The sequence below is a fragment of the Panthera tigris genome, chromosome D2, assembly GCF_018350195.1.
Source record: "Panthera tigris isolate Pti1 chromosome D2, P.tigris_Pti1_mat1.1, whole genome shotgun sequence".
NCBI lineage: Eukaryota > Metazoa > Chordata > Mammalia > Carnivora > Felidae > Panthera > Panthera tigris.
The window spans coordinates 85,497,321-85,741,113 of NC_056670.1; the positions used below are offsets into that span (position 1 = coordinate 85,497,321).

General features: G+C 56.3%; 4 protein-coding genes across 7 annotated transcripts; 3 read left to right on the top strand and 1 right to left on the bottom strand.

Annotated features, from left to right (window-relative positions):
- Positions 1 to 11,616: 11,616 nt before the first annotated feature.
- Positions 11,617 to 67,458, top strand: PPP2R2D (protein phosphatase 2 regulatory subunit Bdelta). Of its 2 annotated transcripts, XR_006209423.1 has the most exons (15): positions 11,617 to 11,645; positions 11,756 to 11,848; positions 42,036 to 42,133; positions 46,357 to 46,522; positions 46,937 to 47,049; positions 50,164 to 50,341; positions 53,220 to 53,384; positions 55,321 to 55,490; positions 55,563 to 55,654; positions 62,891 to 62,935; positions 63,033 to 63,444; positions 63,791 to 64,113; positions 64,226 to 64,365; positions 67,160 to 67,245; positions 67,366 to 67,458. XR_006209423.1 is itself a non-coding variant. In XM_042961127.1 (10 exons), exons 1-10 carry the CDS (start codon positions 11,639 to 11,641, stop codon positions 61,130 to 61,132), a joined length of 1,362 nt encoding a protein of 453 aa, XP_042817061.1. In that variant the 5' UTR covers positions 11,617 to 11,638; the 3' UTR covers positions 61,133 to 61,355. The 2 variants fall into 2 exon arrangements, 1 of the variants encoding a protein (XP_042817061.1); XM_042961127.1 differs by lacking the exons at positions 62,891 to 62,935; positions 63,033 to 63,444; positions 63,791 to 64,113; ... (1 more) ...; positions 67,160 to 67,245; positions 67,366 to 67,458 and adding an exon at positions 60,853 to 61,355.
- Positions 67,326 to 80,887, bottom strand: BNIP3 (BCL2 interacting protein 3). The gene is made up of 6 exons (XM_042961128.1): positions 80,645 to 80,887; positions 72,605 to 72,755; positions 71,919 to 72,003; positions 69,832 to 69,938; positions 69,610 to 69,759; positions 67,326 to 68,187 (listed from the first exon to the last, which is right to left on the bottom strand). Exons 1-6 carry the CDS (start codon positions 80,688 to 80,690, stop codon positions 68,142 to 68,144), a joined length of 585 nt encoding a protein of 194 aa, XP_042817062.1. The 5' UTR covers positions 80,691 to 80,887; the 3' UTR covers positions 67,326 to 68,141.
- A 31,338-nt stretch (positions 80,888 to 112,225) lies between these two features.
- Positions 112,226 to 226,618, top strand: JAKMIP3 (Janus kinase and microtubule interacting protein 3). Its single transcript, XM_042959864.1, is given in 24 exon segments — positions 112,226 to 112,411; positions 158,631 to 158,878; positions 166,961 to 167,458; positions 178,074 to 178,289; positions 179,707 to 179,826; positions 180,375 to 180,521; positions 181,358 to 181,489; positions 183,948 to 183,983; positions 184,763 to 184,822; positions 186,577 to 186,705; positions 187,602 to 187,730; positions 189,491 to 189,574; positions 191,147 to 191,209; positions 193,698 to 193,796; positions 194,823 to 194,921; positions 195,001 to 195,054; positions 199,943 to 200,008; positions 200,739 to 200,807; positions 200,894 to 200,971; positions 206,755 to 206,970; positions 208,619 to 208,684; positions 211,249 to 211,365; positions 211,367 to 212,229; positions 224,128 to 226,618. Coding segments are annotated over 22 exon segments (2,664 nt in total). The 5' UTR covers positions 112,226 to 112,411; positions 158,631 to 158,743; the 3' UTR covers positions 211,418 to 212,229; positions 224,128 to 226,618.
- A 1,009-nt stretch (positions 226,619 to 227,627) lies between these two features.
- Positions 227,628 to 243,510, top strand: DPYSL4 (dihydropyrimidinase like 4). Of its 3 annotated transcripts, XR_006209294.1 has the most exons (15): positions 227,628 to 227,942; positions 231,403 to 231,491; positions 231,981 to 232,165; positions 234,172 to 234,336; positions 234,918 to 234,979; positions 235,074 to 235,154; positions 236,577 to 236,645; positions 237,001 to 237,121; positions 237,995 to 238,151; positions 238,433 to 238,574; positions 239,268 to 239,438; positions 239,743 to 239,922; positions 241,600 to 241,765; positions 242,598 to 242,796; positions 242,909 to 243,510. XR_006209294.1 is itself a non-coding variant. In XM_042960929.1 (14 exons), exons 1-14 carry the CDS (start codon positions 227,685 to 227,687, stop codon positions 242,687 to 242,689), a joined length of 1,938 nt encoding a protein of 645 aa, XP_042816863.1. In that variant the 5' UTR covers positions 227,628 to 227,684; the 3' UTR covers positions 242,690 to 243,510. The 3 variants fall into 3 exon arrangements, 2 of the variants coding, with proteins under 2 accessions (XP_042816863.1, XP_042816864.1); XM_042960929.1 differs by having other exon boundaries at positions 242,598 to 243,510; XM_042960930.1 differs by lacking the exon at positions 227,628 to 227,942 and adding an exon at positions 228,923 to 229,082 and having other exon boundaries at positions 242,598 to 243,510.
- Positions 243,511 to 243,793: the final 283 nt, after the last annotated feature.

A 243,793-nucleotide genomic window follows, 5' to 3' on the forward strand; every position in this document is an offset into this window, starting at 1 on the left:
ACAGCAATGCACAAACCCATCTGCTTTTTCTGCTTCTTTGTATGTTTTTGGATGCAAGTCCCTTCTCAAATGTTTCTTTTGCACGTATTTTCTAGCAGTCTGTGACTTATCTTTTTCTTCTCCCAAGGCGTTTTTCACTGGTTTTTTAATTGTTATGAAATCCAACGTACACATTTTTCCTTCCCAGATTGTGCCTTTGGTGCTGCATCTAAAACCTCACCCGTGGGGGTACCTGGCTGGCCCAGTCAGTGGCGCATGTGACTCTTGGTGGGGTTGTGAGTTCAAGCCCCACATTGAGTATAAAAATAAAAAACTCCCCGCCAACCCAAGGTCACCCACATTTTCTATGTCATTTTCTACAAGTTTTACAGTTTTGCACTTTACATTTAGTTCTGTGACCCACTTTCGGTTCACTTTCGGGGAGGCGTAAGGTCTGGGTCTAGATTCGCTATTTTGCACGTGGACGCCCAGCGGTTCCAACACCATCTCTGCTCCGCTGTGTTACCTTCGCTCCTTTGTCAGATGTCAGTCGACTGCACTTATGTGGGTCTCCCTCTGATCCACCGACCCATCCGTCTACCGTTCCGCCAACCCCTCGCCATCTTGATTACTGTAACTTTTCCGTGAGTCTGCAGGTCGGGTAGCATCAGTCCTGCAACCTTGTTCTCCTTCAGTATTGTGTGGGCGATTCTCGGCCTTTGTCTCCTCTCCATGTAAACGTTAGCAGCAGGTTGTCGATATCCACAAAATAACTTGCTGGGACTTTGATTGGGATTCTGCTGAATGTCTTCACCAACTTGGGAAGAACCGCCATCTTGATGACATTGAGCCTTCCCATCCATGAACATGGGATTCCTCTCCATCCCTTTAGTTCTTGTTTGAGCTGACTCATCAGTTTTGTTATTTTCCTCATATAGATCTTGTACATATTTTGTTAGATTCGTACCTAAGTGCTTCTTTTCTTTTTTCTTTTCTTTCTTTCTTTCTTTCCTTCTTTCTTTCTTTCCTTTTTTCTTCCTTCCTTTTTTTGTGCTAATGTAAATAGTGTACGTCTTTAATCTCAAATACTACTTGCTCACTGAATGGACAACAATGGACTTTTGTACTTAACCTTGTATCCTGCAACGTTCCCAAAATGTCTTATTAGTTCCATGAGTTTTGTGTCAATTATTTTGGATTCTCTACATAGACAATCTTGCCATCTGTGAACAAAGACAATTGTGTTTCTTCCTTCCCAAACTGTATGCCTTTGTCTCCTTTTCTTGGCTTACTGCAACCTCAAAGACTCCCAGTATCATGTCAAAAGGGGGTGGTGAGGGGGGACGTCCTTGCTTCTTTCTGACCTGGGGAAAGCATCAAGTTTCTCACAATTGTTGTCACGCAGATGTCCTTTATCAAGCTGGGAAGTTCCACTTATTACACATTTACTGTTATACTAAAAGTCCTTGTCTTTTAAACTGATTTAAAAGTTATTTTCCAGAGTTAGTGGTGGAACAATCTTCAGCAAGCATCGCTCCCCAGCTCGTGCCCTGAAGATGCCCCCTTTCCTATCAATCTGCTCCAGACTTGCCTCACTCCAGGCAGGCCCCACAGCTCTGGCCTTAGAGGACCCTCCTAGGCCACTCCATCCACCCAGGTCCCTCGCCAATGCCGTGATCACTGCCCCCAAACCTCGGTGCTCCTCCACCCCCCATCCCCCCTCACCCCCGCACCCGTGCACCCCCAGTGCCCCGACTCCAGTCCCCTCTGCCGCTTGAGCCTTTCCTTTCATCTGGAAAAGTCACCAGGCCATTGAGGAAACAATTTGGATTTACTCAAACCATCTTTTATTTAAAGGAAAAACTGCCTTTTAAAAGTAGATTTTTTAAATAAGTTCTGTACTATCTGCTAGACATCGTAATACTTCACTAGGCTTATGCTATTTTGGGGGCCCCTTCAACTACAACTAAGGACCTGTGTCCGGCCAGGACTCAGGGCCAGCTCTGCCCTAAGGGAGCCAGGGAGCCCCACGCCCACCAGGGGTCTCGGGAGGCAATGGACGGTGGGCCTCCTGGCAGCCCCCGTAGCTCTTTGGGGTCCCCAGAACACCCCCATCCCAGATTCCCCTGACCTGCTTCCTTCCGGTGTGGCTGGCATTCATGCAGATGGCAGGTTGGCACCAGCCTATGTCTCTGGCAGGGGATCTGGGGTCCTCGGACACTTGGCCTCTGTCTTCATTGTTTTATGGCCTCCCCTCATATTTTCTCCACCCCAGATTTAGAGGAGTCCTTCTCCCTTTTACTGGGGATTATTATTTAGAAACCAAAATTCAGGCACAGAGATGCCATTCAGGAGTCTTTGCTTCCGGGTCATTCTGTGGACAGAGCCAGGGAATGTGTGTGTGTGTGTGTGTGTGTGTGTGTGTGTGTGTGTGTGTAAGACCACAGGCTTAATGATATAGTTTGACTTACAGGATTCCATTTAACTTCTTTGGTTTATATTTATATCTCTCATATCGAAAACCTTCATTGTTATCATCACCCCCAAATGGCTCATTTGCTTTGTCCCGTGGGGAGGGGCTGAGTTCCCGCTGTTCTCCCTGCAGGGGGGTCAGGAGCAGGGCTGGTGTCCCAGCCGCATGGGAAGGGGCCAGCCAGCGCTACTGGCTTCTGGGGGGTTGGGGCAGACCATCCCCACTGGCCCTCGAGGAAGACATTCCCTGCCCGTGGTTTGCCCTGGTGGCCTGGGCCAGACCGGGTGTCCGGGCAGACAATGCCGCCTGTCTCGGAACAGGGCCCGGTTCAGTTCCCACCTTCTCAGCCTCAGCCCCAGGCTTCAGACCGGGCAAGACAGCTCGTGCCTTCTCCTCTTGGAGTCTAGGCTTGATTTTTAAAATTCAAGTAAGAATAAAGGGTGTCTTTCCTCTTGAAAGGCCTTTCCTTTGAGAATGTGGATCACATTTATCAAAACATCAAATGACAAACACTTTACCAGACATTGGCCACGGGGCCAGCCAGAGGTCTCTGAGCAGAGGCTGTATTTCAAGAGCCACACCCTTGAAACCAGTGGCCAGAGGACGAGCTATGTCTCCCAAAAGGCCAGCCACAAGCCCTGTCCACAGAGACCCATGACGAAGGAGGAGCTGATGGTGGGGGCACAGAGAAGCTCTCAGAGATGCACAGGTGACCTGTCCTCACCTCCACCAGGGCCAAGGTCCAAGGATTCTAGAACAACTCTGGTTTGCACTCATCTGCTGGTCGTCTCTCCTCCAGCTCCGAGGCGGAGACAAAGGGCTCTGCGTTGGATGGTGCCCCACCCAGGTGCTCACCGCCCCAAGGGTCCCGGGGGTCCCCATAAACACACACGTCTGCCCGGTGCTGGGAGCTCGGGGCATGAACTGCGAAGGGCTTCCCATTTCCAGAGTGACAACCACCTCCCTGGAGCCCCCCTGGCGGGTTCCCGCAGCGCCCTCCTGCTTGTCCCAGCTTTGCCAGCAGAGGGCAGCAGCTGCGAGGGAACGCCGGCCCGCCCCGGCTCGCCGGTGACAGCTACCGCCAGGACAGCTGGCCCCCGTGACACCCTAGCCCATCCTCCTTGGTCTTCCATTCAGACTCCCACCCTGACGGGGAGGGCTGGCCCAGAACGTGATTTCCCAGCTCTCCAAAGCTCAGTGATAAAAACAGGTCACATACATGTAGACACATGTGACAACACAGAGCTTTCGTCCCTCTAGTGTCCTCCTAACCCCTGGTGGCAGGCAGAGCTGGGACGGTGGCTCCTATCTCAGGGATGAAGAGACAAACTCAGGCTGGGAACCGGGTGCAGTCCTGAGGCTGGGGGAGCAGAGGGGGGATTTGGAACCTTGTGACGGGGGTCTGAGTGCACCTGCTTGCACAGAGCCCTCTGGCCACCAAGCCCCCAAAACAGGGACCGCCTGGGGCACGCGTTCACCCCAACTGTGTGACCCCAGGAGCTGCCGTAACACGTCTGCCCCCCCACCCACGTGCACGACCACACACTGGGACGTGTTTTTACAGCTCGGACCTGAACCCCCTCCCGTGAACTAGCAGGGGTCAGTCTTGGGTCGGGGGGACGGGCACCTTCTTGCATTTTGCGTTTGCGTTGACTCTGGAACACTCCACGTGTTTGACTTTTTCGACGTGAGACCCATAACACGCCCCTGCTACGATCCGCTCCGTTTGGCACGGTCCGGTGGCTTGTCTGCCACTGACCCTCCGTAGGCCCAGGGTGCTCACAACAAAGGGCTCGTCAGAACAGACCTGAGCTGACGACGACAGAAGGACAAAAGACAAAGGCGCACGTTCTGAGCGAGGCTGGGGTGGGGGGCCCTTCCTTCCTGTCGCCGCAGCATCTAAAAGTCATCGGATCAATCAAGCTGACACCTCCTCCCACAGGAGGTAAGAGACTCACACTGTCAAGGAGGCTTTGAAGCACAAAGATCTTTTTTCAATGTACAGAATCCCTAAGTTACTAAGATAAATGGGGGAAGATTTGACATTTATTGCGCATAATTTAAATTCAAATCGGCTCCCAGTAAAGGAAAATTACAAGATATTCTGAACAATGTGCCTTCAGTTCTGATCCTTTCGCTGACGTGAGAGTGCTAAACTGCTTTGGAGCTGCCTTAATTTTTATAATTTAGAGAAAAAAAAACATATTGTGGAATATCATGAGATGAACGTTTTTATTTTTGAAATACAGTTATACCCATCTGTGAATTATTTCTTAAAAAAAAAACAACTTAAATCGGGCAAGTATTTTCCCACTTTTAAATACCTGATTTAGGGGGCGACTGGGTGGCTCAGTGGGTTAAGTGTCCGACTTTGGCTCAGGTCATGATCTCGCGGTCCATGAGTTCAAGCCCCACGTTTGGCTCTGTACTGACAGCTGGGAGCCTGAACCCTGGTCTGGATTCTGTGTCTCCCTCTCTCTCTGCCCCTCCCCTGCTTGCTCTCTCTCTCAAAAAAAATAAATAAGCACTTTAAAAAATATTTTGAACACCTGATTTAGAGGCACCTGGGTGGCTCAGTCAGTTGGGCACCTGACTCTTGATCTCAGCTCGGGTCTTGATCTCAGGGTCATGAGTTTGAGACCCACGTTGGGTCTCCATGTGGAGGCTACTTTAAAGGAAAAAAAAAAAAGAAAAGAGAGAAAGAAACTTCAAATGATCCAAAAAACCAAGAAATACATAGGTGTGGGTGAATGTTGATTTAGAAAGGAAAGATCTTCCCCAAGGGCGTGTGTGGGTTTCCTCCAGGCACCGGCACAGAGATGTGGGGTCTGGTCACCTGGAGGCCCGCGCTGTCACTCTGTTGCCGCAAGAACGCAAAGGGCACAGAAGTCCGAGTGGTGGGAAGTCCCTCTGCCACCTCTGAGCCTGGATGGAGGCATGGAGGGGCCACACGGGACCTGTGGGTAGCACCGGGTGGTGGGGGGGACCACGCTCCCCGCTCACCTCCTCCCTCTCCCGCATCAGAAATGAGGTGAGGTGGCCGCGGGAGCAGAAGTGAGTCCCCGGAGCCCAGGAGGACGTGCTGGGTGGCAGAGCCCAGGCTGATCCTGCCCAGGAGCCTGTCTGACCCTGTCCCCTGCCTCTGCTCGGTGGAATGTCGCAGGATGCACCGTGGCCGTGAGAGTCAGTGACCCATCGCACGGCCTCACAGGGAGGTTGGTGGGTCGGGTACCTAGGACTAGAGATGAGCTGCTCAGATCCCCCCCAGGATTGCTTCCTAGGGCCCGGCAGACACACCCACCCTATTCCCATCGTCTCTTCCCAAGGGCCACCTCTCAAGAATCTCCTGCACTTCAGCCCCAACTCAGGACCTTGGCCTTGGCTTCGCAGAGACCCTGACCTGCCCCCGCCTCCCCTGTCTGTAGCACTGTTGCTCACTATATTCAGGTCCAAAGGTGTCAGCCTGACAGCAAAAGGGGCGAGTGTAAGCAGCCCGGGCTGGCTCGGTGCAGCTGGGAAGGAGAAATGAGCCGGCTGCTCGCAGAGATCTGTGTCACGGAGCGCGATATGGCAGAAAGAGGGACAGGGACATCCTAGGGAACCACCAGAAACATCTGTGCTCCGCTGTCAACCCTCACGGGGACACCAATCGGCCACCAGTAGAGCTTAGGGCCTGGGTGGGGCTGCTGGGACTGGAGTGCCCTTCACAGTGACCACCGGCCCCAGTTTGGTCACAGGGACTGTGTGCCTGACGCTCTGTGTCACGGCAGTCTGCGACCGATCGGAAGCCAGGGACTTGGTGTGAGCCCTTGGGAGGGGCCCCTGGCCTCCCACAGCACCTCTGTGACGGGGCCAGTTTCCACCAGCAGTCCAAATCCCAAGGTGCTCGGGTCCGAGGTCTCTGAGGAGGACAGACCTCTGGGCGAGGCTCCGACACAGCTCAGAACGGGGCCCGGTGACACAGTGCGGTGGTCAAGCAGCCCTAATGTCAGCCAGGGGCCCCATTCCCTCGGGGGTCTTGTTACATTTGGCCCGGTCCCCAGTTCCAAGACTGGCAGCCGAGCGGCCCTGTGACTGCAGAGTCAGGCCCTCCCGGGTGAGCTTGAGGGTGGGCCTTGAGGAGCCCGGGGCGCAGGGTCCCCTGGCACACCGTCCTCCCGCCACCCGCTGTCCCCATCCGGAAGGCCAGGCCAGTGTCGTGCGGGAGGCTCCAGCCTCACCCAGGCCCTGAGAGTCCCCTTCCGCCTCCCCACACTTGTCACTGCCCCCAGAGACACAAACAGCATCCTTGGAGGGTACGTGGCACCAGCTGTTAGGGGAAGGTGCCACCGACTGACGACAACGCACGGCTCTCTCCAACGACTTTCTCAACCTAGGTTCATAACATAGCGATTCTCAAGGTGGACAACCTCTCCACTGGACATGGCTGAAGCTCGGGCAGGGTGAAGTCCCTTGTGCTCTGCAGACTTTCTAAATCATGTTGGGGGACCCGAGAGCCGCCCACAGAGAGTTCTAGAAGGTTCCCGGCCACTGGTGCGAGGCCCGTGGCTGCTGTGACACGCTGGGGCTGGCTGGGGCGGGGGGGGGGGGGGGGGGCTCGCGGCCACAGCCCCGCACCCACCCGCCTGCTCCGATTGGAGCCTGAGCGCCGCACCCGTGCCATCGCCATCAGGGAGACCACAGACCCGGGGCGCAGGGGGCCGGGAGGAGGGCGGGCGAGGGAAGGAGACAGCGAGCCTGAGCACCGGTCACTGCCCGCAGGCGCTTGCGATCGGGACACACTGGCAGCGCCGGAGACGGGAGATGGGCTCCGGCGGGTGCTGCCCGTGGGAGCGCGGTCGGTCCCCCCACCTCCCCGAGCGGTGGCTTCGAAAACACCTTCCGCACAGACAAGCCTGTCGTGTTGGCACGTGCTCACCTTTGTGTCACGATGACGTGACACAAACACAAGTGGCAGCGTCACGGGTGAGAATCGCTCACCCCTGCCACTCGCACGCGTCCGCGTGACCCAGCGTTTGAGCGAGATGCTTGGGCCCGCGGGCTCGAGGAGCCGCAGGAGGGGCAGTGGGTGGTAGTTTTCTTTCGCTGCCACAACAAATTGCCACGAACCATCTGGTGTCTCCCACCTCTGGAGGCTGAGAGTCCCTCCCCCACACAAACCCCCTTCTCCCCACCCCCCACCCTGCAAAGCTGGAGGCTCTCCGGGGAATACAACTACTTCCAAGGCCTTTCGAGCAGCTGAATTCAGTTCCCGGTGGTTGGTTGTAGGACGAAGATCCCATTTTCTTGCAGGCTCTGAGCCGGGACTGGTCTTTGCTCCCACAGGCTGCTTGCATTCCTTCTAGCACTTTCCACGCGGCCCCTGCCGGCAAGGCAGGTCAAGTCCTCACACACTCGGAAGCCCTCTCTATTCCCTGCTCTATCGCTCTGCCTCCAGCCGGAGCCAAGCCCTCTGCTTTTCCTACAGTGTTCATGTGATTGATCGGACCCACACGGGTAATCTCGGGTGACCCTCCTGTGGCAAAGTCTGTAACATTAATTACATCCGCAAAGTCCCTTTTGCCCCATCACGTAACGTAGTCCTTTGTTTTTTCCTTCCTTCCCTTCCGTCATCACCTGGAGAAAAATCCAGGGAAGAGTCAAGAAAAACAGTGGGATGTAGTTCAATGCCTTGCCGAGCTGCTGTAGTGATGGGGGCGTCAGGTCATAGGGTCAGGGATGTGTCTAGCGGCTTTATTCAAAATTTCCCAGACTTGGAAGCAAGTAAGCTATCTTTGGGTAGGTGAGTGGGCAAATACATTGCGGTCCCTCCGGACCATGGGCCACTATTAACGATATAAAGAAGTTATTTATGAAGCCATGGAAACACATGGGGAACCTTAAATGCATGCTACCTAAGTGAAAAAAGCCAATCGTAAAACATTCTGGAAAAGGTAAACTATGGAGACAGTAAAAGGAGCAGTGGTTGCAGGGATGGGGGCGGGGGGAAACCGGCAGAGCACAGAGGGTTTTTAGGGCAGTGAACCTACTCTGCACGATAGTGTCACGGTGGGTATAGGTCGTTATACATCCGCCCAAGCCCAGGGACATACAACATGAAGAGTGAACCCTTAAGGACTTTGGGTGATAATGACATGCCAGTGCAGGGTCATCGTTGGCAAAATGCGCACTATTCCGATGCATGATGGTGACAGTGGGGGTGCCGTGCAGGTGCTGGGGCAGGGGGCACATGGGAAGTCTCTGGACCTTCCTTTCAATCTTATTTGTAAGCCCAAACAAACTGCGCTCAAAAATTAAATATCTTATTTTTATTTATTTACTTTTTATTTATTTTTTTTGAGAGAGAGAGAGAGAGAGAGTATGCAAGCGCTGGAGAGGAGCAGAGAGAGAATCTTAAGCAGGCTCCATGCTCAGTTCAGCCCAGCGAGGGGCTGGATCCCACGAGACCCTGAGATCATGACCTGAGTCGAAATCAAGAGTCAGACACTCGACTGACCGAGCCATCCGGGCGCCCCAAGTCTTTTAAAAAAAGAATCGGACATGCGATTCCAGCCACTGTGCTCGGACAACGACACAGCTGCGTACGGCGCCTGGCATCGAATGGTAAGGATGAGCAGCCCCTGGGACACACACACACACACACACGGGGGCTTCCCATGGCCACTCCCTCCAGCCCGGCTGGCCGCCCTGAGCAGCCCAGGGAGACCAGAACACCCTGCACTTGAACAAGTCTCTAAATCTGATGCAATTTAGACCGGAAGACTGTGCTCTCTGCCAACAGGGCACGGCTGTGATAACTCTGAGCTAGCCACTAAAGCTGAACTTGAAAACGATCCACAGTCAATGTTGTAAATGGTATTTAGTCGCGGAAATCTAAATAAATCAAAGAAATTTTAAAAAATAAATGTACTCGGGGAAGAACAGTTAACAGGTAACTTCCTCTGTGATTTCTTGCAAACTTTTGAGACATATAGTCTTCTTTAGACTTGGTGGAATATTAGATACATATTAAACTAGACTAAAGATCAATTTATTGGCGCATAACTCACGCAAAACAAACGACCCATTTGCAGTGCACAGTTCGATGAGTAGTTTGAGTTGTAGACACCCATGTAACCATTTCTCCAACAAGACATGGGACATTTCCATCACCCCAGAGAGTTCTCTTGCTTTCTCCCGGCCAGTCCCCTCCCCACCCCACAGCCACTTTGCCCCTATCACTGCAGAGTCACTTAGCCTGGTTTAGAGCTTCTGGGTTCTCCGGAGAAACAGAGCCAATTGGGTATATGTGTATAGATTAGGGGACTTATTTTAAGGAAATGGCTCACATGACTGAGGGTGCAGGCAAGAGTGATATCCGTATGGCAGGCTGGGAATTCAGGCAACGCTTTGGTGTGGCAGCCTTGAGGCAGAATTTCTTCTCCAGGAAACCACAGTTGTTTGTGTTCATAATGCCTTCAACTGATTGGATGAGGCCCACCCACGTTCTCACAGGTAATCTTTAATCAAGGTCCATTGATTGCAGATATTGATTGCATCTACAAAATACCTTCATGGCAACACCTATAGTCGTGTGTGATGAAATAACTGGGTATTATACCCTAGTCAAGTTGACATTAGACAATCGATCATCATATGCTCTTTGGAGACTGGCTCCTTTCATTCAGCATGGCGTTTCTGACAGTCATTCCTGTTTGCAACAGTGCCTCATTCCTTTTTATTACTAAATTGGATCTCTTGCGTGCTTACAGCGGGCTAGATTCTGATACACACCCAGCATTTCACCCTAAAAATGACAAAACAAGAAAAGTGGCAAACGCCAATAAAATCCAGAGTAACTCACTGAGATACCTAAACTTCTTTAGATCCTAAAGTGGAATAGTGAAAAATCTCTTGCTGGTCCGCTGGTGAACAGTGAGACACACAGAAGGCAGCGCCCTATTTTCAGGAATACGGTACCGTTGTGTGGCTTCTGTTGTTTTTAAACCTTAATTCAATGTAGCCAAGTAACCAGAGAATACAGCCGAAACTACAGCTAATTATCGTGCTCTCGCTTCAAAAGAGACACCTGTAAAACGCACCGAAGCAACTGCACGTGAGAGAGCCTGACAGGTGACTGTTTTCTCAACCGCTCAGAGGCAGAGTGGCTACATCTACACAGAAAGGGGGGATCGCAGCCCCGTTGCTCTGCCCGTCTTCAGAACGATCATCTTCTGTGATATGGTCACCGCCAAATTCACAATATCACTGAAAGAAGCTATGATTTCGGATCCATAAAACTCACAAACGAATAATCACTCCGTCTGCCACAGAAAAGGCGCCCACGATGAAGGAACGGTGGGCCACGTTGTACTGAAACACCAAGTTTCCCTAAGACTGTATCCCGGAGGCTCAAAGAACCCTGGGACGAACAACGCGGTAAGCAATGTGAACTCTGCGCAGGGCTGCCGTCAAAGGTGGACACGGAGCTCCCGGGGCTCGCGCTGCGCCTGAGGACTGCGATCAGCAGTCCCGCAGGTAGGCGGGCGGGGAATAAGTGCGCAGGTGCGGTGCGCCCCAGGTGCAGCCCCCAGGTGCTCCGCCCACCGGCCGCGGAGCGCGCCCTCCATTGGCTGCTCCGCCCGAGGACCGAACTCCCATTGGCCGAGGTGGACCCGACTCGCGCCGGGGGCGACGGCAGCTTGGAGCCCTTCGCGTGACCCGGCGAGAGAGGAGTGAGGCTAGCGGCGGCCTAGCGGCTGGTCTTCAGGGACGCGCCGGCCCCGGCACCCGCCCGACCGCCCTGGAGCGCCCCGCTCCGATTCAGGGCGGGGCCCAGCCCAGGGGGCGTGGTGGGACCCGAGGCGGCTCGCGCAAGCGCAGTAGGCGCGCCCCACAGCCCCCGGCAGCCCTCGCGGCCGCACGCCCCGCCCCTCCCCTCCCCAGCGGGGGAGCTTCCCGGCGGCCCCGCCCCCACCCGGGCCCGCGGAGGAGGCGGTGGAGGATGACGTCATCCAGCGGGGCGACGGGCATTGGGCGCCATTTTGAAAAGGGAAAAAAAAAAAAATCCCTCCCCGGCGGCCGCGGCGGCGGCGGCGGCGGCGGCGGCGGCCGGGCTGAGGTGCTCGGGAGGCAGCGGCGCGGCGGCCGCCTCCTTCGTGCGCCGCCGCCTCGGCGCCCGCCCGCCCGCCCGCCGGCAGGCCGGCCATGGCAGGTGAGGGGCGCGCGCGGGGCGGGGCGGGGCGGGCGCGGGGCTCCGGGCGGGGGTCCTGGGCGGGGGCGCGGGGCGGGAGCGGGCCCCTGACGCGCCCGGTGTGTCCGCAGGAGCCGGAGGCGGCGGCTGCCCCGCGGGCGGCAATGACTTGCAGTGGTGCTTCTCGCAGGTCAAGGGGGCCATCGACGAGGACGTGGCGGAAGGTAAGGCCGCGCACCTGGCGCGGGGGCGGGCGCGGCTCCTTGGGGGCAGCCGCGTCCCCCGCCCCGGGGACCCCGTTCTGGCGGCCGCGCCGGGCCGGGGGCGCCGAGGGCACCGCTCGGAGCGCGGAGGTCCGGCCCCCGGACAGGGAGGCGGCCCCGAGGGGTTATGTAAGGAAGCCAAGGTCACAGAGCCTCGCGAGGACTCGGGTCTCCGGGGTGGCGTGTGGGTGCCTCCCGGCGCCGGGGGCTGCGGAGGTGCCTGCGGGAGCCGGGCACGCGGGGCGCGGCAGCGGCTGGGACGCGGCGCTGGGAGGGTCGGGAGGCCGCCGCTCGGGAGCCACCTGCGCGGGCACCACCCGGGCGAGCCGTGGTGCCTCGTTTTTTTCGTCTTGAAAACCGGTCGGCTGGGCTGCCTGATCCTTACGGTCGTTCTGTAAGGTTCTAGCGTCGTGGGCTCGTCGCCGGTTCCTTTGCTCCAGCGGTGTCCTAAAGTCCCCTGCGTTCTGCGTGGTGGTTTCCTGCATCGAAGCCTGAGATGAGCCGGGGGGCACAGCGCGCGGGTGGCGGGTGGCGGGTGGCGGGCGGTGGGCCGCGAGCGCTGCACGGCTCCCGCCCCCGCCCCCCACCACGCCGCCCGGCCTCTTCCAGTAGGGACAGCCGTTCTTTCCCGAAGGACGTGATGTGTGGGGACTCGGAAACTGGACATCCCAGGTTTACAGGCTTCGTTTTAGGGGACGTCGTGAACCTTTCGTCTGGTGGCAAGGCCTTGTCTTTGCCTGAAATGCACCCCCCTTGCCCCAAGCCCCCGGTCGCGCGTGTGCTCACCTGTCCCGATCATGGGCCCCTCCCACGACCCTCTGCTCCTTCTCCCCTCCCTGGTGGTGTGACACCGGGAGATTTGCGGCCCGAGACTAACAGAGTCCAGACCGTTAGGTAAAAGTGCCCTCGAAGAAATTGGTGAAGATGCGTACGATTTGAGGATGGAAAGTTGGTGCTTTTCTGGAACTTAACTCACCGATTGTGCCTTTTATATTCTTTTAAGATATATTTTTATTTTACTTGGGCCAAGTGGGTGACAGTTAAACTTAAAATTTTTAGCAGGAGCAAAGCAAAACGCGTTTGTTTTGGGGGGGAGCCTAATGCCTGTTTTAATTTCTGATTTTCCTTTTCTGAAAAAGTTGTGACAAACGAAATGAGTTTGTCAAATTCCGACTGAAACGGTGTCTTTTAAGTGTGACGTTACACTTTGAGAATGGTGCCCTTAAAAAAACTTCGCAGAGATAATTTTGCTGGTTGAACGGAATCGGGAGTTTTTTGCAGTTTTAAATCCCTACTTTAAAATTTTGAACGTACCTGGAAGTTTTGCGTGGCAAGTTATCTTTTTTTGGTGAGATTTCTTTGCGGTAATCACTCGGGAATTTTTTGGTCCGCGTAGGTGTTGGGAGCTTTTTCCTGTGACCCACACAAGCTTTGGCCGGGTAATCGGTCCGCGCGAACACTCTTAGAAGTCTCCTTTCTGTCGCAGAGTGGGGACGGTGTCTGTCGAACTGTATTCCTTGCACACAGTCCGTGGTGTAGGAAACGGCATCGCTTCCGACTAGTGGTTGTGCAGCGAGAAGAACCGAGCTTGTCGTGTCCAGACTCAACCAGCACGAAGAAGGTGCCGAGAGGAGGTCACTGAGGACCGGTAATTTGCAGGAGGCCGTCGTGCGCGGAGGCTTGGGTTCGAGAGCTCCAGGGCGGTAACCTTTATGCGTTGAGATTTGTGGCTCGTGCCGTTTGCCCTGGTCCGGGCTGTACCTGGCAGCGCCTCCGTGACCCTGCACTTGTGCGTCTTTGATTGAGGTGGATGGAGGCCGGGGCCTCGCCTCACTTGCGTGAGAAGGTTCGGGGCTAAACACTCGAGTGAGTACGGGGGAGAGAGGCTTTCGCCTTCCATTTCGCTTTTTTTTTTTTTTTTTTTTTTACGTTTTATTTATTTTTGAGACAGAGAGAGACAGAGCATGAACGGGGCAGGGGCAGAGAGACAGGGAGACACAGAATGGGACACAGGCTCCAGGCCCCGAGCCATCAGCCCAGAGCCCGACGCGGGGCTCGAACTCACGGACTGTGAGATCGTGACCTGAGCTGAAGTCGGACGCTTTAACCGACTGAGCCACCCAGGCTTTTTTTAAAGATTATCTTTAGGTAGTCTTCACACCCGCTGAGGGGCTTGAACTCCAAACCTCGAGATCAGGAGTAGCCTGCTGCGCCGAGTAAGCCAGCCAGGCGCCCGTCTTGGTTTTTCAAACTAGTCGTGCGCGGGACTCGAGTCACCGCCCCTGAAGAAAGTATTGTACTGTGTAAAACGCAGCGGCTTTTTCTTTTCAAAGCATGGGGTTCTGCTCGCGCACCGGCCGGGCCAGTGCGGCGCCTTCAGGGATTTCTCAGCTCCCGGGAGCAGGAGTAGAGCTGGGCTCGAAAGGAAATTGGCAGTTCTCCTGCTGGTGACAGGATGCGGGAGTGACAGTCACTGCTCCTTCCCCTGCAGCAAGCTGACGTCTTGCAGGGAAGCCGTCACCCCCTGCGGTGGAATTGGCGAACTTTAGGCCCAGATGAGCGGGAGTCAAAGAAGTAAAACCCAGGGGGAGTTGCCAGAGGAAGGGAGAAGAGACGGGATCGTGAGCTTGCGCCTGCAAAGCTTGATGCTCTAGGCAGTGTCTGCTGTGCGGAAGCTGTTGGGTATTTGTCACGTTTCCGCCTGTGGTGTTTGGTCACCACGGCCCAGTGCCCGGGCCCTACAGCCCCTCTTGCACGACCTCACTGGACGGATGCCTTTGGCAGATGTCACGCGACATCACGGTCGTTGGCTGGCCCGTCTCCTCAAGCTCGAAGGCCGGCCGGCCCCACACACGCCCCTCGTGGAGGACCCGGTCTGCGGTGACGACAGCTATCAGACATCGAACGCCGGTCACGTTCCTGAGACTGCGCCGAGCTCCCTGGGTCCGCGAGTCCAGTCTCCACACCGCCCTTGTTCTTCCCGGTTTCGGATGCAGAAGCCAAGGCACGGGGAGGAGGGGGGCACCGACCTTGGTCAGCAGCCACCATGACCGCAGCCAGGGTTTGAAGCCAGGCCGACTGGGCTGCTTCGGTGACCATTAGTGGTGGTGCCGATGGCAGTCCTCGTGTGGGGTGTGGCTGCCAGCCTCGGGATTGCTCCTCCTAGAGCTCGGGGGAGAGCTCTCTGGCAGGAATTGTAGGGAATTGCTCCTGAAAGCAAATGAAAACGAGATGCCTTTAAAGGAAGCGCCTGTCAACATGTCGGAAGCTTAGTAACCTGGGTTAAAAAACGGCCATTGAAGAATAGATGTCACAGAGATGACACGCTGGTCAGTGACTGAAGCACCTGCGCACCCAGCCAACGATGTGGTCATTTTGCCTGCCAGGTCACCTCGACGGGATTGGAGCTGCCTTCTTGCAGGGAAGGTTTGGGTCTTGCTGCCTTTGCCTGTTGCTTTTCTAGACAGACGGGGGGAGGGCTGGAGGGGGGCTTTGTGATGAACTGTTATCTGGTTTTATGTGTAGCTTTTTTCATCATGGGCGATTTTATAGGTTTTCTTAACATTTATTTTTTGAGAGACAGCATGAGCAGGGGAGGGGCAGAGAGAGAGGGAGACACAGAATCCGAAGCAGGCTCCAGGCTCCAGGCTCCGAGCTGTCAGCACAGAGCCCGACGCGGGGCTCGAACTCACGGACCGCGAGATCATGACCTGAGCTGAAGTCGGGAGCTTAACTCACTGAGCCACCCAGTGCCCCTCACGTGTCTTGCCTTTTTACTTGATGATTTTGTTTTAATCCATGATCTGGTCTGTGGTCTTGAATTGGACGTTAATCTTTTTCTGAAAAAATAATATGAAAAAATACTAAAAGGTTTATCTTTAACTCAAGTCTGGGAAGTTACATAAATCTTGTGGGTATTTGGGTGGTGTGGTAGGGCCTTTCTAAAGGTGTTTATGTAGGGGCGCCTGGGTGGCGCAGTCGGTTAAGCGTCCGACTTCAGCCAGGTCACGATCTCGCGGTCCGTGAGTTCGAGCCCCGCGTCGGGCTCTGGGCTGATGGCTCGGAGCCCGGAGCCTGTTTCCGATTCTGTGTCTCCCTCTCTCTCTGCCCCTCCCCCGTTCATGCTCTGTCTCTCTCTGTCCCAAAAATAAATAAAAAACGTTGAAAAAAATTTTAAAGGTGTTTATGTAGATATATTGTGAGAGAGAAAGAAACCTTTAAGTTGGGGAAGGGAAACAAAAATTAAGGGCACTAGGACATCAGTATAAGATGTTAGTGTGTTTTGTTGAATAGAAGATACATCTGATTTCAAAGATGTTAACATGTGGTAAACTGCTGCCTGGAGTCAGTGAAACCCAGTATTTGTGAATGCACAACGTTTCAGTCATATTCATTATTTTTAGAGTATTGTGGGTTTTGTTTTTCCTATGTGTAGAAAATGAGCATGAAGTACATCTATGTCATTGAGAAAGGCCTTCAGGAAAGCATCTTCTGGGAGAAAGCCATCAAACAAGAGAACGATCTAGTAACATTCTTGCTGTTTAATTTAGTAGAGAGCTTCGTGGGGAGATCTGCTATTAGGAAATCAGACATGTGTGGTTTTCTTAAAATTAAGGCGTTTAATATGAGTACAGCTACATTGTAATGCTTCTTAAATCAGGCTGCATGTTCAGGAAGCTGCACTGATCTTAGTTACAATCAGATGTAAGTATATAAGATTTACAGTAATATGAAATCATATGCCTCGATTTCTTTATTCCTTGATTTTAAAAGTCTTGTTTTGATGAGTTCTGGGTTTAGTTCACGTCTGCCATTTATCAGGGGTGAAGGCACTTTCTGAACCTCAGCTCCCTTATCTAGAAATTACAGGAGAAGGTTTTTGTCAAAGTCAAACGGTGTGCAGTGCTTTTGTTACCTGTAAAGTGTTGCTTGAATGTTAAGTACGACTGTTAATGAACTCTCATTTATTTTAAGGTCTTTGCGTTGGTTGTAGCTAAATTTAGACATAAAATAATAGCAGTTTCTTGTTTTTTCCTGACCTCTCCCCCATCTGTTCATTCACCCTGGATCCCTTCGGTTGGGTCTAACCTGGGTTTTTCCATTATTATTCAGTCCTCCTTTCTTGATCGTATATATATATTTTTTAAGTTGATTTATTTATTCTGAGAGAGAGAGCACAGGCAGGGGAGGGGCAGAGAGAGGGGGATATAGGATCTGAAGCAGGCTCTGTGCTGACAGCAGAGAGCCTGACGGGCTCGAAGTCACGAACCGCAAGATCATGATCTGAGACGAAGTCAGATGCTTAACCGACTGAGCCACCCAGGCATATTTCTTGTTTATATTCTGTGTCCCTTGCTGAGGTTTCTTGCCCAACTTAGGATATGCTTTCTGTTTCCTGTCTACCTTCACACCCTACCAATCCTTATCACATTCCACTTTCTTTATGAATTACAGCTCAACCACTTTTTTTTTTGTAGAATTTATTTTTTATTTAGTGAGAGAGAACGAGCATGAGCAGGGGAGGGGCAGAGAGAGAGGGAGAGAGAGAGAATCCCGAGCTGGGTCTGCACTGTCAGTGCAGACCCCAACAACGGGCTCGAACTCACAAACTGCGAGAACATGACCTGAGCTGAAATCAAGAGTCAGACACTTAAGTGACTGAGCCGTCCAGGTGCCCACCTGCTCAGCCGCCCTAACACCTGGTATTCTGTCTTAGGATGTGACCTTTCTTTTTACTTAGCATATAGTGGTGTTTGGCATTTAGCAGTGTCCTCTTGTTCTCCAGTTTTATCATGTGTTAGGCTTGTCTCTCCAACTTGTGACTCGGTATGGAAAGGCGTTGGTACAAATCCCTTTTCAGCCCTCCTACTAGCTTTGTGTTAACTTGACTGGTTGCTTACCTTCTTTGTGGCTTTTCATCTGTAAAACAGAGGTAGTATACCCTGTGGCCATTACAATTTGTTAGGAAGATTCCACATAAATGCGGGGAAAGCTCTGGCAAACAAGCACACAGTAACTAATAACTGTGGAAACGTTCTCGTACGAGACACTCCTGCGAAGGAGAGTAAGTTGCTCCATATTGCCCCAGGGAGCCCCTGTAAGAAGGGGAAGGGTGTTGGAGGGCTGGCTTTGGGCTGTCTTCATCTGACACTTGACCAGTGCCCTGGAGGGCTGCTTCTGCTGCTGGATATTGGCGTAGAGAAACCCACTTCCTGCCTCGAGAAGCCCTGTGTTGAGACAGACTAGCCCTCACACCATCCTGAGAGCAGAGCCGGGACGGGGATGGGGACGTGCCGGAAGTGCCCAGTGGTCCTTGGGTGGGGAGTGACGGGGAAGAAGTCGGGGGGGGGGGGGGGGGGGGGGAGGGGCGGGAAGGCGGTGGAGAGGAGATTGGAGAGAGCCTGGTGCATTCTGGGAAACCTGAGCGCTTGTCCGGGGGCCGAATGGGAGGGCCAAAGAGTGCTGGATAGCAGCCTCAAGCACCATGCTGAGAGCTTGGAATTGTATTTTGAAGTGATCATGAACACAAGCCTTTAAGACTGTAAGCTGAAGAGTGACGTCAGCTTTACCTTTTTCAGGAAGGTCACTCTGGCCTTGGGAGAATGGTTGGTGATGGGGTAAGAAGGGAGGCCAGTAGGAAGTTGCTGCGATAACGAAGGCTGGAAACGCGGGCTTACTCTAAATCAGAGGTCTGCAAATTTGTTTTCTGTAAAGGGCCAAAAAGTAAATATTTCGGACTTTGCAGGCCCGTCTGCTCCTGCTGCAACCACCGAGCCCAGTCTGTCCGCCTGTGTAGCTGGAAAGTAACTGCAGACCCCACAGAACAAAGGGGTGAGGCGGTGGGCCCACATCTCTGTTAAAGCAGCGGAGGCTGGACTCCATGGGAACCTCAGGCTGTAGTTTGTCAGCCTCTGTGCTAACATCAGTGGTCCTCAGTCTTTGGTCCCAGGGAGACCAGAGAGCTTTTCTTTGTGTGGGTTTATGTGTCAGTACTTACCAAATTTGAATTAAAACAGAAGAACTTAAAATACTTATTTCACTTTAAAATAATAATGATCTATTGCATGTGAGCATAACATTTTAATGAAAAACAACTTTCTTAAAAGAAACAAGATTTAGTGAGAAGGGTGGCATTGTTTTACACTTTGTAAACCCTCTAAGTATAGGGGTTAAAACAGGACTGCTGGATTTTCAGATTCTCTGCTTCTGTGTTCAATCTGTTGAAATTGTCTTATGAAAATACATGAAGAAAATTTGGCCTCACACTTGTAATTAGAAAAGGAGAGAATGACTTAATAGCCTTTCCATGTAATTCTGGATATTCTCTAATACTATGGCAAAACTGGACATGTGATGATTTCTTCAAGTTCAGTTGTGCTTTGGAACCTGAAACCGTACCATTGAACTTGTATTTCCTATTACATTAAAATCCCTTACTTCTGCCTTGTACTTTGAATGGCTCTCTCACTCCGTGTGTGATTTGGTAACATCATGTCTTGGTCGTTTGGACCAGTTATACCAAATACTGGTACACTGGCTTATTCAGACCTTCAAAATGTCAATACATTTCATTATAAAAGATCAAGGAAAATCACATTTCTTAATGTCACAACTTATCTCCTTAGAAAAGTCTTGAAGCGGGAAGCTGTCAAAGTAAGAGTAATAGGTATGTTTTCCAAAATTCAAATTCCCTCTTGAAAATGTGAATATTCACATTGGCAGCAAATGCTGTCGGTTCTCTGTGAAATGAGAGGCTCCCTTTGTTCATTTTCAGGAGACTTTTCTGAAAAACCATAGTTGGTGAGTTGTTCTTTCAGATAAACATGGCGTTCCGTCAAATAAGTGCCTAGTTCGGCCTGCAACACAGTCAACCATGCATGCGCTTCTCGAGACGGCCACTGTGCTTGGAGATGCAGCAGATGTGGTTTTTGCGCAGTGCCCACTTCACCACAGAGAATAGCGAGAGGACTCCTACCAGAGGGTTGGGGTTGGGTAAAATCAGTTTGATCAAGGTTGTTCCCAAGTGGGACTAGCTTGCTGGCTCTCACGTGCGTGTGTGAGCCAAGCGGCTCGCTCCGCACAGCGTGGCACCGCAGCCGTGATGCGCATGGAGGCCCCGACAGTTTTAGTCACCGTGGCTTTGGTTCATCCACGCGGATGTCGGCACGCTGTTACGAAAACAGTTCTGTGCTCGGGGACCCCTGGGATCCACAGACACGCCTCGAGAACTGCTGCTTTAAAGTGAGGTGTTAGCAGCACGAACGGCGGGGCAGGTGTCGAGAACTGCCCTTGCTCATCTTCCCTGGATTTTATTGTTTTTGTCTCAGAATGCAAAAGCGGAACATTCATTTTTTAAAGAAAATCAAATGATATGGATGTGTAAAGAGTAAAAGTGAAGTTTCCTCCTACTCTGCGCCGCTGTCCAGGAATCCTCCCCAGAGGTAACTACCCTTAACAGTGTGTGTGTGTTTTTAGACCATTTCCGATGCCTTTATCTATTATTTTCTACTTTAAAACTTAGTTTACGTATAGGCAGTTTTTCGTTTTGTTTTGTACAAAATGCGGATCCTGTCATAAATATTGTTTTGCGGTTTTTTGGCTGTCACTAGTGTGCAATTTAAGGTCTTACGCTGACCCAGCTCGTGCTGAGCCGTGTATGTGCTTGAGCTCATTTGACCCTTGCAGCAGCCCCTTGAGATCTAAGTGCTACTGTTGCCTTCATTTTATAAATGAGAAAATTGACTCTCGGGGAAGTTGGTTCGCTTTGCCCCAGGTCCCAGAGCTGGTGGGTGCTAGAGTCAGGATTCAGAGCCCATACTCGGTATTTTTAACCAAGCTGCCTGGTTGTATAGCTCTGTTTGGTCCCTTCTGATGACTGCACCCCATTTCGTCACACAGATTCTCTTGTTTATCGAACTAGTCTCATTGGTGGTTTCCGTGTTCGCTCTTTAGTACTAAAGATTCGGCAGCACATTGTCTGGGCCCCCACCTGCCTGGGCGAGCATTTCCGTGGCTGGATTCCTAGGAACGGACACACTGGGGAAGGCTCCTTGTTTACGTTTTGAGGCCGCCAAAGTACTCTCCGAAAGATGCCATCTTATACCTCCCCCCAAACTTCTCCTTCTTTCATGCTGAGAACATCAGTCTTTGTAATGTCAGCTATTTTTTAAAAAATGTGTTTTAGAGAGTGTGCGGATGCATATGTGAGCGGGAGAGAGGGAGACAGAGAAAGAGAAGCTCAGGCAGGCTCCGTGCCCGGTGCGAGCCCGAAGCTCGACTCAACCCCATAACCATGACATCGTGACCTGAGCCAAAATCAAGAGTCGGATACTGAACCAAATGAGCCACCCAGGCGTCCCTAATGTTAGCTATTTTAATGGCAAATCTAATTTGCATCTCCTTACCAGTTATGCAATTAAGATTTTTTTTTATAATGTTTTATTTTTGAGAGCATGAGTTCGGGGGGGCAGGGGGGGGCGCGCAGAAGATCCAGAGAGGGCTCTGAGCTGACAATAGCGAGACTAGAACTTACGAACTGTGAGATGACCTGAGCCAAAGCCACCCAGGCAGTTGAGATTTAGGTTGGGGTTAGGGTTAGGGTTGCAATTGAGATTTTTTTTACTGATGATTTCTGTTTCTCCTGTGAGTCATTAGATCACATCATTCATCCATGTTTCTACTGAGGTCTTTGAAAATCAATTTTTTTAAGTTTTTTTTTTTTTTAATGTTTATTTTTGAGAGAGACAGAGCATGAGCCGGGCAGGGGCAGAGAGGGAGGGAGACACAGAATCAGAAGCAGGTTCCAGGCTCTGAGCTGTCAGCACACAGCCCGACCCGGGGCTCGAACTCATGGATTGTGAGATCATAACCTGAGCCGAAGTCAGACGCCCAACTGACGAGCCACCCAGGCTGCATGAAAATCAATTTTTAAAAGCTCTTTATACACTATGAATATTAATCTCTAAATATTTATTGTAAACATTGATTTTTTTAATGTTTAAAATTTTGTTTATCCATTTTGAGAGAGAAAGTGCAAGCAGGGGAGGAGCAGAGAGAGAGAGAGAGAGGGAGAGAGAATCTCAAGCAGGCTCCACGCTGTCAGTGCAGAGCCAGACACAGGGCTCATACCCATGAACCACGAGATGATCTGAGCTGAAACTAAGAGCTGGATGCTTAACCAGTCAGGCCACCCAGATGCCCCAAACCTTGAATTTTAATTCTTCTGTCCCCCCAGTTCGTATACGTTCTACCTCGAGTTCATTTAAGGATGCTGAACGTGTGTCTTTTAGAAGGGGGATTTTTTTTTGCTGTTGGAAATTAAAGTCAGATCCGTGTGTGGGTCAGTCTTGGTTTAGGAGAGGAATGGTAAGTGGGACAGGAAGAGTGGCTCATAAATTGAACTTGAATAGAAGCTGGAGTCCAGAGCCCAGAGGCAGGAACAACCTTGAAAACAGAAATCCCGGTAAGGTTTTTGGACTTGCTCAGAGCGTGGGACAGAGTTCAGTCTATTTCATCTACACCTTCGTCGATCAGAAAACCACAACTAGGGGCGCCCGGGTGGCTCAGTCCGTTAAGCATCCTGCTCCTGATTTCTGCTTCAGTCATAACCTCACGGTTCGCGGGATCAGGCCCAGCTTCCGGCTCTTGCTGGGTTGGGTGTGGAGGTGCCTGAGATTCTTTTTCTCTCTGCCCCTCCCCTGTGCTCTCTCAAAATAAACATTTGAAAAATAAATAAAAGGAGTAAGGAAAAGAATTAAAGTAGTGATGAGGTTTTACTTTTGCTTTACATTTCTAGAAAGATTATCCCCACACTCATACTTTGGAGGGCAGTGTGGCACGTACATCTGTTAAACTCAAAGCTGGGTTGCGACCCCCATGATTCTACTTGTGGGAGTCCCACAGGAGCGTGCCAGCACTGCGGGACCAGCTGTTTATAGAATTGTGCATGGCAGTGGTCAAACATCCGGAAAAACTGAAATGCCCCAAAGTAGTGAAGGGATTAAAAGCATTCTGGTACACCCATATTGTGGATTAAAGGGGTCTGTGCCCGTTGGAAAGCGGTCTGTGACCCAGGAGATTAAAAACAGCCACCGGCAGAACAGCGCTGCCCTATAAAAATGGAGTGTGGTTGTAAATAACCTGGGTGTGGACCTTGCCACCCCACCGTTCAGAGTGGGTGCCTGCGGAGAGTGAGGGTTTGGATCGGCACTGAAGAAGGATGTCTGTTTTTATGCTGGACGCTTCTGTACGGTTGTGTTTCGCACCAAGGAAGGATGCCTTGTGTTTTGTAACGATAGAACAGGAAAAGACTAGCTTTCTACGAACTGAACACAGGAGAGTTTCCCTTGCTGCTGCTTGTGATTGGGGCTGCCTCTGGCTGTTTGCAAACTCCCTAAACATTGTTGCTAGCTTTTCATTTTCTCCTAGTATCTCCATAGACAAGACATAGCCATAAAAGTATACCCGTTAAAAAGCAGGAGTTTCCTTAATTAGATTTAAAACAAAGCAAAATGATAACTCAGCGAATAATCATTGAAAGGGGGGGCTTCAGTGTCTTATGTGCATCAGTGCATTTATAATCATACCTAACTTCATAAATTGTCAGGGGCTACATCCGGCTTTGTTTCTGTGGGGTAACTATGTAGCTGCACGTTCTAAAGAAGTGTCATGATGTCATGATTTTTTTGGTACACCTTTCGTACAGGAGAAATATTTTAATTCTTCAGACTAAACTGTTTGCCACCTCACATTTTGATAAACTCTAAGTGGCTTTTAAACAAGATAATAATCTAGCTGTATGTTATTAACATGATACATTAATAATACTCTTGTTTTCAATACTTGATCTTATTCCAGATTTTTTTAAGAAGTAAAAGTTACAGTTCAAGTTGAAGTTCTTTTTTGTAACTCTCAGTTCCATTTCTTTTTTTTTTTTTATTTTTTTTTTAATGTTTGTTTATTTTTGACAGAGAGAGAGGGAGACTGAGCATGAGTGGGGGAGGAGCCGTGAGAGAGAGGGAGGCACAGAATCCGATGCAGGCTCCAGGCTCTGAGCTGTGAGCGCAGAACCCGACACGGGGCTCAAACTCACGAACCGTGAGATCGTGATCTGAGCCAAAGTCGGATGCTCAGCCAACTGAGCCACCCAGGCGCCCCTCTCAGTTCCATTTCTAACCCCTCCTCTCTGCTGCCTGGTGAACCAGGGAGACCCCAGCCCAGCCTGTCCCAGAGGAGTTGCCAAAGGTTCTCGGTCTTGTCCCGGAAGGAAAGAATTCAAGGACAGACTGCGCAGACGACACCAGTGGGAAAATCGATGATGAAAAGGGGTGCACTGTCCCCGTGACAGGCAGCAGCTCCAGGGAGAGACGGGGGGCTCTGTGCCTTGGGGCTTGGGCTTCTAACTTTTATGCACAGTTGTTAACCAGGGGGAGAAATATTCATCACTGGGGACTGTGGTTCCTTGGAAACAGGTTCATGCCTTTTCCTCCTTGTTTGGTCAGGGGTCCGGTCATGGCACCCACCGTCTTGGGCCTGTCTGATTTGGTCCAGCTTCTTGTGGAACCTTCCAGGACAGGCCTCCCACCTTCCCGTTGCTGGGCTCCAGGTACCCTGTTAGAACCTAACTAACTGCCTAGTCTCCTGCCCTCACCAGCGGCAGCTTCTGCCACGACACGACGTATAGACTGTCCCTGCTCACCTTCTTCAACTTCTCTTCAGGCAGATGAATGTGTCCGCTTTGCCCCAACTGCTGCTGCTGTCTCTCTGCCTCTCACACCTTAATGATCTCAGGGAGTGTTTAGAAGTCACATCTCTTGGTTTTGACTTTACGGTACCAAAGGTCTGTCCCTTGCTGAAGTCACCGGAAAAGTCAGATAGTCTTGATAGGAGTCATAGTTACCAGAAACGTTCTTACTCTGCTTTGCCAGAGCCCCGGTTAAGTTCAGGGATGTAATCAATTTCAATAGGCAATTCAAGAGAACGAGAACATTCCCTTTCCCATCCTGTTCACTTCATGCTCACTGAGGAACCACGGAGCTCGGTAGGATTGTGTGCTCTTTAAAGTGCCGTTGGGGGAAGGTGTGTGCATAGGTAAAATAGCAGTCCTATAAACTGTTGCTTTAGGAATCCACCCACAGTTACCTTTGGGTTGCTGGCCGTGAGGGCCGGCTGGAGAGGGTTCACACCACCGCCTCGAGAACTGGCTCTGAGTCGGGGTGGGGGGGGGGATCTTTTCATTTCATTTGATCCTACAGAAAAATACAGAACATTTGGGCTAATGTGGATTTGGGCTTTTTTGTTTTTGAGGTCTAGGCATTTTTTTTTTTTTAATTGAAATCTGTATTAGATTCCTGTGTTCTGTCCTGTTGATGTTTCTTTAATCCCATCACCTGTTTGAGTTCTCTATAGTTAAGAATCTGTTTCTTGGTTTGCCTCTCTCTATTTCTGGTTCTTAAACTCTGTCTGAGTGAGATTATATGATATTTGTCTTTCTGACTGACTTCACCTAGCATTATACTCTCTAGCTCTATGCAGGTTGTTGCACATGGCAAGATTTCATTTTTTTTTATGCTGAATAATATTCCCTTGTGTACATACACCACATTATCCATTCATCTGTTGGTGGGTGCTTGGGCTGTTTCCATAATTTGGTTATTATAAATAATGCTGCAATAAACGTAGGGGTGCATATATCCCTTTGAATTAGTGTGGGTTTTTTTGTTTTATTTTGTTTTGTTTTTGCATTTTGGGTTTAAACATCCAGTGATGTGATTGCTAGATTGTAGGGTATTTCTATTTAAAAAAAATTTTTTTTTAAGTTTATTTATTTTGAGAGAGAGCAAGCAGGGAAGGGGCAAAGAGAGAGGGAGAAAGAGAATCCCAAGCAAGCTCCATGCTGTCAGCACAGAGCCCCATGCAGGGTTCAATCCCACAAATTGTGAGATCATGACCTGGGCTGAAACCAAGAGTACGATGCTCAATGGACTGAGCCACCCAGATGCCCCCCCCCTCCCGTTATAATGTTCCCCAGTTTTTAATTGGATTGTTTGTTTTTTTGGGTGTTGAGTTGTATAAGTTCTCTATTTTGGGTACAAACTCCTTATCAGATATATCGTCTGTAATTTTTTAAGTTTATTTTGAGAGACAGAGATAGCATGCACACACGTATGATAAGGGCAGAGAGTGGGAATCCCAAGCAGGCTCTGCACAGGGCTCCTGGGTGGCTCAGACTCTTGATTTTGGCTCAGGCCACGATCTCACAGTTCATGAGATTGAGCCCAAAAACCTTTTATTTTGATGTAATCCCAGCAGGGTTTTTTTTTTTTTTCCTTTGTTTTCCCTTGCCTCAGGAGACACATCTGGATAAATACCACTACTGATCATGTCACAGACATTACTGCCTGTGCTGTCTTCTAGGATTTTTATGGTTTCAGTTTTTCGCATTCAGGCCTTTAATCCATTTTGACTTTATTTTTGTGTGGTGTAAGAAAATGGTCCACTTTCGTTCTTTGCCGTGTAGCTGCCTGTTTTCCCAACACCATTTGTTGAAGAGACTGTCTTTTTCCCACTGCGTATTCATTCCTCCTCTGTCGAGGATTAATTGACCATATAATTGTGGGTTTGTGTCTGGGTTTTCTGTTCTGTTCCATTGATCTATGTGTCTGTTTTTATGCCAGTACCATACTGTTTCGATTACTGCCTCTTTGTAATTTAACTTGAAGTCTGGGACTGTGATCCCTCCAGTTTTGTCTTTCAAGGTCTCTTTGGCTATATTCAGGGTCTTCTCTGGTACACATTTTAGGGCTGTTTGCTCTAGCTCTGAAAAATGCTGTTGGTGTTTTGGTAGGAATTGCACTGAACATGTAGATTGCTTGGGGTAGTGTAGACATTTTATCAGTGTTTGATTGTCCAACCCATGAGCATGGAATGTCTTTCCATTTCTTTGTGCTGTCTTTGATTTCTTTCATCAGTGTTTTACAGTTTTCAGAGTACAGCCTTTCACCTTATTAGATTTATTCCTAGGTATCTTATTGTTTTTGATGCAATTGTAAATGGGACTGTTTTCTTAATTTCTCTTTCTGCTGCTTCATTATTAGTGTGTATGGGGCTGCAACAGATTCTGTACCTTGACTTTTGTAGCCTGTGACTTTACTGAACCCATTTATCAGTTGTAGTTTTTTGGTGGATTCTTTAGGATTTTCTATATATAGTGTTACCCTGTCATCTGCAAAGAGTGACAGTTTTACTTCATTCTTACTAGTTTGGATGCCTTTTATTTCTTTATGTTGTCCGATTGCTGTGCCTAGGACTTCAGTAAGCACCCTGTTGAATAAAAGTGGTGAGAGTGGACCTTCTTGAGAGAGCTGGATTTTTTTCTTAACTGTGGTAAGCTGTACATAGTTGAATATTGATCGTTTTTACCGTTTGTAAGCATACAGTTCTGTGGCGTCGATTACGTCCACAGTGTGGTGTGACCATCACTGCCGTCTGTACCCAAAACTTTTCAATTGTCCCAAAGAAAAACTGTGTCCATATTAAATAACAGTTCCCCCCTTTCTCCTTCCCCCAGCCCCCAATAACCTCTACTCTGCTTTCTGTTTCTGTGAAAATTCATATGCCTCTTGTAGGGACCCCATGTAAGTGGAATCATACAACACTTGTTCGTCTGTATCTGGTTTATTTCACTATGCATAATGTTTTTAATTTGTTAAGGTCTATCTGCCTTGTAGCACTTATCAGAATTTTTTTTTAAGTCTTTATTTTTCTAGGGTGGTTTTAGGGTCACTGTAACGTTAAGGGGAAGCCACAAAGATTTTCCATATAACCCCCTGCTCTCCCCGTCCCCCACACGCTCCCCCATTATCAACACCCCCCACCAGATGGTGCATTTGTTACAATGAAAGAACGAGAACACTGACACGTTATTGCCCCAAGTCCCATTATCAACCTGCTCTGCGTTACAGTTCTGTCTTGGTGTCACACGTTGTGTGGGTTTGGGCAAATATATAATGGTACACGTCCATCATTATGGTATCACACAGTCATTTCTCAGCCCAACAAATCTGTGTTCTGCCTGCTCATCTCTGCTCACCCCTGGCAACCACTGATCTTTTGACTGTCTCCATGGTTTTACCTTTTCCAGGATCTCGTATACTTAGGATCCCATAGTGTGCAGCCTTTTCATGCTGGCTCCTTGCACTTCATTACACGTATTTAAGGTTCTTTAATGCCTTTCAGGACTGGATGGTTCATTTCATTTTAGGACTGAACAGTATTCCATGGTCTGCATGGACCAGTTTATCCGTTCAACGACTAAAGAACATCTTGGTTGTTTCCATGTGTTAACAATTATGAATAAAGTTGCTGTAAACATTTACGTGCAGGTTTTTGTGTGGACGTAAGTTCTCACCTCCTTTGGGTAAGTACCACAGAGCACAACTGCTGAATCGTATGGGAAGAGAATGTTGGGTTTTCTAAGAAAGACCAGACTTTCAGGCAAAGCGCCTGCACCATTGTGCGTCCCCACCGCAGCAAAGGAGACTTCCTGTGACTCGCCAGCCTCGCCAGCATCTCGTCCGCGATTTCCACTTCTGCCCCTCTAATAGGTGTGTATGTAGCGGGGTCCTGTTGTCATTTGCATTTCCCTGAGGAGGTGATGGGGAGCATCTTTTCCGGTGCATCTTTGCCGTCTGGAGATCTTGTGTTAGGGTTTTTGCCCATTTTGTGATTGGGTTTTCTTATTGTCGGTTTGAAGAGTTCTTGTATTTTGGATAGCAGTCCTTTATCCGCTGTGTCTTTTGCCAGTCTTTTCTACTGGTACGTGGCTGGTCTTCTCATTCTCTTGAATATATCAGAATTTTATTCCATTAAAAAAAATTTTTTTTAATGTTTATTTTTGAGAGGGAGAGAGACAGAGCATGAGTGGGGGAGGGGCCGAAAGAGAGGGAGACACAGAATCCAAAGCAGGCTCCAGGCTCTGCGCTGTCAGCACAGAGCCCGACGCGGGGCTCGAACTCACAGACCGCGAGACCATGACTGAGCCGAAGTCAGACACTCAACCAAGCGGCTGAGCCACCCAGGTGCCCCAAATTTTATTCCATTTTATGGTAGAGTTAAATGTGGATTTTTTGAAGTAGGAAATCATACATTTCTAATCTATCGTTTTAATCATTGAATGCACTCTTAAAATGTTTATTCTCAAAGAATAAATACGTTCCTGAAAAGCTACTTAGAAATTGAATTTATATGCACTGAACGAACTTACTGGTCAAAAATAACTTACACTTTTTCTAAAATCACAAACTGGGGATGAGTAATTATTGTTTGCTTATTTAAAGTTTGATAAAACTTTGACTTGTGGGGCTCCTGGGTGGCTCAGTCAGTTAAGCATCTGACTCTTGATTTTGGCTCAGGTCACGACCTCAGGGTTCTTGGGGTCACCCTGTGTCGGGCTCAGTGCTGATGGTGCAGATTCTGCTTGGGATTCTCTCTGCCCGTCCCCCGCGTGCACGTGCGTGCGCGCGCGCTCTCTCTCTCTCTCTCTCTCTGTCTCTGTCTCTCAAAATACATAAGCTTAAAAAAAAACAACTTTGACTTGTTTTATCACTTACCTGGTAAACTCACTTATTTGATAATCTTGCCTATTTGGGGATTTCTCTGAGAAACACCTGTGAGTTTTTTCCGCATGTATTTAAGTCTAACTGAACTGTTTATTTGGTATAAGGAACAGTCTCAAGGCTGTGTGTGTTCCTAACAGATAGTAATAAAAAATCACATATAAGAGGGTGTCTGGCTGCCTCTGTTGGTGGAGCACGTGACTCTTGATCTCAGGGTTGTGAGTTCAAGCCCCACGTGGGGCATAGAGCTTACTTTACCGGGGGGGAGAAAAGATGGCATATAAGGAGAGAAATGATAGCAGCCTGTTTTTCTAATACGACAGACTAGATTAGGTCATTTCCCAAGTTTAGAGAGAGAGTCTTCCCCTTTTGGGACCAATTTCTCAGATGAGTGGCCCCTTTCACATATACGACAAAAATGCTCGTCACTGTCCTCTTGCCAGTGTGAGTCTGAAATACCAAGGACCGGTTGTGCGGTCGCCTGTCTGGGTGGGTGTGCAGCAGGAGGGCAGTTTGGCTGATGCACAGCGAGTGACCAGGGTTAGCGGGTGAACTCTCAGCTCCTCCTCTTGCTTCTTGGTGCATCCATTCTGCAGGTGTGCACCCATGCTTCAGATGCGCCGTGGGCGGAAGCACTGCTCTGCGGCCCACGTGGTCCTGAGACGTAGCAAGGAAGTTGTCAAAGTGCTTCCCTGGGCAATGGAACCTTGGGCTGTGGTGTGAAGGACAGATAGATGACAGGGTTGGGGGGTGGGAGGAGCTGTCCTGGCAGAGTAGAGAGCCTGGAGGAGGGCTTGAAACAGCAAGAATTATAACCAGTTTGAGAAACTAAGGCCTCGGTCATCAGACCATAGAAGGCAAAGGGGAGAACAGAACGAGGATTGTGATCTTTATCGTAAGGGCAGTGAGAATCATCGTAGGGGCAAGATGTTCGGTTGGAGAGTGCGTAGCCTTAATTTTCTTCTAAACAGTCTAGTACGTGCTTTGATGATTGTGCCAGGGTGCTGTTGCTGGTCTTGGCTCAGACTTCTGCTGTGGCAGAACTTAATTACCAGCACTTAATTACTCAGAGTCACTAGGTAGGCGATACAGCATAGAGCGTCCCTGGAAATTGTTCAGGTTACTTAACGTGTCTACAGAAAAGGGTAATGTATGCTGTCAGATAGCCTTTGGGATAAAAACTTGTCATTTTTTAGGATGGGGTGGAGGAGGTAGCATGGAATACTCGTATGAGTCAGATTCTCCTTGAAGAGTTTGGTTAAATCTCTGCTGGGCTTTGACGACAGAAGTGAAAGGTGGTTTCCTAAGTCTTGAAGTCTACCGGAATTGATCTGACAAGACTTTTAATTGGGGAATGATGTGCACACACTGAATTTCCTGATCTCCTGCTGCCTTCACCTACTAGGTGAAGTGTCGGTATTTCTAGGTGTCAGTATTTCATTCTTTGTTTGGCTGAATGACACTCCACTGGGTGAATATGGACCACATTTTGTTTTTGAGTTCATTTCATGAATAGTTTGGATTATTTCCAGTATTTGGCTGAATTTAAATAATGTTGCTATGAATATTCTTGAAAAAGTTTTCACGTAGACCTGTGTTTCCAGTTTTGTCAGCCATGATACCTAAGAGTTGGATCGCCGGTCGTGTGCTAACTTTACGTTGACCTTTTTGAGGAGACGCCAAACTGTTTTGCGAAGTGGTTGCATCATGTTACAATCCCAGTAGCAGTGTTATGGGGGTTTCAGTTTGTCTACATCCTCCCCAACAGTTCTTGTTTTTGTTTTTACTTGAGCCATCCTTCTGTATGGGTGCCGTGCTATCCCATTGTGCTTCTGTTTCCCTAGCGACAGGTGATATGGAGCATCTTTTCCTGTGCTTATTCGACATTTGTGTATTCTCTTTGGGGAAAAAAAGTCTGTTCAAGCCCTTTGCCCATTTTTTAGTTGGTTTTGTTTTTTGTTTTTTGTTTTTTATCTATTGGGTTATTTATATATTCCAGAGACTAGAGTCTTACCTGATACATGATTTGCAAATATTTCCTCTCATTCTGTGCATTGTCTTTTCACTGTCAGTGCCCTTAGATGCACAAGAATTCTTAATTTAGATGATGTCCAATTTATCTGGGTTTTTTTTTTCTTTTGTCTGCAGTGCTTTTGGTACCTTCTAAGAAACCATTGCCTAATCGAGATCATGAAAATGTGCTCCTGTGTTCTGAGAGTTGTATAGATTTAGTTCTTATATTTAGGTCTTTGGCCCATTTTGCATTAATTTGGTATATGGTGTTAGATATGGGTCCAATGTCTTAATTTTGCATGTGGATATTGAGTTGTCTCCATACAGAAAATACTGGGTTTTTTCCCCACCTTGAGTTGTCTTGGCACCTGTGTTGAAAATGAATTGGCCATAGATGTGAGGGTATCTTTCTAGACTCTGAATTCTATTCCCTTGGTCTATATGTCTGTCTTTATGCCAGTACCGCACTGTCTTAATTATTGTCCTTTTCAGTGTGTTTTGAGATCAAGAAGTGTGAGCCCTTCAACTTTGTTCTTTTTAAAAATTGTTTTGGCTGTTCTGGGACCCTTGCAGTGCCATATGCATTTTAAGATTTAGCTTGTCAGTTTCCGCTGGGGGCGGGGGCATGGGGGAGACTGCTGGGAGTTTCTAGGGGTGTTGCCTGGGTTCTGTAGATCCATCTGAAGAATACTACCGTCTTCACGCTCAGTCTTCTAATCCATGAATGAAATCTTAACAGTTTTTAGGTTTTCTTTAATTTCTTTGAACAATATTTTGCAGTTTGTAGCTTGTAAATCTTGCAATTCTTTAAGTTTATTCCTAAGTACCTTATTACTTTTGATGATACTATAAAGTGAATCATTTCCTTACTTCATTTTTTGACTGTTCATTGCTAGAATAGAGAAGTACCGTCGATCTCTGTTTTTGTATCCCCTACCCCTGCTGCACTGATACTTATTTATCAGCTGATTTATTTATCCGTTTATCAGCTCTGATAGTTTTGTGTAGATTCCTTAGTACTTTCTATGGACAAGATAATGTCTCCTGGGAGCAGAGGAAGCTTGACTTTATTCCTCTTTAATCTGGATGCCTTCTGTTTTCCTTGCCTAATTACCCTGGCTGGAGACTTCAGGAGAAAGCTTACTGGAAAGGTCAGCGCGAACACCTTTGTCTTGTTCCTGCTCTTATGGGGGGAAGCATCCACATTTTCACCATTGAGTATGATGTTAGCTGTGGATTTTTTTTTTTTTTTTTTTTTTTTTGTAGGTGTTCTTTATCAAGTTGAAGAAGGTCCCTTCTATTCTTAGTGTGTTGAGTGCTTTTATTATGATCAGGTCTTGGATTATCCTTGTCAAATGCTTTGCGCAGGAGATAAACGTGCAGTTTTTGTCTGTTAATTCTATTAAAATGGTGTATCCATGTTGGTTCATTTTCATAAGGTAAAATCATCCTCGTGTTCCTAAGATACGGTTTACTTTTCCTGTTATTAAAATAGTATTTATTGTAGGAGTAGAGAAATTGAATTTCAGTTGTCCCTTCTGATTTCTCCAGTTTAGATAACTTGCCACAAACTTTTGTAGCGATTGACTAGAAAATGATACTCAGATTTTTCTGTTTTGTCACATTTTATCCAGTCTGCTCATACTTGGGAGAAACTTAATTTGGGGTGCTCTTAAGATTATAGTGTCTCTAGTTTAGAACCTTACTATATCTCTTACAGGGGGGTTTCCATTTTTTATATTCCCTGCCAGTTCGTGTCTGCTTTCTGAAAGAAAACTTTTGCCTTTGGTGACTGCTTTAAAAAGACATAGCCAGAATTGTAACATTCATTCACGTCTGCCCGTAAGAGATTTTCCATTCTTTAGTGTAAACACGGAAGGTTTCAGAGTGCTCTTTGTCTTTGGAGAGTAGATGGTGCTCCTCAGTCTGAATATACAGTAAAGTGTTCTTCAGGATTTTTGAGTGTGATTTTCAAAAGGCCTCTTTGTCCTAGGGCTTAACGTTCTTACTGTCGGAGTTCCTACAGTGTGAATGCACACCACCCACTCAGACCAGTGCTCCAGAGGGCGGGAGCTAAACGATGTGGCCAGTGCCCCAGATACCCCTCTTCTGAGTTCATAGATGGGGCAGAGAATGGGTTTGGTAACGGTGACAAAGGACCTGGTGGGTTGAAACAGGTGAACTTGCCGAGTGGTGGAAGCAGACACTCCTCAGAGTGAGCTCCAGAGAGAATCAGGAGAGGCAGTGAGGACAGAGCACTGTCCAGCTTTGCTTTAAGGGGACAGAAATCGCAGCAGTGGCCGGTGTGGAGTGTGGAGGTCAGCTTTTTTTTTTTTTTTTTTTAATATGATAGACTACAGCATTTCTGTTTGAAATTAGGACTAATCTGTTAGAGGAGAGAAAACTGATGGTGCTCCAGAGAGCGGGAATATTGTCGTCGGAGCAGAGTCCTCGAGGAGACTAGGTGGGACGGACCCTCTCTTGATGGCGGGACAATCTGCTCTGGGCACTTGTGGGTTTTATTTATTTATTTTTTTATGTTTATTTTTGAGAGAGAGAGAGAGAGAGAGAGAGAGAGAGAGAGAGACAAAGTGTGAGTGGGGGAGGGGCAGAGAGAGAGGGAGACACAGAAGCCGAAGCAGGCTCCAGGGTCTGAGCTGTCAGCCCAGAGCCCGACATGGGGCTCGAACCCACGGACCGCGAGATCATGACCTGAGCCAAAGTTGGCCGTTCAACCCACTGAGCCACCCAGTTGTCCCTGGACACTTGGGTTTCTAAGACGAATAAGCAGAATCCTCAGCAGAGAGGGAAGCTGGGGCATGGGACCAGGTGTGGAGAGGTGGTCGCCAGGTGGTCGGGGGCCCGTGGAGGTCTGTCCATGTGAGCGGCACGCGGGGGCCTGCCAGCACTGGACCCACGGATGAGGATCCGGGAGAAGGTGGACACCTGTCACCGGGACGCAGGGGAGACACGGTGCAGTTGGCTGCACGCAGGGTCCCAGGCGCCAGGGAGCGCAGCCCGCTCAGGAGAGCACTTCGTGGGTACCTCGGGCGCTCCTACCCCTGGAGGGACTTAACGTTATGGATTAGATTCACCTGGCTTTGAACTTGATATAAATAGGATCCGACGGTAAGCACTCCTTAGTATTTTCTTCCTGAGACTAATCCACTTTGCTAGGTGTAGCTGTAATCCGTGCGCTGTCATTGCCACGGGAGGCACCGCGGGAGCGCTCCGCCGTGGAGGCGTCTTGCTGCGTTACTGGATGTCTGAATTGCCTGTTCTGTGAAGGTGCCGCTGGTAGGGCCGTGGTGACAGCGCAGACTGTGTGGTGCCGGCGGCCGTGTGCCTGGAGCGGGGTCTCTGGGTCGCGGGACGGCGGCTGCCTGGCTTTGGTGGACGGCGCCCAGCAGTCTTCCAAGGGCTTGTGCGCTTTCTGTCCCGCACGCGGCCCGTGAGAGTTCCCGTCGTTCCCGTCTTTGTGACACTTGGAGCAGCGGTTTGGTGTGTGTGTAAATGGTTTTCACCCGTCTTCCCGATGGGCGAAGGGGACGAGCGCCGCTTGAGATGCTTCCCGGCCCAGGACCAGCTTTGGTGACATCTTAAGGAAGGCAGATGCTTGCCTTTAATGGTGACCACTTCCCGGGACTGTGTTTCACACGGTCCTGCTCACGAGGGGGTACCAGGACGGGGACAGTGGTCTCTGGAGGAGCGTGCGCAACTCTGGGTCTCCCCTGCATCGTGCTCGCTGGCCGGGAGGTGGTGGTGGAATAATCCTCTACGTCTTTAACCACCGGGAGAGAGGAGAGAAAAAACTGGACCGCTGCGAACTGTACCTCCCTTCCAATCGCTGTGGTTTCGTTTTCTGTGACAGTGACTCAGCAGTTTTGGGTGGTGAGTTCTGAGTAAACGTGCTTAATTTGGGGAGCACGCAAGCCGTGATAGCTGGGTGTTGATAGGGTTTGAGGCACGGTGCTGATGTTATTCGTGCCTTTGGGAAGACCCTCCGTCCGCTCTGTGGACACAGCTCCGGGCCGCGGAGGAAGGGGGCGGGCCGCTGGGGGGCCGTCTCAGTCATTCAGCCTGAGGCGATAGACTAGGGCAGCGGCAGGAAAGCTTGACAGAAGTAGAGGAAATGACGTGTTCATCCTTGCTGGTGTCTTGAAAAACTTGAAAGTTCGGGAAAGTGCAAGAATCCTCTAGCAAACCCCTGTATACTCGCGCGCACCCCCGACTCCACCGCTAGAGCCGTCTTTCCCGGCCCGTCCGCTGGACCCCGGGGCCTGACGCCGTGTCACCCCTGGCTCACTCTTACCTCCTCGTCTCTCTCAGCCCCCGTTCTCACTCCTGCCAGAACCCAGACCTGGTCTAACCCTCTGCCTGCGCCGCGTAGCTGCAGAGGCGCCCCTGGACGGGCTTGTTCAGAGTCCTTTCCTCCACTCGGATGTCAGGGGCGGGGACATTGCCTGTGCTGTGTCCCCGGGGCAGTGCATGGCTTACGGTAGTCACTCAGCAGGTTTGCTGGTTTTTAGAAACAAGCTGCTGACCTCAGATCTCACGCGGGCACCGGCACAGAGACGGTCCCGCGTTCTGTAGTGTGGCCTCACGCCCGAGAACGCTTCCTTCACGCGCCCCGCACCTCACCCGCACCCCCTCCCCTTCGCCCTCAGCACATGAATCTTCTCCCACACCTCGTGGAAGAAAGAGCTGTGGTCTGACGAGACCGCCTCTAGAGCCCAGGTCCACCCTGCCTCCTGTGCCGCGCGCTCCCGACCCCACCCGTCGGCTCCCCCTGCTTCCCGGCGCCCTGGCTCCCCCTGTGCTGCGCCAGGCGCCGGGGCACGTGAACGAGGCTTCGCTTCCCCGTCTTCTAAAACTTCGTTGTATGTTTTCCCTCTGGGCCCTCTCCCCGCGCCGCATTTCTTGTTCCTGCTTCTTCCTTGTGTCACCACAATGTTTGTTATCTCACATTCAGTGCCTCTTTCCTCGTCACCTGCCGCGAAGTATCCTTAGCAGCCCCCGAATAACGTCTTCCCTGCTGACTTTTGACTTCCTGGCTTTGAAGAGGGAGTCCTGACGTCCGACGGTACCTGACGATGGTGCTTTTTCACTAGCATCACCTTCCACCCACGTGCACTCCCCCACCTCCCCTGGGGAAGAAAAAAAGGAGAGAGTTGAGGGAATTCTCTTACAAGTTTTGGTTCCCTCAGGATCAGGCAAATACCGTTCATTGCTGAATTAAAGTATATGTGCGTTTTCTCTTTCGTACCGATTTCATTTTTCCTAGAGCTGACGATTGCCTAATTTTTTCACATGCTTGCTTCTCTGTCTTCAGTGCAGTTTAAGCAGGCGTGGTCAGACACACAGCAGTGACGTTCCCAAACACGGCGCGGGTGGCCGCTAGCCCTTCTCTTCCCAGGACGTCTCCTGGCCAGCCTCCTCCAGCCGGGACTGCTGCTCTCCAGGGTCCTTGACTCCTACCTCGGCACTGTCCTCACCATTGTGGGCATGTCAGTTCCCCCCATCTTCTTTGCCCTTGGTTTATTCCCATTTCGCCAAACATCTTCCAGTGGTTTTCTGAGAAAGGCGTTTTTGCTCTTTGCGTGTTTGAAAACATCTTTACTCCTCCCTGAAACCCGATTGAACGTTTGACTGGGTGTAGAATTATGGGTTGAAAGTTACGTTTTCTCAGAATTTTGAGGGTGGTTGGTATTCCATCCACCATTTTCCTGTCTGGTTCCTCTTGTCTGTGATCTGTTTTCTCTGGGAATTTTAGAGTTTCCCTTTTATCCTGGGTGTTTTAGTTTTCAGTGTGAGGCACCTTGGGCCAGGGGTTTTTTCAGGCTTGGCGCTCACCAGACCTTGTCAGGAGACTCTTGCCTTCGTCCTTTGATTTTTTTTTTTTTTTTTTTCTTTCACTCCCTTCTCTCTGTCGTCTTTCCGGAGCTTAACTGGCTAATGGGCCACCTAACCTGATCCTGTGATGGTGATTGTCCTTCTCTTTGTCTTCGTGCTCCAGGCTTGGGAAGAGGTGTTGAGCTTTAAAATTGTTATTAGCGTTTGAATTTCAAAACACACTTGCTGGTTTTCCTTTCTCGAGGTAGCACGCAGCTCATCCTCTAGGGACCCTGCCGGACGTAGGGGCACCCTGCCGCCCCCCGATTAGTGGCTGGGGCTGCCAGTGTGGGTGAGCTGCATACAGCATCCAGCGCCCACTTCTCTCCATCACGGGGGTGACGGGAGCCCTGCTTCATAGGTGTGGGAGGTTCACTGGCTAAATGCAGGGCTGTGCTCAGTTAGAATACCACCTGGCACCTCGCAGGCACTCAGCTGACATTGGTGATGTCACTCCCGTTAGCAGGCATTAACTGTCAACTCCCCGAGGACGTAAAGTGTCGTTTCCTTGAGGTTTTGTTGGTTTTGTTGAAGCGCTGTGCCCCTTTCCCCCAGCCCCCTTGTTTTGGCCGCTTTCTCCCCTGTCTGCAGGTCCTGAGCTGTCGGTTCATGTTTAATCTGGAGCCGCTTGCAGAGCCAGCAGCTAGTCCTGTGCGAGGTGGGCTTTCCAGCTGGAGGGCTTCCTGGGGCCGATCTTTCTCTCAGGCCCTGCGGGCGTTTGAAGCTTCAGGACGTTTGTCCCTTGATTTGTCACTTTGGAGAGGAGGCCCAGGGAGGGTGGGGACTTCACTCCTGGCAGCTAGCGTTTGGAGATCAGGAAGGGGGCGGGAGTCGCCACCTGACGGGATGGGCACAAGCTTGGGGACCCAGCAGTTCAGTACAAGACCTTCTGCCATCTCTGTGCCCAGTTTCCGGTGTGGAGCCTGGCTGAGGCCCTCAGCACATTGGGACCTTGGCCTCCTGTGCACACTTAGACCATCCCCACCAAAGTGTAAGAGACTCTTCAATACAGAGAACAAACTGAGCGTTGCTAGAAAGGTGTTGGCTGGGTGGGGGATGGGCTAAATGGGTGATGGGCATTGAGGAGGGCACTTGTTGGGATGAGCACTGGGCGCCATATGTAAGTGATGAATCACTAAATTCTACTGAGACCATTATTACACTACATGTTCACTAACTTGGATCTAAAAAAAAAAAAAAGACCGTCGGGGCGCTTGGGTGGCTCAGTCGGTTAAGCGTCCCACTTCGGCTCGGGTCGTGATCTCACGGTTCATGAGTTGGAGCCCCGCGGCAGGCTCTGTGCTGACAGCTTGGAGTCTAGAGCCTGCTTCCGATCCTGTGTCTCCCTCTCTCTCTGCCTCTCCCCCTGCTTGCGCTCTGTCTCTCTCCCTCTCTGGAAAAAAAAGGAAAAGAAAAAAAAAAAGACTGTCACCACCACGCCTGCCACCACCCCTCGCCATCATGTGTCTGTCAGAGCCTGCTCACCACCATTGCCTTGTGGACGGACGCCTTTCCAGTTCCTCTCTGGCCCCTTAGTGGCAGCGGGAGAGATGTAAGCGTGTTGCAGACAGAGTCTGAGGTGGGCCCTTCGGGGCTGCGAAGCATGTGTCATAGTTTCCGAGTTTGATCTAAACATCTACTAAGTAAGTTCTGCATCAGCCCGATGACCCCCTCCTGGCAAAGTGCCTCCGTGCGGACTGTGCCAGTGCGCGGGGTCCTTGCCGCGGCCGTGTGGAGCCGCGGTGCCGCAGAGGTGGCCAGCAGGTGCTAGCGTTGCCCGTATGACACTGAGCCATCGTGCGGGGCGTGACGGGTTTAAAGGCGCCGCTCGGTGCCCTTAGTGCCGTGTTTATGCTTTTAGCATCACGCCAGTTCTGTAAAGTAACAGCCATCACATTAAATTCATGTTGGTAGTTAAAATGTTATTGGTTTTGTAATTGTCTTGGTGTTCAGTTTGTATATTTATATACGTTTTGATTTTAGAGCTCTGCTAAACTCTGCAGACAGCATTTTCTAAATTTAGATTCATGCATATTTACGTAGCTTAATGAAAGTCATTTGTCACCAGTGGCAGTCATGGGAGTTTCTCTTTTAAAAGATTCAGTCCATTTTAATTAAGTTTAAAAATCACTGACAGAGCTAGAATACCATTAATTATATAATATTGTACACCCCCTGGGTATGAATGACAGAGATTTAGTGCCATTTAGTCCAATACAGAATATTTTAATTTCATTTAAGCAAATTGGGTTATTTTGAGTAATTTAATTTAAAAAGTGGCACTTCTAACAAGCCTAATTCTTTTCCAGATCTAACTGAATGGTTTTGTTTTTGTTTTTGTTTTTGTTTTTGTTTTTGTTTTTGTTTTTGTTTTTTTAAAGGAAAGCAAGAAATCCCAGGCAGAAAATTCAGTGTGTGTTTAAAAGTCAGCGCACAGGGGTTCTGGGTGGTTCAATGGGTTGAGCTTGATCTCAGCTCAGGTCTTGATCTTGGGGTCTTGAGTTTGAGCCCCACATTGGGCTCCTGGGGTGGAGCCTCTTTAGAAACAGTAGAGTGAGAGCTCATTTCCCAGGAAGTCCTATAATAACTACTATCTAACTAAAATGTTTGCTCACACCTTTAAGATTTGTGTTACATTATGACAACCTCAGGGGGAGGGTCTTTTTTTTTTTTATTGTTTTATTTTATACTTTTTAAAATTTACATCCAAATTAGTTAGCATGTAGTGCAACAGTGATTTCAGGAGTAGATTCCTTAGCTTCCCTTGCCCATTTAGCCCGTTCCCCCTCCCACAGCCCCTCCAGTAACCCTCTGTTTGTTCTCCATATTTAAGAGTCTCTTATGTTTTGTCCCCCTCCCTGTTATTATATTATTTTTGCTTCCCTTCCCTTATGTTCATCTGTTTTGTCTCTTAAAGTCCTCATATGAGTGAAGTTGTATGATTTTTGTCTTTCTTTGACTAACTTCACTTAGCATAATACCCTCCAGTTCCATCCACATAGTTGCAAATGGCAAGATTTCATTATTTTTGATTGTTGAGTAATACTCCATTGTATGTGTATACCACATCTTCTTTATCCATTTATCCATCGATGGACGTTTGGGCTCTTTCCATATTTTGGCTATTGTTGATAGCGCTGCTATAAACATGGGGGTGCCTGTGTCCCTTCGAAACAGCACACCTGTATCCCGTGGATAAATGCCTAGTAGTGCAATTGCTGGGTCAAAGGGTAGTTCTATTTTTAGTTTTTTGAGGAATCCATAATTTTTCCAGAGTGGCTGCACCAGCTTGCACTGCCACCAACAATGCAAAAGAGGTCCTCTTTGTCCGCATCTTCACCAACATCTGTTGTTGCCTGAGTTGTTAATGTTAGCCATTCTGACAGGTGTGAGGTGGTATCTCATTGTGGTTTTGATTTGCATTTCCCTGATGATGAGTGATGTTGAGCTTTTTTTCATGTGTTGGTTGGCCATCTGGATGTCTTCCTTGGAGAAGTGTCTGTTCATGTCTTTTGCCCATGTCTTCACTGGATTATTTGTTTTTTGGGTGTCGAGTTTAATAAGTTCTTTATAGACTTTGGTTGTGCAGCAGTATTTGGGTTTAAGCCCCTTGGCCTCGGCGGAGCTGTAGCCCCGCAGGTGAAGAGCACACACTCATCTGCCAGGCACACAGGCCTTTCGTGTCGGTGCCCCAGCAGCGGGGGGAGGTTCTGATCCAGCCCTTCCAGCCCTTCCTCGGAGCCGCTGGAGAGGAGATTGTCTGGGGCAGGTGAAGAGTCCCGGTGGTAGAGGAGCAGGCTGACAGCGGCCTGTGCAGGACCGAAGCCGTCTTTGTCCTGATTCAGTCTGCATTCAGCACCCCTGGGCTGAAGACAACCAGGTTTTCTATTTTTTTGCTCCAGGAGTCCATTTCATGAGTTCAGATCTATTGTTTCTAGGCCTTAGCCTTAGGTACCTAAGGACTTTTCCAGCACTTGGCTTTGTTCTTTGTACCCTTTGCCCGTAGTGAGCTGATGACCAAGATCCTTGTCAGAAATTCCGTACCCAACCGGCAGTGTCTGACTAGATAATGATGGCGTCATTATTGTCATTATCGATGGTAGTGACTGTATCCAGTCGGTGAAATAGAGTTTGTGCTGTTTGTAAGGATATTGTGTACAGAAGGCAGCAAAAGTTACTGCAAAGAATATTAAAAACATTCTGTCAATATCATGTAAGAATCAGATTTATTTTAAAAGTTCATATTAGGCATGCATTATAAAATTAGAGCCAGTCTTCTAGGACCAGTTCTTTTCTGTTTTTCTTTTCAAAATTAACTTTCTAAATTTTTACTCTATATTCTTCTCTCAAGACATCACAGTCTAGATAAATCCTGGTGCCCTAGGGACCAGGTGTTCAATCCGTTGAGCAAAACCCATAAGCCCGTATGTGTTCTTGGGCTCTGGGCACCAGAATCAGAATTGGCTGCTTGGTAATTACAAGTTTCCCATGAAAATTTTGCTTTATCCAATAGGGAGAAAGTTGTATATGTTTTTATTTTTCTTTTGAACCTTTACTGCTTTTTGGTATTGATTATGCCTCCTTTCAAAATCATAATCTGATAAATTGCTTCTGTATTTTATTGACAGCTGACATCATCTCAACTGTTGAATTTAATTACTCTGGAGATCTGCTTGCAACGGGAGACAAGGGCGGCAGAGTCGTTATTTTTCAGCGGGAACAAGAGGTCAGTGATTCACTGTACACAAACCAAATGAATTGCAGCCTTTCTCATGTCACTGGGAAGGAAGGAAAGCAGCACAGCACGTTCTCAGTCTCTAAGTTCACTTAGATTCGGTTACATCACATTAACCACATAGAATCTTCTTACCTCAGGGCTGAGCAAGATCTGTGTTTCAGCTCACTGACGTCCACCCTCTGAGCTCCGATTAAGTCCCCTGTGCCCTTACGTTCGGGGAGGAGAGTCCTCGCCCTACCCACAGGCTGTCGTGAGGACCAGATGAAGGATTGGGTGGTGGGGTTCTGCATTCATTTGCTTTCATCCTGTAATGAATTCAAGTGACTGTCGGTGAAAACCACTTCACAAGCCAGTGGAGGTGGCGGCTCCCAGCCGTGCTGTCCAGCAGTAAGTATGCTCTGAACGGCTCCTGCGGCGCTAGCCGCGGGGAAGGTTCTGTGTGTGTTGGGGGGCCATGAATTCTGTGTCCCTCCTCAGAGGTGAGCAGCAGTCTTGCACCCCCCCGAGGCCCCACCATCAGTGCTGGGAGGAAGGAGTCCTCACTGGGGCCTGAAGGACCCCACAGGTGAATCTCAATCACGAGCACTGCCTTTTCGGTCACTCCCGCTTTGCGGGGGGAAAGGGCAGAGAAACCCATGTTTTTCAGTTATGCGTAAGAGGAGAATGGGAGGCAGAACCAGGCCTTGCAGCCCCCCCCCCCTTTTATTTCTGGGGAGCCTCGTCAGAGCTCATGATGAGTTCTGATGAAGGAAGCAAGATGGCCTGGTGCCCTGCTCGTCTGTTGTGCACACGTTCCGGGGCAGAACCACCGGGAAGCCAGGCTTGGGTTTGTGGAAAGCCATCTGTCTTTTCTCTTGACAGAGTCACACACAGGCCCTCGTCTGTGTCCAGGCAGGTCAGTGTACGGTTACTTTCTCATCTGCAGATTCTGGTGTCTACATTTTTGTGGCAAAACTGGTGTGGCAGCTAGTGGGCCCTGGAATCTAGTAGACCTGTGCGGCAGTGAATGCTGGCCCTGCCACCAGAGAGGAGGCACGTAGGGGCATCTGTAGGAGAGGGAGCCCTGGGTGCCCCCAGTCAGTGGAGGATTGCTTCTGTAAGTGAGGAGAGGTGTGCCAGCATCTCATTGGAATATACATGTTGCAGCTCTAATTTTGCTATGTCTGTATAGTTTACAAAAATTTTTTTTCATACTTTTTAAATGTTTATTTATTGTTGAGAGAGAGAGACAGAGCATGAGCAGGGGAAGAGCAGGGGTGGGGGTGGGGACACAGAATCCGAAGCAAGCTCCAGGCTCCGAGCTGTCAGCACAGAGCCCGACGTGGGGATCGAACTCACAGACCGTGAGACCATGACCTGAGCAGATGTCAGACGCTTAACCAACTGAGCCAGGTGCCCCTAAAAAAAATGTTTTTAATGTTTATTTTTGAGAGCGAGTGTGAGTGGGGGAGGGGCAGAGAGAAAGGGAGACACAGAATCAGAATCAGGCTCCAGGCTCTAAACTGTCTGCACAGAGCCCAATGTGGGGTTCAAACTCATGAACCATGAGATCATGACCTGAGCCAAAGTTGGACGCTTACCCGACTGAGCCACCCCATGTGCCCCAATTTAAAAATTTTTTTTAATCTTATTTTTTCTGATTTGGAATGGTGAGAATTCTTGTGAATAATATTTATTGCCATTAGTCTTTGAAAATCTTCACAGATGATTTGGCAAGTTCATAGTTTTGCATTCTTTCCCCAGAGGTAGGTTAGGACATGGCACTCCTTAAGTAGAACTGTGTACCTGATCCTTTTCGGCAGAAGTAAAAGTGGTTGGTGGTGTTTATTACTTTTAGCAGAAGGATTATTTTTAGCAGATTGCTGAGCCATAGCTGTCCTAAATTTAAGAATTGACTTCAGCTCCTTAAGGTTTGCCATTTTAATGATATCCTTATAGAAAACTTTCCTCATTTTTGTGGGTCGTCATTGAAATCTAAAAACTGTCTAGCTTCAGCTGTGAAATAGATTGTGGTAAAACTCAAGCATCTTGTTACAAAATATGTTAACGCTTTTGAGAACCTGTAGTACAAAGTGTTTAGTTAAGATGGATTAAATCATTATTAATAAAGTGCAGCAGCAGATTTGTACAGCAAACAGGTGGTCAGAGTTGTTCAAGTTTGATAAACCCAAGCAACGGCAACTCACTCATCCCTGGGCAATGCGTTTCCCCATCCTTTTCTCGATACTTTGGTTAACATAAACAGAGCTTTCATATTCCATCTGCTTGTAAAATTTTCTAGTGGCTGCTGCATGCAACCCTCACTGTAGACTTCTCCAGCGCTGTCCGTTAAACGGCCCAGCCGGTTCTGCAGAACCGCGGAGCCCGGGGGGCTGCGGGGACACAGCAGGGCCTTGCCCGACTGGGGAGGGGGGGGGGGCGGCGGCATGAGTGTCAGGCTGAGCGATCAGGGAGATAGGGAGCCCTCCAGACATCGGGGGTAGGGAGCACGGTTCAAAGTATTGATCTTGGAGCTTTTTCCCCTCTCAGCAGCAGAGCCCTGTTGCGGGAAGCCCGGTGTGGCAGTCTCCAGGGAGCAGAGCTTGGGGACGCGGCTGTGCAGCCCTCGTCCTCAGAGCACAGCTTTGCACCTGACCGCGCGAACTGCCGTGTTTGCGTCGAGTCCGCCGACGCCAGCGCTCGGCACGTCTGCCGACAAGATAGGCCTCCCTCCACCTGCGGATCACAGCTCCCAGCGGCTCGGGCCGTTGGCCTGGGCTCTGGCTCTGCCCCCTCCTCCAGGCCCTCGCTCTCTCCTCTGTTCTGCCTCTCCTGGGATGGGACGGGGCATGGAGACCGCTCACTGCCCCTCAGGGTCTCAGCCTGGGGCGGAGGGGGGGGGGTGGGGGGGGTGGGGGGGGGAGGGGCGGGTCTGGTCGGGCAGTTACAGCAGGAAGACAGCCCAGCAGGGTCAGGAGCACCCATTCTGGTTCTTGCGCACGGTGGCGGGGGAAGGAGAGCAGCGGGCGCCTCATAGATTGGTTCAGATTCTGCTGTTTCTCGAAGTGCATTATGGTCCTGAGCCCTGGGACTGAGGACTCTCCAGATTTTTCTTTCCTAAATAGTCCCATTTCATTTTTCTCGTCAGCAAGTTAGAAGCATCTGCTGGCAAATGCTGCTTTTCTCGTGGACGTTAGCCCACCGAGCACAGCGCACGCGTGGAGGCCATGTGCTAGATCCCAGGGTCCGTGTGTGGCTTCTGGGAGTGTGCAGCAGTGGAGAGATCAAGGCAGCTTTGGGGGTGTCTCCTCATAATGCTTGATCTTAACTCAGAGATAGAAAGAAATCTAGACGTAAAGCTCCCTCTGTTTCATTCGGTTTCTCTGACACACTTCCTAAAGTGTTAAAAAAATGTAAGACTAAACATGCTGATTAGATAGCAAGAATTAAACAAAATTTAAAATTTAAAAAAATTAAAACAATTATATTAATTACGTATTCTTACTGTTTTATAGAAAATGTCATTTGAGGCATACAGAAGATTTGAGGTATTAGTATAAGTATATTATGAACCCACCACCCAGGTTTTACTCTTTCGTAAAAGAAAACCAAGCCCTTGGCAGGTGGATGAGGCTCCCGTGTGCCCTCCCCGTGCTGTCTTCCAGCTTTATCCCCAAGTCTTACCTTACTCTCCCTCGGCCTTCCCAGAGTTGGTTATGACTTTGAAGACGGCCTGTATCTTCCCGAGCGTGTGTTTATACTTTTACTGCAACATGTAGAATTGTTTTATGTGTGCTAAAAATCCACATAACAGGTATCCTCTACCGGCGGTGGTCACCGCATACGTGCCATTCGATGGCCCTCTTCCCGGCGGGCACGAGTGCGGTCTGGGCCGGCTGCCCCAGGGCCCAGGGGGTGCACTCACCCGCTGTGGGCCCTCGGCCTCTCTCCAGAAGTGCACGCACGGCAGGGCCTGCTCATGTTTGCGGAACCCTGGCTCACGTGCACCCGGAGCGCGTGCCTAGGACAGAGATGGAAGGTCTGGGAAATCTCTGTTACTTGTTTTTTCCACGTAAATTAATTTGGAGTGTCATCTGTGTAATAATTTTTGACCCGGGATTTTGTTTAAGTTTTTAAAAATGTGTGTGGTCATTTTATAGTCATATTGGTGGTACGGAGTTTTTCTTTGCACTGTGCTTTGTTCATTAAAACAGCCTCCTGTTTCCTTGCAGAATAAAAGCCGCCCTCACTCTAGGGGAGAATATAATGTTTACAGTACCTTTCAAAGTCATGAACCAGAGTTTGACTATTTGAAAAGTCTAGAAATTGAGGAAAAAATCAATAAAATTAGGTGGTTACCACAACAGAATGCTGCTCATTTTCTACTCTCTACAAATGGTAAGAGCTTTTTTGTTTTTGTAAGTGGTTATTTGATGTAGGATTTTATTTTTAATTTTCTGGGTATAGGTTCCTTTTTTACTTTAACCCATTCTAGAAAACGTTTCTGTTTAAACTTTGGGGAGAGGGTAAATTATTAGCTAGGCAGCAGGTGGTAGGCTGAGGACTTAAAGAACACAGAGGTGAGCACGCACACGCTCCCCATATGGCGCTGCCCTGCGGCACACACCCCCCTTCTTTACTTACTGTGCCGACAGAACGTCCAGGTTTGTCCGTAACCGGAAGCTAAGGTTCAGAGGCTCGTAGCTTAGAAATCCACATAGAACCACACAGTTTTCTGATGTAATACTCGACTAACAGTGGTGCGTGCTAAGGTTTTTCTTTTAATACGGAGACTAAGATTTTTATTTTCAGATAAAACTATTAAATTATGGAAAATAAGCGAGCGGGACAAAAGAGCAGAAGGTTACAACTTGAAAGATGAAGACGGACGGCTTCGAGACCCATTCCGAATTACGGCGCTGAGGGTACGCGCTGCGTCTCCTCACACTACTCGGTTCTCTTCCTAGTTAACCGGGGACAGTGCGTGCGTCTGCGTAGAGGAGACCGCTGAGTGGGGCCCCTGTGGGGTCCGCCTTTTCCGGCCCGTGGAGGCTGTCTGCGATCACAGTCGCCGCTATTTGTATGTGTTACGGTCGGGTTTCCTTGTGCGTCACGTAAGCAGGAAGTCACACGGCGTCTTCAGAAAACACGATGACACTGAAGAGACTCAGATCTAACTCCACAACAGATCTTTCTAAGCGTGTCGACCCCCTTCACTGCAAAGGTCCTGAGTGGCGCGTGGGTCGTGGTGACGTCCACGTGGGATTCGGAACGTTGCCCTGCGTGGAGCCGCGTGGGCCGCAGACGCTGGCTTTCACGGAGTTCCCTGGGTTAGCTGGGGCATGTTCTCAGGTTTCCGAATCATCACTTCTTTTTCTAACTGTGAAATTAAAAAAATTCTTCCCTCCCTTTTTTGCTGACCCTGAGCCCAGTATGAAATGACCGTCACTTCTGGTACCTAGATTTTTTTTTTTTTACTTTTTAACATCTATGACGTTGAGTAAAAGTAACTGAACAGGCTCTCAGGGTCCTGTAATTGGCCCCCCGGTGCGCACCCTGGCCGGTGCGTACAGCGAGACGGGATATGGCAAAGGAGGTGGGGTGTTAGTTCGGAGGCCTGTCCTAAAACCGCTGCCTGGTACACGGGAAAATTGTCGGCTGGCTGGTTTCTTTTCTAATGAGGTTTAAAAACTTTGCTGAATACTGTTCACCAAGTGAACACCTAGTTAGTGGATACGTTCCAGGTTAGTAGGAAGGTGTGACAGGGAAGGACACCGTCCTGCGGAGACCCTTCCCCGCACCACACCCCACCGCAGTGACACTGGGCACGCACAGCATGCTGGGATGGCGGGCACGCGGGTCAGAGCCACAGCCCGGCAGCGGAGGCGGTGCTCCCCGTGGTTCAGGGAACAGCAGCGTGCGGCTGAGTAGCATTGCCCAGGAGGAGAGCGGGCTGGGTCAGCCTCTTCCAAGGCCCTCGGGTCCCAAGTGTTGCCGTGTCCAGGGGCTGATTCCGAGAAGCGACGTAATATACTCGGGTGGAGTTTATAAAACTGATTTGAACCGAGTTGTGTCGATCTGAACATTGGTGATTTCTGCTGCCCCGGTTACCGCTTTCACATCCACGTGGCAGCGAGAAACCGCTCGCAGTGACGGTGGCACTGGTGTCGGCTGCCAACACCTGAAGCGCCTCTAAGTGGGCTGGGCTGGAGGAGGCATTGGGCGCCCTGCTCTGGCCTCCTGTCGGTCCCCGGCCGCCCTCACGGCCTCCCGCCTGCCCGCCCACCGGCTGGCACACTCTCCCCGCTGCTGGAAACCTGCTCCCCCCTGAGCGCACCGCACGCTCACGTGCCTCTACCGTAAAAACCATAGGTCTTATTTGGGTAAATAAAACCAGTGCTGGTTTTATTCAGAGGCTCTTTTATGTGTTTCGCCCAAATAAAATTGGTCTAATTGGTGGCCAGAGTGTGATTTCATCAGAAACTGCTTTTGTTAATCCCAGTGGGGTTTAAGACATCACAGGCTGTAAATAGACTGGTCTTGGTGAGTTTAAGCCCATATTTGATTTCTTAACTGCCTCTCTAAAAGCTAAAAATAGAGTATTTGTCTAAACTTAGCTGAGTGGGAGTCACATACTGCTTTTTTTTTTTTTTAACGTTTATTCATTTTTGATAGAGCATGAGTGGGGGAAGGGGGGGGTACACAGAATCGAAAACAGGCTCCAGGCTCTGAGCTGTCATCACAGAGCCCGACGCGGGGCTCGAGCTCATGGGCTGTGAGATCATGACCTGAGCTGAACTTGGATGCTTAACTGACTGAGCCACCCAGGCACCCCAAATACTGCTCTATTTAAATTTTGTTTTCCTCCTAAATTATTTTAGCGCCAAAAAAGGAATTTAATTAGGAGGAAGAGGCTTTCAGGCCTGGCATTTGAGTTGCCACGTGTTTTGATCAGTTAAAAGACTGGTTGAGGGCTGTGGCCACCCTCCCTGTGCCCCGCAGGGCAGAGAGGCCAGCGTGCGGTCGGCACCTGTCTGCCTGAGGTGCAGGAAGCAGTGTTGATGCATGTTTCTCCAGGCAGTTTGCAGACTTTTGGTCAGAGAAGACGAAACGAGAGGTGCTCCCTTTGGCTTTTAATTAGAAAAATAACGAGTTACTACTGTTCATTTTTTATTGTGATTTTAAAGCTTCTGCCTTCTTTTCCATTGATGTCAGCGATGTTGGGACTTTTTTCTTTTTCACACGCGTGGACACGATGACGCACAATGGCGCCCCTGCCGCTCGTGTGGGCATGTGTGTGTTTGGGCCGGCCCCGTCCCTCCCGCTTTGCCTGGCTGACTCCACGTCTCCATGGTGGCATAGGTGTCCTGTCCCCTGACCACAGCGCACAGCACAGAGATGGGGTTTTGTGCCCCCTTTTTAAAAAAGTTTCTTGTTGAAGCATAATCTGTGTACCAAAAACTGCCTCTGCCGTATAAGTGAACGGCTCCATGGGTATTTCTGGGCTGACTTGCCCGCGGAGCCAGCAGCAGCTCAGGCATGGTACTTCAGCTCCCTGGGGGGCCCCCGTGCGCTCTCCTGTCCCCGCGCCCCCTCCGCGGTGCGTGGCATTTGCACCGAGCAGACCAGCTGTGTAGTGTCCCTTTTAAAGGCAGTGGCTGCAAGGGAGAGAAAGGGATGGGGGTCCTTGACGGAGTCTCCCATGGAGACTTCGCTGTCCTCGTGGCTGCGGGGACACACGGGAAGGAGAAGCCAAGCATTAGGCATCGGTGCGCTGGAAGCACTTTGTTAGGTGCCAGTTCAGTCTGCCCTTCGACGAACGTAACCGGCCCTGGCGGTGGCCGCAGGGAGGGACAGGACCCCGTTTGTAGCCTGTTTTCATAGCTCTGGTAATTGCTTATTTGGGGTATTGTCTGTACGAAACTGTTAGCTCACTGTGAACTTGGATTTGTTCCTTTTTGTTTTCTGCTGTCTTGAAGTGTTGTAATTTTATGCTGCGGTGATCTTTGTTTTGAATTCCTGTCTCCTTCCGTTTTTAGGTTCCAATATTGAAGCCCATGGATCTTATGGTAGAAGCAAGTCCACGACGAATTTTTGCCAATGCTCATACATACCATATAAATTCCATTTCAGTAAATAGTGATCATGAAACGTATCTTTCTGCAGATGACCTGAGAATTAATCTATGGCATTTAGAAATCACAGATAGGAGCTTCAGTATCCTTCATCAGATGGCGGTCTCGGCATTTTTTCACGTTTGTCCCTCAGAGACGTGGTTCTCCGTGCACGTCTCTTCCTGCGTCTGAGTCTCCTCTTCTACACGCTTGCTGCACCGTAGCCCGTGGTGGAGGTTCCCTGGGATTTGGAGCATCCCTAAAAATGGAAACTACTTTCTGCCTTTGGGGAGGGTTTTCTATGTAATGAGAATGACCAAGTCTGTTGCCCCCGGGTTAATGAGAGGCTGTTTTAAATAGCATCTGTTGGAGGCTCCGTTGTTGCCCGCCCGCCCCCCCCCCCCAAATCTGCTAGTAGATAACAGACTGGAAAACACTGGCTGTGGTTCGAGTGATGTTTAATCATCCAACCCAAGAAGTGACACGTAAGAATTGTGTCTTAAAAGATTTGTTTAAGGAGTATTCAAAAGAGTGGTGCAGTTACACTGTTACGAAGGTGAAAGTCTGCCAATTATTGGTTAGGCAAGTTCTTGATTTCTCCAGAAATGAGAGTCCTGTCACATGTGCACGTCAGGGGGCTTCAGTCAGGATTTCCCACGTTCTGGAGCGATGTCGGGCTGGCCGGAGCGGGACGGCGTCCGCAGGGTCGCCTGGGCTGCGTGTGACGCCTCCATTCAGGACAGTCCACGAAATCAAGCGTATGTACCTTTCAGATTCGAGCATGTGACACGTGAGTTTTATTATCTGTTGTCCTTTTACTTGATTCGGTTATTTCCTGACCGTGGTAACTCGTTTCCCGAAGAGCGTGCGGGCCCGGCCGCGGGAGGAGGCCCGCCTGGGCCAGGGGCCGCTGTGGCCGCCGCACTTTCTGTGTCTCTTCCTCTGCAACCTTGCGAAACGTCCCAGCTTAGGAGGTTCATGCCCATGGTCCCTGCCTTCTCTTTATTCTCCCTAAATTGTTCTCTTTTAAATCAGTGTTTCTCCCATTAGTACATGACTGTTTGGAACAAACTTCCAGTAAGCGGGGAAGTTCTTCCCCCTCCGTCGTTCCAGACAGCCAGGGTAGGTGGCGGTGTGCACGCCTGCAGCCTTTTCCCGGCGGCGCAAGGACGCGTGTGTTCGGAAGCGCCGGGCTCATCCTCTGCTTGGTGGTAGTGACGTGACGTTCCAAGCGCTCGGGAATGTCAGCGGCCGAGTTCAGCTCTGGGACCTTAATTAGCATCGAGTCCCTCAGGCCGTCCAGGCCTTCCTCCTCCTCTGGAAACCTGCACTCCTGGGGGCCCGCCTGGGGCTTTGTAAAACCCCAAAGCCAGTGGGCACAGAGCCGCGTGCACGGGGCCTGGTGCACAACAGAGTGAGCCTCTGCCGTCAGCCCCATTTTCTCCACCGCATTCTGACCGTCTTTCTCGTATCCGTGAGACTCCAGGTGTGTAACTGCAGGGTTTGGAGCTCTTGAGGTTGGCGGCTCCGCGCTGTGCTCTGTGTGCCCCTCGAGCCCGAGGACTGGCGCCGGGGCGCAGGCCGTGTGTGGTACCAGTTCCGTGCGGGCTTTGGGACCGGCGCCCCCGCCCCCTCAGCGTGCTTGCTTTCAGCAGAGCATTGGATCTTCCGAAAAATAACTTTTCACGTTAGTGAAACCAAACAGACCGTTTTTAATTTCCTCGATTATAGGTGAGTTAAAGTATTTGCTGTTGATTTACCGCCCATTAGTGTGAAGTTTTTTTGGTGTCCCTTGTCATTCTTCTCCTGTCGGAAGCTCCTGTTTTTCCTTCATGATTGGCGAGCGCTCTCAGTTCATAAACGATTTGTGTACGCACTCACAGTTTTCGTTGCCTTTATAAAATTTTGTCTCCCCATCGTGTTCCGAACGCCCTTCCTTGTGACCTAGATTTTGAGACACATACGCTTTGACATACTTTTTGCATCTGTTAACACTATCTTATTTTTCCTAACACGATTACTTTAAAAATACCTTTGATCCATTCACACGAGACCTCCAGCAGCGAATTGTGCTCTTTCCGGACACTCAGCCCCCGCCCTGTGCCCTTGGACCTCTGCGCCCGTCCGCTCGCCGACGGCCGGCCCTCCTCTCACCCTGGTCAACGTTGCAGATCACGCCCTGCGCGTGAGGGGAGTGCGGCTCGCTCTGTTCGGGTGCCTCCCCACCTGCCTGGGCAGTTTCCTCGCGGGCTGGCACGGACTGCGGCTCCTTGAACTTACCGGGAACTCTGCCCTGGCGCTCGGCGCGGGGGTGCCCCGTGAGCTTCCCTGGACTCCCAGCAGCCCCTGGGCGTGGCCCGGGTCTCCACCCTACGTAGCAGTGCACAGGGTCGGCTGCAGGGCTGCAGTCCCTCCAGGATCGCTGCCCACACTGGGTGCTGTCCAGTGACACGCTGTGGCGTCACCTAGTTGTCAGTGGAAGGGTTCATCTGGCCCCCGTCGTTCCATCCCGGCCCGTAGCCAGATTCCACTCTCCTCTTGTGTTTTTCAGTGAAGTGATTTCCGTATTTGGCAAGCTATGCTGTTCTAGCTACTTAGAACGAGCTCTTGATGGCAGATGAAAAAATTCCTAGAAAAGCAGAATCTTGGAATTTGGCAGGTCTCGTGTGTGTGTGACGTATGGATAGAAGTATGGGATTTTCGCACGGGTCTTACACCATCAGGCACGTATGATCTTGCCGTGAACGTCTTGTGGAACGTTGGTGGCAGCAGTGGTCCGGGCCTGCTGAGCCGCGGCCCCGTGGTCTGAGCGGCGCTTAGGTGACACAGGCCCTCTTCCTGGCGTGTTCCCCTGCACGCCGTCTGTGTGGTCACCTCCTTTACGTGTCCACTCTTCACGCTCACGGTGGGTCTTTCCCGCCTGCCGTTCGCGTGGACGCGGTCGAAGCTGCCGAGCACCTGCCTTAACCGTGTGCCTCCAGACATCGTGGACATCAAGCCCGTAAACATGGAGGAGCTGACGGAGGTGATCACCGCGGCCGAGTTCCACCCGCACCAGTGCAACGTGTTCGTCTACAGCAGCAGCAAAGGGACCATCAGGCTGTGCGACATGCGCTCCTCAGCCCTGTGCGACAGACACTCCAAGTGTAAGTGCCTGGAGGGCTCGGCTTGCCTCGTTGAAATCCGCCTGTTCTCCAGGCGCAAGGCTGTCTCCAGAGACACAGGGTTCCTTCCGTTCCGCTCCCTCCCGCGCAGGCGTAGGACCTGCTGTCGATCACCAGTCCCGGGGGGCTCTCGCGTGGGCCGTTGCTGGCGCCACGTGGACGGTGAGGGCAGGGTCCCGTAGACTTTCCGTTAGGTGTCCCTCGGAGGGGCGGCCCGTAGAGGTTCTCCCGCCACGGTCTCAGGGCTGCGTCTGAGGGCTCCCGGGCCGGGGCCGGCCGAGAACCATGTGTTGCCTCCACCTCCGTGCGCTAGGACCTCGTGCGGCGGCTAGGGCACGTTTCACTCGTGGTCGTTCTCGGCTGTCGCGATGGGCTCTGTTCACAAGTGAGCTTTGCTGCCCTGGAAGGCACTTCCCTCAGGTGACGCTCTAGCACTTTAATCCGCCGAGCCTTGAAGTTTCTTCTGGGTGAGGAGAGTTTGATCTTGTTTTCAGTTTTAGCCATAAAGAGTAGGCCCGGCTTTATAGAAAAGCAGAAGCGTGCGTGTGTCCTCCCTTGTGTCCCGTGGTGGGGACTGGACTGCACAGCAAGCTCTGCCGGCGTGTCCCCGGAGCCCGCGAGGGCGCCTCGATTCCCGTGTCCTGGGACGCGCTCTCCTTCGGTGGAGTCAGTCCATTGACCGTTCTGTTTGCGGTGGCTCCCCTGCCGAGCACGGCCACACAGCAGCGCCTCACGTCAGATGTGCTTGCCGACTGGTTCACGGGAACCTTTTTTGCCTTATTCTCGTTTTTCTGAGGCTAAGGTGTGTTTTCAAGAATTCCGTCCTCTTTATAGGAGTCCTGCAGTGAAGAGTCAGCTTCGTATGATGTTGACCTGTGTCTCTCAAGATTAATAGTCTTTTTTTCTTTTTTTTAGTTTATTTAAGTGATCTCTAGACCTAATGTGGGACTTGAACTCATAACCCCAAGATCAAGAGTCGCACACTGTTACCGACTGAGCCAGCCAGCCACCCCTCACCATGATATTCTTGAAGAGACCATTTTGCAAAGATGCCAGGAGTAGTTCTTGTCGGCAGTTTCTTTGAGGAGACACTCGGCATTGCCAGTAGCTAGCTTGCTTAAAATTCATTCCACGTGCAGAGCCAAGAAACATACAGGTTCCCACGTTTAAAAAGAAAAAAAAGGCTAAAGCGACTTAAAGTGAAGTGCAGAGACCCTCACTCGAAGCTTCCTGAGCCGAGGGTGTGATGGCACCCTGGGGGACTGGGGGGCTCACGGAGCCTCTGGGGCCGCTGTGGCAGCGCAGGTCGGGGGCTGTTGAGTTTCTGCTGAAACCACAAAACCTGTAGGAGAAAGGAATGTCTGCCGAGGAAGCATCTGGAATCTTTCTGAAAGTAATTGGGTCTCGTTAATGGAACTTGGCTCCCAGACAGCAGAGACTGACACGGGCTTTGGTGGGTGGGACCATCCGGAGGTTACAGTCTGGACCCAGTGTGCCCAGGCGGCGCCACCTCGGTCTTCCTGTGACACGGGACAGGGCTGCTTGGGCACCCGGGTGTCTGTGGTCGCGACCTGTGGTTAGCATGGCGGTTCTTGACCGCGGCCCACGCCGGCATGTCGGGGGCGGATTCCCCAGGCCGCAGCCCTGGGCCTCAGCCGTGGGCGTGCTGCTCCCGGGTCCGGGCGGGATCGGGGGGTTTCTGATGCTGTCCCCTGTCAGTGACTGGCCCCGGGCCACCTCCTCGAAGTCTCTGAAGCACAGAAGGTGAAGGCCAGAAAACTCACAGACTGGAAAGGTCAGGAGCTTGAGTGGCATGCGGGCTGTGCCCCCCTCTGGGGTCCCCGGGAAGGGCCTGGAGCCCAGAGCATGGTTCGTCCTCTGGCTTTTAAACAGAAGCCGAACACGTTGTGTTTTCCAGTTTTTGAAGAACCCGAAGATCCCAGCAGCAGGTCCTTCTTCTCCGAAATCATCTCCTCCATCTCCGACGTGAGGTTCAGTCACAGCGGCCGGTACATGATGACCCGAGACTACCTGTCGGTGAAGGTGTGGGACCTCAACATGGAGAGCCGGCCCGTCGAGACCCACCAGGTGAGACCGCCGCACCGGGACGGCGCCGCGTCTGCCCGCGGCGCCGTCTAACCTTCCTGTGGTTTCGTTAAGGTGCACGAGTACCTGCGCAGCAAGCTGTGCTCTCTGTACGAGAACGACTGCATCTTCGACAAGTTCGAGTGCTGCTGGGGCGGCTCAGACAGGTGAGGCCGCGGGCAGGCCCGCACGGGAGGCAGGGGGCTTCGGGGGGTGGGGGGGGGGCCGGTTGTGCCGAGCCGTGCTTTGAAGGCTGGTTTTCAGGCTCTCGACAGTTTATTTTTATTTATTTAATGTTTTGCTTTGAGAGCGAGCGAGCGCGAGCATGCGCACACACGGGGGAGGGGCAGAGAGAGAGAGAGAGTCCCAGGCAGCCTCCGCACTGTCAGCACAGAGCCCGACGCGGGGCTCGATCCCACAAACCCTTGAGATCGTGATCTGAACCGAAAGCCGGAGTCGGATGCTTAATGGACCGAGCCACCCAGGTGCCTCCCGCCTCCAACCCCAGCCTGCTGCCCCCACCAGACGGTTTCCGTGGAGAGAAGGTGCTCAGGAGGAAGTTCTCCCCATGCTTGTGGTGCTTACAGTACCTGTGGTACTAAGGTTCTTTTGGGCTGTTTTTTAAATGCTTTTAAAGTAACGTCTCATGTCCTGCTGCCGAGAGGACTGTGACGGAAGGGACTGGGGTGGTGGTTTCCCCCTGAGCATGTGACCTGCCGCATTCCAGTGGCCTTTCCTGCGGGAGAGCAGCGGGGAGCGCCCTCCCGGCTCACTGGTGGTGGTGCTCCGGCGGCAGGGCCTGGTGGCCTCCGCAGTGTGGTAGTTCTGGTGCCTCGGGAATGTGTCTTGTGCCGGTTCATCAGAGAGGACGGCGCCAGTAGTGCCGAGGGTCACGTCATTGCTGTCGAACGACACGTTGCGTTTGTGGTGCTGGGATGGGGCGGTCCCACGTGACCGAAGGAAACTGCACGGCAGCCAGCATGAAGCGGGGGTTGGAAGTAGAAGGTCAAGGGAACCCTGGGTGCCGGGCTGGCCCGCGGGCATCCGGTCCCAGGACCCAGGTCTTCACAGCTGAGGTCTGGTGCAGTTACAGCCTGGGGCCCACGCACAGTGCACAGTGATGGGGAGACCCTCGAGGGTTCTGGAAAAGGCATCATCCATCTACGTTCAGAGTCCCAAGGGACATCTGTCTGAGACTTTGAGCATAAAAGTCCCCTGAGATTTGTAACCATCGGCCTGTCCCCCGTCACGGGATGTGGAGTATGTGTACTGGCGGCCTGATCTGGGAAAGCTACTGAGGGCCTGGGTGCTACGTAGCAGGCCGGGCTCTGGGCATCAGGAGGAACAGACGTTTTCGGGCCTAGGCTTTTACCCGATTTACGTGCCGACCTGCCACCTCTTGGTGTTTGGTGGATGCTGCTGGAGACACGAGTCCCCAGGGCAGACTCCGGGCTTCAGACCCCTGGCCTTGCAGGGTAGCGTGAGCTCCGTGCGGGCACCAGTTTTCCAAGGCCCCCGCGCCGCACAGGAGTGACACAAGGGGCCCAGGCCGGGCCGCACAAGCAGCGGGGTTGGTGTCACATCCAGCGTGACTGGGCTTCTCAGAAAACGGTGAGCCCGCCTGCCCGTGGACGCTGCGGAGCCCAGACTCGGGGCCCAGGGAGAGAGCACTCGAGAATCACATTCTTGGCACAGCCACGAAGACGCGGAGGGGCACCCCGCACCCATGGTGGATTGCCTCTCCCGGTACACCCAGGGCTCGAGATTTCCCCAGATGTACAGGTAAAAACTACCAAGTACGTGAAGGAAAGCTACTGTGAACAAGTCCGAAACAGCAGCAAAACCGAACCTCTGCGGATTCAGACACTGGAACTGTAAGCTGCAGAGTATAAGGTAAGAGGGCTGAAAATGTTTCCAGACTGAAGGAAGGAACCAAAACCTGAGCAGGGAACCGTGAGCAAAACCACTAGAAATGACCCGAGAGATTTATAAACGGAGCAAACAGAACTTCTGGGAAGGAACTACTCAGTGGTTGAAAATGACCATGGGTTCAGTAGGAGATCCCGGGCAGTTAGAGAACAGGAGAAGCCGTTGTCTGGGGCCCAGCGCGGAGCTCCAGGGGTAGGATCTGCAGAAGGGCACGAGCGAGCGTGGAGGCTGGGGGAGGGGCACCTGGTGAAACACGTGTTAGAGGCGTGCCCAGGAGTAGAGAACTATGGAGAAGTGATGTCCGATGCGACGATGGCCAGGAACTTCCTGTAACAGACGAAGACTTGAGGAACAGGTTCACGAAGCACAGAATTCCATGTCTGTGTCCTATGAAATCCCAGGGCACCGCAGGCAGAGAGAGGTTAAAAGCAGCCATGGGGAAAAAAGACGCGCTACCTGGAGAAGGGACAGTCGGGCTGGGAGCGGCCTTCTCGGCACAGCAGGTACACGGGATGGTGTGACGCGGCGTGTTGTCCTTCCCTGTGACCGCTGTCACTGCCCGCCGAGATAAACGATCGGCCGCTCGGAACAGTGCGCAGTAAAGCGCATTCAGATGGGGGACGGTTCACCCTGACCAGAAGCTTACAGGATAGATCTCAGGGGTGTGCTTCCAGGAAAGGACGTGACCCCAGAAGGCGGCTCTGAGAGCTCAGGCAGGCGCACGGCCACCGCCAGCCCTGGCCCTGTGAGCCAAGCTGAGGAATATTGACTCTGAGCTCTCTGATGTAAGCCGGTTGTCTGTGTTGTGGGGACAGGTTACAGCTGTCCCTCGGCCGTCTAGTACACGAGCTGGGAGTGACTGAGAGACGGGGCCAGAGCCGTGAAGGAGCAGCACCTACACGGAAGAGACCGAAGGACTTCGAGACGGCGAAGAAAAACTTAAGGGACTTCACCCACTTTAACGTTGTCAACTTGTTTTATATCAAAATGCGACAGTGAAAACCCACGAAAGCAGATATGACCAGCCAAGAGCGGAGTGTCCAGAATCCGTGAAAGAGTTGGAGAGGGACAGCTCACAAGCGGGAACTGACAGAGACGGAAAGAAGACGAGAGCGCTGGGTCTCAGCAGTCGGCACGTTGAAGGGACAAGGACACCTTCTCACAGCCTTTACAACGGTGGGCTGAGGGCGGAGCCCGATGGCCTTGACCACGGCCCTCCTTTTGAGACTGGCAGCGGCCCACATGGGTCAGGCACCTGGTGCACGTGCAGGCAAGAAACACGCTCAGAAACCGGAGCTAGCACACCCCTGAGGGGCCCCCGTGTTCGCCGCCAGGGGAGCGGACAGGAAAACTGTTGTCTGTCCGTAACGTTTGCCACTAAAAACGAGTGAAAATCGATGAATTAAAACTACACATATCACGTGGGTGATCTCACAAGGATAGTAAGCAAAGAAAGCATACTGTGGAAGAATACGTATGATTTGATGCTTTCCGAGTTCTCTAGAACACGCAAGAAGGTATTGATTTTAAGAATACATAACTACTCCAAATGGAAACACGTACAGGAATACTACTCCTCTTCTGTGACGGTTCCCAGCAGGGGCCCCGGGTGGGAGATCTGTCCGTCTAGAGAGGTACACAGTGGGATTTGACCATGTTAGCAGTGGCTTATGGGTAGAAGGATAGTCGTATTTTTCTTTGTGCCTTTTGGTATATCGGGAATACTGAAAACTGCCTTCAAATTACCGGTTCCCGGGAATATTCAGAGGCTTCCCAGTAAGGTTTACCTGTTCTTCTGCCCTCGCAGCGCTCCCCTGCCTTCTTGCAGGAAGCGTCTCCCGTGGGGTGGTGTGACGTTGGGGGGGCACCCGCACCCTGCCTGAGACCATGCTGTCCCGTGACACCTCTTGGCTGTGCTCAGGTTGTCTGGCAAAAATGGACATAGCCACTTACCCCTGAGTCCACTCGGCCACCTGGGGAACAGGAGGACATCTGTCCAGGTGCTCAGGAGGGTTGTCACTTACATGGTCTGGGTAGTGGGCACACCCACCTCCCCTGCAGGCTTGTGGGTCAGACATTCTAAAGAAATACCGCATCTGTATCAGAGTTGGTCTGCTTTCGTTTCTGCCGCACGCCAGTTCTCATCCGTGTCGAGGACAAAACCGCATCCTCCTGAAGAGCTCTTCCCGGTCTCTGTTCCAAGGAATCGTGGCAGACACGCTTGACTTTGAGCAGCGTGGACGGAAGGGCCGCGTCGGCACACTTCCTGCCCAGCCTTCCTTGGACGTGGTCTGGTACACGAGGCTGACCCGGGGAGCGCCCTGGTCTGAGCGGCGCTGGGCCTCTCCCGAGCGCCGCGTGCTCCTGGGCTTAGACCGCACAGGCTGAGTACGGGTAGTGGAAGGAGTCCTTCTCTGGCCGTCCTGTTTTCCGGGTGCGGTTTTAGACGAGGTGAGGCAGACACTGAGGGATTTGCCTGTGTCGGGGTCAGCCGCTAGCCGTGCCCGAGCCGGGAGACCGCGGGGTCGTCGGAAGAGACTGGGGAGCCACGGGGACCGGGCTGGGTCTGCGGGAGCCGCAGGGCGAGGTCTGAACACCCTCCTCGTCTGGAGCAGGGCTCGTTCTAAAGCCACGGGCGAAATCCTGGCAACGCTTGTCAGCCATCTTTCTCAGTTTTGTTAAAAAACAGACCAGCAGTTTCTACCAGTATAGCAGGAACATTTTTGACTTCAGAGACCATGGAGGCCTTAGGTATTAATCCTGGAGAGAGAAGAACGTGGGCAGAGCCGCAGCATCTGAGATTCACCCCGAGGTCTTCCCCTTTGTACGCCAGTTGCTTTGTGTGAACGAGCTTCTTGGCATTAAATGAATTAAAAAGTATTCTTTGATGAGGTGTGTGTGCAGGGACACTGACAGGTCTAGTGTCTACTGAACACAAGTCAGTTTTGTATCACTGACAAAGTGCAAATGTTTGAGACTTGAAAATACCCCGTTGTCCGTGGCTGGGACAGGTGGCTGTGTCGGGTTTTTTTTCTTTTTCTCTTCTTAAAAACGCAGTAACGTGGGGTGCCTGGCTGGCTCGGTCGGAGGAGCGTGAGACTCTTGATCTGCGAGTAGTGAATTCAAACCCCACTCCGGGTGAGGAGCTCACTTCAAACAGAACACATCAATGTAATCAAGTGTGGCTGTTCCTTTTTTATTCTGTAATATTTCTTTTCGCGGACACGATTACGTACGTGAAGTTCAGTAGGCGATTTTCACTGTTTTTCTCTACCAACCGTTATTTTCACGTCTTGCTTCTGAAACGATCTTGTCAGGTAGGGAAGGGGTGAGGGCAGGTGACCCTCGCCGGGCGTCCAGGGCGCTGGGCCCCCGCGTGTGGTAAGGTATCCGCGCCTCGTGCCTGACCAGCACTACTCTCTCTCGTTGTGCACAGCGCCATCATGACTGGTTCCTACAACAACTTCTTCCGAATGTTCGATCGAAATACACGGAGGGATGTCACGCTGGAAGCTTCCAGGGAGAACAGCAAGCCCCGAGCCAGCTTAAAGCCTCGGAAAGTGTGTACAGGCGGGAAGAGAAAGAAGGACGAGATCAGTGTGGACAGTCTGGACTTCAACAAGAAGATTCTGCACACGGCCTGGCACCCAGCGGAGAACATCATCGCCGTGGCCGCTACCAACAACCTGTACATCTTCCAGGACAAGGTCAACTAGGGAGGCCGGCACGGGGACTGAGCCCGGCCATTGCCCCAGAGGAGGGACGCCGTCGTCCTCTCCGCGAGGAGCAGTGTGGGCCCCGCTCCCCTCGCGGGCTGGAGGGGCTGCCCGCCTTCCTGGGCAAGCCGTGGGCGCCGCTCACGCCCGAAACCTTCCTGGCGCCGCATCGGCGGGCCGTGCTCGATAAAGGCCATTACTCACAATAAATGTATTTATTTAAGTCTGAGCCTTCCTTTCCAGTTTATAGACCAAAAAGTTAACACCGGGAGAAAAGTCTCTCCACGAGCCCCCCTCCCCCGCCCCTCTCCCTTCACTCTTGGGGACCGCTCCCCCCCCCCCCCCCCCCCGCAGTCCCCTGAGGCCTGGTGGCCCGGCCAAGGGCTGGATTCGGCGAGCAGGCTCCGGCCGCTCTCCTCACCCACGCACCTGTGTCTGCCGCCACATCTTCCGGTGTGGCCAGTGAATAAAAGTGACACATTCTGAGAAGTGTTTTTTAAGTCTAAGACAAGTATCGGCTTTTTATTCGCTTTCATTGCATATAACGGAATTACGCAGAATTACGCTTTGGAACGGTTTCGAACCCTCGTCCTTCACTGGCAGGACGGTGGCACGTGCAGTACCTCAAACTCGGACCCTGCCCGGCCCCGAACTCGCGTTCATTTTCTCTCGTTTCTGTAGAAGTCGGCCAGGTGACGCGCCAGGTAAGGCTGGGGGAGCCCCTCAGAAAGGATTCGAGGATAGACCGGTGCTGCCGTGCCCGCGACACCGGTGTCCAGTGAGCCTCCCCGCGCACGCCGGGGAATGTGACGAGTCCCGGGGGCGGTCCCTTTAGAAAGCGCCGAAACCCTACGCATGCGGAGTTTCATGGTGCGTTTCGAGCCAGCAGAACGAACAGTTTTGATTCCCACGTGCTGCCACCGCTACCTGGCTGTATTTTAAAAGTAGGATCTTTGATGCCAGAAATCAGGATTTCCCAGGACAGAAACTATAGGGGGGGGATTGGAACTTCCTGGGATTTCACACACGGGCCCAAACCGCAGCGTCCTCGGGGCGCCGGGTGCCCACGCCGCTGTTGAGGGCGTGAGAGCGAACGTCTTGTTAATGAACGCTCTGTTCGTTACCCTGATTTAACGTAGCAGCTCCTCTTCAGTTCGCATTCGGTTGGAAGTGGAGAGTTTAAACCGGTTCTTACTTGTGCGTCGCGGCGCGAGTTCCAGGCCTGAGACCCAGAGCGCGGTTCTCCGAGTGTGCGTCCGCTGCGGGCCTTCGCACAAAGAAGCAGCCCTAACGGAATTGTACATACTTGTTCAACTATTTTGACCAAAAAGTTTAATAAATTTTAAATGTTTAACTGGGTTTGCACTGTGTGTTCAGACGGCTTTTCCCATTGAGTAGCAATTGAGCCTCTGCGTCGCAGGGGACCCGGTAGAGGGGACGCGCCGGGGCGCGGCCCCCGGTGGCGCCCTCTCCGACTCCGGGGTCCCCCGCTTGCTCTCAGGAGCTGGGACCTGCGCGGGATGCGCGCTCGGGGGGCGGGCATGTCTCCCCTGCACTGCTTCCTCCTCGACGTGCAGTCCCAGGTGAGCCTTTTGTCCCCCCGACAAGGCAGAATCCCTAGTTTTCAGACTTCATTTCTTTTGCTCATTTGTGTTCATGAAATACGGATTTTCGAAAACGTTCCCCTTTTCTCGTTTACAAATCCAGAAATTGTCTCTGTTCCGCAAAGTCAGTTGTGTGAATTGTTTTCATTCTTAGGGTCCCGTGCTGCTGTTTTCCTAGAAGTTTTCGTGCTCTACGCAGGCCAGTGACCTGGGTCGGGACGGATAATCTTTATTCGTGAGAAATGGAGCTTCTGAAAGTCAGTGTGAGACTCAGCCTGGTTGTCATGTGTCTGCAGATCGCTGGCACTGGTGACGGGACAGCACGACAAATGCCACGTTTCCACCTGCTGTCCCGAGGAGCTGAGCGGCCCCACTTCTCCGAGCCAGAGGCCCGTCCCCGGAGCATCCCTGGTCAGCACGAGCGGACCGCTCTGACCAGGCCGAGCCGGGCTCTGTTGCTACGTTGCTTTAAGGAGGAAATGTCTGCAAGTCTTAAGGGGGTCGAGACGAATGTCAGAATTGGCACCTGGGCTTTTTCCTTCCAAACGTGTGCTGTGCCCACAGACCAGCAGCCATTGGCCTCTCCGGGGGAGTGTCCGGGACGGGGTCAGAGCAGTGGGAGCCCCGAGTGAGCAGCTCCCTGGCTCTGCAGGAGAAGGGACAGCAGGTGTCTGTTGTCCAGAGGACGCCGCTCTGCACGGAACCCAGGTCTGAGGCGGGGCTTGGCCCTGGGATCGTGTCGGGGATGTTGAGCGGGGATGGAACGCGCACTTCCATTAGGACAGGGCTCGGGTGCTCTGCCGGGAGAGTGGAGGGAGTCCGGAAAAGTCTCGTATGAGCCGGTGGGATACCTGACCGGGACCCCGGTCCTTCGGTGTCCGGCGCAGAGAGGGCAGTATGTGTGCCCCGTGAGGGGTCTCCACGCGGCTGGTGCTCGGGGCCAAGTACGGGTGGGGCAGCCCCCCGCCCCCACACACACACCCAGGGCTGTCTCGGAGGAGTGGGGTATGACGCGTGGGCTCTCACTCTGATGGTGGTGGCCCCTTCTTTCTAGGTGCTTGCTGCACACGGGCCCTGCGAACTGGCGGCAGGGGACAGGTGGCCGCCCTGTGGCACGCGGTCACCGGTGGCGGGCTCAGGCGTGCGCGCACTGCCCCTGGGCCCACGCCGCACCCCTGCGGGGCTGGTGATGGCGGGTGAGCACAGCACACAGGGAACTTTCACACCCGAGCGTGGCCTTGACCTAGGAGCTGTGGCCCTGAGAGAAGGGACTCCCCGGCAGGAGAACGTGCGGAGGGGTCCTCTGGGCCCGGGGCCTGTTGGAGTCGTCGGCACCTCATCCGACAGTGCATCCCTCTACTTGGGGTGTGCGTGAAGGTGGGGTCCCACCATTCGGTGTCCAGGGTGGGCAGCGGCCCCAGCGGGTGGGAGGCTGGGTGGCCGCCATCCAGGATCACTTGGCCTGTCCTTCCTGTCCTGCTTCGTGCAGCACGGTCCCCGGAACACGGGCCTGCCAGCCACCAGGATGCCAGCGCTGGGCTAGGACAGCTGCTGTCGACCTCAACCCCGGCACAGTTGAGGACGTCGTGAGCAACAAACCTGGGATTCCTCTGATAACCAGAGTGTCTGGTAAGTCACTGGAGACCAGTCTGTTCAGAGTGGGCTCTGCAGGTGTGCTTGGTGGGGACAGACCTTCCCAGGCTGCGGATGAACCTCTTAGGCTCTGCAGCCTTTTACCGACACCCTCGGGGCACCACTGACGCTTCTCGTGGGCTCCGCTCCTGGGCCCAGACGTCGCCCGGAGACTGGGAGCCTCGCACATGTGCAGGGGGTGACGTTGAGCATCTCGCGTGCCCGGATGTCTTCGGAGAAATAACCCGTCGTGTTTTCTGTCTAACCCGACTGGTGTTACTTAGAGTGTCGGTTCCGCATCACAGATCTTGGCTCCCGTGTACTTGGTTTCTGCTCCGTGTTGGTGGCTCCCGTCGGTGTGCACAAGGTTTTTAGTGCAGCCCCACTGGTTTATTTTTGCTTCTGTTGCTTTTGCGAATGGTGTCAAATCCAAAAACCTGTCGCCAAGACCGATGTCAGGGAGCTCACGGCCTGTTTTTGTCTGGCTTCTGGTTTCAGGTCCTAAATCCATTGTTGAGATTTAAGATCTTATTTTTAAATCATCTCTACACCCGGCGTGGGGCTCGAACTCACAACCCTGAGACAGTCGCAGGCTTCACCCACAGAGCCAGTCAGGCCCCCTGCGTCACGTTGTCCGCGGCGGCCCGGGGCGAGTCCTGCCGGCGCTGTCTGCTGGACACGCGGCCCTTTCCCCGGGGTGCGCTGGCGGCCGACCTCGCAGGCGGACGGCCCGTGTGGGGGTTCACCCCGGCTGCAAGGCGTCTTCACGACGCACCGTGGCCTTGGTCTCTGCGACCACCGCGGGGGGGGGGGGGGGGGGGGGCGGGTAGTGGGGCTGCCCCCCACGCTCACTCTGCGGCGTCTGTGGGTCCCGCATGTGCCTGACGGGGTCCCGCAACTCGCAGGCCCGTATTTTCCTCCCACCTGTTTGCTGCCGGCGTGGAAGAGGGCGCCTGCCCGTCACCGCGCCGCCGTGCTTGTTTCTTGTCCCGCTTTGGGCCACTGGCACTTCCTTCACCTTGTCTCCCGTGTCCTTTGCCTGCGCCGGCTCCTGAGCCCCCTCTCCGGTGTGTGTGTGTGTGTGTGTGTGTGTTCCGGACCCCACTGCCCCGAGCCCACTTCTCCCTCGAGCCGTGCTTCACCCCGTGGCCATTTCAGTTCAGCTCGGGTCATGACCTCACGGCCTCACTTTACCTGTGGCCTGAGGGACCGGATCCGGACCCGCCAGCTCGCAGTGCTCACGCAGTGCTCACCGGGCCGACGGAGGCCCCGCGGCTGGAGCTGGGAGACCCCTCCCCCGCAGGATGTGCCTGCCTCCCCCGCATCTATTAGACCTTGAGTTCCATTCACTCTCCGGCCCGCCCTCTTCCTCCGGATCAGTGTCCTCCTCAGTGTCCTCCTCGTTCGCAGCTCCGAACACCTGCCCCGCCGCCAGCGTGGCCTCAGGAATCGTCCCATTTCCTTGTTTGCATTCGATTTTGAATTATCTCGGAAACGTTTCCAATGATTGATTTTGGCTTCGCGAGGCACCGCGGAGGTGCTGAGTCCGTCCCGGCAAAGGCCTGTGCCTTCCTTCCCCTCCATCCCCCCCCATACCTGCTGCCCCCACCTGCTCCTCGGGTGTGGTCACGGGTTTCTTCATAAGGAGCAGGGGCCTCCTTGGCTCATTTTTGCACGAATGATAGCACACCATCGGTTACGCTCTTTTTTCCAATACGCCTTTATTTTGTTCATCAGCCTGCAGTTTGGGCCGTAGTGGGTCCAGCTCTGAACAGGGTCACCTGGGGCAGCTCGCCTGATGCCGGAGGGCCCGTGTGGTGTCCAAGCCGATCGCCCACACGGCTGGCGCACCCTCTGCGGGGGGCCTCTCCCGTGACACGCTGCTAGAAACGGACTTTTACAGGGTGATCCTCAGGGTGGATTCCTAGAACGGGTCATAGGTCACAGCAACGAGCAGGTGGTGGTCAAGGTGCTGATGGATTTCCTCCCCGCCCCGCCCCCAAGTGCCCCACCCAGTCTGCAGGTGTCTGGACCAGAAAACTCATTTAAAAGTGGCAACTGCAGGTTTCTCTCTTTAGATCCAAGACTGTTTGCAGCACGTTAAGTCACCCAGACGCGTAAACTCACTCTTCAGCGAGTAAAATGAACAGTAAGAAGGGCTATTAGCAAAAGCTGTTACTGTGTGCTGTTATCACACCAGAAAGGAAGGACAAAAGAGAGACACCTGCAAATACACACACTCTGGGGAGGGGCCTCCAGAAAGCCCGCTCTCATTCCCGGTGTCACTCAGGGGAAAGCACTTTCCTGACCGCCCTCCGGGGCTTCCAGCCAGATTTGCCCAGGGCTCAGCTAATGCCACCAAGAGCGGGGCAAAAGTGCCTTGCAGAGGGCCCCCGGTCGCTCATGTGATGACCCAGAGGGCGACAGGGGAGTCAACCGTGCTCAAGGGGCACCGACCCTGGAGACACAGGACCCCGCTCAGCCACGCTGAGTGCAGCTCCCTGGATCAGGCCATTGGCCGCTTGAAACAGAAGCGGCAGAGGGACCAGCCCGTTTCTGCTGACAGACGGAAACCCCCTGCTGTCTGTCACGGGAGTTTGCTCGGCCGGAGCATTTCCACGTGACCGAACCTGTCTCCCAGAAGGCGAGCACCAGGAAGGTTTCCGACCCCATTCAAGCAGCAGAAATTTCTGCAAATGAGATGGCTGTGAGCTGCTGTACCTGAGGTAATCATTTAAATATAAACGGAAATTTTAAAAACTCGAAATGTTATTTATTTTTAACACAACAGAACGTAGCGTACGGGTGCAGAACAGATACAGGAGGATCTGTACGGTGCGTCCGAGAGGCCGCCGCCACCGCCATGCTGTAGGAGAGGTAAAGGGGACAAGGGGACGTACGCCCGGTTCACCCACAAAGCTTTTAGAACACTTTTAAGCCACGTGACTACAGTCATCTCAAGGATTTGGCAAAGATTTATTTTTTCTCTATTTCCAGTCTTTTGAAGTAGACACAGGTTTGCTCAGGATGGAGCAGATTCTAAGAGCGCACGAAACCCCAACACCACGGGGAGGACTAGATCCAGCAATCCAGAGTGAGTGGAGAGGAGGGCACGGACAGGGGCCCTGGGCAGGAGGCGAGTGTCCCAGGTGGCCACCCAGACGGAAGTCCCCCCCCCCCCCCCCCCCCCCCCGCAGGGACGCACGGCTTCGTGTCCCAACAGTACAGCGGAACCTGCATTTGTTCCGGGATTCTACGGCGTGACAAAGAACTCTGCGTTAAAAGAGTTAAATGTCTTTAGGAGACAACCTGCATCCACTTGAATGTAGTCTTTCCTATAATAGTGTGAATATAAGGCCACAATATTTACTTGGGATAAACCCCTCATGTAGTCATTTTAATAAACATTCATTCTTTGCAAATATAAAGTATTTTAACTGAATAATTGGTTACAGATAATCTGCCAGAATACTACATACATCGTATCTAGCATGTTAAAATTATTTACTTACTTACAATATCCAAAGAGAATTTACTACCGAATTATTACAGCAGATGTTAACCAACACGACATGCGCACTAACTGATCCCACGGATACGATTACGGGTTAGCCTGGTTCTTCTGTCTTTTCTTTCATCTCACTAAAGGCGGAAACGCAGCATTTACAGAACCAAGTGGTGCGGCTTCCTGGGGTCGGGACAGGCCTCCGTCGGTGCTGCCGCGGCCCCCACGGCGATCCGGCCGCGGGGAAAAGCCGGGCTCTGATTCTTCATCAGAAGGTGCTAGTGGAGGTGGTCAGACGCCTTCCGATGTAGATCCTTCAGAGAGAACAACGAGCAGTTAGGTGGGCGCACCGCTCACGGCCTGGCGGGGGCAGCCTATTTGCCACCTTGTCCTAAGAACTCTGTGAGGAGCATCTGCAACCTTATCAAACGCTTAGTGATTTGTCATAGTATTTTGTAATCGCGTTTAGAGATCCAGCTGTGTTCTAAGTATAGAGGAGGCCACAGAGCAAGCAGAGATGCTCTCACGACACAACGGCCATGGCGCTTCTTTCGAAGCGGACCCGGCGGCTTCGCCGTGGGTTCGCGTCCGCCAGCCTCACCAGGGCCGTCCCCGAGCAACAAAGCGCTGCCCTCAGGCGGTCCAGGGCCGGGGGCGAGAGCGGGGGGCGAGAGCGGGGCCCGGAGAGGAGCACGCGGGTCAGGCTCGGACTGACCGAGAGGGGGGCAGAAATAAAGGGGCTGGCGGGCCCAGCAGGAGAGCTCAGGCGCGAGCCCACCCGTCCTCAGGGGAGCCGCCTCAGGTGGACCAGAGACGGACTTAGTCCCGAGGGCCAGCAAGCTCTGCCCGTTGGGCGCCAGCTGCAGACATCAGCCCTGAAATGGAGGCCCAAACCAGGCATTTAAGCAGCGGCCATCTGACTCGCTAGCTGGGGAGAACAGTCCAGAGCTGGACTCAGGAGAAGCTGGCCAGAACACAGCCGTGCCGGAGACCGAGCACCGGGCAGCGAGGGGGACGGGTTCCGGCCCCTGGGGAAGCCACTTCCCAGGCGGAAGTAGGGTCTGAGCCTCAGAAGGGAGGGCGGGGCGGGCAACTCTGCCCCACCCCCACCCCCACGGCCACTGGGCCCTCCAGAAAGCTCCCACCTGCCCCCAAACTTGGAAGGGCCCGAGGCTCGGGTTCCCCGTCCGCGGGGCCCAGGAAGCCAAGGGCGCTGTGCGTCAGCGGCTCGGGTCATCCTGGTTTCCCTCTCCCCGGACCCGAGCCCTCCGGCCAGGGGGTGCCGGCCTGAATCAGAAGCCCATCTTGACCACGCGGACCATCCCACAAGCTACAACCGCAGCGGAATGAGGCGCGCCCGGGCTCGTGAGACCACCGCCCACCTGCACAGAGGCTGGGACCGCACCGGGCAAGCCGCACCAGACGCCAGGGGGCGCGAAGGCCCGTTTCCCTGGCTCTGCCAAGCCAGGCCGCGACACGCCTGCGCGTGGGAGGCGCAGCCCGGGACGACACAGGACACGGGGCCGTCCGTGCTGACGAGCCAGACGCCACGAAAGCACCGGGCGGGACAAGCCTCTGCCGTCAGGGCTCGGTCGGGGGGCCATCCCCGCGGTGGGGCCGGGAGGTGAGGCAGGGTCTCAGGCCAGGGTCCGAGTCCCGTTGCCTGGCCACACGCAGGTCACGTAAGCTGACTGGGACCCGGTTCCCCGGGGGCAGCCTCGCACGGCCTCACTCACCCCAGCCCGATGGCCAGCAGGTGCGAGAGCAGCAGGGACGGGAGGAAGACCTTCAGGAACTCCGCCGAGAAGATGCCCCCCTTCTTCATCACGCTCGTGTTCCTCATGCTGAGCGTGGCCGTGCGCTTCGGGTGCTTGAAGAGGAGCTCCCTGGGGGGACACACGCGAGTGAGCGGCCGTGCTCCGGGTCCACCGAGACCCCGCGACCCCGAGGACACTCACTTGGGGGGGATGTTTTCCGGCCGACTGGACCAGTCCCATATCCAGTCGGAGTTTTTCTTCAAGATGCTCTCGACTTCTTTCCTCCTCTCGATATAATCTTCCTCGGACTGCGACAGAGTCGACGTGAACAGTGGGTCAGCCCCTCACGGCCCCGCCACGGAATGCCGCCGTCCACCCACGCGCCGTCACGCAGGCCGGGCTTGGAGGCCCACGGCCGGGTGGTGGGTGGACGGCAGGTTGGGGGGCTCGCTTCTGGGACAGACGCTGAGGCTGCAAACACTGTCCCAAGGAAGCCACGTGAAGTGAGGACAGAGGACAAAGGGGCCGCACAAAGATGCCGACCACGGGGCTGGTTGTGAGACAAGCAAATAAAAACCATCTAAAACCCAAAACAAGCTCTGAACGGCACAGTGCCCCTTGATCAAGTTTAAAAGAACGATTTTGTGTTCAGTGGGAGTGAAAAACCCAAAAACATACCTGCACCTGTGATTTCAAGCTACATCTTAAAATCCGTAAGATGAGACACTAATCACAGGGGACTAAGGAGCAGGATCACAGAGAGTTTTCTTTTTTGCATTTCAAAAGCTCTACTTGGGGCACCTGGGGGGGCTGTTGGCTAAGCGTCCAGCTCTTGATTTTGGCTCAGGTCATGATCTCACGGTTCGTGAGTTTGAGCCCTGAGTCGGACTCCCTGCTGACAGTGTGGAGCCTGTTTGGGATTCTCTCTCTCTCTCTCTCTCTCTCTCTCTCTCAGCCCCTCCCTGGCATGCTCCCTCTCATCAAAATAAATAAAACTTAAAAAAATAAAAATAAAACCTCTGTCTATACCTTAGTATATCCTGTAATTCCTCCTTTAAAATCTGAAAAGCCACTAAAAACTTTGGAAATACTGTAGAATGCATCAGCAAAACAAACCAGCTGCCTGGGGGCACCGTCAGGATACCCGGGGGACCAGGGACAGTCCTGGAAGAGCCTAGGTGGGAGGGAGGCCCTGAGGGGAGACCCCACAGGATCAAGTGACTCAGTGGTACTTCAAGACCTTGCTTCCCAAGAGACTTTGAAATAAACATGGGAAAGGAAGTCAATTGTTCGTGTTCTTGTAATTACCGAGAACACCCAAAGAAAACACTTCCTGGAGGGGCGCCCGGGTGGCTCCGTCGGTTATGCATCCGACTCCGGCTCAGGTCATGATCTCGTGGTTCGAGAATTCAAGTCCTGCGTCAGGCTCTGTGCTGTCAGCTCGGAGCCTGGAGCCCGCTTTGGATTCTGCGTCTCCCTCTCTCTGCCCCCTCTCCACTCATGCTGTCTCTCTCCCTCTCTCAAAAAGAAGATAAAACATTAAAAAAAAACACAAAAACACTTTCTGCGCATTCCAACATACGCAGGTGCAGCAGGGAGAGGGAGTGGGGGGTTGGGGGGGACTGGAGGAGCCCCACAGCACGAGGGCCTGACGCTCTCAGACCGGAGCCCCACAACACAACCGAAGCACCTAGCCAGCAAGACCCATTAACTACTTGAGCAAATGTTAAAAAAGTGAGCTCAGACTGAAGTAACTGGCCTGTGTGCTCCTCACATGAATTATGCCAACAACAGTCAGCACGGCCTAAGGCATCGTTTCTGGAAGGGTCTACAGCATCCATCGAGGAAGGGGTGTCAGCGTCACGATGGTAGGGGGCCCCGAAAGGCTCTGTGGACAATGCCGGGCTCTCCCAAAGAGCAGACACTGGAACACGCGCTCACGTCCGACCGACAGCCAAGGCCACCCGCTCCCCGGCTCCCAGCCACCCTTCCCACTGGCCACACAGGCCCCTGTCCAGGCTGCAGGCCCGGGACAACCCACCTCCCTCCCGCGTGTCCTCGGGACGGCACGGGAGGGCAGCAGAGGCCCCCTATGTGACCTGAGCCGCACTTCTCTGGCCCGCTCGGTGTGAGGCCCGAGTGGTGGCTGTCGCTGCCCCCACCCCTGGCTTTACAAAAAGGCAAGAGACCCCCTAAGAACACCAGAGCCTCCTCTCCTCAGCTCCACTGGACAGGCTTACCATACAAATGTCAAAACGGCACCCGGTGCGCAGCCCGCTCCGGCCTACCTGAGAGCTGTTCTTTTCTCCCACGCTGTGGGCGTCTATCTCCGAAGCTCGGTTCGTATCTTGCGGAGTCTGTGAGCGAGGCGGGCTTGATAGTGACGCACGCGAGAATGGGAGAAGAGCAAGGCGGGCACGTTATTCCCGTCCCGACAAGCGAAGCACCCGGCGGCCCGGGGCCACTTCCCCAGACAGGAAGCGCTGGCACCAGGCCAGCGCCAGACCGTGCGGCCTCCTCGTCAGTGGAGCGGCGCAGGCAGCGGGGAGCCAGGCCCGGGGGTGGACCCGACGCGGCCCGCAGGCTCGCTCTGCGTGGCTTGGTGCTCTGCTACAGGCCTGCGAGCACCTGAGCTTTGGTTTCTGACCGGTCACGCTGCCCCAACTCACCGGCAGTGCTGACGCCCAGCAGCTCGTGGTGACCCAGATGACAAAGCCGGGACCCACGGGGAGCAGAGGCCGGGGGACCAGGTGTGGGATCTGCCCCCCGCCCCCCCCCCCTTACTGTGGTCCCTCCACGGACCAGGCCCCATCCCTCCTGCCAGAGGGCGAGGGTCCCCCTCTCCAAGGAGGGACGGAAAGGGGGAGGGCCGCTCCTGAACGTGCGCCGAGCTCAGGTTCAAGCAGCACTTACCACCGTGACCGCTCGAGCGCTGGGCCGTCAGCACCGGATGCGCGTGCGTACTTACACCCACCTGTCACAGTGAGAACTCTTGGAGCTACTCCGTCCAGATTCGTGCTGGGCGTCCAGCAGGATTTTTTCCAGGTCGCCGTTATAAATAGAAGCAGAGGCTGGAATGCTGCTCCCATTCCCATTATTGCTGAAATGCAATTCCACCCAGGAGCCTGCCGGAGACAAAAGAGGACACGGCTTGGATTTTCTACCTACGGTGGAGCCAGCCACCCTCCCAGCCCTGACTCTTGGGACACGCAGCCATCTCCTTGAAGCTACAAATACCCGCCCGGTGGCACCTGCACAGGTGTCCGGTGACCTGCTGGGCCAGCAGGGACCACCGATTGGGATGCTTTCGACTCAGTTTTCAGAAAAGGGTATCGACAGCATCTGAAGAGATTTCAATTGTTTTGAAGGTTTAAACTCTGTCGTGTGCTTATTTCCACACCAGCTGCACATTCTGGCCCTGACGCCTCCCGACACTGGCTCCTGACCGCTGCTCTGTGCTCCCGTCTGTGAGAAGCCGGATGAACGTGTCTAGAACGAAGGTAATTTCTCACTAAACGTGATTAACCAGAACAAAGCATCTCATGGATTCAAGCCACCCAAGCTGTTACCGGAAGGAAGTCTACGTCCTTAAACTTACTCAAAATTGACATCCGTTACATACATCCCAAGCTGCTTCTAGCCAGATTTTGTGGCTTCAGAGAGCTGTCTTAGCACTGGACCATCCGCACCGAATACCCCCGGCAGCCACGGCCTGCAGGGCAAGGCACTACCTTCTGCCAGGCTCGCTCTCCCACGGGCCCACCGGCTGAGTTCCTGGGATAAACTCACTCCAATCTACACCCCTGCACGGGCTGTGAGCAAAGGACCAGATGGAGCCCCCACCCCCAGAGGGAGCCTGCCTGTCGGAAGAGGCGTCTCCACGGACACGGCGTCCACCCTGCAGCCTCGTGCTGGGCAGGGACGGGCTGGGGAGGGGCTGTGGGTGGTGCACGTGCACATGTCTGGGGAATCAAGCAGGCGGGAGAGCTCGAGAACAGTCCCAGCCCGTCCCACGACGGGGGACGTGACCCCCAGACGTCCTGAGCGCACTGCAAGCGGCGGGCTCGGCGCGGGCTGAGGGGGGGGGGGCGCCGGGCCAGGGCCCAATGGCACCACCTGGGGGCTGGACGCGGGGGCCGCTGAGTGCTGGTGGACACGTGCACGTGCTTGGGCCCGCCGCTGCGGCTGCGCCACAAGCTGGGGGTTCTGTCGGATCCGTGGCCCGTTCGGTGGGGGACGGCAGCCATCGGTGCTTCCGGAACTGCCCATCGCTCACGGAGTCCCCGCTCTCGCGTCCATCGGATGCAGACCTACGAGCGGACGGCTGGCGAGGAGCGCGTGCGCCGTCAGGCTCATCAGGAGACACGCGCCCCGACACACAGCTGCGCCAACGCGCAGGCCTCCCGAGAAAGCAGGGCATCCGCTGCTGCCCGCTTGGTGCAGCCAGTCTTCCCGGGTGGCCCTTCTGTGATGGCGTCGCCTCACGTGGTTTTACATTTCTCGGATTTCTGTTTTTTAACATTTATTTTCGAGAGACAGAGACAGAGCATGAGCAGGGGAGGGGCAGAGAGAGGGAGACACAGAATCCGAAGCGGGCTCTCTGAGCCGTCAGCACAGAGCCCGACACGGGGCTCGAACTCACAGACCGTGAGATGGTGACCTCAGCTGAAGTCGGACGCTCAACTGACTGAGCCACCCGGGCGCCCCCGCTTTTTTTTTTTTAAGTGTTTATTCTGAGGGAGCACGAGCACGTGCAGGGGAGAAGCAGAGAGGAGGAGACAGAGAATCCCCAGCAGGCTCCACACTATAGGCACAGAAGCCAACGTGGGGCCGGAACTCACGAATCATGAGATCATGACCTGAGCCAAAATCAAGCGTCAGCCGATGTTCAACCGACAGAGCCACCCAGGAGCCCATGTTTCTCTCATCTCTAACGAAACTGGCCGGATTTTCACGTTCGCTGGCCACCTGGATGACATCCTTTTACATCAGCTGTTCAAAAATCTCTTCCTCTGCCTGTAAGAGTTCAATATTCAAGATACAAGCCTTTCTTATCTGAACGTGTTACAAGTAACTTCCCTGTGGCTTGCCTTCTTGCGCTAACGTCTTGTTCTGACGAATAGAAGTTTTTTATCTTAATTCAGCCAAATATTCAATCTCTTCCTACTCTGAGGTCCTGAAGATCTATGTCCTGGGGACTGTCGTGCAGACGTGGGTTTCCTGAGCCCGGCTGCAATCTGTGCACACGCTCAGTCTGGGGCAGACATTCAGCTGCCCGCGCTCCCCACTGCCGGGCTGCCTCCTGTCAGAGATCAAGCTGGCAATGTGCATGGGACTGTTTCCGAGCCCGACAGTCTCTCTGTTCTGTGTCACGGGTCTGTGTATCTCAGGCAGCAGCTACTTGTCAAAGGCTGCTCCGGCAGCACGCGGAGGACGGGGGGCTGGGACAGGGTGGAGGCAGGCTGCAAAAGACAACGTGCGGGAAAGACACCGGGGGCCATGTCCTACCTCCTCTAACTGCACCACGAGGACCATCGCCCCGCATGGCCCCACACCGTGCAGTCGGGGGGACGGTGGACCGGAGGCACCAGCAGACGGCCAGCCGTCCAGCCAGCTGGCCTCTCTGAGTCCTAACCTACCCTCAGTGAGCTGCTTGTACCACAGGTCACATTCATCGGAAAAAAGCAAATCAAAGACGCTGCCACAAAGCTCACAGCCTCCCAGTCTGCTAACACGATCGTCACACACGTTTCCCAGTGACTGTCTCCAGCTGCAGGAGCGCATCATGAATGCACAAGCCAGCGTCCAGCCAGGAGCCCAGGCCACGGGCCACCACGTGTCAGCAGAAGCCACAGTGACTTCAGAGCATCCTACACACCTCCCATCCCAAGACCGCACATCTGACGTTTCCATCTGGGCTGCCGACCGGGTTTCCAAGAGCTCTGGTGCCTGAGTCTAAGGGGTGTGGGGTCTTTTCATGATGTCACTTCCAACTTGGAATGTGTTGGGGGGGGGGGTCTCCAACTGGCTGTCCGATGACTCGTTTCCAGCGTGACCCCCTGCAGCCAGCGAGGCCCCACACGGTCCACCTCACAAGACTGCCTGCGGCTGACAGTGGCTGCAAACGGGGCATCCAGGCTGCTCACGCTTCTGCCCGCAGACGACAAATGCAGGGGCTCCTACAAGACCTGCCCCGGGTCCAGTCCTTCCCTAGAACAACTCACAGGACCCAGGAAAAAACCTTACTTACCCGCTTATTACAAAAGACACAACTCAGGGACAGCCAAGTACATACACACACACACACACACACACACACACACACACACACACACACACAGAGGACAGGGTACAAGGACCAGGGGCGGGGGGGGGGGGGGCGGGGAGCTCCTGCACCTCAGCATGTGCACCAGTGAAACTCCCTGAAGCTCGTTGTATGAAGGTTTCCTAACCAACCTCCAGCTGCTCCTGTCCCCGGAGGGGGGCAGGCACTGAGAGCCCGCCCTCTCGTCTCAGGTTTGTCTCTCCCCTCACTCCCCCATGCAAAGGCCACTTAGGTCCCTGCTAAGTCACCTCATTAGCAGACTCCGTGTGTCCCAACAGGGTTCCTCAATACACTACTGTCACTCAAGAAATCCCAAGGGCTTTTGGAGCTCGGTGCCAAGATGCAAGGAAAAAGACCCCAAACATATGCTTTCTTAAACAGGTATCACTGGGCTGCCTGGCTGGCTCAGCCTGAAGAGCGTGTGGCTTGATCTTGGGGTCACAAGTTCAAACCCCATGTTGGGTACAGAGATTACTTAAAAATAAAATCTTAAAAAATAATAAAAATAAAAAATAAACTGAGACAAAACTGACATGTAACACTATTAAATGCAAGTGTATATCTATTTTTTTGTTACATTACAAGGATCAACTCAAGACCCAATGAGACCAGCCCATGCTTTTTAAAATCATGTCATAAAAAGTCCTAAGCATCCCGAGGGAAAAAAAAAAAAAAATCCCATTCTGGATTCTCTATAGCAAAAGCTTTGGGTCCAAAAGCTGTTTTCCAAGAATGATTTACTAGGAAGAGAGTTTTATTATTAACCTGCGCAACTGGGCAGGAAGCACACTTCCTGGCAAGGGAAAACCGGGCTTGCTATCCACCCACCCACGTCACGCACCCGCTAAGGTCCCTCATCTTTTCCAGCAGGAAAGATGGGGATAACGTGTCTTCACCACCTCAAAAAGCTTCCTCAATCACAAACAACAAACCAAGTCACCAGCCATAGTTAGGCCTCACGAGGAAACAGACGGGGGTGCTGCTGGTCCAAGGCAGGCCCCCCGCTCCCCGCCACATATGCTCCATAACAACGGGGACACAGCCCAGCTCACACCTCGGAACAAGCCAGAGATGAAGCGCCAGCCACACCTCCTGCCTCCACTGTGCCATGTGACAGCCCACAGGGAACCCCCAGCACATCCCGTTTCCCTCCGGCCCTGGTCTGGGTAGCAGGTCTCAGCCCTGGAGACGGAGAGGCCGTGTTCTCTCCCGCTCTCCAGAAGCCTCGCTGGCGCTCTGCAAACTCCGAGCTGGAATGCAGAGGCAGAACCCCAGCATGGATGTATTTTGGAAAAGCTGTAACAGGATTTGGGCAGCCAGGGTTGAAACGGACTGGTCAGGGGGGTGGCAGGCGTCCTAATAACCTGTGAGACAGCAGGACAGACAGAAAACAGAACCAAGGACGTTTGAGAAGGCGCACCTCTCAGAGGGAGAGCGGCCACTAAGCCTCGAGGAACTCGCTCCCTCCTCAGAGGGCTTCCTCCCTGGGAAAACTGCACGTTCTAAAAACTTCTCTAAGCACAACCATTTTTGTGAGTGAGTAAACAGAACAGTAAATAAATGCATGCACGCCTCTCAAGTTAGGTGGGCAGAATGAGAGACTTGATTTGACCTAGGACTCTGATAACTCAGGATCCTGTCTGCACTGTCCCCCCGGGCTCCCAGCAGCCCCCAGGGCACCTCACCGGGAGCCTGACTCTTCCTATACTTGTGCTCACCTGCCTGATTTTCTGCCCCGCCTCGGGCCTCTCAGTGACCATCTGTGAGTTGGGCAAGGACCTACACGTCTGAAACCTGCACTCTCAAAACTGCACAATTCTGGGGTGCCTGGGTGGCTCAGTCGGTTGAGCGTCCGACTTCGGCCCAGGTCATGATCTCGCCGTTCGTGGGTTCGAGCCCTGCATCGGGCTCTGTGCTGACAGCTCAGAGCCTGGAGCCTGTTTCAGATTCTGTGTCTCCCTCTCTCTCTGACCCTCCCCTGTTCATGCTCTGTCTCTGTCTCAAAAATAAACGTTAAAAAAAAAATTTTTTTTTTTTAATTAAAAAAAACTGCACAATTCTACTAGAATTTCCATGCCAAAGAAACCCCATTTTTCTCTTCGGACGCCTCTGCCCAGAGCAGGCTGGCTGTGACAGCAGCGTCGTCTGACTGGCTGCAGGAAGCAAGTGGGGGGAGCATCTCAGAGCAAACTGGTGAGCACCTTACTAAACCCATGCACTCGTCAACAGTCGGCCTGGAATTCGGGGGTCCTCGTGGGAAGTCAGCCATGCCACCGCCTCCCATCCTACTACCTACCGCCCTCCTGCACGGTAGCACTTGCGCATCTAAGTGGGGAAAAGAAAGGCAGATCGGGATCTTGCTGAAACTAGAATGGACCGGGGGCACCAGGGAACAACCAATCAGCTCTCAAGGAAAGCGCTGCCGCTGTCTGTAGGGCGGGCTGAAGGAGGCTGGCTCCGCTCAGGCTCAGGGCTCAGGGCTCAGAGAGAAACAAGAGGTCATCAGCCCAGAACCGAGAGGGGCACGCGCCGCCTCAGACGGGAGCCGTGCCCGGATTCACATTTCCCAGGGCAGCCGGGCAGCACCACGTGATGTGACGCGAGTGACCCCACCCACACCCGGCAGATAGTGAGTGCCCAGCAGCACGTACACGCAAGAGAACCGCCCGAAGAGTGTCCTAAACGTGAATTTCCACTCAGTGTGTAAACATCTTTTTATAGAATAAGCAAAACAGAAAAACAAAGCTTTTAACTCAGAAGCTGGCAATTTTGCACTGCCAATGACTCAGCACTTTGGGGTCAGTCGACGGAGGGCGATCTGAGCCCCCTTGGAACACTCAGAACAAGGCCCATAAGAAAGACACATGATGCTGCAAAGTAAGTAGCTTGACAAAGAGAAAAAGGATGATCCCAAGGCAGAGAATTTATAACTTACAGGAGAAAAAACAGAGAACCTTTAAACCCTTAATCCCTTTGTCGATTTCAAAGAACTAGTCAATGTCAAATTTTAAAGAGATTACAGGATTTTAAAAATGGCTTGCAGTTTTTAAATGCACGTTACACGCGGTATTAGACTCAGTCTCGCCTAGTCAGATCCTGTTTGTTGTAAGGGACAAGAATTAGCTCACCAGATTTCTCTGAACATGAGGATTTCGACAATCTTAATGAAGCTTAAACATTCATTCTCGAAGGTTTGAACAGCCCTCCCCAGAGCTTATTTACAGGCTCACTCAGATTAGTGAACTTTTGCTTCAGAGAATACAAAGGTCAGGGCCACCGGGTTTCTCCCGGGGCCCCAGGGGCCGAGAGAACAAGGGCTGCACCGCAGCTCTACTGAGGCAAGACCCAGGAGGCGGCTCTCGAGGCTGCCTTTCACTTAGCTGTGTGGGTGGGCAATGCCCAGCAACCCTGTGAGCCCTGGCTCCCCAAAATGCAAAAGGACAGTCCGGAGACCCAGAAACAACAGGCACACCAGCAAGGCTGGAGGCACGTGTCTGCCCCAGAGCACTTGCCTGGTCTGGACCCGCGTGCTGGACGGGAACAGTGATTTTTTTTGTCCCACAAATCAATCCTGAGCTTTGGTTTGCAATGAACCTTCTAGTACAAATAGAACCCCAACTTAAAAAACAAAAAACACTTACATGCTTATACCATTTATTAAGCTGTTTACCTTACACTAAGAAGAGTGGCCGGTGGACCTGAGCCCTGTATCAACAGTAACCCCTTCGTCCTCTCCTGCCTCCCGAGTAAGTCCCAACAGTCACCACGGGCAGAACTAGTAACGCCTTAAATCTAAAGCCCACAATCCAACTAGAACCACCTTGGGCATCCGCTCGCTAAAATCAACGCCGGCGTACGGAATACGTGATAAAACGCGCCTTTACCAAGCTATGCGGACTCAGGGAGCTGTGACTTCAGGGCGGGATTCCCAGTCGCCTGAGCGGTGTTTAGGCTTGTTAGGGGTATCCAATCTGTCCCCTGCCCCGCCAGTGCCCCGCCAGCCCCCTGTCCCGGCCCTGCCAGTCCCGAGCCGCCCCCAGCCCCTGCCCCGCCAATCCCCGGCCCCGCCAGTCCCCCGCCACCCCTGGCCTCGTCCCCGGCCCCGCCAGCCCCAGGCCGCCCTCTGCCCGCCAGTCCCCCGCCAGCTCCCTGTCCCGGCCCCGCCAGTCCCCGGCCGCCCCCGGCCTCTGCCCCACCAATCCCCCGCCAGCCCCCTGTCCAGGCCCCGCCAGTCCCCGGCCGCCCCCGGCCCCACCAATCCCCCGCCAGCCCCCTGTCCAGGCCCCGCCAGTCCCCGGCCGCCCCGGCCCCACCAATCCCCCGCCAGGCCCCTGTCCAGGCCCCGCCAGTCCCCGGCCGCCCCCGGCCCCTGCCCCACCAATCCCCCGCCAGCCCCCTGTCCCGGCCCCGCCAGCCCCCGGCCGTCCTCTGCCCCGCCAGCCCCCCACCACCCCCGGCTCCTTCCCTGCCAGTCCCCGGCCCCGCCAGCCCCCCGCCACCCCCGGCCCCTTCCCCGCCAGTCCCCTGCCGCCCGTCCCCTGCTGCCCTCTGTCCTGGCCCCGCCAGTCCCCCGCCCCAGCCCCGCCAGCCCCCGGTCGCCCACTGAACTACCCCAACCCGCGCCCGGCCCTGCCAGCCCCGCACCCACCAGCCCCCGGCGCGGGTCGTGCCCGGCTCCCACGGCCTCACCCTGCAAGTTCTCCTCCTGCAGTCCGGGAGTCCCGCTCTGAGACATGGCGCCTAAGCGACGGCGCTGCGACCGCGAGTCGGGGTCGGGGCCGGGTGGGCGCCGGACGCTCCGAGGAGAGCGGGCGGGGGACCGATACTCGTGCGCGAGGCCCAGCAGAGCGCGTCGCCTTAACCCCGGACCCCGACCAACTGACGCGCGCCGGCGGACGCACAACAGATAAGCGCCGGATAAGCCGCGGCGACGCCAATTGGCCGCGGGGAGGGGCCTGCGCGTGCGCGAGAACGCGGGACGCGTGCGGCGCGTGCGACGCGTGCGCGGGGCGAGTTGCGGCCGCGCCTAAGCAGCTCAACGCGCGTGCGCGGAACGGGTACTGAAGGGCGGGGCGCGCGCGCGTGAGGCGGGGGTTCGGGGGCCCGGGACATGCGTGCGCAGGCGCGGCGAGGGACGGGACTGACGCTGCGTGGTGGTCGCGGGCGGGGGGCCGGCTGGGGAACCGCGATCCCCTCTGCTAAGACCGGCTACCGAGGGATCTGCGGGAAGGCAGATGCGCTGGTCACCACCGTCGGGGCGGAGCTGGCCCGCCCTCACCTGAACGACCACCCACACCCAGACCCTCACCTGTAGAGACCCTCACCTGCAGAGACCCCCACATCCGACCCTCCCCCGAGCCGTCAGTCAGAAAGCCAGGCTGCCACAAGTGACACTTCTAGGAAGTCGAACCAGTAACTGTAGCAACTGGTCCAGGAGGCCGCACAGCAACCCCTGTAACGATGACCCGGAAGGGCCAGCACCTGATCAATCACCTCCCCACTTCCTGTCCCTGCCTCCCCGACTCAGGACTCACCAGGGCAAGCCCGAGTGCTCCCTAGCCATCGACGGCGACCCCGGCCCTGGTTCTCCACGTCTGCGCCCCACAGGGCACACCAGAGCCACCCCGTCCACGGTGAGGCCTGTCACTCCCTTCCGCACCTTTGGGGCTCTGCCACACGTGCGTGCCTGGGAGCTACAGCGCCCTCGGGGGACCCAGCCCTCTGCTCCCATCCCTGCGACTTCATTTCCCTTCTAGAGAAGGGTGCTCCTGCGAGGAGCACAAGTCCTTCTGGCTTCCCCTTCAGTCTAGCTATTCTCATTTATCCAACAAGCGTTTCCCACGCGCGGTCCCTATCCCAGCAGCGCCAGTGCGGGACAGCCTCCCCACGGAGACACAAATGGCAAAGCCCCTCACACCGTGTTCACGCCCCGCACCGGTGGTGCTGCGGCCCCCCCTCGGCCGCCGGTCCCGGGAGGCCCCCAGCCCCCACCCAGCTCGGCGCTCCCTGCTCTCTCCTGGCGACGGGGTGTAGCTTCCAGACTGCAGGGCTCGCACATCTTGTTAGATCCCCAAATAGTCGTGCGTTTAATGTTACTATCATTGCCATCGAATTTCATCTGACTGCTTATTACTAGAATAGAAATAGAACTATATGGGGACGCCTGGGTGGCTCAGTCAGTTCCGACTCCCGATTTCGGATCAGGTCATGGTCTCACCGTTCGTGGTTTCGAGCCCTTCATTGGGCTCTGTGGGGACAGTATGGAGCCTGCTTGGGATTCTCTCCCCCCCTCTGTCTCTCTGCCCCTCCCCCATTCACGCTCTTTTTCCTCTCTCTCCTCCCCCTCCCCCCACTCATGGGCTCGCGCTCTCTCCCTACCTCTCTCTCTCTCTCTCTCTCTCTCTCTCTCTCTGTCTCAAAATAAATAAACATAACAAGAAAGAAAGGGGGCACCTGGGTGGCTCAGTCGGTTAGCCATCCGACTTCGCCTGAGGTCATGATCTCAGGGTTCGTGGGTTCAGGCCCGGTCGGCTCTGTGCTGACAGCTGGGAACCTGGAGCCTGCTTGGGATTCTGTCTCCCTCTCTCTCCGCCCCTCCCCCACTCGTGGTCTGTCCCTCTTGCCCTCCAAAATAAATATAAATAAATAAATAATATAAATAAAAATAAAATAAATAACTTTTTAAGAAAGAAATAATATAACAGTGTTTGTGTGTGGGCACATCCTGCGATGTCACCCAAACACACAGATTTTATGAGCCTTCTGAACTCTCTCCAGGCCATTACAACCCGGTGTTCCCTGTCCGTGCGGGACCTTCCACAGAGGGCAAGGGCCACACTTGGAGGGGCCCTTTCCGCCTCCACGTGTGAGCAGCCTGAGGCCGACCCGTAAACTGTCCCTGCGAAGGTCGTAGCAGAGATGGGGGCGGCCTGCCCGGGGAGCCTGAGGAGCCCCCAGGCAGAGAAGCAGAGCGGGGTCCAAGGACAGCCCAGTGGGAAAGGGAAAGGGACTCAGCGATGTGAAGATCTGTGGCCCGAGCCCTGCTCTCCCCCTCCCTGCACAGACAGCAGGGCTGTTTTTCAGGCAGTGGTCATCAAACTTCTATGCTCCCATTTCCCCTGTAAGAACTTTGACAAATTCAGGGCGCCTGGGGGCTCAGTCGGCGAAGTGTCTGACTCTCGATTTCGGCTCAGGTCACGATCTCACAGTTCTGAGGTGGCCTAGGGCCCTGTGCGGACAGCGCGGAGCCTGTCTGGGATCCTCTCTCTCTCTGTCCCTCCCCCCTGCCTCTCAAAATAAAAGAAACTTAAAAAAATAATAAAGAATTTTGAAAAATTCACCTTCCACACGCCACATAGACGTTTAAGTTCTGCATCATAAATGTACACAGTTGCCAAGGATATTGTTTCTGACATACAGTGATCATTATTGTTTTAATCAAAGTTTTCCTAACATTTATATATTTCTTAAGTTTCTTTAATGTTTATATTATTTTAGAGAGAGCGCACACGAGCAAGGGAGGGGCAGAGAGAGAGAGAACAAAGCAGGCTCCGTGGTGCCAGCACAGAGCCCGACGCGGGGCCCGGTCCCAGGAACCGTGAGATCGTGACCTGAGCCACAGTCGGACGCTCAATTGACCGAGCCACCCAGGCGCCCCTCATAGTGCTTCTAAATGTATACGCGAAAGTAAAAGTTGTTTTACCAACGAGAAATGGGTTTATTTGGGAATAACAAAATTGGGATTGGGGACAAATCCAATAGGCGAAACCACAGGCAATTCCAACAAACAAAAGAGAGGAATGCTTTTTAACGGAGAAGAAGGAGAGGCTGGGAGGGTTGTTGTGAAGGAAAGTCCACAGGAGGAAAGGGGAGGTCAGGGTGATGAGTGTCTCGGCGGGGGTGGCCCATCTCCGGCAGGAGACGCATCGTGCGGGGCTCTGACACTTGTTCCTGTGACGGACGTGAGCGGGGGGCTCCCCTCACTGCCCCCTTCTAGCCTCCCAGTCCGCTTCAGTGAGGTGCCCCCTCATTGATTTTCACATATGCACTGGCAGCTGAGTACCAAAGCCGTTGGAGAGTCTCGTGTCCACTTAAAATGCACGTTAATAGTTTTCCTTCTTTAACGGGAAAGTTTGCATCTTTCCTTTTTTCTTCTTGAACCTATATTTCAATGTCGTTTTCTTCTTATACATTTCTCCTAATGTGATCTTTTTATTTTCAAGGATTTGTATTGATTACCTTATCATATCTCTGTCACATGGCTATAGGTGCACATTTAAAGGATTAAAAAATATTTCCTGAGGTCCTAAGCTCTTTAAAAATGTCTCCTTAGGGGCGCCTGGACAGCTCAGTTGGTTAAGTGTCCAACTCTTGATTTCAGCTCAGGTCATGATCTCAGGGTTCGTGAGTTCGAGCCCTGAGTCGGGCTCTGCGCTGACAGTGCGGAGCCTGCTTGGGATTCTCTCTCTCTGCCCCTCTCCTGCTCTCTCTCTCTCAAAAATAAAAAACTTTAAAAGAAATGTCTTATCACTGTTTTTTTTTAAAGATCATTTTTAATGGTTATTTATTTTTGAGAGAGAGAGAGAGAGTGCAAGCAGGGGAGGGACAAAGAGAGAGAGAGAGAGTGAGAGAGAGAGGATCCCAAGCAGGCTCCATGCCTACAGCAGAGCCCAACGCAGGGCTCCAACACACAAACTGTGAGATCATGACCTGAGCCGAAACCAAGAGTCAGACACTTAACCTACCGAGCCACCCGGGCGCCCCACCCAGCTCAATTTTATCATCTTAAAGTTACCAGAAACCTGTACTCAGATTTTTTTTTCATGAGTCTCACTGGAGATGAAACACGTTTACGGGACGCTCTAATAGACGAAGCATCTGAGTAAAAGTGTGACCGTCCGTCATTGATGGGAGGCTTTGAAACAGCCGTGGTGACAGAGCCGATTGGAGCACATTACGACGCAGTCAAGGACATTTGGTTATTTCTGTGCCATACAACACATCAAGATGATCACCTTCTGGGACATCAGATTTCTGGAGCGCTCGTACAATTTTTGGAACACTTATTCTAATAATGTACCTACATAACTGAGATCTCAGAGGGTCTAACATCACCTGTCTGATAATGCCTCCATGTATTTTAACACACCTAATACGCTTTATTACTGTAATTTCTCAAAGAATCTTTGAAATGTTCCAGGAGGTCCCTGGGAGATTTCAGTTAGCTTGTGGTCAAAATGCTTCATTTTATTTTATCTTTAAACTATAGTGAGTTGTAACTTCACTTATTTATCTATATTAAGTAAGCTCTCTGCCCAACGTGGGGCTCAGACTCACAACCCTGAGATGAAGAATCCCACGCACCTCAGGCTGGACCAGCCAGGAGCCCCCAAAGGCTTTATGTTAGAATTTGATTTTAGGAAGCATTTCCCAAAAAACAATATGGAAAGTTTCAAACGCTTGATTAAACAGGATCCCAGGTCGCCATGAACCCATGTCAGGCGCTCATCACATCACAGTGACAAATAAAATGTCAAAGCCAAATGCCAGATGCGTACCTTGTTGTGAGCAAAATGTAGCTCTTTTAATATTGACTCAGTTTGGGCAAAACAGAATCTTTTGTGTGGGGGGAGGGGGATAACTTTAAAGGCAAAGAAAAACTTCCCTTTATAATTTTTCATCAACAGCAGAACGGTAGCTCAAGAAAACTTGGGGGTTTTTTGTTTTTTGTGCAAAGACAATGTTGCACCAGTGTTAATTTTGACAGTGAAGCTCATTTACTTACTTAAACTTCTCTTGAGTTGAGGAGCCCCTGGGGGGCTCAGTCAGTTAAGCAGCAACTTGGGCTCAGGTCATGACCTTGCGGTTCTCAAGTTCGAGCCCCGTGTCGGGCTCTCTGCTGTCAGCTCAGAGACTGGAGCCTGCTTTGGATCCTCTGTCGCCCTCTCTCTGCACTGCTCCCCCTCAAAATTAAATACACATTAAAAAAAAAGCTGTCTTCGTTTGAGCCACTTACCGACCACGCGTGAACTCCTCTCCAAAGATGCCGTTTTCCCATAAACTTTTCACAACCTCACTATTTACATGCAGATACTGTCTTAAAAGTTTTTTCCCCCAAACAACCAGCTTCACTTAGGGCACAACCACGTTCTTCTCCCTAAACAACAAATACGTTCCCACTCCTCCTACCTTTTTTTTTCTTTTTTCCTGACAAAGTTTTCAAGAAAGAACGTGAACTTGTTTGACTTCTGGCCAACACACGCAGGAGAAAAGTCTTCTATTTAGTGCTGATAGTTCTAAAGACGTGTCTGTTTCAATGAAACTAACGGTCCTAAATTAGCTTTAGGACCAAGTAGTTCCCAGATCAGGTGAACTTGGAAAGCTGTGTTAGTTTCTGTCTGAGCTTTGGAGGGGGGCCAGTTTTCAAATACCTCCTTTTATTTGTTTGCCCTGAGGATCTGTTCAAGCTTTCTATTTCCTCCTGATTGAGTTTTGGAAGAGTGTGGGTGTTTAGGAATTTGTCCATTTCTTCCAGGTTGTCCAATTTGTCGGCATATAATTTTTCATAGTATTCCCTGATAATTGTTTGTATCTCTGAGGGATTGGTTGTAATAATTCCATTTTCATTCATGATTTTATCTGTTTGGGTCATCTTCCTTTTCTTTTGAGAAGCCTGGCTAGAGGTTTGTCAATTTTATTTATTTTTTCAAAAAACCAGCGAAGAAATTGAATCAGTTATCAAAAATCTCCCAACAAATAAGAGTCCAGGACCAGATGGCTTCCCAGGGGAGTTCTACCAGACGTTTAAAGCAGAGATAATACCTATCCTTCTCAAGCTATTCCAAGAAATAGAAAGGGAAGGAAAACTTCCAGACTCATTCTATGAAGCCAGTATTACTTTGATTCCCAAACCAGACAGAGACCCAGTAAAAAAAGAGAACTACAGGCCAATATCCCTGATGAATATGGATGCAAAAATTCTCAATAAGGTACTAGCAAATCGAATTCAACAGCATATAAAAAGAATTATTCACCATGATCAAGTGGGATTCATTCCTGGGATGCAGGGCTGGTTCAACATTCGCAAATCAATCAACGTGATACATCACATTAATAAAAGAAAAGATAAGAACCATATGATCCTGTTAATCGATGCAGAAAAGGCCTTTGACAAAATCCAGCACCCTTTCTTAATAAAAACCCTTGAGAAAGTCGGGATAGAAGGAACATACTTAAAGATCATAAAAGCCATTTATGAAAAGCCCACAGCTAACATCATCCTCATTGGGGAAAAACTGAGAGCTTTTTCCCTGAGATCAGGAACACGACGGGGATGCCCACTCTCACCGCTGTTGTTTAACATAGTGCTGGAAGTTCTAGCTTCAGCAATCAGACAACAAAAGGAAATCAAAGGCATCAAAATTGGCAAAGATGAAGTCAAGCTTTCGCTTTTTGCAGATGACACGATATTATACATGGAAAATCCGATAGACTCCACCAAAATTCTGCTAGAACTGATACATGAATTCAGCAAAGTTGCAGGATACAAAATCAACGTGCAGAAATCAGTTGCATTCCTATACACTAACAATGAAGCAACAGAAAGACAAATAAAGAAACTGATCCCATTCACAATTGCACCAAGAAGCATAAAATACCTAGGAATAAATCTAACCAAAGATGTAAAAGATCTGTATGCTGAAAACTATAGAAAGCTTATGAAGGTAATTGAAGAAGATATAAAGAAATGGAAAGACAGTCCCTGCTCATGGATTGGGAGAATAAATATTGTCAAAATGTCAATACTACCCAAAGCTATCTACACATTCAATGCAATCCCAATCAAAATTGTTTGCCCTGAGGAGACACTGTTCCCTAGGTTTGCATTTCTTTTCTTTCTTTCTTTCTTTTTTTTTATCTTCTTAACCATTTAAAAAAATATATAAGTTATCGTCAAGTTGGCTAACACACAGCGTGTACAATGTGCTCTTGGTTTTGGGGGTAGATTCCCGCGGTTCATCGCTTACCTAGGACACCCAGTGCTTCTCCCAACAAGGTGCCCTCCTCAATGCCCATCCCCCATTTTCCCCTCTCTCCCGTCCCCCCATCCCCCCCTCAGTTTTTTCTCCGCATTTAAGAGTCTCTTGTGGTCTGCCTTCCTCTCTGTTTTTCTTCCCCTTCCCTTCTCCCACCGAGGTTTGCATTTCAGAGAATGGCTCTGGTCAGGGAGGAGCCAGAGGCAGGACGTTTGTGTCACAAAGCACAGACAGAGCATCTTAGGGGGAGACCAGGTCCATCTCTGTTCCCCGGGGCCTTTCAGCAGATGGCTGTTTAAAAAGGCCTCGTCCTTTTTTCCTTCAGTCTCAGGTGATTCTGGTCTGTGTTCACATCTTAAACGTTTATAATTTTAAGGGACAGAGAAAGAATGTAAAAACATTTTTTTTCCCTAGAGTTTTAGAGTAATTGCTATTTAAAATGTCGGGGTACCTGGGTGGCTCAGTCGGTTAAGCGTCCGACTTCAGTTCAGGTCATGATCTCATGCGTTGTGGGTTCGAGCCTGGCGTCGGGCTCTGTGCTGATGGCTCGGGGCCTGGAGGCTGCTTCGGATTCTGTGTCTCCCTCCCTGTCTGCCCCTCCCCCGCTCAAGCTCTTTCTCTCTCTCTAAATAAACATCTCTTTAAATAAACGTTTAAAACAATTTTTTAAAAAGCAAGAATAACTCAGTGAAGCATATGTGACTTAAAACACACACGCTCGCCAAAAACAAACTTAGTAGGTAGAAAGGGGCAAAGTCCTTGGTTTATGAGCAGTATGCGGAACACCTTTCTTCATTTTCCTCGGCTGCTCACCCCTGAATGCCAGCCCCTTGTCTGGAGAAATGTGGGATCGGAGGCTCCTGGCCTGCCAGGGCGGTGGGACAGGGGTGTCGCCTCTTGCCGCGTCCCCTTCCCGCACCGCCGAGCAGCGTGGCTCGTAGCTGCCCGGTTCCTGCGTGTTTTCAAGGTCGGTGCTCCGGCCTTTCCAGCAACTGCACGCACCCTCCAAGCTCCTTCCGGAATTTCCCTTTCCACTTGCGTCAGCCAGGGCTGGCTTCTGCTAGCTGCAACTGAGAGCCTTCCAGGTAGAGGAAGTTCTCCAGAAACCCGCAGGAAACCCCGCTCTTCTCTGCGCGTCCCCTTATGTCGCCGACGAGACCGCCATCAGCCCCACCCTCGAGATGGGAGAAAAATCACAGGCAAGGACAAAGGAAAACCGTTAAATGCCAAAAAGGAAGACACAAAACTGTCACGACGGATCCCCCCTCGTGGGCACCCCAGGTAAGTCCCGTGGGGGCGGGAATTTTTGCCTCTTCGGCTCATGATGGCTGTTGAACCGCGGCTCGCATTTGGTGGGTGTTAGGTTCGACTTTGCTAATTAAATCAACGGATTAACCAAGAATAACAAAATTCAAGACAATGCACGGAGAAAGTCCGAACAAATAAGAATTCAGTAAAATACGTGCTGTAGGGTAAGCTTAGAAAAATCGGTGTTTCTGGGGGCGGCTCCTGGGGGACTCAGTGGGTTGAGCATCAGACTCTTGGTTTCGGCTCAACTCACATTCTCACAGTTCTTAGGTTCAAGCCCTGAGCGGAGCCTGCTTGGGATTCTCTCTCTCCCTCTCTCTCTGCCCCTCGCCTGCTCTCTCTCTCTCTCTCCGAATAAATAAATAAACTTAGGGGCACCTGGGTGGCTCAGTTAGCTAAGCGTCCGACCCTTGGTTTCTGCTCAGGTCATGACCTGATCTCACGGTTGGGGCTCACGTCGGGCCCTGCTCTGAGTGTGGCGCCTGCTTGGGGTTCTCTCTCTCTCTGTCCCTCCCCCACTCGCGCTCTCTCTGTCTCTCTCAAAATAAATAAATAAACCTTAAAAATAATCGGTGTGTTTGTTAAATATTAGCAGTAGCCAGTTTGGAAATGGAAAACTTCTCACTCATAGGAGCAGCAAGAACAAAATACCTAAAAATAAATTCCATAAGAATTGTTCACGACACAGAGAAACGTTTACCGTTTAGCAGGGAGGTGCGAGAAGACGTGACTCATCCCGTAAGGGTGACGCTGATGGGGGGCTTCTGGTCTGCAGAGTCGGTGGCCTCGTCTCGGCCCCTGACCAACCCTCGCGGCGACCCGGGCACGTGGACAGCACTGACGACCTTCCGTTTTACCGGACAGGGAACATGTGACCGAACTTTGCCTGGAACGACTCACACAGGAGGAAGGTACCAGCGTTCCGGACGCAGGCAGGGGACCAGCATTCGGAACAGTAAGTGGTCCCAGTAAAGCTCGAGGACACAAACATCCCAGGGGTAAGTGGACCAAGCCGCGCCTCCAAGAGACGGAGCTCGGATGGCGCCTGAACCAAGAAGAGGCTTCAGGGAATCGAGTTGAAGTGAGCGCCCCTCCCCCAATGCGGTGACTGTGCCCCACCGGCTCCCCCCGTTCCAGCAGCCCCTCGTGGCACCCCCACTGACCCTCCTTTCCTTGGCCACCGATCACTGCCCGCATGAGCCCCCCTATCCTCAGCCCGTCTCCCTGCAGGGTCCCCACCTGAGCGGCCGCTGGGCCCCGTCCACGCAGTTGGGAGGGAGTGCCCGAGACCTTTTGTTGCAAGCTCACGTCCCCCGCTGCAGGTGGACGTGGGGCCTGGGAGCCCGCCTCCCACCCGGCCCCACGCCCAGGGCGTCCTTCCCCGTCACAGCCCTCAGAGCTGGGCACTGCTGCGGGCCGGGCTCCAGGGAAAGAGGCTGAGCCGTCCTGCCAGGCCGCTGGAGCTCTGGGGGACAGAGGCGGGTCACCTGGGAAAGGCAGGCGGGAGGCAGGAGGCCTCCGAGTCAGCAGCACAGCACAGGGGACCCCACGAGAGACGCTCGGTGGTTCCCAGAGCTTCCAGAGACCCCGAAGGAGCATCTGGAGGGGGCAGTCCGCTGGGAGGGCCTCCCCCCAGGCGGTGCGCACACGGCTTTCCTGGACCACGGCTGCGTTGGAGGAGGTTCTGAGGGCCACGCTGGGCACAATATCCCGAAGGCCAAGGCGGGTGTGTCTGTAGGATCTGGGGGTGACCAGGAAAGCCCTGGGCTTGGTTCCCCCGGGGCAGGAAATTTGTCCTGGGGAAAGATTAATACGAGGCATCTGTTTCCCCAGCGGCCCGGGGGCAGCCCGTGACCTCTGGTCATCTCAGGGCCGCTGAGGGACGGAGGGCTGACCTGACCTGACCGGTCTGTTTCCTCCCTCCTCCAGGAGAACACAGACTCTTCCGCGAGTTCCCGGGAGAGTCCGTGCCGTGTGGGCTATTTTTGGGAGTCGGCGTGACGAAACGCTTAGAACTGTAAACAGCGTGCCGTCGTCACTCTCTGTCCCCAGTCCACACTTGCTCCACGTCCCTGGCGGTCTAGGAGCAGAGGCTCCTTCCAAAGGAAAGGGCGTTATTTGGCAAGAGCCCGGCCGGCACCTGCCTGGCAACGTCCAAAACAGGAAGGAGTTCCTGGAGCAGAGACACCGTCCCGCCAAGGGCGGCCTCGGGAGGGCTGGGCGGCCGCTGTTTGTTTGCTCCCGGACGGTGAGGCGACAGTTCAGCTGTTCCTTCGGGGAGAGACGGCCGAGCGCCGAGTGTGCGGCAGCCAGCCAGGGGCGCGGGAGCCACGCGCGGGGCAGACACGGTCACGCGGCCCCGGCACGTGGTGGCCACGGGGGAGACCGGAGGGGCGCACACGTGGGGCAGCAGCCGCGCTGAGAGGCTCAGGCTTCAGGCCCGGGAGCTCGGAACTTGAACGTGCCCGTGACCCAGGGCCGCCCTCGGCCCAGCTTGGCCGTGAGCGGCACCCCCGGGGTCCGGCGGCCGCTCGGGCGGGCAGTGCCGAGCGCTGCACTGGAGGGACAGGCCGCGGGGCCCCCGGGCAGCGGGGGGACGTGGAAGGCTCCCCCGTCGGAGGCGCCCCCATTTACAAGGAGACACGCAGGTGCAGTGACGAACTGGCTCTCGGCGAATGTCGGATCCCCAAGAAGACGGGGCCAGTGACGAGCCCGGGGGGCGGGGGGGGGGGGGCAGTGGTAACTAAGGTGGCGCCGGTGGCTTTGTCCCTCCGTGGAAGCCCCCCCACCACACACACACAGCCGCAACCAGAGTGGCAGAGTCCTGAGCCCTTAGCCCTGAGACATGGCCCCCAGAGCCTGGGCCCTGTCCCCGCATCCGGGAGAACAGCGGGGAGCTTCCTGGGATAGCCCGGGGGGGGCCAAGGCTGGGCTTGGCAGGGAAGGCCGTGACCTGCCCGACAGAGAGACAGGGACCAGCCACAGCTGTGGGGACGCGCTGGCTCAGGTGGCTGCAGATGGGACGGAGAAGAGGAGTCGCTGAGCGGGTGTCTGTGGGATGACAGCAGGTGCAGCTGGGCGCAGACCTGGGGACCACAGCGGCTGGTCCGGGACTGACCGCCGGGGAGCGGCCTGCCGGGGAAGGGTGCGAGGACGGGAGCCCGCGGGCCCGGGGTGGAACGGGGCTGCACATGGGGGGGGGGCACCCAGGATGCCTGCAAGGGCCACCTTCTTGAGCTCAAGGCCGGGCACAGCCCCTTAGAAGGATAATAATTAGCCACCAGTGATTTGCATCTTTGTCCAGACGCTTTCCCAGGACTGGGATGGGTGGAGCTGGTCGGAAAAGACGCTGCCTGCCCTCGGGAGCCAAGGCCACCTGTGCGGGAGCACTGACGGCGTCACTCCAGGCACAAGTGAGCGCTGGGCTCAGACAATCTCGGAAGTTTCTCCCGAGCCCGCCTCGGGCTCTCCGCCTCACCCGGGACACCCCCGTGCCCCGCGCCTGCTGGGGGTCAACGACCCGGCGTCCTTCTCTCCTGCTCCCCTGCTGGCTCGGGAGGTGACCAGCTGGTGACGGACGCACACGTGTCTGTGTTGGCCCCCCCTTCCGTGTCACCTCCCCAGTCAGGAGTTTTATTTTTCCTTCTTTGGTTTTCCCTTCGTGCTTCCAACCACTTCAAGCCCACTGCCAGGCAGCCCAGAGTCTAGGAATTAAATCGAGCGCCCAGCCCCCACTCAAGGCTGTGAGAGCACCGTCCACACCGTCCCGTCCACGGCCACACCATCCACTGCCACGCCGTCCACACTGTCCCATCCATAGACACACCTTCCACATTGTCCATGGCCACACTGGCCACGCTGGCCCATCCACAGCCACACCATCCATCCCATCCCATCCCATCCACAGACACACTGGTCATGGCCACACCATCCACAGCCACACCATCCACGGCCACACTGGCCACACTGTCCATGGCCACGCCGTCCACGGACGCCCCCTTGGCACCGCCCTCACTCCCCCACCTGTGCCGAGCTGGAGCCAGGGTGCCCCTTGGGTGCCGTCCCTCCTCGTCTGGCGTCATTTTTGCCCCTTAACCTTATCCCTCAAAAGAAAGAAAAGGAGAGCAGCCGGCGAGGGCTTCCCATCCTGTGCACACACACCACTCAGAGTTTCTATCCTTTCTTCCCGATGGCCTGCCTCCTCCGACGTCCCTGGACCGGTCTCTGCATTTTCCCAACGCCCGCCATCCCGCCAGGTGCGTGGCCCCATCACTCTCGTCCATAGCACCCGGATCTCCTCCCGGGTCCCCCGAGCATCAGCGGCTGGAGAGAAGGTGACCCCGGTCCTCCCGGGGAATCCCTCCTGGGTGTGTCGGTCTGTGCTCCTCCTCGGGGAGGGAGCTGGTCGCTTGTCCGCGGAGCTTGCTGGCAGACATCCTCTGTCCCCTCCACCCAGGGGCCCTTCGTGTCCCCCCGGCCCTGTTGCGGTGCCTTGCAGGAAATGCGGTCGGCCACACGGGCTGCTGGGCGGCCCGCCTGCCTGGAGGCAGCACGTAGTCGGTGGCCCCGGGGGAAGCTGGCTGGAGGATTGCCCCTCATGGGACTTTCTGCCCCTCGTGGGACGGCTCCGAGGGCTGGACACCTGCCTGAAGGCGATGAAGGGAAACAGAGAGACTAGGGCATCCCTAGGCCAGCCCACTCTTTCCCCCTATAGCTGCAGGTGGTGGTAATCCGATTACCCCCCCAGAGCTCTGGGACCGGACCCTCGCTGGGAACTGGGGACACAACGCGTGCTGGTGAGGAGGGAGGGCGGGGCCGGGGCCATCTAGAGCGCTTGGGCTGCTAAGGACCAGCCTGTCCCACGGGACAGATCCTGCCTTGGGGGGTCGGGCACTGGCTTTTTAAAGAGGTGCGTGGGCGCCACCTTCCCCGCGTGGCCTCCTGGACGAGGTGCAGGGATCCTGACCGGCTTCCCCCTGGCTCAGGCCTCCCGTGAGGCATCCCATTAACCGGAGATGGTCTTGTGCAGCCTCTTTCGTGTTTCAAATATCTAAGAGACCAAGTCAAGGTGTCTGGGACGCTGTCAGTGTCGTGACTCCCGAGGGCCGCGGTGCGGGTAGTCACAGGGGACATACTTGCCCGTGTCACTTGCATCCACGTGACATCCGTGGGAAGGTGCCCGCTGGAGTCTCCCGGCAGCCCAGGTGAGGTGGGAGGAGCCCTCCCACACGTGGGTAACCCGCTCACTGATCACTAAGATGTGTCCTTCTGACCCAGGCACGGATGTGTGGTATGACGACTGTCTTCCTACAATCAGTTTGGAGGTGTAGCGAAGACAAGCGTGGACAAGCAGTGGACGGACCGTGGACAGGCCGTGGACAGGCCGTGGACAGGCTCGTCCCTGCTGAGCGCACCTGCCTGCCCGTCCCCTGGCTCTCGGCCTCCCCCAGCTGCCCAGGACGCAGGAAACTGACTGCGCCCCAAGGGGGAGCCGTGGGCTGGAAGGTGGGGGGGCAGATTGGAATCGGGGGGGCGGGGGGACCAGCATATGACACAAGGACGTCGGCAGTCCGTGGGCGCGAAGTCCCGGTACCCACAGCCGTTAGGACGCCTCACACAGTGTCCACTACACGAGCTCCCAGGTGAAAGAGGCCAGGACCGCGGCCCTGCGGTCCTGGGGCAGGGCCGGCCGGGGACGCTCCGGGGAGGTGGTCGCGTTTTGTGTCCTGATGGAGTCTGCGTCACACGGATGGACCCCACGGGCAGAACTCACCAGCCCGGTTTGGAGGCGAAGTCTGGCCGGACGCGCCCTCCGGGGCGACCTCTGCAGGATCTCAACCCCCCTGGGCACCCAGGTCCCGGCGGAGCTGCCCCAGGCCGGCCTCGTGACCCCGGCCCGGACTCCGTCGCCTCCGGACTTTTGCCACCGTGCCGTGCCGTGCCGTGCCGGAGCCCCTGCGCGCAAGCCCCTCGGTGAGCGTTAGCCCCTCGGGTGAACCCCTCCCCGGGTTTGCTGTTCGGGGAGACGCTGCTTTGGGAAGGATCCCGCGTTCTCGTCACTTGCTGCAAACAAAGCCCTTCCTCCTCCCGTTCTCTGGCCTGGTTGTGTCTTTTGTGTCCCCGACGCCCCAAGAGGGACCCCGGTCTCGGTGACAGCCGTGGCCTCGTGGGGGTGGGTCGCCCTTGAGTGGAGCGTACACAGCGTTTACGTGCAGCGTGGGAAGTGTACACGGTGCACAGGTGGGTGCGAGGCGCCACGAGCTGGCTCGGAGAGGGGTCCAGAGCTGGCTGAGCAGGCGTTCGGGGGCTCAGGGCCGGGGGTGCCTCCTCGGTGGACGTGCGTGCACGCGTACAGGCGTGGCAGGTGGCAGGTGGCAGGTGCTCCCTGGTGATTGCAGGCTGAACTGAGTGAAAGGCACACACCTGTGCACGACCACGGAAGGGAGGCGTCTCGGTCAGCCCGGGCACCGTAACAAATCATCGCAGACCAGGCGGTCCGAACAACTTGCTTCCCGGAGCTCTGGAGGCTGGAGTCCAGTCGGGTCCTGGCGGGAGCCCCCTGCTGGCTGCAGAGGGCTGACTTCTCCCTGAGTCCGGAGTCCCGAGCACTGGAGAGACGGGATGCTTATGCGGGGGAGGGGTGGGGTGGAGGGAGACTCTAATCCCATCATGGGCCCCACCCTCGTGACCTCACCTACCTCTAATGACCTCCCCAAAGCCCCACCCCCTAATGCCATCATCAGGGCAGGTAGGGTTTCAATACACGAATTGGGGCACGGCGGCGGCGCGAGCTTCCTTCCAAAAACAAGATGCTGGAAGGGTAGGCTTGGCCTTGTAACAGTGGGACAACACACACAGCGTGCGGGCGGCTGTCCTTCCGTGAGACGGTTGAGCTCCAGTCTGTGGATGAGGAATCCGTCGCACCGGGGAGGTGAACGTCTCAGTGACCAAGAGGGAACAGCAGAGCAGGAGTTTGAACCTCGGTCACGTGCTCCCGAGCTTACGCTTGTAACCATCAAGCCGGTGTGGCAGCGCCTGCCGAATAGGACCCAGGGACCGTGGAGGGGACGGTCAGCAGTGACATCAGAGAGGATACTGGCAGGGGCAAGCTTGTGACAAGCATGTCTGGGCTACTGAGCCAGGCTCAGCTGGTTGGCTGGAAGCCCAGTCACCTCTGTGGGCTCTACTGGTCACCCGACTTCCATGCAGAGTGTGCGTGTCTCCCCAAGAAACCTGATCCAGAAGCAATGCCTACATTTACGAGAAACTGAATGCAATTAAGCGAGGCTTCATTCATTTATTCATCTTCCCACCCGTCTTTCTATTCCTTCCTCCTTCCTCCCATCCCTCCATCCTTCCATCCATCCATTGATCTATCTATCTATCCATCCATCCTTCCGTGTCTCCAACCTTCCAAAGTTCCTTGAGGAAGTAACATTAAGTTGAGTCAGAAACAGGAGAAAAAGTGTTTCTCTCAACACATTCAATGGTCCCGAGGCACAGAAAGCAGGAGGATTTGAGGAAAAGAAACCTGTTCGTCACGAAGCGGAATAAGCAAACAGAAGAGGGTGCTGAAGACAAGTCGGGAGGAAGAGGAAGAAGGCAGGTTGTGGAGGGTCGCGTGGCCACGTGAAGCAGTTTGGACCCGACCTGAGGATGATGAGATGCTTTCAGTGCTGGCTGAAGACTTACAGCAGGGGATGGGCAGGATCAGATTTGTGTTTTTGGAAGGTCTTACCCATGGATTAAGGTGGCGTCCAGTGGGAATGGAGAAAAAGGAGGCAGGCTTTCGTCACGGTCCTTGCGTGCGCCTGTATGCTTGCGGTCACCTTTCCATGCTGCGGTCACCTGTGCGCTTGTGTGCACCTGTCCGGAGCCCACCATGCCACAGGCACAGCTCTGGGCTCTGGGGAGATGACACAAGGCGGAGCCAGGAGTATGGCCTGTACCCTTGCGAATTCTACGTTCTAGTGGGAGAGATACACAAAACAGGCACCCGAAAGAGCACGCCTTCTCGGAGTCGGTTCGTATGATGGAGAAGAAGCGTAGCGATGACGCGGACTGGACGCGGACTGGGGAAAGGGTGCTGCCGTCCCGCCTGGGCCACGTCAGGAAGGCTGCTGGGGTGACATCTTCGCAGAGTCTTGAAGGAAGTGAGGGAGCAGCACCCTGGAAGGGGAACAGGCAGTGCAGCGGCCCAGGGCACTGGGCAACCAGCAGGGATCCCATGTGACGGGGGCGCAGAGACGGGCGGACGCGGGCAGGAGACCGGGCCGGGGAGCCCGGCCAGCTGGAGGCCACCGGGTGGGGCTCCGGCAGCGGCTGGAGTGAACTGCCCACGTTTTAGGGCATCTCTCTGGCTGCTGTTGGGGCGAGGCCGGGAGCAGGTGTAGCACTTGGGGGACGGCGAGGATCCGGGATGCTGGCCCGGTCCTGGGTGGCGGGGGGGGGGGGGTGGGGGTGCAGAAACCGTGGAACTTTCCGTCTGAAGGTATAGTCGTGTTGAGACAGAGTGGCAGCTGTCGTTGCTGGATTCGGCACAGAGTGGGAAGAGAAAGGATCCGGAAGACGGTGCACCCGTGGTCCCCACAGGGGACCGAATGTGCTGTGCCCAGAAAGACCGCAGAAGAAACGGGCTGGGAGGAGCCGCGTGGCATCAGCGTTGGCGGGGGGAGTTTGAGACCCGCTCCTTCCAGGGCAGAGGGGATGGGCGGGGCGAGGAGGTTTGATTAGGGATGGGCAGGGTCTGACTGAGAGGACTCGGGGCACGTGGGTGCCCAGAAGGGAGCCCGCAGTCCATCGCGGCTGTGTTACTCGCTTTGTCTTTGCCTTGGTGGGGGTCCGGGCGGTACGGTCATTGAGCTCACCCTCCAACCCTCTCCACCGTGTGGCTCCGTTATGCCAGTAAGTGCCGGATGGGGTGATTGTAACCTCATCACACCGACAGCACGTTCTCGTGCAGGGCCTCCGCGTTTGCTGTTCTCTGCTCGGAATGCTCCCTCTCCAGATACCTGCATGGCTCCCTCTCTCCAATTGACCTTAGTAGGTCATCTGACCTCCTTGTATGTTATAGAAAGCTTCTCTCCCTGCTGCTGTTGCTGGAATATTCTAACCTGTTCTACCCTGCATTTATTTTCTCCAAAACACTTATACCTGACATCTTAAAAAGGTCTCACTGTCTCTCCCCATGAAATAGTTCTGTGAGGACAGAGGCTAGAACAACGTCCGGGGTCCAGCGGCCCCTGCACCATGAACGCTGGACCGGGCAGATGTCTAGGTTTTTCACCCAGAACGGGGCTTCATGGCGATGTGGGGGTGGGGCCGCCAGGACCGTCAAAGTGAGTGATTCTTTTCACTGTCATCTGTGGGGTATTTTTTGAGATTTAAAATTTTTTATTTTATTTATTTTTTTATTTCAAACTTTATATTTTTTTTTAATTTTATTTTTTATTTTTTAAATTTTACATCCAAATTAGTTAGCACATAGTGCAACAATGATTTCAGGAGTAGATTCCTTAGTGCCCCTCCCCCATTTAGCCCATCCCCCGTCCCACAACCCCTCCCATAACCCTCAGTTTGTTCTCCATATTTATGAGTCTCTTCTCTTTTGTCCCCCTCCCTGTTTTTATATTATTTTTGCTTCCCTTCCCTTACGTTCACCGGTTTTGTTTCTTAAAGTCCTCATATGAGTGAAGTCATATGATTTTTGTCTTTCTCTGACTAATTTCACTTAGCATAAGACCCTCCAGTTCCACCCACGTAGTTGCAAATGGCAAGATTTCATGCTTTTTGATTGCCGAGTAATACTCCATTGTATATATAAACCACATCTTCTTTATCCATTCATCCACAGATGGACGTTTGGGCTCTTTCCATGCTTTGGTTATTGTCAATGGTGCTGCTCTAAACATGGGGGTGCATGTGTCCCTTCGAAACAGCACACCTGTATCCCTTGGATAAATGCCTAGTAGTGCAATTGCTGGGTCGTAGGGTGGTTCTATTTTTAGTTTTTTGAGGAGCCTCCATCCTGTTTTCCAGAGTGCCTGCACCAGCTTGCATTCCCATAAAAATTTTTATTTTTAAGTGAACTCTATACCCAATGTGGGGCTCGAACTCACAACCTCGAGATCAAGAGTCCCGCGCTCCCTCAGCTGAGCCAGCCGGGTGCCCCCCATCTCTGTTAATTACGGTGAAAGACACCGAAGAGTGGGTCATCGAGGGCCGCCGAGATGCAGTCTTGGAATGGGCCCAAGAACGCGTGCGCGGCTCTTCTGTCCCGCCGGCCGCCGCGTGGACAGCGGTAGTCGTGGCCTGCCCAGCGCTCTCCCCCGCTCTGGTTTTCCTCGGGAAACGCTGTCTGCTCTTGGCCCGAGGGGCCCAGGTGTGCTTCTGGGTGCTGTCCCGGGACCGTGGGAAAGAGGAGTGGTTCTCGGGGTTGATTTGCTCCTGTATTTCTAGGGCCGTGATGCATCTTTTTCTTCTTTTTTTTTAAAATTATTTTTTTAATGTTTACCTATTTTTGAGAGAGAGAGAGAGAGAAAGAGCATGAGCAGGGGAGGGGCAGAGAGAAAGGGAGACACAGAATCCAAAGCAGGCTCCGGGCTCTGAGCTCTCGGCGCGGAGCCCGACGCAGGGCTCGAACTCACAGAGCTTTGAGATCATGACCTGAGCCAAAGTCAGACGCTCAACTGACTGAGCCACCCAGGCGCCCCAGCATCTTTTTCTTCTAACGTAAGCATTTCAAGCTGTACGTTTCCCCTCAGGAGTGTTTTAGTCATATGCACAAATTTTGCTTTCTAGTGTTTTCATTATCACTCAGATTACAATAGTTTCTAACTTCATTGTGATTTCTTTTTCGATCCACACATTATTTAGAAGTGTGTTGTTTACATTTTTTTAATGTTTATTTATTTTTGAGAGAGACAGAGACAGAATGCGAGTGGGTTGGGGCAGAGAGAGGAGGAGACACAGAAACAGAAGCGGGCTCCAGGCTCCGAGCTGTCAGCACAGAGCCCGACGCGGGGCTCGAACCCACAAACCGCGAGATCGTGACTTGAGCCGAAGTCAGACGCTTAACCGACGGAGCTCCCCAGGTTCCCCTTGATCTTACTTTTTACCGAGTCTCACAATCTCTTTCAGCCAGAGTAGGCAGTGCATTTACCGTTATTTTACTCCTGACGTGCTTGGACTCCACCGTCTCCGAACTGGGTTTTTATTCGTTTGCTCTTGGTTTCTTCGTTCCTCTTTCTTTCTTTCCTACCTGCTCTTTGTGCAGAACTCCAGAAGTTGGATCTAGAGAATAGGATATACCTTTAAATGATCAAAACCGTATCAAAAATGGCATACTATTGCAGAAAGAAAGTGGTAAGCAGCTTAGCACTGTATTCTGTCCCTTGCCAGGTCCCCATCTTTTGTGCTCTCCTGTCACAGACTATGATTCAGCTAAGCTCCCCACAGATGTGACGTCTTTTAGATTTCCTCCATATGCAGCTACATATGCCATCCACAAATAATCCGGGTTTTCCCTTTCACCTTCCAATTCATATACATTCTGGTTGTTGTTGCCGTCGCGTCATGATGATGTCTGGGACCCCAAGTGCAGCGTAGAATGGAAATTATGATTGTGGGCCTCTATGGCCTCTTCCTGGTCTTAGGGAAAATTCTATCAATTACGATGACCTATCCTTCCACTAAGAGGATCTATTTTCCTTTTTTTAGAAGATACCCTTCACCAGGTTTAAGAAGTTCCTTTCAGTTCCAGGTTTGCTTAGATTTTTTTTAAGGTTTATTTATTTATTTATTTATTTTTTTTTTTTGAGAGAGACAGAGCATGAGCATGAGAGGGGCAGAGAGAGGGGGAGACACAGAATCCGAAGCAGGCTCCGGGCTCTGAGCTGTCAGCACAGAGCCCAATGCGGGGCTCAAAGCCACAAACCAGGAGATCATGACCTGAGCCGAAGTCGACGCTCAACCGACTGAGCCACCCAGGCACCCCCAGGTTTGCTCAGATTTAAAAAAAAAAATTACGAATCAACGTTGAATTTTATCTGCTTATTTTTCCTGCGTTTATTTCCCCATCCACATTTACTAATGTTAAGATTGATGAGTTTTTTTCCTCATTCGTATCAGGTTTTGCTCTTCTCATGAAACAAGTTGGGGACTGTTACCCCTTTTTCTATTATCTGGAGGAGTTTGTATAACATTTTTCTTCTGTTCCCTGCGCATGTGGTGAAAACTGCCAATAAAGCCATCTGTGCTTAGAGTTCTGTTTGGGGGGGATTTTTTCACTACTGATTCAATGTCTTTAAAAATCACTTTTTTTCTGAGTTAGTTTTGCTACATCTCTAGGAATTGGTGCATTTCATTTCAAATTTATTGGCACAGAATTGACATACTCATATGATTTTAATTTCTGAAGGATTTCATAAATTTGTCAGAGGCTGATGAATTGTGCGGGTATTTTCAGAGAAGTCCTCGTGGCTTAGTTTGCCTCTCTGCGGTATGTTTCCCTCATTTCATCACGCTCTGCCTCATATTTATTCGCTTCTCTGTTTATTTCATTGGGGTTTGGTTTGCCACTTCCCTGGGTTCCGGACGCTCAGCTCCTTCTTGTCAGCTGTTTTCCCTGCTGTGTACGCTCAGGCATGAAAACACCAAGTACACTTTAGTCCATTCCACAAGCTTGATGTTTAGTTCTCTCACCATTGCTTATTGAAAAGCGTTTTCTAATTGTTATCACGGTTTGTCCCTTGACCAAAATGAGTTATTTCGCAATGCGTTTATTAATTTCCAAACATATGGCCATTTTCTAGTTATCTTTTGTTATTGATTTCCAGATTTAATGGCATTATGGTCAGAGAATCTGCTCTGTATGATTTTAATGCCCGAAAAAATGTTTTTTTTAATCTATCCAAGTTTTTTTCTTTTTTAATTTATTTAAATTCAAGTTCATTAACATACCGTGTAGTATTGGCTTCAGGAGTAGAGCCCAGTGATTCATCTCTTACATATGACACCCAGGGCTCATCCCAACAAGTGCCCTCCTTAATGCCCATCACCCATCTAGCCCATCCCCCCCCCCACTTCCCCTCCAGCAACCCTCAGTTTGTTCTCTGTGTTTAAAAGTCTCTTATGGTTTGCCTCCCTCTCTGTTTTTATCTTATTTTTCCTTCCCTTCCCCTATGTTCATCTGTTGTGTTTCTCAAATTCCACATGTGAGTGAAATCATGTATTTGTCTTTCTCTGATTGACTTATTTCGCTTAGCATAATACACTCTAGTTCCATCCACATTGTTGCAAATGGCAAGATTTCATTCTTTTTGATTGCTCAGCAGTATTCCATTGTGTGTGTGTGTGTGTGTGTGTGTGTGTGTGTGTGTGTGCGCACACACATACACACCACATCTTCTTTTTCCATTCATTTGTTGATGGACATTCGGACTCTTTCCATACTTTGGCTATTGTTGATAGTGCTGCTATAAACATTGGGATGTATGTGCCCCTTCAAATCAGCATTTTTGTATCCTTTGGGTAAATACCTAACAGTGCAATTGCTGGGTCATAGGGTCAAAATTTTTTTAATTTTTTGAGGAACCTCCATACTGTTTTCCAGAGTGGCTGCACCAGCTTGCATTCCAACTAGCAGTGCAGAAAGATTCTCCTTTCTTCACACCTTTGCCAACATCTGGTGTTGCCTGGCTTGTTAACCTTAGCCATTCTGATAGGTGTGAGGTGGCATCTCATTGTGATTTTGATTTGTATTTCCCTGAGGATGAGTGATGTTGAGCATTTTTTCGTGTGTCTGTTAGCCATCTGGATGTCATCTTTGGAAAAGTGTCTGTGTCTTTTGCCCATTTCTTCACTGGATTATTCATTTTTTGAGTGTTGAGTTGGTAAGTTCTTTATAGATTTTGGACACTAACCCTTTATCCGATATGTCATTTGCAAATGTCTTCTCCCATTCCGTAGGCTGTCTTTTAGTTTTGTTTATTGTTTCCTTTACTGTGCAGAAGCTTTTTATCTTGATCAAGTCCCAATAGTTCATTTTTGCTTTTGTCTCCTTCGCTTCTGGAGACATGTGGAGTAAGAAGCTGCTACGGCCAAGGTCAAAGAGGTTTTGCCTGCTTTCTCCTCGAGGATTTTGATGGCTTCCTGTCTTACATTGAGGTCTTTCATCCATTTTGAATTTATTTTTATGTGTGGTGTAAGAAAGTGGTCCAGGTTGATTCGTCTGCATGTCACTGTCCAGTTTTCCCCGCACCACTTGCTGAAGAGACGGTCTTTTTTCCACTGGATATTCATTCCTGCTTTGTCGAAGATTAGTTGGCCATACGTCTGTGGGTCCATTTCTGGGTTCTCTATTCTGTTCCATCAATCTATGTGTCTGTTTTTGTGCCAGTACCATACTGTCTTGATGATTACAGCCTTGTAATATAGTTTGAAATCTGGAACCGTGATACCTCCAGCTTCGGTTTTCTTTTTCAACATTACTTTGGCTTTTCAGGGTCTTTTCTGGTTCCATACAAATTTTAGAATTGTTTGTATTAGTCTGTGAAACATGCTGGTGTTATTTTGACAGGGATTGCATTGAACGTGTAGATTGCTTTAGGTAGTATAGACATTTTAACAATATTTATTCTTCCGATCCATGGCATGGGATGTTTTCCCATTTCTTTTTTTTTTTTATGTTTTTATTTATTTTTGAGACAGAGAGAGACAAAGCATGAACGGGGGAGGGTCAGAGAGAGGGAGACACAGAATCTGAAACAGGCTCCAGGCTTCGAGCTGTCAGCACAGAGCCCGACGCGGGTCTCGAACTCACGGACCGCGAGATCATGACCTGAGCCGAAGTCGGCCACTTAACCGACTGAGCCACCCAGGCGCCCCATGTTTTCCCATTTCTTTGTATCTTCTTCAATTTCTTTCATAAGCTTTCTACAGTTTTTAGCGCACATATCTTTTACCTCTTTGGTAGGTGTATTCCTAGGTATTTTATGGCTTTTGGTGCAATTGTAAACGGGACCAACTCCTTGATTTCTCTTTCTGCTGCTTCATTATTGGTGTATAGAAATGCCACAGGTTTCTGTACGTTGATTTTATATCTGACAACTGTACTGAATTCATGTATCAGTTCTAGCAGGTTTTTGTGTGGAGTCTTTTGGGTTTTCCACATACAGTATCATGTCATGTATGAAGAGTGAAATTTTGACTTCTTCCTTGCCAATTTGGATGTCCTTTATTTCATTTTGTTGTCTGGTTGCTGAGGCTAGGACTTCCGACACTATGTTGAACCACAGTGGTGCGTGTGGGCCTCCCTGTCTTGTCCCTGACCTCAGGGGGAAAACTCTCCATTTTTCCCCATTGAGGATGATATTAGCTGTGGGTCTTTCGTATATGGCCTTTATGATGTTGAGGTATGTTCCTTCTGTCCCTACTTTCTTGAGGGTTTTTATCAAAAAAAGAGGTTGTATGTTGTCAATGTGCTTGGAAACTTTTTGAGACTTGCGCAGAACTACTTGGGCTTGAAAATGTTGCATGTTGTTGAATATAGTCTTGTATATGTGCCTGTTAGATCCAGTTTGTAATGAGGTTCAATTTTTTTGTATACTTACGGCCTAGTTTTCTGTTTAATACTTACTGAGACGTAATCTTTTCTTCCACTCTGGCTATGTATTTTTCTATTTCTCCTTCTACTTCTGTCAAGTTTTGTTTTATATACTTTAAACCCAAGTTATTATATGCCTACACATTTACAATTCATATATCTTCCTGATGAATTGAACACCTTATTATAAGCAACCATCTTTATTTCGAGTAATTCACTTTGCCATAAAGTCTATTGTATCAGATATTAATATGGCGACACCAGTGTTGGGGGTGGTGTTGGGGCAGTGTTGGGGTGGTGTTGGGATGGTTTTGGGGTGGTGTTGGGGTTGGTGTTAGGGTTGTGTTGGGGGTGGTGTTGGGGTGGTGTTGTGGGTGGTGTTGGGGTTGGTGTTTGGGCAGTGTTGGGGGTGGTGTTGGGGATGGTGTTGGGGTTGGTGTTGGGGTAGTGTTGGGGGTTGTGTTGGGGATGGTGTTGGGGTTGGTGTTGGGGTAGTGTTGGGGTGGTGTTGGGGATGGTGTTGGGGGTGGTGTTGGGGTTGGTGTTGGGGTTGGTGTTAGGGTTGTGTTGGGGTGGTGTTGTGGGTGGTGTTGGGGTTAGTGTTAGGGTTGTGTTGGGGTGGTGTTGTGGGTTGTGTTGGGGGTGGTGTTGGGGTTGTGTTGGGGGTGGTGTCTGGGGTGGTGTTGGGGGTGGTGTTGACATGGTGTGCTTTTTCCTCATCCATTCACTTTCAACTCACCTCTGTTTTTACATTTTTGGATGTGTCTTTGTTCCTAAATAACTTCCCACGTTCTAAGTTCAGTTGATTGCTTCCTTCTGATGCCTCTCATCTACAGAAAGTCTGCTGTCTACAAATTCCGGTATTTTTTCTTCATCTGAGACCAATTTATTTCACTTTCTGTCTTAGTCCATTCAGGGTACAGTAATAAAGTAGCACAGACTGGGGGGCTCGTAAACAACAGAAATTCATGTCTCACAGTTCTGCAGGCTGCAAGGCCAAGAGCGAGGTGCCAGCAGAGTCAGTGTCCACTAAGGGCCCACTCCCTGCTCCATGGATGGTGACCTTGCTGTGTCCTTCCAGGGTGGAGGGGCAAGAAGGGCCTGTGCTGTGTCTTTAACCAGGGCGCTAATTCCACCACCAGGGCTCTGCCTCGTGACCTAATCCCCTTTGAAAGTCCCCACCTCCAACCACCATCACACTGGGCTGGGGGGGGGGTAAGATTTCAGCATATGGACTTGGGGAGCACACACACATTCAGTCCACAGCAGTTTCATTCTTGAAGGATATTTTCTGTGCACATAGAATTCTGACAGGCTTTGTTCCCAGCATTTAACAATGCTGTTCCACATCCTCTATCCTCCATGTTTTCTGCAGTAATTCATATTATTTCCTTGTACACAATGTATCATTTTTCCTGGGTTGCTTTCAGGATTGTTTTCTTTGTCTTAGTTACCATATTGGGCAAGTTTTCAGCCATTATTTCTTCAAATATTTTTTTTCTTTTTTTTAAATTTATTAAAAAATTTTTTTAATGTTTTTATTAATTTTTGAGACAGAGAGAGACAGAGCATGAGCAGGGGAGGGGCAGAGAGAGAATGAGACACAGAATCCAAAGCAGGCTCCAGGCTCTGAGCTGTCCGCACAGAGCCCAACGTGGGGTTCGAACTCATGGACCATGAGACCGTGACCTGAGCCGAAGTCGGACGCTTAACCGACCGAGCCACCCAGGCGCCCCTTCAAATGTTTTTTTCTTAACCACACCTTCCTCTTTTTCTAGGAGTTTGAGAACACAAATGTGAGACGTTTCAATATTGTGCCACAGGTCCCTGAGTCTCTGTTCATTTGTTTTTGAACCCCTTTTTCCTCTCTGTAATACAAAGTGGGTCATTTCTGTTGATCTGTCTTCAAGTTCACTTCCTCTTTCCTCTGCCATCCTCGGTCCACCACCGCGTCTCTCTAGTGGGCTTTTTGTTTTGGTTATTATGTTTTATTTCTAAAATTTCCATATCATTCTTCTTTGTATTTTCTATTTCTTGGCTTTCCACTTTCTCAAGAGCGTTTGCTCTTCCTGGCCAGAGCATTTCTGTAATACTTGCTTTGTCACAGAATCCCAATGTCTGTTTTTTCGGCCCTGGTGACTGTCATCTCTTCACATTCCAGTTGACATGTTCACGGTTCTTTGTCTGCCAGGCAATTCTGGATCGTATCTTGTACGTATTGAATACTATGTTATGAGACTCTGGTACTTGTTCAATTACGGAGAGTGGTGATAAGCGTCATCGTACGAGGCACGTAACACAGTTGAATTCATGCTGAGTGTTCCATCTGACCTGCGCAGTACTGTGTGGGTCTGTCCCCTGGGTGCACCGCCCAGCGGGACCAGGGCAGCAGCCTGGCCCTTTGTGCACTCTCACAGTCTATGGTTGGCCGCTCAGGTTCGGATGTGCGCCTTTGCGGCCCAGGGGTGTTTCCAGGAGATCACACACAACTTTCTTATATCACTTTTCTTAGTAACCCCCTTTCTGCAGTCTCCTCATAGCTATCAACTTCCTGGAGCATCTCTTTTTGGGCATTTTCCCGGAAAGCTTTGTTATATGCTTCTGATTACTGCACCTGCATCTTGGGCCACGTGGGGGAAGAGGAGGAGGACAGAAAGCAACAGTGATTTGCCCAACCTTTTGGGAGCAGAGTCCCCCAGTTAGAGAGGAAGATGCTCCCCTCCCGCCAAGGTGTTAGGCCCCTGCAGCCCTGGAGATGCTGCCACCACCGTCGGGTTTTGTGGGGTTGGCGCACGAGGGAATGAAGAAAGGAAAAAATTCAAGGGAGGATGTACTCCCCCCTCGGTAAGCGTTAGGGCAACCCTTTCCTATTTCTTCTTCTTTTTTTATTAGCTTATAACTGCATATTTATTACGCTAGAAAATAGTTTTCAAAATTTCATTTAAATCCTAGTTAGTTAACATATGGTGGGATGATGGTTTCAGGAGTAGGACTCAGTGATTCATCACTCACATATAACACCCAGTGCTCATCCTAATAAGTGCCCTCCTTAATGCCCATCACCCATCTAGCCCATCCCCCCACCCACCTCCCCTCCAGCAACCCTCAGTTTGTTCCATTTAAGAATCTCTTATGGTTTGCCTCCTCTCTGTTTTTCTCTTATTTTTCCTTCCTTTCTCCTATGTTCATCTGTTGTGTTTCTCAAATTCCACATATGAGTGAAATCATATGTTATCTGCCTTTCTCTGCTGACTTATTTCACTTAGCATAATACTTTCTAGTTCCATCCACATTGTTGTAAATGGCAAGATTTCATTCTTTTTGATTGCCGAGTAATATTCCATTGTGTATATAAACCACATCTTCTTTATCCATTCTTTTTTTTTTAAACATTTATTTATTTTTGAGACAGAGAGAGACAAAGCATGAACAGGGGAGGGTCAGAGAGAGGGAGACACAGAATCTGAAACAGGCTCCAGGCTCTGAGCTGTCAGCACAGAGCCCGACGCGGGGCTCGAACTCACGGACCGCGAGATCATGACCTGAGCTGAAGTCGGCCGCTTTACCGACTGAGCCACCCAGGTGCCCCTTCTTTATCCATTCTTGAGTTGATGGATATTTGCACTCTTTCCATAATTTGGCTATTGTCAATAGTGCCGTTACAAACATCTGAAGGGGCATTTTTCGAATCAGCTTTGAATCAATTTCGAATCAGCATTTTGTATCCTTTGGATAAATACCTAGTAGTGCAATTGCTGGGTTGTAGGGTAGTTCTATCTTTAAGTTTTTGAGGAAACTCCATACTGTTTTCAAGAGTGGCTGCACCAGTTTGCATTCCAACTAGCAGTGCAGAAAGATTCTCCTTTCTTCACACCCTTGCCAACATCTGTTGTTTCCTGAGTTATTTTCACCATTATGACAGGTGTGAGGTGGTAGCTCATCGTGATTTTGATTTGTATTTCCCTGAGGATGAGTAATGTTGAGCATCTTTTAATGTTTCTGTTAGCCATCTGGATGTCTTCTTTGGAAAAGTGTCTGTTCATGTCTTTTGCCCATTTCTTCACTGGATTATTCATTTTTTGGGTGTTGAGTGTGATAAGTTCTTTATAGATTTTGGATACTAACCCTTTATCCGATATTCTCTTTGCACGTATCTTCTCCCATTACATCAGTTGCCTTTTAGTTTTGCCCTTAACTATTTCTTGAACTAGAATTGGAAGGCATCTCTCAGAGTGCTCTCTGTTCAGCCCATGCCCACTTCCAGATTGGGGCTGGATTTAATCCAGGCTGGGAAGTAACAGAAACTCACAACCGGGTGATGGTGCTCCAAATTCTGGTCTTTCCCCCCAATCTACCTGCTACCATTTACCTTCCAGAATTCTTAAATAGCTACTCCATGCTTTCTGTTCAGATTTTATGGCTGCATTTAGGACAGAAATGGGGGGGGGGCAGTGTGCTCACTCCATTTTATCTGGAACCAGAACTCTCTGTTCATGAGTGTTTTTCCAACCCTGTCTGAGTTTCCAATTTTTATTTTGAGACAGAGAGAGAGAGTGAGAGACACACACACAGAGAATCTCAAGCAGGCCCCACGCTCATTGTGGCTCAATGCAGGGCTCCTGATTGACCCTGGGATCATTATGTGAGCTGAGATCAAGAGTCGGATGCTTAACCGACTGAGCCACCCAGGCACTCCTATGTTTTGTTTTGTTTTTAATTTGCTGCTAGAGACACTGAACTGGCACAATATTTTTTTTTAAGTTTATTTATTTATTTTTGAGAGAGAGAACAGGGGAGGGGCAGAGAGAGAGGAAGAGAGAATCCCAAGCAGGCTCCACGCTGTCAGTGCAGAGCCGACGTGGGGCTTGATGTCACAAACTATGAGATCATGACCTGAGTCAAAACCAAGAGTTGGATGCTTAACCAATGAGCCTCCCAGCTGCCTCTGAACCGGTACAATTTTATGTTGTAAACGGTTGTTATGCTTTATATAATCTTCATATCCATGTTTACCTTTTGTTTTGAAAAACATTCAAATATATAGAGAAGTTGTGATTATAGTGACTGTACTCATGCTGTTCCCTTACCCAGGACTGCTCATTTCATGGTGGCACCACTACCAGTGGTGGCAACAGCCACTCCAAGGCTTCCCCGGGATTCAGGCGCCTGCCCTGACGATGTCTGCCTTAATGCCTCGGGGAGGGGAGAGCCTTTATGCCATGCTGGGGGAAACAGCGGGTGTGTGGGAGGGGTGCACATGATAAATCCCCTCCATCTTGCCTGTCTCCCTCAGCCTTTAGATGAGAAGCCCCCTAAGGGCCTATTCGGCCCATCTGACCAAAATAGCAAACTCTAAATTTAGTGAGCAGAAGCGGACTTGAGTCACTATCCTAGAAGTCACTGCCCTCACACGACGGTCAGACCTGAATCAGTTCACAGACACCACATCCTTTTAATTAAGGAGAGGTTGGGTGTCCCTGGGGAAGGATCCTGTGCTGGCACCGTGAGTGTTCGCAAAGTTTCCTCCTGGCCTTTCAGAAAAGGACCTGTAGCCACACTCCCCAGATCGTGCACAAGGGAAAGGAAAACACTAGACCTTTAGGGGATCATTGCAACTGAGCCTGAACCCGCACTCATCAGGACAGAGGCCTCACCAGAAACCAGCCCCTGCCAGCACCCAGATCTTGGACTTCCAGCTCCAGAACAAGAGAATACACGTGTTGTTAAAGCCCCCCAGTCTGTAGGATTTTGTTGTGGCCGCCTGAGCAGGCTGAGACGAGATTGTTCTCAAGTAACATGTAAATAGGCTGCCTGAGCAGGTTGCTGACCCCCTCACCTTCCCTCCACTGGCATCTTTAGATTTATGACCAGCTCCCTAAAACCCACTGACTGATGGCTGAGAAGCGGAGCCTGCTGTGCGCATGATTCTGTGTGCGGTGACGCTCTTGGCTGGGGCACTGCTGGAACGGGCCCCAGTTGGGGGTGGGGGTGGTGATGGTGGAGGGGAGCCCACCCAGTGGGTGACTGCAAGCAGCATGTTTGGTTTTCCACTTTCCTTGGAAGGAGAGTGAGCTGACATATTCCCCTATGCTGATGATCAGGGACCGAGAAGGAACCACTTCGGAGGATGGGGTCAAGGGGGTCTGGATGGACCTTTTGGAGCGGGCTCAGGTGTGGGAATATCCGTGTTCCACACGCATGCCCGACAGATGGGGAGACACCTGTTCTGCAGGTGGCAGCCAGCCGCTTCCCCTGTCGGCACACACCGCTCACGGAAGGAGCCCCAGTCGTAGCGTGATGGCGATTCCACACGGGCTTGACGACCTCGCTCATCCCCAGCCCAGGCTACTGCCGCGCCTCCCGCTCAGTCTGAGACCAGCAGCTGAGACCAACCAGAGCCACGCCACGCGCCCCCGTGACCCGCCAGCCCCCTGGGAGCACAGTGGTTCCGTGGGACCTCATTGGAGTAAAGGCTCATCCCGGGGTAGTTTTTCCTTCCCTGCTCACCAGGTCTCCACCAGGAGCGCCATCCGGAGACTTACAGAGCGCGTTCTCTTTCACACTGAGCCACTCACCAAGGAAGGGCAGCCGGGGGCTGCCACGGCGGGACTTCCAAGTCGTACTCCGTGTCCATCATCCGGATGGCAGAGAATGTTGGAATGGGCCAGTTGAAGGTGCCCCAGGGTGCCCGGTGGTGGGAGAACAACTCTTCACGTGAGCTTCTGTGCTAGCAAACGTGTTCTTAGCCAACAATCCCCGGACGGTTCCGGGTTTCCTGCGGCCAAAGTGCCTGGGTCTGGGAGGAAGGGAGGAGGGGCATATGCACCTGCGAGGGTCACCAGGCATCATCCCCTTGCAAACACGTTTGCTCTCACGCGCCGAACTTTGGGGTCTGCTGATTTCCAAGTCTGGGTGTGGGAGAAGGAATGTCCTTCCCAGGGGCCACTGTGCCCCGCGAGTCGGTTTTCATACAATCCTTACCCTGCCCTGCCACACCTATCAGCCCAGGGAGCCCCTCCGGCAACTTTAAGAGGCGGGCACTTTTCCGGGGGGCCCCCCAGACCCGGAGCCTGAAGAAGTGGGGGTGCTGGGACCCTGAGGCCAGCAGCCCCAGAGCCCGCGGCTTAACGATGGAATTGTGGGTCTGGTTCCGGAGCACGGAGAGGATTGTTCCACGCACGGCTCCAAAGAGCATTTCTCTCTCATCCGGGGCGTGGAAGGCAGCGTTTGGAGACGGAAGCCGGGAGTTAACGGCTAAAACACGCACGTGCAAGTCTTCCGGGCTGCGGGCTGCGCGGCGGCGAGGAGTGTGGGTGAGTGGCTCTGAGCGCGGACGCCCCCGGCCGCACCGGGTGGGTGGCGGTCAGTGCGGGCGCGGCCGAGGCGGGCCTCGCCCGCCCCCCCTCCGCCCTGCGCAGCACCCGGGTTATTTTCGGCAGCATCGTCGCCGGCTTTCCGTAGACGCAAACCAGCTCCCCGCCAGCCTGAGATGGCAGAGGAGGAAAAGAGGTGGGGTTGGGGTGTCGCGGGGCCGCGCCCGGCGGCGGCAGCGGGGAGTGTCGGGGGAGGGCCCTGGGTTTGGGGCGCCCGCCCGCCCGCCCGCGGTGACGCGCGCCCCCCGCCCGCCGCAGCGCCTCCGCAATGGCCGAGCCGGGCCGTCGGACGCCGCCCGGAGCCCGCCGCCCGCGGGGAGCCTCGGTGAGCAGCCGCCGGCCGCCCCCAGCCCCCCGCCCGCCGCCCGCCGCCCGCCGCCCGCCGCCCGCCGCCCGCCGCCCCGCCGGGCCTCTGCGCTGCGCCGGCGCCTGGCACCGTGCGTCCCGCGGCCCCTGCGCCCTGCGCGGCGGGGTGGCGGTGGCTCCGCGCGCTCGTCCTGCCCCCTGCCCTGGGGGCGGCCGGCGGGTGGCCCGGGAGTGGCCCGGGGTGGGGTCCGGAGATGGCGGGGGGGGGGGGAGTAAGGTGGGGGGGTGGCCCGGGGGAGGTTCGGGGTTGGCGGGGGGGGGGGGGAGGAGGTGGCAGAGTGACGTTCTGTTGGTCGGGGGGCCCGCGGCCGGGACGCCCCTGTCTGGAGCCAGGCTCCTCTGGGCTTCTCCAGGCGACCCCGCGGGCCACCTGTCTCAATCGCGCCCATTTCGCGGGAGCTCCCGGGAGCCGGCGGCAGGTGCACAGGCCTCTGTGCTGGCAGGGACGCCGGCCCCGGGTGGGCGGCGCGCAGGTGCTCTCGTCGGGGTCCGCGCCACTTGGGCGTTTCCGCACCGCAGATTGAGCTGCCCCCACCCCCCTCGGTGTCTAGTGTTTTGCTTTCACGTGTTCCTGTTTCCGGGGGTGGCGGCAGGGCGGTCGGAGGCTCACGGTATCCGAAGCCTCGGAAGCCGCAGCGTGAAGGGCTCGACTGGGGTCAGGAGTCGGAGGGGAGGCTCGGGCTCCACACCTTTCCCAGAAAAGCCCTCCGGCCTGTCGCTTTGACCTTGTCTCTTGGAGAAGCAGGATTGTGGGCAGCGACTTCCTGCCGCACCTGAGGTTTTGGTTCAGCTTCACTTCCTGCAGAGGAAGGAGTGCGTGTTGTCTGCAAACACAGGGACCAGGGTGACCACTGGCAGGGCAGCCAGAAATCAGACGCACCCTCTCTGCCTTGGGTGCCACGGAGGGAGTGGGCAGCTGGTGGGCACTTCGGGGGGTGCAAAGGGCTCTCCCCGCCTTAGGGTGGTGGAGGGGAGAAGGCACCAGGCGGTGTGTCTGCCCGGGGTTTAGGATTAGAAGGAGGGACGCCCCCCGCCCCTTTCCTGCCTTTCTGAAAGCGGATCTGCATCCCTGAGTTAAGACTTGCTTTGGCCGCTGTCTGCAGTGTCCCCCTCCCCCCCCCCCCCCATTAACGGCTCACAGACCTGTTTACCTTCTTGTAAACTTCGGTAACAAGGAGTATTATGCCCCCTTTCGAAGCGTTTCCGGGACAGGTCAGCAGAACACTGACGTGCTTTCAGAAGCAAGAACCCTGGCCCAGCCCAGTCGATCTCAGGCTCCACTGGGGACCTGCTGTGGCGCTCACGCCCCATCCAGGGGCCGCCTGGGCAGCGGCTGCTCTGTGGGGTACAGAACAGCACCACCAACTGGCCGCAGCGGGTTGGGGTCCCGGCCACTAATGGGGAAGGGAGTAAGCAGTCCTTACCACACCTGCTTTTTCCCAAAAAGACTATGGTTGGAAAGAAGGAGCTTTTATAACGGTGCCTGTCGGTTGGGGGCTGATGAAGTTATGATTTCAAGTCCAAATAGGATTTTCAAGCAGACTGATGCATCGTACATGCTGTTGTTTCGGAACTTTATGTGTGCTGAAAATATTTACACAGGCGTGACTGGCATTTATTATCAGTACTGATGGTGGCCGCTGAGAACCGGGCCCACGGGGGAGGGTGAAGGGATGGACTGGTAGCAGGGGGTCAGTGCAGATGCCCGGGGCCACGGCGTGTTCCTGCAGCCACCCTGTCCCACGTGCCTGAGGCCCCAGGAACCAGTGCGCAGTGTCTGCCTTTCCCAGGGGCGGCTGGTGACATCATGACCAACGCGTTCCAGGGTCTGGGCTTTCAGCACGAGCAGTTTGCTTTCATGATGCAAGATCTAAGAGGTTGTGAACGATGGCATAGCAACAAAAAAACTGTTATAAAAAAGAGGAAATAGGATAAAAAAAACCTCACCTGTTACACAGCCTGCTCTATGGCAGGCTCCGTTCTGATTTCTGTGTGTTAAGGTATGTGGGCATGACTTTGAGAGAAGGGATGGGCGGCAGGAGGCCTGGGAGAGGCTGGAGGATGCCGGTGACCCACCTTGAGGAGGGTGGAGGGAACCAGGCTGGGGCCACATCCTCAAGGAACCTGCAAAGGACAAAATGACAGTATCGCAAAGAATCATCGAGAAGTGAGGAGCCCGAGACCCGGAGACGGGAAGGGTCTTGTCCTAAGTTAGGATCTGTGACTCTTAGTCCTGGCACATAAGAGCCCTCCCCTGGGCCCCGGATCGCACCCCAGACCTGTGTCCCGGTCTCTGCCCTGCTCCTCCCTGGGGTCTCCGTGCCCCTCCTCCACGCTTCCCGCCAGGGCTCGGCCTGGACCGTGGGTCGTCAGTCAGGGTGCTGTGCCACGGTCCAGAGCAGAGTGATGAGGCCTTGTCCCCGGCCAGACTTCCTGCTGAAGGTTACCTGCCATGCCTTGCCCTCCTCCCTCCCCTCCGTGGTGAGCCCAGGCTGGGTGCCCAGAGTCCCCTCCCTCTGCGCTCTGCCCGGGGAAGTGAGCCCAGGCCCTCAGCATCCGTGAGCGCGGAAGGATGTCGGGCTGGGAGGGCCACCACCAGGCTTAACTTCCCTTTAACGACCCCGGGGGCTGAGCGCCCATTCTGTCCTCTCTCTCTGGTTTGACGGTTCCTCTGTGGCTGAAATTTACATGGGTCATTACAATATTGGAGATAATTAGCAAAAACGGGCTTCACCAGCTTCACGTAGTTGGTCCTATCAACGGCCTTTCCTCTTGGGAAGCTTTATAGCCGTTTATTCTTTTTTTAAAAATTTTTTTAATGTTTATTTATTTTTGAGACAGAGAGAGACAGAGCATGAACAGGGGAGGGTCAGAGAGAGGGAGACACAGAATCTGAAACAGGCTCCAGGATCTGAGCTGTCGGCTCAGAGCCCGACGCGGGGTTCGAACTCACGGACCGCGAGATCATGACCTGAGCCGAAGTCGGACGCTCAACCGACTGAGCCACCCAGGCGCCCCTGGTCGTTTATTCTTAAGGTGGCTGCGCCTGTGCCTCTGCTGATCAATGTGTTGCGGGTTTCTGGGGTTGTTTTCGAGTCCGTACTGTGTTACACACGCCCTTTGTATGGAATCTTTTGCATTATAAACAGGGAGTCTGCTGGTCTGCGGTTTCTAATCCAGGCTTTTCCGGGTTGGGCTCCTTGGTGTGAAAGTGCAGGGACGATACGGATGCTTCCGGGAGGAGAACGGGGCTGGGTTCTCTTGGCCCCAAAGCACATCTTTATGGAGCATCCGGAGGCCCAAGGTTCTCTCCACTCAGTTTCTGGAGCTCAGGCTGTGGGGAGCGGCCAGAGGCCAGCAGAAGGCAGAAGGTTCCTTTTTTTTTTTCTTTTTTTTAAGAGAGTGAGCGAGTGGGGGAGAGGGGCACAGAGAGAGAGAGAGGGAGACAGACTCTTAAGCAAACTCCATGCTCAGCACAGAGTTCAAAGCAAGCAGGGCTTGATCCCACAACCCTGGAACCACGACCTGAGCCGAAATCAAGAGTTGGGTGCTCACCCAGACGCCCCAGAGGGTAGAATGTTCTTGCCTGGCCCGGGGAGTGAGGAAGAAGTCTCGAGGCAGGGCTCTCCCTGTGGCCAGCCCAGACTCCAGGGAGACCTCCTGTCCACCTGCCCTGGGCTGACCTCTGGGCTGGTTTCCCTCCAGATCTGGGTTGAGATCCTGGGGGCAGAATGAAGAAATGGAGGGAAGGACGCCAGGAGGCAAAGTCAAGCTGAGTCTCTTTTCCCTTCGAGCGACAAAGACCTTCCCTCCTGCGCTGTCCGCCCACATCTGAGCTCAGTGCGGCCACGCAGTCTGGGGAGAGGGCTGGACAGCAGAGGCCCACCTGGGGACTCAGGAGGATACTCGTGAGGTGAAGCTGTGGCCTGGATACTGTGCCCGGGGACCGCCGGGACCCCCTGCATCACTCAGCGCCGTCCCTTCCTGGCCCCGCCTCATGGCCTGATGCCACCAGACTTTCCTGCCCACAAAACATGAAATCAGTCACCTTGTCTGGGACAGGCACCGTGGCCCTCAGTTGGGGAGGTCGGTGAACAGGGACAGACGTGGTCTCTGCCCTCCGGGAGTGGTCAGCAGCCAGACGGACGTGCCTTAAGCCACCGTGAAAACACATACTGTTTCTGCTGTGACCAAAATCACCAAGGTGTTTCCCAGTTCCCCCAGAGCCTGTGACCTGGCCTTCTGCTGGCTGGGGGTCCAAGAGGCAGCTCAGGACACAGCCATCCGAGGGGAGGAGCAGGCCAGCCCTGGGGCCTGGAGGAAGCCAGTGAGGGTACAGTGGGGACCCGCGGGCCAGGAGCAGGCTGGGCAGGATGCTGTGGCTGGGGGCGCTTGCTGCGAGGCTGGGCTGCTAGGGCAGCTGGACCCTCAGAGCTGAGGGGCTTATCAACATGTGTGGAAGACAGAGGTCAGGTTCGTGGGTTTGTTCTGTTTTGTTTTCTTAAAGTGTATTCATTTTTGAGAGAGAGACACAGTGTGAGCAGGGGAGGGGCAGAGAGAGAGAGGGAGACACAGAATCCAAAGCGGGCTCCAGGCTCCGAGCTGTCAGCACAGAGCCCAACGCGGGGCTCGAACCCACGACCCGAGAGATCATGACCTGAGCCACCCGTGCACCCCTCTTCTGTTTCGTTTTTATAAATTGTGGTAAAATACACATCACATAAAATTGACCATCTCAGCCACGTTCAAGGGTGCGTTCAGGGGCGTTGAGCACACTCACCTTGCTGTAGGGGTCACCACCGTCCATCTCCAGAACTTTGTCACCTTGCAGAACTGAACTCTGTCTGATGAAATAGTAACCCCCGTCCCCCTCCCCCGCCCCTGCACTCACCCTTCTGCTTTCTGTCCCCACGAGTGTGACTCCTCTAGGTTCCTCTGGGGACCTCACGTAAGTGGAGTCGGACGGTGTTTGTCCTTTTGTGACTGGCTTGTTTCACTGAGAACAACGTCCTCATGGCTCATCCACGTTGTGGCACGTGGCCGGATTTCTCTCCTGGTCAAGGCTGGATAATATCCCATTGTGTGCGTGGACCACATTTTGTTCACCGTCGGTGGACGCTTGGATTGCTTCCAGGTTTTAGGTGTTGTGGGTAACGCTGCCGTGCACCCGCGTGTGCAAGTATTTCTTCGAGGCCCTGCTTTCTGTTCTTTTGGGTGCACACCCAGAAGTGGGATGGCCGGACCACGTGGCAATTCTGTGTTCACACTTGAAGGAACCTGCATACTGTTCTCCACGGCGGCTACACTGGTTTGCGTTCCCGCCAACAGCGCATGAGGGTCTCGACTTCTCCACATCCTCGCCAACACCTGGTTTTCTTTTTCATTTATATATGGAGAGAGAGAGAGAGAGACAGAGAGAGAGAGGTGAGGCGGTGTCTCGTTGAAGTTTCGATTTGCGTTTCCCATTAGTGATATTAAGTATCTTTCTACGTGCTTATTTCTTAAAAGCTTTATTTTAAACTAGTTCCAGACCTACAGGAAAACTGCAAAAATGGCACGGGGCCCCGTTTACCCCTCATCCGGTTTCCCTAGCGTTGACGTCTTCCGCAACCATCCTGCGTAACCGGAACCAGGGCGTCGATAGTGGTGCCGCAGTACAGACCTTATTCAGACCTCCCTACCCACCCACGTCCCTCTTCTGCCCTGGGGTCCCACCCCCGACCCCACGTTGCGTGTGGGTGTTGCGTCTGCCTGGTCTCCTCTAGCCGGTGACAAGTCCTCAGTCTTGCCTGTCCTCTTCCGACGTCGATGCCTCCACAGGCTACTGAGGAGCGACGTTGTAAAAATACCCAGAATCGGAGTTTTTCTCATGATCGGAACACGGTTATGTGTCTTTGGCAAGGAGCCCGCGGCCGCGCGGGCGTCCTCTCCTCCGCGTCCTGCGTCCGAGTTGTCCGTGTCTGTCTCCCGCTCGTGGTGAGCCTGGCCTGGGTGTCCGGGGGCCGGGGCTTCCCCGCCGTGGCCGGGCGGTATCTTGGGGAGATACTTCGAGGCGTGTGGACCCTGCTTCTTGAATCCCCTCTCGCTAGCCTCGCCTCCTCTGCGTGTCCGTGCCTGACGGTCGTCACCGTGCCGTTGCCGCTGGGGGCCCTGGAGCTCCAGCCTCGGCTCACGTGGCCGGTTGGAATGCTCCTTTCGGGAAAAGCCGCGCCTTCTCCTCGTTCTTTACACAATGATTTTCGTTTGGGTGCGGACACGCGGACGACCGTTTCGTCCCCCGGGTCGGCGTCCCGCAGCCACAGGGCAGGCTGGTTTACCAGACGGCTCCAGCTGGTGGCCTAGGAGCACCTGTGTTCCTTCCACACGCCCCATCTTGTCTGTTCCGTGAGATTTTGATTAAATTATCATTGTTATTTAGCACTTTCTTACTTTCTGGAACCACGGATGTTCTGGACTTGGCTGGTTCTGAAATCCTTCGTTCATGGTTTCTTTCATTGATTTTTTCTTAATATTTCCATTGTTTCCTTGCTTCTGTGTTGGTTTAAAAGTCTGACCCGTCTCATTCTTTTGACTCTGGAAGGTAACTGATCTTTTTGCCTGCAGGCTTTGAGGATTTTACCTTAGTTTTGAAATCCAAATGTTTTGCTGGGCGTGTCTCAGGGTTCCCCAGTGAGCCCCTTGAAATGTGCAGATCAGGTCTCTTTCTGTGCGAGGAAGGTCTCCCTGAATCATAGCTCTGAATAGGAGGCCCGCGGAGCACGATCCCAGCCCAGGAGCACGTCCCCATCCCCCAAGCATGTCCCCATCCTGAGAACATGACCCTGTCCCACAAGCACATCCCCGTCCCAAGAGCACGACCCCAGCCCGGGAGCATGACCCTGTTTCGTGAACACGTCCCCATCCCAGAGCATGACCCCATCCCGCGAGCATGTCCCCAGCCCAGGAGCACGACCCTGGCCCAGGGGGCACGTCCCCATCCCAAGAGCACGACCCCAGCCCAGCACCGCGGTCCCTGCTCTTATGGGCCCCGAATGCTTCATGAGTGCTCATTGCTGAGATAATTCGGGTCTTTCTTGTATTTTCTTCTGGGTTCAGTCAAGTTTTCACTTATCCTCATTTCTGATCCATTTTAGTGTTTGGATTTCTAACTCCGGGTGGTTGTCCGTGCCCTGCAGGGCATAATTCTGTGTGGCTTTACAGGTTTCTTCTGCTTCGTGGCTGCTTTTGAACAAGAACAAGAGAGACTTTGCATCAACTCTTGTGTAAAATTTCGTTCCTGATTTTCTGCACGGGGCATCTGCGGACTTGACTTGTATTCGTGTTTATGACATCGGGTGTTTGGGGGATTTTACAAGATCCCTAACCTAACAGCCCCCTTTCCCGCCAGCCTGGCAAAGTCCCCACGCTTCAGGGGGCTGTTTTGAGGAGAGGGTCTTGGCCTGAAAGACCCTACAGTTCTCCTTTTTTCTTCTTTTCTCCTTCTCTGCTTGATTAAGAGTTTCTCTTTTCGCCTTTTTTCTACCCAGAGGCTCTGTGTTTGGAAGGCTGACCTCTTAGACCACGTGTGTCCTTCATGCCACGCTGGCCTCTGTTCAGTGAGTTCGTCACTTTCAAGAGCTCAGCCGGCTTTCTCTCGGTCACTGGGGCCACCCTGCTTGGGGTTGGGGTCGGGGTCGGAGTCAGGGTCAGGCTCGGGTCAGGTGCAGGGCCTGCCAGCCCCTCCCCGCCACTGGCCGGACTCCGTGGTGCCCACACGTGGAGGTGGCTCCCCCCACCCCATGTCCCCGACCCCTCCAGCCGCACCGTCCCATTTCCCCACGGCCGGGCACAAGCGTGAGGGTCGGTGGCGCTGGGATCGGTTAGCTTTTCTCTTTTTACTCGCGGAGACCTCACGGTTTAGGGACACTCTGTTCACGCAATGCCAAGCACGTGGCTTTGCAAAGAATGTTTGATGTGAAATATTTGTGTAGTTTAGGGAGGAGATTTGGGGGAAATTCGTTCCCGTAACACAGCCTACGGGATTTTCTACGCGGGACCTTTTTTTAATACATCTTTTCGTGGACGCACCTTTCCGTCCTGTGAGGAGGTTCCTGGGAGTGGACCGAGGGCATCGTCGGGAAGGTGTACGAATTATTTTGAGTGGCCACCAGAACATTCCCCCAAAACGGCCACGCATTTGGTGCGAGAGTCCCGGTTGCTCCCGTCCTGGCCGCGGTCGTTTGATCTGCGTCTTAGTCCCGCCGGTGAGTCTGCGGGCGTGGCTCCCGGTGGCTCCGTTTCCGTTTGCCTCAAGACTGACACGGAGTCACTGTGTTCGTGCTTGTTGGCGGCCAGCACGTCTTCTGTGAAGCGGGGTCACATCTTTTGCCTCTTTCACTGGTTTGTCTTCTCGAACGGTAGGTCCCAGTTCTGCGTGAGACACGACTTCCTTGCCTCTTCCTTGTCGTAGGAAGTTTTAAATTTTGACAAAGTCTGATGTAGCCGTTTCTTCCTTTGTGGTTATTGTTCCCTGCGTCTCGTCCGGACCCTTGCCGGCCTCCCCCGCGACGGCCCCGTGGTCCCACGTTTTCTCCTGTGTCTTCCTGAGCGGAGCCCAACAGTCTTGCATTGCGGCCTCGTGTTCGGATCCCAGGTGCCCGCCTTGCCTGCGTCCCTGGGGCCCTGGGGCCCTGGCTCTTGTCAGTGGGAAAGCCCCACAGAGCTGAGTGTCAGAGCCGAGTGCGGGGAGCCCGTGGCTGTTGAGCTGGTCACGATTTAACAGGTTTTCAGAGGACAAACCTAGAAGAAATTCTAAGAGAAATGTATCGTTGTTTTCTGATATTTTGTTTCATTATTTTTCCTTTTCCTTTTATTTTTTTAAGTTTACCTGTTTATTTTGAGAGAGAGAGAGAGAGCAAGCGTGTGCAAACATGAGCAGGAAACGGGCAGGGAGAGAGGGGGAGAGAGAGAGGGGGAGAGAGAGAGAGAGAGAGAGAGAGAGAGAGAATCCCAAGCAGGTTCTGTGCCATCAGTGCAGAACCTGACTCGGGGTTCGAACCCACGAACCGTGAGATCACGACCTGAGCCGAGGTCAAGCGTTGGACACTTAACCGACTGAGCCCCCCAGGCGACCCTCTCAGTGGCAGTATTTTTAAGGTAGTTTTTTAGTTCATATTTCCCTTTAAAAATAGATTCAGCAAAGGCATTTGTGTGTCCACGTGCCCTCTCCCGTCTTAGGCGAAATGCAGCCGACCAGGACCCTGCCCCACTTTTTCTCAGTACTGCGCCTCGGTCCCTTCCTGTCACCGAACAGCCGTCCCCCTTCCTTTCCTGCAGGCGTGTGGTCATCCCCGGGTGGCAGCTCGTTCTCTGTTCGGTCTCTATCAGAATTAGCTCTACTCTGAAATGGCTCTGTGTGTTTTCCAGCGTGTCTTTGACTCGATCATTACAAAAGGGATTTCCAGACCAAAAGGAAACAAACAGGACTCTGTAATGGGCTGTAGGCCACTAAGTCCCCTCCGCAGGGCCCCGCGTGTTGTGACTTACCACTTAGCTTTGCTGTTTCGTTGCTTTCCTCTGTGTTCCTTGAAAGATTGCAAAGCATCTCTCTCCTGACAAGATCAGCTTGTCTGGCCGAGGCTCCGCTTCGAGTGGGGACCCTGTTTTCGAGGTAAAGCACTTGCTAGAGACCCCTGGGCTCTGACAGACGAGGAGCGGGTCCAAGGCCCTCACTGTGTGGGCATTGGTGGGGTGCCTACGCTCGGTCCCCCGCTGTCCAGGCAGAGCCCCCTCCCCCTCTTCTCGGTGGCGATGGCCCGGGGCTCCCGGATGGCTGGTAGGAAGCCTCCGTAGAGACCCCTCGGAGAGACCACTGTTGGGGTGTGCACTCTGGGGACACGGCCACCGCCCCGGAGAGGACACCTGAGCTCCCACCACCCCCGCCCGTGCCGACTCCCCATCCTGGGGTGGAGCCCAGCCCCACAGCTGCTCCTCACAGCACGGGGGTCGCAGGGAGCCTCGCGGCTAAGCTTTCCCCCGAGTCCCGACCCTCCTGCCCCCGAGCAGAATAAAGCACGTGTGCTAAGCCAGTAAGTGTTGGGGCAGTTGGGTAACACCATCAGCGGGCAGGAGGACGGTGTTTCGTCACCTCGTTGTGTGGAAAACGTTTTTGATGTTTCCTGTGCTTTCTTGCACTGACTGTTCCCTTTCCGTGTTGAGAGGAAATGGGGGGGGGGGGTGCTTGGAACGATGACATCGTCACTGCCATTCTGCCTCCACCTGAGAAGTACGTTTTTAAACTTTCACTTGATGGTTTTGGGGGTGTATTTGGGGTTGAACTGTGTTTTGTTTTGTGTTATTCTGTTTGTGACCCTTCTTCTCCCCCTTTCTTGCCTCATTTTGCACCGATTGAGGGGTTTCCCCCCTTCCCTCTAAACGTCGCAGAGTGTGTTTTCTGTTATTTTCATGATTATCATAAAAGTAGCAGCAAAATCATGTTACTGGAGGTAAAGCGAACCCAAAGCTTCCCCAGAGAAGAAAGAGGAGCTTGAGAATTCGAACCGAGCTCATCCTTGTTTGAAGTTTTATGTCTTTGTTGTTGGCATTTTGTTTCCATCCTGTTTCTCTCATAACACCACGAGAAATTGTCAGTGTTTTACAGGCACTGAGTTCAGACTTCCTGTTGTACGTAGCACTTCTGTCGTTCTCCCTCTCTTCTTGCCTCTTGGACTGTCCGTTGGGAGTCACGCTCCCGCCCGAGGCACACCCCGTGGAGATTCCTTTATTTCCCCTTTTTTGTCTGAGAAGTTCTCTCTTTCAGGGATGAGGGTGAAAATATTTTCACGGGGGACAGACTTCTTGCTCGGCAGGTACTTTTAAGGCACGGTTAGCGCGTTATTCCGCCGTCCTCCGGCCCCCATCGCGCTGATGAGAAGTCCGCGCCGCCCTCCTGCCTTCCGACCTGAGCTCGGTTCCTCGGGCAGATTGTCTCCATTTCTGTCCGTCTTTGCCGTTTTTTCCCCTCAAGTGTCATTACGATGTGCCTAGATTTGGGCTTACTTTGCATCTTGACGTTTTCTTCCATCAAACCCTGAGAATCCTGTTCACTACGTCCTCAAATTCTGCTTCTAAGTTTTTCCCCCTCATTTTTCCTTCCGGGAGATCTTCTTGTTCTCTCTATACCCTTCCTCTGTGCGTTCTTTTTTTTGTGTCTGTGCTCAATGCTAGGTAATCTCTTCCGAATTCTCTCCCCCTTCTGCGGTTCTGCTGCCCGATCTGCCACCGCGAGTGTCCACCAGGTGTCTGATTTCAGTTATTATATTTGTTTTTACAAAGTCCTCTCTTCTTATTCAGCTTTGGCATATCCCTTCTTACAGTTTTCTACTCCCTGAAGTTATTTTCAAGCTTGTAACTTATTTCCTTAAATAAACCAGGAGGGTTCTGTGCAGGCGTGTACGGGAGTTCTGCTGTTTGCTCAGTTTTGCTGTGAATCTAAATCTGCTCTAAAAAAAATACGGTCTATTTAAAAAGCAGGGAGACTTGTTCTTTTGTGACCCGTGCTGGTTAAATGCAATGCCTGAAGGTCCTGTTTCTTTAAACCTGGCTCTTGCTCATTTGCCTTGCTTCCTGGTTTCCTGGCTCCCTTAGCTGCGTGTTTGTCACTGTCCTCAAACATTTGCTCGTGGGGTTTCCCTGAGACCTTGGACGAACGCGCCCTTCTCTAGGGAGGGTCACGTCTGCCCTTGCCAGGCGGCTGGGGCACCCGGTAGGGACCATATCAGACCCAGCCGGACCTGGAGCCCTGGATGCCACTCAGACCATCTTCTGTGCAAGGACCATCTGTGGTCACCCCTTCTCGATGAGGGGACTCCCTGCTGCGACTGTGGCCGTCTTCCCACAGCCCCTTGGAGTCAGGCTGCGGTGTGGGTGGGCATGTTCTGGCACGTCCCCCAGGGGCTCCACTGTGGGGTGGGCGACCAGCAAAACGCCCCACTGGAGCAGGTACCAGGGGTCTTTCCTGCCTCCTTCACCGCAGGAGGCTAAGGAGCAGGGGTCCAAGTGCAGGGTGCGGGCCGACTTCTTAGGCAAAAGCTGCTTTGAGTCCTTCAGTGAGGCACTTCTCTCTCGGTTGGGGGGGGGGGCACCTGGGATTTGTCCCCTCAGCATTTTGCTGTCTTAGGAGGAAGGTGAGTTAGTTCTGACCCAGCCTAGCCCACCACTCCCTGGGAAAGAGTTCTGGAATTCCTCTGCCCCCATGGAGAATCAAGGAGGGTCTGCAGGTGTTGGCTTCTGTCCAGGTGGATCCTTTAGCAAAAAGCCACGGAAAGCAAGACTGTAAGCTCAGGGTCATATTGTTGGGGTTTCAAGTTCACTTTTGGAACGACCCAGGGGGGACCAGGGAGCCTCACTCTGCGAACTTGGAGGAGGATGTGGAAGGAGGAACCCACATCACGAAACGATTTCTAAGCCCAGTGCCTACGGCCAGGGTCAACCGTGGCTTGGAGAAACCAGCGGGCTAGGGAAGCTTCGCTTAGGGTAAGGAGCAAGCCTGGGAAAGGCCCGGCCCCCCTTCTCTTTCTCCCAATAACTTCTGTTTCCCAAGAATTTTAGAAATGGTCGTGTGCGTGTGGGAGAGCCACCACGTAGCTCCCTCGGTTACAAGCTGAGCAAATAACTTCTGGATTGACGTCTCTCAAGTCACTCACTTGCAAGGCTCTGCCGAGGTTAGGAGCGTCGGCAGATGTGGGAGCAAACGAACGGTGTCCTGATTGGGGCAGGCAGGTGTGGGGCGGGCGGGGCGCGGGGGTTGGCAGCAGATTCCTTCTCCAGTGGGAGCGGGTTAGCAAGGACCAAAGTCGTGCGCAGTGGACACGGCTGTGTCACTTGGGCCACCGGCCTAGGTCGCTAACTTGTCTTGAGAACCACCACTCAGAGCAATTGCTTTGAGAAACATCGTGAATCAATTAAAATTTAACATCTCTTTTCCGCCAACATTTGGGAGGAAATTAAAGCAAAGCAGGCCTTGCCAAGAAGCCTGTAGGCCACGGCGAGACCAAATTGGGAAGGAAGACTGCCGGGAAGCCGGGGGAGAGTCAGCGGCCTGCAAAGCAGCTCGTGGGGCCTGAGCGGCCGGCACCGTGGCTTTAATTAATGCTCACTCTCACTCCCTGACTTTTTTTTCCATCTCAAATTCCGTCTGAACTTGGGAAGCTGGTCAGCAGGAGGTTAATGAGCGGCTGCCTTCCTCTCTGCAAGCGGGTCAACAGCCCGCGCGTCGTGAGACCCCTGGGCTGAAGGACCCAGTAATTGGCCTTCTCCCCCGGGGGCATCCCAGCCCTCTGACACCCCCCTTCTCATTCAGGCAGCCGCGGCGGGACTGCAGGGCCCTTTCCCTCCCTGCCACCGCACGTCACTCGAGCCTGTGTTTTCTGTGAGGTGCTGCTGGTGATCCCTTGTCCCCCCGGCCAGCTTGCCAGTGGCCACCCAGGGCCTGTCTTCCAAAAGTCTGGCTCGAGAGCTGGAAATCTGACTCCAGTGTGGCCTCCTCGCTCCTGGCGGGACTCCACTCACCTCTCTGAGCCCAAGCTTCTCCCTGAGAGGTAGGGGTGCTGCTCGCGTGGGGCTGTGAGGCCCGGTGAGGGCTGAGGCGGCCACAGGACACTGTCCTGCCCACACCCCTGCCCACCCTGTGGGCACCAGTTTCTTCATCGCCCTGTGAACACGGCCTCCTCTCCGCTGGTTGCAGAGAAAGCCTTTGAAACACTAACGCCTGGAGCCCCGACTGTCCCCGGGAGACCCCCCCCTCCCCAATAGCAGGCCTCACCGCCTGGAAAGGGGCCCCCCCAGAGTCCATGGGGCTTTGGGAAGAGTGGGCTCCCCAGAGCTCCTGCGCCCTTCCTGCTCTGCTCCCATGCACGTGTGGACACCCCTGTCCCCGTCACCGGGAGAGGCAGCGCTGTGCACTCTTGAAGAACAAAAGGCCCCCTTTTAGGACCCACGGATCCGGCCCCAGATGGTTCTGCCGACGGGTGCTCTCCGTGAGCTGCTCTGTGAGGTTCCCCTTCCCTGCGCCCCCGGCCGTTGGCTGCCTTTGAACAGAGGGGATGCCTTCGGCTCCTGTCCCGCCACCGGCCGCCCCAGGGCTTTGCCGCGGACACAGCCCCCCGGTTTCCACACCACGCCGCGCGTGTCGAAGCTGGAAGCCCGATTCTGGGCGCCTCCACCTCCGTGGGGTGTTTAGTTTCCTTAGGTGACAAAGGCGGCTATGGGGGCGGGGGACATGGCCTGTCCAAGCCCAGAGTGACACCCGGACACCCCGTCTCCTCCTCCCAGGCCCTCGCTTCGGCACCAGAGACCCGCGAAGGCCGCGCACAATCTTCCTGGTGGACTTGTGTTTGCAGCTGGTTCCTGGACCCCGTGCTCAGTAGGCACAGGGGCTCCTTTCCCGCTGCCCCCGGGGTCTCCCCGCCGGAGGTTGACAGTTGGGCAGGTCTAGCTGCCATCCTCTGTGTGCAAGGCCACCATGCCGTGACACAAGTCCACCACCCACCGGCTGCACCGTGTGACAGCGACGGTGACCCCTGGACGTAGAGTGACCCTCTGCTCCCACCCTCCACCCACCCTCGTCCTGCTCCACCGCCAGTGAGGGTGCCGCACCCAGCTTCTTGGTGACAAATCCTCCCTGGTGACAGACCCCTCCCTGGGGCCCAGACCCCTCCCAGGTGCCACACCCTTCCCTGGGGAACAGACCCCACCTTGGTGGCACTCCTTCCTGGTGACAGACCCCTCCCTGGTGCCGCCCCTCCCAGAGGCAGCTCTCCGCAGCCACTGTGGGCATGTCTAGTCCCCTGGAGTCCTTCCTCCCGAGACAGACCTGAGAAAATGGCCTGTGTGTAGGGCGTGTGTTTTAGGAAGGGGTCCCGGGGAATAGGAGGGGGGGTGGGAGGGGCAGGCCAGGGGAGGGGGGCGGAGGGAAGGCCCACACGAGGGCTGTGTCGGCCGCTGGTCCCTGCTCCGCGCACCCTGGGTGGGATCCCACCGGAGCGGCGCTGGAGGAGGGGTGGACAGAAGGACATGGGCGGGACGGCCGCGACAGCCGGCCGCTGCGTTGCGGGGTCACGTCAGGGCTGCGGGGACGAGGGCGCAGGCACCCAGCACCCCGCGTTGAGCTGGCGGTCAGCTGTCCGGGCAAGAGGAGTGTGTGCTGTCTGCCTCCCGCTCTTCCTCAGCGGGCCCGTTGGGCTGGGGCTGGAACAAGGACAGCTGTGTCCTGTGTTTTTGACCCTCATGAAAGGGGAGCCAGGGACAGTGGCCCACTCCGCCCCTCAGCATGAATGCGGCATTCTTCGCTGTGGCTCTGGACGAAACACGCTAATTAGCACCGGGCACAATGGGCCGTGTCGCCCTGCGCACTGGGGCGCACGGCAGGGAGGGGCTCCAGGGACGACCCAGCCAGAGGGGTGCGGTAGGTGGGGACCTGCGCTCCTGCAGCCCCAGCCGCGCTCCGGTCATTGACCAGGGCCGACCCGGTGACTTGGGGGCCGCTCGGTGGTGCTGGTGAGTGCGTCCTTGTGGGTTCTCGGTCAGGGTGCAGGCTGCGTGCGGGGGAGGGGGGGGGACTGGGGCTCACGGGTTCTAGAAGCAGCCAATACTCAGGGCGTGTCCCTGGAGGGTGGGTGCGGGTGGGGGTGTGTGACCCGCCCCTCCCCCACAGGAGGTGGGGTGGGCAGGACGTGAGCCCCCTTCCCCAGGGCGCTAGGCTTTGCTGCCACACCTTGGGGATGGACGTGCCCTGCTTGCGTGTGTCCGTGTCGCCCGCGCTCTGATACGGTGTGTGAGTGGAAAGATTAGTCACCCACTAGTGAAGTGAGTGGGGGTCCACGGGGTTTCTGGAAAATCGCAGCTGATCTTGGCGGCAAGTTCTATTGAAAATAGAAGGTTCGGCTTGGATCTCGTGACGCCACGCCCTTCCAGCTCCAGAGCCCTCCAGCTCCGGGGCTCCGGGCACACGTGGCCCTGTGTCCTGTGCTCCCGTGCTTGTCCCCAGGCTCCCTACACACCTGTGGGTGGGAGCCATCCCCCAACGGGCGCTCACACGGTGGGAACGGCCTGCCGTCCAGGCTTCTGGGTGGCGGTCCTCTCCTGTCTGATTCTGAGCAGTTGTGCGGGTCAAAGGCTGGGGTTTCCTCTCCTGTGGCCCAGCTGCAAGCGGAAGGAGCTTTCCTCCGGAAGGTTCTGTGCTGGGGACCGAGTTGCCATATTCCTAGGAAGGTCACGCAGTGAAGCCCCCTAGATGGTGTCCACACTGCCCTCCACCCCCAGGAGACACTTGTCCTGCTGCGGTGGGGGGTCCGTCCGGGGTCTTCAGTAGGAGCTGAGATGTGTCAAGAATCTTCTTGCTTGAAGCAAGGCCACCGTGTGGAGGATGGAGGTGGAATCGTTCACTTGTCCAAGTCAGGAGGGACCTTAACACACCAGCTTCATACATTTTCGAGTAAAGACCGCATTTTGCGCAGCACCTGTGGCCGCGTGTGACCGCCAAGCTGTCCTGCTGAGCAGGAGGACCAGCGGGCTGTGGTCCTGCCAGTGGCTCTGTGCTGCCCTGTCCTCGGGGCCTGGAGGACAGTCCCTCGGGACGTCTGGCCTCGGGACTGCACCACCGCTGTGTGCTCCTTGGAGAGCAGGCTGCAGGGGCCGCTTCAGGACGGGACGGGGCGGCTGCACAGTCGGAGCCGGGGTCCCCAGGGTCCACGCTGCCCATCACTCTCCCGGCCGGGCTCGCCCAGAGGGGTTCAGGTTTCGAGAAGCTGGCTTTCGAGAACCAGAGGGGGGTCGGGAAGTTGACATTTTGTTCAAAGCTCGTGGTGTCAGGGTGGAGGGGCTGCAGTTTAAGGGGTGAAAGGAGTTGTTGGCAAGGTGGCCGGTGAGCACAGCCTGGGAGACCTTCCCTGCTCCCAGCACGGCTGAAGGGTCCAGAGTTGTCTCCAGCTCCTTTTACAGGGGAGAGAGGGAGGGAGGGAGAGGGAGAGGCAGAGAGATCCATCCGGGGTCAGGAGACTGCGTAGACACCCAGAGCTGTGACCCAGGGTCTGCAGCCAGCGGCTGGGCGGGCAGGGGTTTGTACCTGCCCGAGCCCGCCCCATCATGCCCGCGCAGGGATGGGGAGACCAGACAAAGCCTCCACGAAGCGAGCTGAGACTAAGACCCGGCCACGCGCTCGGACCCTCGAAAGGCCGCCCCTCCAGAGGGGGCTACGAATGCCCACCAGCCCTGTCGCCACTCAGTCTGGGTGGGAAGCATCTTAGGGAGACTTTCAAGAGTCAGGGCTGTGCCTCTGCCAGGTTCGGGGCTTGGAATAATGGGAACAACGGTGAGAGGGGTCAGGGTGGGGGACACGAGGCCGGCTCCGAGGGACGGGGAGAGAACCATACGGTTCCCCTAACAGAAGCAGGAGAAGCCTTCCAGAACTCCCAGCAGCCCCCACAGTGTGTAAAAACGCACGCTTAGCAGATTTGGGACGCAGGTACGTTCTTTAACCCGAGGAACAGACCCCGTGGGCTTGGTGGCGAGACACCAGGAGTATCCGTCTTCAAGCTGGAAGTAAGAGAAAGAGGCCAACTGTGTTACTTCTCCCTAACGTGCACTGGAGTCCTGTCTGCACACGAGCGTGGGAAAAATAGTTTGAAAGTGTAAAGACTGGAGAGGAAGGAACGGGATGCCCGTTTCTGGACAAGGCGGACATGGAGTATCAGAGCTGGGAAGAAATTTGAGGCCGTTGCTCGCACAAGCTCAATATAAAAAAGAAAAAATCAATAATGGGGGTGCCTGGCTGGCTCTCGGCGGCTTATGTGGCTCTTGATCTCGGGGTTGTGAGTTCAAGCCCCACGTTGGGTGCAGAGAGTATTTAAAAATAAAATCTGTAAAGAAATAATGTTCCTCTACAGCAACTTTCTGAGTTGCCGTGGAGAAAGGCGGTGGTGACTCCCAACACACCTTTCGTGATAGCAGCACAGATGTCAGGCACCAGGAGTACGTAGATCAAGCGTTGTGCGAAACCTTTTGGAGAAAATGAGCCAACTCCGTTGAAAGACTTAAAAAAAAGGTCTAAATAAAGGGAGAGCTATACTATTTCATGTGAAGGAGACACAGTATCAAAGAGATGTCAGCTCTCTCCCAATTAATCTGTAAGTTCAGTGTAGTTCCAAGCAGAATCCAGACAGGGTTCCCACTGCTCTGGACTAGTTGACAAAGAAGAATAAACGGTAAAAAAAAACAAAAACAAAAAACCAAGTTTGAAAACAACAGGGCAGGGGCAGGGCACCTGGCTGGCTCAGTCGATAGAGCATCTGACTCTTGATCCCAGGGTCATGAGTTCGAGCCCCACGTTGGGCATGGAGCCTACTTTAAAAAATAGTAATAAAATAATGTCAAAAAAAAAAAAAGGAAACATAACGGGGCAAAGGAGACGAACCCTATCAGACATCAAAACTTCTGACAAAATTATATAATGAAGCAGTGCGCTATTCGTGGAGATTGACAAAGAAACCGGCACATTGGAACAGGTGGCTTCGAGTCCCGTAAAATCAGGAGGCGGTGAGGCCAGGCTGGCATCAGACTGGCGGGACGGATGAGTCCGCACTAAGGAGGACGTGCACACTAGGTTCTTGATGTGAGAAGATGGCCTGCGGAAACGGAAAACGGGAAAACCTCTGGAGGGGAACCTCGGAGGGTGCCTTAGTGCGTCGGGGAAGCGTTTCTTAGGCGAGAAACAGAACCATCCTACAACAGAGGAAATGATGGGCAGAGTGGTTGAGTTTGAAGTCTCTGCGGGATGGGAAACAACGTAACATCAAAAAAGACCAGCCAGGACTTTACCAACAAAGGGTCAGTATCCAGAATAGATACCGGCCTCCCTCCCAGCAGTGAAGGACGACTCGGGCAGAGACACAGGTGAAGGGGGGGACAGAGGGTCACGGACGCAGCCGGTGCGGCAAAGACGAGCCCCTCGTCAGTCGTCAGGGACCAGGCTGGGGGCACAGCGGGGTCTCCTCTCAGCCGTCACGCCGGCCGGCATCACGCTTGCTGAGATGTGGGGAGACAGGCATTTCTTGGGGCTCTGGTAGCTTCTCTGGCCGCCCTCACGCCAGCCACGCCCTGCTGGGGACCTGCCCACCGCCATCTGACAGACGTGCCTCGGGTGTGCACAGGGCCGTCGGCTGTGGCATCAGCAGGGCGGTGGGAACGAACGCGTGATACGGTTGGATGCTGAGGGAGCACGCTGGAGTGACGGGATCCACGAGCACCAACGTGCCGAAACCTCAAGGACACGGTGTTGAGTGAACGCAGAAAATGCAGGACACGCAAAGTGTGACACAACATTTGCTGTTTTTCAGAACACACGGAGTGGTAACAAGGGAGACGCGGACGCTCTTGGAGAGCCGTGCCCGGGAATGAAAAGGAGTCTGGGTCAGGAGAGCCTTGGGGCTGGGTAGCGACGATGACCGAGGGTGGGGGCTGCGGCGTCGCCCCAGGGGAGAGGGTCCTGGCAGGAGGTGGGGTCGGTGGACTGGAGGGCGGGAAGAGAAGAGGCCGGGACCATGGTCCGGCTTTGACTTGGACAACTGGTGGCTGGGGGGGTCCCACACTGGAACAGGAGGGAGGGACAGAGTAACTCTGGATGTGCTGGTTCCGGGAGGCCCTGGAGAGATGCGGGAAGAGGTGAGGCCAGCGGACGAGGTGTGCATCTGGGGCTTGGAGCCGTGGGGACAGCAGGACGGGCCATCGGGAATGGCCTGGGGCACAGCCAAGCTCTCCGAAAGGCTGTGGGCACCTGCGGGGAAGCAATCGGAACCCAGGGGCCTCCGGGGACCTGGTGAGAGGGCCGTGTGGCCGGGAGTCTTCCACAGACGAGAAAACGGAGGTGCCCCGGTGCTCACTCTCACTCTGTGCTCCCAGAACGCCCTCACCGTGCAGCGCCTCGGTGCTGCCGGGCATGGCTGTTCCATCCTGGACGCTCGGCCTCGGCTTCCTCCCTTCCGAGTCCGGGTCGGCAAGTGGCTCTTGAAGCTTTGTGAATTAGAGCTTTTCTCAGCAACCCCCCCTCCTCCCCTCGCTCTCTGGGGTCTTGGGAAAGGTTACTGTCTCCCGCGGGGTTCTGTGCGAGCGCGGTCTGCAAGGGACATGTCGGTTATGGTGATAAAAGGCGTGTACGTGGGTCTGTGCGTGTGCCAAAGTTTGAAGATGCAAGTTTTTTTTTTTTAATTTTAACAATAAATACATATTCGCGGTTAAAAAAGTGCATACGGTTCGGAAAGATTAAAGCCAAGAGTCAGATCATCTGAGATCCCATCCCCCAGAGAGATGGCCGCTTTCCACCTGGCCTGTACAGTTTCAGACTTCAAGTTTTTCTGTGAAAACAGCACACACACAGTTTTTCCCTTTGTTACTGTGTTAAAATACACACGACATGAAACCCACCACCTTAACCATTTTTAGGTCTATGGTTCAGGGGTGTCACACACACCCACACTGTTGTGCAGCCGTCCCCGCTGTCCGCCCACGGGGCTCTCTTTGTCTTGTAACACCGGAACTCTGCCCCCATTAACACCAACTCCCCGACCCCTCCCCTGCCCCTGCTGCCCAACCGGCCACCTTCTGTCTCTGTGACCTTGACCCAAGTGCGTCGTGTAAGTGAAATCACACGGTTTGTGTGTCTGCACGACCCCACTCAGCAGCGTCCTCAGGGTCCACCCGGGCTGCAGCAGGTGTCACGGCGTCCTTCCTTTCCAAGGCCGAATAGTATTCCGTCGTGCGGATGGACCACACTCTCCTGTCCCTTCATCTGTCAGCGGACACTTGGGTGCTTCCGTGTTTTAGCTCTTGTGAACAGTGCTGCTGTGAACATGGGGGTGCAAATATTTTTTCGAGACTTTGCTTTCAATTCCTTTGGGTAGATACCCAGTAATGGAATTGCTGGACCATGTGGTAATTCTATTTTTAATGTTTTAGGCGAGTCTTTGCAGTTGTCCACAGCAGGTGCACCATTTTGCATTCCCACCAATAGTATACAACATTCCAATTTCTCCACATCTTTGTCAGCACTTGTTTTCTGGTTTTGGGGGATTTTTTTTGATAGTAACCATCCTAATGAGTGTGAGGTAGTATCTCATAGTTTTGATGTGCATTTCCCTAGTGATGAGTGATGCTGAGCATGTTTTCGTGAGCTCATTGGTCATCTGTATATCTTCTCTGGAGAGATGTCTATGCAAGTCCTGTGCCTACTTATTTATTTATCTATCTATCTATCTATCTATCTATTAGATTTTTTATTTGAGAGAGAGAGAGAGAGAATCTCAGGCCTCACACTCAGTGCAGAGCCCAACGTGGGGCTCCATTCCATGACCCTAGGATCATGACTTGAGCCATAATCAAGTTGGACTGTCAACCGACTGAGTCACCCAGCCTCCCCCTTTTGCCCATTTTTGCGTCGAGTTGTTTGTTTCTTTGTTGTTGACTTGTAGGAATTCTCTGTGTATTCTAGATACTAATCCCTCATCAGATACATGATTTGCGGATACTTTCTCCCATTCTTTGGGTCACCTTTTTGTTCTGTGGATCGTGGCTCTTGATGCACAGAAATTTTAAATTTTCTTGAAGCCCAGTTCGGCCATTTCCTGTTGTTGCCTGTGCCTTTGGCCCTGAATCCAAGAAACCATTGTCACATCCACTTTGTGAAGCTTTTATCCTGTTTTCTTAGAAGAGCTTTGTTGTTTTAGGTCTTACATTTACCTCCTTGATCTATTTTGAGTTCATTTCTGTTTGTGGTGTCAGGTAAGGGTCCAGCTTCACTCCCTGGCCTGGGGACATCGAGGTTTCCCAGCATAGTTTGTTGAAAAGACTGTCCTTTTTCCATTGAATGGTCTTGGCTCCCTTGTGAAAAATCATTTGGCCGTATGTGTGAGCATTTCTTTCTTGGCTGTCTATTCTATTCTGTTGGTCTGTATGTCTGTCTTTAATGCACCCGCTTATTTTTTCAAATAGAAATGTGCTCGTACTATACACACTGGCGTTTAAAAAAATTTAGCGTGTTGTCTACACCCCTCCATGTCAGTAAGTGTAGACAAGCCATGTCCAAATGGTGCCCTTGTAGTCTGGCTTATGTGCATTCCATCGTTTGTGTGAATCATCTCTGTTGTGGGCATTTAGGACGCTTCCAATTGTTCGAGCTGTGTTATGGGCACATCACCATAATTATCCTTGAATGAGTTGTATTTGAGGTTGTCAGAGCAGTGCCTGGCACAGGGTAAGTGCTATAAAAGTGTTTGTTACATAGAATATGCTCCAACGCCATTATTCTATCATTTCCTTGGGACAGATTTCCAGGCGTCACATTGCTGAGTTCATGGGCATGTACCACCTGTTGTCTCCCTCCACTGGCCTGGAGAGCAGCCGCCCCGAGACGGGCACTGGGCTGGACCCCGGCCCACGGGTGTAAGCGACCTTGTCTCGGGGCGCTGTTGAGGGTGGAGTGTGGACCTCGGTGTCCGGAGCCCCCGGCAGGTGCACGCGGGCTCCGGCAGCTGTCGCCTGTGTGATGGTGGGCAAGCTGCCCAGCCTCTCGGGGCCTCAGTTTCCTCGCCTGTGCGGGGGAGACCGTGACAGTTAGCCAGTGGGGCTTTCGTGACTGAAACGAGTTCACGCCTACGAGGAGCTCAGGAGAGCGTCAACCAGCACGGTGTTGTGACCGTTTCGAAGGCACAGCAACTTGGTAATTTGTTCTAATTTATTAGTCGCCCAGGTGTAGACAAGCACAGGATAACCCGCATTCTCATTTCCGAGCTACGGGTGATTGGCGTGGGTATTTACCCTGTGGGTTCCCGTCAGAACGATGCCCTCTGGGACTAGGATGGGGTGAAATTTGGACGTCTGGGTCCAAGTTGAAGAGTTGGAGTGAAAGGGAAGGGCGGGTGCAGGGCTGGCTGGGGGCAGAGGGACAAGTAGGGCCCTCACAAGCCTGAACTCCGGAGAACCAGGGCCGGGAGCCTCGTTCCTCGCCCCCTCACGGTTCTAGACCCCAGCGCAGCCACAGCCGATGTCCCCAGGCAGGGCCGTGAGGTGCAGGGACCATCTGTGTCCGTGTTTCCTTGGTCGGATCAGACTGGCTCTTCCTAAGTGCCCTTCAGCTTCAGCCCCGTGGGCCCTGCGTCTTCCTTTGGTCGCACTGGCTTCTCTGGGGGTTTATCGTGGACTTGGCTGGATTTCCGGCAAGGAGAGCTCGTGCCGCTGCACAATCGCTCCACCAGCGCTGGTCTCATTCGTTGGATTCGTTTCTACACTTTCATTCTCCAGGGTTTAATGGATACACCTCCCTTCTGGCACCTCACCATTGGAAGAAAATAAAGCCGCCCTTTGGAGTGGAACTTCCTTCATATTACGGACCCTGTAGCCACAAAACCCAGGGGGGGATTTTCTCAGGAAAAGGGGCCGGAGACGCTCTCCCGCAGCGGCTGCAGACACGGAAGGCTGTGTGCACAGGACTCAGCCAGGCCTGCCCGTGTCCCTCACTTGCTTTCCCCGGAGGAGGTGGGCCCGGAGTCCTCCCCGTGTGCGCACGGAAGGAGGCGGCCGTCGGGCCCGGTCTGCAGGGCAGGGCCGTGCCTTTGCGGCGGGCAGGGCAGCCTGCCTCCTCCCCCACCCAGGGGCCGTCCATGCGGTCAGGGGACCCGGCACCATGCTGGGTGTTCCTGAGAAAGCCTGTCCGGGCAGCGGAGAGCTGAGGGACCGCTGCAGGCATCTGCTTAGAAACACCGCGGAGACGGTCCCTCCCCCTGGATGTAGGCACGGCTGGTAAATTCCAACTGAAAAATAAAAGCTGAGTGCTCTGCTGAGTCATAGAACCCTGGGAGCCGGCCGCATGCGCTGGCCTGAGTCTCCAGCTGCCGGAAGGATCCCCGGGCAGGAGGCAGCGCAGGTGAGCGCCCGGGGCCTCGGTCCCCGGCGGGAAGGGTTTCTGTTTGGAATGGCGCAGAGCCTTGGCTCGGCCTGGCCTCCGGGTCTTTCTGCTTCTTACACTTGAATTCGCTTCTATATTTAGTATGCAGACGTATGCGGCCGGAAGCTAGCAGTGTGGAAGGAGAGGTCACGCTAGGTGTGCAGAGACCATCACAGCACGGGATGCTTGATCTCACGCCCGTCCATCTGTGGTGCTGCGTGCACGGGGGAGGCCGGGCCCGCGTCCTCCTGGGAGTGGGTTTCTCCTCCTGAACGTGGTTGTTTTCCCGTCTCATAGTCGAGGCTGGAGCTTGTTTACGTGGTGGCCGTGGGTGCGGGGCGGGGGGTGAGGGGGGGGAGAGAGCCAGGCCGGGACCCCGGCTGCTGCTGGGTGTGGTCACCGCCTCACTGGCTCCCTCCTCCCTGATCCCGATCTCCCTGATCCTGATCGGACGGGTGTGGGAGTGAGGGGGGGCGCCCTTTGGGCCTGGGTTTCTTTTATGGCTCACGTCCTTATCGCCCGCCTGCCCCCTGCTTGGGAGGTGTCTTCTCTGTGAAACTTACTCAGGACTCACATGTTGTCCCCCGACACCACGTCTTATGCGAGGAACTCGTGTTTGGGGGAAACAGTGGCTTATTAACTGGTTTCCAACACTTCTCCTCGAAAGAAGCGGTCGCTACCACACCGTGCCTCAGTTCCCCCGGTCGTTCAGGGAGAATCGGTGGTTGACGGGGGCGGGCATGGTGGGAACGTTATCGCAGGCGATCGGGCTGCACGCCGCGGTGGGAAGACGAGCCGCGCGGCAGGGGAGGGTGCCGGCGGCTTGGACGCTCACCTCCGCCTGGGGTCTGCTGTGGGCTCCTAGGCGTGCGAGCGCCCGTGACAGCGAGAGAAAGTTTTCCCTCGTTCGAACCCAGGACCAGAGTCGTACATCTGCGAATGTTCTCTGCGGGGCCGAGCCTCGGAGCAGGTCAGTAGCGGCTGGTGGAACGGGGAAGCAGGCCAGGGCACGACCTCACTCCCACGTCCCGCGTGGACGGTCGGCCTCTGTCTGAGGCTCTCTGGGGATTTCAGGAAGTCCTGTCCCTGGCGGTCGGTTCCCTCTTCAGGCCGAGGATGTGGGGCGGGGCCAAGCGCATCCGTGATTCCGAGACAATCTGCCGCCACCCCTGCTGACCGTGGGCAGGGCGCTGGCGGTTCCCGAGGTCACGTGCATGCCCGAGGCCGCCGACAGGCCCCTCCTGCAACATGCACACAGCCGGGTGCCCTGCCTGCAGCCAGGCGGCTGCGAACCAGGACCCAGGACGATTCGTACCCCTCAGTCCGGGGCACGCTGAGGTGTGGGCTCGCGGGGCTTCATCCTGAGTACGGGCTTCTGCGCACTGGGGTCTCCACGCAGGACAGACGTCACGTCTGCTCATTTCTCCTCGCCTGCCCCGTTTCCAGATACAAGTGCGGGGACCCCGAAACAGCCTCTGTGGGGCAGAAGTCAGAGGGTGAAGAAGGCTGACACAGACCACAGAGACCACGGCCTTTCTAGAACCATGGCCCCCACCCCGTCTTCCCCCACAAACTCACGGGCACACGTGTCCCATCTCAGGGACTCTGTGCTGTTGGTCTGGCCCCCACGTAGGCATCCAGCAGCATGAGGGGCACTCGGGAGCCCCTGACGGGGGCCGGCCTTCATGCTGCCCAGGACGTGGCGCCGTGGGCCGTGGTCACCCGGTGGCACCCTCTCGGAGGCCTGAGTGCCACCACTTTGTGACGGCTCAGGAAATTAGAACATCTCCAAGCGGGCACAGCGGACAAGGCAGGTTGCAGGAACGCACGTCAGTGACACAGAGGCTTGGGCCCAAGAGCAGCCTGACCTCAACGTGAGGCCAGACCCAGGCCTCGTGGGGGAAGGGATCCTCCTCCGTGGGGGATTCTGTCCTGCTCCTGATGAGGGGTTTGACCCAAGACGAAGGCCGTGAATGTTCAAGGCCAGAGACCCATAGACGCACATGGTGACTCCAAGGTCAGAGAGCACAGCCGCCGGAGGAGGCAGGAGGGGTCCTGCCCGGCGTAGGCTGGGGCGACTGGAATACCTACTACAGCAAACTCAGATAAGAAAGAAGAGAAGGCTTCATCTTGGATGGGCCCTGGGTGCAGAGACGCGGGCCTCGGTGCATAGCCTCCCAGCTCGCAGGCGGGTGATATCTCCTCCCGCCCTCGGGGTCCGCAGCACCCGGCTGCCAGCTGTGTGCCCTCACGGATGTGTCCCATCCCCCAGGATGGGGGGGGGGCACTGAGCGTCTGCATGGTTCTAATGCATCAGTAGATGTGTTTTCTCATTATGAAACTTAAAAAGAAATCTAGAAGAAAAAAAAAACGATAAGATACCAACAAGACAAAACTTTCCCTTTTAGAATAAACTCTTACCGAGCAATACTTTAAAGTCCACACAGTATCTCATGGTGCAGAAACGTAACCCATAAGAGTAGAGATTTTTCCAGGGGTTCACGATTATAGCCAGTGCTGCCTTGAACATCTCTTGAGTGTGGGGCTTTCCCCGTATTCAGATGACCTCTTTGGATAGACTGCTGGAGAGGAGAGCCCTGAAAAGTTAGGGGCGGCCTGGAGATTTGTTCTTCCGTATTATCACCTTCCTTTCCAGAGGAGCCTTCGCAACCAACCTTTCTCATCAGGGATACTCAAAACAGCCCATTTCGTGGAATATTTGTGGCTTTGAAACTTCTCTTTCCACCCGCAACTGCCTTGACCGTCAAGATAGTGAACTTAACGTCCCTCTCTAGAGGTTGTACATCCCTCGCGGACAAGCCCCATCCCCCCAGGCCGCCGCCGATCCGCTTATCACTAGATCAGTTTGTTTCTCCAGAATTGTGTATAAATGCAGTCCTGTGGTATATATATGTATACATTTGAGGGGTGCCTGGAGGGCTCAGTTGGCTAAGCGTCAGACTCTTGATTTCAGCTCAGGTCATGATCTCAGGGTTGTGAGATCAAGCCCCATTTCAGTTCTGTGCCGGGTCTGGAGCCCGCTTGGGATTCTCTCTCTCGACCCCCTCCCCTCTATAAAATAAATATGTATAAATGGCTTCTTTCTCCCAGCGGAATTATTTTCAGATTTGTTGCTGCACGTACCATGAATCAATTCTTTTTTCCCCTTTTTCTGAGCAATGTGTGGCTGTCCCCAGTTGTTTATCCACACACTGAACCGGTTGATGGATTTGGAGTTGCTGCCAGTGTTTGCTCTTACAACGCTACGAACATTGACGCAAAGTCTTTGCACAGACCTGGGCTTTCGCTCCCTTTGGGCACAGACGTGAGCTTGGGGTAGGGTCCCCTCCCTAAGGAGAGAGAGAAAAGGGAGAGAAAACTTCAAGGTAACCTGGCTGTGCGCCTACGTGACAACATCCCTCATGACCTTGTAAAGCGAGACCGCCTAATCGGACTGCGCGTTTATGTGTGTTACCATATGTGGGAGACAAAGAAATAGAAAATGTACAGACAGACTCTGCCGTGTGATGTTCACCACTCAGTTCTTTGGGTAGGAACCCGACTGAGCGGTGCCGGCACGAATAAAAGTTGCTTCCTGGATAAGAAGCCTCGGTGTCATGACTCTCTGTGCGAGAAGCCTGCTACAGGCTCGTCTATGCTCTGTGTGTGTTTCACTTTTTCAGAAAGTAACAAAGCGTTTTCCAGATGCTTGAACCGTTGCGCATTCCCAGCAGCTGCGTAGGAGAATTCCTGTTCCCCCCCCAGTTCCTCCCGTTCCTCGTGTTCCTCCTATTCCCCGCGGTCCTTCCGTTCCCCCTGTTCCTCTGTTCCTCCCGTTCCCCCCGCTCCCCCCGTTCTTCCCCTTCCCAGTCAGCCGGTCAGCCGTGCTCCCAGGGGTGCAGCAGGCGTCCTTGCTTTACTCTAAGCCCCTGACGACTGATGATGCAAACACCCTTCCATGTGGTGATTTGCTGTCTCTACACTTGCTTTGGTGACGGGTCTTGCAAATCTGTTGCTTATTTTTAAATTGGGTTGTCTTTTTGTTACGGAATTTTGAGAGTTTTAAATATATACATACCTATATATTCTGGGTACAAGTCCTTTAACCAGATGTGTGTGTTGCAAATATGTTTTCTCAATCTGTGGCTTGTCTTTTCCTTTTTGTTAACAGTATCTTTCAGAGATAAGACGTTCAAATTTGGGGGGAGATTTTTCTTTCTTTCTTTTTAAATGTTTGTTTATTTTGTTTTGAGAGATAGAGAGAGGGGTTGGGGAGGGGCAGAGAGAGGATCCCAAGCAGGTTCCTTGCTGTCAGCCCAAAGCCCGACGTGGGGTTCCATCCCAGGAACCGTGAGATCATGATCTGAGCTGAAATCAAGAATCAGATACTTAACCAACTGAGCCACCCAGGTGCCCCTCTTTCCTTTATTTTAAGATTTTATTATTTTTAGGTAATATCTACACCCAACGTGGGGCTCAAACTCACTACCCCAAGATCAAAAGTCACTTGCTTCCCTGACTGAACCAGTCAGGCATCCCCAAATTTAAAATTTTTATAAAGTCGAATCTGTCGATATTTTCTTAAAAAACTTTTTTTTAACCTTTATTCATTTTTGAGAGAAAGAGTGTGGGCAGGGGAGGAACAGAGAGAGAGAAGGAGGCACAGAATCCGAAGCAGGATCCAGGCTCTGAGTTGTCAGCACAGGCTGACGCGGGGCTGGAACTCGCAAACCACGAGATCAAGACTTGAACCGAAGTCAGATGCTCAACTGACTGAGCTGCCCAGGTGCCCCTGTGAATATTTCTCATATGGTTTTTGCTTTTTTGTCTCAATATTGTGAAGGTTGGATGTATGTTTTCACCTAGAGGTTTTATACCTTACAGTTCCACAATCCCTTTCTACTTGGTTTCTGAATATGACGTGAGGTATGGGCTGAGCTGTGGGTGTTGTGGGGCTTTTTTGTGACTTTGGGCATAAAGACGTGTAATATTCCAGCATGATTTCTTCAAAAGACCATCTTTTGTCCAGTGAGTTTTCTTGGATCCTTCATTATACATCAGTCGATCAGATACTTTGTGGTCTGTTCTGTTCCACTGACCAATGTTACACTCGGTGACCATAGCTTTATTGTGAGCTGGAAGTCTGGTGGTGATATCCAACCCCAAACGTGTCATTTTTCAAAATTGCTTAATGTAGATCATTTACCTTTTCCGTAGCCATTTCAGAAACAGCTTGTCAGTTTATACAAAAAAAAAGCCCTGTTAGGATTTTGATTGGGATTGTGTTTAATCTAAATTTCAATTTGGGGAAAGTGAACATAACAACAATGTTGAGTTTTGTGATCCATGAACACTGTATATCTCTCTGTTTATTCAGCCTTTAATTTTCTCTCATGAATATCTGGGGGTTCAAAGGTATAAATATTGTAAATATTTTGTTAGGTTTATTTCTAGGTATTTCATATGATTTTGGTGCTGTTGTAAAAGTTATTGTTTTGTGATAAAATATCTTATTAGTATGAAGAAATATAACTGATAAACATAATTGATTTTTCTCTTTGACCTTTATTCTGTTAACTTGCTAAACTCCCGTGTTCCAGGCACATTCTTTGGGATTTTCTACATAGGTGATGAGGTCACATGTGAGCAAAAATGATTTCTTTACTTCCATTTGTTATGCCTTGAGATCTTCTCCTAGCTCACCATTGGATGGAAGTGTTGAGCAGTGTGTACAGGTGTTTTGCCTTGTTCTGTATCTTAGGGGAAAGGCGGTGAGTCTTTCACTATGAAGTATGGCGTTAGTGGCAGTGTTCTTTTATAGACACTTCAAGTTGAGGAGGCTTCCTTTTATGACTATTTTGCTACATGTTTTTATTGTGAACGGATCTTCGAATTTTGTCAAAAGGCTTTTGTGCATCTTTCGAGATAATTATGTTTTCATTTCAGTGTATTAATATGGTGAATTAAAGGGCCTCATTTAAAAATACTAAACCAATTTTTGCATTCCTTATACATGCTCCATTTGATCCCATTGTATTATTGCTGAATAGAGTGGGATTTTTTTTATATATATTTATTTTTGCTGAATTTGAGTGGCTATTTTTGTTAGGTATTTTTGCATCCACCTTAATGAGGGACATTTTCTTGTAATGCCTTTGTGTCGTTTGGATATCAGAATAAGGTTGGCCTCATAAGAAAAGTTCTGGAAGAGTTGAGTAGAATTGTTGTTCTTCCTTGAATGTTTGCTAGAATTCACCAGTGCATACGTCTCTGCCTAGCATTTTCTTTGTTGGAAGATTTTACTACAAATTCAATTTCTTTAATGGATAAAAGGTTACTCAAGTTATGAGTGAGCTTTGTTAGTTTGTGTCTTTCAAGGAATTTACCCATTTCATTTGTAAATCTTTTGATGTCTGTAGGACATGTAGTGATGTCCCCTTGTTGATTCTTGATATTGTAATTTATGTATTCATTTTTTTTTCAGATCAGTCTTTCCAGAGGTTTATCAGTATTATTAATATTTTCAAAACACCGGCTTTTAGTTTTATTGATTTCTCTTATTGTTTTTGTTTTCAAATTTATTAATTTCTACTAACATCTTTATTGTTTCTATTCTGCTTATGTTACATTTACCTTATTATTTGTTTTCTGTGTTCTTAAGATGGAGTCTTAGACTAGGATTATATTATGATTGGAGACCTTCCTCATTCCCAATATGACCACTTATTGTCCTTAGTGCCCTCCCAGTACCACTCTGGTTATGCTCTGCAAATTCTGGTGTTTGTGCTTTTATTTCCATTCAGTTCAAAACATGTTTCTAATTTATTTCGCATTTCCTTTTTCACCTATGGGTTATTTAAAAGTGTGTTTAAATTGCCAAGTATTTAAATTTTCTCTTGATATCTATTACTTATTTATAGCTCATTTTTTGGGGAGGGGGCAGAGAACATCAGTTGGATCATTTCCACTATTTTAACTTTGATGAGATTTGTTTTATTGCACAGCACGTAGTCTGTTTTGATGAATATCTTATGTGCACCTGAAAATGCTGCATATTCTGGTGTTGGATGATGTACCCTACAAATGTCAATTGGGTCAAATTTGTTGATACTGTTTTTTAAATCTCTTATATCCTTAACTGATCTTTTATGTTCTTATTTCACCGCTTGCTGAGAGGTGAGTGTTGCAGCCTCCAATTCTAGCTGTGAAAATTCCTATTTCTACTTGCATTTCTGTTGTTTTTTGTTTAAAGTATTTTTGAGGTTCTCTTTGATTGCTGTGTCCTCTTGATTCATCAATTCCTTTTTCATTGTGTAATGTCCTTCTTAATCCCTGGTAATGTCCCTTGCTCTGAAATCTACATGATTTAGCATTAATGTAGTCACTTCAGTTTCTTTTGATTAGAGTTTGCATGATATAACTTTTCCTGTCCTTTGACTTTTAACTGATCTATGCCTTTATATTTAAAGTGAGTTTCAGATTGTGTAAAGTTGGTGCTTGCCTTTTTAAAAAAATATCATCTGGAAGTGCCTGCCTTTAAATTGTATTTTTTAGCCCATCTGCTTGTTATATTTAATGATATGGCTGGATTTGAATCTAGCTTTGCTCTTTATTTTCCATTTGTGTCATCTCTTCCATGGTCCTCTTTTCTTGACTTCTGAGGGAGTGAGTATTTTTAGGACCCTGTTCACCTATTGCTTTTTCATTGCCCTTCTCTTGCAGGGTAATTGTTAATTCTCATGTTAGGGGCTAAACATAGTCTTTAGCTCATCAGTCCTTCTTGATATTGTGCCAGTTCTCATGTAATTAATGACTTTCATTTTCGTTTTCTTTCCCATTTTTTGTATTGTTCTCAGATATTTTAATTCTATGTTCGCTGTGCTCTACACTTGCACTCCCTGGTTTTGCTTTAGCTAATTTGTTATCTTTTAAAGGGATGAAAAATAGGGGTGCCTGGGTGGCTCAGTCGGTTAAGTGACCGACTTCAGCTCAGATCATGATCTTGCAGTTTGTGAGTTCGAGTCCCATGTCCGGCTCTGTGTTGACAGCTAGGAGCCTGGAGCCTGCTTTGGATTCTGTGGCTCCCTCTCTCTCTGCCCCTCCCCTGCTCGTGCTCTGTCTCTCTCTCTCCCTCTCAAAAATAAATAGACGTTAAAAAAAAATTTAAAGGGATGAAAACTGAGAAAAGAGCCTGCTCTCCACACCCTCATCTTCACCACTGTGAGCGTGCTTCCATTCTCTGTGTGCATCAGTTTCCAGCTTGAGAACGTCTCTTCTGCCTGTAGAACTGCCTCCAACATTTTTTTGTAGCACACATCTTTTGCCAATAAATCCTTTCAACTCTTGTTTTTCTGAAAAAGTCTATTTCTCCCTTCTGGTAACAGATTTAATAATATGTAAGTCACCCACTTAAAGTGTGAATTCACGGGGTTTTAGTGTGTTCACGGAATTTTGCAGCTATCACCACAAATTTAGAACATTTCTGTCACCCCAAATAGAAGCCCTGGACCATTAGCTGTCACTTCTCGCTTCCCCTGTCCTAAGCCTGCAGCAACCACTCATCTGCTTTCTTTTTCTATAGATTTGCCTTTTCCGGCCATTTCACACAATGTAATCATGTAGCAAGTGACCTTTTCGGTCCGGCCTCTTTGATGTATTGCCACGCTTTCCAGGCGCGTCTATACTAGCCTGTGCCGGCACCGTATTCCTCCTCACTGCTGGGTGGTGGGCCATCGCACGGCTGTGCCGTGTTCTATTGTCCGTCTATCAGTTGGTGGACATCGGTGCTGTTCCCACTTTCTGGCCGTTATGAGTAACGCTGCAGTGACCTTCGCGGTGACGTTCGTGTGGCACATCCCCGGGAGGAGAATTGCTGGGCCACATGGCGTTTCACTGTGTGAGGAAAATGCACCATTGTACGTCCCCAACGGTACACGAGGGTTCCAATTTACCCATGTTCTCATTTGTTCTTTTCTGGGTTTTAAAAAATATTTATTTAAAAAAACTTCTTATGGTGGCCGTGTTAATGGACGTGAGGTGGTCGGCTTCTTCATCCCCACAAGGTATTTTTGCCGAGTCTAGAATTCGGGTTTCATGGGTGTTTGTGTTTTGTTTTGTTTTTCTGGCTCTTTGAGCCACGGCCCCATCATCTTCTAGCTAGTTCTTGCCTTGTTCCTCTGCGTGTTGTGTGCTCTCCTCCCTTCATTCTGTTCCAGGTTGTTTCTTTAGTTACGGTTTTCGTCAGTTTGACTCCTGTGTCTGCATTTCTCTTTGCCGTTTGAGGATCTGTGAGCTCCGAGTCCGTAAGTTGTTGTGTTTCACTAATTTTGAAGAATCCTCTGTTGTTTCCTTTCTTTATGTTTTCCTTCTCCCTGTTTTCTCTTTGTTCTCTGGGAGTCCACCCCCACCTCTTCCAGGCTTCTTGATGTTGCCTGGCCCTGTTAGAGACTCTGTCTTCTTTCTTCTCCTGGGTTTCACATCAGACAGTGTCCTGTCTTCAAGTTCACGGAGTCCTTCCATTGCCAAGTGCGTTCCTCTAATTCTCACCCCTGATGTCATGGCCCTTGTTTCTAATGACTGCGTTCGAGCCTCTCTTGTAGTTTCCATTTCCTCGCTGGGTCTCCCGTCTTTTCCTTTAGACCCTCGGGCATACACGTTACTTAAATGTCCTGTCCAGTAGCAGCAACAACTCAGCATCTCTGAATCTGGTTCTTCTGATTGCTTGACAATGGGTGGTTTTCCTTGTTTTTTTGTTTTGTTTTGTTTTTTGTTTCCCTTTTTCTGTGTCTTGTAATTATTTTGTTGAATGTCAGACATTGTAGAAGAACAGTAGAAGGTATCTATCTGCAGAAAATGATATTTAAAAAAAATTTTTTTTTATTAACGTTTATTTATTTTTGAGACAGAGAGAGACAGAGCATGAACGGGGAGGGTCAGAGAGAGGGAGACACAGAATCCGAAACAGGCTCCAGGCTCTGAGCTGTCAGCACAGAGCCCGACGCGGGGCTCGAACTCACGGACCGCGAGATCACGACCTGAGCCGAAGTCGGGCACTTAACCGACTGAGCTACCCGGGCGCCCCCGGAAAATGATATTTAAGCACAGATGTGGACACATCTCTCCTTGTGTCAGTGTGCGGGCTGGAATGAAGGCAGGGAGTAGTTGAGCCGGCTTAGGAGCCTGTAGCCTGTCCTTACGGCCAGCCCAGCGCGGGGTTCAGACTCGTCATGGCGGGCTGCCCACACACTGTGCTGGGGGTCTCCTCCGTGCTCCTGCTGCACCTAGCCCCCACACCCCCTGCACCCCCGTACCATGCAGGGGCTCCTTCTGCAGCCTTGCCCCTCTCCCAGCTTGACTGCGGCTGCTTGTTCCTTGGCGTGAGGCTTGTTTTGAGGAAAGGGGATCTCGGTTTCTTCTGGTGCAGCCTTAGGTCAGTCAAGGCATATGCACCTGAACTTGGGTAGTTGGCCTTGTAAGGGTCCCTGCCTTCCTCCTCAGCGGCCAAGCTCTGCTCTGTTTCAGTGCAGGACCCTGAGCCCCAGTGCCTCCGTCTTCCTCCCCAGGGGCAGGTGTTTGGGGCTTCGACTCTGACCGTAGAGGCAGAGATTTTTTCCTAGTGCCTGGAGCAGGAAGGAAGGAGGGATCTTACTTTCATCCTGAGCCCAGGGACCCTGCGGACAAGAGGCTTTGCTGCCCTTGTCCCGGTGGCTTATGGCTTTTGCTCTGTGTGCAGGACGGGTTCTGGGGGTGGGGAGAGGCCCGTACCTGTCCCAGGCGGCAGGCGGTCTCTTGCATATCTGCACCGGGGGGAGCCCCTCCAGCCTCTGCCCTGCCCTCAACCTCTCTCGTGTCTGGACTCCAGCGATTCCAAACTGACCTGCCACGTGCAGCCCTTAGAAGTGTGTTAAAATTGGAGCTGATTTCTTCCCACTTCTTTCTCCTGTGCTCGGCCCGATCATGCGCCCGTCTCCCCTCAGAGGGGCTGGTCACCATTTGCAATCTGGTGCTTCGGTTGCCTTGGGACCTCAACTCTTTCATGGGCTCAAGGAAAGACAGGGTTTTGTTTATGGGCGAGACGTTCTTTTGCGATTTTCTACATCTTAAGCAGAGGAGGTTTCTTTGTGATTTTGAAACCCTTTTTTCCCTTCTTTGTAAATTATCTCTTTTGATAGTTACCCGTTTATCTTGTGAGATCTTAGTGTTTTTATTATTGAGTTTCACAGTCTTCTAATATGGTAAAGATATTAACTTTTTAATTGGATTTACTGCAAATACTCTTTGAGTGCATTTTTAGCTTAATTGCACGCCGTCTGTAATAAAGAAACGTAAATTTTTAATGTGGTGGAATCTGTCGGCTTTCCCTTTTGTGAATTCCTTTTATCTTCTCTAAGCCCAGGAAGGCCTCTCTCTCCAGAGATTTGAGAAATGCTCATTTCTCCTTTCCCTGCTTTGATTTTCATCCTCAGCACTCTTTAATCCACTTAGAGTTCCATTGGGCGGGCAGTATTCCATACATCTTTTTTTTTTTTTTTTTTTTTTTTGACAATTAGCCAGCTAATCGCCTGGTGTTTTTAGGTGACGTCCTTCTCCTTACCGTGGAACGTGACATATGTGGGAGAGACTGTGGGGCCTGTTTCTGAACGGGGTGATCTTTCTCAGTCGTGAGGTTGGGGTTCTTCCTGCTTAGCAAAAGGACACGGTTTTGACCAGGGAAACTGTTTTCTGTTACAGACTTTGCCGTGTCGCTGCCAGGCTCTCTCCGGACACCTCGGTCTGAGGGTGTCTCAGCTGTCACTGGGCGGGCCCATTTTCCTTCCCTGCTGCAGCCCTGGGGCCGGCCACTGGGCTTTAGGACCCACGTTTAACCGCAGGCCTCCGAGTTGCCGTGTACCCTGAGCGTGAACAGGGTGTTGTGAGACCCTCCAGGCCCGAGGTCAGGCACGCACCCCAGCGCCCCATCCCTCCGACCGGACGTGGAGTGGCCTCCAGGTCGTCTCGAACGGGCCCCGAGGTGCCCGGTTCCCGGGGCCCTCCTCCTGCTGCCGCGCCTCCTGTCTCCCGCTCGCGCTTGTGGCCCGGGGGACGGGGGCGGCGTCCTGGGAGCAGCCAAGGAAGGCGAGACGCGGGCCTGGCTTGCAGGGGTCACCAGGGGGGGCTGCTGCGCGGCTGCAGCCCCACCTCGGGCACCAGTCTCTGTATTAACCTTCTGTGGCTGCCAGCGCGAATTGCCACAAATCTAGGAGCTTAAAGCAGCACGGACCCGCTACGTCGTGGTTCTTCAGCCCGATGTCTGGGGGGTGCTGAGCTGGAGCGTGGCAGGCGGCTCTCCTGTCTGGAGGCTCCGGGGCCCGTGTCCTTGCTCACTCGCTCGTTAGTGGCGCTCATTATCTTGCTCATTATCGAGTGCAGGCTCGATTTCCTCGTGCTTGGGACCTGCAGGCCCCCCGCCCCTGGCTTGCGGTGTCTTCTCCCGCGTCCAGGCCAGCGGCTCGGCCCACGTTTTTCTCAGGCGGCGCCCCTGGGGTCCCGTGGGCCTGGATTGGACCACAGACCCCTTCCCGGGGTCTCGGCCTCCCCCTTGTCGCATAAAGAAACACGTTCACAGGTTCCAGGACTAGGATGCGGCCAATATCGGGGGACCAAGCATTTCCTCTCCTGCCGGAGTGCTCCCTGGGTGTTCACAACCTGACCGCGGACCCTCTTTCCTCAATTAACACAGTTCTTCTGCTGGGATGAAATAGTCCGGTTTCTAAGACATCTTGTATTCAAAAAAACGTCCTGAAACAAATTATTTCCATGGGTAAAATGGCAGGGAGCTGAAAATTTCAGATTTATGGTAACCACGTAAATTGTCTACAAAACCTCACTAATAAAGGAACTTCATCACTGTAGGTATGTTTGTAATGGACAAATACACAATACATACTGGCTAATCGGGACAGACAAAATCAAGCTTAAATGCGAGCCGCGTCGGTAGTAGGTTCCGGGACCTTCCGGGTAAAATGCGGGTCCCGTTACAAACACACCCGCAGCTGCTCGTGCCTCTGGGCCGTTTGCTACGTGGTCTGCTGTCTGCGTCGGGAACGTGGGGGCTCGTGCATCCCCAGCAACTGTCCCCCGAGGAGAGAGGTCAGGAAGTAGGTGTTTCTAGACGCCGTCCTGAGCACTTTCCTTTTTCCCAGAAGAGCTATTTTGGGAGTCAGACCCCTGTCGATGCGGGGCGGGTCTGTGCTGTGTGCCTGTGTGGACACGGCTGCCTCCCGGTGTGGGGTCAGGGTCACCTCGTCCTTCCCATTCCTGGGCTCCATCAGACCCCCGCACACACACACACACAATTAAAACTATAGGCTGACTGTTCTTAGACAATCTGCTCTGTCTCTGCTGCACACCAACACTCATTCCAACCATTACAGCATTTCCCCCTAAATTATATTTGCAAAACCCTCGCTGTGAGGTGGGTTCTGTGAACACAGTGTTTCCTGAACTCCCCTCCTGGCGGAGACGGGGTCGCTGGCCCTGACCTTGTCCTGCCACCGTTAAATTCCCCAAGAGCGACGGGGCAGGGAGGCCGTGCAGCCGCTGTCCTTGGGCGTTGGGCCCCGGCCGCGCTCAGGTCTGTCCCCGCGTGCGGTGCTGTCCCGGGTCGCACACGCGTGCTGCCCCGCTTCTGAGCTGCGGGCCTGGTGCTGGACCGCTGTCTGTCCTGACTCAGTCCCTGTCTTTCCTTAATGCCCTTGGAGGGCCCTGGCCCCTGATGAGCCGCGCTGTTGTTCACGCACAGTGTAGGACTAGTCGTGGGATCAGCGAGGCCTTCTGTTTGGATATGTGGTCCTCGTGAGCTGAGGAGTCTCAGTGGGCCCTGTGACGCTTTCCTGACACCAGGGGACCCGGGAGGCGGGGCGCAGCAGGCCTCACTGAGGCCCCGTGCTAAGGGCCAGGCCTGATGTCTGCTTGAGGCAATGAAACGCAAACCCTTTTGAAATGGGTAAACCCCCCTCCAGACCTCAGGTGAACTCCCAGGAGGCCTGGGAAAGCTCACCGGAACTCCGGCTGGATGCTCTGGGAAGGAGAGTGGGGGAGGCTGCTTTTGTCCATCCGTCTGTCAGTCTGCCTTCTCACCTACCTGAAGATCATCCTTCACATTACTTGTTTCGATCAACTGTTTCCTGTTCATCTGTGCCAGGACCGCGAGAAGGAGCGGCCTGACTCTCGGGTTGGTTTCCGGGGCTGCTCCTCCGATGTAGCGACTGCCTTGTTTCAGGCCGTTTTGCTCTTGGCCTCCAGCTCGGGCTGGGGGCTCGGGAGCTGGGTCCCATCCTCAGCCGAGGCCTCCCGAGGGGTCCCGAGCTGAGCGGCGACCCAGACCACAGCCGCTGTCCTCCGACGGCTCGGGCACTAACACACACACGGAAGGGCACCCCAGACGCCGTGCTTTCAACCCCACGCTGCAGCTCAGTGGCTACCTGGTTTGAGAGCCACAGAAGCTGTCCGTGAGGACAAAGAAAAGATTTCAGTGTTTCACTTAAACTCTTCCTGTATCTGGGGTGATGAATGCAAGAAGCCAGTGTGGTGGGACCAGATGCCATCTGCCAACGGGGGGGGGGTCCCCTGGCCCAGGTTTCTGGGGGGAGCCAGGCCCAGAGGCCGTGCTGCAGGTGAGGACAGTTTCCTCAAACAGGTGGTCGGCTCCCACAATCATCTCCTGTAACATCTGCGTCCTCTATCCTGGGAGGTGAGCTGGCAAATTTTAAGTCACGCTTGTGGCTTAAATTATAACCACTTATATTGTTATTATTATGATAATCATTATTATTATATGAAGGTAAATACAAGCATAAGCTTTTTCCTTTGATGGAGAAAGCCTTCCGCCTCCAGGAAGGCAGGGTAAACCCAGTTTCTCCTAGCCCTCCCATCAGTACGATGAAGCAGTCTGGATATTGGATCTAGAACAAACATAAGAAGAAGGTGAAGAAGGAGGTCCACTAGGGACCCGGGGACCAGGAAGACAGTGGCGAGGGCGGACGGGCCTGGAGGAGCCTGCCGCCTTCGCCGAAGGGCCAGGAGAACAGCCTGGTAGCACTTCACTGAGGGGGACGCGCAGACGGCAGACGAGCACGGACAGGTGTCAGTCACGATTAGGAAAAGCAAAGGAAAACCACGGTGAGGTCGTGCCTGGCAAAATGCTGAAATCGAATACAGTGGCACCGAATGCGGGTGAGGAAGCAGGGGAGCCGCGTCCCGCACGCGCTGGGGGCGGGGAGGGACGGTGGTGCGGCCCCTGCGGAGCGCGGCGTGGCGGCTTCTCCGACACCTCATTGCTCAGCCACCACGCGGCCCAGAAACGGCGCTGGCGAGCGTTTATATCGGAGGAACGAAGACTGTTCCTCAGTCACCCGCAGGTGCACCTGTACAGCAGCGATGTTAGCGGCGGCCACCCCACGACCGCCCGGACATCCTGCGGTGGGTGAGCCGTTACACCCACCACGGCGGGTCCGCGCCGGGAACGCCGCACCGCGGTAATAAACACAGGGAGCCAGGGCTGCATGCGGTGGGTCCCCGCAAGGCCCCCTGCCGCACGCTTGCGTTTCTGTCACATTCTTGACGTGCAAAACAGAGGCGGAAGGCAGGTTCGTGGTTGTCGGGCGAGGAGGGCAAAGGCGGGCGCAGGCTCCCCGGGCGGCACCAGGAGTCCTGTGCACACACTTCGGGGTCAGTGTCCTGGGGCCGTGCCGTTGTCACCTGGGGGCGGTCTGCTCCTGCCCTTGCCGTCAGGGAAGCTCCCACCCCGTGACCTCACGTGGCACGCTTGGACTCCTGACCTCTGCCCCTGGCTTCTAGAAGACGCACTTCCGGATGGAGCGGAGGCCTCAGCCTCTGTGTCCCGACAGCGTGGTCTTGTGCAGCCCCGTGGTCGTCAGTGGGAAAGACCCCGGCGTGCTGTGTGTCCGCCGTCCCAGGGTCGGTGCCGACGGGGGGCCGGCTTCTTCCCCGCCGGCACCCAGGCCCTGAGTGCTGCTCCCCTCCTCCCGAGGCCTGTCCCCACCCCCGCTCCAGTCGCTCTCCTGCCCCACCGACGCGACTGCCTCCCCGTCCGCAGGCGTGGACCCGGTTCTTGTGTCAGCACTTGCTCCCGGACGTGCCTGCGGCCGGTTGACTGCGCTCTGGGTGTCTCTTTGCCAGAACAAGTGGGTTTTGATGGGAGAGGGGTGTGGAGTGATGGCCCGCCTTTTGCCAGGCTCCCCGTGAGGGTCCTGCCTGGAGAGGGGCCCCCCCACCGACACCCCACGTATGCCTGATGGCGTGGCCTCGGCCTCTGCCCACTCTCCTCCCAGATGCACTGCCCGGCACGGGCCCTTGTCCGACTGCCAACAGGGAGCCACAGGCTGTACTCGGAGGGTCCCTGTGGATTTGACAAGTGTCTCCGACCACCCCCCCCCCCCCCGCCCTGTTGCCTGCCTTGGATTTCCATGGAAATAAGGCTTAGAAACATCAGATTATCCTTTCTTCTCCGTAGATGAAATCTTTAACCTGGAAAGGGTCTGGGTCAGATACTATCAACTTTACAAGGTCGAAACCCCTTTACGACCCAGGACACTTGCAAATTACATGGGGCCTTGCCCTGAGCGGTTCGCGGGCAGGCGGTTTTACTGCCATCAGGGACCCTCTCCCTACACGGTGCAGTGAGGACAGGAGCCTGGGCTCCGCGGGGGAGAAACCCTGGAGGCCAGCAGGGACCTGCTGGGGAGCGGCGCTGACCTACCCGCTTCCTGGTTAGCGGCTCCGGTTGGCGGTCGGGGCAAGCGCGTTCATCGACTGTAGAGCTTTGACTCCTTCTAAACCCTCTGAACATAAAACCGCTGACAGCGCGAGCAGAGGGAGCTCCTGACCCCGAAACAAAGGTGGGCGGACTGCACTATTAATCTACTCGTGTAGCGACTTCCTGAAAAAGTGTGACCCACATGGCTGGAGGCAGTGGGCATCGGGTCGGTGTGTGAGCCTGAGGCTTGGACGTGACCCTGCCCCCCCCTTCCTCCCACACACCTGGGTCTCCCGAGCAGGTTGGTGACTTATGGGGGGGGGGGGGAGGCGCAAATTCAATCCAGAAAATATTTGAAATGCCCAGTGTTGTGCATTTTAGGGAGCTGGCTCCCCCTTGAGCTGTCGCTGCTGGGTCCCTCCACACCCCTGCCTCCCACCTGCACCCTGACCTGGTGACTGAGCTCTGCCGACAGGAGGCCCGAGGCCTGACCATCAGGGTTGTTCACATCTGTGGTTCAAGCAGTGTTGACCGTGGGCCTGTGGAGACGACACTCCCACCCACCCATGACCTGGTGGGTGGGGGGCTGGTGCAGCCTGCTCTGACCAAACCCTCCACCCCCAGCCCCCGCTTGCAGAGGCCAGTAATTCTCCCAGGCAAGGGTGAGCACTAGGGCGAAAGCATCCAGCAAAGCTCAGGGGCCTCCCAAGGCCTGGTGTCCCCCTCCAGCCACCTCTTCTGTCTGCCAGGGTGACAGGAAACATGTGGGATCCATGACCTGGACACAATGGTTACAGCCAAGGCTTTACTGGGTGTGGGCGCGGGGGGGCAAAGCCACGGGGCATACAGAAGCACATAAGACAGAACAGGGGACCCTGGACACCCTCGGTGCCACTTGTCCGTCCCCTGCAGGAGCCTGTCCCCCAACATAGACGGTGGGTGTCTCGGGGGCCAGATGCTTCCTTCCACCAAGCCCTTATCCCGTGCAAGCTTCAAGCTGATATCATCAGCACAAGTAGGACTTGGGGTAAGGCGTGAAAACCCCTCTCCTTCCCCTCGGCAGTGATCTCATCAAGTGCTCCCGGAGGAGGGTGCAGCCTGGGCTGGAAGGAGGAGCCTGTCCGAAATCCCTGCCTGGGGTGTGCGTGAACAAGGCCCGCCAGGTGCCCTCGGAGGACCCGGGGGCGGGGGGGGGGGGCGGTGTTTCTTCTGTTTCCACTCGTTTCCACAAATAATAAAGTCAACACGTTTATCACATTTGTCCCCAGATTGGTGTCGGAGAAAGCTACTCATGCTGCCTTTGGGGAGATGTCAGGGAGGGCTCGAGACCCCTGGCTGCATCAAAACTGCCGGAGCAGGGTGGCCAGTACCGAGAGGAGCAGTTCAGCCCCCAGGGGCTGGGGGGCGGCGGGCAGGAGCCCTGAGCCCAGGCCAGAGCAATCAGTCTGTGTTGAGCTGTGTGGGAGCGTGTTCCAAACAGAGCAAAAGGCATGGTGCGCGGAGGGCGCTGGGCAGGGAGGGGAGGGGCCCGTGCCGCCTCAGGGCTGTGGGGCAGGTGTCTGTCTGGAACCCGCGCGCGGGGTGTCTCCCTCTTTAGACACCTGGTGACGCTGGCTGTCTATCCAGGAAAGGCCTGCGCAGTTTCGTGGTAAAACACGTAACAATGAACCCGTTTAGAGAGAACGTTGAGTAAAGAATTGTCGGGGTGGAAGGCAGCCTTGGCAAATTGTCCAGGAGATTGGGGTTCACTGGAATCTGGGGCGGGCAGCGGGGAGACATGCAGCGTCTTGACCAGGCGAGGGGGAGGCCAGGGCTGTCACCCGAGACTGGGGTCCCTCTTGGGGCGTCGAGGACACAAAAGACACAACCAGGCCAGAGAACGGGAGGAGGAAGGGTTTTGTTTGCAGCAAGTGACGAGAACGCGGGATCCTTCCCAAAGCAGCGTCTCCCCGAACAGCAAACCCGGGGAGGGGTTCACCCGAGGGCTAACGCTCACCGAGGGGCTTGCGCGCAGGGGCTCCGGCACGGCACGGCACGGCACGGCACGGCACGGCACGGCACGGTGGCAAAAGTCCGGAGGCGACGGAGTCCGGGCCGGGGTCACGAGGCCAGCCTGGGGCAGCTCCGCCAGGACCTGGGTGCCCAGGGGGGTTGAGATCCTGCAGAGGTCGCCCCGGAGGGCGCGTCCGGCCAGACTTCACCTCCAAACCGGCTCTGGGGGTCGCGCCTCCGATGAGCCTCGTGTGATTAGGTTGCCTCCTGCCTGATGGCGGCTGCTCGTCCTTCTTCCTGCTTTCCCAAGGCGGCCGGGGCCTGAGATGACTTTTCTTCCTCTTCTTCTTTTTTTCTTTTTTTCAAGCAGGCTTCATGCCCAGCGTGGAGCCCGATATGGGGCTTGAACTCAGAACGCTGAGATCAAGACCTGAGCTGAAATCAAGAGTCAGATGCGTAACTGAGTGAGCCACCCAGGCACCCGTGAAATGACTTTTCCCGTGTCCGGAAAGCTGCGTCTGTCTGTCTTTCCAGGCCCCTCGACCCCCTCTGCCCACAGGGCCAGGCTGTGTCTTGAAATGGTGGCGTGGGAGTCACTGCAGAGAACAGCCTGGAGAGAACGTAGGGAGAGTGGTCAGGAGGCCCGGGTCTGGGGGACACGCTGACACTGGTCCCGGGACGCAGGGGCTCTGCTCGCAGAGGACCGTGGGCTGAAGACACCAAGCCCTTGACCCAAAGCACCAGGCCAGCGGGTCCCAAAGGATGTCCCCAGGCCAGGGCGTTTAAGAGCTTCAGCAGGTGCCCGGGACCAGCATCGCACCCCAGGTGAGGCGTCCAGGACGTGTCACCGAGGCAGGCAGAATGCTGTCACTGGGTGTGTGAAGAGCAGAGTCCTTTTTCTGTCATTTTCTCAAGCGTGATGGGTTTTGGGGTCAAGGCAGCTCCTGGGCCTGGGGTCCTGCCAGGACCCGTGGACTCGGCCTCCGTGAACAGATGGAGCCTCCCCCGACACCGCCCCCCGGGGGCCGTCAGGTGCCCCCACCCAGCTTTCCTTGTGGTGGTTTCCTGCCAGGGATGGCCAGAGCGGGGGCACCCCCAGCCCTCCTCCAGGTCCCTGCTTTTGTTTGTGTACCCCAGCCCTTGTCCTGGTTTGCTTTTCTGCCTGAGCCCTCAGGGTGTGAGCTGCAGGCTTCTTGGCCAAGAACTAGCACGGGTCTAACTGGTCTAACCAGTGGGGCCGGTGTGGGCACAGCAGGTGCCTCACATGCGCCTTCAGGGGCCCTGTTGGCAGCTGGCGGGTGCCTGGAGGTGTGATTTCCACCCAAACCCGGTGTGAATTCCTTCTTGAGGCCCCCTGGCCCCCCAAGCGCTTTTGGCGACCAAAGCAGGAACTGGGGGGCTTTTCCTCCAGTTTGGATGAGACTTTTAACTTCCTACACGTTCCCTCACCCAAATGGAGCCCCGCCACACCACATCGCTGACCCCACCCACAAATGAAGCCACACAGGTCAGAGCCGCCGGGACCCTGTAAAGCGGCCCCGTCTGTTTCCCAGAGCAGAGCCGGCGGAAGACAGCTGTTCTGTTGGCTACTTTTTATCCTCCTTCTCTCCACACGCCCTGGTGCCCGAGCATCAGGCACCTGCAGCTGTCGGGATGCCCCTGACCACCGCAGTGGCAGCAGCGGAGGGACGGTGTGCGGATGGGGTGCAGGCCTGCCCTAACCAGCCACAGCAGGAGCCCACGGGTCTCAGCGCCAGCTCTGAAGACTCGGGGGGGTGGGGGGAGAGTGGGAAAGGTCACCACAAGCCGGCAGAAGACCCTCGCACACGGAGCTGGAAAATCTGCAAAGCGGTGCCCAGGGGTGACTTAGAAAACACACCCCAAATCGAGAGCCTGGCCTCAGCTCCTCCCCTCCCCTCCCCTAAACAAGCTCTTCACGTGACAGGCGGCTGTGGGCAGGGAGACGTGGGCCAGCCACCGGGCTAGGGCAGGGGGACCACGTGCCTGCTGACATCTCTTCTGAGACACGGCAAAACACCTTTAAACTCTCGGCCGGCCCTTTTCTCTCCTTCCTCGGGAGGCTGCTGCCCTCCTGAGTCCCTCCTCTGGCAATGCACCCAGGCCCACTCTGAGCCCCTTCCCTCACTGGCCCCCGCCTCCTAGCGGCCACCTCTCACCGTTGTGCCGCCCGGGCCCCCTGCACCTCTGGGGCTTTGTACTCATTCTGTGTCTCGGGGCCTCAGGGACCGAGCCGGGAGGGAGGACAAAGGCCGTGGGGACACGTCTGGAGAGCCTTTCCCTGGAAGTGCCGATAACCCAGCCTGCGCCCAGGCCCCCGCTGTGAAAGCTGAACTTTGACGTCATATCCCAGGTTTGGGAAGGACTGTCCCAGCCTGTCAGCTGGAGCGGGTGGTGGGCACAGGGCGTCTCTGGCCCAGGTCACTTGTTTGGACAACTGTTCTGGTGTCTATAGTGCAGGAAGGAGGCCTCGGGGGCCAGGGACATTCTTGTCCCCACTTTGTGCAGGGGGCTTCCCGGGTAGTAAGTGTGGAGCAGGACTCCAGCCGTGCCTCCTGCTGTTGAGCCCAGGCCCGTACCGTCTGTGCGGTTGGTTGATGGGCCTGCTTCCCGCACTTGGCGCCGGGGCACCGAGGAAACGCAGCCGCAGGCCCGCGGGGTGGTGGTGGGTGGGCGGCCCAGGGCAGTGCCCTTGCTCCGTGGGCTGGATGAGGGTGTGCGTTCACCCCCTAAGTTGGCTCAGGGTGAGAGTGCACGTCCTCCGGGGCGGAGTTCTTGGGCCCCCTGGGGGGTCTGGGGGTCCCCGCCTCTACGCCTCTGTCTGAGAAGCTCCTGGTTCACACCCACCATCGCCACCAGGATGCCACCCACCCAGGTATGACATTCGGGCCTTAAAGTTGGGTGCCCAGCCTCTTCTTCCAAAGGGGCAGGGAAAGAACTCCTCTCCAGCTCCCCGTTCGTGCCAGTCGCTGAGAAGGGCTTTACTTGTGGGGTCCCCAGCAGAGCTGCTGAGTGCAGGGCCGAGGGCCTCTGTGGTCTGCGGCTGGGGACCCTGGGTGCGGTCGGGATGGCTTCCTCAGGGCACAAGATGCCAGCCTTGTCCCACCCCCCGCGGCCCGGCTCCCACCAGCGTATTGAGGCTCCCGCCAGGGTCTCGCGGTTCCCACCAGGGTCGCCCGCCTCCCGCCAGGGTCTCGGGGCTCCCATCACGGTCGCGGGACGCCAGCCCGCTCACCGGGTGCGCTCTCCCTGCAGGTGACGGAGAAAATGTAGCAGGTCCACGGCGAGGCGCTACGTGCCCAGCGTGGTGCGGACAGACCAGCCTAGACGAGCGGCCCTCCCCGGGCCCCCCGTGGGCCACCCTCACCATGTCCAAGAAGGGCACGGGCGGCCGAGGCAAGGCGGACAAGGCGGAGGCCTTCGCTGCGCTGCAGGCTGCCAACGAGGAGCTTCGGGCCAAGCTCACCGACATCCAGATTGAGCTGCAGCAGGAGAAGAGCAAGGTGGGCCCCCCACGCCCTGCCCCTCTCACTTCTCCACACCCTCCTGGGCCCCGGGGTCTGCCCGGAGCCGGGCACGGTAGGGTCTCTGCCCAAGTGCCCGCCAGCTCTCTCCGGGCAGCTGGGGTGCACAGACAGCTCTGGAGAAGAGCGGGGCAGGGGGTGGGCTGGGGTGAGTGAGGGGACCGTGCCGGGTGGGTGCCGGGGCCGCCAGAGGGACCTCAGCCTGTGGCAGCATCCTGGGAAATGTCCCTTCCCCCTGAAGTGGTCACCGTGGAACTGAGCCCACATATAGCAGGCCTGGCGTGTGGATGAAGGAGACAGGCCGGGCTTGCTGTTTCCACGTGCGGTCGGAAACGCGGGGGCGGGCCCGCAGGGGTGGTGGGGCCCAGAGACCACAGTGGGCAGGCGCGAGATGGCCCCACCGGACATCAGCACTTGGGGTCCTTGAGGCCCATAGGGAAGGCTGGGGCCGGGGCCTCTGGGAGGGGTGCGGGGGGCTGGTCACAGGGCAGCTCAGTGCCAGGCCAAGCCTGGGTGGTGGGCATCCCACCGGCCCACCGCCCCCCTCTCTGCCTTAAGTCTGCCCTCTGCCCTCTCCCCATCCGGGGAGGTTGAGAAGAAAGGATTTGGAGAGAGGCGGGTCTGGAGGGGGACGGTTCTTGCGGGAGGCGGGTGGGAGAGGGGATCAGGTGCTTGGGCCCAGTTGCCTAACGCCTGGGTTACCCACGCAGGTTAAATCATGAACGCTGTACTATTCCGTGCCATGTGGTAATGACACGAAATTAGATTCAGTGTCCAACAGACTGGTATTAGGACTCGGCCGTGCTGCCCGTCTACGTGCTGTCTGCTGGCTGAGCCACGAAGCCTCCGTGACTTCCCGCCAGACTCTTTACAGGAAGAGCGTGTGGCCCACGCCGGGCGCTTACCCTCTGCCTCAGGTCCCTGCTCCGCACCAAGGGGACAGTAGCAGCACCTTCGGTGCCAGGGAGGGACAGCTCGAGGGGCCCAGGATGAGCTTGCCGCTCCGATGCCATCGGCTGCGGTCACAGCGACCACGTGGCCGCTCCCATGGCGAGGCGTCCTCTGTGGGCCCACAGGAGAGTCGGAGCCCACGGGGGAGCCCGGCGGCATCGACGTCAGCACTGCTCGGGGTCAGGCAGTCGCCAGGTCAGCAGGGGCGGCACCGAGAGGCGCGGGCGCACGGCGTGGGTGGAGTCAGGGTCAAGGTGCAGACGTCTGGAGGCCCAGGACCCCGCCTCAGACACCGCTCACGGGTTGTCCAACGGGACGCGGACAGCAAGGCCCTCGTCTCACTGGGTGAAAGTGCTCCTCGTCCAATGCGCAGAAGCACCACGCGGAAATCGCCGAGCGGTACTTGCCTCGTGTGCCGACTCTGTGCCCGTTGCCACGGCATTGTCTTCCTGTGCGGTTTTACCAAAACCCACCCATCCCCACAGCCCAGGGGAGCGGGAGGGGGCCGCCTCCTCGCTTGTCAGCGCCCCAGGCCGGCAGGGTCGGAGATCACGCCCTCTCGCTGCCGGGCAAGGGCCCTGGGGCTGGGGCCCTGCCACCATTTGTGTTTTGGAAAGATGACATGCCTCTTGGTACAAGATTCAGAAGGAACGGGCGAAACGGCCCCGGTGCCCGCTCCGGAGGCCTCGTGTTACAGGCTCCTCGCCGCACGTCCGGGGCCCCTTTCTAACGCAGAGATGACAGCAGAGTGCCGCCCCCGGGTCCTCTCTCTTCACCGCACACAGGCTCCCGGGGGTCCCGCGTGCGGCTCCGGAGCGGCTCCAGCACCCCTTCGCAATCCTCTGCCCGATGTTTGGCCCACACATCCTGGCTGCTTCTGATTTTCGGCTGACGGGGCGCCGTGCAGGGAGCACGCTGTGTGCACGTGTGAGGGTACTTGCAGAATAAGCTCTCGCAGGTGGGTTTGCTGGGTCCGGCCGTGTGCACGTTTCCAGGGATCGCACGGGCGCCCACACCTGCCCCGCCCCACGCAGGTCCGGTGGGTGACACATTCCTCACGCGTCTTTCCAGTTCCCGCCTGCGCTCCCCCGTCTCCCCCGGCAGCCAGTTCAGTAACTCAGGATCCCTTCGGATCCTGAGAAGGTGCCTCCGGCCGGTCTGTCCGCTCAGCCCATCGAGAGGAGCCTCGCTGCAAAAACGCTGCATGTGGGCCGCGAACCACGCACCTCGGTCGTCGTGAAGTGGGGGATGGAAAACACAGTCCGGTGATCACAACCGTCAATAGCCTCATCCTCATCAATCCTGAAATCTTTACACGTGCCACAGTTAGTGTCCCTGGTGCACCCACGGGACAGATTTGCACAACCAGACCCAGAAGGCGGGACTGGCACCTTCTGTCTGGTTTTCGGCATGTTCCAGATGTTCTGGAAGCACCCGGGGAGGAGGGCTTGATTCTGGACTCACGGTGGAAGTCCAGGGACGACCACAGGACCCTGTCCTCTTCCGCAAGCCTGCCTGGACGACGGGAGTCTCACAGAGGCCGTGGAGGCACTGACCCCACCTGCGCACAGCGCCCACCCCTCACCAGGAGTTCCCAGCGCAGCAAAATTCTGGAGGAGAAACATCTCGTTTTGCAGATTGCAGCTGTCAGGGTGGAGAAAGTCGCTGGGAAGCCTGGAAAGATGCCAGTGAACGTCGCCGCCAGAGCAGAGCACTCTGGGTCTCGAGCCAGCGGTTAATTTGTCACCAAAGGATGCTTGTGTGAATGGAGACTTGACAGTAAAGAATAAAATGACTCCAATGGAAGCAGGACTGTCCTCCTGCCCGCCCTCTGTCGGGAGGTTGAAGCGGGACCATCTCTGGTGAAGAACCTTCTGGAAGGAGGGAGCCAGCTCTGCAGGGAGAGGAGCTCAAAGGGAAGGCCTCACGGGAGCCGCCGTGTCCCAGTGAGGGAGACACCAAGGAACAGGAAGGCGGCCGGGCCAGAGGAAGCCAGGCTGGCAGGCACCTGGGGTGCAGTCACCCCACCTGGAAATCGGGGAGGGCCTCTCAGAAGAGGTGGTTTTAGACAGAGACCAGAATGACCAGTAAAGGTGGGTCTGAGGGTGTCTCGCTCTGGGCAGGGCTCACCTGGTGCAGCGGCAGGAAAGGCGGTCCAGAGTTCAGGCCACGGTGGCCGCGCAGGTGGCCATATTGTCTGGACCGGGACACCTGGGAGAGCGGAGGGGTCCTGAAGCAGATCAGGACCTACCAGGAGACCATGAACTTAGCCTCAGACTCGGCGTGTGCAGTGTCCTGGTCACAAGGTCAGTGTGTTTGTTACACTAAAGCAGTGACGGTTGCAGTCTTTCCAAACCCAGTGAGGTGGGGGGAGTCTAGAAATACCAAGTGTCCTGCCCGTTTGTGATGAGGAGGGGACATAGCAGGAGGCCAGGCAGGGAAGGGCACGGAATGAGGGCAGGAGGCTGGAGCAGAGGCAGCCCACGGCGCGGGGCTGGGTCCACAGGGAGTGGTGGCATCAGCTCTGTCCATGGAAGGTGTGGGAGTCGACGGCAGGGACTTAACTGCCAAATCCCCAAATCCTGATTGTGTCCACACCTCCTGTGGGAGACAGTCATTCGCTGCTACAGGCCTGGGAGCCAAGTCGCCGCCACGGTGCCCGAGGGGCTGCAGGGAAGCTTCAGACTTCTCCTCGTCAGGCGAGACTTGGACGTAAATCTCACTGGAAATAGAGCCACATGGGACTCTGGAGACAAAAACATGGTAGGAACAAAATAACGAGCCAGAGAAAAAGTGCCTTCTTCATAAAGCTAATAGCTTGAAAGAACAAAGACTAGGACAGAATGTTCCGGAAACTGGCCTAACATGGGGAAAGGCCACAGGCAACCCGCGTGGAACCTAAGGGGGTGCATTCAGTCATTCAAAGCAAGGCCTGACGGTGCACCAGCCAGGAAGTGGGCCGTGTAGCCGTGGCACATGTGAGGCGGGCCCTGCTCCCCTGTGGGTCCTCATGCAGATGGCCGAGTCCTCAGCACCCCATATCTGAGGGAACCGCAGACTATTTCCTGGAAATAAGACCGTAGACAAAAAAGTCCTTTCCACGTGGCCCACAAGCAACGAGGCAGCGTCCCAGTGGGAGTGTTTATCCATTTAACTTAAAATTCCGTCAACCTCTGAGCAAATTCGTTAAGCAGTATTTGAGAGCCACGAACATTCATGGCATCAGAAAGGATTACAGCAGCTTCCACCCGTAAATGGGTGTGGAGCAGGATCCCAAAGCCCCTGTCAGGAGACGGAGGACTGTTGGCGGCGTGGCCGGTGCCCGTGGGGCCTGCCCAGCACGGTGGCCTGAGCGCAGGACCCCACCTGCCGGCCCGAGGCCGTGCTGCTGCGTATTGGGGCCGTGCCTTTTCTCTGCGGTTTAAGCCAGTCACACGAACTCTGCTCCTAACACACACCTTGGTCGCCTGCCTACGCTTCTCCAGCTAAGACTCTAGGCGCACCTCCATTCTGCTCAGGAGGTTGTTGGGAGACTGTGTCCCGACGCCCGGCCGGCTCCATACCGACCCTTCAGGGGAGCGCCCGTCCTGTGAGCACCTGCTCTCTGCCGGGCCCGTGCTGGTCACAGGCCACGAGTGGGCCATCCTCGTGGGGCTGAGGTCCGGCCTGAGCGTGAAGCCGGTCTTGACCCAGGAGGGGAGACGGTCGCGCCCACCAGCGAGGCAACGGCGCGCCTGCAGGCGGCGTGCGCCCTCTGTTTCCGGGGCAGGTCCGAGCCACCGGGATGGCAGGCCGGGCGGGGTCCTCCTGTGCCGGCACCCCCACCTCTGGGAAAGGCTGGCTCGGCCCCGTGTGGGACGCGGAGGTCTCGTCAGTGTCCACCCCCACCCCCAGCCCCAAGGTTTCTTCGAGGACTTCGGGCAGCACTGAACACAGTTTCTCTCTGAATTAAACTTGAGGATGGAGAGGCCACGTGTGCTCCGTGGCTGGCGGGTCTTGTCGGGGCAGAGCAGTGGGAAAATGAGGAGACACCCTGGGATTCCTCAAGGAAAAGACGCAGAGCCCAGAGAGCAGGGCGGGACCGTCACGGCCACGGAACCGACCACGCGGGCACGGCACGGCCGTGACAGACTGGGAGGGAGCGGGAAGCGTGGGGGAACAGGCGCTCTCGTCATCACGGCGGGCGGGCAGAGCGTGAACATCGCAGCCACTGTGTTCGCCCGACCGCACACCTCCCGCGGACCAAGTGAAGGAGTGATCATGGGATGTTCTCCCGCCATCCCTGGTTTCCTTGGCAACCAGATTCAGCGCGAGGGAGCGGAGGCGCCGAAGCCGCCAAGAACTGGGACAGAAGCCCTGCGTTTGAGTTTGAAACCGCGTGGGAACTTCAGGGCGTTTTACCACGTGAACGGTGTCCATCGGGAAGGCCTGCCACGGAGACCAGCCCGGAGCAGGGAGCCGCCCAGGGCCCGGGCCGTGACTGGAATACCATTTCCCATCGCAAGAAATCAGGGCGACTGGAGGACAGTCGTGGGCAGGAGGTGAGCACGCGGGCCCGGAACGCTCGGCCTGGTGGACAGCAGACAACCGGGGTCACGGGGCGTCCGAAGGGCTCGGGGCCGCCTCTCACTGGCCGCACACGGGGTGCTCGGGGTGCCAGTAAGGGTGAGGCCAGCAGTGGTTGAAATTGTCACCTGTGTTTAAATCCTTTCTGAGGCCGACGTGGTCCCTTGAAAACTGGGCCCCTTGAAGCAATGGGTCCAGCGGGCGTCCCTCAGCGTCGGGGGGACCAGCCACCCCAGATGCAGAAACCGCTCAGCCCCAGGACTCTGAAAAGGCAAAGCCGCAGCCCCGCTGGTCGAGAGCCCCAGCCACCAGCCCTGCCGCTGAGCCACCCACAGCGCGTGGCCACGTGAGGCAGACTTTAATGAGGTCCCGGGAGGCTGCGGCCCGTCGGGGGACAGCTGTGGATCTCGGGGAAACATCTCTACGTGCTTCATTGGTGGAATAACCTTCTCAACAACGCACTATAAAGCTGTCGTGTGTTCCTGAAACAGGCCTGAGTCACGAAGGGCCCCCGGGGCTCAGGGTGCCGGCCACTTTGCTCACTGTGTCCGGTGCTGTGGCCCGCTCTCGTGGCCGCTGCGAGGCTGCCGTGAGGCTGTCGCCAGCTTTCCGTCAGCCACCTCTCCCCCACCCGCGTGCTCGGGGCCACGCGCCTCCCCGCCATCCCGCATCTCCAGTAGGGGAGACTCAGACGCCAAATGGGGAGGAATTCGCAGGCTGCGCGTGGAGGGAGCTTCGGAGGAAGCCCGCTGCGGGAGACAGACGGGGGGCGGACGGCAGAGATGGGAGCCCAGAACCGCAGGCGAGCGAGGCCGCAGACAGTCCCGGGGCGCAGAAGCGTCTCCTGGGAGCGCCCCGTTCTGCTTGTTCCTCTGTCTTCAGCGGCCGGTTCCGCAGCGGCCGTGGCGGGGGCGCAGGCGCTGAAGGGACCCCGGCCCCGTTTGCTCCCTGTGAGCCGACCGCTCGCATTCTGAGGCACGCGGGGCAGGGCGCTCTGTGCGGGTCTGGGTGTTCAGCAGGCCCTTCGGGCGCTGGCAGACCGTCCCGGGGCAGTCACGGGCACCAGACGGGAGGGCCCCGTTTTCCCCCAGACGGCTTCGATGGTGGTCAGCACTAAACCCTGGACGTTTCTGGTACTCTCTCCTCCGCCCTCCCTCCCGGCTCCGACCAGCACCTGCTCTGAGTGCAGATTCTTGTCCTTTTCTCTGCTGGTTCCGTCCAGGAGGCCGTTCTGGCTCCACCACGTCCAGGCGCAGGACCTCCGGCACCCGACCCTCGGCGTCCACACCGCACAGTGGGGGCCGTGGCAGCCTCCCACGTGTGCTGACACCGCCCCGGAGTGGGCGCCCTCGAGAGTACAGATTACTAATCGCACCACCCTGCCCCCACGACTGAGAACCGCTACCAAAAATCTGCTTTTCCGTGTGTCCTCAGTTCAATTTAAACTGGAAAAAAGGGCAGTTCACGTTGGATGGAAAAGGAGTAAATACCCGTGTGCGCTAAGCTCCAACAGCCACCCCATTCTTTGGAGGAAACCCAGAGAGCTGGCCAGGGGCTCGCTCCGTCCCCTGTGCCAGTGTCAGGGGCCTGGACGGCTCAGACAGGGCTCCGGGCTGGAATTTCCTCCAGCACTGGGGGGTCCAAGCCGTCCGGGGACACTTGCCCTGCAGGAGGGACGCCCTGTCCCAGAGACAGGGATGAATAAGGCACTTTTTGTGCAGGGGCGTGAACGGCGGGGTCAGCGTGCAGAGGCAGGGCTGGAGACTGCAGGCAAGATTTGCAGGCACCCGGGCAGGGTCGAGGGTCAGATGGGGTCGGATGGCTTGGGGGGACAGCAGCCAAGGACCGTGGCCCCACATGAGGTGCTGTGGATGGGGATGCAGAGTGGAGGTGGGGTGGGAGGGGCAGGCTGGACCCAGGGCAGCTTAGCCTCTGTTTCATCCCGTGTTAGGTTCTGAGCACCAACTTCGTACCACATGTGGGCGGTGTGGTCATTGAGCCAAGGGTGAAGTTCTAGATGAAAACAAAAGATTCGGTAAAAAATCCAAGTGATTCCAAAAATCTAGACGTTACGCGTCACCTAGACAGAGCGCGGCGGCCTAGGTGGGCCTCCCCGTCACAGAAGGTGAGCGTGACACCCTTGTCATGGGGCTGGAGGGTCGTGCCCGAGGGGCCTCCCGCGCCCTCTTCCCGGTGGTTCACGGGAGAGGCGGCCGCTGGGCCCCCTGCACGGCTGGGCCTGGCCACGGGGGAGACGACAGAGCACATCTGTGTGCGCCCACGTGTCTATGACCTCACCCTGCAGGCTCGCAGTGTTTCCAGCCTCCCGCCCCTGCGGACGCCCACGGGTGCGTGGTCCCACCGCCCGCGGGCAAGGCTTGACTCGGCCTCCAGTCCGCAGGTCAAGGAGACATTCTGGAAGGGAAGACGGCTCCCGGCCCGGCAGGAAAGAACCCCGGAGGTCCCCACGCCCGGCCCCCGGGGCCCGCGGCGGCAGAGGCGGGCCCCGCAGCAACACGCCTCCGCGGTGGTCTTGTGTTTCAGGTGAGCAGGGTGGAGAGGGAGAAGAACCAGGAGCTGAGGCAGGTGCGGGAGCACGAGCAGCACAAGAGCGCCGTCCTGCTCACCGAGCTGAAGACGAAGCTGCACGAGGAAAAGACGAAGGAGCTCCAGGCCGTGCGGGAGGTGCTGCTGCGGCAGCACGAGGCCGAGCTGCTCAGGGTCATCAAGATCAAGGACAACGAGAACCAGCGGCTGCAGGCGCTGCTGCACGCGCTCCGCGACGGCGCCCCCGACAAGGTCAAGACCGTGCTGCTGTCTGAGGCCAAGGAGGAGGCCAAGAAGGGGTTCGAGGTGGAGAAGATCAAAATGCAGCAGGAGATCTCTGAGCTCAAGGGGGCCAAGAGGCAGGTGGAGGAGGCGCTGACCATCGTGATCCAGGCCGACAAGATCAAGGCCGCGGAAATCAGGAGCGTGTATCACCTCCACCAGGAGGAGATCTCCCGCATCAAGAAGGAGTGTGAGCGGGAGATCCGCAGGCTGGTACGTGCTGCGGGGTCGCGGGGCGGGGGCTGCTGGCGGGGTGTGGGGCGCGGGGCGCGGGGCGGGGGGCCTGCTGGGCGTGGGGGGATGTGGGGCGTGGGAGCTCACTGGATCCAGAGGGGTGAGACCAGAAGCCCCCGGGGGGAGGTCCTGGGCCTCCAAGGCCGTCCTGGCATCGATGCCTGTGCACTACCTGGGAAAGCATCCTCTCCGTCTGGGCCGTAGCAAGCGCGTCTCGTCCGGTCGGAAGGGCCAAATGCTGGCAGCTGCCTCTGGGGCGTCCGAATGGCTCCAGGGACCGGCTGGCCGTGGCCGGCACCCGTAGACTCCATGTTGTCGGAGACCCAGAGCTAAGAAGTTGAAGAGAATGGTCAGGGTTTGTGAGGGGTTGTGCCTGACCCCCCTCCCTCCCCCGGGAACCTGGACCTCCTCCGTGCTTTTGGGGGAACACCGCTCGAACATCGAGCCCCGGGTCACCTGTCAGGGGCTTCGCCAGGACCCAGCTGGCTTTGCCGCCCATGCCACGGAGGACCCTGGGGGTCCCCTTCATGGGATCAGCAATCTTTCCAGCCGGCACAGCTGTGCACCCGGGGCACCTCTCCCTACTTCGGGGGGCTCTGATTTCCAGACACTGCCCCCAGGCTGTACCGCTTCCCAGATGGGGTGTGGCCCTTGTCCGGACCCGCGGCCCTGAGGTGAGCACAGACTTGTGAACCACACACAGCGTTGCCATGTTGTGCACGTGGGGGCCCTGAACTCTCCCAACCTGGAGGGCCCCCTCCTTCCCAGAGTGTCCCCTGTTCCGGGTACCCCCCAGACGACTCTAAGCCATGTGTCGGCACCTCCTTGAGCCACCGAGGACCTGGCCAAAATACCTAACCTCTGAGCAGTGAGGGGTTCCTCACGTGACGGGATGGCCCCTCGGCTCCTCTTCTGCCCCAGAGAGGAACGAAGCCACTGCCCAGGCTGCTCAAGGAAGGAGGGGCAGGGCGGTCGGTACCCGATGCCCGGTTCCAGGTGGACCCTGTTCACCTCCATGGGATTCACTGTGCACAGGCCAGTGGCCCCATCTCCTTAGCTCAGGACCTGTAACAAAACTAGCAGGTCCCTTGCGGGTCCCTGTGGGTCCCTCACCCCTAGCGTGGATGCCCGGAGGCAGCTACGGGCAGTGCTTCTAGCCGATTCTTCTGGAGTCTGTGCCAGCTTCTCAAAAACATGCTTAAACGTGTACTCCTTGAAACCTCAGTTTCCACTGTGCTCCCGCCTCTGCCTCGATCGTCCTGGCCAGCGCCTGTTGTGGGCCAATTCACAATGGCGTGGGCAGTGTCAGGGGAGAGCCGGGGGTGGTGACCACAGCAGGGGCTTGCTGGGGCCCTGGAGAAGGGGCGGGCGGTGACCACAGGACCTCCGGACCCCTGGAGGGCCCTGCCACAGCCAACTCAGCACAGTCGGGAGGGGGGAGCATGGGGCCATCCTCCTGGGGGTAATTTGGGGATAAGAGAGGGTCCCGTGGGACACTTGGAGCTTTACCTTGGCTTAAGTGAATCACCATTTGCATGACTGTTGCTGTGTTAGCGTTACTCACAAAAGACCCACAGTGACCCCTGGTTCTATTACCTTTGTTATACGTACTTTTGTTTTCTCAGAATTAGCTTTCTAAGTGCCTATTCCTAGTTCACCCCGGGATTTCCAGTAAAATGCCCCTCTGCTGTGAGCACGGTGAACGATGAACGATCCACCCATTGACCTGGTTTCTGAGACACCCCTTCTGGAGCCCTCTGCCTGCCGGCTGCCCCTGCTGCCAGCCCCACCCTCCTCTGCCATCATCCTGGGAGCCCCTCCTCTCTCCTGGGCTAGATTCCTCCCACATCTTCCTCTTTTCTTTTTTTGGAAAAAAAAAGAAGCCAAAATTTTATTTATGTTTATTTATTTTTGAGAGAGAGAGAGAGAGACAGAGCATGAGTGGAGGGGAGGGGCAGAGAGAGAGGGAGGGGCAGAGAGAGAGGAAGACACAGAATCCGAAGCAGGCTCCAGGCTCTGAGCTGTCAGCACAGAGCCCTATGCGGGGCTCAAACTCACAAACCGTGAGATCATGACCTGAGCCGAAGTCAGACACTTAACAGACTGAGCCACCCAGGCGCCCCCTTCCTCTTTCTTGATCAACGTAATTTCTTATTTTGGAGGAACACATTTTCCAATAGCTTCCTGGAAACAGAGAGGGTGGAGATCAATGTTGTAAGACCCTGTGTGTATGAAAGTTTTATTCTACCCTCACACTTGATGCTCTGACTGGGAAGGGAATTATAGGTTGGAAAAACCTTCCATTGGGAATTTGAAGGTATTTCTGCATTGTCATTTAACTTCCAGCGTTGCATGAGGAAGTTGGAAAACATTCTGGTTCCTGATCTTCCCGTGGCCCCGTTTCACTCCCTGCTGCCCCCTGAAGCTGCAAGGTTCACCCTGTGCCCTGAGCCCTGAGCCCTGCACCCTGAGCCCTATGCCCTGCGCCCTTTGCCCTGAGCCCTGGGCCCCACGCCCTGAACCCTGCACCCTGTGCCCTGAGCCCTGTGGGGTTCACCCTGCACCCTGAGCCTGCACCCTGAACCCTGTGCCCTGTGCCCTGAGCTCTAAGCCCTGTGCCCTGAACCCTGAGCCCTGAGCCCTGCACCCTGTGCCCTGAGCCCTGTGGGGTTCACCCTGCACCCTGAGCCTTCACCCTGAGCCCTGTGTCCTGAACCTTGTGCCCTGAGCCCTATGTCCTGCACCCTGAGCCCTGAGCCCTGAGCCTTGCGCCCTGAGCCCTGCACCCTGTGCCCTGAGCCCCATGCCCTGAACCCTGCACCCTGTGCCCTGAGCCCTGTGGGGTTCACTCTGCACCCTGAGCCTGCACCCTGAACCCTGTGCCCTGAGCTCTAAGCCCTGTGCCCTAAACCCTGGGCCCTGAGCCCTGCACCCTGTGCCCTGAGCCCTGCGGGGTTCACCCTGCACCCTGAGCCTTCACCCTGAGCCCTGTGTCCTGAACCCTGTGCCCTGAGCCCTATGTCCTGCGCCCTGAGCCCTGAGCCCTGAGCCTTGCGCCCTGAGCCCTGCACCCTCTGCCCTGAGCCCTGCGGGGTTCACCCTGCACCCTGAGCCTTCACCCTGAGCCCTGTGTCCTGAACCCTGTGCCCTGAGCCCTATGTCCTGCGCCCTGAGCCCTGAGCCCTGAGCCTTGCGCCCTGAGCCCTGCACCCTCTGCCCTGAGCCCTGCGGGGTTCACCCTGCACCCTGAGCCTTCACCCTGAGCCCTGTGTCCTGAACCCTGTGCCCTGAGCCCTATGTCCTGCACCCTGAGCCCTGAGCCTTGCGCCCTGAGCCCTGCACCCTGTGCCCTGAGCCCCATGCCCTGAACCCTGCACCCTGTGCCCTGAGCCCTGCGGGGTTCACCCTGCACCCTGAGCCTTCACCCTGAGCCCTGTGTCCTGAACCCTGTGCCCTGAGCCCTATGTCCTGCACCCTGAGCCCTGAGCCTTGCGCCCTGAGCCCTGCACCCTGTGCCCTGAGCCCCATGCCCTGAACCCTGCACCCTGTGCCCTGAGCCCTGTGGGGTTCACTCTGCACCCTGAGCCTGCACCCTGAACCCTGTGCCCTGTGCCCTGAGCTCTAAGCCCTGTGCCCTAAACCCTGAGCCCTGAGCCCTGCACCCTGTGCCCTGAGCCCTGCGGGGTTCACCCTGCACCCTGAGCCTTCACCCTGAGCCCTGTGTCCTGAACCCTGTGCCCTGAGCCCTATGTCCTGCGCCCTGAGCCCTGAGCCTTGCGCCCTGAGCCCTGCACCCTGTGCCCTGAGCCCCATGCCCTGAACCCTGCACTCTGCGCCCTGAGCCCTGCAGGGTTCACCCTGCACCCTGAGCCTTCACCCTACACCCTGAGCCCTGTGCCCTGTGCCCTGAGCCCTGTGCCCTGTGCCCTGTGCCCTGAGCCCTGTGCCCTGTGCCCTGTACCCTGGTGGTGATGCACCTGGTGTATTTGTTCACCCACCACACCACGTGGTCAGGAGCTTTTCTAGCTGGAAACTCAGTCACCGGCTTGGGAAATCTCGTGTGATTGTTTCCCCTACCGTCTTCCTTCCGGACGTCCCGTCAGCACGGCACTGGGCCTTTGAGCTGGCGCCCCAGGTTTCCCGTTCTCCCCTCTGGCCTGGCGTTGGCTCTGATTTCTGGGAGATGTCCTCAACTCCGTGTCCTAATTTTCCTGCTCAGGCTTTTATTTCTGCCTCCATACACTGAATTCTCCAGCACGTTCCTTCTCCGTAGCCTTCCCGCATCCTCGGAGACGGAAGGCCCCTCATTTCTCTGAGGCGGTGATGAAAATCGGCTCTGAAAGCGTCTTCTTGTGCTCCTTCCCGCCAGAGGGCGTCCTTGAGCGCCAGGGGGCCTCATGGGGCTGGCTGTAAGGTGGACTGGAAGAGAGTCTGTGTCGCAAGGAGGACTTTTCTTGACCTTTTGTTCCCCCCCCCCCCCCCCCCCCCGCTGAGGAAGTTGAGTCAGGGCGATAAGTCCAAGGAATGAAACTGAAGACATGGGGCCGGAAAGGAAGAATTAAAACATCTTTCTTGCAGGTGCCGTGACTGTAGGGAACCCTAGGGAATTCACCATAAAACCACTAGAACCATTGAAAGAGTTCAGCAGGTTTTCAGGATCGAGATCAATCTGCCAAGATCAGTTGTATTTTCAGGCTCGACAGACAACCTGTCCGGAATGAAGTTTGAAAAACGTCCCCCCACAAGGGCATAAAGAGAATAAAATACGTGGGAATAAGTTTAACAAAAGATGTGTGGGACCTGCACCCGAAACCACAAAACACAGCTGAACAACACGGAGGGAGATGTAGATACATAGACCTTCCTGCCCAGGCTCAGGAAACTCAGTATTGCTAAGATCCAGTTCTCCCCGAATTAACTTAAAGGTCACAGCCGCGCCTGTCAGCATCCGGCCGCTCTCCTGCAGGCTTGGACAAGCCGGTCTGAAAACTCTAAGACAGCAAGCACCTCTCCCCGCGGGCCATGCGCTGAGGGGTAGCGTCTCCTGATCTAAAGCTTTCAGGTTTTCTCATTTGTCCGTCCTTTCCTGTGGGGCCCGTGCTTGTTGGGTCTTGTTTGAGAAATGCTTTTATTCTGAAGCCACGAAGCTTTATCTTTTTGAAACCTTATGGTTTGCCTTTTGTGCAAAAGTCCTTGCCCCAAGCTCATGTGTGTGCGTGGGTGCACATGCGTGTGTATGTACATGTGTACGTGTGTGCATGTGTGCGTCTGTGTGCATGTGAGTGTGTGCATGCGTGTTGTAAGGGTCACCTCTGTCAGGCAGCGCGTGTCCCCCGGGGCAGGGGCCATCTGATGACCCCTGGAGCCCGTCGTGCAAGAGCTGACCCAGCTTGGTAACCATGGTGACGTCTGGAGGGTGGGTCTCCTCTCCTCATTCTTCTTCCAGACAGACTTGACTCTTCTTGGGAGTTTTTCAAACTCCCACAAAAACCTCAAAATCAGTTTCCCTAGATTAAAAACAAATAAACAAAAAACCCGCGGGGATTTTTGTTGGGCTTATGCCCAATCCCTGCTTATGCCCAAACTGTTAAAGGGTACAGTGAACACACGGCAAAAATCCTACCTATTTATTCATGAGGAAACAAATAAAATGTTGCCACCAACTCACACGAGGATTTGATCTGAAGAGATCTGTGTCCCTGCCTGGCAAAGCTCCCTTGCAGCCCTGGGGACAGGAACCGTGCATGTGTCTGTAGATAGCAGCATTTGGAGCACCCACTGTCTCTCGGGCGAATGTCTGCGCTCAGTCATCAAACGGCCCAAAGACCCCCCCCACCCCAGGCCCAGGTGTGCAGATATGTCCAAAGTACAACGTGAACGAGAGCTGGTGTGGCTGGTGCAAGGGTGCGGCCGAGTGTGGTGTCCAGCCTGGGGGGTTGGGGGCAGCCTTGGCTGGCAACGGGTGACCTGGGGACGTTTTTGGACAAGGCGCCCACAGTGGGGCTGGGAGGAGGGTGGAACACAGGTGGAGGGAGGAGGCCCAAGGCGCCTGTGCCCAGCAGACCAGGGTGGGTCTGGGAAAGGTCCTGGCTTGAGGGACGGGCCAGCTGGGGGCTGTCTAGAGGTGGGGCCCAGCCCGGAGGCACAGTGCACGGCCAGGCCCCTTGGTCCAGGGGGAGGACGGCAGCCTCCCGGGCCCTGGCAAGGAGGGAGGACATGACCCCAGTCCCAGGACAGCGTAGCTCTGGGTGCGTAGAGGCTCGCGGTGTCGGCCCAGGGCAACGGTGGCCGGATCTTTCAGGGCTGCCCCCGTGGAAAGGCCCCGATGCTGACGATCCTTGACAATCTTACTTCCTTAACAGCGTCAGGTGGAGTTTGCTGTGGCTCTGGCTACGGCCCCGGCCCGTTGCGGGGTGTGGCACGGCTTCTCAGGGCCTGGGATGCAGGTGTGGAGGCCCCAGAAGGCCAGGGGGCAGCCGGTGCCCAAGGCAGCGCCGGCCCGCGGGAGAAACCTCCGTCTGGTGTGCGGCCCCAGGGCTGGCGCTGGGACCAGGGTGTGTGAGAGCGGCCGGGAGCCTTGCACAGGTCTGTGGACAGACATGCTGGTGGCTGAGCAGGGCCGGTCCTGGGACGGGGCGCTGCGGCTGCGGGCACCCTGCCCAGGACGCTCGGGAGCGCGCGCGGAGTTCTATGGTGACGATGTTCCACGCGTGGCAGACGCCCTGAACAAGGGGGGCTCTGCTGAGGACTCTGCTGGTGGCAAACCTGGGGCCTGAGTTCCCCCCACCCCCACACCCTGGGGCAGGTCTCACTAGCAGGCCGGCTGGGGGAGGGAGGGAGCTGGGAGGGAGTGGATTTCAGCAAGTGGTGGTGGCCACTTTGTAAAGACCAGGACGACCCCCAAAGCCAGGGGGTCCCCTGCAGCTACCTACTCACACTCGCTGGCACCCGGGCCTGGCCACTGCCCCCTTGCCCCACCTCCAGCCCTCGTGTCCTCTGGAACGTGGCTCTGGGTGCTGAAGGGAGGCCGTGGCTGTCCGTGGCCATCTGGCCTGGGGCCACCCTGGTGTGGTGGGGCCCCAGCAGCAGGGCTACAGCTTGGCTTGGAGCAGAGCAGAGTCTGTGACAGTTAAGTCCCTGTCTTGACCCGAAGACCCTAAGTCCCGGCTGGAGGTGTGGCGCCCTGTGGGGGTCACAGAGGCGTCAAAGAGAAGCCACCTGGAGGGAAGCCAGGACACGGGCAGGGTGACCACAAGCACACCGCAGACAGAGCCAGGGCAGGGCTGGGACACGGAGCTCCAGGGGTAGGAGACACCATGAGGTCGGGACTCAGCCACGCCCTCACCTTGCTCCCGTCACCCGAGGGACCAGAGGTGTGGCTCCAGGGACACATATCAGATTGCCCAGGGCGGGGGCTGGGGGTGGATTTCAGGAGGTAACTGTGGGTTGAGAACCTTCCTGGTGAGGCCCAGGCCTGCAGGGGCCCCTTGATCTCACAGAAGAGGAGCCTGGAGCTTCAGAAGGTGCTAGAGCCAACTCCTGTCCCACAGTGCCCCTGCAGCAGCCAGGTCAGGGGGGGCGGGATCCTGGTCGCATTTCCCCCCAAGACAGAGTCAGTTTGTTCAGGGCTGTGCTGGGCGGGGAGCGGGTGAGGCGCTGGGCCCCCGGGGCAGCCTCGTGGACTCTCCTGCCGCGCGTGACTACTGAACCCGGGAGGGATGTCTGTCTGGCACGGCACACGTCAGTCATTCACACGCTCAGTCAGTTACTAGAAGTTCCATAAAGCCAGACAAGGAGAGGCAAAATCCGATTCTGGCTTTCTCACAGAAGTCTGCGAGGCGTCGTCCCCTCCCCACCCAGGGTCTGGAGCAGTGATCAAGCCCCAGAAAAGATCGCTGTGAAAGGAGACCACGTTCTCCTGGAGCGCTGCTCGCTGGGGGAAGGGGCCCGCTCGCCTTGGTTCCCACGGAGACACAGACTGGCGGCAGTGTGCGAGAGGCCGACTCTGGCGGAGCCTGGCAGGGTCTGGGCAGGAGTGAGCTTTCAGAGGGGACGTTTGCAAACACAGAGGCGACACTGCGTCACAGCCCCCCGGCTGGGTCCTAGGCAAGGTGGGTGACGGAGAATTCCAGCCGCCAGGGCCAGACGCTGCCAAAGAACGTTCGTTCGCTGGCTTCTTTGCTCTGTGGGGAGGGTTCCTCCCTGGAGCAGGTGCAAGGCCAGGGAGGGTCCTGACGGAAGGCCACCCCTCAGGGTCCCTCGCTGTGGTTCCCAGGTGGGAGCGGCCACGAGGGTGCTGGGGCTGGCGCTTGGCACCGAGGGACGGAGGCTCTACCGTGCCTGCCCCGCAGTCAGCTGGCGTGCTTTTAAATGCGGGCTCCCAGGCTCCACCTGGCGGTTCTGGTTCTGTGCATCCCAGCCGAGCCTGCTCTGTCCTGCAGAGGGGGGGAGGGGGGCGTCAGGCGGTGCAGGTCTCCCCCCACCCTCCACAAGGGCCCTTCTGGCCTCAGCATCCTCCCGCGCACCCCTTCCCCGGGGACCCACCCTCCCAAGGGCTTCCCCTGGTTTCCATCCACCTTCTGTAACTTGGAGAGAGGGAGTGCAGGGTTGGGCATGGGGAGCTCCTGGGGGTAAGGGGAGGGGGAGGGGTGTGGGGAGATGGCAGCGTGGGGGTGTGGAGGGTTGGAGGTGTGGGAGCTCCTGGGGCTGTGGGGGGGGGTGAGGGCAAGGGGGTGCCTCAGGGGGAGGAGGGGTGCAGCCCCCCACCTCCTGCACCGCCCACCCCCGCTTCCCTGGCCTGGCTGGGTGTTGTATTTGAGTATGTGCCCCAAGTCGGAAACCGCTCCTAGAAGTGAGGGGCGGGCCCCACATGACCCGGCAAAGCTCTTTCTGTGTCTCACCTGGCATCTGCACCGAGCGCCCAGGCTCCCCTCCACCAGTGGGCTTTCTGGGTGGAAGCGTGGCCTCGGCATCTCCTGCCAACGGAGACTGAGCACAGAACGTGCAGAACCCCACGTTCCACGTTTCACTGGCCGTAAAGTGACTTCCCCCCCTTTCAAAAGTGAAATCGTGCCCCTCTGCGAGCGCACGTTTCCTCGAATTCCCTTTGTGGGGGGACCCCCTCCCTTGGCTGCAGCACGTGACCTGCACGGGTGACTTCTCAGGGAGGTCTGCGTTTTGGTCCAAACCGTCGGCTTAAACACCTCATTTAAGTGGGATCTTTGTGTAGAGACTCTTATCTTCTTGTTTTCTATGAAAGAAAAACGGTTTCTGAAGTATCCGTGTGTGAGTGTAAACGTCAGACCCAGAATACAGCTGCTTATTAATATGATTTTATTTTCCTGGCCCCTTTGTTTTCACTAATTGAGTGTGTTGCCTCTTTCCGCATTTCTGTGTGCCTGAGTGAATGGGAAGTTGGCAATTAAGGATTCCTTTTATTCTGTTCAGTTCATCGCTTGCCTGTGAATGCTGTGATCTGGGCTAATTAGACATCTCATCGCTTTGTTTCTAAGCTGACTTCAGCAGATGGCTGATTTATTAGCTTATTTAGCCTAAAACAGCAAGTGAAGCATCGAGGGGTCCTATCCTATTCTGTTTTGAAAATATGTTTTAAACTGGGTCTGAAGAATGGGTAGCAGTGGGGTCTGTCCCGCCTCCCGCCCTTTGGCAGCCCGGACGAGGGCCTCGGGGGCAGGTGGCTGCTGTGGGGGGCTGAGCGCTCTCGCGACAGTGGGGAGGCCTGCGGGCCCCTCACAGCCAGGAGCCCGAGGGCACGTGGAGGCCTGGCCAGATCAGAGGCTCCTGTTCTCCAGGCTGGAACCTACTTGTCCAGAGACCCCTCTCCTCCAAGCTTTGGTTCAAAGCAAGATTAATTACAAATGCAGCTTTGCCCGCAGACAGTGGGGCAGCAGCTGGGCTTCCGTCCACGCCTCGGAGCAAGGAGAGGCTGGAGGCAGGATAAGCGTGTGGGCTCCAGCCCCTTCTGGGCCGAGTGCCCCTCAGAGAGGGGAGGAAAGAGGCAGCGAGGAGCTCTGCTTCTCGTGTCCACAGCCTGCCTGTGTGCAGACGGACCTTGCTGCTCACAACCCCTACTGATGGGGTTCAGGGAACCCGGGGAATCCCCCTGCCATGCCCAACACGGAGCTGGAGGGGGCCTCGTGGACCTGCCAGACAATGCCAGCCCCCGGTGCCGCCTAGGAGCCCCTGCAGGCCAGCACCCAGGAGAGTGGTCCTGCCAGAGCACAGGGAGGCTGGGAGGGCTGCACAGGGAGGCTGGGAGGGCTGCACAGGGAGGCTGGGAGGGCTGCACGGAGTCTGGGAAGGAGTGTGTGTCAGTTGCACGAGCTCGGACTGACCCAGCAGAGCAGAGCCCCGCCCGGGACGGGGGAGTCCCGCTGCGGCCTGAGCGGTGGGGCTCTCGGTCCAGGGCTACCCGCTTTGCTTCCTTCCGGTCTCAGAGCCGGGAGACGCTGGCGGGGCTGCTGCTGTGGGGACCCTCCCGATGCTTGTTCGTAGCTCTGCTCCATCTGTTTCTATGGTAACTGCAGATCTGTACTCTGCCTGCCTGTGTGATTGTGTTCTGTTCTCCTTGTAGATGGAGGAGATAAAATTTAAAGACAGAGCAGTCTTCGTGCTGGAGAGAGAGTTAGGGGTTCAAGCCGGGCATGCTCAGAGACTGCAGCTCCAAAAAGAGGCTTTAGATGAGCAGCTGTCCCAGGTCAAAGAGGCTGATCGGCACCTGGGCAGCCCCAGGCGGGAACTTCCTTACGCAGGCGGTGCAGGAGACGCCTCAGACCACTCGGGAAGCCCTGTAAGCACCTCCCCACGCTTTGCCTGGTGATCCAGAGTCACAGACAGACACCGCTGCACGTAGCTATGTGGCCCTGCTCTGGCAGCTCCCCAGGGAGTTGAGAGCCTAGGTCCAGAGTCCAGAACCAGAACCTCCTGCCCCGGGGACTGACCATATCTGCAGCCCACCAGCCAGACCCCGGACCCTTCGGCTTCTCTGGCTTGGCTGGGAGGGCAAACAGACTTCCTTCCTTGCTAACGTGACACAGCACTGGCCGTCACTTGATCACCCTCCCGTGGACCCCCAAGGCTTCAGGCTTCCAGCTGGAGCCCACCTGCAGTTGCCGGGATCCCCCGGTGGCTCAGGGCCCTTGCTTGCTGGTGCTGGTTCCGGCCCCGGGCTAGCGGGATGAGGCCATCTCCGAGCGCACGGGCTCCTGGCTCCTTACTCGCCCACATCCCCACCAGTCACCCCTCACCCGCTTTTTGTGTGACCATGCCACCTTTCTGCTCCTCTTCGGCCTGCTGTGACAGCGTGGGGGCAGCCAGCAGCCGCAGGGCCGTGACATCATTCATTCGTCATCACTGCTCCTCATTCAGAGCCCTCTGGAGTGGTTCTGGGAAATCTGGGATGGGGGGGTGGGGAATCTAAATTCCATGGACCCTCAATGCGGGTCCTGCTGGGCCTGCTCCCTAGCCTCTCCTGCACCTGCTGAATGAGGAACCCTTCCTCAGTCCTTCCTGGACATGCATTTGTTTGCTCCGAGGACAAAATGTTTGAGCTGAGCCAGCCCGAGGACAGCGACATTTTAAGAATAGAAAATGATTTTTTATAATCTTATTATAAATGGCTTAACTGAATTAAATCCTGCTCTGGCACTCGATAGATTGCAGTCAACTCCAGAGAGATTTTGAAACTGGATCAAAATGTTTTCACCGATTTTTGAATGAGGTTCCAGACGTTTCAAAAGTGACCTTTTAGAACCTCCATGTGAGGGAGCACACTTCTTGGGAAACCGCCCTTTGCAAGCCTTCAGCTGAACTTCTTTTCCTGTGCTCAGGTCACATTGCGGGGGAGGGGGGGGGGAAACAGGCGCAGGGCGGACCCCCCCTGAGCCGTGGCCAGCAGCCCCCAGCGCGGCCGGGAGCAGCCACGCCTGTGGTGCCTGCATTTGCACGCCCTTGCCTGCCTTACACCTCTGCACGCCCCTGGACATTTCTGCTCTTTCCTTCTGTCCCCATTGCGAGGCTTGCGGTGGCCCCGGCGGTGGAGCCAGCAGTCACCTGCCCCGGGGGGTCGGTCCGCACCCGCCCACCCGCCATTTGGAGTCACGGGCGCTCGTGACGCGGAACCGCTTTGTTTTCCATGGTGTGTTGGGATTGCGGAGGTTTTCACGTCTGTGTCTGTGGACAGTTATTTGCAGTGATTTTTGTTTTAGGAACAGCAGTTGGATGAAAAGGACGCTCGGCGCTTCCAACTTAAAATTGCAGAGCTGAGCGCGATCATTCGGAAGCTGGAGGACCGAAATGCCTTGCTGTCGGAAGAAAGGAATGAGCTGGTGAGTGGGGGTCTGGGCCCTGCGGGTCTATGGCTGCGGTGTGGGGGAGGGGCAGGGGGCGCCCACTTCCAAAATTCCTTTTGGAGAGGAGGAGCGATAGTTCCAAGGGCAGCGCTTGCGTAAGGCCTCTTGGCTGTTCCAATAAAGCTTTATGAACAAAACCGGGGGGGGGGGGGGGGCGGGGGGCGGGGCAGATGCGGGCCTCAGGCACTGGTTGGTTGATCCCGGTTTCTCATTACTGAGCAAAAGTACCCTCAGTCCTGTGTGTCATCTGGGATGAGTGAGGTCCTCACCCCTAGGTGGAGCCATCACGATTAGTCCTAACAGGCCCTGAAATTTCCAGGTGATTGTGTCTGAGGGTGAGCTTCTCGGAGAGCCCCGAGGGGTCACGGGCGGGCGAGTTTACTGCAGCTCTAATTGGCAAAATAGAGCCTTGGCCCCGGACTGTTTCCCTCCACTGTGGCCAAAGCGTATTCTGGTCGGTTTGCCGACTCTGTTCAGGGACTGTTGGTCCCATGTCACACTTAAAATCGTGTCGTGTCTTTCAGTTAAAGCGCTTAAGAGAAGCTGAGAGTCAGTACAAACCGTTGTTGGATAAAAACAAGCGTCTCACTCGGAAGAATGAAGATCTGTCCCACACTTTGCGTCGGATGGAAAACAAGCTAAAATTTGTCACGCAGGAGAACATAGAAATGGTAAGGGGCCCTGGCTGGTCCGTCAGGCCAGCGGGATTGCTCGAGAGCTCACCAGCAGCTAGCGACAAGCTCCCCCACTGCTCACAGCAAGCAAGGCTGGATACCAAGATCCCCGCGGGCCGCGGGCCTCCCATACGCTGTGGGGCCAGGACCCGGCCCAGGCCTGCTGGCTGCGAGAGGAGGTCCGAGCACTGCTGGGGAGCGGTCCTGGGCGCCCGCCTGGGGGAACCGGGCAGGGGAGTCACTGAGCAAGTCCCGCCCGAGCCCCAGGCCTGCTGCCGGGTGTAACACGAGGACCTTGGACTGCGCCTGTTCTCACTCTGAAAACTCTCGGGCACAGATGGGGAGAGTCCCAGAACGCCTGAGTAGAGGGGAAGGAGTCGGCCGAGCAGCACCCCGCAGACCCCGCGTTGGGGGAGGCTCACTCCTGCACATCCACGGAGTGTGGGATGGTTAGCCGGTGTCTCCTGCGTCCCTTCCGTCCCAAAGGCCCCAGAGGTCGCGGGCGAGAGTTTAGCCAAAGAGTAATTAACTCAGTACGACGTTCGGGAGCGGGGTGTCCTCAGCACCCGGCTGCAGAAATGCCTTCTTCCCGCGCTGAGCTGGGAAGAGGCGGCGGGTGAGGGATGGCAGGCCGCCCACGCCGTCGCGTCCTGGGGTGCAGACTCGCCCCGCGCGTGTCCCCAGGGCCCTGCAGCCCGCTGCCCCGAGGCCCGAGCAGAGGGGCCCCTGTCCCCCAGCAGACGGGCTGCGCGTGCCCGCTGGCAAAGAAGACCCCGTTCCCCCGTCGCCGGGTCGACCCCTCATCCACCGCCGCGGTCTGCTTGGCTTTGCAGAGACAAAAAGCCGGGATCATAAGGAGACCCAGCTCCTTAAACGACCTGGATCAAAGTCAGGACGAAAGAGAAGTTGACTTCTTGAAACTTCAAATTGTGGAGCAGCAGAACCTCATAGACGAGCTTTCTAAGGTGCCCAGCGTCCCCTCCGCGGGGCACTCGCGTCCCGCCGCGCCACCACTGTGCCCTCCAGCCTCCGCCCTCCCCATCGCCCTCGGCCCCGCCCCCTCGTATCTCCCTCGGGTCCTGTCCCTCCCTTATCCCTCCGCCCCTCCCCTTATCCCTCCGCCCCTCCCCTTATCCTTCCGCCCCTCCCCTCATCCCCTCCCTTCTCGTCCTTTCCCTCTCCGCCCCTTCCCCCCCCCACAACCTCTAAGCCCTTTCCACTCCCTCCTCCCTGGGCCCCACCCTTCTCATCTTCTTCGGCCCCACCTCTCCCTCCTCCAGCCCCTCCCCTCGACCCTGCCCTCCCCTCCCCTCCCTCTGCCCCGCCCCTACAGCTTATCAGCCCCTCCCCTCCACCCCTCCCGTCTCCCTTGGCCCCTCCCTTTCACTCTTTCTTTTTCTCTCTGCCCCACCCCTCTACTCCCACAATCACACCCCTCCGTTCCCTAGGCCCCTCCTCTCTCCCTGGGCTCCTCCCCTCCCCCCTCCCCTCGGTCCCTCCCCTCCTCCTTCCCTCGGTTCTTCTCCTCCCTTCCTCGGCCCCTTCCCTCCCGTCTCCCTAGGCCCGTCCTTTCTCCTTGGGCTCTTCCCTTCCTTCTTCCCTCGGCCCCTCCCCTCCTCCTCCCTTTGGTCCCTCCCCTCCTTCCTCCCTCAGCCCCTCCCCTCCCGTCCTCCTAGCCCCCTCCTCTTTCCCTGGGCCCCTCCCCCCCTCTTTCCCTGGGCACCTCCCCTCCTCCTCCCTCGGCCCCTCCCCTCCCCCCTCCGGTCCCTCCGCTCCCGGCTCCCTAGGCCCCGCCTCTCTCCCTAGGCCCCTCCCCTCCCTCCCTCGGCCCCTCCTCTTTCCCTGGGCCCCCTCTCCTCCTCCCTCAGTCGGCCCCTGCCCTCCTCCTCCCTTCGGTCCCTCCCCTCTTTCCTCCATAGGCCCCTCCTCTCTCTCTCCGCCCTTTCCTTCCTTCCTCCCTCAACCCCTCTCCTTCTCTTTTCCTCGACCCTTCCCCTCCTCCTTTCGGTCCCTCCCCTCCTTCCTCCCTCAGCCCCTGTCCTCATAGGCCCCGCCTCTTTCCCTGGGCCCCTCCCCCTCCTCCCTCCCTTGGCCCCTCCCCTCCCACAGGATCCTTGTATTGGGGAACCCAGCAGGGGAGTCCTCCCGGCCCTCCCTAGGGGCCCCGCTGTCAGGCCCCAGCGCTAAAACTGCGTGGTCCCCTCCTCGCTTTAGACCCGAGGTTTCAAAGGCAGCAGTGCCGCAGTGTTAGCTCCTGGGACCCCGGGACAGAGCAGCACACCTGGGGGCTAGCACGCTTCTCCGTCTGAAGGCCAGAATCCAGTTAAGGTGCAGGCAGGGCCCCGCTGCTTCAGGGAGCGCCAGGGCGGGGTCCGTTTATCACCACGTTTCCTCTCTCTGAGCTCCGCCTGTCTCCGCGGGGCCTGCTCTCTGTGTCCCTCCCGTTCTCTTCTCTCCTGAGGACACCTGCCCACCCTAATCCGGGATGGTCTCACCTCCAGAGCCCTGACTCAAACGCACCTGCAAAGGCGCTATTCCAGATAAGGTCCAGAGCCAGGTTCTGGGCATTCCCGGGGAGGGGGGCCCATCCAGCCTGCTACACTGCCCTATCCCTGTGGCCCCTACAGCCCCAGTACAGTTTTGCAAATAGTCCTGCATCAGACCCCTCCAATTACCCTGCTTGGGGGCCTTCTGCTTCTTGTTGGGGTCCATTCAGATCTGTTCAGAGCAAGTGGCCTTGGTCATTCTGTGACCTCCAGGGGCATCCGAAGGGACAGCATTGTCTCTTGCTGGTGTGGCTTGTGGCCCAGAAGTGCTGGCCTGGCCTGGCTTGTTTTTTTTTTGTTTGTTTTTGTTTTTTTTGTTCCTGGTTTTTTTAGTAAGCTCTATGCCAATCGTGGGGTTTGAACTCAAGACCTTGAGATCAAGAGTCCCATGCTCCATGGACTGAGCCATCCGGGCGCCCCAAGGCCAGTTGCCCCAAGCAACGTAAGTTGCTTCCAGAGTAGCAGGAAGTTGCCCACTGCGGGCTGCAGGATGGCGTCCCCCCAACACAGGCTCCTCTGGCCGTGCCTGAGAGCTGACCTCTTTATTCAAGCACACAGTGACCGTCGATGCCCACGATAATGAGAATCTACGGGGGAATATAGGAAAAGGAAGAAATCTTGGTCGATTACAATTGTACATTACTTCAGTTTCTGAAAGGAAGGTGACAGGACCTCAGCCCTGAGCTGAGGGCCCCTGGGCACTTCTGCAGGTTCACGGTGCCCTTGGGAGGTCAGCTTGGGAGGGAGAAAGGACCGCGAGGGCCAAGTCACATGCTCCCTCTCCAGGCAGTGGGAATTGGGGCAGCCAGCAGGCTCGGGGTCTCCCGCAGGAGCAGGTCTGGGCCCCCAGTTCTCTAACATGCTGTTCTCCCCCTAGACCCTCGAAACTGCCGGCTACGTGAAGAGTGTGCTGGTAAGTAATTCTCTCTCCTACATCCACGCCCATTTTCCAGGGCACTTGTCCCTGGGACCCCTGGTGCTGGTGGCTCCTTCCAGTCCAGACAAAGGTGGCTGTGCCCACACAGCACTTGCTACCTGCCCAAAGGCTTTGCAGCAGTGGCCGAGAAGCCCATCCATTAGGGTCAGATAGGTGCCCCACATGGCCTTTGGTGATGCCTGCAGGAGCCGGCACCCAGCTTTGCCGTCCCTGGGGCACCGCACCCCCACGGGTTTCTCCCCCGCCGGCGTGGTCCAGCAGTCTAAGTGTGGCTGGCGCGTGGTCAGGGCCACGGAAACACAGTGTAGCTCCCTGGGGAGAAACGGGATTTTTGTCTCTGCAGGATCCGTCTCCACCTGTGCAGGGCTGCCGTTTTCCAGACACCTGCTCAGACAGTGCGGAGCAGGGCTGGGCCACCGTGCCTGCCGGTTCCGGTTCCGGTGTGCGTGCTGCTCAGAGCCCGCCCCCTACCCCTACCCCCCCCCCCCCCGCACACTCTGAAGGAGGCTTTGCACCCTGAGCAGGGTGGGGCGAGGGCCCCCCCCAACGTGGGCCGTCACTCACTTCAGCCCAAGCGGAAGCCACAGGGCATCAGCACCTGCAGCGTGATGGTCCTCCCTGAGCGGGGCCGTGTGTTCATGAGCATACAGCGTGCCCATCCAGAAAGCGCTCTGCAAGTCCGTTCGGATGACCTCGCGGGAACATTAACTGAGCTGCTCAACCACTCACAAAATCTCTTCCACTGGTTTTTGCAGGAGCGAGATAAGCTTTTAAGATTTCGAAAGCAAAGAAAGAAAATGGCGAAACTCCCCAAGGTAAAGGAGACAGCACTGACGTGTGCACACACAAAATGCGTGTTTTTAAAAGCCACTTAACAGGAGTGAGTTTCTCTCTGGAGGTGAAAAGAAGATAATTTTATTATTTCCTTTTTATTAATGTTTATTTATTTGTTTTGAGAGAAAGAGTGCACGAGCAGGGGAGGGGCGGAGGAAGAGAGGATCTTAAGCAGTGGAACCCAATGCGGGGCTCGATCCCACGACCCTGGGATCAGGACCTGAGCAGAAACCAAGAGTCAGATGCTCATCAGGTTGCGTCACGCAGGTGCCCTAATAATTCTATTATTTTTTTAAGTTTATTTATTTTGAGAGAGAGAGAGCACAAGCAGAGGAGGGGCAGAGAGAGAGGGAGAGAGAATTCCACGCAGGCTCTACATTGTCAGTGCAGGGCCTGATGCTGGGCTTGAACTGACAAATCATGAGATCTTGACCTGAGCCGAAATTAAGAGTCACACACACACTTAACCGACTGAGCCACCCAGGCGCCCCAATTGTTTTTAAAAATCATTACTGTACAATCACCAAAATGAACCCAAATCAATACAATGATTATAATTTTAAATTTAGAAATCCTACCTTGTTGCTTTTAACTTTCCCAGAGAAGATATGCTTTCTGACGGCAAGGAGGAGGGGCTAGCCTTGGACCCTGACCTTCCTCTGCCAGCTCGGAGTTAGAATTCCCTCTTGCGCTGGAGTCCACAGGCCTGCCTCGTCACCACATGGTCCCCGGCCAGCACTGCAGGCTGCAGCACCTGTCTGCTGGCCCCACACAGGTCCCTCCCAGGCATGCCTGCGCCCGTAGGGAATTGGAAGCACGACCTTTTTCAATAAATGTGTGCTTTTTATTAGAGGAGATTCAGGAGAGGGGGCACCTGGGGGGCTCAGTGGGTCAAGCGTCCGACTTTGGCTCAGGTCATGATCTCACAGCTTGTGGGTTCGAGCCCTATGTTGGGCTCTGTGCTGACAGCTCAGAGCCTGGAACCTGCTTCTGAGTCTGTGTCTCGCTCTCTCTCTCTGCCCCTCCCTCACTTGTGCTCACTCTGTCTCAAAAACAAATAAATTAACTAATTAATTTTAAAAAAGGAGATTCAGGAGATAGCCTCAAGGAAGTAACTTGTGCGCTGCTTTCTACAAAATGAGTGTTTTCTCGTTTGGCTTTTGAATGCTCAGTGGTCGTTCCTCACACAGGCTGTGAGATATTCCTTAGGCACAAATGCTGGCTTTTCTGGCCCCCAGAAAGGCCCATGGGAGGAGGGAGAGGGTTTGGGGGTCTCTATCTTTGGGATTATGGCAGAGTATTTAGAGATTTTTCTGGAGGCCTGGGAGCCCGGGAGTGCAGTGGTAAGAGTGGACCTGTTGCTCTCCGCCAGGCCCCCCTGCTCCCTGGGCTTCCGTGAGGCAGGAGTGGGGAGAATCCGGGCAACTGGGATAAAGGCCAGGAGCCCTCAACGTGCAGGACAGGTTCAGCAGCCGAGGACGGGATGGTGAAGGCAGGGAGCATCGGCCACGGCGCCCTCCAGCCTTAGTGACCGGTGACCCTCATGAGCCTGACTGTGAAGGGCCCCATTGGGGACTCAGCAGAAGGAGGGCGCGGGGAGCTCCTGGGACTGTCTGGGCCTGTATCTGGGAGAGCGCCAGGGACACTGACAGGAGGGACTTGGATAGAGTGGACACGGGGTGGGGAGGGCACACGGGTCCGTGTGTGGATTAACCCGGTCCCTCTTGGTCAGAAGCCGGTTGTGGTGGAGACGTTCTTTGGATACGACGAAGAGGCTTCCCTGGAATCTGATGGCTCCTCTGTCTCTTACCAAACGGACAGGACGGACCAGACCCCGTGCACCCCCGACGATGACCTGGATGAGGTAGCGTCCCACGGGGCCTCTGCACGGGCCGGGGCAGGGCTCCGGGGGTCCAGGGACCTGGCAAGGAGGGCCACGTGCCTCTCCCTGGCTGCCTGCACCCCTGCCCTCTCGCAGGCTGCCCTGGGGTCTGGGCCACGCCGAGACGTACATCAAAGCAACAAAACAACGAGGAGCAGCCCTGTCTTTGATAAAAGCCCAGCCAGCCTGTCCTGCCCAATCCTCCTTCCGGAAAGAACTGCCCTCATACGCAGGCGGACATCTGAGCCCCCTCACGTGGCAGGAAGCCCGTGCTGGGTTTGGTCTGACCCACCTGGCCCCTGTGGCTGAAGGACACGTAGTGGCAGGCGGTCCACGGACCTGTCCAGGGGCACTCGGGCCAGGAGCCAGGCCTCCCCTGGCAGATCCGGGCAGGTGGCCCCATGGCCACCGACCCACGTAGAGACCTAAGCTATGGTAGCCCAGCTGCTGCCAGTGGCCCCGGGGATAAGGAGCAGGGGCCGGGCTCCGGTCACTCTCAGACACAGCCACCCTCCCACAGCAGACCGGGGTGTTCTCCTTGGAGCAGCAAACACTTCGGGGTCCGCTGGGGCCCCGCCAAGGCAGCCGCAGCCCCCCGCCTTTTCCCAGGGGCACCGGGTGTCCTTGCGGCCGGAAGACATTTGGGGATGGCCGTGGGAAGGGAGCCTGAGCTGTGCGGTGGGGTGGGGAGGAACCGCCTTCTCGGGCCCAGCGCTCACCTGGCCCGCAGGGGGGCCCCAGCTGAGGCCCTGGCCGGGCTCCCGGCCCCTGAGGCTCACCCTGGCCTCAGTGCAGCCCGCTGGGCCTTTGTCCCTGGGGGCTCCGGGCTCACCTCCCCGGGTCCCCGGGTAACAGCGTGTCTCCGTGCACCTCTCCAGGGCGTGGCCAAGGAGGAGACGGAGCTGAGGTTCCGGCAGCTGACCATGGAGTACCAGGCCCTGCAGCGAGCCTACGCCTTGCTGCAGGAGCAGGTCGGAGGGACGCTGGACGCAGAGCGAGAAGTTAAGGTCTAACTGACTTCTACTCCACGACGTTCCGGCTCCCGCCGGGGCTCCTCCCCGCTTGACCCCCCGGCCTTGGCAGGGACACTGGCATCGCTTCGCCTTCCGGGCCAAGTCCTCTCCCACGTCCCGCGGTTATTGTCGGGCCCGGCGATGCTCGCCGAGGCCGTCGGGAGCCCGTGTTTGGGAAGTGGCGCCGGCCGTTGGCCGGCCGCGGGTGGGACCCCAGGGCAGCCCCGGGCACAGGTGTGAGCGGTGGCCCCCCGGGAGAGCCGGGTTTGTCCCTCTGGGCACTGCAGTTGGCGGACAAGGTAAAGTCGGCTTCCTGGCCAACCTGCTGGTGGCGCTCCTGGGGCCTCCCCGTAACTGAGGCCCAGAGCCGGAGGAGGCCCGGCATCGCAGCTCGGTTCTTGAAACAAGCCAAGATTATTTGTTTGTCCGGTAAACGCTGAGCTCGGACGCCGTGCCCCCCTTTCCCCTGAGCCTCGCCAGGCAGGCCCAGCCGGGAGCAGGTGGTGTCTCCTCCTGCCCCTGCTTCCCTGGACCCTGGGCCAGGTACCCATGGTCCATCTGCCAAAGGCAGGTGCCCTTGCCGGCCGCCAGGGGAGGCCGTGGTGGGGGGCTGTGTCCTGCCGCCCTCCCCCAAACCCCCTTTACCCCCGTGCCTGATGCGTGGCCTGCTCTGCCGGGGCTCAGAGGGCATGCCCAGCATAGAGAGATAAGCTTCGTCCCTGTGGGTCTCCTGCCCTGCTGCTGTGGGGCCTGGGGGCCAGCTCTGTCCCCAGCCACACGGGACAACACCACTTAGCCATTTCTGCAACTCTGGCTGGCCGGCTGAGCATGGACGTCTTCGAACCAGGGCGCAGTGTCAGCGGGGTCCCCTCCCCTAGACCGTATATGTCCTGGCTGCCTGGAGAGCCCCTGGGCCTCCAGGGAATCGGGTGGGGACTAGCTAGGACCCCGGCCAGCTTCACTTTCATCTCTGCGGATGGAGAGCAGAGGCCAGAGGAGGGGACGGGGGAGGGAGAGCCTGGGTCCACCGATGTCATGAGGAGAGGCACCCAGGGCCCGGCCAGGGGATACCCTGCCCTCCCCAAGCTGAGGGACCCCTGACCCTGTGCCCTCATCTATCTGCCCTGGAGGCTGTTCCCCGGGGAGCAGGAGCACCAGAAGAATGGAGTGCCCTATAGCTTGGACCTCACGAGTGCGCATGAACTCCCAGGAGGGCGGTTTGGACCCTCGGGGGCCTTGCATGCACCAGGGCAGTGAGAGTGGGCTTCCACAGGGGGCCCCGGGGGGAGAAAGTGAGTGAAGTCAGCAAGCAGAATCCACGTGAAGCCAGGACCGGCAGAGGGCGCCTGTGCGGGAAGGGAAGGGAAGGGAAGGGCGTCTGGTCCCTGCTGGGCAGATGGCCAAGCCCTGCCAGTGTCCTCACTGTCGCCCTCGAGACTGGAACCAGCCCCCCTGGGCCGCGCCCGGCCCAGCCCATCAGCTGTTCGATCCTGTGAACAGACTTCCTTCCACCAGCACGCTCTCAGAGCCAGTCTGCAGGCCGTCCCTGTGGTCTAAGTGAGGTCGCCTGCTTCAAACCAGCCTCAGAGTTCTTCCCTCGGTGCTGAGCACTCCTTGCAAAGGGGAGAACGGCCTCTTCTCCGGTAGCAGAGGTGGCGGAGGCAGAAGCCAGAAGGTCGCTGAGACTCTCTGTCCCTGTGGGTATGTCCTGGCTTTTAGAGAAAGTTGGATGTATGTCTCCTCCCGTCCTACAGACCCGTGAGCAGCTCCAAGCAGAGGTGCAGAGGGCCCAGACGCGGATAGAGGATCTCGAGCAGACCCTGGCTGAGCAGGGACAGGTGGGTGTGTGGAGCCCGGGTCCCTGGGGGGCTCCAGGGGGTCGGAGGGAGCCTGAGGGGCACGGACTCCTGGGGAGGGCGGCGGCCCGTGTGCGCGCGTGCAGGTGAAAGTTATTGGCTGCGCACTAAAGACTCACACCTCAATCAAAAATGTGAAAACTGGAAGGAATCTGTATCCAGAGGAAGGAGACAGCAGCCTTGACGGGGCGGGCACGTGCCCGGCCGAGAGTGCGTGGCCTCTCTGGGCTTGGTCTGGGTGGGCCCCGTCTCTCCCCCAGCTCGGGGCCAGGATTTCAGGCCCCTGGAGGTTGTCACTCACTCCCTCACCACCTCGGGGCTCTTCGAACCCCGCGGGAGGGCATCCTCCCGCCCTGGCCACGGGCCTGTGACCTGCTGGATGGCACAGCTCCAGGTGGAGCCACGATGCGGCTGGACGACGTCCACGTAGGGCTGGGAGGGTCTGCCTGGGAGGTGCCTGGCCCAGCACCGAGTCCCGTGCAGACCCACGGCGGTCCTCGACGTGTTAACTGCCGGGTGGACGGCCGGCCGGACAAGAGGAGGGCCTGAGTGACACCGGGGCCACACTGTGAGTGCCCCTGCCTGAGCACGCGGCCAGGCTTCAGCGCCAGACTGGCTCGCGCCCCACCACGGCCACCACATCTCCGCCCGGGGCCACGGCACACTTAGGCTGCAGGAACGGCGTTCTGGAGCCGAGCTGCGCACAGTCCTCACGGACCCTGCCTGGACTTCGAGAGTGAGATCCCTGGGCCCCACGCCATGCTGGATAGGAGCAGTGGTGGTATCTGGGACACAAGGAGGATGAGGAGGAGGAGGAGGAGAGGGAGGGACAGGAGGAAGGGGAGGAGGGGGAGGAGGGGGAGGAAGAAGAAGAAGAAAAAGAAGAAGAAGAAGGAGAAGAAGGAGAAGGAGAAGAAGGAGAAAAGACAACGCTGCCTTTCATCTGCTGAGATAAATCTTTCAAGCTTCGAAGATGACTTTGCTGGAAAGAAGCTGGGGCAATAGGCCTTCCTCCTGACACCTGACTGGAAACGCTGTGGGGGCAGGGGGCAGGGGGCGCACCAGAGACCTTGTGCTTCCCCCAGGGCCTGACCCTGGGGCGGGGTCCGCAGGACGGCCACACACGTCTCTCACTGTTGCACAAATGCCTCCGTCTGAGTGTCCAAGAGTGAGATGGACCGGGCGCCCCCCTCCCATCCCGTCGAGGGAACCTGGCTCCCGCCGCTCCAGTCAGGGTCCCCGGACCCGTGACGTCCACATGGTACCACGTGCCGCTGGTGCCTGGCTGGGAGTGCTGTCCACGTGGGGGCGCGAGAGGTCCGCCTGAAGCGGGGCTGCCCCCGTCTGCTCTGTCCGGGCCCCTCCCAGGAGATACAGGGTGAAATCAGAGGTGTTCATTAGCTGTGCGAATGAGCCGTCCCGGGTGGTCATGTCAGAAGCTGGGTGTTGAGTCCTTTGGTCGGATCCTCTGTTCTGCTGAATTGTGATTTAAATGCTGACTTTGAGATTAACCCTGTGGCGAATCTGTTTCTCCAATTTGATTCTGCGTCCAAGGACATGAAGTGGATTGAAGAGAAGCAAGCTTTGTATCGAAGGAACCAAGAGCTCGTGGAGAAGGTATGTCTGTGGCCGTCCGGCCCTCTGGCCGCCTCCCCTGTGCTCCCGGGCGTGTGCGGCCAGCGCTGCTGGGTTGGGGGTGGGGGGGCGGGGGGTCGCTCGGCAGAGCCTCCGTGGCCGCCCCCTCGCCGGGCCTGCTGGTGGCTCACTCCCGGGAGGCCGCCCCCTCCACCTCCTGGAGACGGTGAGCCGTGCGTGTAGAGCTGCGTCTGGGCTCCTGTTCTGTCCCACGGATGGGCTCTGTGGTTGGCGAGGGCCAGGCAGGCTCTGTGGAAGAGTTGTCCTTTCAAAACCACTGGAGTCACCCCATTCAGAAGCCTTGTTGAGCCAGGACACTGTATTCCGGGAAGAGGTCCTTTCAGGGTCCCCAGGAGCTGGGCTTCAGTTTCTGTCACCACCGCGCAACTGTGAGGGCGTGTGACGTAACCAAAGCTTCCCTGGCAGTGGCTGTGGCCGTGGCCATGGGCTCTCCTGGCTGTGGCTAACAGGAGGCTCCAAAATGCTGTCGTCCCTGTCACCCTGCCTCCAGACTGGGGCTTTTTGGCTGGAAGACATTATGTGACTGGTCAGGAAACACGGTGCACAGCTGGCCAGTGCCTGTTAGTGGCCTGAGCTCCTCCCAGGAGCTGCCTGGCTTCCCCTTGTCCCTGGACGTGAGACGTCCGTTCGTGGGCACCTCCGCCTACATCACCACCTCTCTGATCCAGCCCGTTCTTGGGGCCGGTTCAGGGAGGGACCCACAGCACTACAGGCCGAGGACTGTACATGGTTCGTCAGATGACACCTGGGCAGCTGGGGACCGTCCCCAGTGGGTAAGGCCCAGAGTGCTGTAGCAGGTGGCTCGGAACGGGGTGGGAGCCGGAGCTACATGTTCAGAGGCAGAAAGGCCATCGGGGCTTACAGTTGGCTCCGGCAGCCCCGCCATCGTCATGCCTACGTGACGGTGCCGTTGTGGCCCGTCCCTCCCAGCCACAGCCCTCGCCCTGGGCCAAGGACTTTCCGTGGCATCCGCCGCCCTTACCGAGAAGAGCCAGACTAGGGTGTCCTCATGAGCCTCAGGGCCACATCCTCGACGGTGCTTCCCACAGACCAGCAGCCCCCAGACCAAGGCCGTGGGTCCCAGTTCAGTCGCCCGCCCCGCCTGAAGCCGTCAGTCCCACACGGGGCTGTGCTTTGGGTATTATGTCTTGAACAGTGAGTGACACCTACGTGCTTCCCGCTTGTATCTTAAATCAGGACAGCTGTGCTCACCTTCTCTGGTGCTCACCTGCACACGTAAACACGTGTGTGCATGGAAATGCTTGTGTGCACACATAACGTTCACGTGCACACTAAAATCTTATGTGCCCTTAAACATGCACGTGCACACTCACTCATGTGCATGCAAACACACATGCACACTTAAATGTTCTTGCATACACACCCATGAGCACATTTAACCACTGTGCACACTTAAATACTCCCTTGTACACATAACACTTGCGCACACGTAAATGCTTGTGTGTGCACAAAAATACCTACATGCTTGTGTGCACACATACATACTCATTGTACTCCTGTACTCACTCTTCTCATATATGCTTCTGTGCACACACATTTGTATGCATACATTTAAATACTTCTTACATACTTACACACTCATATGCACGCAATACATACACGTGCACATTTAAACACACACATGCACAATGTCCATGTGCAAACACTGTGCACACTTCAAACCTGTACTTTTCTCTGGCTACCATGGATGTGGGGTCACATTCTTGGCCTGTGGGTGCTCCCCCACGGCCTCAGCTGTGACACATGCACTGTGATAAGGCCCTGCCCCTGAATGCACGGCTCCCTTGCTGGGTGCTGATCCCCTGGAACCATCTCTCCACCCACCCCCGAGCATCCCAGCAGGGCATTCGGTTCCCCAAACTCAGTTCGGGGGATGGGCCGAGTCCCCCGCCCGCAGCGGACACCCTTCTGGAACACCCTCTCCTGTGTTCACAAGGCCGAGTGCCCCAGGATGCGTGGCACTCACCCTTGGGAGGGCATGGGCCGTGCATGTTTCTGATTCTGTTTAAACAACCTCCTAATTAGTAAACTTAGCTCTGGAGGGGGTCAGGCAGTGATGGCTCATGGCCCTTCCATTGCTTCTGGGCCAGCCTGGGCTCTAAGGAGCACTGTCATACAGGGACATCTTGCCGTCTCTTCCCTTGATGGGTCCCTTCCCTTCCCCATCTCTGCTCAGATGGCCAGGCCGAGCTCCGGGCTCTCGGGGCTCCTCGCCCCCTGATCTGCCCCTGCGTCCCCCCATCCTGATTAACCAACGGCTGGAGACTCAACCCTGTCTCACTAGGATGGGCCCACATGGACTCCAGCTGGAGTGAGGGCTCTGGGCACTGGGGTGGGTCAGCTGTCCCCACAGAGAGCCAGCAGCTGTCAGGACAGCTGGGGAGTTGACCTGTGACCTCAGGCATCTCATCTGCCTTTTATTTTACAGATCAAGCAAATGGAGACGGAAGAGGGTCGGTTAAGACACGAGGTCCAGGATGCCAGAGACCAGAACGAGCTGCTAGAGTTCCGGATCCTGGAGCTGGAGGTGTGTCTCAGGGCGGGCGCGGGCGCCAGGGCACAGGCCACCAGCCTGCAGAGCCGGGGTGGGCACAAGGGGCACAGGCCACCAGCCGTGGACGGAGGGAGGCCTGTTGTCCGGTCACTTGGCCTTCCTGACCTGAGCTTTTGTTCATGACCCCAAGAGGGAGGGCTGGAAAGGGGGCTTCTCTCTGCGTGGGGAACCATGGAGGAAACAAGGACAAAACGTACCCCGAAAGAATGAAACATGAGTGTCTGCTTCTAGACCCGTGGGGGCTGGACAATCATGGCTGTGCCTCATTGTGCTGTGGGGGCCACACGCCTGACCACAGTGGTCAGCCCGGCCAATGTTTCCTTCTTGCTCATTTAAGCCCCTGAGTGCAGGCAGCTGGGTGCCACATGGTGACCAGGCGCCCTTTGTCTGTCCTCTGCCATGACCCTGGCCTCCTGCAGCGGAGGGAGCTGGAGCAAGGCTCCCTCGGGGAAAGGGCCAGCCACGTGTGGACGGCCACATTGCTGCCTTCACCTGCCACTGTCACTCCTCCCCGTGAAGGCAGCTGGGGGCACGGTCCACCTGTGAGGCGTGAGGAAGTGATCTGGACTGGTGTTTGCCCTGCTGGCCGCCTACACACCCCTTGGGGGCCCCCTCCTCAGTCCTGGTCACCGTTGGGACCTTTGGTGATGACGAGGGCATGACCCTCGCTGGTGGGAGCGACCACACTTTGTACGATACTGTGAGAAGATGGGGGTCCCCAGGGGCTCGCTGCGGTCGGCCTGTGGAGGACCCGCTCCCTGAGGCTCCCGACAGCCCTGGAGTTCACGGTGGACGGCAGGTCGCCAGCGGGGGTGGTGACCGGGGGGCAGGGAGCTGAGCCGGATCCCCAGGGCCTGTCTGGGCCGGGAGCTCCCTTCTCCGCCAGCGTCTGTCTGCACAGGGGTCGCCTGCCGCCCTTGGGGCTTCGTTTCACAAACGTGGACCCTATTTGCGGGTCCCCGGCACAGCTCCGCGCCAGCCTCCCGCTTTCTGTCCTAGGAAAGGGAGAGGAAGTCGCCCGCCATCAACCTCCACCACACCCCGTTCGCGGAAGGGAAGAGCCCCCTCCAGGCCTACTGCGAAGCGGAAGGCGTGACGGTAAGCCCCCCGCCCCCTCGCCCTGCACCCCGTGCTGCCCACCAGGCTGGCGCTCACCCCAGCACGTCTGTCTTTCTAGGACATCCTGGTCGCGGAGCTGATGAAGCAGCTGGACATCCTGGGGGATAACGCCGTAAGTGTATGTCGCTCTCCTGACTTGTGCATGCCTCCTCATGCGAGCCACCACCCCCGTCAGCCCCCCGGGGTCAGGGGCCCCGTGAGTCAGCTGCCCTGCCCGCCCGCACCCTCCCTGAGGCCATAGCGCTTGGGGCGGCCCCTTTCTCATGTTGTCCCCGCGTCCGGCCGGGTGGTGCCTAGCAGCCAGAGACACGGAGCTCGGCTCTGTGCTCTGCTGGGTGGGGGGGCCTCCGCCTGCACACCGTCCCCTCTGGCAGTGGTGCTTCTGGCTAGTGTTTTCTCTGTTTCTGGAACCCTCTCCGTACCCTTGATACTCTGCAGCTCCTTCCTGTAGCTTAGATAGCCGAGACTCGTAGGGGTTCCCATCTCCTTGGTTTTGGGAGAGGGGCAGGCACCATTTATAATCTGCAAATCTTATTGAGGAGACAGTTTCAATTTCTACGGCAAACTCCTGGAAGAATACTAATTACTGAGTGACTGGACCCCTTCATCCCACCCTCCATGCATCCCTCCCTCCACCCTCTATCCTCTGTCTGTCATCCCTCCATTCGTCTATCCATCTTTACTCCTTCCCTCCATCCTCTATCCTCCACTTATCCATCCACCCGTACTCCATCCACCCACCCATCCATCCATCCACCCACCCACCCCTCCCTCTACCCACCCACCCATATCCATCCACCCATCCCTCCACCCATCCCTCCACCCATCCACCCATCCCTCCACCCATCCACCCATCCCTCCACCCATCCACCCATCCACCCACCCATCCACCCATCCACCCACCCACCCCTCCCTCTATCCTCCCACCCATATCCATCCACCCATCCCTCCACCCATCCCTCCACCCATCCCTCCACCCATCCACCCATCCCTCCACCCATCCACCCATCCACCCACCCATCCCTCCACCCATCCCTCCACCCACCCATCCATCCACCCACCCATCCCTCCACCCATCCCTCCACCCATCCACCCATCCCTCCACCCATCCACCCATCCCTCCACCCACCCATCCATGCATCCATCTATCTACCCATTCATCTACCCACCCATCCCTCCACCCACCCATCCCTCCACCCATCCCTCCACCCATCCACCCATCCCTCCACCCATCCCTCCACCCACCCATCCATCCACCCACCCATCCCTCCACCCACCCATCCACCCACCCATCTTCTATCTGCCCTTTATCCATCATTCTGCGCTCATTGAGTCCCCTGTCCAATGAGCAGTTCAGCTGTGCTAGAAGGCAGCCTCACTCACCACCCAGAACTTTTCCTCCTCCAAGGTATACCAATAATCGTACAGTCTATGGCTAATCCTAAGACACCTTGGTTTCCCCATCCTGGTCACTGCTCTTGAGAAAAAGCAAGGCACTTAGTCAAATTAGCGCACTGCATGAAGCGGAAAGAGAAAAACGCAAAAACAAATGCGTGTAAACACACCCACACATACTCAGGCACACACATCCAAACCCAGGCACTCACGCATATTCCTGGGGCTAGTTGTTCTTCCCAGCAGCTGTGACGTGTACAGGGCCCTGTGTCGACAAGAACCCTTCTGTCCTTGGCCCCCCTTCACTTGGGAAGGGAGGCTCCGCTGGCTGTATTTGGCCCTCCCCCAGACCCATCTCGGCTGTAGGTCGTTGAGGCCTCAGCTCGTGGCAAGGATGGGGTCCGGTCCCGAGTTGCCAGGCCCCATCACAGGCTCTTGGGAACCATATTGGTTAACCTTTCGATTCACAGCTGGAGAAACTGAGGCCCAAGAGGACACTTGTTCAGGGTCACAGAGCTGGTGTAGGTTCAGCCTACCTCTGTCCAGTTCAGTCCAGGGCCCCTCCCCAACCCTGTAGCTGCCTACTCAAGAGCACCAGGAGGCAGGACAGCCATGGGGCCATCAAGTGGCCTCAGAGTATGGGGACAGAGGCTATTGGGGCCTAGAGGATACACCTTCAGATTTATGCTCAGGTGACTGTGGGGAGACCATGGCAGTTCCTGCCAGTGGGTCGGAGGACATCCCTTCAGGTGGTCACAGTTGAGCATATGGGCACACTTCACACACACTTCGTGACCCAAGACTGTGCCCCATGGAGCCTGAGCCCACAGATCCATTCCTGGAGCTCAGAGTGGCCTGGCACCTGAAGCAGGTGACAAGGACAGCCTGGCCCCTGCTACGGTCACAGCCAGGACATACTCGTGCTGTGGCTGCTTGGCACAGTCCACCTCCGAGAAGCTCGCAGCCTCCAGACCGGCTGCGTGGGTGCCTGAACCCCAGACCTCGGTTTGCTCAAGAGTCGGGGCCCTTGGAGTTGAGCAGAGGCTGGCAGGGGCCGAGTGGATCCCCACCCTCCCTGGTGGGCGGCACCACTCGCCACTGCTGTACCTGGACCGCAGAGAGATGGGTCACCCCGGGAAGGCGGAGCAGATGGCACCTGGCTGAGGTTGGGGCCTGGGGATGGGGTCACCTCCTGGCCGGGCTGCTCACCCGATGGGACGCTGCAGGCCCTTCAGCCCCCAGCATAACCATGTCCTGGTAGGATCTCCCTGAAGCCCCTTGCTCAGCCTTCCCCGGTTCCTGTCTTGGGAGGAGGGCGTGCACGGGCGCCTGGCCAGCTTCCCCGAGAGCAGGGGGTGTGAGGAGCGTCTGCCCAGCCCGGCTCCGTGCCGAGTCGGGGTCACTGTGACCCAAGGACACAGCTTGCTCTGCGCCTATGGCACCTGGTCACCGGCCCCCCCTTTGCTGACTGCTGCTGGGGTAGAGGATGGTGAGAGACCCCTGCCCTTGGGAGGGCTTTCTCAACAGACTGACCCTGAGTCAGGGGCGTTCCAGGCTGTAGGGGGCTGTCGTCCGGCTCAGTGATCCCAGCAGCCTCTGCCCTGCTCTGGTCTCTGCTTCCCCTCCGCACCCACGGCTGTCCCGCACATTGGGCCCCGCAGTGGGGACGGTCCAGCTCCTGCTCTGCCCCGGTGCTGCTGCAGGTGGGAGTCAGGGTCCGAGTGAGTGAAACGCCTGTAGCCTCCGAGGACGCTCATTGGCCCCAAAGCCAGACTCGCCCAGAAGGAGCACCCAGGTGGCCCCTTGGGAAGAGGCATGAATACGCTGAGCAGAAAAAGACAAAGAACCAGGGAGGGGTGGACACCATTTCGTAGCCATGAGTGTCCGGTGTTCACCCCGCACGTCCAGGCGGTGTTTTAATAATAGTAACGCGGGCTGCACATGCGGCAGCTGGCTTTCAACAAAGACGCGGACGGGATCGGCGGGGACACGTGTGTTGCCGCTGCCCGTGTTATGCTACCCCCCCACCCCCGCCTCTGCCTCAGCTGGCTACTTACAGTGTCCTGGTCACCAGCAACGGAGGACAGAGGGGACAGAATAGAGAAGCACCTCGGAGTCCCCAGGGTCAGGAGTAGAGGGGTTGAAGACCCCAGGAGACAATTTCAGAAAAAGTGACCTTAGAGGTGACCCCAGTCCCCTGTGCTTCTCCATCAGTCCCGCTCCTGGCACCCCTACTCACCCCCACCAGGAACCCCAATTCACCCCTCCCCACCGGCTCCCCCAGTCACCCCCTACCTGCACCCCTCACCGATGCCCCATTCACCCCCCACCCAGCACCCCCATTCACCTCCCTCCTCATACCCCCCACTGGTCACTCCCATTCACCCCCGACTGGGCACCCCCATTCCCCCCACCTGGCATCCCCATTCATCCCCTCCTCTTACCTCCCCACTAGGCACCCCCATTCACCCCCCACCCAGCACCCCCATTCACTTCCCTCCTCATACCCCTCACAGGTCACCCCATTCACCCCCCAGTGGGCACCCCCATTTCCCCACCTGGCAACCCCATTCATCCCCCTCCTCGTACCCCCACCGGGCACCCCCATTCACCTCCTACCCTCACCCCCATTCACCCCCCACCCAGCATCCCCATTCACCTCCCTCCTCGTACCCCCCCACTGGTCACTCCCATTCACTCCCCACTGGGCACCCCCATCCCCCCCACCTGGCACCCCCATTCATCCCCCTCCTTGTACCCCCCAACCGGGCACCCCATTCACCTCCTACCCTCATCCCCATTCACCTCCCTCCTCGTACCCCCCCACTGGTCACTCCCATTCACCCCCCACTGGGCACCCCTATCCCCCCCACCTGGCACCCCCATTCATCCCCTCCTTGTACCCCCCCACCGGGCACCCCCATTCACCTCCTACCCTCACCCCCATTCACCTCCCTCCTCGTACCCCCCCACTGGTCACTCCCATTCACTCCCCACTGGGCACCCCCATCCCCCCCACCTGGCACCCCCATTCATCCCCCTCCTCATACCCCTCCACCGGGCACCCCCATTCACCTCCTACCCTCACCCCCATTCACCCCCCACCCAGCACCCCCATTCACCTCCCTCATTGTACCCCCTACTGGTCACTCCCATTCACCCCCCCGCTGGGTACCCCCATCCTCCCGACCTGGCACACCCCCATTCATCCCCCTCCTCATACCCCCCACTGGGCACCCCTATTCACCCCCCACCCAGCACCCCCATTCACCTCCCTCCTCGTACCTCCCACTGGTCACTCTCATTCACCCCCCACTGGGCATCCCCATTCCCCCCACCTGGCATCCCCATTTATCCCGCTCCTCTTACCCCCCCCACCAGACACCCCCATTCACCCCCCACCCAGCACCCCCATTCACCTCCCTCCTCATACATCCCACTGGTCACCCCCATTCATCCCCTTCCTCATACCCCCCACCAGGCACCCCCATTCACCTACCCACACTGCACCTGGCACCCCCATTTGCCCCCCCACCTCATTATTTCAGTCTGGGCACCTCTGAAAGCGCTGCCCCTGACTGCACACGTGTCTGCTTTGGGTGCAGAATCTGACCAACGAGGAGCAAGTGGTCGTCATACAAGCTAGGACGGTCCTGACCTTGGCCGAAAAGGTAACCATAGCACCCGTGTGGATGCTCTTGGGACAGGGCTGGGCCCCGAAGGCCTCTCTCTCTGTGCTCAGAGCTCAGAGAGGATGCTGTCCTTGGAGGAGGGGCTTCTGGGCTGGGGGTGGGGAGGCCGTTAACCCCGTCCACCTTGGGAGGTCTGGCAACACGCCGGTCAGCGCCCACCACACGTGCATGCACATCACACATCCGCCAGACTTTGAGTCAAGGCCGACTCTGCCTCAGTTTCCTCCCCAAGGACCAGGCAGTGTCGTGGGTCTGTGTACCATTTGCTTTCTGTTCACCCCACGGGGACCCTCCCCTGGGTGCTGCCCGGCCCACCTGGGCCCCCACCCCCCAGCCAGAGCCTGCCTGGCGGGCCGGCCGTCAGCACCCACCCCCCGGGGCCTCCGGCAGGGAGGGGAGAGGGAGTCCCGGCAAGTCGGGCTCCAGGGGGCATGGGACTGGGGGAGAACGTCCTCCGGCTGAGCTCTCGGGTGTATCTTCCCGCCGAACCCCTGCCAACGACCCTCCCCTCCCCTCCCTGGAGAAGTGGGGCACAGACTTCCTGGAGGCGAAGTGGGGGTGTCTGGACGCTGGGCACGCGGAGCGCACGGTGCCAACCCGACCCCTGCTCCTAGGCCGCCTGTGGAGCCTGGGGGGAGGTGGGATGGCTTTGGTGCCCGCGTGGCCACCGGGAAGGTCACCGCCACCTGCTCTTTCGGTTTGTGTCCAGTGGCTCCAGCAGATCGAAGAGACGGAGTCAGCCCTGCACCGAAAAATGGTTGACCTGGAGAGCGAGAAGGTTGGTGGGCGTCTTGCCTCGTGTCCGCAGCACGATATCGCCAGGTGGGTGCCCGAGGCCGAGACACGGGTCCTCTTGTGTTTCAGGAGCTGTTCAGTAAGCAGAAGGGTTACCTTGATGAGGAGCTGGATTACAGGAAGCAGTCCTTGGACCAGGCTCACAGGGTAAGAGCCATTTGGCGGGGCAGGTGCAGATCTGGGGAGAAACGGGGGGAGTTGCTCACACGTCGGGTGCCTGGGGCCAGGGTGACCACCGTGGGGTCACTCTCTGCACGTCTCCCTGTCAGCGAGGTCCGAGATGCCCTACTGCCCCGTCAGCACTTTGCCCTGTGAAGGCAGAACCCAAATGGATATTTAAAATGAGTCGAAAAAGTAGGATTCACGACAAGTGACGCTGCTACGAGTTAACTGAACACAGTTGCATGTGAGGAACCTCATTCCCCGGGGGTTCCAGCTTGTGTGCCCCCGCTCCGAGTGTGCGTGTGCCCCTGCTCCGAGAAGTGTGCGTGTGCCCCCGCTCTGAGAAGTGTGCGTGTGCCCCTGCTCCGAGAAGTGTGCGTGTGCCCCCGCTCTGAGAAGTGTGCGTGTGCCCCTGCTGCGAGAAGTGTGCGTGTGCCCCCGCTCTGAGAAGTGTGCGTGTGCCCCTGCTGTGAGAAGTGTGCGTGTGCCCCTGCTCCGAGTGTGTGTGTGCCCCTGCTCTGAGAAGTGTGCGTGTGCCCCTGCTCTGAGTGTGCGTGTGCCCCTGCTACAAGAAGTGTGCGTGTGCCCCCCTCTGAGTGTGCGTGTGCCCCTGCTCTGAGAAGTGTGCGTGTGCCCCTGCTCCGAGTGTGCGTGTGCCCCCACTGCGAGAAGTGTGCGTGTGCCCCGGCTGCGAGAAGTGTGCGTGTGCCCCTGCTGTGAGAAGTGTGCGTGTGCCCCTGCTCTGAGTGTGCGTGTGCCCCTGCTCCAGGAAGTGTGCGTGTGCCCCTGCTCCGAGTGTGCGTGTGCCCCTGCTCTGAGAAGTGTGTGTGTGCCCCTGCTGCGAGAAGTGTGCGTGTGCCCCTGCTGCGAGAAGTGTGCGTGTGCCCCTGCTGCGAGAAGTGTGCGTGTGCCCCTGCTGCGAGAAGTGTGTGTGCCCCCGCTCCGAGAAGTGTGAGTGTGCCCCTGATGCGTATAGTGTGCGTGTGCCCCTGCTCCGAGAAGTGTGCGTGTGCCCCTGCTGCGAGAAGTGTGTGTGCCCCCGCTCCGAGAAGTGTGCGTGTGCCCCTGCTCTGAGTGTGCATGTGCCCCTGCTCCAAGAAGTGTGCGTGTGCCCCTGCTGCGAGAAGTGTGTGTGCCCCCGCTCCAAGAAGTGTGCGTGTGCCCCTGCTCTGAGTGTGCATGTGCCCCTGCTCCAAGAAGTGTGCGTGTGCCCCTGCTGTGAGAAGTGTGCGTGTGCCCCTGCTCCGAGTGTGTGTGTGCCCCTGCTCTGAGAAGTGTGCGTGTGCCCCTGCTGCGAGAAGTGTGCGTGTGCCCCTGCTCTGAGTGTGCGTGTGCCCCTGCTACAAGAAGTGTGCGTGTGCCCCCCTCTGAGTGTGCGTGTGCCCCTGCTCTGAGAAGTGTGCGTGTGCCCCTGCTCCGAGTGTGCGTGTGCCCCCACTGCGAGAAGTGTGCGTGTGCCCCGGCTGCGAGAAGTGTGCGTGTGCCCCTGCTGCGAGAAGTGTGCGTGTGCCCCTGCTGCGAGGAGTGTGCCTGTGCCCCTGCTGCGAGAAGTGTGCCTGTGCCCCTGCTGCGAGAAGTCTGCGTGTGCCCCCGCTCCGAGAAGTGTGCGTGTGCCCCCGCTGCGAGAAGTGTGCGTGTGCCCCCGCTGCGAGAAGTGTGCGTGTGCCCCTGCTCCAGGAAGTGTGCGTGTGCCCCCGCTGCGAGAAGTGTGCGTGTGCCCCTGCTCCAGGAAGTGTGCGTGTGCCCCGGCTGCGAGAGGTGTGTGTGTGCCCCTGCTCCAGGAAGTGTGCGTGTGCCCCCGCTCTGAGAAGTGTGCGTGTGCCCCTGCTCCGAGAAATGTGCGTGCGCCCCTGTTGCGAGAAGTGTGCGCGTGCCCCTGCTCTGAGTGTGCGTGTGCCCCTGCTCCAGGAAGTGTGCGTGTGCCCCCGCTCCAGGAAGTGTGCGTGTGCCCCCGCTCCGAGAAGTGTGCGTGTGCCCCCGCTGCGAGAAGTGTGCGTGTGCCCCCGCTCCGAGAAGTGTGCGTTTCCCTGCCTTTGCACGTCGGCTGGCCCCGTGGAAGCAGGCGTCCCTGCTCGTGCGCCTGGAGGGTGTCCGCTTTGCGGGTGGCACCGAGACCGGGGAGTGCCTGCAGACGCCGCTCGGTCACCGGGACTCAGTCCTCGCTGACTCGGGTTTGAGAACCGGGATTCTCATGTGAGCCTCAGGCTGCCTTTGTTTCAAGGGGGTGAATCCGAATCAGGGACGGTCTGGCTGCTCCTCAGAGGCGCACTGCGGGGCGTCCCGGAGGTGGGAGGCTCCTCGGGCGCGAGCGTGTCCTTGGTGGCATCTGTTACCCACCCCTCAGGTCAGTGTCACCTTCAGCAGCGCTTCCAGACTGCGTGCACCTTTCTCTCCCCTGGACCGGCCGTCCCTAAGGCCAGTGCATGTCATGGACCCTGTTCAGGGAGAGCTGCCCGGTGGCCCGGGAGAGGTGGCCCGAGCATTGCCGAGGGGCCCGGAAGCGACCCTGCCGCTAGCGGACGCCTGAGGCCAGAGGCATCCGTGCGGTAACCGGAGGCATTAGTTCCCGCCCCCTGGATTGTGAGGACAGCGAGGTAATTGTGTGCGGAGCGGGCATCGCCCAGCTTGGAATCTGGCAGCGTGAGGTTTCTGTTCACCCATCAGGGTCCCTCGAGGCAGGGCAGAGGCTCTGCTGGGTGCCGATGGCGGTGACAGTGGCCCACTCACCAGACAGTCACTGCGGGAGCAGCTGCAGAGGAGGTGGCAGAGGGAGGTGGCCTCAGAGAGCCGAGCTGGCGCTGATGGACCGTCCCAGAAATATGTGCCAGGGTCCATGTTTCCAGTCCACGGTGCCGGGTGGGAAGCATGCTCACAGTATATGGGGGGCAGCTGGACAGCTCCGAGCCCCCCGCTACCGATGCTCCCTGTGCTCTGGTCCTGCATCCCAGACACGTGCAGGGAGGGGACAGCTCAGCCCCAGGCCCCGGGCATTCCTCAGGATACAGCTCAGGAATAGGAATTGATTATATGTGACATCAGTGCAGAGAACATAGGCCGGTGAACGTGATGTCAGAGAGTGGGCTGCATATCACACACACACACACACACACACACACACGCACCTGCACCTCAGAGGGTCGGGGAGCAGGGTGGCCTCTTCAGCCGCAGGGCTGTGTGATGTGATTGGGGCTGGGGGGCCGTCCCCGGGGGAAGACCATTGCGGGGACACCCCTCCCCCGTGATGCCCCCTTCCTCCAGTTCCAATAGGAAGGACACACGTTTGCTGTCTCTTGTTTTCTTCACCTGCCATTCACGCCGGCACTTCCTGCTGGACGGTTAGTTCTTTCTGCCATTCACGAAGCCCTGTTATGGAGGGCGGCACAGACCGGTGCCGGGGTGCCCTGTGGGTACCTGTCCGGGGTTTACACCCTCCCTGCCCTGTCTGTGGACACAGGGCCACGGCTGGGGTTTCGAAAGGGTAAAGACGGTCCGTGCCGTGTGATGACCGCCCTGGGGAAGCTGCACGGACCAGGCTGTTCCTGCGGGAGGCTTGGGAGAGGCCGAGGGCCCAGGGGCAGTTTCCAGGTGGCCCATGGCTCAGGCTCACATAGGGACAGAAAGTCACCACACATCTCTTGCCACCAGCTTTGTGCCGGGCCATTGTGATGCTAATTCTAAGCCCCACACTCAGCTGCATTTATTTATTTTTTAAATGCTTCGCTTACCTTACCCGCCTAAGCTCTTTTGCTCTAAGAAGTGGTGGTTGATGGGGACTGTTGAGCTGCTTGTGACAGCTGGGGAGAGTTTATTCTGTGGTTGTCAAAAGCAATAAAATGTGAGGTCCAAAGGTTTTATTTATTTATTTATTTTCATTTCCTAAAACGTCCACTAAGCCGAAAGGACTTTTCAAAATCATTTTGCCTGAAGAAATAGAACCCTTCATTTCTGAAGATGTTATGGCTTTGATAGGAAGAGGGGTTTCTGTAGTTGAAGAACTTGGTTTTTTCAAAGATTGTACCAGGAAAGTTTCCCGAGGAAAGAGCTTTGAGAGTACTCCAGATCAAATTGGTAAATCCTTAGGAATTTATAACAAGGTATGCATTTTGGCTGCTGAGTTACAGCAAAGAGATCATTTTGCATTGGTTCGTGGTTTCTGGGCATTGCATTGGACTTCTGGGAGGCGGCAGAGGGGTGAGCCCCACACCCCACGCGGCTCTCTCCTCGTCTTGTGTCCCCGCCCACGGCCGCTTCCCGGCCCACTCCGCCTGGCCCCAGCCCGGCTCTCTCAGCCCTGGCCTGGGCGTCCGGGGCCTGGCTCCACTTGGCCTGTCAGCCTCTCTGCTTCTCTTGGGTGCTCTCACGGGTGGGGAGCCTATGGGATTATGGGTCCTTCCCCTGAAGTCTGCGGTGAGCGCTGTGGCCCCTAACTGTGAATAGCACACGTTTGGGGACCGTGGTCCCCCACGGAGGGGTAGGGTGGCTTACGTGCTTGGGGACCAGGGGCGTGAGGGGCTCTCTATCCGAGCCCTCACAGGCAGGGTGAAGACTAGACTCGGGAGCAAGCGCCCTGCAGGGTCCGGACCCCAGCTGTCCCCATGGGACCCTGTGCAAGTTGTGTGTCCCCACTTGTCTCACGACCTGGGGCTACTAAGGGCTGCAGCCTCGCGGAAGGCGTGGCACCGGATGGCTCTGCAGAGGTGGCGTCTTCAACCAGGTCCAGCAGTATGTACTGGGCACCACGGGTGCAGGCAGTTTGGGGATTTATCATCTTGAGACTGGAGGTGGTGCAGCCGGGAGGTGGGGACCGCGGCACACAGGGCCTCGAGGCTGAGTGGCGGTGAGGCCTTGTCTGAGGCAGCAGGGAGCAGCTGAGAGAAAGGGGGATTCTCCCAGGGCTCAGGGGGCCAGAGTCTGAGAGCCCGGTGTCACAGGGCCATGCTCCCTCCGAGGCTCCAGGGGAGGGTCCTTCCTGCCTCCTCCAGCTGCTGGGGGCTTCAGCGGTTCCCCCAGCCTCTGCCTCTGTCTTCACGTGGCTTCTCCCCCATGTCTTCTGTGACTGCCTCCCAACTCCCCTCTCCTCACAAGGACACGATCCACTGGATGCCCGCCCCACCCCCCCAATCCAGCATGACCTCATCCTAACTTGATTACGGCTGCCGAGACTCTGTTTCCAAATAAGGCCGCACTCACGGGGTTTGGGGATCAGGACTTGAGCGTGTCTTCTTGGGGACACGACTGACCCACCACAGGTGTCATTGAGGACCACAGAGTGGCCTGGCCTCAGAGAGAAGCTGGAAGTCAGGGACTTACTGTCGATTTTGTCCTTACATCAGACAAACACCTGTGAGCACTGCCCCTCTTCCTTCACTGGGGCTCATAAGCCCAGGGTTTGATGAAGGCCATGAGCGAAGGAAGAGGTCTTCCTCTGTCATGCTTTCCCCCGACTCCCTAGGGGCTGTCATCCTACTCTGGTCTCAGATATCTGCTCACCTGTGTTCCCTATGTTAGCATGACATGAGAATTCTGCCACTGAAGTCTCAGTGCACGAGTGAGCAGTAATTTAGAGGTGAATGCCCCTGGACGAATTACTCCTGGATTGTGTTTCCACTCTACAGAAGGTCATTGAAGCCAGTCCAGGGGAAATAGTCCCCTCCGTGGGTGCTCTGGGGACGTTGTAACGCCGGGGGTCACGGGATTCCCTGGCCCCATCAGGCCCAGGCAGCCCTTTGAGAAGAAGGCAAGACTAATGTCTGCCCTTCCGCCACCAGCACATCCTGGAGCTGGAAGCCATGCTATACGACGCCTTGCAGCAGGAGGCCGGGGCCAAAGTGGCCGAGATTCTGTCGCAGGAGGAGCGCGAGAAGCTCAAGGTGGCCGTGGAGCAGTGGAAGCGTCAGGTCATGAGCGAGCTGCGCGAGCGTGATGCCCAGATCCTGCGGGAGCGCATGGAGTTGCTGCAGCTGGCACAGCAGGTGCGCCTGCAGGTGGGGGTGGGGTGCCCGAAGAAGGGGGCTGCGCGCTTCTTTCCCGAAGTCCCGTGGCCACGCCCTCCCGCGGCGTGTTCTCCAATAGCCTCATCTCCAACGGCCACGCCCTCCACGGTGTGCTGTCCGATAGCCACAACTCCAGCAGCCACGCCCCCCCAGGGCCATACCCTCACCCCAGTGGCCGCATCACCAATGGCCGTGCCCTCCCATGGCCTTACCCCCTACAGTGTGCCTTCCAATAGCCACGTCTCCGACGGCCACGCCTCCACGGTGTGCTGTCCAATAGCCAAGTCTCCAACAGCCATGCCCCCCCATGGCCACACACCCCCACCCCAATGGCCACATCTCCAAAGGCCATCCCCTTCCATGGCCATGCCCTCCCATGGCCAGGCACTTCACCGGGTGCTATCCAATAGCCACATCTCCAATGGCCACGCCCTCCCATGGCCACCCCCCCCCCCACCCCAATGGCCACATCTCCAACGGCCACGCCCTTCCGTGGCCCCCCACCCCACCCCAATGGCCACATCTCCAACGGCCACGCCCTTCCATGGCCCCCCACCCCACCCCAATGGCCACATCGCCAACGGCCACGCCTTCCCACGGTAGGCGCTTGTGCCAGACTCCCTGTCACCTCTGATCAGCCACCTGGGTTGTACCATCTGCTCCTGAGGGTAGCACATCCCTCTCTCTTGGGACCCCTGACTGTGAGGTCTCTACAATGACTCCTCCTTCGATGGTCAGGACCTGGTAAAGTTGTCTTGTGGGGAGCAGCAGCTCGTGTGTTGGGGGAAGCCCCTGGCTTCTAGCCTCGGGCACTTTGGGACCTCAAGCCGATCCGTAGGTCCATTTCTAACAGAAGGTGCAGGGCCCTGGCACTCTGGGCAGCCTTGGTGTTACGGACGTGCCTCTGCTCCCCTGTGTGCGCCCTTGGGGCCTGGAAGGGGGCTTTACGGGTGGGTTCTGTGTTCAAAGGCTCAACCTGTGAAGTCAGATAAATTAGTAAACCACGGTTTCCTGTGAATGTTGGTGGGTGACGTCTGACCAGAGGATCGTCAGCTACCAGAACAGTCTCTGCCAGATTCAGGGTGGTCAGTGTGGCCATTACCTGTGGACCCCTCTTGCCCATCCGACAGGCTGTAGCCAGAGTTAGGCTGCTTGCAGGGTCCAGACACGGCATCCGGTTCCAGGGTGGACACACAAATTTGCATCCAGTCGGCCTGGTATACCACAGCGAAGACTGGGGCTTCGAGTACCGTGTCACCTTGTTGAGGAGACTCCTCCCTGGGACTGGCTTTGTGGCCTTGGTGCTGTTGTAGGGGCATCTGGGAAGGGCGTGAATCGATTCCTTGGGTTTCTAGCTAACGTTATGGTTTACGATCTGAAATCGTAGGGGGCGGGAAGACGTCACTCTTGTTGGAGCAGAGCCACCGACTAAGAATGGCTGTGTCCAAAAGGGAAACCGAGGGGAGCAAGGCTACTCCTCTGCTCAGACACGGCCTCCAGCATTCCACGGACACAGGACAGACAGGCTCCTGGCCCCTCGCAGTAAATGAGTGCAAACCTCGAAAGGGTTTTTTCCAAGTACTTGGTTCCCCAAATACATGCTCTGATTACTGAAGATTTTCTCTTCTTAACATTGCAGAGGATTAAAGAGTTAGAAGAGAGGATAGAAGGTCAGAAGAGGCAGATCAAGGAACTGGAGGAAAAGGTAAGACAGATGCACGTTCGGGGGCTTGTTCTGTTCACTGGGAACACAGACGGCTGACACGTGTCGTTAGCGTGCGCTCCGGGGGCTGAGGCGCGGTTGGTCAGAAAGAGGCTCCAGGGCAGAGCTGGGAGCCCCGGCTCTGGGAACGCCCCCTCTGCAGTGACCCAGCCATGCCACCTGGGAGGGGCCGTGTCGCTCACGGACTCCGTGTCCCCAGCCGTAGCAGTGGGAGCTGAGCCAGTGACCTAGGGTCCTTGTGGTGCTGGTGGCTGTGTGGAGTACGTGATGCCTCCACGTTTCCCAAGCGGTTGGTCTAAAACTCAAGTTCCTGCAGGACTGGATTTTCTCTCGGAAGCAGGCCATCTGTCCAGTCCCAGTCTCTTGTTTCCGGTCCTTCGTGTCCTTGCTTTCAGGCTTAGGAACCTGAGGTCCCGGTGTGCAGTTGGTTTGGGGCCACGCAGCTTGGGGCCCCAGGGCGGACGGTCTGGCTCTTTTCCTGGACCCCCAGCCCTGCCAGGCGTGAGGTCACAGGCACTGTGTCCACTCTTGGTGACAGCCTGACTTGGCGGTCCCCAAATCAAGGTGTCTGGAGCATGCCTGGAGAGAGCCCTGCCTCTTCCCGTGGCATCGCTTACTTTGGCGTTGTTCTTTTCCTGTGATTTAGGGATGTGTTAGCATCTCCGGGGTCATACTGATGTTCGGTTCTTGCAGTCGGTCCCGCCTGTGGGGTAGGTCTCCCTAAAATGGCCAGCTCCCCACTGAGCGCTCAGTGAGGTGGCTGGTGGGTCCACCTCCCTGCCTTGTCCTTTCCGGGAAAGCAGGAGGTGGGTGCTCACACGGGAGCCCCATGGGCTGCACGTCCTCAGCCTCTGCCAGAGGAGGAGCCCGCAGAGGCCCCGTGACGGAGGGAGGGTGTGGCCCCTCCCAGTGACAGCCCACCCCCCGGCCCCCCCCACCTCAGTGACAACGCCTGCCCCTTCCCTGGACACTTTACTGCCATCTGCCCGGTGGTCATCACGGTAACCGTGCGACCCTGCCGTGCCGGTGCCCCTGGACCATGCAGGGTGGATGGCAGAGAGGTGCCCTGCAAACAGGGTTTGCTGCCACGTGGACGCTGACACTTGGGGAAGCTTCCAGCAGACCCCGGGGGCGCAGGGGCGCTGTGCTCAGGGCTCCAGCCTCACGGCGCGTGCAGCCTCTCCTCCAGAGTAAACGTCGGTCTTCCCTTGCGTCTTAATGTGGGAGCGTTTGTCTGCATTAACTACTTGGGTGTTAAACACTGGGTGTGAATTCCTCTCGTGTGGTTCCAGAGGCTCTGGACCCTCCGCCAGACCTTCTCTTGTGTCTGCATTGGCTGTCCACCCACCCCCGCCCCAGTGAGGCCCCAGTGTGACATCGGTCCGGGTTGCTGGCCCTTTACCGTTACAGTGGGACTGAGACCAGAGTCTTATCGGGGCGCTGGGTTTGCCTGGCCCTTGGAGGGGCTCCACAAGACCCCCTCCTCGTGGTCAGCCAGCGAGGGGCCCACCGTCGGCCCCACGGAGGAGGAAGAGCCGGGGGGGTGGGTGAAGGCGCTCGTGTGGGGCGCGTGGGGACACACTGTCCCTGTGGACCCAGGACGTCCTCACGGCCCCTCCCAGCGCCAGCCGCGCACGCAGGACAGCAGCGGGGTCTGCTCCTGTGCCCGGCGGAGGGCGCGTCTTGTTCTGTCTGTGATCTCTGTGATCGCCGTCCTTTCTCGCCAGATGTCTACAAACTCTTTTTCTCTCTCTTCCCCTCCGTCTCTGCCCTCCCCCGTTCCTTTTCAGTTTCTATTTTTGTTCTTATTTTTCTCCTTAGCTTTCATTCTGTGGTCATAGCTCGCCTGGGCCCCCTGACGTGGTGAGTATGGCTCCGGCTGGTCGTGGTGTGCGAGGGTCCCGCCTGCTCCCCGGGGACCGGCAGGGCCCGGCCCTCCAGCTGCCTCCAAGGGTCGTTTCGCAGCCACCCGGCCGCCTTGAGAGCCCGGGCCGGGACTCAGGCTCTGGCGACGTCAGAGGGCTCGAGGGCACTGCGTGTCCTGAGCAGGAGGGAGAGTGAGGACCCCTCCTGGAGGGCCTCCCCCAGGAGGGGCCGCGTGCACGGCACCCCAGGTGGGCTCCTGCTCCCCGCTTGTGGCGTTGGCAGGAAGCAGTGCTGGGGAGCACGGTTGTCTCGTGTTTCTTGTCCTTTTCCCGTGGTACGGAGCACGAGATTGGGTTACACTGGACACTCGGCCACAAGTGCCCGGGATTCCGTGACACGAGGGTCTCATCCACGGACATGAACGCAGTCATGCTCAGCTGTGGTGTTACCGTGGCGTTAGACCAGGCCCACATACAAGGCCTGCCCGCTGCTTCCTTCCCACACAGAGGAGGACCGGAGGCAGCACTGGCCTCGCCGACCCGCTTGCCATCCCTGCCCTTCTGAGGGCATCCCCAGAGGCTCCCCCTGGGGCAGCCGCATCCTGTCCCCGTCCCCCACCCCGCCAGCCCCTTCCTGTCCAGAGGAGTCTCCCTGACGTGTGTCCTGCCCTTTCCTTGCAGCCCCCGGAGGAGCCAGACCCCTTTCCTCCAGCTGGACCAGAGAGCAGCCGGTGCCCGGGCCGCCAGACAAGACGCCCTGTCTCGTCCCCGAAGACCCGCGAGGATCTGGTCTCTGCGGACCCCGGCCCGTCGAGGAAGAGGGAGAAAGGGGCGCTCTGAGCACCTCTGAGTGGGCACCTGTCCACTCTGTGAGCCAGAATTAGAACTAGTTCTTTGACTGGGGCTCCTCTGGAAGAGGCCTGGTCTTGGCTGCTGGACCCTGGGGTCTCTCCTCGGGGCGCAGCCTCCCTATCCCGGTGACAGGGATGCACGAGTTCCCTGCTGAGCAGGTGCAGAGAGCTGCTTCTGTGCAGAAGCGTCCGGCGCCCCGCGCTCCCACCTCACGGCCCCTTAATCGTGCGACACGCGTCTCAGATGAACGGACACAGGCACCCCACCACGTGACACAATGAAGCCCGCGGCCAAGAGGCGACCTTCACTCGGGGAGGCCCCAGACGGGTCAAGGGGGATGTTCCGAGGACGGTTTCCCCGTGCCATCTCAGGTGGCCTAGGAGGACTCGCTTGCCGGGGTCCTGAGCACCTACTGGCTGACGCACCCCTGCCTGTCACCCGTGGGAACAGCCGTGGCTGCCGCATGCACCGTGCCATGAACCCCCGGCCTCCTAGGCCTCCCTGAGCCTCGCAGAGGAGCGCGGTGGGACCGACCAGAGGGAGACTGAGGAGCGTGGTAGCGGGAGGTGGGACACGAGAGGGCCCAGACCCACTGGAAAGGGGCCTGGCTTTCCTGGAACGCAGAACCCCAGACACTGCGGCCCCGGGCGCCCGGCGCCACCCCAGCCCGGAGGCCCCGGGCCGAGCGGGGCCGAAGCTGCGGTGCAGACCTCCGGCCTTCTCCCTCAAGGGCAGTGCCCACCGAGGGCAGCCATGCACCCGTGGTCCCGCAGATACGAGGAGGGAACCCGAAGCGCAGGTGGTGAGCAGGTAAGCGCAGCCATTTGTCCGTGGGAGGCGGTGTTCCCTGTCGCCCGTCCCTCACCGTTTGGGGCCCTCGCGGGCACTGCCGTACCTCCTTCTGCTTGGTCCCGTGTGGTCCCGGCGGAGATGTGGGTTCGGTTTGCTGGGGCCTGCCCTGCTGTGGGAGCCCTGGGTGTCTGTCCCGGCCAGTGGAGACGGGGAGGGGTCTCTCCACCACCCCTGGACCACAGGGTGCTTCCTGGGGGCGTCCCTGTGTGGGCTCCTCAGCGTCCCTCAATGTGGTGACCCCTGGGGGCTTCCTCGCCCAGACCCAGGACACTCCCCCCATGCATCCAAGTGTGTGCCACGGGGACATCCCTGAGTTCCAGGGTGGCCTCCTCTCCTGCCAGTGAAGGGCTGTCCAAATGTGCCCCGGCCCCCACAGGTCTACTGGCCAGCCCTGGCCACCCCCACCTTCCTGCTGCCAGAAGCTTCGGTAAAGGAAAGCTTCCTACTCCACCCTGCAGAGCAGTCCCCCCCGCCGTCCCCCGCTTCCTGAGCCCCAGCCCCCAAGGCTCCCCTTCCCTTCAGGCAGAGTCATGCACTTGGCTGAGCTCAGGGGTCAGGACCTCACCCCTCACCTCCTCTCTCTGCCCAGCCCCCGCACCCTGCAGGCTAGGAGGCTCGCCCTCCGGGGGATCAGGCCCAGGCAGGGTGCTGCGGCTGAGCTCTCAGCCCCCAGGGGAGTTGCCTAAGTGAGGCCACTTATGTGAGGCCTGCTGAGCTGCTGGTGGAGGCTGGTGGGCCACACCCAGGGCTGCTCGGTGAGCCGTCTCCCCATCGGGGCTCCCGCTCCTCGGGTGGCGGGGCTGCAGGGGGTTCCCCAGGATGTGCACTGCTGTGTAGGGAAGGGAGCAGAAGTGGAGGCAGAGGCCGGGGCTGTGGGAGGGGGAGCCTGTGAGGTCACCACCTGCTCATGCAGAAGGGGTCCAGCAGCATGGTCTTCATGTCATGGAGCACGTGTGGCACACTTTCCTTCGAAGGGGCACATAATGGCACGTGTGGGACCCCGGGGTCCTCCAGGGGTGCATGGGCACGGCCTCGGGCCCAGAGGGTCACTCTCGGGCTTGTTCCGGAACGGAGCAAGAGCCTGCCTGGTCCCAGTCCTGCTCCCGGGACGCCCCGAGGGCTTACGTGAGCTCCAACCCAAGCATGCGCTTTGGGGCCTGCAGTCCCTGGGGCTCGAGCCACGGTTCACAGCTGGTGCGGAAGCCCTCAGGCCGAGCACATGGTGCTCAGGAAAGTGCTGAACACACCGCCCTTGCCTTTGACTGCTTGGGGAGGACCGTGCACGATCACAGCCTTAAAGGTCGCCCGTAGCGAGGTGACAGTGAACGTGTGTGTCACAGTGGCACACGCCCCTCTGAAAACACGCTGTCCAGGGTCCCCGGAAATGCCCCACCCACATCCTTCCCCGTAGTGTGTCCCCGGTGAGCCAGCCAGTGGCTCTGTGGCCTGCCCTACGGTGTTCGCGGCGGGGTGGATCTGCCAGGCTTTGGAAGGACGCTCGGTGCCCCCAGAGCTGCGAGCGGGTCCTACCGGTAGGGAGGGCAGACACAGCTGCCCTCAGTGACCTCCAGGGCCTGGGCAGAGCTCCGGGTGCTCACCGTGGGGCAACCTTAGCTCGGGGCTGGCCGGGGCTGGAGGCAGGGGACACACCACACGGCAGCCCCCTCGAGGGGGGCCAGACGGCCCTAAAGGTGTGCAGACACAGAGCCCGGAGAGAAGCAGGCCTCCTCCCCGCCCCGTCGCCCAGCCTCCCGGCTGCCTGGGCATCAGGGAGGGAGTTCTGGAATGCTCGTCAAAGTGGGAAAATGTATGAGACGGGCCTCGGGCTGGGCTGTCACAGCAGGCAGGAACAGTAGGTCTGACATCCTGATGTCCCGTGAGAGGTGGCCCCTGACGGCCGAGGCAGCCGGAGGGGCTGGGGCCACAGTGTCACCGTGAGTTTGCCCAGCCGAGTGACACGATGCCCACGCATCATGCATCCTGGGTGACGTTAGCCTTTATCACCGGTGGACAACACCTCCCAGGCTCTGCACCAAAGACGTGTTGTTCGTGCCCGGTGAACGCACTGGGGAGAGGCACCTGAGACCGCAAGGGTGCTGTTTCTCCGGAAGCTTCTGGGCGCGGACTTTGGCGGCGGTCAGCGGGCCTTGCCGCAGCCGTAGGATGTCGCGGTGCTGCCGCGGGCTTCCTGTGCCCCATTCCAGCTGTTCCCTTCTTTGTCCAGCGATCCGGGTCGGGACATTTATTCTGGGGGCTACAGTCCAGCGCCATCACTGCTTATCTTCCTGTCGGGTTGTCCCGGCCACTGAGCGCTCGTCCAGGCAGCTCCTGTGTCCTGTTGACGCGCCCCGTGTGCTGCTTGAGCACATGCCTTACTTTCTGCACATGCCTGTTTATTTCTGCACCTACCCGCCACCTGTCTACCATCTATCATGTGTGAATGTATGTATGTATGTATGTATGTATGTATGTATATGTCTGTCTTGTCCGTTTGTCCATCATCCATCCATCCATCCATCCATCATCTATCCATCATCTATCCATCCATCCATCCGTGTGCTTATCTATCATCTGTCTGTCCGTCCATCCAGCCATCCGTCCACCTATCCATCTATCATCTGTGTATCCATCAGCCATCCATCCGTCTGCCTATGTATGTATCCATCCATCCATCCGTCTCTTCGTCTATCTGCTTATCTATCCATCTATCGTCTATCTCTCATCATCCATCCGTCTATCACTTATCTATGTATCTATCATCAATCATCTGTCCCCTGTCTATTATAAAACCATGAGTTCATAATGATACCTCCAGTTCTAGGTTAACACTTCAACGTCCATCCGGCCTCCCCCCATCGTCTGTGACTCCTTTCTTTGGCTCCGGCTGTATACACTCTGTGTGCTCACTTGCTCAGCCCCAGCACACACACGGGGTAGCGGCAGAATCGCCAACCTGTACAGCCTGTGAGAAACGGATTGACCGACGAGGGTGCCTTTGTGCACAGCTCCCTGTCTCTGTAGCTGGTACTGCCCAGACAAAATAGTGTTTTCCCACATAACTTGGCTCTTTTCTTTCCCACCTCTTCCCCATAGGCCTGTGCCGTCCATTTGTCCACGGTTAGTTCATGTGTCGCGGCTTGGGTCCCATTTGGGCTTCCCCACAGAGTGGTCTGTGTCTTATTTACGCGCCATAAAGGTCACTGTGCTGTACAGATCTCTGGGCTTGGGCACGCACGTGTGCCCGCCACAATCCGATAGGGGACGCTGCCACCAACCCTCAAACTCCCTCTTGTGCCCTCTGCATTCACCCCCCCATCCCCACCCCCTCCACCTGTCACCCCCACCCCCGCCCCCACCCCTCGGCGTCGGGCCTAAGAAAACTGCCCGATTCAAAATCACAAGCGTTTGCTCCCGTGCTTCCTTCTAGAATCTTGTGGCTCGGTGTCTGGCATCATACCCGGGACTGGTTCCAAGTCCGTTTTCACACAGCGGGAATCGTCTGGGTCGAAGCACGGGTTTTGCCTGTGCTGTCCCACCCCCTGCTTCTCTCCCCCCCCCCCCCCATTTTGGTCAAAATCCCTCTGCTTGTCTGGTCCAAGCCCTGCCCCGCGGTCAGCCCTGTCCCGGCTGGAGTGTCCTCCCCAGCTCCGAGTCACCTCACGCCAGGAGGCGGGGACAGTGTGCTGCTAGCTGCTGTCCCCGCACTGGCCGCACCCCGCAGCCCGGTCCTCACCGGTTCCTGGGGCTGGGGGGCAGGCCTGACGTGTGTGACATTAGCTGTCAGCAGACCCGGATTTACAGCTGCCGGCGAGCAGCCTGGTGGCGGGTCCTTTGTGCGCCGTGGCGTCCCAGGTGGCCCACGAAGGGTGATGGCGTCACGCTGGAGAGGCTGCTTCTGTTCACAGCGAGCAGGAACCCTCGTGCGAAAATATCTGTAGTTTCTTCATTACAATTCAATGGAATTTTCTTCTTCATTCATGTGTATTGTTTTATTAATTAATTTACTTTTTATGGAGCAAAAGGTAGGCTATTTTCCCTCGCAGAAGGTTCACCCAAATGCGAGCAACTAGCTTTTTCTAGTCTTTTCTTCCCAGGGGTGGAGGCTGGGTTCAGAGGATCGCTGTCCTCAGGCACCGCCTGTCCCGTCTTGGGGGCACCGAAGGGCCCTGCCTGGCACCTGCCTTGTTCCTGCAGGACCCCCACCCCTGGAGGCAGCCAGCCCTCCAGGAGGCTTCCTCGGCCTGGGCTCCCACCCCAGGTGGCGATGAGGAGGGGTCAGAGGCTGCGGTCAGACGTGTGCCTGTCTGATGGCAGGCGACAAGCCCGTGCAGCCTCCCACTCACGTGAAGCCACGGTGTTCGTGCCACGTTTGTGTGCACAGGAGCCAGCTTGGAGCCCGCTGCCAGTGCACAGAGCTGCGTTAGTCCCGACACTGGCCCCTGCCACACTCTTGCCCCTGGTCCGGGAGTGGCCCGGTAGCCATTCTGTTTGTCCTCTGACCTCTAACCGCGGACCCCCGACGCATCGCCAGCCCCTTTCCCCCGAGGTAACTGCCATCTGGGACCGGGGGCAGCGTCCCTGTGCAGAGCTTTGTGGCAGACACGTGGGTTTCTGAAAGGTATGATTTTTGTTGTTTTGTAAGTCTTTGGAAAAGGAGGCATCACGTGTGCCTTTGGACGCACTCTTTACCCTTGCTATCCTTGCGCTAAGATTCACCCCCGCTGTGTTTTGTGTGCGACTACCGGTTGGTGCTGGGACCTCTTCCTGGCACCTGACGCACTTCTGGCGGATGCTTGGGCCTTCTTTTGTGAAGCCCGTCTGTGTGCTGACGCAGGAGCTGCCTCGGGTGTCGCCGGGCCATCGGAACGCAGCTCAGCCTCGGGAGGCACGCGGGACTCTCCTCCGGTCACGGTCACGGCGTTCAGAGCACACATTTGGCTCTTCGCTTAGAATTCTGTGTTTACCTTACGGCCTAAGGTGTTCTCTGACTTCGCTAGATTTGCTCACAGCCTCAGGCAGAAATTGAATAGCTGGCTTGAAGCCAACGGTGTCCCCTCCCCCTTTTTATCGCTCTGTCGCCTCCTCCATTCTTTCCAGCCAGCGGCTCACGCCTGTGGCCAGCTGCCCGGTGATCCAAAAATGTCACCATCTCGGTGACAGCAGTGATGGACCTTCTCACTAGCGTGACCGTGAAGCCATTAATAAGAGATGCCTCTATTAGAGAAGTCATAGTTAGAATCCCCTCCGGGGCTGTGAGAGCGGCTGCCTGTGACCCCCATAAGAAGCAAAACCGAGAACCGCTGGAGCACAGGCAGAAAGTCCATGCGGTGCGTGAGTCTGCGCACGTGCCTGTGCACTGTGTGAGTGTGCGGTATGTGTGTGCATCTGTGCGTTTAGTAGTGTCTGGGTGTGTGCAGCCCTGTGCATTTGGGTGTGTGTGTGTGTGTGTGCACGTGTGTGCATTTGGGTGTGTGTCTGGATGTCTGTGCATTTGGGTGTGTGTGTGCACGTGTGTGCATTTGGGTGTGTGTCTGGATGTCTGTGCATTTGGGTGTGTGTGCACGTGTGTGCATTTGGGTGTGTGTCTGGATGTCTGTGCATTTGGGTGTGTGTCTGGATGTCTGTGCATTTGGGTGTGTGTGTGTGTGTGCACGTGTGTGCATTTGGGTGTGTGTCTGGATGTCTGCATTTGGGTGTGTGTGTGCACGTGTGTGCATTTGGGTGTGTGTCTGGATGTCTGCATTTGGGTGTGTGTGTGCACGTGTGTGCATTTGGGTGTGTCTGGATGTGCATTTGGGGGTGTGTGTGTGTGTGTGTGCACGTGTGTGCATTTGGGTGTGTGTCTGGATGTCTGTGCATTTGGGTGTGTGTGTGCACGTGTGTGCATTTGGGTGTGTGTCTGGATGTCTGCATTTGGGTGTGTGTGTGCACGTGTGTGCATTTGGGTGTGTCTGGATGTCTGTGCATTTGGGTGTGTGTATGTGTGTGTGCACGTGTGTGCATTTGGGTGTGTGTCTGGATGTCTGTGCATTTGGGTGTGTGCACGTGTGTGCATTTGGGTGTGTGTCTGGATGTCTGTGCATTTGGGTGTGTGTGTGCACGTGTGTGCATTTGGGTATGTGTCTGGATGTCTGTGCATTTGGGTGTGTGTGTGCACGTGTGTGCATTTGGGTGTGTCTGGATGTCTATGCATTTGGGTGTGTGTGTGTGTGCACGTGTGTGCATTTGGGTGTGTGTCTGGATGTCTGTGCATTTGGGTGTGTGTGTGTGCACGTGTGTGCATTTGGGTATGTGTCTGGATGTCTGTGCATTTGGGTGTGTGTGTGTGCACGTGTGTGCATTTGGGTGTGTGTCTGGATGTCTGTCATTCGGGTGTGTGTGTGTGTTCACATCTGCGTGTGTGTGCACGTCCATGCAGTGTGTGTGTGTGTGTGTGTGTGTGCATGTCTGTGCATTTCGGGGGGTGTCGTCAGGCAGAGGCCTGGGACCCTGTACACCCACAGCAAGCAGGGAGACTGGCCACATGGAGTGCATACAGTACGTGTGTGAGGGCAGGCAGCCTTCTCTCCAAGAGGGACGGGGAGGCACTGGCTTCTGAATGCCCTCTGGCCACTGCTGGAGGGCACGGCCCTGGTCCTGGTGACTTCTGGGCTGATGTGAACTGGGGGGTCCTGGGTGCTCAGGTGGTTGGAAGGCGGGGATGTGCTCATTACCAGCCCTCACTGGTCCCTGCAGCATGAACACAGCACTGGAGGTGTCCTGCCCTGCCCCCACCTCTGGAATTACCTCCCCCCCCCCACCCCACCGCGTCCCCAGGGATGGCCCCTCACCGCAATGGTTCCCCGATAGCCAGGCGTAGGGGCTTGTGGGGGGGCTGCGGAGAGGACCACGGGCCCCATCTCTCCTGTGGCCAGCCGTGGTGAACGGGGGAAGCCTGGCACCTGGGGACTGGGTGCTTCGTCACCCTGCACCTGTGTCCCCGCTGTCCTGAGCCGCAGCCTTGTCTTCTCGTGTGCTAAGAGCTCAGTGGTGTGGGCTGCGGGGACACCACCCTCGGGTCAGTGAGGGCCCAGCTGGCCACAGCTGGTCGGCGCTCTGGGCTGAGGACCAGAACGCACAGCCCTGAAGCAGCCTGGCGTGGCCTTCTCTGCAACGGGCCTCGGGAGCCACGGACGCGCAGAGGCCACAGGGGCTTAGCGGGGCTGCGGGGTCCAGGCGGGAAGGCGGTGAGAGGCAGAGTGGGCTGTGGGGCTGCAGGGGCGCCTTCCCCATCAGGGTAAGGGCGGGTGGGGGATCCAGGGACCATGGTGCCCTGACGCTCGCCTCCCGAGCCAGCCGGGCCCCGCTGCCCTCGCTGCCTCCTCCCGCTCCTCCACGGACTGAACGGCCCTGGAATCTGCCCTTCTGACGAGTCCCGGGGATGCTGAGGCCACGGGCTGTGGGACCCGGGGCCCCGCTTTGAGACTGTTGAGTCCCCGGTGGGGAGGAGCCTCCACAGGCACTGTTGCCCCCCCGTCACCCAGGATTGGGGTCGTGAGCGGACCTCGTATCTTGGCCGCGGTGTTATGCTTATTGTAGTGGCTCTGGGATTTCAATGTTCTCCGAGCCCCTTTCCAGCCGCACCAGCCACGTCCGTCTGTGTGGGGTTCTGGGGGAGCTGTGGCTGCCGTCAGGAAACTTGGCGACTGCTTCGGGGCCAGCAGGCTGGGTCCGGGCCCTGCTGCTGCCCTGAGTCATGCGGCCACAGCAGGTGAGGTGACCCGTGTCCACCTCGGCCTCCCTGAGCTATGGAAGGTTAGTCCGGAAATGTGTCGTTCTGGCCGGGTTCCCCGGAGAGACAGAGCCGGTAGAACGTACGTGTCTCTATCCCGCCTGTCAGAGAGAGGGGATTCTTGAAAGGAATTGGAGGCTGAGAAGCCCACAGACCCAGGAGGGCCACCTGTGTGTCTGCAGCCCGAGGCCAAAGGTCCGAGAACCGGGAGAGCCGACGGTACAGATTCCTATGCAGGACTGTGGCCGGGAAAAGGCCGACCTCCTAGCTCACGGGTCAGGCGAGAGGTTTCCCTCTTCTTCAGCCTTGTTGGTCTATTCAGGCCTTCGACTGATTGGATGAGACCCACCTGCATTGGGGCCGCCGGTCTGCTTTCCTCTGCCTGTTGCTTCAAATGCTAACCTCACCCGGGAGCACCCACACGGACCCACCCAGGATAATGTTGGCAAATGTCTGGGCCCCCCCAAGGCCCATCAAGGTCACGCGTGAACTTCACCATAGCATTCAAGGGTCCTGGGGCACGTCTTCACCTGTGGCCTGCTGTGTGAAGCGGCCGCTGCCTTTCTTACATGTTTACTAAGCAGCCCCAGAGTGAGAGCCGGAGGAGGGCCCGGAGCAGGGCGCGGTGTGGGTGTGGATGACTCCGGAGGGGAGGACCGACCCAGCCCCCGTGTGGGCCCCGCGGGGCTGTGCTGTGGGGCCGGGGAGGGCGGGCAGGGCACCATCCGCAGGGCGAGTGGGATGGCCCTGCAGGACCCGGGAACCCGGAAGCTTAGCTGGGTCTGGGTGAGGCCAGATGTTTCTTGATGTTTCCCCCAAACCAGAGCTTTGGGGAAAAAAGACCTTAGCCCCAAACAGTTAGTTTGGACGATTTTTTTCTTTCTGGTTTGACAACGTTTGGCTACACTTTTCCAGACAAACAGAGCTTACGTGGAAGGGCTCTGTTTTTAGCCTATAAGCGGATGCTGTGTGTGCGCGCGCGTGTGCGTGCGTGTGCGCGCGCGCACCGGTCATCTGGGTCTGCGGCACAGGAAGTAGGGGCGGGTTTGGGTTTGGGGGCAGAGAGGGAGGATTGGGCCGCGGGGGGTTCTCCCGGCGGAGGGCACCCACCCTGTGTGGGGCCGAGTTTCCGTGTCTCGTGTGCGTTTCTGGAAACCCCAGCGAGGCGCGGGCCTGGGGCTTTCCCCCGGCGCCCACCATCTGCCGTTGGCTCCGAGCGCAGTGGGCTTCTCCGGCCCCAGGAAGCCGCCGTCTCCTTTGCCAAGAGCTTTCTGTTTCGCAACAGTCGAGATCCCGGTGAGAATTCCCGGCAAACACAGATGGCAGGAGCCTGTTCCTCGCGCTCTGTTTTGACATTAATCAGATGCTGTTTCCTGATCCCATTTGCATGTGTTCCCAGTGGGCGTCACCCGTGGGGTCCCGCTTCTGCAGCCGTTAGCGAGGCTGTGGGCCGGTGCCCACGTGGAAATGCCCTGCCGCCCCCAGCGGGGTGATGGTCCAGCCTGTCACCCTCTTGTCCTCGCCCTCTTCTGTTCATTTTGGTACTTAGGAAGTGAAGGCTATTTGTGACTCTGGCAATCAGCTTACTCCTGTATCTTCTCCCTGGGCTTCAGTGCAGCCCAGTATGAAAATTGTGTCATAGCCTCTCCCTTCGGAAGGAAGGGCGGGCTGTGATGCTTGGTGTCCACCCTTGTCAGGACATCACCTCATCACAGGGCAGTCGTGTGCCCCGCAGCCTCCGCCCCCTGGGCTCTGAGCTGGTTGGGGTCTCACCCGCCCCACCGTGTGCCACGAGCCCCTCCGGTGTCCCACGTCTCTCCTGTCTCACCGTGCTAATCCACGTTACCATCGGCGTACTGGGCTCTTGTGATCGGTGGGGAGCTGCCCACGGCAGAAGTGTCCCCGACTTGCTCACTGCACAGTCCCCAGTGTGGCCCCAACATATGCTGAGGCAGGGCCTGGCCCCAAGACGCACACAAATGAATGGTTGCTGCATGAACGACCAAGTAAGTGAGCGGATGTCTCGTGGAGGCTGGGCACGGTGTCTGATCCGTCTTACGGCCTCACAGTCAACCTCAGCCCCCGGAAGTGGGAAGCAGTGTGTTCTGGGGGTCTCCAAGGATGCCCCTGTTCTCAGTGAGTCACTGGGGTTCTCGGGGCCCAGCACACAGTGGTGCCCTGGCTAAGGTTCATTTCGGCAACATAGTCAGGAAACGTGGCTGGATCTGGAGGGATCCATAAGCAGATTTCGTGGACTCTCTGCCTCCTGTGGGGACCACACAGAGCACACCCTTACCCGGTGGTGAAGACATGGCCATCCGTGTGCACTGTCCGTCTCCCCAGAGAAGTTCCTTTGACGCTCAGAGTTCAGGTGTTCTGTTGAGGCTGCTCGTTTGGGGAGCCCACCCCTGCGCTCCGAAGTGTCAGGCCCTCGGAAGGAGACAGGTGTTTGCCATAAATCACATCATTTGTGCAAACGGTCAAGGCCACTCCACCAGCACAACCTTATGGCTCAGGGAACGTCTCAAAAGCGGGCTCCCGGATGCCGGTCAAGGGCTGACCTCGCAAGCGGGCCCTCCTACCCACAGCAGTCTCAGCTCCTGCCGCAGACGCACCGGAGGCTCTGGACCAGCACCGGGCCAGGGGTTTAGGGGCTGAAGAGCCCATGGGGCCGTGAGACCAAGGTCACACCCAGCGGGTGATCTCACCCTCACCTGCCTCGTGTCTTTTGTGGTTTCAACCTGGATGAGCTCATGGCCTGGCTGTGAGGACAGTCCGGAAGTCAGGCCCGTGGTCAGAACAGGGAGGGATCAGGAACACCTTGTCCCCCAGAGGAGATGGGACTGGGGGGCAGAAGGCGCTTGGGAAGCCTGGAATCCTGAAGCAGAACCATGCCTCTGCGTGTGTGCGTGTGTGTGCCCACGCAAGTGCGTGTGCCCCTGAGTGTGGGGGCAGAGTGTTGCAGTCATGGACGAGGACAGAAAGCCCATCCCCCCCCCCCTTCTGGACACAGTGGCAGCGAACAGAGTGTGTTAGCAAAGTCAGGCAGGACTGGCTCCGGGAAGAGGGTCCCGAGACCACAGGCAACCAGATGCCATTGTCCTGTTCCTCCACTTTGGGGAATGACTTTTTAGGACTCTGCACGTCATTCTCAACAAGATGTTTTCTGTGTTTGCAGGTGTGAGATGCATGCCACAGGCAGTTACCTGCGTAGCTCAAGGGAAGCAGTGCTGTGGTTGGGGGCAGATGCTGGTGGGCAGGTGGTCGGGGCCCCTGGCCCTGGTCAGCCTGGGGTGTGACCTGAGGGAGCCCCTCTAAGCTCAGAACTTCAGACTTCAGTCTGCAAGGTGAAAAGGCCAGGCCGGCCCTTTCACATCTCACATCCTAGAAACGGATGATTCGAGGGGAACCTACTTAGAAATGGATCCGGTTAACGTCACAAAGAACAGTGCTTCATTTCCACGGCCCTGAGATTCGCGCATAATGTGTGCCACGTGGGCAGGAAGTGTGTGTGATTCCCCCCCGGTTTCCTTTGCCTCATGCGTTGGGGGGAGGGGTCTTCCTACTAGAAGGTGAAAAACCCCAAACGCACAGAACCCTCTGCAGCCTCTCCTAGCCTAGGAACGTGTGGGCCCAGGGCTCCCCCCCCCGCCGCGGGTGTCCGTGCCCCTCACCGCCTCTCACCCCATTGATGCCGGTGCTGCCCCCGCCCCACGGCTGATGTGGGGCCCACTCTCCTTGTGCAGAGAGGAGACCTGTTCCAAACATAAAAACGTAAAAGGTAGTGAAGAAATGGAACCTAACAGAGGCCCGCTTTCTAAGTAACGAGAAGAAATGGAAATCAGGCGGAAGCGTGGGCATCTGCCCGCGGCGTTTCGAGGCAGGTCCGAGGCCACGTCTGCACACGGCTTTGTGGGGCACCGGGACGCATCTCTGCGGCTCCCGCACCAGCCGCTGGGGTCCGACTGCGCCGTGCGGAGACCGTGCCCCGGGCATCTCTCCGCCCCTTCCCACCGCCAGGGTAACCTCAGAGTGCCTCGGATGGCTCACGCTCGAATAAAGCTGTTGTTTCCCCTCTTTTCCAGGGAGGAAACAGCACGTCGACGAAGCTCCTTTGAAGCTTCCGTTCCTGCCTAGCGCTCTGGCCGCAGCCCAGGAACGTCTTCCAGCCCGACTCACGGGTGGAAGAGGCTCTCCCCACACCCTTGCTGGCCCGAGGCTGTCGCTCCCAGTGCTGAATTCGCAAGGCGTGTGTGTGCGCGCGCGTGTGTGTGCGCGAGCCCCTGTGTGTGCGCACGTGCCTGCTCAACAAGGAGACAAGATTTGGGCCCTTTTGAGGCACCGGCAAGTTTACGTGCTGCGTAGTGACACCTGCAGCCGGGTGAGAGTGCGGCAAACACCGCGTAAAAGCAAAGCAAAGCAGACGGTGTTTCCGAGGAGCGGAAGGGAGGGGTGACCGTGTTGTCTGCAAGTGTCGGGTTCATCTCATATTTGCGTCGGAAGACGTGTCCAAGTCTGGCGCAGATGACTGGCACCAGGCAGGGCTTGATTCCCTGGGAGAAATCGGGAGGAGGCTTACGGGATCAGACAGAGACGCTCTTCTCTAGTGGGTGCGGGGTTTCTGCTGGGCAGCGTACTATTAGTCAGACCTGTCCCGGGACACCCGTCCTTTCTGTTGTCATTAACTCACGGTTACGTATTCACTTGGACGAGATACAGGGTGAATCCGCTGCTTCTCTGGCTGAGCCTGATGTTGGGGTTTGAGGACCAAGTCTGAAAGCTCGTTTCATTCTCCATGACTAGCGTTGCCTCATTCTCATGGCCGCATCCCCTGGATACATTTGATGTACCCAGAACCGAATGGCAGGCGGTAGTCTTGAGCTAATAAAAGCCCCTGTGGAGCTTCGGGTGAACTCCCAGATTGGGGCTGGGTGGAGGGTGTGACGCAGGCGTCCAGAAACCCTGTCGCGGCAAGCCCCGGGGGCGCTGCCGCCTCTGGTGCGGCCCCGCCCACCCCAGTGGGTCCTGCCCAGGGACGGCAGCTGTGCGGGATGGCCATTCGGGATCTGACGACGTGCAGTTGAGACCCAGCTTCGCCCCTGTTCATTTGGATCATCCCGATTTTGCATTTGTCTGGAGCACTTCATATTCCCTCCGCACACGTGCCAGACGTTCTTAACCACGGCTTTGTAGTTTCAAAAAGGGCAAACTAGGCAGGACAGAGAAGCATGTAGATGCGTACCAATGCCTATGAAGTTGCTTACACATAAAAGGATGTAGCGAAAATGGCTCCGTGAATGTTTTTAATAATATCCCGTGTACCAAACCACATTTGTACCCTTGCCATGTTCCTGAAAGTCCCCATTGAGTCCCAATGTTAGTTCTTCTCTTTAGACGTCATTGTTTTTATTCGTGTATCCTGGGCACCTTCTTTTCACCTGATTACGAAATCCAGCATTTCAGGACTGGGCTTTTGCCAACAACAGAAAACAGGCGGGGGGTGGGGGGAGGCAAAAGTGGATATGAGCATTTGTCCCTGCTTGCCACTAGTGCAGTGAGCATCTGAAGAATTCAAGCGTTTTAAAATAACGTGCTCTTTCTAAATCCTAGAGGATACCTTTTATGCTAAACCAGTGGGCTGGATTGAATTTGCTGGAAGTATCTGTGCCCTGTTGTCGCAAACCTCCTCAAACAGGAGAAGGGTGGGTGAATGCCACTGTCTCGTGGAACAAGGGGAGGGGTCAGAAGTTGCCAGAAATGTTTACTGTGCAACCAGGACGTGGACGTGCTGACAGCATAACAGCATCAACGCAATCCCACTGTGTGCACAACACCCAGAACCGCACAGATGTTTTCGTTGGTCTAAACTGGAAATCCACGTGAATCGCAGCCCCCTGGCTGACACGGACGTGTGTGTGCACCTCATTTCCACGGTCTAGAGTCCCGCTGCCGAAGGACTGTGCTCTTCCTTAAAGTGCTCTGCCCCTGCAGAACCTGTAGCCTACGGGACACCCCGCGTGCCTTACACGGCTGTGCATACCACCCTGGTTGTCAGGAAGGAGGGTGTGTGGGAGTGGGTTTGGAGGCACTGTGACGTCCGTCTACATTTACCATCACCCCATCACTGAAACCTTAAGGTGGATTGTGTGTTTTAACACAGAAATGGATTTATATTTAGGCTCAGGAAAATCAAGTTGTAAATATATGTATCAAATCATATATTTGTTTACTGTATTTTAAAAAGCTTTATTGTGCATTTATGCAAAAATGAGTTCGGACTTGTTTTATCATGGCATTATGCCAGCTAGTATGTGTTCTCTTACTAACCACATTCTAAACACGATATTCTGTTCAGTGCTAAACAGTATTCACAGGCCTAAAATAGGTGCCTATGGTGGTCAAGTACAAAATTTTACACTTATTTTTGTATTGTGATTCCTATGATGTATACCAGAGAATTTTTACTCATTTGTAAATTATTGTACAGTTTTAATAAAAAATGTTTTAAATCTTAGAATATCAAAGTTACCCTCTTCCCACGGCATTAAAGTTTGGGCATATTGGCAATGCTAGCCACTTCTGTGTCCCGTGTCCGTTATCTGAAGGCAGTGCCACGTTTCCACGCCGGGAAGGGAGCCTGGCCCTCCTGCGCACGGAGGAGCCAGGCGTCTTACCTGCAGCCTTACCCTACCTTGTGGAGAATCACCTGGAAGACAGGCTCTGAAATCAGAGGTACCGGGCAGCACCGGGCTGAGGTCAGCCACCAGGGAGGCTTCTTCATGTAGCTGCTTATCAAGTGAGAACCAGAAGACAAAATGTAAAAAGCTTAGGAAAGTAAGAGAATTTCTGCGAATGAATGAGACTTGGCAACAGGTTTCACTTGCAGATGGCTTCACACAGGTGAGTAGAGGCTGTTTTATTAATCACCCTGGGGTGGGGTGGTGGTGTGGAAGCCAGAGATTCGGCAGGGGTGGGACAGGTGCTGATCTGGCTCTGCAGAAATGCTCCTGCCACACCAGCACGAGTGTCCTCGAGGTGACTCTCATGTCCAAACGTACATTTTGAAATGCCGGCTGCGTTAGAACACAAAGGCTGGATGTCTTTTCCTGAAAAGTCACTCTCAGCAGGGCTTGGCAGAGTGACAGCATCGTCCTGTGACCCTGGGCGGGCTGAGTCCCTCCGCCTTGTCTTTCTTACCCCAGAGCCTTGAACTGGGGCTTAAGGGCGGTCAGGAGCAGCTCTCCTGGGGCACATCGCCCCTCCCCGCCTTCCCCTCCGACCCTCCCCACTTGCCAGACGTTTCGGAGTCAGAGCCTCCGGCTGGGCGTAGGATCTACCACGGGGCTCGGAAATCTGGCTGGAGTGTCGACAGGCAGGGGTCTCTTCAGCGCGTGCCCCGCTGGGTGGGCGGGAGGTGGGAACCCTGGCTTCGCCCAGACGGAACGCGAGCCCTCGGGCCTGCTCGGCGCGTTCAGCACGCTCTGCGCGGACAGCGCCAGCCCCGCGCGCGGGCTCGGGGTCGGTTTGGGGTCGGTTTGGGGGTGGGGGCGGGGGGAGCCGGGCCGGGTCGGCCGGGTCACGCGCCGCGCGCACACCCGCCGCAGGAGGCTCCGGGACCCGCGACCCCTCGCCCGCTCCCTCCATGGCCGCACGCCGGCCGCAGGAGCCCGCGGAGCCTCTGCCCGCGGGCCCGGGGACGCTGGGCTCAGGCAGCCCGCGGGCCCGGCCCAGGCTCGGCGGCGTTTTCCGCTGCGTGGAGGACGCCTTTGAGAACAAGACGCTGCAGCTGGACGCGTCGGGCGGTGGCCGTCGGAGCCCTCGGGCTGGAGAGCAGTACAGCGGGCCACCTGGCGACCCAGAGGGACCCGGCGAGCCCCGCCGAGATGACCCGGAGGCCGCGGCAAGTCTGGGAGGGCCGCCCCGCTTGACCCAAAAGCAGGCAGTGAGAAGCCGCAGGGAGGGCAGGCCGCCGGGGCGTGGACCAGGGGCTGGTTCTCTTCCCAAACCCGCAGCCTCTCCGAGGGGACGTGAGGGCTCAGGGAGGGGCCTCCCTCTCCCTGACTGGCCGAGTCTGTCCCCGGGAAACTCGCTGTCCTGAACCCACGCGCGTGGGGCCTCTTCTGCCTTGGTTCTGCTTCTCCGGTCTGTCAGGGGCTCTGGGTAGCTCTCTTTCTCTGCATGTCTCAGTCTCGCTCTGCCTTCCTATCTCTGTGCCTCCTTAACTTGTGCCCTTGTCCCCTTCCTCCTGTCCCCAAGCTTCACGCGGCCGGCCGTGGAGCAGCCTTGCGGGAGGTGTGTCCACCGCGGGGTCCCGGAGCCAGTACACCGCCCTGCGTCCCGATCCGGGCCTGGACCATAGGATGCGAAGGAGCCAGGCTTTGGCCAGAGGCGCCTTCCCGGAGGGAGTCCGGCTCCCGCAGCGCCCGGGCCTGGACTTGAGATTAGGATCAATCCCAGTGGCCTTGGGTGCGTCGGGTCACCAGGGAGCAGGCGGCGGGCCCTGGCAGGGCAGGGGCGAGGGCGGGGCCTGCAGGACTTGGCCGGACATCACCCTCTTTCCGGGGGCCAAACTCCGCACACGCGGCGGCCAGGACTTGTCGCAGCCCTCTCCCCCTCCCCAGGCAGCGTGCGTCCGCGGGTCCGCGCCGCGACGGGGGCGCAGGGGTCCCGCCTGTGGCCTTCGCCGGGGCCCGGGGTGGAGGGGTTACTGAGCACGGCTGGGGTACTGTGGCCTCCGCCGGGGCGGCTAGCGGGTGGGTACTGAGCACGGCTGGGGCGGGGCTTGAATGCAAAGGAGCAGCTGCGGGCCGGGGGCGGGGCGGGCCCGGGGGCGGGGCTCGGCACCGGAGCCGCGCGGCCCGGCGTGCTCGCACTCGGAAGCCCGGCGCCCCCGCGTACAGGCCCGGGCTCTGCGCGCCCCCGCCCGGGACCCCCAGGGCCGCTCCGCTTGAGCTAGGCCGCGCCGGCCGAGCGTGGGGGCCGCGCGGGCGGGAGGAGCAGGATGTCCTTCCAGGGCAAGAAGAACATCCCTCGGATCACGGTGAGCCCCGCTCCGGACCCCCCTTCACCCCGCGCCCCCTGCCCACCGCCGGGGCCGGACCGTCCCGGCTCCGCGCCCAGCTTGCTGCGCTCCGCGTCTAGCCCGCGTGGGTGCCCCCCTCCCGGCGCTGGTCCTTCCAGCGAGCGCCGCGCCGGACGCACAGGTCCCGGGCCCTCCTGTGCGCCAGGGAGGGCGCGGGGCCGGGAGAGGCCTGCTCCCCCAAGCGGGGAGGGGCCTCCTTCCCCGCGGCGGCCGCGCGCCGAGGCGGGGAGATCCGGTCTCGGCGTCCTCCCGGGACGCGCGGCCTTTTGTTGGCACCGCCGGCCGGGCCTCGGGTGCGTCCCCCGCGCGGCGCGGCTGGCCTGGCTCCGGACCGCGCCTCCGCCGCGCGGGGAGCTCTTTGTCCGAGACAAAGCGCCTCAGCCCCCGCGGCTCAGCCTGGAGCCCCTGGAGGCCCGAACCCCTCCACGGAGCCGGGGTTCGGAGACCCCAGGGGAGGCGAGCGCTCCCTCGTAGCCGCTGAGCGGGCACCCCGGCAGCCCCGGCCCTCGGGAGGGGAGACCCCCCCAACAACCACAAGCGAGGGTGCGGGAGGTCAGACGGTTCACCCCGCGCTGCCAGCAAACAAAGCCGCCCCCTCCAGGCGGCCGGCCGGGAGCCGGCGGAGGGAGGGGGAGGGAGGCGCCCCGGCGCCAGCTGGACCGTGGCAGGGGGCGCCCGCGAGGCTGAGACCCGACTCTGGAGTTGACCTCGTCAGGAGGGCGGTGGGCTTGCGGATTCCCGTCCTGAGAGATACTCCGGGAGGAAGGAGCCCCTGTCCTTCCCGGACTGGAGGGGGTCTTGCCTCGACTGGCTCGCGGTCCAGCCCGATTGGGGAAGTCTGCCAGTGGCTTGCACGGGGTTGGGGTTTTGGGGGGGGGAGTCAGACACAAGATGGCTTGTTTAGGGGAACTTCCAGCCTCATCCTGGTGAGCACCTCATCCCAGCTGCATTTCCCTCTTGGTTCCAAACCCAGGAAGGTTCCCAAAGTGTGAGTTCAGGTGCCTGGGAAGGGGAGGGATGTAAAAGACCACGAGTAAGGTCTTCCTACCTGGGTGGGGCGGGGCACACAGACCACAAGTGTCTTCCTGCCTGAGGGGGGGGGGGGGACACACAGACCACAAGTAAGGTATTCCTACCTGGGTGGGGGGGGGGCACACAGGCCACATGTGTCCTCCTGCCTGGGTTGGGGGGACACACAGACCACAGCTCTCTTCTGCCAAAGCCTTCGTCTTCCTGGTCAGGGTTTCCTTGGGCTTACTTGAGGATGGTCGGTCCACTGGGGGCTGCACTTGGCCCGTGGCCTGGCTCATCAGCTGTTTTGTAGACAGTGGGGGGTGGTTTTACGAATCAATACAATCCTGAGAAGTCAGTCCAAATGGAAATGAGGACGAGAGGAGGATCACGTAGTGAGGAAGGCCCCCCCCCCCCGGCCCGTGACAGGTCATGTGCACCTCAGCGGGCTCTTGGGGTTCCTGCTAACTGCCCTGCACAGCCTGGCTCCTGTGGCCTTGGCTGTTGGTGCGTGGAGAGCCACGCCTCCCTGTGAGGCACACTTGTCGTTCCTGCCGGGCCAGGTCAGAGGGGTGTTGAGGCTCAAACACGGGAACAGGAGGAAAGGGCTGCCGAGCGGGGTGCTCGTCCACAGCCTTCTGTGTCTCTGCTCCTTTTCCACGTTTCTCCCCATCATTCTCCCGAGTCCGTGCCAAGTTCCGTGCATGACACCCCACTTTCTGCCCCACTTTGCACCTCCCCACCACTTGGCGGGGTTCCTAGAAGTGGGTTTATGGCTGCTGAGCACTGGGCCAGCCCCACCCGGTGCCACAGCTCCACACTGTGCAGGTGACCCGCCAGCTGGCCTCGCCTGCTGGCACTTTGTCCACCCACGTGGGGTACCTCCGGGCAGCACCACGGCCTGTGGTCACCCTGATGTCTTCCTGGCCCTTCATCCCCATGGCCTCTCCATCAGCAGCTCCTGCCTCCCGAGTCCCAGCCTCTCTGGACTCTATCCCTCCTCGGCCCCTCAGCACCCCCAGACAGCCTAAGAGAGCACCAGGCAACACCCCCATTTCCATCATGAACACCGCCCGTGAGCCACAGTGGCCTCCAGACCCCTCTGCCCCATTCGTGGGGGTGGGAGACAGTGCTGGCTTCCTCGCTCATTTCTATGTGTACACATTGCATCCGAGTGTTCCAATCCTAATTCCAGAGGAAGAAGTTTTGGGGAGGATGTTGAATAGCTCAATTTGGAGAAAACCTGTCTTTTGTTTGCTTCCAATAGAGTGACCGCCTTTTGATCAAAGGCGGGAAGATCGTGAATGATGACCAGTCCTTTTATGCTGATTTGTATGTGGAAGACGGTTTGATAAAGTAAGTTTCTGCCTCAAATATCTTCACAGATCACACGTGTGCACACTGATTGCACATTGTCCACAAGTTTACCTTTGGGTGAACTCCACCTAAATGTTTTGTTTTGCTTTGTTTTTCTTTTCCAAAATCCCGTTCCCTGGAAAGAGCCCCAGCCCAGGCCTTTAGTGACAACACAATCTTGCCAGTTAGTGGCAAGGTCTTGGGAAGCAGGACAGTGGCTCACACATTTATGTGTGTTATCACAGCTGTAGGATGATTCAGGGCTCGAGGTAGGTGCTTAATAAATACTTACTGACCACACCTGTCAGCGTCTCTGCTCCTGTCAGCGGCTCTAGTCCCTAGAGCAACACGTGGAACCCAGGTGGGCACCGCAGGGCAGTGCCCAGGGTGGGTCTTCTGTGTTGACTGTCTCAAGCCCACGGCTGGTATGTCATGCTCTCTGACGGTCTCCGGAGGCCAGACCAGTTAAGTAATCTTTGTTGCTTTCAGACAAATTGGAGAAAACCTCATTGTCCCTGGAGGCATCAAAACCATCGACGCCCATGGCCTGATGGTCCTGCCAGGCGGAGTGGACGTCCACACGAGGCTGCAGATGCCCGTCCTGGGCATGACGCCAGCTGATGACTTCTGCCAGGGGACCAAGGCCGCCCTAGCGGGAGGGACCACCATGATACGTGAGTGTCTCCCGCGTGCAAAGCATCCATCCCAGGCTCTGCCGGCCAGGCTTCTGTGTTGCAGGAAGAGCCTTACAATAGAGCGATTTTTTGGTCTATTTCCCTTTATTACCTTTCAGTCTAAGAAAGCTTCGCGTATGCTTTTGTTCTCCCCGTTCACGTTGTGAGTCATCTTGCCTTGGCCAGCTCCGGCGTGCTCCTGGGATTTCCATGGGAGCAAATGGATGTGTGCCCAGGAATTTCTTATTTCCTGGGAAGCTGGCAGCCGGCCAAGGACTAGGTTTTCCAAACCAAAATGCCTTGCATGAGGGGAGGGGTCATGTCTGAAGCAGACACGTTTGCTCCTGAGCCTCTGAAACTCGGTTTGCACAAAGTTCCTGCCCATGTCGAGAAGGAGGCTACGTTTTCAGAAAAAGCACGACAGGAATACTTACTGTTATCTGATCAACAGCCACCAGAGTTGCCCTTTCTTCAGTGCTGGCTCTGTGCCACCTGCAGCTCGTAAACCCTGGGAGCTCGGCAGACAAGCCCCGCCTACCTAACGGCTTGCAAGGCGGATTCACCTGCCCGAGGTGAACCTGACTGTGCTAAGCTCAGAGCCAGGACGAGACCCCAGCCCTCCTCTCATGGCCTTGAATGCCACCAGCTGGGCGGTGCCGAGTGCAGGCACCCTGCTGTGGTTAAGACCTGGTCTAACACGCCTGGTTGAACCCTGGCTTCACGTTCCAGCTGTTTGACTTCAGTAACTCACCTAACTTCTAGAAGCCACGCTTTGCTAACCTGTGAGGCGGGCGGGAGGGGAAGAGCCTCCTTAGATGGCTGTGGGGACTAAGGGAGTCAGTGCACAAGTTGCTCTGTTGTGCCTGGCACGCAGTGCATGCTGTCAGTGCTGCCACCAGGAAGGCTGCCCTGAGGACTCTGGGCTGCTTCACAAGTTATGTTTAGCTATTGGCCAAACCACGGCTTCGTTTGGTTTACTCAACCGTGAAGCAAACACCAACAAGCCAACAATGGTCTTGTTTTTTAGTTTGAGGAGACTGGCCATTTTAGGTCACTGCTCATGCTCATCACTGGTGGCCCCGGCCAGCCAGGACACTTTGTGATTGTTACCTGCTCGTGCCAGTGCCCAGGCATCAGACAAGCCGTGAGGTGTCACTGTGAGGACAGAGAGATGCTGTGTGGCTTGAAGCTAGCCTCTGGCTAACCGTCTTCCCCAGGCTGGAGCCATGCAGGGACCACAGGGCAGGGTAGCACCCTCTTCCCCAGGGTCCTGGGCGTGAGATCTGACCTGTGGGGAGCATGGGAGACCCACATGGGGGGGGGGACCCACAGTCTGCTGGGGGAAGGCACAGCGTTTGCCAGTAACCCTTGGGTGGGTGTGCCTTCTCGTTGGCCACCCCTACTCTGAGCTCTTTCCCGGCACCCAGGGGAGACCGTGAGCAGTGTTTGGACCTTGGACCTGAGGTTGGGTGGGGGAAGTGATGGTGTAGTGGCCAAGTGCTCTCCTGGTTTCCCCAGGGGTGGGGTGGTGGTGTTGTGTGTAGTCAGTGAGGTTCAAGTAAGGGGAGCCAGCCCGGTGCTGCTGTTCCGGGCTGGCTGGCCAGGTTCAGCACCACGGACAGCACCACCACCTGCTTCTCCGCCCTCCACTGGCCCTCCAGGTGCGCTCGCTCCCGTAGACACCTGTGTTGGAGGTTAAGGCTCTGGACGGCCACCAGTGCTCCTTGGGGTGAACGTGTCCATCAGGGCGTGGGTGGCTTGAGTCTGGGCTTTCTCTCTGCTTAGAGAAGGCCAAGGGATATGAGGCAGAAGGTGCCTCTTTGGACAGAACCAATGAGCAGGTTCATAGCAGCACCGGCCTCGTGGAAGCGACCCGTGGCCTCTCCACGGCTTTTTCAAAGGCACTTCCTGATCTCTTGGGAACATGAAACCAGTCTCCCTTGGAGGCCAAGGTGGTTCCCGCTGACCAGAGTGGGGGCTCGGCTGACCGCACTGCCCCCCCACAGTGGACCACGTGTTTCCCGACACGGGTGTGAGCCTGCTGGCAGCCTATGAGCAGTGGCGGGAGCGCGCGGACAGTGGGGCCTGCTGTGACTACTCCCTCCACGTGGATGTCCCCCGCTGGCATGAGAGCATCAGGGAGGAGCTGGAGGCCCTGGTCAAGGACAAAGGTAAGGGCATGTCCAGAGGCCGGGTGGGGTGGCTGGAGGGCGGGTAGGCATGGGGGTCCACGCTTCCCTGGTATTGGCTGGAAAGGGCCCCTACCCCCAGCCCCTGGCCAGGCTGGACTCTGCCTCTGTTTGACCCCAGGGTGGGGGGGGGGTTGGGAGCTCGGGGGAAGAAGGACAAATTGGAAGGTCTGTTCTACTTGCAGAGGATCCAGAGCAGGAGGTCACCTGCCTCTGTGTCTGAGGGACAGGTCCTGTCACTGTCCTCAGCTGCAGCCCGGGCCCCTTGTCCCTGTCCTGGACGAAAGACAAGAACTACAAGTTTTCCTAGCGTCCTTTTAGGAAGGGAATACTTTCCAACCGCAGTTCTCTGTGCTGTCTGCACTGAAAAGCCAGTCTGTGAACAAGGCTTAATTTCTTTTAATCAAAAGTCCTGAAGCAAAACCCACATCACAGCTTCTTGGGGATTTGACACAAGTTAGTTACGAGCAGGCCCGTGGGAGAGGAGATCAGGGAGCAGGGGAGCCTCCCGGGCGTCGGACCGACAGCGGCTGGGCATCTGATCCCCCCTGCTTGTCCTCCAGGCGTGAACTCTTTCCTGGTCTTCATGGCGTACAAGGACAGGTACCAGTGCACCGACGGCCAGGTGAGGGCAGGGGCTGACAGGAGGGGACAGCGGGTGCTTCAGGCCGCTGGCAGGGTGCACACAGCCCCACATGCCTTGTGCACTCTCTTCCCAGATGTACGAGATCTTCAGCATCATCCGGGACCTGGGTGCCCTGGCCCAAGTGCACGCAGAGAACGGGGACATCGTGGAAGAGGTGCCCGGAGGGCTGCCCGCAGGATGGGCGGGGGCGGATGAGGGGTCGGGTGGCTCTGGACACTCCCATGTGGGCACTTTGTCGCACAAACCCCCAGGGAGGGAACAGTGGACATATTCTGGTAGGCAGGCTGCCCTGGATCAGAGGTCAAGCAAGCAGGGAGTTGGGGGGCCTGGGGGCTTTTGTCCAGATTAGAGATTCCTCCGTGATCATCACACTTCTTTTTGTTTTCAATTTTTTTTAACGTTTATTCATTTTTGAGGAGGGGGGGAGGGGCCGAGAGAGAGAGGGAGACACAGAATCCGAAGCAGGCTCCAGGCTCTGAGCTGTCGGCACAGAGCCCGACGTGGGGCTCGAACCCACGGACCGTGAGATCATGACCTGAGCTGAAGTCGGATGCTTAACTGACTGAGCCCCCCAGGCGCCCCTGATCATCACACTTCTTATCAGAAGTTTCCCAGAACCAAAATGTTGCTTCCGGGGAGACCGAGACAGGCTTTCCTGGTGTCCTCTGCCCCTGTGGATCGAGGCCCCACAGAGAATTAATTGTTCCTTGTGGTCACTGAACACAGGTCCTGGCCCCCACCTGCCCCTGTGCCTGGGCTGTGGGGTCGGCGCCCACAGGTACAGATGCTGTGGGTGCTGGGAGGTGCGGGGGCTCCTCACGGGGCAGCATGCCTCCCTGGCATCCCAGATACAGAGAAGCTTCCTGGTGGGTTGGGCTCTGCCTCATCCCCAGTTGAAAGCAAAGTGGTGACACCTGGGGAGGGGCACGCGGGGTTCCCAGGTCCTCATCCACCCACCCCGCCACGAGAGCGCCAGGTGCTGTGTGTGGCCTCTCTGGTCCAAGGCCAGGCCGGGCTTCAGTTAGGAGAACGCCGTGGGTCTGGCTCAGGACGCAGGCAGGTGGGCAGAGCATGCCAGGGAGACCCCACCAGTGTGGGGAGTCGTGTTATTGGGTCCACGGGATTCTGCTTCTCGCCGGTTCTTCACGGTGACTCCCGGATCCACATATTCATGCGAGAGGCACAGATCTTCAAGGGCGTGCTGGGGAAGGTGCATTCTGTCGACCCCTGACCGCGGAGCCCCCAGTGTACTCCTGGATGCCCCCTGCTGGCGAACATAGTATGGCAGGCGGGGTGCCCTCTCCAAGCCCCAACCTCATGTGTAATGTAGGGAGCTGGGGCCACTCCTCTCCAGACCCACCCTACTCCTCCGTTCTGAGTTCTCTGTACTTGGTGATTCGGGGGCCTGGAGGCCCAGAGCTCAGTGTAGGGGAGGAGAGCTCACATGAGCGTCGGGGGGGCAGGGCACGTCTTGGGGGCGGGGTCTCCTGGGCTGCCTACATCACACCCAGACTGAGGCTCTGGGAGACTCCGGCTGTACCCGGGCCGGACTGTGATGTCCTGTCCGTGTTTTTAGGAGCAGAAGCGGTTGCTGGAGCTTGGCGTCACCGGCCCCGAGGGCCACGTGCTCAGCCGCCCCGAGGAGGTAGGAGTTTGCCCGCTGAGCGCCGTCCCAGCCCTGACCGCATCCCAGACAGCCACTTCACGGGAGTGGACCTGACCCCGTGGGCGTCTAGGGCTGTGACTCGCCGGTCCTCCTCTGGCTCATGTCCCCCATCACCACTGGTGGTCCTTTACCCAAGGCCAAGAAGGCGGTGAGGTCAGGCTCTGGGAACCACGTGGGTCAACCTAGACCCTCCTGGGCACTGAACTGCAGGCTGGGGTCCTCAGTCACTCACGCTACCCCCTCTGGGCCCGGGATCTGTGGGTGATGGTGGCCGTCCATGCCCACACCGGTCAGGAGGCCCCAGGGCCCGCTCAGTCTGAGCTCCCGTCCCCAGGTGGAGGCCGAGGCCGTGTACCGTGCCATCACCGTTGCCAAGCAGGCCAACTGCCCCCTGTACGTCACCAAAGTGATGAGCAAGGGTGCGGCCGACATGGTCGCCCAAGCCAAGCGCAGGGGTGAGTGCCGGGCTCTGGGCCCCAGACGCTTGGGGGCGGGGGCGGATCTCTCAGGGATCGGGGGTCGCGTTCTCAGGACTGGGGGCCCAGCTGGCTGAACTGAGGCTCAGAGCAGGGCAGGCCTGATGGAGAAGCAGCGGCCACCCTGCCTGGCCTCTCGGCGGTGGGGCCTCGGGCGGGGGCTCCAGGGGTGAGTCCTGCGGGAGACACAGGCGCCCTGTCCCTGTACAGGTGGGGCCGGGCCTCCTGTCTCGTCGAGGTAGCAGCTGTTCACCAGGGGCCATGAAACAAGAGGCCCGTCGGTCCTGTGTGCACAGAAGCGACACAGCTGTGCGTGCGTGTGTGTGTGTGTGTGTGTGTGTGTGTGCGTGTGTGCGTGTGTGGCGCATGTGTGTGTGAGGGACAGCTGACCCTATGCCTGATGGGACCTCGCCCCCCTGCCCTGCGCTGGGAGCCCCACATCACTGTGTGCTGGGTGCCTCCGTGCCTCCAGGAGCTGGGGTGCACACACTGCGAGCCCGGGTGGCCTCTGCCCATAGAACGCCCCCAGTGGAGGAGGCGGTGGGGACACAGAAGAACGGGGGTCCTAGGGGACAGGCCTCAGACCGGCAGGGGCGGGCAGAGTTGACCACGTTTCCTGCCCTCGGCCCAGCTGATTCCCCGGCAGGCCCGACCTCTGGCAGGTGGTGTGAAGGGGAGGGTATGGAGGGGACCCCCACGTGGGAAGGTCCGGGTGTCCTGGAAGGCAGAGACGAGCCATCCAGGGTTTGGAAATTGAGGGGCGTAGCAAGAGCACAGCGCGAAGGGCCCTAGCCTGCCCGGGTCCGGGGGGCACGCAGCCTGTGGGGGTGCCTCTCACGGGCCTCCCTGCAGGGGTGGTCGTGTTTGGGGAGCCCATCACCGCCAGCCTGGGCACCGACGGCTCGCACTACTGGAGCAAGAACTGGGCAAAGGCCGCGGCCTTCGTCACGTCCCCCCCCATCAACCCGGACCCCACCACCGCAGACCGCCTCACCTCCCTGCTGTCCAGGTAAGAAGCCCCTCCGGGCGCCCCGCCACGACCTCAGCCCCCAGCAGCCCTGGGCTTCTGCACGAGCCGCGGGCCGGGACCCCCCGGGCAGAGAACCCACGCCGATCCGTCCTGGCCCTCCCGTCCCCGTGCTGAGCCACCGGCCGTGCCCAGCGCTGCTCCGGGACAGCCTCCGGCCCCCGTGGGCTGTGCTGGCCGGGCAGGGGGGCGAAACCGGCTGGCCTTGGCCGGCTCAGGAAAATCAGGCCGCGGTGGGCTCCCCTGACCCCCCCTTTTCTCAGCGGGGACCTCCAGGTGACCGGCAGTGCCCACTGCACCTTCACCACCGCCCAGAAGGCCGTTGGCAAGGACAACTTCACGCTCATCCCCGAGGGCACCAACGGCATCGAGGAGCGGATGTCTGTGGTCTGGGAGAAGTGTGTGGTGCGTGCGGACTGGGGGTCGTGGGCCATCCCCCCCCCGTCCCCCGCCGGTCCCTCAGAACAGAAAGCCACTTACCCAGTAAACACACCGCCTGGAACACAGGTCGGGGTGTGTCGTGTCCCCGGGGCATCACGCCCCCAGCCCTGCCATCCAGGGCTCCCCAGACATTCAATTCTGGTACCCCTGGAGGAAACTCCCGCCGCTGTGGGGCGACCAGGTCACCTGCAGAATGCATCTGGGAGAGCCGGGTCGCTATTTGTGATGGGATTATGCCCAGTCTCCCCCAAAGGCCTGACGTTTCCTCAGACTGCCTGCACCCCCGCACTCCCGCCCTGAGCTCCTCCCCCCGCAGAGGCCCGGACACCAGCCCCCTCTCGTCCCCCTTCTTCCCGAGGCCTGGCCACCCCTGGGGACGGTCGTGTCCTCCAGGGGAGATAGACGTCAGCAAAACCTGGCCGCTGATTGCCTCACAGGGTGAGCACGGTGCTGGTGTGCAGGGCCCAACAGGGACGCGTGGGTTTGCGACAGCGGGGCCCTCCGACGCCCTGGGAGCACGGTTCTGATGCCGCCTGCTGCCTGGGGACAGGGGCCGGCGTCCACACAAAGGCCACGAGACCAGACCCCCGAGGGCTGTTCGGACAAGCACCCCCCGTCCCCCGCCCGCCGCCTCACCTTGGCCCTCTTGTTTCCCAGGCCTCAGGGAAGATGGATGAGAATGAGTTTGTCGCTGTGACCAGTACGAACGCGGCCAAAATCTTTAACATTTACCCGAGGAAGGGGCGTGTGGCTGTGGGCTCTGACGCCGACCTGGTTATTTGGAACCCCAGGGCCACAAAAATCATCTCTGCCAAGAGCCACAACCTGGTAAGAGAAGCCTGAGTCCCTGGGTCAGCGTCAGGGTCAGGGCTGGGGGAGCCCCAGGGACCTGCACCACCTACCTGCCCTGCCTTGCGGGAGACTCAACCCTGTTACAGGCTCATCCGCAGGCCCTTCCTCCCGAGACACGCGTTTTAGAAACTGGCACGGCCCGTTGTGGCCAGTTCCGTCCGAGTTCCGGCCCAGCCGGGGTGACCGGTTCTCAGGGGTCCTAGAACGGGGGCCCTAGGGCTCCGAGGGTGCCGGTCAGCCCGCAGGGGGGTGAGGCCGGCCCTCCACCCTGTCTCCCCAGAACGTGGAGTACAACATTTTTGAAGGCCTCGAGTGCCGAGGGGCCCCCACGGTGGTCGTGAGTCAGGGCAGGGTGGTGGTGGAGGACGGGAACATGTTCGTCACCCCCGGGGCCGGCCGCTTCATCCCTCGGAAGACGTTTCCCGACTTCGTCTACAAGAGGATAAAGGCGCGCAACCGGGTAAGGCTGCAGCCGGCCGGGGCGGGGGGGGGGGATGGCTTGGACTTCTCCGACCTTGTCCACCTCCACGAGGTTTCTCCTCCTGGTCAGCCTGGCCCGGCGGAAATAAGTGGGACCAGCACCTGCTTGGGGAGTCGGTTCTTAGTAGTGGCTTTATGTACTTTTGTTTTTTTAAATCTTTATTTATCTTGGGGAGGGAGGAGGAGCAGAGAGAGAGGGAGACACAGAATCCGAAGCAGGCTCCAGTCTCCGAGCTGTCAGCACAGAGCCTGACCCGGAGCTCGAACCCATGAACCGCGAGATCATGACCTGAGCCTAAACCAAGAGTCGGACGCTTAACAGGCTGAGCCCCCTCTGGCGCCCCTCCATGCAAACTTTTATTACCCAAGAGGCACAACAAAAGTGGTGGCCGCCTCTCTGAGTGAGCGCCGTAGACCGTGCGGGGGCACCGTGGGAGCCCCCCCACCCCGCCGCCCGTGCATGGACGCGCGTTCACAAACAAGCAGGGGCCTGTAGGCTTTATGGCAGCTTTATGAACCGGGGATTTGGGAGTACTTTCCACATCTTTCCTTCCTTCCTGCAACCCTTGGCTGAGCTGCCCCCTGCGTCTGAGGGACGCACCGGGCGTCTGACCGGCCCCGCGGCACGCGTAGCTGGCTCGCGCACACACACGCACACGTGTACACGAAATTACTGTACACACAGGTTTGCTTTATCCAGCTTTCTAGAAGGACGTTGTCTGAGCTCAGAGCAAGGAGGGCCAGCTTCCAGGGTGGGCCGGGGGCCGGGGTGACGGTCTCCTCCAGGGGGAAGGAGAGTGGAATCTGCTCTAACTCCCGGAGATGCCGCTGTCTCAGGGCGTGAGGGCCACACAGCTGCTCCCCGAGCTGGGGCCTGGAGAACGCGGCCCAGCCGGCCCAGATGCAGAGCCCGGGCCGAAGTCCAGGCAGCCCCCTCCGCCTCCCGCCCAGAGGGGTGGGGGTCCGCTGCTGGGCTCCTGCAGACCCTGCCCCCACACGCGGCCCAGGCAGGGAGAGGTGGCTCCCGGTCCCTCACCGTGGGTGCTGGAGGCGGGGTGTGGACTCAGACCCAAGCCGTCGGACTCGAGGCCCCACACTTGCCCCCCCGCACCCTGTGGTGACCCCCTGGGACTGGCAACAGTCACGAGTCTGAGCGTGAACCCCAGGGAGGCGCCAGCAGGAAACGGCACACAGGAGGGTTTTGCTTCGTCCACGGACCGTTTGTCCATCATGGTGGCTACTGGGGAAACGTCTCTGGCTTTGGGGCCGTTTTCAGGGAGGACAGGACCCAGGGCTTCCTCGGGGCTGGGGTGGGGGCTCTGCTGGGGCCATGAATGAAGTCTACTGATGAGGCAGTGGCCACGGGGGCCGGCTTCCCCTTCCTTAAAGAGGCCATGTCCTCAGGGCTGCCCTTGTCTGAGCGTGTCCTCTAGCCTCAGGGGAAGAGGGGCCGTGTGCACAGGCGTGAGCAGGGAGGGACGTGCACACTGTGTAGGGGGGGAGCGGGGAGGGAGGGGTGCGTTCAAGGTTTGCGGGTGGTCGCGGGAGGAACCCCTCCGTTGGCTGGGAGCCCTGGGGTTCCAGAGCCTGGCAGAGGGGGGCCCGTGGAGCGGAGCAGGCTCGGCCCCCCTGACGCCCAGCCCCCTCGGCCCCACAGCTGGCGGAGATCCACGGCGTGCCCCGAGGCCTATACGACGGGCCTGTCCACGAGGTGATGGTGCCCGCCAAGCCGGGGGGCGGTGCCCAGGCCCGCGCGTCCTGCCCAGGGAAGATCTCGGTCCCACCGGTGCGCAACCTGCACCAGTCGGGGTTCAGCCTGTCTGGTGAGTGGAGCTGGGGTGGGGGCTCCGCTGGAGCGTCCTGAGGGTCAGGAAGCGCCCCCGGGGTGGGCACCAGCACCCAGCCTGTGGCAGGGTGGGTTCAGCAAGGCCGCAGACCACCCACAACCGTCCGCAGATGGGGAGTGTGGGGATGGGGGGCAGGACATGCTACCCCCACCCCACAGGGGCCAGTGGGGAGGCCCTCCTGCTCCAGCGTCTGCCCCAGCGTGGCTGTGGTGACCCCTACTTGGATCATTCGCGCTGTGGAGAGGGCTCAGTGACGGGGTGGGCACGCGATGCCTGTGCCGGGTGCCGTGTGGGGTCCGGCCCCTCCAGCCCGGGAGTTGCATGTCAGGCACATGAGGAAGGGCTCTGTGAGCACATGGGGACACACGCAGGGACACCGTGGAGGGCTCCAGGGTCCCAGGGTGCAGGCTGCCCCTTGGGCCTCTGGTCAGGGTCCTGGCTGTGCTGTGACAGATCCCTGCAGATGCACTGGGGCCGGGTCCTACCTCTTCCCACCCCTGATGTCCCCGCCTGTCCTCCCTCTCACTGGCGGCAGAGTCCCTGCTGGCCTCCTGGGGTCATCATAAAAGCTAGGGGCAGGCTTCTCTTGTTGTGGGGCCCAGACCCACAGGTGGGACGAGCAGGCCTGGCTGCCCCACCTCACTTCCCGCACACCCGCGGCCTTGGTGTGAGAGCGTCTGCATGGTCTGCTCGTCCGTGCGCCAGGCTGTCCGCGGTGTGGGTGCGCGGGGGCTCCGCAGCCATGGCCCCGGTTACGGGTGCAGCCAGCGCATCCGTGCCCCGGCCCTCATGCCCACCCGTTCTGCAGGGTCCCAGGCGGACGACCACATTGCGCGACGCACGGCTCAGAAGATCATGGCGCCCCCTGGCGGACGTTCCAACATCACCTCGCTGTCCTAGGTGTCTGCGTGGGACCCGGCGAGCCAGTGCTGTCCCACCCACGGGGCGGCGGCTGGCCGGGGCCGCTCACCTCACATAGCTCTCCCTTTGTCAGACTTACCTTAAAGGTGCTTGGCCTCACCTTCCCCCCCCTCCAAGAAACTACCCTTTTGGGGTCCCAGGTCCTGTACGAGGAGCCTGTGCAAGGAAAGGGCTGAATTTGGGGGGTTTCACTGCCAGGTTGAAGAGGCTGGATGTGATGGCGGAGTCCACTCAGGTGGCCCCGAAGGACAGCTGGGTGCTTCACAAAGGCAGGGCTGCCGCCCCGCCAGGACCACGGGAACCACGGGGGCCCCGCAAATGCGTGAACAACAGGCCCAGCCGCAAGGCTGGGGCGTCGGCTCCCATCCCGTTATGAATCACTGCCCCATGGAGCCCCAGGCCTCCCCTCTGCTCCTGGGGGTGAAGGTGCAGCCTGCCCCCCTTCCCTGTCCGCCTCGGTATGGGGGGGGAGCGCCCGTGAGCTGAGCCCCCTGCCCCAGAGCTGCTGTGATTTCAGGGACCCATCAGGAACTTCGCAAAGGGCAGCCTCGTTCGTACGTTGCCAAGGACCAAACTTCCGCTCTTGTAGTAGCCCGAGTCCAGGGGAGTTTTAGGATCCTTTAGCTGAGATGCTCTCCTTTTACGACCAAGTGTGCGGTCTGGTAGTTGATTAGCGCAGCACATCGTGCACCAAGGACAGCTGTAGCCAGGAACCTGCATGCCACCCACAGCCCGAGCGGCCGCCTCTGCCCCGCGCGGACGGGAATGGGGTCTATTAAAGGCGTCTGGGCTAGAAGCTGCTGGTGTGTGGAGCCCCGACTTCTCTGACCCCACACCACGTCCCCACCAGCAGTTCGCGTGCGGGGCACTCGAGAACATTCGTGCTGGCTGCGCGGACGGCCAGCCACCCCTCAGGATGGCTCTGCTCGGCCTCTGGGTAGCGACAGGGCAGGGCTGGCTCTTCCTCTCAAGGGAAGGGGCCCGGGAACCGTGGCCGCACCCAGGCCTGCAGCTCAGACACGGCCAGCAGATGCTGGTGTGGCCCGTGGCCAGATGCGCAGAGCGAGAGAGTTGGGCTGGACG

Coding starts and splice junctions, on each gene's coding strand:
- DPYSL4 (XM_042960929.1), top strand. CDS start 227,685: ATGGCCGCACGCCGGCCGCAGGAGCCCGCGGAGCCTCTGCCCGCGGGC. Junction 227,943..231,402: donor GAGATGACCCGGAGGCCGCG/GCAAGTCTGGGA, acceptor TGCTTCCAATAG/AGTGACCGCCTTTTGATCAA. Junction 239,439..239,742: donor CTGCCAAGAGCCACAACCTG/GTAAGAGAAGCC, acceptor CTGTCTCCCCAG/AACGTGGAGTACAACATTTT.
- BNIP3 (XM_042961128.1), bottom strand. CDS start 80,690: ATGTCTCAGAGCGGGACTCCCGGACTGCAGGAGGAGAACTTGCAGG. Junction 69,939..71,918: donor GAGAAAAGAACAGCTCTCAG/GTAGGCCGGAGC, acceptor ACTCTGTCGCAG/TCCGAGGAAGATTATATCGA. Junction 68,188..69,609: donor CTGCTGGCCATCGGGCTGGG/GTGAGTGAGGCC, acceptor TTCTCTCTGAAG/GATCTACATCGGAAGGCGTC.
- PPP2R2D (XM_042961127.1), top strand. Junction 46,523..46,936: donor TTTTCTACTCTCTACAAATG/GTAAGAGCTTTT, acceptor TTTTATTTTCAG/ATAAAACTATTAAATTATGG. Junction 47,050..50,163: donor TCCGAATTACGGCGCTGAGG/GTACGCGCTGCG, acceptor TTCCGTTTTTAG/GTTCCAATATTGAAGCCCAT.